This window comes from Dermochelys coriacea, chromosome 4 (assembly GCF_009764565.3).
Source record: "Dermochelys coriacea isolate rDerCor1 chromosome 4, rDerCor1.pri.v4, whole genome shotgun sequence".
Lineage (NCBI taxonomy): Eukaryota > Metazoa > Chordata > Testudines > Dermochelyidae > Dermochelys > Dermochelys coriacea.
This window is the reverse complement of record NC_050071.1, coordinates 11,952,763-12,241,120: the sequence shown is the minus strand read 5'-3', so window position 1 is coordinate 12,241,120 and position 288,358 is coordinate 11,952,763. Positions and strand designations below refer to the sequence as shown.

General features: G+C 43.1%; 7 protein-coding genes and 1 long non-coding RNA gene across 14 annotated transcripts; 6 read left to right on the top strand and 2 right to left on the bottom strand.

Moving 5' to 3' along the window:
- Window positions 1–6,562: 6,562 nt before the first annotated feature.
- On the top strand, window positions 6,563–25,781 carry LOC119854740 (albumin-like). Its single transcript, XM_038399752.2, has 15 exons — window positions 6,563–6,691; window positions 8,123–8,183; window positions 9,138–9,270; window positions 10,434–10,648; window positions 11,381–11,513; window positions 12,924–13,021; window positions 15,210–15,339; window positions 16,284–16,498; window positions 17,170–17,302; window positions 19,095–19,192; window positions 19,573–19,711; window positions 20,380–20,603; window positions 22,323–22,455; window positions 23,742–23,805; window positions 25,540–25,781. The coding sequence occupies exons 1-14, from the start codon at window positions 6,607–6,609 to the stop codon at window positions 23,793–23,795; spliced, it is 1,851 nt and encodes a 616-aa protein (XP_038255680.1). The 5' UTR covers window positions 6,563–6,606; the 3' UTR covers window positions 23,796–23,805; window positions 25,540–25,781.
- Window positions 25,782–41,814: 16,033 nt separating this feature from the next.
- On the top strand, window positions 41,815–66,149 carry LOC119855167 (alpha-fetoprotein-like). Its single transcript, XM_038400724.2, has 15 exons — window positions 41,815–41,948; window positions 43,602–43,662; window positions 45,953–46,085; window positions 47,135–47,346; window positions 49,127–49,259; window positions 50,338–50,435; window positions 53,028–53,157; window positions 54,047–54,261; window positions 56,256–56,388; window positions 57,444–57,541; window positions 60,151–60,289; window positions 61,161–61,384; window positions 63,277–63,409; window positions 64,608–64,662; window positions 65,968–66,149. Exons 1-14 carry the CDS (start codon window positions 41,864–41,866, stop codon window positions 64,650–64,652), a joined length of 1,839 nt encoding a protein of 612 aa, XP_038256652.1. The 5' UTR covers window positions 41,815–41,863; the 3' UTR covers window positions 64,653–64,662; window positions 65,968–66,149.
- Window positions 66,150–67,430: 1,281 nt separating this feature from the next.
- RASSF6 (Ras association domain family member 6) lies at window positions 67,431–109,602 on the bottom strand. 7 transcript variants are annotated; one of them, XM_043513394.1, is made up of 13 exons: window positions 109,487–109,602; window positions 102,036–102,233; window positions 101,085–101,248; window positions 100,461–100,553; window positions 82,856–82,934; window positions 81,297–81,448; window positions 78,817–78,908; window positions 78,172–78,362; window positions 74,855–74,956; window positions 72,544–72,595; window positions 71,446–71,564; window positions 71,257–71,354; window positions 67,431–69,545 (listed from the first exon to the last, which is right to left on the bottom strand). In XM_043513394.1, exons 4-13 carry the CDS (start codon window positions 100,532–100,534, stop codon window positions 69,470–69,472), a joined length of 1,035 nt encoding a protein of 344 aa, XP_043369329.1. In that variant the 5' UTR covers window positions 100,535–100,553; window positions 101,085–101,248; window positions 102,036–102,233; window positions 109,487–109,602; the 3' UTR covers window positions 67,431–69,469. The 7 variants fall into 7 exon arrangements, with proteins under 7 accessions (XP_043369329.1, XP_043369326.1, XP_043369328.1 ...); XM_043513391.1 differs by lacking the exon at window positions 109,487–109,602 and adding an exon at window positions 106,658–106,885; XM_043513393.1 differs by lacking the exon at window positions 102,036–102,233 and having other exon boundaries at window positions 109,487–109,596.
- A 20,718-nt stretch (window positions 109,603–130,320) lies between these two features.
- Window positions 130,321–193,715, bottom strand: LOC122459933. Its single transcript, XR_006280921.1, has 5 exons — window positions 193,650–193,715; window positions 137,397–137,538; window positions 136,491–136,794; window positions 135,696–135,790; window positions 130,321–130,450 (listed from the first exon to the last, which is right to left on the bottom strand). It is a non-coding gene; the product is annotated as an uncharacterized LOC122459933 (long non-coding RNA).
- On the top strand, window positions 191,268–194,848 carry LOC119855239 (interleukin-8-like). The gene is made up of 4 exons (XM_038400911.2): window positions 191,268–191,467; window positions 192,452–192,587; window positions 193,403–193,486; window positions 194,009–194,848. The coding sequence occupies exons 1-4, from the start codon at window positions 191,404–191,406 to the stop codon at window positions 194,037–194,039; spliced, it is 315 nt and encodes a 104-aa protein (XP_038256839.1). The 5' UTR covers window positions 191,268–191,403; the 3' UTR covers window positions 194,040–194,848.
- Window positions 194,849–201,369: 6,521 nt separating this feature from the next.
- On the top strand, window positions 201,370–204,790 carry LOC119855240 (interleukin-8-like). Its single transcript, XM_038400912.2, has 4 exons — window positions 201,370–201,636; window positions 202,438–202,573; window positions 203,337–203,420; window positions 203,942–204,790. Exons 1-4 carry the CDS (start codon window positions 201,573–201,575, stop codon window positions 203,970–203,972), a joined length of 315 nt encoding a protein of 104 aa, XP_038256840.1. The 5' UTR covers window positions 201,370–201,572; the 3' UTR covers window positions 203,973–204,790.
- Window positions 204,791–212,497: 7,707 nt separating this feature from the next.
- Window positions 212,498–215,850, top strand: LOC119855241 (interleukin-8-like). Its single transcript, XM_038400914.2, has 4 exons — window positions 212,498–212,819; window positions 213,490–213,625; window positions 214,386–214,469; window positions 215,004–215,850. Exons 1-4 carry the CDS (start codon window positions 212,756–212,758, stop codon window positions 215,032–215,034), a joined length of 315 nt encoding a protein of 104 aa, XP_038256842.1. The 5' UTR covers window positions 212,498–212,755; the 3' UTR covers window positions 215,035–215,850.
- A 57,749-nt stretch (window positions 215,851–273,599) lies between these two features.
- LOC119854904 (growth-regulated alpha protein-like) lies at window positions 273,600–275,557 on the top strand. The gene is made up of 3 exons (XM_038400123.2): window positions 273,600–273,954; window positions 274,047–274,130; window positions 275,415–275,557. The coding sequence occupies exons 1-3, from the start codon at window positions 273,626–273,628 to the stop codon at window positions 275,422–275,424; spliced, it is 423 nt and encodes a 140-aa protein (XP_038256051.2). The 5' UTR covers window positions 273,600–273,625; the 3' UTR covers window positions 275,425–275,557.
- Window positions 275,558–288,358: the final 12,801 nt, after the last annotated feature.

Here is a 288,358-nt window from a genome sequence, read left to right as displayed (position 1 = left end):
TTCTTTTGGAGTCTCTCTGGAAGGGAATATTAGCCATACCAACTCTGCTATTTTTTAACTAGCATTTTCCTTTTCAAAGACTTACAAAAATCCTTAACTTTTTACCCCAAATGACATGGGTTTCTCGTGTTTTTTTTTATTTCTATAATGTTTTACAATCAGCTACTGACATATCCTCTCAACCTTAAATTTGACTTAGTTTTTCATTTTTTGTCTGTGTTAGGCTTATTGACCTCTATTCTGTAAAACATTTAGACACATGCTTAACTTTGAGCACTGAGTAGTACTGACATCATAGTGTCATTTCACTGAAGCATGAATATCAACTTTAACCAAGTAAGAAGTCCTATTGACTTCAAGTGTGCCACTCAATGTTTAACATTAAGCATGTGCTTAAGTGATTTGTTGGGTTGAGGCCCTATTCATAGGGTTGCCAGGTGTACGGTTTTCGACCGGAATGCCCAGTCGAAAAGGGACTCTGGCGGCTCCAGTCAGCACAACTGACCAGGCTGTTAAAAGTCCGGTCTGCTGTGCTGTGGGAATAAGGCAGGCTTCCTGCCTGCCGTGGCTCAGCGTGGCTCCCGGAAGCAGTGGCATGTCCCCGCTTCCGGCTCCTACACATAGGGGCAGCCAGGGACTCTGCATGCTGCTCCTGCCCTAAGCATCAGTTCTGCACTCCCATTGGTCAGGAACCGCGGCCCATGGGAGCAGTGCCTGCAGACGGGGCAGCGCACAGAGCTGCCTGGTCATGCCTTGGCGTAGGAGCCGGTTGGGGGACATACCTCAAAGAGCTCCTGGAAGCAGCGGTAAGCGCCACCCAGAGCCTGCACCCCTGACCCCCTCCAATGCCCCATCTCCCTTCTGTCCTCTGAATGTCTTGGTTCTAGCTCAGATCTCCCTCCTGTACCCCAAACCCCTCATCCCCAGCCCCACTCCAGAGCCCACTTCCCCTCACCCAGAGCCCTCACCCCCTCTCACACACCCCATACCCCAACTGCCTTCCCCCTGCCCAGAGCCCCCTCCTACACTCCAAACCCCTCATCCCTGGCACCACCCCAGAGTCTGCACCCCCAGCCGGAGCCCACACCCCCTCTCACACTCCAACCCCCTGAGCCAACCCAGTGAAAATGAGTGAGTGAGGGTGGGGAGAGTGAGCAACAGATGGAAGGGGGGATGGAGCGAGCAAGGGCAGGGCCTTGGAGACGGGGCAGGGCCGGAGGCAAGGGTGTTTGTTTTTGTGTGAATAGAAAGTTGGCAACCCTAGCTATTCAGGAAATTCCTATCAATATGTAAGGGACACATTCATCCATGAACTCGAGGATGACTTGGGAACATGAGCCATTAGTTTATGTCTTTTGCTGAGTAAGTATACATTTTTATGGTCTGATTCTTAAAAAGGCCAGATAATAGCCTGTGGAGCCTGTTTCCTCTAGATCATGGGTTATATAGAACCCAAATCACTCTTGTGATTTGGGTTCTATATAACCCATGATCTAGAGGAAACAGGCTCCACAGGCTATTATCTGGCCCTTTTAAGAACCAGACCATAAAAATGTATACTTATATTGTTATAGTATACTTATATTGTTATAGACTTTGGGGGAGGGAGGGCACCAACTCTATGGCTGGCACTTTACAAAAATAATAGACTGAGACATACCAGTGTGATAGCTGCCTTCTTGGCAGACACACCAGGGACTGCACCAGAGACCATCAGAGGTAAGACCCTAAGCTGCTGTAGTTTGAACTAAAGAGCCACGGCTCTAGAGCTGGGGACTGTAATAACACGCAACCTCTGTAGACGGGCACAGAGCAGGAAGTGTAACACGTGCCACTCAGAGGGTCACACCAGCTCAAATACAAACTATCCAGACAGCTATAGATCATGGTGTGCAAGTGGTAACTGGAATTAGGGTAAGAATCAAGTGTGTTTTGAGGAGGAATTCGAAGGCAAAGAGGTTGCTTGGTGCATGGAACCATCTGCACAAGGGGCATAGTGAAGGCATGGAAATCACAGTGGGAGACTAATACAAAGGGAGGCGAGCTAGGGCTGAATATTGTGAGCGAGAAAGAAAGAAGGATAAAAAGAGCAAGGGATAGACTGTGCAGGATCATGAAAGTCAGCATGAGAAAAAAAAATCAGGGGAAACCAGCAAACATACAGTGCTTGAAGATGGATTGATATGGTCAGAGTGACAAGAAAAGAAAATGCTTTTGGCATGAAGGATGGATTGGAGGGGAGTGCAGAGGAAAGGCAGGTCAAAGAACAGAACAATGCAGCTAGTTCAAGTAACTCCCCAGCAACAACTGTTACACTATTCATGGTAAATGGCTTCACAACACAGTTAAAATTAGTTTTAAAGTTTTACACTTACAAGCAGGAATATTCCCCAAACTGGAAAATTTTAAGCAAATATTGAAGAAAATATAAGAAAAGAGGAATATAGGAAGTACCATGTCAGAGCAGACCCAAGGTATATATTGTCTAGTGTCCTGTCTCGGACAATGGCCAGAACCAGGTGTGTCAGAGAAAGTTGCAAGAGACTTAATAGCAGACAATTATGGTATTACCAGCCCATATGGGAATTTTCTTCCTAACCATGTCTGAGAGAACGAATTTCAGTGGAGTAAGGCAGGGGATGGTAACAACTGCACAAGATCCCAGAAAGAATTAGAGGAATTAAAATCAAATCAGAGGGAGAAGACCTCATTCTCAAGGCAAAGGGAAGAAGAGTAGTGGGGACAGTAGTTGAAAAGACAAGGGTTTTAATAGCCAAAGGGATATCATATTACATTTGAAGTCTAACAGAAATTACTCCAGTGTGTCATGGAATGCTCCACTCACCACTGTGCAGGCACCTCCTCTGGGACACTTTGGGGATTAGCTCTTGAGGTCATCATCCCCATCCACAGTTTGCATGCTGTCACTCCGACTCTGGCCTGTAGCTTCTCTAGCTCTGTGGGTCCTGACCCACAGCATCCTCTTTGTGATGTAGCCCTCTGGCTAGGTCACTCAGTATTCCCCCTTCTGGGGGTCAGTCCACCAACAGTCCTAGGCAGTCTGCCATTCAGTGCCCCAATGCCATTCCCTCAGTGGCTGGTAGGGGAACCCAGACCTGCCCTCCACTCTGAGTTCCAGCCCAGGGACCCTCAGCTCAGCAGTTCTGGGCTTTACTCTCCCAGCCCTCCCTACTCCTTCCCTGGACTACTTCCTACCAACTCCTAGTTCCACTCCTTTCTCTGGGTGTACCAGCTCCAAGACTGCTCTTCCCAGGGAGTGACAGCTACCTAGCTTCCTACAGCCTTTTCCAGCTGCCTAGTTTGTAATCTACTACCTTCTGTGCCAGCCTCCTGGATTTTGTAGAAACTCCATCTGTTCCTTCACAGGTGAGCTTCCCTCTAATTAGCTGCCTCCAGCCTAACGCTCGCCTGTTTGTTGTCTGATTAGGCTCACCTGGTGCAATTCAGTTCTTGCAGGACCAGTAGGGGGAGCACTCCCCATCACACAGTGAGAGAAGCGAGGTTTAGGGTAAGAGAGTAAGAGAAGCTGAGAAGAGGACTGAGAGGAGTCAGGAGGTATTAAAGCTTGCAGGAGCTTTCTACTCCTATAACAGTTAATTGAAATTTGACAAAAAGTGGCCACCTAGCCTTCTAAACAGCACCATCACCACTGCCAGTTTGTCACAGGTTTTTACTTGAAGGTGCCATTGGATAATTAGGTTCTGACCAGTGCCTGAATGTTTTTTGTTAGCACTGGGGAGCAACTTTGTTCTGGTCCAGCTCCACCCAGCACTTCATAATAAAAAGGCAAGCATTCTTATTTCACCTGCTGGGTCTCCTCCCAGCTGTTGGAGGACCAAGTCTTGTTGGTTCCCCCAATACCAGAGCCTGAGTGGTTCTCTAGGCAGTGCCTGGAGACTTAAACTTGCTGCCCCTATTTCCCAGGTGATGTTCCCACTCCATGTGGGTGTGTCAAGGTGGTGATGCCACCAGCAGGGGGCAGAAAAGCCCTGGTACATCCCATCAGAGGAGGGACTTAGATAATGGGGGTAGGTTAAGGGGTTAAAAACTCCCAGAAGGAGGGATAGCTCAGAGTCCCATTTTGGGATGAGAGAGGAAAGCATACAGACTGGGATTGAGACTGGAGAAGATGTATTGATAGGCTGATCATGTTCATTAGAATTACACAGAGCTTGTAGCTTGGCTGTTTTAGCTTCGACCTTTTCTGTACAAATATGGAACATTTGACAAATGGGCATTTAGCACAGTCATCATGTTAATCCTAAAGAGAAAGCACTAAATTTATCCATGACTAGATTTGGCAGAATTACTTTTTTTATATGATGACAGGTTTCAGAGTAGCAGCCGTGTTAGTCTGTATTTGCAAAAAGAAAAGGAGTACTTGTGGCACCTTAGAGACTTACAAATTTATTTGAGCATAAGCTTTTGTGAGCTACAGCTCACTTCACTGAATGCATTCGATGAAGTGAACTGTAGCTCATGAAAGCTTATGCTCAAATAAATTTGTTAGTCTCTAGGGTGCCACAAGTACTCCTTTTCTTTTTTTATATAATTTCAATGTTTATTTTTCAGCATTTTATTTTTATTGATTTAAATGTTCACAGTTGCAGGAGACTTTGGGGGCGGGAGGTGTCAGACAATAGGGGGCGTCAGTTAATCATTATTTAATGACAATCGTCTCAAAAAGTTATATCTTCATAATTGTTAAAAGACAAATTGTCAAAATATACAAAGTAAACAGCCTTAAATCAAACTCTAATAAGTTTCCAAGGAGCATTTTTCTTCCTTTGCCTATCTGAAAGTTTAAATGATTATTGAGGGACATATTTTGTCAGCTGTGTGTGTACAGTGAAGTTGATGTTTATCAACATTTACTGATCAAAATCTAATTCTTTCAAGCCTATCCATGACGTGTGCTACTCTCCTACTTTTTCTACTTTGCATATGCTTAAGGCTGTTTCCACCAGTGACTTGTTTCATTCCTCCCCGCCAAAATCAAAATCCGCCCACTCTAGGTCAGACTACCACTTCACTGGAGGAAAGTTAAAGGGTGATTAACAAAGAGGTCGAGGAGTCCAGTAGAAAGTCAGTTATGTAATTGGGCTATGAATGGTTGAATTATTCATTTGTTATGATAATATTTGTTATGAGGTCAGCCCCTTTTTCCATTCATAAACTGATCCCTATTTTAAAATAACTATGGGCCAAATCCTCAGCTGGTGCAAATCACTGCATTCCCCATGGTGGAGCTTTGCTAATTTACACCATCTGACAGTATAGCTCTCTGTTATTCAAAAGTACTCACTGAATAGTTTGGACAAATATTTTTCAGCCTATGCGTCAGTCAGTCATAAAACTCTTCGCAAACCGATCACTGTTCGTCATTCCTATTGCATGGTTGGGCCCCAAATCTCTCTGACTAGTGGAATGACATTTTTTAAAATGGGAGAATTGTGAATAAGAAATAAAGCACTCCTGGGATGAATCATTTTTTGATGTGTATTAAAACTAGTGACTTGCAAACATTTTCACAACTCTCCGCCAGTTGTTCAGATCATCAGGAATAACTCAAACCCATGAAATGTAGAAGTCAAACTGCACAACTCACATCTTTTACTATTTGACCAGCTTTCCTCCTGGATGTTACCTCAGGTCATCTCCCAGAAGTTGCGGGCTGCTATTTGGTCCTACATAATGGGGAAGGGTCAATCCCATCTTCTAGACAACAGAGATACATTGTCTGAAATGGGGCTCTTTCTCCCTTGCGCCATGTACATTCTAATGTCCAGTTTCATCTTTGTTTCCATAAGTGTCCTGGAATATGAATACAAACACAGGATATGTCATTCCACATCTTTACTTTTTGTTTTTCTGAGAATTCTGGGGCCAATTAAATGTGGAAACTCAATCAATGTATCACATCAACCTGTGATATTTTTCTTTAGCCAAATAGAGAATCAGATTCACCAGCAGCTCTGACTTCTTTCTGCCCATGCAAAGCAACCATAAATACATCTTAAATGTCCAGTGTATGTCTGTCATTGGAGCAGCGCAAAGCATCCGTGCTTCCTGATGAATCTGGTACCGCATCTTTTATAAAAAAAAATTTAAAATAGTTTATTAGATAGCTGCAATTACAGATTAATTCCTGATCTTAATATTCCTAGCTAGCCAAACCATTACCTGCACACCATTAGTACAGATCACTTTTGTATAAATATTAGCTACGAATATGCATGGTTATGGGATTAGGCTAAATGATACATTAATAAGTTCCCTTGAATCCCTTTTATGTCATTTGAGAAGGTAATTTACACAAATCTTTTTCTGTCTGGGTGTTGGAAAGCTAATGAATATACCAGGTCTTCAAAACAAAAAATTCCAGATCACAAACAAATAATTTTATCAAATTCATTTTTGGCAAGGATATTTCCCATTTTGTAATCTTCAGGCCAAATGGATAGTGTCTAGTGTATGGTTAATCTTTTACAGACATGGCCTGAGAAGAGTATATTAATCAATGCTCTTTCCATCAGTCTTTCTACCATTCCTGAATAATTCATCCCCAAAAAATAAGCTGCAATCATGAAGTGGCTAGCATTTATTTCTTTTATTTTCCTCTTCAGTTTTGCTATATCCAGAGATCTGAAAAGATCTGCTAGAGATGCAGGTAAGAAAGATCTATATTAGCTACTTGCTTTCATGCTGTCTTTGCAAACTTTGTATTTTATAATTGTTTTGGTGACTGGTTGAAGTTAATTTTGCCATTTCATAACTGAACTTTAAGGGCATGATCCAAAGTCAATGGAAATTAATGAAACAATTACCACTTACTTCAGGAGCCTTAGAATCACACCCCAAAAAGGAATGCAGAAATCCCATAATCTTAGATAGGCCTGAAGCAATATCCTTCCAGATAACACCTGTAGTAATTACGTTTTATCTAATGAAAGTCTCTCTTTTACTCTCAGCGTAATTGTTCTTCACTGCTTCAAAAAAATCATAGAGAAGTGTTATCAGGGCAGAATGGCTGCCAAGTTCCACCCCAGAGGTGGATGAAGTACAGTGGTAGATGAATGATTGCTTTATGCACACACCTTGCAAAGAGCCTTGGAATGAACAATGCTGTATAATCATAAGCTACATTCACTGCAGATAGGCCAAACTGAAATCTTTTATATGACACTTCCACTCACTGAGGACAATGGTGATTTGCATACAGTGGAACAAGAATCCAACTTTACTTTTACTTTACTTTTGAGTTTGCAAAATAAAAACTCTTCCAACAGATCCCCAAACCAAAATGTATTGTCCTCATTTCATCTCTAGTTTGAATAGTACAACGGTTGTCATTGAAAGTCCACACTTGCCAATAGTTATAGGCCTGGTCTACACTAGAAAATTAGGCTGGCATAACTATGTCTCTCAGGGGTGTGAAAAATCCACATCCCTGAGTGACAGAGTTATTCCAGCTTAAGTCGCTGTGTAGACAGCGCTAGGTCAATGGAAAAATTCTTCTGTTGACTGAGCTATCACCTCTTGGGGAGGTGGATTATCTATGCAAATGAGAGAACCCAGCCTGTCGGCACAGGTAGTGTCTACACTGAAGAGTAGACATACTCAAATATATTTGTTAGTCTCTAAGGTGCCACAAGTACTCCTTTTCTTTTATACTCATAGTAGTTATTTCCTATACTTGAAATAGGAACACACTTATGCAGTTAAATACTAAATCAGAAAAATGCCTGTGGTGGGAATATTTTACTTAGGATAGATTAGCACATGTAAGAGGCCAGGGTAGCCAATGGCAAGTGAAATAGATGGGCCAGATGAGATGACATTAGAGAGAGGGAGAATACAGGATTAGCAGAAATGCAGGTTAGCAAGTGGTGAGATTTCTAAAGTGCTCAGCATTGGCCTTTCTCTGATCCCACTGAAATCAGTGGGAAAATTGCCATTGAGTTCAAGAGTTAGGTTAATGCTGAACATGTTTGAAAATCCCACCCCAAATGCTCAGAATATATTTGCTATAGGGGCATGATTCTATACATAACTAATGTAAAAAATGATCCTCATTGTTCTCTTTTCTTTTTCCACTCAGAACACAAGAGTGAGATTGTCCACCGTTTCAATGATTTAAAAGAAGAGACTTTTAAAGGAGCGTAAGTGACCATTCGAGTTATGTTCTGTAGTGATAATCATCCTCATCGTTTTACATTTTTAGTTGGCCAAAAAACCCATTAAGATGAATCAATAGAATACACGAGACATATAAACAAAGAATGTGACAGAAATTTTAGCCTTCTAAATATCCAGTTAGATAATATATGGATAAAACTTGCTTGCTGAAGCAGTCACAATCCTACATTTGGTTGATGCTCAGGGGTGAGCCACAGTATCATTGTCTGGCCTTGTGGCAACACAATACGTTGCTCCTTGCAAGATTTAGTCAGAGTCCCTCAGTGACCCGCTAGGGCCTAAGAGTAGTGTGGTAGTGTGATTCCCTCTGGATGACTGAAGGAGTCACATTTATAGATCAAAAGGATGTTTATTTGAGACAAGTCAGCTTGATCTATGTGGTTTTTAGCCATGGTGGAGATAACAGAAGATCTCATTATTTAACAATGACAATAATAATTAACTTATAGCACCTACAGGTGTGCTGGGTACAAGTTCCAGGAAACACACAGAAGAAAAGTCCGTGATCTGAGGCTCTTATGGTCTATGTCATGGTCTTGCTAGAGAAGTGTTAAGATAAACCATTCACTAGGAAGAGAAATGGACAAGGAAGGATACCGATTGTGGAAATATGATTATGTGGTTTCTCAGTTTAGGCATCTGTTTGACATTTGAATGCACAATTTTTGCTCTCAGCCATTTGCACAATTGTGCATACAAATTTGTGTACACTGGTACTGAGGCGCCTGGAACATCTGGCCCTCACTAATTTTGTTGAGCCTACAGCAAACTTCTTACCTGCCTCTTTCATTCAGTGGTTCTCTGTCTGGTTATCATAGATACCAACAAAGTCTCTGAATCCAGAAGAAGACTAGCACTTCAGGGAAGGGTTCCCCCCGCCCCCATCTACATCTTTAAAAATTCGCTTTGTGTTTCAGTGCCCTGATCACATTTGCCCAGTATCTCTACAAGTGCCCTTATGAAGAGATAGCTAAACTGGTGAAGGATGTCATGGATCTTGCACACAAGTGTGTTGCCAATGAGCAGGACCCGGAGTGTTTGAAACCAGTGGTAGGCAAAGAGTCCATTGTTATTGTGATTCTTCTCTGTTTACACTGCAAATACAGCATTATGATAAAGCACTCAGTAGCACTCTTTAATAGCAAACCACTGAAGAGTAGACATACTCAAATATATTTGTTAGTCTCTAAGGTGCCACAAGTACTCCTTATTTATTGGTATTTCATCACAAAACTTTAAGACTCTCAGGTTTTGATACTGCTAGCGAGCTACTCTCCATTGTATATATATTCTGAAACATGGTGCTTGATTCTCTTACATTTTGAGAGTGGGATTTCCAAAAGCATCTAAATGACTTATGAGCCTATGTTCCATTCATTTTCAATGGGATGCAGGGTCTTAAGTCTTTGCTCAGATTTTCAAAGACGCTTAGGTGTCTAAAATGCATATAGGTATTTAGCTTACTTAGGCATTTTAGAAAATCCCAGTAGTAGGCACCTAAGCATCTATGCATCTTCAGGTACCAAAATAACTCTGCAAATCTGGCCCTTAGGCACTTTTGAAAATGTTTAGCCTGAGTGCATTAAATTTCCACAGATGCTTGCCCAGTCAAGTCAATCCCAATTTGAAAACCCCTGAATTCTGAATGCTTTGACATTTGGAACCAGACCTGAATTTTGCAACTTGGGCTCAGCCAAATTAACATATGCTCATAGGTAGCACTATAGTTAATGTGCCAGTTTGGAACTGTATTCTAGCTGATTCTAACTGGTAATTCAACTAACAGGAATCCTATGGCTTCATCTCAAAGGCTGCCCAAATTGATATTTAACTATGGGAATAACACTTGCTTCCCAAATTCACCCACATATGCTCATTGACTTCAGTGAGGCTACCTGCATAAGGTGAGCAGGATTTGTTCTAGAGCCTACTAAGTCAAACCTCCAGTGAATCTATCCCAATAATAAAGCATTAAAATGGTAAATTAAAGTAATATAAATATAAGACCAGATTTTCAGGTGATCTCAATTGGCATAACTCTAATTAAGTCAATGGAGCTATGTCAATGTACACCAGGTGAGATTCTGACTCATGAATTCTAATTCTTTTCAGATTAGATGTATTTTATAAAAATCTAGATGACTGAAAATTTACATCAGACATTCCATGAACAACCTTAACTCTGACCCTACTCAATGTATTTTCCCCTACAGCCTACTATTGTCCTGGATGAAATCTGCAAAATAGACATGCTTGGTGAAGCATATGGTGAAATGGCCAACTGCTGTAGCAAAGCTGACCCTGAAAGAAATCAGTGTTTCCTGTCATTCAAACATTCTTCTCCAGGGTTCCTTCCTCCATATCAAAGACCCGAGCCTGAAGTAATGTGCAAGGAATTCCAAGAAAACAAAGAGTTGTTTATGGCACAGTAAGAACATTGATTTTATATTAGATATTTTTAGTCGTGGAGAAAAGCAGTATTCACCATGCTGCCTGTGCTATACTGCCACACAGGAGCACATTTTAGAAAAATTGCCTCTGGGTGTGTGTGGAAACCGCTGCACACACACATTGTGAACACTAGACTATGTGACTTATGCAGCTTTTAGAATATACAGCTGGTCAAAATTAAAAATTTTAATGAAAATTTTCACTGAATGTAGTTGCTAGACTGGATTGAATTTTTTCATTTGAGAATTTTCTTTGAAATCTTGCTTTTTGGCAAATCTTTCCCCCCTTCATTTCTGGTTTTTGAATTTCTCTTCCCGTCCTTCCCTTGTTCCTTTTCTCATTTTTTTACTGAAGAGAGACAGGGAAATGTTAAAAAGAGAGAGAAAAAATGTGCAGTCTGCTCTCCCCAAAAACCTCTTTCAAAGGGTTTTTTTGTTTATTTCCCTTTAAAAAAAAATCAGGGAATTTTGAAAGTTTTGCCCCCCAAAATAAATAAACGAATAAAGAATGTTAACAAAAATCTAAGCAGCTGAAAATGTAAGGAAATCTGCAATACAGCTGAGAACTCCATCCGGGGCATGTATCATTGGTAGTTACCTGAGCTAGAACTGATTTGTTTTAGTATAGAATTGTTTTATAAATGCTTTGTATAGACTAGAGGCTATTTGTTGCTGGTTGTAACACACATTGTTTTGCATTTTATTTTCAGTCACATTTATGAGGTCTCAAGACGGCACCCATTTCTTTATGCCCCCACAATCCTTGCTCTGGCTGTTGACATTGAGCATACAATTGAACACTGTTGCAAAGAGGCCAACACTAGCATTTGCTTGGATGGAAAGGTATTCAGATTTTCAGTGTGAAAAACCAAATATTGCTAACTATTAAAAAGTTGCCTTCTGCTCTTAACTGTACTTCTGTTTATTGAAAAATTTTAACCTTAAGGGGACACAAACAAATCTTGTTTAATAACATTTTTCAAATAATTTTATTCTGTCAATTTTTTTTACAATAATCTCTAGGAATTTTGAAATTTTGAAATTAAAATCTGTCTCTCTTCCCCCTCGTATCTGTATACACTAATCTGTTTTTTTTAAAGCAATGCACACAAATGACAGATTACTGGCATTGAATGTAGTGGTGTGTGAAAATGGCAGGGGAAATATTGATAAAAATTATGTGAAAATAGTTATAGTTATGTTCCAGGTCATCTAATTGCCTGGAAAATTTGCTTTTTGTGAAATTTTCATAAAGGGGTGGCTTCATGCAGCAAAATGTGTGTGTGTGTGTGTGTGTGTGGTGGGGGGCGGGGGGAAGCAAATCACATTTTTGCATGTTTGTGTGTGAAAGCTGATCTTCTAAAAATATCTCTCACAGAAAACTGTCTGCTCATGAACGAGTCAGTATGTTACAGACAGTCAGAGGGTTGAAAAATTTCACATTTTGAAATTTCATGATATGAGCATACATTTTTACCATCAAAAATTTTGCAAGATTTTTATTCCTTTCCCAACCCATTCTGTCAATCCGTGATCATGATTGCTCAGCTGTACTAAATATGGGCAATATACATTCCTTAGGAAAAAAAATCACACGCTTATTGCCTGGGTCTAGACTGTGATGGAGCAGCATGCAGTACAGGGGTGCAAGGGGGAGTAAGACACACCTTAGATCCAGGCATGCAGGGGTAAGCAATCACTGTACTTCCTGCCCTGAGCAGATAGGACATGAAACATTAACAGTTTTGGTTCTGCTTTCTTTTCAACTGCATGCGCTCTCATGATTTGGTACCAGTATGGATCAGTAGCAGAGTATCTCCCTTGACATACAGTTTATGGGGAAGTTACAATCTAGCCATTAACCTACTTTTAGAATGCTGTGGGCCAAATTCTGCCTTTACTAATACTCAGACCCAGTGACTATTCACTCCCAGTTATTTCAATGTGGTGGGTCAGGTGGCACAGAGAGCAGCATACAGTCCTACAACCATAGGGCTGTGTAGTCCCATTCAAATCAACTGAGCTATTTGCAGAGCAAGGTGCTTCTTACAGAGAAGGCGAGTAGTAGAATTTGGGTGCACAATACACCCACACACAAAATAAAGGGCTGGAGCTAAGGATTGCATAATGAACTCTAGGTTTGCTTGGACTTTTAGTTAATCAGGAAAGAGCCCTTTGTGTTTCTAAACTGGTGCTGCCAGCCTTTTCTTTTCTAATCCATGAAATGTGACAATGTGCTTGTTATTACTCTAGCTTTCTTTGATAAAGGAAAGAGTCCTACTTCTGAGCAAGAAGAGCACCTACATCTGTGGAATCCTGAAGAAGTTTGGAGAAAGAACTTTCCAAGCAGAGTACGTCTCTGACCCCTATTTTAGAATAAAAATCGAGTGGTTGTCATAAGACCTGAAGATACATCAGAGAAAAGCATCAGAAACAAATCAGTAACTTGTTCGCGTGTGCTGAGTTTGATGCTCCTCCTTCTAATAAATACGGAGGTGCTTTTTGCAGAAGGAATAACTAGTGCTGACTAGCCGTTCTGAAATCCAGTGTAAAGATTAGGCCAGGGAAGCGTTTTCCCAGTTATGGGCCAATTCCTTCTCTGCTTCTGTGCTAAGCTCCCATTGATTTCAGTGTATAATAGAATTGTGGGTTAATTTTAGTATTTTGACACATGCTAAGGAAGAATGATATTTTTTACATTAACGGTGAATGTTTGTGAAAGGCTAGCCACATGGGCTAAAGACAGATTTAACCATCTCTAGAATTCATTTCTCCAAACTGTTTGCTCAGCTATGGAGTTGCATAAGATGGTGTTACTTACCTCAGAATCAAAGACTTTGATGTTCTTAATCTACCTTTCTTCAAATTTTTATATATAGCCTGGAGATTTTGGTGATGGGCACTTTTGTAAATGACAAAAATCAATCAATCAATCTGGACGGGGCAGCACCAGCCTCTTTTGGGGGATGGGGGCGGGGTGGATGGCTGAGGTGGGCTAGACAGAAAATTGGAGGGGCTGCACCTCCCCTTGAGGCCCTGCCCCTCTCCGTCATCCCATCCCCTGCTCCTCCTTAGGTAAGTGCTAGCTCCACCTCCCCCCCCGCCAGAGGCCCTGCCTAGGTTGGAGGCCAGAAGCTGGAGCAGGGCAGTGCTGGGGGGAGGGGGACTAGGACAAATTTTGTAGTGCCTATAGCTCCACAACCCCCCTCCTATGCTAGTCCCTGAATCCAGAGCCTGTTTCAGAAGACAAAAGGGAGCTCCATCCACAGCAGAATTGTAGTTCAGTTGCAGATTTATAGATTTTAAGGTCAGTAGAGGGTCCTTCTAATGATCTAGTCTACCTTTGTGCATAACAGAAGAGAAAGATTACATCCAGTAATTCCTGCAAGTAGCCCAATAACTTGAAGTTGAACTAGTGCATTTGTTTTAGAAGAGCCACACACAGAGCCAATTTAAAGACTCCCAGTGATGAAATATTTCCCTCAACCCTGCGTAATTTAAAACAGGGTGGATACAATTCAATGATTAAAAAATAAATTGTATTTCATTTAAATTAAATACAAGTTTTTAAAAATAATCCTATTTAAAATTAAATTGGAAATTATGGCATCTTATGTTAAAGCCTAAATGTATTATAATCTATTAAAACATTTAGATTAAATAAAATATATATGAAACAGTACATGGCTGCTGCCAAGATTTTAAGAAAGTCAAGCCACTCACCTGGTAGTAGTTACTATATAAGACCCGGGAACCAGTTTGTTGAAAAACTTAACCAAGAAATTACAGCAGAATCCTCTTCTATGGGTGCAGTGAGAATATTGTTTTCAGTTCAGTTCACTGACTAGTCATTTAAAGTTACGAAGCCAATGGGAGTTAAAAAACAAAACCAAACAAACAGCAGAAAAGCTTGTTTTCCTCTTCCAATCTATGAACAGAAATGAGGTGTGAGAGAATGAGATATACTAGTTCTAAAATCATTAGTTTTATTTAACTAAAAAACAAGGTAAAATGCTGTTTTTGTGCATTTAACTGAATTTGAATTTCCACCCAAATAGAGCTTGACACAAATCACAAGTACAAAATTAATCAGCTTCTTGTAAATAAGAAATTTTTAACAATTAAAAATGTGAAAATTAAGATTCTGAATAAATGTAAATTTAGCTATATAATTGCTTAAATAAATATGTATAGATAAAGTGTATCCTCCTAGTTAGTCAGAAGATGACCAAGTTTAGTGTAAATGCTATATTTGGTTACAAATCAACATGTTTTAATGATTACCAGTCAATGAGACTTTCTTTAGGGGTAGAGTGGAAACCCTAAAAAAGTACAATATAAAACAAGATGAAAATCACTGATTTAATTCAAGCTCTTCTGTTTGCTGATTTAAGTCATGATTAAAATAAATTATTTAAAATTGCTTTATTTAAACCAATCCATAATGATTTAGAGTAACCTAAATTGTAATGACTTGCAAGTTTCATTTTCAATACAGAGCTTTAAATCAGACATTTTTCTGATTTTTTCCCTTTATAGTACTCTTGCTATAATTAGCCAAAAATTTCCTAAGGCTTCATTTTCAGAGATTTACAAAATTGTAAAGGATATTGCACATGTCCATATGGAGTGTTGTGCTGGTGACATGATAGAATGTACAGATGACAGGGTAAGTTACATTGCTTATGCTTAGTATTGACATATTTGAAAAAATCAGAACACTGCCTATTCACTTACAATGATACACCTATACACTCTTGGCTGGTTGGCACCTTAAAAAGTCAGAGCTGGATCCTCAGCTAGTGTAAATTGGGCCAATTTACACCAGCTCTGGATCTGTTACATTAAAAGAACAGTAAGGTTGCAAAGTCAAACATTCAAAAAAGTTAGGAAATGCCATGAATAAATTTGCCTGTGCCACCTTAATTTGGCCTGCTTGTGTATAATAATTATAATACAGTCTTTAATTATGTGACACTTACATACTATTTTTTCCATGTTAATATTTTTTAAACATAGTTTGTCATGTTGGATTGGAACTTTTCCATTCACCACAAAGACCTCTGCCACTTGAATTTATGGAGTGACTGACAGTAGTAGTAGTAGGTCATTAATCGGTTTGGGGGATGGGACACTTTGCAAGTGGGTTTCATTGATAGTTGCTGACAGCGGAGGAACGGGGAAACTCAGAGATCTTGGGTTCTACTCTGAAGAAGAGTAGAAGGAGAGGCACGTGCTCTAGTGGGCACAAACTCTCCTGACTGTTCACCCCCTCTTGCTTTCTAATGACAAAGGAAGGGACATCACCATCCCATGCTGGCCCAGGGTTGTCATGGCTCCAACCATGTTTCAGCAGACAGCAGTGCCTACAGCTGGAACTCCATTAGCTCTGGCTGCTCTTCACTAGGCAGAAAGCAGCCTAATGGAGTTTTGGGTGTAGCCTCCTGAAAAACTGTTTCCCTTCTCTAGTGAGTCTCCCATTTCCTTAACAAATTGGCAAGCTCAGCTCTGACTTTGGCCTCAAAACTGTAAAAAGAAAAGCAACTGGGAAACTAAAAATAAGTAGTTGCTTATAAAGGCCTTTTAACTGACACAGTATCATTCCTTTTGCAGGCAGAGGTTGTGAACTATATCTGCTCTAAACAAGACATCTTCTCCAGTAAAATAAAAGATTGTTGTGAGAAGCCAGTGGTGGAACGAAGTGAGTGTGTTGTTTGGGCACAGTTTGATGACACACCTGAAGGCTTGCCCTTGCTAGCTAAGAAGTACATAGAAGACAAGGAGGTGTGCAAACCCTTTACTGCAGGTCAAGATGTCTTCATGGCAGAGTACGTATAGTAAATGTCACATGTTCTTGTGTCTAGCCTTAGCTCATTATGTTTGTTTGTACACAGTGGGACTGACAGGCCAGAAATATATTTATTTGAAATGACTAAAATATAAAGGGCCAGATGTCCTGCTGGTGACATCTCTGAACTATGTCATGTTACACCACCTGAGGATCTGTCCTGCAGAGTATTGTAATCAAGTATATAATGGAGAGATTCCTTTGTCTGGTTCTTTGAGTGGCTGACCTATCGCTTATGGCGTCTTGAAATTCTATCCATTTTCCTCTATTGTAATTCCCATATTTTGCGACACGTATTTACCATCATCCTTTTGAAGATAAATTGCAAGTCATCATTGCTTCTCTTCAGTTTGTCAGTGGCATGAGATTCCTTTACAGTCAGGATTTCCATGTGCTTCATCTGTAATATCTAATTTTAAAAGTTTTTTTGTCCCTGGGCTGCAGCTTCTCCATCAGCTGCTTTGTTGACAGACTGTTCTTATAGCTTCAAAAACTGTACTCTATTAGTCAGGCTGCTGCTCCATCACCTGTGCACAGGAGAACTGTAGCCAAACTGGAAAAAAATTGTACCCATGACAAGCATGTTATCATGTTACTTGTTAGAGGCTACTATATTCTTAAACTCTAATGTTGGCAGTTTTCATGTTACAGATTTCTTTATGAATATTCGAGAAGGCATCCTGAGTTCTCTAGTCAGATGCTTTTGCGGATTGCTAAGGGCTATGAATCCATCCTGGAAGAGTGCTGCAAAAAAGAGAGTGCTTTTGAATGTTATAGTCACGCAGTAAGTTCTACTGTTCAATCACACACAACAGGAAAACATTAGAATGTTTTGGTGATGAACTCTCATGAGTTGATTGTGACCGATGGGATTCTGATGGTTAGGGATTTACTGGGGATTAATAAAGGGGATTAATTGGGATTTGCATAGATGACATAGCATTTCTGTGTTTGTCATTCATGACAAAGACCTATGGCTTTCTGGAATGAATGAATGAAGAATTAGAGTAACTCCATAAGGCATCCCGAGCCCATGTAAAATGACTGAGATCATTAAGTTAAATTCTAATGCACATGTATGCACATCAAAGAAGCAACCTCATAGAGACATCTTATATGTTAACTTCTGCAGAGGGGCTAAAGATTCAGCAAACACGGAGAATGGATAGTTCTGTCATTCCAGAAATGGTCTCTCAAATTGAGGGTTAAGGCATGTGAGTGGAACAACATATGTTGCCGTTAATTTTGTTGTTCTCTTTTTAATCCTTTGAACGATCTCCAAAGTTAAAAGCCCTGTAACTTTTATTAACACTAAATTGGTTTAATAAAGAGATAAAAAAATAAAACAAAACTCCAGACATCTTGTATGTAGTAAGTAAAGCGTTTCCGCCCCTCTCACCTCCTTCAATGGGTGGATTTGAATCCACTTTCAAAATCCTATGCTAACATAATAGGACTAATGGCAGCAATGGCAGTGGCCCCAGTGAGGATCAGGGACACATTGTACAAGGCCTTGTACAAATGTATATAAACAGTCTCTCTCCCAAAGAGCTTACCATTCAGTTAGACAGTCTAACTAGACAGAATGGAAGTGGATTCGTTAGAAGGCGACAACTTGCATAAGCTCTTTTTACAGTGCTACTGGAGTCAATTGCTGGAAGATGAAGCTATACAAATTTAAACTGAAAATAAGTTGCAAATTTTTGCAGTGAGAATAATTAACTATTGGAAGAATTTACATCCTTGGGTAATAGATGGCTAATTACTTGGAGACTTTTAAACAAGATTGGATGTCTTTCTAAAATATGCTTTAGTTCAACCACAAGTTGTTATACTCAGTGCAGGAATTACTGGGTGAAATTCTATACCTGTGATAGGCAGGACATCAAAATAAATGGTTATACTATTCTCTTTGATCCTGAAAATTTATGGCGCTATGATTTTGCAAACCTGGACAAAACTGCATTAAAACTAAAGTGGTGCACAAACACTTTTTTCCATTTAAAACCCAACTATTTGCTTCTATAGCATTTGTGAACCTTCTGTTCACTTTTCACAGATGTCTGTGTGAGCAAAAATATTTTCATAAGAATGTTCATAGACAGAAGAAGTACGATGTATACTGTCTAAATGAACATTCACACTAGGAGTGAATAATTCTGAATAATGAACAAATTCCTACAAGTCAAAGGTCATTCTCAAGAGGAAGGACGATAGAGTGGTTAGGGCAGTAGTCTGTGACTCAGGATATAAGATTCAGTTCCCTAGTCTGCCACAGACTTGGTGCATGCCCTTGGGCAAGTCACTTAGGCTGCCTGTGACTCAGGTCCCTATCTGTATATTGAGAATATTTTCCTACCGCACAGGTGTTGTGAGGACAAATACAATAATGATTGCAAGGGTCTCAGACACACTGGTGATGAGGGCCATAGGTGTACCTCAGAAATGACAGAATATTTATGAATAGAAAGGGCCTAAATGGGATAGATAGAAGTTTCTTTGTGAGTTGGGTGTATGCTCTAATGAGAGCCTTAGATAGATAACCTGGCTCTAATAATGATTATATTTACTTGCAGGAAGAGAAACTCAGGAGTCACATCCAGGAGTCTCAGGAAATAGTAAAAACTAACTGTGATCTCCTCGCCAGCTTGGGAGAACATGACTTCCAAAAAGTGTATGTTTCTTTGTTTGGAGTAGTTCCATGTTTATATAGTGAATATTCGGGATTTTATAAAGGTGAAATTCTCCAGACCCAAATGAATAAGACAAGGGTACAATTTAACCATTAGCATTTGTTCAGTTAGCAGTGCAGACGATGCCATTATTCCAATTAAGAAGAAGAGTATTTAGAAGTTATGGTATGAACAGGAATGTAGGCTTCCACAGTGCATGTAATGGTAGATTCATTGCTGCTTCTGTTACTACGGCTAAGAATGCAAAAAATTAGTTCAGCTTTGGACCGATATATTTGTATTTCATTGAACAGCCCTATCGAGGTGCTTTATTTAAAAATTTTCTTCATAGTTGAACAATCTAGTATATTTTTTATTTCAGTATCCTTGGCCGCTACACCAGGAAAATGCTTCAAGTGTCACCTGAAACATTGATTGAAATCTCAAAGAAAATGGCAGCCATTGGTAGTAATTGCTGCCAGCAAACTGAAGCTAGACACATACCTTGTTTAGAAGGACATGTGAGTACATTTCTTTCTTTACTGTAGCTTTCTTTTTGATGTGTTTTCTGTGTACTGCACCTTTATAACTCTAGGTATTCTGCCCAAATGCAGAGAGAGCAGCAATTTTGTTCTTGAAGGTTCAACATCCTGTTAAGGAGGAAGTACAAAGTATGCTCTCTAATGGAGACATTGGCCAATATCTTTTTTTTTTTTAAATAGAAGCCTAAAGTTAGGCTTCCAAATGCATAGGTGGAAATCTGCCCCATTTGAAATGGAGATGAGTTTCCCAAATGTTGGTTACCATGAAGACATTGTGAAATAGGTTTTATTTGAAAGCAGTTTAAAGATTTAGGCATTTCTGAACAAGGGTCTAGATCTGGCAGTGGGCTCATCTTGCTAGGAAGTGATGCCATTTGTGAAACTAGCAAAGAGCATCCAATGGGAGAGACCATGATTTAGAAAGGGCAACTTTTGTCTAGGACAATCACTTGTCTAAGTCTGAGAAGTTCCAGAATGATTGAATGTTTTCATTCTGTTTTCATGGGAGCTCTGCTTAACAAGAAGTGAAAGCTGCCAGCACCCCTGCCTATACTATTGAACATTAGGAACGTACATTGCTTTTATTAGCATTAAAGCTAAGAGTGCTTTGAACCTTGTTTTGTTGCTCTTCCTCTTTCTTTGTTCAGTTGAGCATGGTGATTCAGGATATGTGCGTGAGACAGGAGGCTACACCTATAAATGAAAAAGTCACACACTGCTGTGATGACTCATATGCTGACAGGAGACCGTGTTTCACCAAGATGGGAGTTGATGAAAGCTACAAGCCCCCTCAATTCACCCCTGAACTGTTCACCTTCCATGAAGATTGGTGCACTGCTCCTGCTGAAACACAGCATATAAAACAGCTAACGTAAGATGTCTGTCTGCTAATTCACAGCAGATTTTAGGATTAAGCTCTGATAGAGAAGGAGAGTCACAGTTTAACATAATTTTCCATATGCAGTGTAGTTGTAGCCATGTTGGTCCCAGGATATTAGAGAGACAAGGTGGGTGAGGTAGTATCTTTTATTGGACCAATTTCTATTAGTGAGAGAAACCAGCTTTTGGGCCACACAGAGCTCTTCTTCAGGTGTGGGAAAGGTACTTCCAGAGTCCCAGCAAAATGTAAGGTGAGTGAAACCAGACAATCACTATGCTCTCAAAACGAACTTGCACAGGAAAATGATAAAACACAAAAAACACACTATCACCTGTGGTGAACACTTTTCACAAAGCGATCACTCCTTATCTGACCTCTCAGTCCTCAGCCTCAAAGGAAACCTGCACAACACCTTCAAAAGACGAGCCTGGGAGCTTCAATTCAATACTCTGCTAGACACTAAAAATTATGGACTGGACAGAGACACTGGATTTATGGCTGATTACAACAATCTGTAACTCGCTAACCTCCTCTTTTTGTCCTATGATTGGTAAGTGTTATTGGGCCACTCTACCTTGAATAGTCCCTTGCATATTGTACATACATACATACATATTGTAACTGCTCATTTCTAAACAATCTGTTCCACCATGCATTTTGTATGATGCTGGGAGTACCTTTCCCAATCCTAAAGAAGAGCTCTGTGTGGCTTGAAAGCTTGTCTCTCACCAACAGAAGTTGGTCCAATAAAAGATATTACCTTGCCCACACCTTGTCTCTAAAATTTTCCATACACAGTGCGGAATCATTTGCTACAATAGCACTATGGTAGTCTTACCAGCGAGTCGTCAACACATTATCATTTACTAATGTGATGAATTTTATACCTAGCCAGGGCTTTGCAGCTACTATTTTCACAATTGTAGGCATTCAGTGGGCCAAATCCTCAGTTGGTGTAAGTCAACTGACTATACCAGTATACTCCACCTGAGGATCTGACCCATTGCACTGAAACTTTGAGCAATAATTTCCAATAGTCCAGTTAATTCACTTCACGGACAGCTCATGTAGCTTAGTTTTTTTGGTTTTTAAAGAGGAAGAATTTTCTATGTTTTAGGATCCAGCAGCATGTGAGACCGACTTTAGGCAGTGATAACATCAATAAGAGGACATGGTTATTCAGCATTAGCCAATACATAGCTGTGCTATGCTAAGTAAGGTGTTATTTTCTCTGAATACTAAAAAGGGTCTAAATTGGCCAGTTTCACATAGTCATCCTAGCAGAGGTTAGGTCTTAAAGAGGGACTTTGATGGTGGCTTTTTGCCAATCTGTGCAAGAAGTCTGTTCCAGACATAGGGGCAATATTGCAAAAGGGATGAAGGTGATTGTGGGAGCAGTGGACAAACAGTGTTGTGAGGCTGGAGTTGTAGGTGGAGTGGCAGAAGCAGGGCTGGTGGTTATTTAAAGTTTCCTCTGCATAGTTTTATTACATTCTACACTTAGGCTTGATCCAAAGTCCTTTGGAATCAATGGAAAAACTCCCTTAAACTTCACTGGACATCAGATCAGGCCCTTATGGAGCATATTGTAAAGCCACAACAGGCCCTGGATCTGCACAGGAATCAGGGAAATGTGATATTACAAATTGGTAACTCAAGTCACAATAACTAGTATTAATTTTACTTTGCTGCATTTTGTGTTTGTTTCAGATTGCTTGTCAACCTCATTAAACTAAAGACCACTATAACAGATGAACAGCTAAAGAAAATCTTTACAGATTTTACTGGCATGGTACAAAAGTGCTGCACAGCCGAACAACATAAAGCATGCTTTGCGGTAGAGGTATCTCACTATTTTCATGTATTGAGGGTATATTCTTGATTAAAGGCACGCATGGAGAATGTCAATATATACATTTTAATCAAATGTTCAGCAACCTAGAATGGCTCTGTGTGTGAAGAAGCAATAATTTTGCCTAGATGATATACTCTACAGCAATATATATGCATACATACGCGCGTGTGTGTGTATGCATGCATAGAGAATTTATTTAATCTAAAAGATATGTTTAAATCTGCTTGAGTTTGCATCCAACATTCCTTTGTGCTAAAGATTCTTCTAGGACATCCAAAATAGGAGCTGTAAGGATTACAAATAAAAACTGCATCTGCATAATTGCAGAGAGGTCTGAATAATAACATGGAAAGAGGAAGAGCTGGGCAAATTATGTTCTGTGGACATTCATTCCAACTTTTAAACAAGTTTCCTTTGACTAAGCCCTCCAACTCCTTTTGATTTTTGCTTTTGCTGAATATTCAAGCAGACAAGAACAGAGACTGTTAATTTTAAGCAAATATTGGAGAACAGTGTCAGAAAGCAATTTCTGGAAGTTCTAAGCTTTATGCTTATCCAGTCAGGAGACAGAAGTGTGCAATGTGACTTGTGTCCAGTCAAAAAAGTTCAGATTTCAAAATTCAAAAATCAAATATTTGGAAAAAGCTACTTGGGAGCGACCTACTAAGAATTATTCACAGAAATTGGAAAACTAATTTAAGACTCACAGACAACTCAGAGAAAGTATTAAAATTTGTCAAATATTCTTATTTTGAATTACTCAGTTGGCTCTCATGACACATACCCTCCCTTTAAAATGGTCCCCCATCCAATTTTAATAATGATTTATCCTCTAATGCTACTTCTATTATCATCCATATATTTAATATGTTCATATGAGTGTATAACTGAAATATAGAATTGGGGTATTTTAGACTAATTATGCATTTTATTTTTTTCTCATTACTCAGATATCACATAGGTGGGTACATTAAAAATACAAGGCCATATTACAGGCAGATAGGATATTAATCTTTTGGAAATAAATTTTTATATAAACATGTGTTATCACTTTGAGTTTGCAGAATAAAGTATGATCTCTTGTAGCAAGCCTCTCCCAGGCAGAGCTGCTACAGGTCTACCAGCCCTTCAGGACAAGGACCATTATAATTATCTCGTCAAACCTCCTGTGTAACACAGGCTGTAGAATTTAGCTTATAGAAGCTTCTTGTTCAAATACTATACAATTTCCTTTCTTTGATTCTCTCTTGTAAATATTTGCAATCTTTTCCCAGGATCCAAAACTGATAGCTGAAATTAAAGCCATTTTAGGAATTGTCGGAGTCTAATGCATTTCAGGTAACAGCAACAATATTTATCTGCTCAGAACAAATATGCACATAATTTAATGTCAGATATCTTCCTTGTGGTTATTTGTGTTACCGTGGTGCCTAGGAGGCCTACTAATGGACCAGTATCTCATTGTTCTAGGGTCCTGTACAAACACAGAACAAAAAGATGGTCCTGGCCCCTTATCTATGTAGTTTTTGCTCTTACAGAGAATGTGCCAAAATTTTCTTCCCAAATTCAGAAGAGGTTTCCTAATTACTCCTTTATCATCACTGAACATCTCACTAACTTTGGCTAGCCCAATCCGAAGAATAATCAACATTCTGCTGAAATTCTAGGGTTCTTAATCTAAATGACACAGGCTGACAAAGAAACCTTCATAGTAATTTTCATACATTTCACCTTTTAGACCAGGCCAAAGATCAGGCTGGGATTTTCAAAGGAACCTAAGGAGATGGTGTCTAACTCCCTTAGGCTCTTTTGAAAAACCCAAACTATGAACTGTAAATCTCATTCATGATTTTGACTTGTATTTGGACCTCTAAATCATCCCAGATAGGTTAGTTGTGATAGCCATACAACCATCATCAAGACTGCATATTGGTCAAAGGAAGAAAGAATGGATGGTTTTGGGGGTTAAGGCACTAAACTGGGATTTAGGAATTGGAAATCCAGTTTTTATTCCTAAATTGAGGGCAGGTCACAGTCTCTCCTTACCTTAATTCTTCATCTGCAAAATGGGAGAAGTTCTTACAGTACCTCACTAGGATGTTAGAAGGATAAATTAATATTTGTAAGGTGTTCAGATATTACGGCAACATGATCCATTGAGTTTTAGAAACATGGTAGACCTGTCCAACTGCATATATAGTTACAATATGATTCTCTACTAATCCCTTTGCAAGATGGCTAAATGTGGGTTGTATCTTAACCCTGTTCCATGACTGAAGATAGAACACAAATACAACTTGTGTGGATGTGATCAAGGCTCTAACTGAGTTGGGGAGCTCTGTGCTTTAACTTGGTCTTCTGGCACAGATGTAGCTGTACTCAGGACATTCCTATGCTGAGCTGACAATGGAAGTCTGACTTACAACACTGAGAAGCATTATGGTCCCAATCCTACAAGGAGTTACTCACATGCTTAACTTTGTGATGTGAGCAGTCCCAAATGATTTCATAGGGCAAGATCCTGCTCACATTTAAGTTAATGGAAAACTCTGACTTGAATGGTACAGAATCAAGCACATAGTGTGTGAAGTTAAGCATGTGAATAATTCGGAGTACAGAGGCTCTGATCCTGCAATCTTAAACTGTATTTAAAAACAAAACAAAACAAAAAAAACAATTAGATGATGTGAACAGAACTCTTAACTACCACACATGTACTTTCACAAATGGATTGTGTCACCTTTGGTTATCAGACAGACAGAATTATTGTGTGCAGTGTTGTTGTAGCCGTGTTGGTCCAGGATATTAGAGAGACAAGGTGGGTGAGGAAATATCTTTTATTGGACCGACTTCTTTGGTGAGAGAGGCAAGCTTTTGAGCTTACATAGCTCTTCAGATTTGGGAAAAGAAGAAGAGCTCTATCTAATCTCAAAAGTTTGTCTCTCTCACCAACAGAATTTGGTCCAATAAAATATTACCTCACCCACCTTGTCTGTCATATACAATTATTGGTGGTTTAGATGTACATTTTAGTTTCACCGAGTCATCCTTTTTGTTTCTCCTTCTACCCAGGTCACCAATGGAGAAAGGTGAAATTCATCTGTGCAACTTCTGTACTTTGCTTCCTGCCCCTGCGACACTGACATGTGGTTTAGAATGCTGTTTAAAAAAATACTCAATGTTTTATGAACCACAGATTCTTCAGAAACTTCTCAGCTGTTAACAATAAGTGCAAGTTTTAAACAAGTCCTCATTGTCCTAGTCTGTTGATTAATTTTGTGATACAAAAAGTTTGCAACACTCTATAGTCAAATGGTTTCATATTGTAACACTTGCATACTAGAGATGGATCCCTCTTGTCCCTTCTTTTCCATCTCTTGTAAAATTTTAGTGTAATGATCATTATAATGAATGATTGCAATATTACTTTGGGCCAGATATTGAGACCCTTACCCCAGTCAGTAACACTAACTGACTGTTCTATTGACTAAAGAGGCTGTATGTAGAATATTAGGAGTTTCAGGTCAGGAGGGACCACCAGATGATTCTAGTCCAACCATTCTAGTCTAGTTAACATGAATAAAGTTATCAGAATCTGGCCTTTTACAAAACAAACATTTTACATCAGTAAAGATGGCTCCTAATATTCCTAAACTTGGGGAAAATTTGGATAAAGATCTGGATTTGCAGCTCATATATTTCTCTCTTAAATACAGCCACAGACAGCAGATGTGGTTTTAAGTTCAGAGATGCCTCATTCAAAACATACACCATAATCAGTGCTCTTGCACTGCACAGAGGTCACAAAACTCTGTTTGACTGAAAGCCATTGAAGCTTTACATTGTTCTAGTAAACAGCTGCGGATTAGTACATTTACTAGAACACCTCTAGTACATGTTAATACTGTCACATGTTTTCCCATCTGGTTTAGGCTGATGTCTCTTTTGGAGACCCTCAACTCAGACATGTAATATGGGCAATACTACCTGCCTGTAAAACTGACACTGGCTGAAGTTCAGAAGCCCTGGTTCTTCACCTGATTAGGCTGCAAAGGACATGCCCAGGAGAGCAGTGAGATGTTCAGTCAGATGATATTTGGAGACAAAGGCAGAACTGGTTGAAAATGTAAAAAGCAGATTCATGAATGAAAGCCTTGAGTCCAGGTCACTATTATTCATGGCTTCATGTGATTCTGTATTTAAGACTATGTATACAACCACAAGGTAGTCACGAAACAGTGTTGCTGAATCCTGAAAGTTCCATGAGTTTGAGCACAAATCATTATTCCTCCAAAGGTTTGTACCAGAAGTAAATTATTCACTCTTTGCTGGTCACGGTTTGTTGTTCCCAGTTTAAGAAGTTTCAGCAGATGAATTCACACTGCAAACAGTTAACGGTCTAAGTGAACAGTTAGCTGACCACCCATAGGCTGACAATTGTTGATTTAGACTACTATTCGGTGCATGCCAAATATGTTCACAAAAGTCAGGATCCATTCATGAATGAGCCACAAACTGAAAGAAAAGCTACATTCACAATGGATATTATTTTTAGAGGTAATCCTGCCAGCTCCACACAGGGGAATTATTTAGATTTGGATGATCTTCAATGTGGAATTATAAGGGCTAATATGGGTGGTACAGGGGGCAGGGGAGTGGGGTCAAACAGGCAGAGAGGACAGAAGGATGGAAGATTCTCATTTCTACATGTACATGCCCATACATTTCCCTGTGCAGTGGCCCAGAATGCCCAAAGAGGGCTTTAGATCACAGCAAATGAGACTGGCTTGAAGACGGGCAGCACTTGCATTAGCTATTACTAGTGTGTATGCATTTATGAGGCGCTTGTCACTCACCAATAGATGCTGTTTTACAAAGATCTACAAAATGATACAATACCACAACACCGGCTGAAATTCTGCTGCTGTGCTGTAGCCCTTCTAGGTGTGTTCTAGGCCCAATTCTTGAGCCCTATTGATTTTAATTTGTGTGGAGCATTTCCCCAAAACCTCTCTGAGGTAGGGTCCCCATGATAAACCGTCTGCTTGTTCTTCAAATTTTCTCAGTGTTCACCAGCTGGTGATCATTCTGTCCCTTGCACCCTTTGCTGTGGGTCTCACAGTGACCATGTATTTCTCCAATTGCCTAGACTATGACTTTTCTTCTGTTCTGCCCTCTCTTGGGTCAGAAAACAGGAGCACATACCAGATCTGGTTGAGCTGTGCTTGGCACAGAACCAAATGTGGGGCAAGGTGGTTTTATGTGGCCCCTGGGTTGGCTGAGTGGACTCTCAGCTTCTGTAAACTGCATTGCATTGAAGGTCCTGTTTCAAAAGCTGTAGTCATTTCCTCCAAATGTCACTGTGGCCAATGCTTATGATGTTATCCCACATCTCGCAATATTTGGTGGTGGAGTTCGAGCACCAGCTCGGGCAGACAAATGGTTTCATGAAAACCTCAGCTTTTATTTAAAAAAAACAAAACAAAAAAACCCACAAAGCTTCTAGCCCTCATAATTGCAAACCTAACCTGAAACCATGGCATGAGAGCACCCTGAAGGTTCGAAACCCAGGATGCAATTAACCCCTCCCCCCACAATATATTAAGCCAGTTTCATGATTTTTGAGAGCCAGGCCTATGATTTTTGAAGGCTTGGGTTAGCAGTAATGCATACAGAAGGGCCAGTGCAAGGTAATGGAGGTTTCAGTCAGTTTTGCTGCTGCATAACAATTCATTTCAGCACTCTTGGTGGTACACAAATCTGCCTGAAAGCCACCATTATTTGTCAAGACTAACAGAGAAAAGCATATCCCCAAAATTAGACCTAAGCTAAAGAAATAAGAACTCCTTGATCTGAAGTGTCTCAAGCTTGGGCTCTGGTGAATTAAAGGGAGCACTTTTAAAGGCCTTCAACTGAGAGAAAACAGGCTGCTCAGGATAGTATTTCACACTAGGAACCACCAGCAAGAGCCTCCCAGCTCCTCTTCTCTGCATGGCAACATAGGGTAAGAAGCAAGCTCTCAAATAGCCAGGTCAAAGGTTACTTATAGCCTTAAAGGAAATCACCAACAACTTGGATTGCATCTGGAAGTGAACAGCAAGCCAGAACGGAGAAGAGCACGGGTGTTACCTGCTCACTGCAGTTCACTTCGCTCAGAAGCACACAGCTACATTCAGTAACAGAATGGGGGAGATTCTCAGCTGGCTGAGCTCTATTAACTTCAGTGTGTGCTCAACAAACCACAGCACATGGTTAGTATTGCCTAGACTAGAGGATGAGGAGCACGCAGCAGCATCAAATCAGAGCATTCACACAGCAGTTAAAGCAGCACATGGTTATGGAGCAAGAATTTAGTAGGGGGTACATAGTTGGCACTGTCATAAAAACAGAAGCAGGCACTGCCCCAGGAAGGCAGAGAGAACTCACTCAGAAGAAACATGAGATTTCTGCATGTTTTAAACATTGACCATGGCTCCTATTTACTCAAAGGCAGCTTTGCACTCCTCTGGCAGTGTAAATGGTCTCGCAGTGAGTGTAGAAGTAATTTACACCCGTTTTAGGGCTTCTTTTTTTGCTATCGGAATGGTATAAAGGGGGCCTCAGTGTAAATGGGAACCAGGAGCATTCTTTTCATTATGGGCAATGAGCACAGAGGAGTCAGCTTTGGCAGGAAAGCTGGTCCAGCTCCAGCACTATTATTAACAGCATGAGAAACCAGCTCAGTCCCTGAATGCTCAGGCCTCTCGAGACATCTAAGACACATAAGGTACTGACCTCAACTAAACCAAAATAAGCCTCACTTAAACTGAAGTAACAGCATCCTCACAGGGGTGAGGTTTGGTGTGACTTTCTCATGGAGATGAGGCCAAAGCCTCAGTGAAGTGTATTTAGCCGTTTCTGTCTTTCAGCAGCCACCACGTTGCTGACAGAACGTGGAGCCTTCATACACTGTGGAGCGTTTGCAGTCTATGTATGGGTGACAAGATTTTGCACAGCACTTAGTGAGGAATTAAAATGGGAGACAATGGGATTGCACTGGTATTACTGAGGATGTAATTTAGCTTGCAGAATCTTTACTAATGTTTGGTTCACCACATATACACAGAGAGTTAGAAACAAAACAAATTCTCTTTGTGAAAGTTTGCAATGAAACGCTACTTTGTTTGTAAGAGTTCAGAACCCTGACACACACAACAACCAAGTACAGACAGAGGCATAGCAGACTACTATCTAAAGGCAGGTCTATACTTAAAGCGGTGCAGCTGTGAAGGCACTGCTACGCCAAAAGGAGAGCTTCTCCCATTGGTGTAATTAATCCTCCGCTGCAAGAGTCAGTAGCTATGTGAACAGGAGAAACTGTCCCATCAACATAGCACTGTCTATATCAGGGGTTAGGTCAGTATAACTGCATTACTCAGTTTGCAGTGTAAACCTGGCCTCTGGCAAAGAGGCACACCTCAACTCACCTTGCTCCAGGCTAGTTCTTTTGCAGAAGACACAGATTGCACACTTCCCTTAGGGAAGTCCCCTAGCCTGCATGCAGGACAAGGGTAACCCCTTAAAGCTTGAAATGATAGCTTGTAATATTAACACAGTTTTCAAACACCCCACAATTAATAGCAACCGTAAGAGACTCACCATCCTGGAGAGCCCCCTAGGCACAGTGTGGCATTGCAGCCACTCTGCCTCAGCTTCCCCATCATGTTGTTTGGTCTACTCCCACTGTAGAGACGGCTTAGGGTTGACAACTTTCCAATTTTTCAAAACTGGACACTACAGGTACCCCTGTTGCTCCCCCCCACATGTCGGTCGCTCTCTCCACACCCCGGGACAAACCTGCCACCTGCAGAGCCAGGCTGGGAGAAGCTGACGTGGAGCCTGCCAGCCTAACTGGGGCATGGCGGGGCAGAAGTGCGGCTGTCCCCAGAGCAAGGGGCCATCAGGACCCTGGGAGGCTGAGAAGGCAGGACAGGCAGTTGTGGGTGGCAAGCCCGGCCGCTGGCTCCATGCCTCAAATGCCACGCGCTGTCAGGATCCCTCTCTCCTGCAGCGCTGGTACCTAACTCTTCAGCAGAGCTGGGAGCCAGTTCCTCAGATTAAACTTCTGCCCATCCACTGAGCTCCGCCTGCAGCAGTTGCTCTTCCTGCCCTCCTGGCAATGGAGGCCGATTGCTGGTAACCAGACTGCACAGGTCCCCTTTCGACCAGACTTTCCAGTCAAAAACCAGACACGTGGCAACCCTAGGCTTGACCCTCCAGCCAAGTTACTTTAAAGCCTTCAGTCCATTCCAGGGTAACAGAGTCCCTTAGTCCAAGTCCAAAAACAATATCGAAACAAGAGACTCTTCAGCCCCACCAGGCTCAGCCTTCAGCCTCCTTCCTTACAGGCAGGGTCCCAGTAGCAATGGCCTGCCAGCTCTTGGGTTCCAATCAACCCAACCATCTAGGCCAGCTCTAGCTTCCTACCAAGGGCCTCTGGCAGGCTATAGCCCTCAGACAATTCCTAGCCTGAGTCCAGCTTCCTGTCCCACACGAGGAGCCTGTCCACTCTCCTCCCGAGCCAGCCTGAATGCTGGGCTTTCCTCCTCTTAGGCCAGCTCCCCCTATGGTGGTAATCCTTAGGGCTTTCTTGTCTCAGGGCTAGACACAGAAGACTTCCCCCCCTCACCCAGTCCACCCTCTCCAGGGGATTCTGGCCACCTTCCTCCATAGCTTTCTCTTCCTCCTTTTGAGTCACACACCTGCCCAGCTGTGGTAGGATAGAGCTGAATGAACAGGGCTGACTGGCCCCAGGCCCTCGAAGCAGCAGGCCACCCTGTTGCAATGCTGATTCATGAGCGGGTAAGAGCCCAGCTTGAGTTTGCAGGGCTCGCAGCTAGGGAAAAACCACAATTGACATCCTTTACTTGGGAAACTGAGCAAATCTGTTCTGGAGACACAGATGCTAAACCTTGACCCCTGTGAGGTCATTTCATAATCCCCCTTTGGAGTAGATACACCGTCTCCCTCTTTTGCTGTTCCCCTTTGAACCAGCACTGCAGGGAGGTGCAGACAAAATCCCTGGGTTTCTGTGGCAGAGCTGCTGCCCGAACACCCCTCCCCTCTTAGCTGGTTGTGGCACTGCAGCACCCTTGCCTCAGTTTCCTACCATGATCACTTGGCCAGCTCCAGCCATAAGAGCACTCTGGCCCTCTGTCCAGATCACTGCAGAGCCCTGCCCCTTCTAGGGCCACAGTGTCTTTTACCAGAGTCCAAAAGAAACACATACAAACCCAAACCTTTGGACTGGCTAGGCTCAGCTGGCCGCCACCTCATCACAGGCTTGCCTCTACCGCTCTAGACTGTCCTCAGACAGGCTTTTGTACCTCAGTCAACAAACCCCACCCCTCACGCAGGGGCTCCATTCAGGGTTCCAGCTAACCCCCGGAGAAGCCTGTCTGCTTTTCTCTCCCTCTCAGCTTTCTTTCAGGCTGCTTCCCAGAGAGCAAAAACTCTCCATCTTCTGTTCTCTGGGTCTCCCTCACCCATAAAGAGGGCGGGGGAAAGAGGAGCACCCCTACAGGTGGGCTTTATTTCTAATTCGGCCAGGCCAACCCTCTAGGTGTACCCTAGCTGATTTAATGGGCCTCTGGGCCCATATTTGCCATTGCACAGTGTGCGTTGGATATGCAACCCATCAAGGCCTATCTCCCTGCTCCTCACCGCTTCTCCTGTAAACAACCGCATGATTTACACAGGAGCCATTTCACATTGTTAGTGCAATAATAGAGCGTTTGGCTATGTATTCACAAGTATTCACAACTCTGTGCAGGACAGCAGCTTGTACTCTCCGCCAGTGCTAGAAAGCGTGGGAGGAGGGCACACTGCTGGCTAAATGTTGACTCTGAGTTTAAACTCAGCCACTGATTGGCTCAAATTTCCTCGGAAGACATAGGGAGATGCCTGTAACCTCTAGCCCTTCGTCCACACATGTGCACCGGCCAAAATGCATAGGCTCTGCATTGTCATTTTAACGTTTAGTTGCCTGAATAAAGGCTGATATTTGGGACATGAGGAAAATGCATGTCAGTTTTACCACCCTTTCAGGGGTGCTATCAACTTGAAATCTAGGCAGTTTTTTAAAAAATGTAACCCTGTCCTGGATCCCTCTCACCAATTTTGGTGTTTTATAGTAACATTTTCCTGTTTATTTTTTAAAAAATGCTCTCTCAGGTTGCTGTATGGAAGACTGACACAAACAGGGCAACATGCCTAGTGACTGACCCTACAGGGGGAAACAGTGATGCTGACGATATACAAAGTGCTGTCAGATGCACAAAGTCAGCACCCTGACTCAATAGAGGACAATATTTTTCTCTCTAATCCCATTCATTTAGTGCTTACTTTTGCTTCAAGGCCTTATTCTTGCTTTCAAGAGCCTGCCAAACTCTGACCCTCCCTATTTATCTGCCCCTGTCTCTTTCTGCATCAATTCTTATCCACTCTGCTCCATCAATGCCAGTCTTGATGTGCTGTTTGTTCACTTTTCCCACAACCAGCTCTATGCCTACTTACTTCCATGTGGCCATGCTTCCGGTGCTGGGCCACAAATAGAACCGCTCAGAAATTTTTGAACAGAATGATTTTTCCGTCAGAAAATGCTTATTTGTGGCTAGTGAGTTTCTTTGTCTAAATGTGTTGATTTTGAGCAATTTTGGGGGGAAAAAGGCAAAAAACAAACAAACCCCAAAGCATTTTCATAAGGTGAAAATGTTCTATTTTGAAATTTTTGGAATGGAATATTTTAAGTTTTTTGTTTCAAAGTTGTTTAGGAATTTATAGTATGCATTTTAACTGTAAAAATGGAAATAAAATGTTTCAATTTTATTAAAACCAAAGATTTAGATTGACCTCTCCCAATTTAATTTATTTTTTAATTTTGTTTTGTGGGAAATGTCAATGTTTTTGTTTTCGCTAAGGTTTGGAATGGCATTTTTTTTTTCTTCAAATTTCCTGTGAAGAAGAAATTTTGTTTTCTGACCACATCTATCAACAGGGTGAATATTATTCCCTCCTCTGTCTGAGGCCTAGTCGACACTTAAAACTTAGGTTGATATAGCTATTAACTCAGGGGTGCTAAAAAAATCCACACTCCCCTGACCACTGTAGCTATGCCAACCTAATCTCGAGTGGATACGCAGATGAAACACTATTGCTGTTCACCTAGCTACCATTGCTCTGGGAGGTGGAGTTCCTACAGAGACAGAACAACCCTTTCCCGTCTCTGCAGTCTGTGTTTATGTTACAGGGTTATGTATGGTATGCTGCTATAGCTCTGTAGTGTAGTCATACCCTTAGGCTCCAATTCAATAAAGCACTTATGTATGTGCTTAAGTCCCTACCTATCCTGCAAAACTCTAGTACCACTGACTTTAAGAGGACTTAAGTGCATGCCTAAATTTAAGCATGTATGTTTTGTTGAACTGAGGCCTAAATTAACTGATTTATTATTTTATTCTGCTTTATGTAGGAGTAGTTTAATCCACTCATTTTCTTAGGAGAGGTATCTCTCAAGTAGCACAGACAAAATATTCATATGAAAAAGTTTTATTGAAATAGGCTCAGTTTTGGGGTTGCAAAACAGAAGAGACTTTTAATAAATTCAGATTTGTTTGATGAGTGTGTGTGTGACTGTGTGTGTGTTTTCATTAAGATGCCTGAAAAGATTATCTGGCAGATTTTCACATTGCTTTTTTCAAAGCTTAAGCTGGGTTGGTTGAGTCTGATTGATCATCTAAGTCACATGAAGAAAAGGAGTACTTGTGGCACCTTAGAGACTAACAAATTTATTAGAGCATAAGCTTTCGTGAGCTACAGCTCACTTCATCGGATGGTATTTATTATGTACATGCACATGTCTCTGTGTATAGATTGCATTATAAACGTGCATGTGACTGTCCACCTATTGTTTTAACGATGGCTGTCAGGGAGTGTGTCTTCATGTGAAGTTTAAAATTTGCTACCTTGAGCTAGAAATGGATTTAACAGGCCAAGCTGCAAAAGGCTTGCAGGCTCCTTTAAGTTTTGGGAAAAGTGAAATCATGGGGACTAAAAAAACCCCAACCCCACTCCCCCCGGCCAAATAAACTACATAAAATGAAGTATTGAAAAAAATGTAAGAAGTTTCATGCAAATTGTATCATCAGTTTCATTGAACCCTATATTTTCTTTCCAAGCTGTCCCCCGACCCCACAAACCTAACATTGTGAGCACTGATGCTGTTCAAGAGCTGTTGATTTCCCCAGGAAGGCCACTCCCTGTCTTACCCATCTCTTGCAATGTGTTATTTCCAAAACACTCCAGAATTTGTAATTCACTTTCCATCCAAGCAATTAAAAAAGTGTTGCATTAGCACTAATCAGTAATCATTTCTGCAGTAATCTCGTGATGTTTAAGGGCCATTTCACATGTTCTCAGGACATTGCAGTTAACACATTTGACAAAGTAAGTATTTAAAAGCCAAATCCTCATGTGGCATGAGCTGGTATACCAGGGGTGGCCAACCTGAGCCTGAGAGGGAGCCAGAATTTACCACTGTACATTGCCAAAGAGCCACAGTAATACATCAGCAGCCCCCCTATTAGCTCTTTCCGCTCCCAGTGCCTCCCACCCACTGCAGCCCCGCCGATCAGTGCCCTCCCCACTCCGCACACCTCCTGAACAGCTGTTTTGTGGCATGCAGGAGGCTCTGGGAGGGAGGGGGAGGAGCGAGGGCACTGCAGACTCAGGGGAGGAGGCGAGAAGGGGTGGAGTGGGGGTAGGACCTGTGGCAGATCCAGGGGTTGAGCAGTGAGCACCCCTCGGCACATTGGAAAGTTGGCACCTGTAGCTCCAGCCCCCGAGTTGGTATACAAGGAGCCCTATATTAACCTCTGAAGAGCTGTATGGAGCCACAGGTTGGCCACCCAGTGGTATACTTTCACTGAAGTCAACAGTGCTATGCTGATTTACACCAATTGAAGATCTGTCCCCAACAGTTTAACGTGTCAGTTAAACTGTCTGACGTACTTCCAAGCTCATTGCATGAAATGACATATTCCTTTATTCCAGACAGTACAGATAAGGACTGTAGGTATGTTCCTCTGCCCCTCACTGAAAGATAGCATTGACTGTGGATAGGCAGATTTCCATTCAGACAGCATGAAGCAGCTTAAAAAATGCCTGAGGCATACAGGACTTTTCCTTACTGCTGACTAGGAGGAAAAGGAGAGCAGAGGAGTTTAATTGACGTCTTGTAAAGCAGACAGCAAACCAGGTGGTTTAACAGCATTCATTTCTCGAATACTTATAATGACACATCTTACTCAAATTGCATTCACAGTGACTCCCCAAGAGTCTGAATTAGGGACTTAGACTTTCTACAGCAGGTTCTGACCTCATTTACTCATTAGATGCTACAGGATCGTGCAGGTATTGCTCCAACAAAATAATCATTGACCCTTTACTTTTATGGATTATTGGAATAGTAATAACAATACTTAGTTTACATATAGTTTTTCATCCTCAAATTACTTTACAAGGAAGGGTAAGTATCATTACCTCTCTTTTATAGATGGGAAACTGATAGAGAGGTCAAAGTCACACAGCAAACTAATACTACAGCAAGGAACAGAACCCAGCTCTTCTAACCCCCAGGTGAGGACTTTAGCCATTGACACCATCAGCCTATGCCCATGGAACATGACAATTTAATTGCAGAGATTCATTCGTTTCATTAATTCTCCTGTTCATGGAGAATAGAGTGCACACTTTGGATCATCTGTTTCCAGAGAGCCTCGTCTCCTGCCAATGTTGCAGCCTGCTCTTTTTAAGGCTGAGGCATGAGAGGTCAGAGGTCATGACACCTCCAGCATGTCCGAGGCCGTCCACGAGGTCTACTCCATCCAGCTTTTGTTAGACAAATGCACAAAGGTAGTGGGCTGGTATGGTCTCCAGCATATGGAGCAGGTGGACAAGCCACCTGAGCCAACATGAAGTCACTTGGGAAGACATTGGAGGCTGGTTGGTCCAATGCCTGACATCCTCATTCATTACATCATGACACCACCATATGCCTTCAATACATCATTGCTATTTCATGTCAAAAGCATCCAGCAGGTGCATTTGTGCCTCTGTGGAGCCACACAGCACAGAAGCCGTTGCTGCTTGGTAGATACATGTCATAGTCCGAGTTGACCTGTGGCATTAATACAACAGAGGCTTCCAAAGAGTGAGCATAACATGCATAGCAATGCTGATTAAATGTTTCATAGAACTGTAGGACTGGAAGGGACCTTGAGAAGTCTTCTAGTCCAGTCAACTGCACTCGAGGCAGGACTAAGTATTAGCTAGACCATCCCTGATGGGTGTTTGTTTAGATAATACTTAGTGTCACCTTACTTCATGGCAGCAAGACAATCTCCTTGCTTGGTGACATTGGAGCCAAGATACTCAAATGAGTTGACAAATTCAACTTCTTGCCCATTGACTGTGATGGGTGGGGGTTGAGGTCCATCAGCCACAAAAATAGCTGTGATGGGATATATAAATGGAGTTTATTTTACATTACCTAGATGGGGCTTCTTCCGTGTTACTGTCATTGCTACCAAAGTCTTATAGGGATGGACTCTACAAAATTGCTACCAAAGTCTTACAGGGATGGACTCTATAAGCAACTGAGCACTCCTTAGAGGAGTGAGGCACTTCCTACTCTGACTTCAGCCCTGATTCAGGAAAGTACTTCAGTGAATGCTTAAAGTCAAGCATGTACTTAAGTCCCATGCAAGTCAATGGGACTTAAGTACTTGTTTTAAGTTAAGCATGTGCTTAAGGGCTGTACTGCCTACAGATGCTTTCCTGAATCAGGGCCTTTGGTAGGGGCTGAGGAGTGCTCAGCATCTTGAAGAATGCAATCTGTATTGCTTCAGGAAATTCCACAGTGCTAAAAAGACATTGTGGGAGGAGGGGAGTTGAAAGTGGCTTGATGTATAACACAGGAGAACTAATTCCCTCTCCTGCCTGCCTCTTGGTTTTAATTTAGAATCATAGAATATCAGAGTTGGAAGGGACCTCAGGAGATCATCTAGTCCAACCCCCTGCTCAAAGCAGGACCAATCCCCAATTTTTTTTTGCCCCAGATCCCTAAATGGCCCCCTCAAGGATTGAACTTGCAACCCTGGGTTTAGCAGGCCAATGCTCAAACCACTGAGCTATCCCTCCCCCCTGATTTGTTAGAAAATTGTGATGTCTAGTAACAGCGGTAGAGAGGGCAGAACCAAGATCAATTATGCTGCTTAGACTAAGGATGAGAAATAAGAGATCATCATAAGCAGCTCTTTACACATGGCAAATGGGGTTTAAGCTTATAGCCCTTGCACAAAAATAGTGACCATTTTAATTGTGTAAGTGTGACACATGTGAACACCTTTCATCCACAGACCCAAGCATGTGTACTGTGTGGGATATTGCTCCCTGACTTACTCAAACTGCTTTCCCAAAGATTTCAGATGTCCTTGAAACCATGCAGCTGAACTGGGTTACTGAAACATTTTGGTTAAACTTGTTTGTTCTGCATGCAGAGTTCATTTCACCCGTCTATGAAATACAATCACCTCTCTGCTTTGAAAGTGGCTGTCTTTAAGCAGTACAGAGCAATGCTGCACTAGAGTGTAAGAAAGTGAAATATACCTTCTCCTAATTACAGAAAGAGTAACTAATTACTCAAACCCAGGTTGTCAAAATTAAACCCCCTTACACTTGCAAAGAGGGCCATGGGATTTTTGTAGCACACGGAGTTCTGTTGTCTGGTCAGTGCACTTTTAAATGCCAGAAAGTTTGCGTGCCGGCCTCCCATGAGGCAGGGATGTAAGGGATCCAAGAGGACTACAGAGTCAGCAACATAATCAGCTCTCTTTCTGATGGAGATTTATATTTCTTCTTTCTTTGTAACCTGTTTCCTGTAACCATAACTTCAAGACATCTACACCAAGAGTGTGTGCTTTATATATGGAGAGCATTATACCCAGGACCTGAGTTATACATCTCAGGCCTGATACCACTGCCTTGTACCTGTGTAGTCATCTGTGCCTGTGCAAAGCAAGCGTAAACCCTGCCCATGGCAGAAGGGAGGGGAGAATTCTGGGCTGGGGGCATTTTGCATAGGTATAAATGACAATACAATATGCAGGGCAGTGGAAAACTGGGTCTCTCACCTGAAAGAGATCACTGTCAGAGCCAAGTTTCCTTGCACGTCATGCTGCAGCGCTGGTTCAGGAGCGATGCAGAGGAAAGAGTGCTACTCCCTAAATCACATCAATCACCCATGTAATACACATTCCTCTAGAGGGATTTTCCAGTCTGTACAGCAAGGGAGCCAATACTGGGAGAAGAGAGGGGTGTAAATCCCAGACAGACTCATTTTATTCGTCAGAGGCAAGATAGGACTTAATCTGTCTTCTCCTTTATTTGGAGGGTATCCGTCGGTTGGATCTGCCCTTAGGAGTGTTCTTCAGCACAGGTGCTTCTATGGTTGACAAGTTTAACAGGCACCTATATCATGCACTGTTCTGTACAACTTCATTAGTGCTCATCTAAATCATTCAAACCCCTCACTTGAAAGGAACTTAAAAGGAATGTCTCGTGCCCCACTCTCTACACTAAAAAGAAAAGGAGTACTTGTGGCACCTTAAAGACTAACAAATTTATTAGAGCATAAGCTTTCGTGAGCTACAGCTCACTTCATCAGATGCATTAGGTGCCACAAGTACTCCTTTTCTTTTTGTGAATACAGACTAACACGGCTGCTACTCTGAAACTCTCTACACTGGAATTAGTGCTTGGGGAAGGTGCCCAACTGAGAGTCCCGGAGTCAAATCCTGGCAGGAGCATAAGCAGCATTAAAGTGCGTGTGACAGGCTGATGGACAGCCTTCCTCAGCCCTTCCATGCATCCTTGCCTAATAAGAATAGGAACAATCTACCCAGTGTACAACTCCCCTGCTCACTGTCTGGTGGCTGACCAGCTACCCTTCACCTCTGGTATTCTCCTGGTTGCCTCAGATCTGGGCTGGGGGAACTCATGCTGTGTGCAGGAATCCCCGGGATGGACCGGCTTGGTTCATAGTCTGTCTATGGATCCTAGGGAGCAAACACAAGAGAGAAAGAAACCATCAGTGTGATGAGGAAATGACAAGTAAAGCTACAAAACAGGCCCAGGAGTGGCTGGGACTGAAGGGGAACGGTGTAGGCTAGTCTGCTATCTCATCACAAGAAGCAGTTTGAAGGTGTTGTTCATAGGACTGGATGCACAGATCCTCAGCCAGGGTACAACAAAATGGAAACAACCACTGAACTAATGCACTGAAATTAGCATTCTAGTGCCTTCTCGGGGCTGGGTGTAACATGAGTGAAATCACACTGTATCCCAAGAGCTGGGAATTCAGAGAAGGCAAGACATGGCCTGCCGTCCGTGATTATTTCTTCTGGATGAGAAAACTGTTCTCTGACCTGCTGCTGTGGGTCTGACAAAAGACTGAATTTGAGCAAATGTAGAATAGTCCGTGGCTTCCAGACCGGTGTGTCCCTTCCTCCCCCTCCCCCCCACACTGAGCTATCTATTCTTTTCAAGGCCCATTGGGTAATGCTGTGCTTCTCTGAGTTGAATCTTCCTACTCTTGCATGATTCGCCCTTGTGTTACAGTTCCTCTGCATTAACAGAGATGCCCCCAGGTTATTTTTTCCGTATGTTTCCTGTGCATGCTTCCACTGGTTATCCACACCTGGCCTGTGCTTCCCCTGTCATGTGTGTGCTCAGAGGGCTCAGTGCTCTTAAGATGTATATTTTAAACTGGTTCCCTTTTTGCCATGGGATTTTTCTATTTGCTGCTTCTTGCGCCATGCTTCCACTGTTTCTTATGGGGTGACTTCCATTTTGAGTAACTGAGGCTGATGCAGCAGTTCGTACCCCCTCTTGTAGAGTTACGTCAGGCATTAATGTAGCATTTCTGAAACTTCTTTGTTTAAAATCCCCGCTACCACGTGGTCTCCTATGCATTCTTCTTGACGGATACCAAAAGCTACAGTGCTCTGGTTGGTCATATAGAGGCCCTTACAATGGCTTCCAGGTTTTCTGCGGATCTCTTTGGGTAAAAAAAAATACACCCATTTGTTCATTCCAAAAATTAGTGCAATGAAATGATCAATCATTTTAAGTTAGCCTCCTTCCCGAGTAAAGAACAATGGTTTATAAATACTTTCAGCTCAAGTTAATGAGCTGTTACTTCACTCCTGTGCATGAAGCTTCTTTGAGCTTCAGCATCTATTGACGTTCCCAGTCCTCGTTAGCCATTCTGTGGGCTTCTCAGATGGAAAGGTTTGGGGAGGGCTGGATTTTGGTGTGTTCCCCCTTTTCTTTTTTATATTGGTTCAGTATCAGTCAGCTTCTGATATCATGTCTGATTTCTCCTAGCATGGAACGAGAAATTTCATTAGAAGAATTCAAAACAATCCTGAAAGCTACGCTATCTCTGCTTCTTACAGCTTTGCTTTTTAGATGCAGAGCTCCTACTCCAGCCCTTCCTCTCTGGTTTCTTGTTACAATTTCAAAACTACACTATGTGTCTCCTAATACTTTATTTATTAATGGTGACCACTTGTAGCATGAATAAATGAAACAGAAGTCACTAAAATAAAAGGATTTTTTTTTGTATTTCCCTTCCATTCTGCAGCCTTCAGATTAGGTTTGTTTCAAGTTCTGGGAGAAGGTTAGAGACTTTTTTTCAAGTTTTTGAATATGTTCTAGTGTGAATGGATAACTCTGGAGATCGAGTATTTTACATGGTACCTTACGCCAAATTTTCCACCACTGTGGCACTGTAGCTGGGGTAAGAGCTTACTCAGCAATCTAGAAAGCAAGAGTCACAAGTCTACTTCTGAACTCGGGGTCTTTCACTTGACAGGGCACCACCTATGCACCGCTAGCAGAACAGTTCACCTTTGAACATATACAGACTCTTCCACCCCCACCAGCATATCAGCTACAGGATAAAGAGCACAGTAATGAAAAAACAGTTTGTTTAAACATCTTGTTTGTAGTGCGATAAGGTAATTTACAAAAGTCTATTTGTCTAAATTCTGAAAGACTAATGAATTTACAAGGCCTTTTTGTGACAAGATGCCCAGTTAAACATAATGAGCAAATAATTTTATCTCTTTAATTATTAGCAGGAATATTCCAAAAGTTTCACATCACATACGACAGCAAAAGGGTTTTTTCATTAACCAGACATTACTTGAGAAGAGTATAAAAGAAACATCTCTCTCCTCTGTCTTTCTACCTTTAACATACATTCCAGCGCCCCCCCCCCCCAAAATCTGACACCATGAAGTGGGGAACATTCATTTCTTTTATTTTCTTGGTAAGCTTTACCGAATCAAAAACCCTGCCCAGAAGATATCGGGATGTAGGTAAGGATATTTCTTGTACATTAACTATAAGCTTTCATAGAATGTCAACACACAACTTGGTGTGGTCATTTAGGGATTTCATATGGTCATTGTCCATTCTAAAACAAAAAAATAATATAAAAAGTTAACAGTTATAATTGATTCATGTGAATAGTACATCACAATTATATAATGGCTCTGACTATACAGGAACAAGATCAAAAGCACACATTGGGTCTGACTTCTCAAAACAGGCTACTACATTTCAAATACAATGACCATGATTACCTACTGCATTTGTGAATATGGTTTCGAACACATTGAAGGTTCTAAGCCAGACACTGCAAGTACACAGTCTCTTTTCAAGCCAAATCATGCTCACCTTTTTCATGAAAATCACTGGGAGCTAGTGGGAGATTTGCATGGGTAAGGTAAACAGGATTTGGACTTTATATGTAATGCTCAGTTTGATACCCCTGTCAGTAAGATTCTTAGTTCTATTAGCGCTATCTAGCATTTTTTAAAATATGTTTTGAAGAACAAACTGGGTAAATATTTCGGGCCCAATTCCGCCACGCTTGCTTAAGTTGATTAGTATCTTATTCCGTGAGCAGTGCAATTAGTTTTAGTGAGTAAAGGTGGCAGAATCTAGCCCTTAATATTTAAAATCTAGAAGATATTTTCTGTGCCACCTTTTTCCAGTTTCACGTGATCATTCTCTGGTTTGTGGCTTATTAATGCTTTGAGTATCCATGTAATATATGGGACAGTATAATATTTACTTAGAGGTGTACAATATGCAGGATGGTTTTAAACACACACAGCTTCATGATACTTATGTTGATTGTACTTTTATCTTGGGAGCTACTTACTTTATAGAATGCAGAGGCAAGTCCTCTGTAATTAAAAGTGCCTACTAAGAATCTTGGAAGATGCCTAGAAAAATGAGGCAGTCTTGAGATACCTGGTTGAAAGTCTGGTTTCCACAAATGCCCATGGGCAAATAGTTAGATTTTCATCACAGACTTCTTTCTGGCTACTTTCTCAGATAATCGCTACTCTCGCTCTTGTGCGATTGAACAACTGTCTTCCATATGTCCAAGATTGGGCCCATTAGGAAAGAGAAAAAAAATTGCATGCTATCTTTAGCTGCGAAGACCCATTTTGTTTCACTGGGCCAAATTCACCCTGGGTGTTTGAGGGTGTACACCATTAACTTCAAAAGGCGTTTTAGCCACTCATGTAGTGCTGATTTTAGCTAATTAACTTTAAATACATAATTCCCCATTTTAACTCAAACTGGCCAGTGATCAAAGATCCCTTTAAATAACTAAGCAAGGTTTTAAGATACTCTGAGGTACTAAGTACTTGGCCCGCCATTAGCAAAGTATCAGAGCACTTAATTGTTAGCATATTTATTCTCATCATAACAACCATGTACGGTGGGGAAGCACTATTGTCCCCATTACCCAGATGGGGAACAGAAGCAGAGGGAGGCTAAGAGACCTGTCCAAGGTCATACGGGAAATCTGTGACAGAGCGGAGATGTGATGCTGGCTCCGGGTAGCACCTTAACTATTCAACTATCTTTCTTTATGGATCAAAAAATGCTTCATAAAATACAAGTGTATGAAACATTTGGTGACTCAAAGACCAAATTATCTTCTTTTTCAGACGAAGAACACACCATTGGCCATTGTTTTACAGAGCTACACGAGGAGAATTTTAAAGGCGTGTAAGTGTGATTGATAAAAATCCCACTGAAAGTGTGCAGCCAATGAGCCTTACAGTGTATTTTTATCCAATTTGGAAATGAAAGAGAACGAATGAGCCAGATGCTGAAAAAAAATACATTTAAAAAATTGGCAGCATAGAAGCTGATCTTCAGAGCAACAAAATAAGTCAGAGCAAATATCAAAGAAAGTGAGACCAATGAGATGACTTGGCCTTTGCCCCCACCTATGAGGAAGCGGGGCAATAAGATCCGTCTCTTACAGCTCTATGCAGATTACTCTGGCACCTGCATATCCACAGCCAAGGTCAATGGGCCCTGGGCACCTGTTAGTCTTCAGGTAGAGCCAGCAGGAAGGGAGTGGGAGTGGGGAGAAGCAGAGAATGGGCAGAACCTTAGTTGCATCCTTCCCCCAAGTGAAGTGCTGGAATGCTTCAGTGAGCTGGCACAGGGAGGGTCTATACACCAGTCGCAGATTGCTGTCCCTCTAGAGAAGGAGGAGCATGGGAGAAATTAGGACACAGAGGGCTGGTGATGAAGTACAGTGCCCCCTGTGACAGTGCAGCTCATACACCACCCTTGGCTCAGGGCTCAGCCTAACAGCACAATCTAGTCCCAAGTAGTAGCTACCCATTATCCCCACCAGTTCCTGAACTCAGCTCCAGGAGATACTTCAAATAGCAATGATAAAAGGAACTAGAGTTTTAAAAGAAAAGACTATTTCTGGCTAATAGGAAACATGGCAGCTAGAGACAAGCCAAGATCAAAACTACAGGGAAGTTAGGTTTTGTCAAGTTCAACAAGAATAAGGTTTTTGGAAGGCACATTACATTGTTTCCAAAGATGGCATGGACATCCATGAAACTGTGCAGAATCCTGCCAATATTTCTTCCCTGCCCTCCCTGTAGTCCATTGACTTTTACAGCCTTTCTGCAATAATACTTGGAGGAAAGAGAACTGCCAGCTGGAGACTGCTCTCTGCAATGCAGATCTCTGCTGCCTACACAGCATAGGGACGGGGGGAAGTTCAAGCTCTGACAAGCTCTTGTTTCTTCCAAGCAGTGCAGATATTTACAGATTCCTTATGAAGTGCAGTTGATGCTTTATGGAAAAAAACCCCAAACCGTTGAAAATTCTTCTCTTTGAAAGCTTGATGAACAGTCAAACATTTTCACCTTCTCTGTGTTTCTCAATGTTTATAACTTAAGGGCATTTTCATAATAGCAGGATCCATGTCTGAAAGTTCATCAGCAGTTATCATAGTTAAGTAGGATTAGATGGTTAACTAGGATGGTTCTTACTCAGAGTTAAGCTGACAGCCAAATCTGGAGTCAAGAAAGCATACCCATCCCTCCATGATATATTGGTAGAGCTCTCAGGGTTTTTTGCCTTGCCTGGGAACAATGAGTATGGATCATTGGTAAGGCTGATGTGAGGGTCTTTCACACTATCAGTTTTCTGTAACGGCAAGAGTCTTGGTGGAATTTGATTGTCTCCTAACTTCTAATTTTATATTTTATATAGCAGAGGATTTTCATTTCAGAAGGTGGGGGGGGGGGGGGGGGAGGCGGGAGCAGAACTGACAAAAAGTAGGAGCAAGGTATCATACAAATAACCCTAATGATCAGAGGGAGAAATACTAAATATGATATACAACTAATATGACTTAAGAGGCTGATTTGCCATGCTAATGGACACATGGGGGAATGGAAGTCTTTATTGCAATGCATTAGCTCTATCATGGCTACAGAAAGGCAAATTCATTTAAACTGCCTTAGTGGTTCAGCACTGAGCTTCTTTGGCCATTGTCCTGTAGGTTTGAGATGGATCTTCATAGAACAGCAGGCTTGGAAGGGACCTCAGGAGGTCATCTAATCCAATCCCCTGCTCAAAGCAGGACCAATCCCCAATTTATTTATTGCCCCAGATCCCTAAATGGCCCCCTCAAGGATTGAACTCATAACCCTGGGTTTATCAGGCCAATGTTCAAACCACTGAGCCATCCCTCTCCCTCTCCGCCATCATCATACTTTATCACTACACAATGGAAAAACATGACTGTAAGTCTGATTCTACACTGACTTTCCCACCACGGTTCAGTAGGTCAGGAAACATTGTCTTTAGTTGCATTTCAGGTTCTATGTTAGACCTGTCCTCCAGCCGTGCCAATACAACCAGCTCCTAAGAGGAAGTCTTTGATCTCTGGATCAGATGTAGCACTCACGCAGCTTGAAGAAATCCAATTTGCTTTTTGGTAGCTAGCTATGTGTGTAACCGTATTATCTTATTGCAGTGCCATGGTCATGTTTGCTCAGAATGTACAGGAAAGCACTTATGAAGAAGCAGCTAAAATGGTAAAAGATGTCACAGACCTTGCACAAAAATGTGTCGCCAGTAAGGAAGACGCAGCATGTCTGAAACCGCTGGTAAGCAAAGATAGGATTGGTATCGTGGCCAAGACAATGTCATTGTATTTCTATCATGACCAAGATTTTCAAAAGCAACTAGTGATTTTCAGGGCTTTAATTTTGGATGTCCAACTTGGGGTGCCTCAAAGGAGCTTGATTTTCAGAGGATGAGTGCTCAACACTTTCTGAAAATAGGGCTCACTTTAGGGCATCTCAAGTAAGGCACTGAAAAACTGAAGTCCTCCATTAGTCACTTTTGAAAAATCCTGGTCTGTATCTTTAAAAAAAATCTGTTTAGACAGAAATTGGGCATCTAAGGTCAATGTAACTAAATTTAGTAGCAACTGGTGCCACTCATTACCAGCAAGGAAGGAGCCTTAATTTGTTTTTAGCAATTGACTCAAAACAGTCTCACTTTCTGTCAGATATGGGGTCTGAACAAAAATACTGCATCCAAATATCCTTGAAATTTTGTTTCAGTATCCAAATCTGGATTGGATTTGTGCACATGCCTCCTATTTGTTATAATGGGCTGAACCAAAATCCTGGATCCGAGCATCTCAGCTCTGTGGGGAGCTTGAGATCTGGATCTGAATTTTGCTCTTTGAACTTATTTTGTAAGTAGGGAAGAGGATGCTTTTCATCAGACAGTTTCAATTCTAATCAGAGATGCACAAGACACATGGCTTTGTATCTTGTCATACTTGATATTACAATATGGAGATGGACAAACCATCTTGGTTTGGGTAAAGATTTGAAGATTATCTGAACATCAGTGGGAGCTGCTGGTTGCTCATTATGTTTGAAAATCATCCCACTTGTTTAGTTGCCTAAATGTGGATTTAGGAGCCTAAAGTTAGGCATCAATTTTGATAAATCCTGGCCTACAAGTTTAGGGCCCAATCCAATTCCCATTGCAGTCAAAGTAGAAAGGAATAAAAAAGGAAAACAATAATCAGTTTGTGTTAGTCAGGGCTCTGTCAATGGTTCGTGGTCTTAAATATTCTTTCCACAAAAGGAAAGACAGTGCAGCTACCGACAAACAGAAATGTTTCTTCTTTCCACAGACTATCATTTTCCTGAATGAAATCTGCCATGAGCAAGGCCTTCCTGAGAAATATGGGTTAGCTGCTTGTTGTGCTAAAGCTGACCCTGAAAGAAATGAATGTTTTCTATCCCATAAAAATTCTACACCAGGATTCATTCCTCCTTTTAAAAAACCAGACCCTGAAGAGGGATGCAAACAGTACCAAGAGAATCGAGCAGCACTTCTGGGCTTGTAAGTAAACTAATTTTATATTAGAATCGAATGAGTTACATGCACTGGTTCTCAGCTCTGTAAACTGACTGCTAGGCGCTTCCTTGTGGGCAGGCATGCCACAGCTACTCTCTCCTCTCTGGGGATGCTTGCCCTGCGATGATTTCTCTGCCAGTGACTTGGCCCTCTGGCTGAGTCACCATCTGAAGTCCAACCTTTCTGGAGTCACATTTGTGCAAACTAGAAGTTAGGGTTGCCAACTGTCTAATCGCACAAACCTAAACACCCTTGCCCCTAGGCCCCACCGCCCACTCACTCCATCCCCCCTCCCTCCATTGCTCGCTCTCCCTCACCCTCACCCACTTTCACCAGGCTGGGGCAAGGGGTTGGGGTGCAGGAGGGGGTAAGGGGTGCAGGCTCCAGCCAGGCAGCGCTTACCTTGGGCGGCTCCCGAAATTGACGGCACATCCCCCTGACAGCGGCTCCTAGTGGGGGGTGGGCTGCCCCTGCCTGCAGTCACCGCCCCTACAGCTCCCATAGGCCACAATTCCCAGCCAATAGAAGCTGCAGAGCTGGCGTTCGGGGCAGGGGCAGCGTGCAGCAACCCCCTGCCTAAAATCTCCCGGTTTGGCTTCAGTAGCCTCTGGGAGATAGAGCCTGATTCCGGGAGACTCCCAGCAAAACCAGGAGGGTTGGCAACTCTACTAGAAGCCCCAGAAACATCTTAACAGAAAAAAAGAATCTTTCTGCCTTATCTGAAGCTATGTCTTTATGGCTCAGCCTGCAGCCCTCCCACTCGATAATCCTTGTAAGGGGCTTGTATGTCCCCTTCCCTGGGGACAGTAGGGGAACCTAATCCCACCATTTATTCTGGGTTCTGGTCCAGCGACTCTGTACTGAACAGCTAGTCTGCTCCTTCACTTACACTGAAACTTCTCTGGCCCCCTCCCTACCCACTCTCTCCAATTCCCCTTACTTCTCTCCCCTGCTTAGTCAGGTTCTCCCCTGGCCACCCTGCTTTCCTCACACTCTTCCTGCTTGGATCTTCCCAGCAGGTTCCTTTGCATGCCTGAATTTCTTTCCTTTATATGAACCTGCATTCAGCTCTTTCCCCAGGTGGCGTTATCACTACTTAAGCCTAACACATACCTTTTCCCCCTCAGGTGCTGGCAGATAACTAATGACATCTCAGCTCCTCCCCCCACCCCCATTATCCTATTCAAGACCTTTTTACGTCTCAACTCTCCAAAATGGGGTCTTCTACCCCCCTTTGCTCCAAAAGGGCCATTATACCCCAGAACAAACATCAATTACTGTTCTATTATGAACCCTGTTCTATGACCTGCTAACTGTGGTCATCTTTCATGGCACTTAATCCTGCAAGGTGCCAACCACACTGGTTTCATTAAGCAACGTATTTGGGCTTAACTTTAAGCATATGAGAAGTTCCCTTGAAGTCATAGATGCTTAAAGTTAAGCATGTGCTTCAGTAATGTGTTGCAGGATCTGGCCTAGAGCACTCAGCATCTTGCAGAATTGAGCCCTTAAATTTTAGTAAAATCTTAGCGCCCCTTCGCAACAGAATTCCTTCATGTTAAATCCCATTGCATTTTACTGTTCCCTGTTATAATGGCAGGAAAATAGCATTGACTGGGGTGGCTGTTATAATAGGCTTTACTGTATATTTATTAATTATAAAGCAGCATAAGTGCATATGACACTTTACAACCCACCCAAACCATCTGGACTCTGCCCTGGGAGCTTATGCACAAAGTTAATTCAAGGTACCTTTCCATTTTAGATACATCTATGAACTTGCCAGAAGGCATCCTTTCCTCTATTCCCCAACAATTCTTGGTGGTGCTGGTCATTATGAGGAGATGATGAAAGCTTGCTGCCAAGCTGATGACAAGACTACATGCTTCAATGAAAAGGTATTCTATTTTAATATGTACAGTTACTTCAGGTTTTGATTAGTGGTCTCCTATAGCTAGAGAAATACTTGAAGCAGAGCTGAAGGTCAGCTTTTTTCATTTTAGTCAACTCAACCCTTAATTAGGCCCCGATTCCAGCAAACACCTCCATTCAGGACAGGACTTAAGCGTGTGCATACGGCTTTCCTGAATTGGGGCCTTTGACTCTTAAGAAAAATGGTCTGATTTTCAGAGGTGCTAAGCCCTGGCAGCTCCTACTGCCTTCAAGGTAACAACAAAAAGTTTATTTTCAAAGAGAGGACACCATTTTAGAATTGGTGACTGAGATTTTCAAAGCAGTGTAGGGGATTTAGACACAACTTCCCCTAACATTAATGGAATTTCTGTATCTAAGTCACCCAGAATGCTTGAAAATCTCAGTCAACGTTCTGTTATTATAATTCCTCTTTCCTGTTATTCTAAACGAACAAAGTATCTTCTCTTTTCTCTCTCTTTATCTCTGCCTGTTTGTGTAGCACTGATGTGGCCCTTCTCACTATTAAATCTCAGGTAGATGTACTTATTTTATCAGACAGATATTGGTGCAGTAGGATGGGATAATGCTAATTGTATTATTAGAATAGCTGCATTTGACTGGCTTGGGACCTGATACTGCGTTGTGCTGAGAACCTTCACCTTTCGCTAACATCTTTGGCAGCAGTATCGCATAGTTGAGTACTTTAAGAGGCTCTCAGCACTTTGCAAAATGAAGCTCTTAAGGAGGCATTTGTACTATATCTCGTCACATCAGATTATCCATAACTGCACAGTTTAAAAACACAGAGTAGTGTTTAATAAAAGGGTTTCTAATGGGCAGGATTTCACAAAACGCTAACTAAATAAGGGTCTGGTGATCCAGCCACGTGAATGAAAACTATGTGATCCAGCTTCCTTTTGCTTTGTTGGACATTTTATAGCTAAGCTAAGGGAAAAGGCCCTTTTGTGTTTCTGTTAAAATTCTCTATTTCTGATTCTGCTTTCTTCATTCATTTGGCCAATACATTTTTTTTTAAAATGGTTGACCTCATCTTTATAACAGGCACCATCTGTGATGAAGCCTGTGAAAGAAAGTGGCTTGATACAGGAACAAACATGTGAGGTCCTGAAGAAGTTTGGAGAAAGAACCTTAAAGGCTCTGTAAGTCTGTAGCTTGTTTATTCAATGTACAACATTTTGGTTACTTGGAAAAAAGACCCCTTCCCCCACAAAACACCTGCCAGAAGCCTACTGTTCATCTTTAGAAGCAAAAATGAACTGAAGGGACTGTGAAAGAGGTGTTCAAAGAACACAAGGCAGGGCCCTGAGATGTTAAAAAAAATATGCCAGGTCTCCAGACTGTAGCTCTTCTCCTTGGCAACCACTCTCAAGTGGTCTCTGGCGGAGACAGAAATAAGGATGGTTTAGCACCCGGGTGTTTCTTGGCTGGCTAGAGCTGGTGCAAGGGGGTTCAATTTGCATCTGCCTGTGCCAGTGAGGATGGATGGGCTTCAGGGATGATTCCCCTGCAAGACACCATGTAGCATTGTGCAGCCTTGTGATGGAGGCTTAAACAAGCAGCACTCAGAAGAGGTGCATTTCCAATAGCATCAGAGCTTGAATGAACGTAACCCAGAAGTGGCTCCCTCCCTGCACACACTATGGTCCTTTCTAGGAAGTGGAGGACACACCACTCTATAATTTTAAACTTACTTCAATGACAGGGGCCTCTCATGAGCGCCTCCTGTCAGCAGGTGCAGACCTGCACTCACGCTCTCCCTTTTCACGGTGCCCCCATTGGCTGTTGCCTCATCAGGTAGGTCTTCAGTGTCTCAGCCACACAGTTAATATGCATTGAACTAACAAACCCCTTCCAAGGTAACGAAGTCCAACAAATGGTTGGCTCTCTCCAAGGTCTCCAGCCCCATCTTTGGGCAATCCAGGTCTTTATCCAGGTGTCTGGGCTCTGTCCTCTGCCCTTTCTGGGCTAGCTTTAAGGGCATGGCATAGAGCAGTGCCCTAGGGCTTCTTCTCTGGAGACTAAGTCCTGCCCTTCACTTGGGCCTCTAAACAAGCCTTGTCCCCTTCTTGGCGCTTAGGCTACCCAGCCCCCTCACTACTCAGGGTCTCAACCCACGGACCCTATAAATAGCAGCCATGTGCTGCTTCCTGTAATAGTTACTGCTGCTGCTATTCCCTGGGTCACTTCTCACATAGCCCCTTCACCTTCACCCTAACCCTTACCTCAGGACTGAAGTTCTTCCTCATGGAATGCCAGCAGCACCAAACCCATCTTCTGAGTCTTGCTTGAGCTCCAGCAACAAGCACCATCCTTGCTTCTCTGGTCCCCAATAAGGAAAGGAGTGGGTCCGCCCCCGCAGCTCGTTTTTTGGCTCAGCCTGCTAAGCTCTGATTGGCTGCTTCCCTGCAACCTTTTTAGGCAGGCCTGAAGGACCCACCTTTATTGCTCCTTTTCTGGGGCAGGGTGCGGTAGCAACGTGAGGCCTCTAGCAGGGGGCCTGGTATACCCCATCACACCACAGTTGCCAGTGGAATGAAGCTCTAAAGCTGTAGGCTGTATAGGGGATGTAATAAACAGGCACATCCTGCTAAGACTAATATTAATATTCCCCTCTCCCCAGCCAGTGCTGATGTGGCTGTGTTGGCTGGCTCAGGGCCCATCCGTGGAGTCACCTTGCATCACCGTATCTACCCTCCTTGTGGACTTTCCTGCAACTGTGTACCAGGATGGTTGAAGGGCTGAACCTAAGCTCTAAGTGTTTCTTTGCAGAATTATTTAAATTCCCTAAATTCCATCTGCAAGCAGGGGAAAACATTATCCTCTCAGATATGACTATATCTTGTCATTCCATTTTCTTACCTTTCTTGCCATGGGCAACTTTAGGGATTACCAAAGAGAAAGGAAGGGGACTGCCATAAAATGGAAGTCCACAGAGCTTTAGTGGTTGCAGGCCCCACTTAAATTAGTTAGATCACAATAAATCATTTTTGTGCACATTCATTTGATGGAGGCTGATATGTGTAAAGAGCAGGGACTTAATGTTACTGCTTTGCACTCTGAGCAGTAAGTATGTGTTAATTTGAGTCCATTTTATAACAGAACTTACAGCTCAGATTCGCAGCAAACTTTATGTGTTGCACAAAAACACCTGAACACACAGTTACCATGATTGTGCACTCAACCACCCCAACTTTTACATGCAGATGGCCTGTGGGATGTGTAATTGGGAATACAAATTAGGCATGCAAATGCACATATAAGTGTAGTGTAATTTTCTTAAAACCTTACCTTTTAGGAGGAAACCAGCTTTAAAATAATGGCCAAATTCTGCTCTCACTTATACCAGCCCAGACCTTTGGAGACTGCTGGCGTGACTTAAGAATGCAGCCCAACTAGTTCTAAATAGCCACTGTAGTGTTTCTGAGGTCATTCTGTACCAGTTATAGGCCTGATTCACCAATGTGTAACTTCAGCTTTATACTCACGAACAACATCATTGTCTTTTTCTCAAAGAGGCCTAAGGGAATTAAGTGACCAGCTCTTATTGAAGTTCAGTGGGAGTTGGGGGCCAAATTTCCTTACCACTGACTTCAACTGCAGTTTTATCATTAACTTCAGTGGTAGCAGAGGCAGGCCACTGCTGAGTGCTTTTGAAAATCCCATAATAAACTGCTAGAGACCATATTATTGCATTCTAAGTGTTAAACAATACTTGTATTTATTCTTTCTAGGAAACTTGTTCAAGTCAGCCAAAAATTTCCAAAGGCTGATTTTGCTACTGTTAACAAACTTGTAATGGATGTTGTTCACATGCACACGGAGTGTTGTCACGGTGACATGATGGATTGTATACACGAGAGGGTAAAAGAATAACTTATTTATTACTTCTATGTTTAAAAAAGTAGGTTTGATAGTGGGTTTTCTTTCTTCTAGTTTTGTTCCTTTTTGCTGATCTTTTGTGCATTTGTTAATTGTTCTCCAGATTAGGAGTTTAAAGCCTGAAGGATTTATACATAGATGAGAATTTTTCATCCTGCTAAATTATCCCATGTGACTCTGTTTGCAGTGAAATAGGCAGAAAGCATAAGGCACAAGGATGAGTTTGTGGCTAAGGCACTAGACTGGGATTCAGGAAAACTGTGTTCAGTTCCTGGCTCTGCCACAGATTTCTTGTGTAACCTTGGGCAAATCACTTAATCTCTCTGTCCCACATCTTCAAAGGTAGTTAGGTGACTAAATCCCATGGAAGTCAGGCACCTAAATACCTTCAAGGCATCTTCTACTTGCATGTTGCAATTCTTTCTCCCACCCTTCGTCTGTCTTGCCTATTTAGATTTAAGAGTTTCAGGGCTGAGACTGCCTCTTACTATGGGTATGTACAGTGCTTAGTACAATGGGAGGCAGTGTTGCATAGTGGATAAAGCAGTGGCCTAAGCCTAGGGTTCTATTCCGACTTCTGCTGCTGACTCATTGTCTGCCCTTGGGCAATTCAATTCACCTCTCTGTGTTTCAGTTTCCCCATCTGTAAAACAACCCCATGCCCTCCACAGAAAAAACACCTTGAGCTGTACAGATGAAAAACACTGTGAAACAGCTAGGAGGTAGATATTAATGGGAGATATTATTATCTCACCTGGGGACTTCTCTACACTCTACTGTATTAAAAGTCATAATTGAAGGAGGGGTTTCCCACTGCAAAACAATCAGAACACCCAGATAGTAGTACCAATGGTTTTAAATTTCTTTACAGGTAAAGCTGACAGAGTATGCCTGTTCCCACAAAGATACCATATCAACGAAACTCAACGACTGCTGTGGAAAGTCAGAGGTGGAACGAAGCGAATGCATAGTTCGGTTGGAAAATGATGACAGACCTGCAGACTTGTCTCCCACAGTCAGGGAGTTCATAGAAGACAAAGATGTGTGTGAGCACTTTGCCAAGGAACAAGATGCCTTCCTGGCCAAGTAATACAGCTCTCAATCTACTCTGACTGTCATTTAAGCGTTCCAATTGTTCAGGCCCAGCGTTCCAATTTAGAAGCCAAAGCTTTGCTTGCAAAACTCCGACTTGTGAGCTAAGCCTGTATGTGGGAATGCGGTCAGTGGAGAAGCCCATATCTTGACCCATTAAGTCTGGTTTAGGTATTGAGTAGGTTTATTGCAAAGAAACAACAACAAAAAAATAGTTTGCCTAAGTTTCAAGGGGTTTTTATTTCAAATATTGGCCTTTATTTGTATTTGCCTTTACATTTGTCATGGGTTTTTATTAATGCACCTGTAAGCCTTTTACATGACTAAATCAATGAAAGATCTGCTCTTCTCATAGTTCTATAATTCCATCATCCACTGAAATACTATGTTATTTTTTAAAAAAGAAAAGGAGTACTTGTGCTACTCTGAAATATGTTATTTTGGGCTCTGAAGGGGGCTTAATGGAATATTTAAAAACATTAGCACAAATATAAACACAGAGCTATTTGGTTTTACTGAGGTTTACCTGAATACTGCTAATTCCATCGGTTTTTTTAGCGAAAGGAAAAAACCAGAACCTTCAATGCTGCTGAATTTTAGAATGGGATGGGAGCAAATGTGGAACTTCTGATTTCATAAGTTTTCCATTATTTGGGTTGATAGATCATGACCAAGGACAGGGTGAAAATCTTAAATTTCCAGTGCTGTCCATTCCAATCCCAGATTCCAATGCTAGCCCTGATTCAGCCATAAACTTGCCTAAACCAAACCCAGATCTTTATCTAAACATGTCTGCTTTAGTCCGATTCTGGCTCTGATTCGACTCCCATTGCAATCAATAGCAAAAATTTCCATTGGCTTTAATGGAAGCATGATCACATCCCAGATGTACACCCAGAAGCTGTTTAGGTCAAATGAAATACAATGCTTTTGTTTATGAATGTGAAAGCCAACATCTTCTGGGCCAGATTCTGGGTTAGTATAAGCCGATTACTTCACTTGAATTACACCATATCCGAGGACTTGGTTCCTTGTTGGAAAGAATTTCACAAGCATTTAGATGTGATGTAAATGGATAAAGCTAAGCTATGCATTTTAAAATGTCTTATAGTTAGAACGGGAAGAATTGTTTTTGACAAAAAGATTTTTGATGAAAAATATCTTTTTCCATTTTCCTCAACATTTTTCAGTTTTTCATATTCTCTCCCCCCACCCCGAAAAAACAGAAACAAAAACAAAAAACCCTGAAAAGCCATTGTTGGGGATTTCAAAATCCAAAGCGGGTTAGTTATTTTAATTTTTGATAAAAATTTGAACAATTCATCAAAAAAATTAGCCAGTGTTGAAGAATCTTCATTTTCTAAATGTTTCATTGGAAATAGAAGCCATTCCCCAACCAGTTCTAGTAACAACCAGATTAACTTCGTGACCAGGAGGTGCTCAACACCTAGCAGGATCAGGACTAATAGCTCTGCACACCAAAATGAATAAATAAATAAATAAATAAATAAGCTAAGCTTTACCATAAACCCTGCAAATAAATCAAATCTGCATGTATGGTCAGTGGCCACATCCAAATTGTACATTAATCTTGTGCTAAAATAGGGCCACATTTTTCATTAATGGCCTCTAACTTCAAATAAACTAAAAAAGAAAAAAAAATCATAATCTTCAACCATATAGCCTAAAAGGTTCCTGAGAAGAAAAACATCTATCATCAAAGCTTATTATCTTTATGATTTAAACAATCCAAGCTGACTATAATAAGCGCATGTCGGATGAGCCAAATGGCAGGAGTTGTTCAGCGAGATGTGCTCTATCTAGTTCAGCTACAAGTCGCTGGGCTAGCCTCACCAGATGGAATGCTATGGCCTGTGTTCTGCAGGGGGGTCAGGCTACATTATAGTAATGGGCCCATCTAGCCTTAAAATCTATGAATCTTTGAAGGGGCCCTAATTTCTAATGCTGACTTCGTTCATGTATTGCAGATTTGCCTATGAATACTCAAGACGCCATCCTGAATTCTCCCATCTCATGCTTTTAAGAGTTGGTAAAGGCTACCAGGAATTACTGGAAAATTGCTGCAAAACCAGTAACCCTCCCGAGTGCTACAGCAAAGGGGTGGGTGCCACTGTACTTCATGTAATAACCGGGAGGCCTGAGCGGAGTTCACAAACTGTCATGGTCTGATGCTGATTGAGGCATGAGTTGGAAGCATTTCCGCTCTCCTGGTCTGGAACTGCACCCCAGAGTTTCCTAGAGGGAGAGAACAGTTGTAATAAGGCTTTATGCTCTCCAGTCTTCGGGAAGGCAAATGGAGTCTTCTCGCCCTTCCGTTATTTGAACCATGTGGGGTGTGCTGGGGAATGAACATCCCTGTGCAGGAGATGGGGGGGGGGGGAATAGCATCTGCTTATTCAGTGGCAGCTGGAGCAACTGGAAGCTCTCCTGTGCTCTCCCAGGGCACTGATCCTAGAATTATCTAGCTGTTCAAACCGGAGTGGGTAGCTGGGAGGGACTTCTGCCCATTCGGGACACGTAAGCCCCTCTCTTGGAAAACAGGAAGTAGGGGAGGACAGCAGCAGAGCCCTCTCTGCACATACACACACTTGTTTTTAAGGGCGCACTCTAAGTCCCACATCATTGATTTCTCTGCCCCTTCCTTGCACCTCCATGCAGATGGCTCCCAGGGAGCTACTACTGCTGGAGTGCTGCACTATCTGTGATCTTCACATGGTAGAGAGAGAGAGAGAGGTGCCAAGAAAGGGAGATCTCAGGTCTGTGAAATCGTTGAGCCCTTTGGGGGCTCCAACCAATGAGCTTCTTAGCATCCCTAATGTACCCCTTATGCAGTGCTTGATTGTCCTCAACATTGGTCAGCAAGGCCTGGAGCTCCCCTTTGTGGTAGTTAGGGTCCCCCATGACCCATAGGGATGTGGCCCTGAATAATTATCAACTCAGTTACTTAAGAGATGTAGAGGCTTATGGTCCATTCACGAGTTATGTTCAGATAGTTGAGGCTTCAGACAGCGGAGGGAAATTTTAATGCAATCAGCAGAGATATAATTATATGTCAGATAACAGGAAGTTGTGGATAATCAAAGTTGCATTGTGATGCAGTAGTATTCTGCATTGCACAGTAACCACTTTAACAATATAGTTACACTGTTTTTCAGGAAGAAATGCTCAAAAAACAAGTCCAGGAAAGCCAGGAAGTGCTAACGGCAAACTGCAACCTCTACAAGACAGTGGGAGAATACTTCCTTCAAAACGCGTATGTTTTAGGTTTTGTTTTTTTAGTTTCCTAATGAGCATCCAACCCTTGTTTACCAGTTTTAAATAACAGGGGGCCATATCCTGAGCTGGTGTAAATCAGCGTGCCTCCATTGACATCAGTAGAGCTATGCTGATTTACACCAGCCTCAGGTCTGGTGTAAACAACTTTAGGTGTTGTCAAGGTAACATTCTATCTCATGAATTAGGTCCATATTTCTACTCATAAAGTGGGAAGATAATAAATACATTGTTAAACTGCCTCGTCTTCTGTGTATAATACAGGTCAGGTTTGCTGGTCATTGAGATGTGCAGTTTCAGTCTGGCTGAATTCTGAACCCTGAGCTCTGACTTAAAAGCCTTACTATGGCTCAAAGTGAGTTGCTTTGCCCTTTCTCATAGTCTCCTGTTCTCTCTCTGCGTGCTGTAATATGCCCCATTAGTGAGTATTAACAAAAAATCTAGCTGTGCAGGAGAGGGACCAAAGCTTGGATAGACTGAACCACCACCTCATCCCAAGTGACAGTCCCACCATGTCAGGGTTGACGAACATTAGGGCACAGGAAGCGTGGACAAACCTACAACGCTGCTGGCGTTGGCCCTAATTCAGCATGGTTCTTAAGCACAGGACTAACTTTAAGCACGGGAAAAAGACCGAGGCGTCCTTGTAGCACCTTAGAGACTAACAAATTTATTTGAGCATAAGCTTTCATGCGCTAAAACCCACTTCATCAGATGCATGCAGTGGAAAATACAGTAGGAAGATATATATATATACACACAGAGAGAACATGAAAAAATGGGGGTTGCCATACCCACTATAACAAGAGTGATCAGTTAAGGTGAGCTATTATCAGCAGGAGAGAAAAAAACAAAACAAAAATCTTTTGTAGTGATAATCAGGATTGCCCCTTTCAAACAGTTGACAAGAAGGTGTGAGTAACAGTAGGGGAAAAAATAAGCATGGGGAAATAGTTTTACTTTGTGTAATGACCCATCCACTCCCAGTCTTTATTCAAGCCTAATTTAATGGTGTCCAGTTTGCAAATTAATTCCAATTCAGCAGTTTCTCGATGGAGTCTGTTTTTTAAGTTTTTTTGTTGTAGTATTGCCACTTTTAGGTCTGTAATCAAGTGACCAGGGAGATTGAAGTGTTCTCCAACTGGTTTTTGAATGTTATAATTCTTGACGTCTGATTTGTGTCCATTTATTCTTTTACGTAGAGACTGTCTGGTTTGGCCAATGTACATGGCAGAGGGGCATTGCTGGCACATATCACATTGATAGATGTGCAGGTGAACGAGCCTCTGATTGTGTGGCTGATGTGATTAAGTCCTATGATGGCGTCCCCTGAATAGATATGTGGACAGAGTTGGCAACAGGCTTCTTTGCAAGGATAGGTTCCTGGGTTAGTGTTTTTGTTGTGTGGTGTATGGTTGCTGGTGAGTATTTGCTTCAGGTTGGGGGGCTGTCTGTAAGCAAGGACTGGCCTGTCTCCCAAGATCTGTGAGAGTGAGGGATTGTCCTTCAGGATAGGTTGTAGATCCTTGATGATGCGCTGGAGAGGTTTTAGTTGGGGGCTGAAGGTGATGGCTAGTGGCGTTCTGTTATTTTCTTTGTTGGGCCTGTCCTGTAGTAGGTGACTTCTGGGTACTTTTCTAGCTCATCTTAACTGATCACTCTTGTTATAATGGGTATGGCAACACCCATTTTCTCATGTTCTCTGTGTATAGATATATATCTTCCTTCTGTATTTTCCATTGCATGCATCCGATGAAGTGGGTTTTAGCCCACAAAAGCTTATGCTCAAATAAATTTGTTAGTCTCTAAGGTGCCACAAGGACTCCTCGTTCTTTTTGCTGATACAGACTAACATGGCTACTGCTCTGAAACCTGTCTTTAAGCATGGGAGTACTCCGAATGAAGTCACTCGTACGATGCGTGTGCTTAGTGTTAGGCATCTTCTTAAGTGCCTTGCTGAACTGAGCCCTTCTTCTCTGAAGAGAAGTACAGGATATGCTGCGCTTTCAGTCTGGTCCCTCTCAAATCAATACATTTGCTTTTAAAAAGGCCTTTGGAACAGGAGAAATGTCCCAGCAAACCTGGCTTGACCCTCAACCTGTTCACCTTTCACTCCATAGTCAGTGTTTGTTTTGCCATACTTGCTAATGATAACGTTGTATATGAAGAAGAGTGGGTTCTTTTCCAGCCAAAGTTCTGCCCTATGGCAGCCTCCCATGAAGTCACATAGGGCTCAGTCTTGCAAACAGATGAGATCCCTTGACTCCCATTGAAGGCAATGGTAGAGCGGTGGTATTTGTCAAGTTTCAGAATCAGGCCCATTATGTTGAATTTGTGACATCACCTTCATTTTTATTCCAATATCTGATGTAACAGAAGAAACTGGGTCGTGAGTGAGAGAACTCTCAGGCAAACACAAAGGACCTGATTCTTATTGCTTACACCCCTGTAAATGGAAAGCAACTAGTTTTTAAAACATTGGGCTAGATCCTCAGCTAGCATGAATGGTTGGAGTTCCACCTACTGAGGATTTGGCTCATCAATTATTAACCTGCTGAACCACCTGTAATTGAGAGGTTGTTGTTTCAGTCTCCTTGTCCGCTATACTAAGAAGATGCCTCAGCTGTCATCCAAAGAGCTGCTCCACTTCACAAAGGAAATGGCAGCAGTTGGTACCATGTGCTGCCATCTAAGTGAGGACAAAATATTTCCTTGTGCTGAGGGATATGTGAGTATGTTTCTTTCCTTATCTCAGTCCTGTTTGTTCCTGGAGATCTTGCTGTCTCCCCACTATTCCCAATCTCCCACTGCCCAGAGGGTCTAGAGAGAAGCTCTAACTCATAACGCCTATGAGGTAGCAAAATGCACAACTGGTCACTGACTTGGCCTTGTGGTGTAGGGACAGATCGTGAAGTGGTGTAAACAGACATCTTACCATTGAACTCAATTGATTTATGTTGAGGATCCAGCCTATAGTTTTGCAAACAAAACCGTCAGGCTACAGTGAAGCCTGTCTTTTGCTGAGTCAGGGCATTAGTTACACCTACTGGAATTCTGATTGTGTTCCCATTACAGTCAGTAGCACGTGTCTCCTGCATATCTTGGGAGCAGAACCAGGCTGTGAGCGGATATGGCCTGGCTATGACATTGCGCCCTTGGGATGATTAACTTTATATCATTTTTCCATCACTGATACATCTATCTCATGGGCCAAATTATTTAAAGGGCCACAAACTGGCCTGCACGTGTACTTTAGCATATGCAGTTTTTGCAGTGTCACATGTACATACACCTGCAAATCCCTGTTGGTGCAAACAAATCAAGTGCACATGTAAATTCCATAATTTGTGTGCACAGATGACAGCGCATAAAATTGCATAGGCATGGAGGCCGCTGTTTGAAAATCTGGCCCCATTTTGTGTTGATGGCACTCAGCTTTCAATAGGAATGTGGGCTGGTGCTCTTTGAAGGAATTTGCTTTAAATTATAAAGGTTTTCATTTATAAGGTTGAAACCCTCATGAAATTGCCAAGGATAGCATGTGTCTGTTATTTTTTTTCAAATGCCAATGTAAAAAACAGTTCTCTCTCTCCATACAGGTTGACCTTATTCTTGGCCAAATATGTAGAAGACACTATGCCAGTTCTATAAACCCTAATGTCTGTAAGTGCTGTAGTAACTCCTATGCTCTCAGAAGGGTGTGCATTAGCAACTTGGGAATCGATGAGAAGTATGTGCCCATACCATTGACTCCTGATCTGTTCACCTTCCATGAAGACTTGTGTGCAACTCAAGAGACAGAGCTACAGAAAAAGAAGCAGGAGTAAGATATGCCTGTTTATTCTATTTGCCCCAGCTTCTGTATCACCATCCTGCTACTATTCACCCTCTTCTTGTCTACCCAGCTTTCTCTCTAGCACCTACTGTTTCCTCTTCCTCCTTCACATCCCTTGTTAAAAACTTGTTCTTCCAGAAATATTTACTTATTTCTTCTCCTCACCAATTCTCCATATTTCCACCCCTGCTTCCTGAAGTTTTGTTCAGTTTTTTGTTTGGTCTTCGTTTCCCTGTCTGCTTTCCATTGTAAGCAACTAATTTTCAAATTTAGGTGTCTACATTGCTATTTAGGCACCACAGGTAAAATCAGTGGGACTCAGGCTCCTAAATCACATAGGTGCTACTGAAAATTTTATCGTTCTGGTGTAAAATTTTAAAGCTGACCATAGTTTTATTTTTGGATGCCTAACAGGAGAGGCTGGAAAGAGGTCTGATTTTTTTCAAAAGAAGGGGGTTCGGCATGTTCTGAAAATCAAGCCCCTTTAAGATGTCTCAAGATGAGCACTCAAAAACTGAGCGACCTAATATTAACTACATTTTGAAATGTTAGGGCTCTAAATGCTCATATCTGGACCCCTAAATCAGCACATAAGTTCCTAAATGGGCATTTATTTACCGAAATATGGATTTAGGACACTAACATTAACACAACCAACTTTATAAATAGGGCTGTTTATGGTGCTTACATGGCCCTGTAACTGTAGTATCTTAACACCTCACAATCTCTGAGGTCTCTAGCCCAAGACACCTGTGAGGTGGAGCAGTATTATTCCCATTTTACACAGGGGGAACTGAGGCACAGAGGGTATGTCTACACAGCATTTTGGAACAAGCCTCCGAGCCAGGCTTGCCCTACGGCTCTAAACATAGCTGAATAGACAATGCTTGGTAGTTGTGGCTTGGCCTGGAGTTCAGGCTCTGAAGCCCACCTACTCCCTAGTCTTCAGAGCCCAAGCTGCAACTTCAAAGCACTCTCTATACAACTATTTATAGACCACTAGTGTGAGCCATGCTAACCCCGTCTGTCGACATGGGCTGGGAGGCTTGCTCCCACACCCCATCTGGCATCATCTATACATGGCATTTTGGAAGCTAAGTGACTTGCCCAAGGTCACACAGGAAATCAACAGCGGAACAGGCAACTAAACCTGGCTCTCCCAACTTCCAATGAGTGCCACTGGGCCATCCCCTGGCCCTCAAAAGTGGAAGAACCCAAATATTTCTCTCTGCTCAGTGGCTCTGTGACACACCTTAGAATTAATGAGACCTGGAGTCTTAGTGTGCCATCTCTTCTTTCCACAGAGAGCAACTAAGGAGCTGCATCTCCTCCTGTTGCTGGAAATGGACACCTGGGCAACTAACTTTCTTCCCTGAGAGCTGTGTTTGTGTGGGGACAGTGCACACATATGGACCATGCCACCCATATGGGCACCATCTGGTGCCTGTAGCTAGTTGGTCTAGCATGTCAGTCAGGCTGCTGGTCTGCCCTCCCCCGAAACTATTCATGTCATACACCCAAACAGGCAGAACTCAGAGGTCCTGGTGCAGGGAGGGGCTCTTCTCTTCCTTGGAGTCGCTAAAGTTACAGGTGGCTACAAAAACATTTTCACGATTGCATACACACTCGGGGCCAATCAACCTTGCAAGCAAAGGTTACTACTTTTTACTGAGAAATGGTGCAGAGATTTCCACCTACCTGCCCGTTCGTCCATGGGGCAGTGACCAGGCCCCGTGAAATTACACAAAGGAAAGGAGGCGATAACGTAACTTTGAAATAAGGATTTGTAGATTTGAGGGCATAGAAGCTTTTTGGTGGCAATTCATGTGCGATATATCTTTAAGCTAAGTAGGCATTGCTGTGGTTTGTTCTCCTTTCAGACTGCTCATCAGGGTCATCAAATATAAGCCTACCATTACAGATGAACAACTGAAGACTATCATTACATCTTTTCTGGGCATGAAAGAAAAGTGCTGCAAAGCAGAAGACCACGAGGCGTGCTTTAGAGAAGAGGTAGCTCCTTTTTTTTCCCATGCATCTTTAATCAAAAAGGAAGCCAGGCCTGGGAGGTGTAACTGTCTGCATTTTAAATACAACTATGACTAGGCAGAATGGTTCCATTTAGGTTTTTAAACAAGGAACCATATTGCCTGCATCTAAATATATAGACTCCAAAATGCCAAAGAATGTAAGTTTGCCTAAGATACATCTAGTATTAACCTTTTGCTCATGTTCAGAAGTTTACACTTACAGAACACACCCTGTATTAATAGTGTCAAGGGCCTGAAGGCCTATAGGACACTTCACTGATGTAGTCCTGAGGGCAGGTTCTCAAATCTAATCTAACAGTTTCTCCTGAAGGGTAATTTCTAATTTAAATTTCTCTCCTCAAGCCCAGCTCTTAGAAAGGGAGGAGTAGTATATTCTCAAAGTTAGGTGAAAGCAGTTGTTTCCTAGATTTTTAGTGACTGAATTCCTCAATTTCTTTCACCTAGCTCCATTTCTCTCCCTGTCTCCCCATTCTTTTCCATACTGGTTTAGATTCATTTCACTGTTAAATCAGACAACCACCTCCTTTTGCTTCTCTCTCCTTCCCACCCTATTTCTGTGCATCTTTTTCTTAGAGGGCACTCTCCCCTTTTTTTTGGATATTCCTTAGCTGGAATTTAGTTACCAATCCCCTTTCCACTGCTTGAGCCAGAATGGAATCCAACTCTCTCCCCCAAAGCTGTAGTTGCTTTGCAAGGTTCTAAGGGGTAAAATGCAGTAAACACTCATTTCAGTCAATAAAAGGAAGACTTTGAGACTCTGAATCCACACAACAAGCAGATCTAAAGAGGGAGAGGGGCCACTGTTTCCAGTCCCATTTCTGAGCGGAACTGTACTTTAAATACTTTTCTAACAACCGCAGCATCTTTCAGTAAAAATCTCAGTTCAAGAGTAGCAGCCTTAACTGTGTTAAATACAGTGAGATTTTCTTTTCCTTTTGGGTTCTACTGAAGTATTTCAGAGTTGAGCCAAGTGAATATGGGGATTGTGTGAAATTTCTTGGAGATAATGTTGCAACTTTATGTATATACAGCATGTACAACTGTATGTTTCTAAATGACAGGAAATGCTCCTAAAACTAGGATGCTTATATTGTCTGTCTAAATATACATTCTCTTCCAGGATTCTCATACCGATAAATCTCTGTCTTTTTTTCTCCTAGGGTCCAAAACTGGTAGCAAAAAGTCAGGCTTTAGTGTCACAATAAAACACCACAGGTAACCACAGTGGGAACTATGTTCTGAATTACACAAAGTAGTAACAGCATTTTAATAGTGAGACGGTCTATTCCCATTTTCCATGAAGGGTGCTTTGGAACTTATGAATTGCCATGGTGGAAAAGACTAAGGAGCAGATTCTCCGCTGCTGTAATTTGCCATAGCTCTGTTGAAGTCAGTGGAGCTGTGACAATTCACACCAAGTGAGGCTCTACCCCTAATAATTAATCCGCTATCTAGTCTCCTACAGTGACCGATGCTACCTGCCTCAAAGATAGGTATAAACTCCCCATAATGCATCTGGCCAGCTGTGGAACACTAAGCCCAGACACAACGTTGCATCAATTGAACTAAAGGTGTGCTTTTTAGAATCAATTTAATTCAGCTGGTGCAAAAGGCCATGTGGACACTCTTTAAATTGATAGACACCTGGCTTACATCAATTTAGCTCAGAATGATTAGGGACAGAGAAAATGAGCTGAAGTAAGCTACTCAGACCCAAATTAAGAGTGTCCAAACAGTGTTTTCTACTAAACTGAGTAGAAAAACGATTTAAATTAAACTGGTGCAACTTCTATGTTTAGACAAGGCCCCGGTATCATGGAAGTAAGGCTTTTTCTTGTTCCAGGTTTATTCTGTGCAGCATAAGAATTGAAAGCCTTTATAATTTTTAGCTAAGCTAATGTAACTGTAGATTCCATTGATTCATAGTATGTAAGGGTCAGCCCTTAGCCCCTGTTAAATACCCTGTATGTCACTGCATAATAATCATCATCATAGATTAACTTAGCATTTTAATAGCACTTTGTTGAAAGTACAGTACAGACATTCACTACTTGAACTTGCTAATGCACATGATGCTATAACAGCACAAGGGGAACTAGAAAACTGCCTTAAGGCACCCGAAGAGTGTCTTGTTGGGCATCCCTGAACAGATGTAGAGAAAGGCTGGTATAAAGGCAGATGAAAGACATGTTGGACGCAGAGTTGGAACGAGCTACAATCTGGCAAATCCCTGCAGCAGAGTGGCTCCCTGGAAACCTCCCTGAGGTTGCTGTAACTTGTAATAGGGGCTGTTTTGGCATTCCTGTTTATCCATATAAATGAACAGAGGGTACCAAATGCCATCAAATACCAAAAGACAAATATCTCTAAAAGAAGATCCTTCCTCACAAAGGTTTGCAAACAGATATACCTAAATGTTCAGATTTAATGTGGCTCATTTAAAGTGATTTATCACTACCAAAAATAGAAAGTCACTTTCTTGTTTACCACTGTAAGTAACTCTTTTCTCATTTTTCATAGCTCACCTGTGAAGAAGATGGAGATAAAGTTCATCTCTGCCCTGTTTACTGTATTTGCTTGCTTTCTTATTAGTTGTCACTGTCATAGTCCTCAGATTTAAAGAAACAAAGGCAATTCTGCTCTTACTTTCATCTCACATTGCTGCCTTTCATTCAATAATGAATAAAGCTTTGAATAAACTCTTCCCTTGTCCTGGCCATTTGATTCATCACATTGGACAATCACTCTAAAACAATTTTCTACAGAATCATTGCCATGTTTGCAAATGGCTGCTACCATTACAAACTGGTAATTTTGTTTCTTTAACAGTTCAGGTCATGGAGACACTGCAGAAAATCTATCCAGGTCCATGCCAGGCTTCATAGGTATTTTTATAATGCCCAAAAGTGTTAGACACTATACAAACTGGGAAGACAGGTCTTTTCCCTGAATAATTTACAACCTACATATACACAACATACAGACAAAGGAAGGGGGAAGGGATTCAATCAGACGACACCACGCTTAAAAGATGTACTTGACTTTCAATCTCATCAGTCAGTGGCACTTACTCTTAAAATGAAAGCGTGCGTTTCATTTCTTTACTGAATCACAGCCAATTTTTTTCTTTTCTGGTTTCTTATATTTTTGAAGTCTTCGCCGTATATCTTAGTCTTGTTTTTTTAGAACACTTACCTCTTTTACTTTTCATTTGTATTTCACAGATTGACGAGTTTGACAGAGTAGAAATAAAACAGACATAAAAGTAACTATGTTTTTAAAGGCTCATTGCCAAGCAGGAACAGCACATTAAAGCTAAGTACTGCAATTTCTGAAAATGATACATGTGCCCCAACATACAGGAATGTCACTTGATAGGGTCATTCTGAGGAGCTGCATTTCTACAGCCTTTTCCCCCACATCAGCCCTGACAAAAATGAAAGCATGGGTTGCAAGGCTGTATCTGCTCATGATCTTGCAGCACCAAATGGACGATAAATTTGACACTTGGAACAATATGCACAATGAGAGGATGACCAAGGTCCATGTAGATAGACTAGTTTTCCCCTTAATTGAGGCATTTACTTTAAATGTAATAAGGATAATTGGATATGAGCCTGTTTTCCTCCATGATAACCTTTGTAAGGACTAACTTTTACTCTCAATTTATCCACTGGAATGGGATTATTTTATCTGAAAACAGATTTATTAGATTTAAAGTACCTTAAATCTAGCCACTTACATTCCAGTGGGACCAATTTTGCAGCTTTTATGTACATGCAAAACTCCCCTCTACTTAGGCCTGATTTGGTTAAACAATGAAAGCCAATGGATTTAAGCACTTACTTAAAGTTAAGCAAATGCTAAAGTGCTTTGCTAAATTAAGAACTGTGTGCATGTAGGTGTTGCGGGACCAGACCTGATATGTTCCCAGCCATTTTCCATATGGCCTGTACATTGATGAGCTTTTACATCTCAGCAAGGTCATTGAGTTATTCATATTTTAATATGTCAACATTTTCATACTCTGTATTCATAAATAACTATTCAACAATTACTAGGCTGAATTCCATAGGCCATTCTACATAAAACTCAGAATTTTTTCAAACATATAATGCACTGGATACATTGCAAACCATTGAGAGAGACCAGAGTTACAAAAAATACCTTTTTGTATTAAGATTAAAACAATAAAATAAATTGTATAATTGCTAATCAGTCAGAAGGCTTGTACTCCAGTTATATTAATATAATAATACCTAAATATGTTGTAGTACCATCTACCCAGTGCCAAAGGTTACACTATGTCTTCAAGCGAACTGAAAACGCAATGTGAAACTCAGCTAAAACTAACTTGTGCTTGGTTTTGGGTGGAAACCACACAATCATTTAATTTACTTGGTTTTGACCCAAAACCATAAACTGGTCCAGACTTTATTGAAAAGTGGCCTACCCTTTACAAGCCTAAACCTTTTGGCTCAAATTTCCCATTTTTTAAGGCTTGGCAATGAAACTTTTCAAATACTGCAGCTGCATTTGACTTAAGGAATGGACAGTTCTAGCTTTGAGATATTTAATGCTAAGTATTTTGACTGCTGAATAGTTTTAGCCAAAAAATAAGCACCTTAATAAAAAGTGCACAGGTAGAGTTACAAGAAGCTGTACATTAAAATAAACTAGTTGCTGATAACAAATAATAATTCCCATTAACACAGGTGCTTTTCATTTTTGACACCATCCAAGTTACAATATCTCAGGCAAGAATAAAGTTGTTATTTATATTTGTGTAATTTATTCCACTATGTTCTACAGCAGCATATTTTGCATTATGGTAAAGCAACCCCTCAATGTTTGTCCTATATAATTTATCCTGTATAAGTACATGACAGCTCAGCATGGGACATAGAAACCACAAGACAAAAGGCAAACACAGCATGACAACAGGGGGCAGTGAGTTATTCATATGAATTATATGGGCTTTATTTACAACTTGGCAAGTTTGGTCTTAGCAAAATGCTTGGGATGTGTGATCCAAGTGAACGATATTAAGGAAGAGACTGATACAGACTCTGCGCTGTGGTCCCACAGTGCCTGAGCCCTCCATCCTCAGGGACATGGTTGAATTATGCTAGTGTGCCCCAGCAGTACTCACTGGAATCGTACTGCCTGCACCTATTTTTGCCTGCTGAACAGAGCCCCCCTTAGCCTCTAAACAAGAAGAAGGAATAAGGAAATAGGAAAGTAATCTGTTTCTTAGCCAAAAGAAAATACCTCTATGGGGTCTTGAAGAAACTGATCAATTGTAATAATGTTTAGAGAGAGCTCATTACACAGTGACTTAAAAAGGAGTTTCAAGTGCAAAATTAATCTCTTATTTTTAATCAATTGATTAAATACAAAGCATGAGGGGAAGTGTCTTTTTCAGATCTTATTATTCAAGCTAAAACACTAAAGGTCTGATTTACAAAGGTAAGGGACTTAGGCGCCTTCCTTCCATTGACTTTCAATGGGATTTAGCTACCTCACCTGCTTACGTGCCTAAATACCTTTGAAAATTTGGCCCTAGATTCATTAAATGAGCACCCCCAGACTCAGAATAAATAATCTCTCTCAAACAAAGACAGCTGATGACTATTTTCTGTACGATTCTTACTTCATCTGGGGGATTACGATATTTATCTGTCTTCACAATGCTCTGGCTAGTGGGGTGCAAGTGGACAGGTTTCAAAGTTGTGCCCTTTTAATTGGCTTTTCTCCTTTCTGAAGTTTCTAGTTACACGAGTTTTCAGAATGTGCAGTACCCATATAGAGAACAATACGTTTTTTATCAGCTCTTCTTAATTCCCATTCAGATTGCAGTGGAGTTTCTTTTCAATCCCAGATGCAAAGTCGCCAGCAACACACCCGACCCCACTTGACAGGCTCATGTGCTATAGATGTCACATTCTCAGTATTTCCAAGGATATAAAATTAAGTCTCCTTTGGCTTACAGGAAGTGTTTCATCAGCTGCAGGCTGTGACATTATACGGTAGTCTCCGTTTTTATTACTGTTTTACTGTCAAGGTGCTGACGTATGATATCCTTCTCCCTAACGTATCTGCGGTAAAGAGAGACAGAGAGAGCAATCATTTCAAAACATACCGAACTATGCAGAAATTCAGCCCAAATGTTCAGTTAAATATTTGAATGGGTCAGAAATTTTTCATCAGAAAAAAATTCTGATGGAAAATGGCAACTTTGTTGTTAGAAAACGCCTGAATTTTTCTGGATTCCCTGTCCTGTTTATTTTGGCCAGATCATCAGCTGGTTTAAACTGACATACCTCTGTTGATTTCAGTGACAAGTCCTTTACATGTTTAGGCTATGTCTACACCACACAGCTTTTGGTGACATGACTGTGTCGCTACATCTGTGTCGCTAGAAGTCGCGCAGTGTAGATGCTGTTTGCTGGCTCTCCTGCTGACAAAAAAATTTCACCCCCAACGAGCAGCATTTGCGTTGTCAGCAGGAGAGCGCTCCTGCCAACAAAGCACTGTGCATGCTGGCACCTGTCGTTGGCAAAAGGGGGTTTTAAACACCTCTGAAAGACAAACATTTTGTCGTTCAATTGCCAATGTAGACCTAGCCTTAGCTATTGATCTGCATTTCTAAAGTGCCCATGACTGTGGTCTGTCCTTGGCTGGCATCAGGAAAGTTTATGTCAGCTAGCTGAAGAGCATTTTTAAGGGGTGTTGAGTTATAGATCTATCCAGATCAGGGTTACTATAGTCTCTGAACACATCACAACCATTAATACAGTGATTCTCAGATCTCAGTGGGTCAGGAGCCAAATTAGTGATCAACATTACCCAAAAGAGCCACAGTCATGTGAATTCGTTGGTTCATTTACTATAGTACTATTCATATTTAAACTGTATAACAGGGGAAATATTTAGTTTATGTATATACATGTATTATTCTCACAGCAAAATGACTGACCAAGTATTATTTTTTTATCAACTACAATTGGTTAACAACATAGTAAAAGCATCCTGACTAGTTAATAATTAAATCACACAGTGTTTTAATACCATATTCTGCAAAGAGTCAGAGGAGGCACATTAAAGAGCCATTTGCAGCTCCCAAGCCTCAGTCTGAGTATCTCTGCTTTAATACATTTATGCTCATAAGGGCAGCACTATAATCCTCCTTTTACAACTGGAGAACTGAGGGGGTGGGTGAGTAGGGAACTGAACCTGGGTCTCCTGAATGCCAAGCTAGCACCTTCACCACTGACCCTCCCTTCTTCTCATTAGCAAATCATTGCTAAGTGCTATGCAAATACTACAGGATTTGTTCTGGCATTTACAGCCACAGCCCCAGAGTTAGGGTGTGGGTGTGATGCAGATGTGCTCCTGCCCAGCAGCAGTCCCTGGAGGCATTCTGATGGATTTAGCAAGAATATCTCTGGGAGCACTGAGGCTGTGCATTCCAAATGGGAGCTGCAACATCATTTAAAGGGTGCAGTGTGCACGCTCTGCGGGCCAGTGTGCCCAGTGCGGCTGTCAGTGGAAGACATCCACAGGTCTTGCACACTGGGATGGGAATCAGTGAAACTGTGGCTGCTACTTGGCAGGTGTGCCAAAGGGATGAGACAGGCTACTTGCACATTCTCTCTATTTTTGTTCACCTGTGCAGAGCTAGCCACAATATAGCACCAGGCTGTATCTAGGTGCTACTCTGTAGCACCTACCAACGACTCTGAATGCAGTGTATTTTCTCAGACTGCAAACAAATAAAGCAAACCTACCTCGTTTACTCCTACTTACTTTGCAATTGTCTGTTGAATCTCCCGTTCTTCTTCTTCTTCTAGTTTGTGCAGAAAGGATTCCAGAAGAGGAACATGAAATTTAAGGTACTGAGCAACCTATTGTGGGGACCACAAGAAATGCACATCAGTGAGGTGTGTTAAATGGGAAGAGTATTGGGAAATATGCAGAACAAGAAGGATCACATACATCACTGGTAACTTCTTCTGCATTCTTGTCCATGAGAAAAAATTGGACAATCTTTTCTGAGGGACCCTGTAAAAGTCTCTCCAGCAGCGGAGTGTCTGTGTTCTTGAGCCTTTTCTTTTCTGGGAATGAAAACAAATGAATTGATGTGCATGTTCATTTTGTGGCACAACAAACAGCAGCAGTAACTAATATCTAACTCAAATAGTATGGCCAATTCTTTGCTTAGACATACTACTTTCATACTTTGGACATACACTGCTCTTATTTAACACACACAACTGTTATTAACATAAATGGGAGTGCCATATGCAGATCAATGGGAGCATATGGTCCTACGGATATCAGGACAAAATTTCCAAACCAGGGACCTAAATTAGGGCCCTAAACTTATATTTAGACATCTAAATAGAAACCAGGAGTTTCTATTTGGGTGATGAAATATGGATTTAGGAGCCTAATTTCAGGCCCACTGGTTTGGAAATTTTAGCCTTAGTTTCTCTTTAATAAAATCCCAGTGAATAATTCTGAAAACCAGTAATATAAACTGGACAACTGAGAGTCAGGATTATCTTCCTTATTCTGAAAGCCAATGTAAAATATGACAGGAATAAAAATTGTAGACCTGATATACAGACAGCCACCATTTGAAAGGGATTTGGGCTATTGCTGCCTCATGTAAGTATTTTATCACCCTTTGAGAACAATATACTATGGGTTTCAAATAGAATCTACTCCAACAAACTTAACAGGTACCCTCTACTCCAAAGTGTTCAGTGGGATTTCACAGATTGTAAATTAGAGCAGCATTTTATCTAAAATTAGGTTCTTAAGCCTATTTTTGCTTTTCCTAATATAACAAAGTTAACTTGACACACATTAGACATACAAAGTATATGATGAATAAATTAAGTTCCATTTTCCACTGAGAAACTGCACCAGGTCTTCACAAATGGTTTTAGACCAACGCAATCCCCAATTGGCAGAGCACAGGTAAGACTCCAATGCCTGTCCCTTTTGTGTGAGATATGAGCCTCCTCCAAAGCCCACTGGAAGTCTAATCAGCCGTGGAGCCACAGAGAAACAAACTGTTTTATTTACCTCCTGATGCATGGATGATATAAAGTGCAAATTCTTGTGGACTGTTTTCAATCTGACAAAGAAAAACCAAACTTGACTCAATGCACTGAACGGCAGATTTCACATCAACTACATTTCCCCATCATTAAACTGTCAATAGATATAAGAGATGCACCTGAAATTTGTGGTCTTAAATCACAATGGGCTTTCAGTACTGATAGTAGATAGAAAAATTAGTAGGGGTGGCACCCTTAAACATTCTGGACTTAGGGTGACCAGAGAGCAAGTGTGAAAAATTGGGACAGGGGGTGAGGGGTAATAGGAGCCCATATAAAAAAAAGCTCCAAATATCGCAACTGTCCCTATAAAATTGGGACATCTCGTTACCCTATCTGGACTTTGGATAAGGTTTCACACTAAGGTACCATTTTCCTTCCCTTTGTCCCCAGCTACCATGTAATTAATATAACTACCATTGTACTTTCCAGAAGAGTAATGGATCACCACAGTAGATCATCTCACAAAAAAGTAATGGATCACTACTCCCTTGTTTCCCTGGAAACGCTATATTACTCCATACAAATATTTTTGTGACAATCAGATTTACCAGCTGTACAGATACCGCAGTAGAGAATTTGGATTTATTACCACCTATTTGTCTGAACAACACTACGAAATTCTCAGTCCTTTTTACATCAAACTCACGATTTAGTCTCTATTGGGTGTCTTCAGAAACTGTAGTTCCATTAGTTATGGGTATTATTCATAAAAGTCCACATTCTCCTTTTAGCATTTTATTTCACATGTTCCACTGCATTTCACTGACTTCACCCTTAAGGGTGCTGTACAGCAGCAAGATCAGATTAGAAAAATCTAACGCACTATATAAAAGCTAGGCACTATTACTGTTGTTGTTATTAATTATCTCCAGTATAAAGTGATTCTGAAATGGCAAGAACTGCAGATAGGTGATTATTTTCAATAATTTAAAACTGTTCTTTTGGCAATTTTTTATGTAACATTCGAGTATAAGAGAAGCTCTGGGCATCGGGCTAGTGGCACATGTTAGTTATAAAAACGTATGAGAGTTTTGACTGAAGACAGTAGGGCAAATGCATCACTTCCAAAGGAAGGATTATTCTAATCACCCTAGAATAAAAAAGATCATTGCAGCCTGTTTTTAATAGCCTTTCTGCTCCTGTAATGTTCCTTGGCTGCATACATCCAGATGCCATGTTTTATCAGTGAGGTTTGAACATGGGACCTTCCTCACTGAAACACAGGTCTTGCCACTTGAGCTGAAGGAAAACTTCTTTTGCTGTAAGCAGTGGAACCTGGCGTCCGTTGTTGGGTTTTGTTTTTTTTTTTGTTTTTTTTTGCAGGTGAGGCACAAATCACAAAATATTTATTTCCACCCCGCACAATGTAATAGCTATTAAAAGCTTACCTTGTTTATATGGAAACAGCAGCAAGCAGACCAGACAGCTGGAGTTGCTACTGTTGGCTCCTCATGAACGGGGCCTGCCCCGTGGGGGCTGAGGCTGGGAAGGCACAGGGTGTAAGTCCCATCCCTGCCTTCTGCAAACCCCCTGCAGCCTGGGTTTAACTGCTACAATCCTGCTATGACTGCACAAACAGTGGTTACCACAGCAACACCCTTATAAAGTGACTCCTGGGTGGTAGATTGCCATGGTAACAAGGCAGATCCAGGAGGCACTATTAGTTATACCAAGAATTGAGCCTCTTTTGCTACTGGACAGAGTGAATTGTGACATTTAAATCAAATCAGTTTGTCCTTGACTGATAAACATACAGATTTAAGTAAAAAAGTTTTCAAAATACATTTTGTAGCCTGACTGGCGTGGTCTAATGAACTGCCACTAACTATAAGCAAATCATATTTGTGAGGGCCTGCACTAGAGGGAGACATGGTCATGTGCAGTAAGCAACAGATTAGCTTTCCTTACTGTAAACGTGGTTACAATGAAGTCATTCGCTAGGAAAAGCTGAAGATATAGTACAGCTTTCCTTCCTGTAAATGTAGTTATAATGAAGTCATTCTCTAGTTCCTCCTGCTCTGGAAACTAGAGTAACAGCAGCATCAAACACTTGTCACTAGTCTCAAAACACATATGAAGCCTTAGGAAAATAAAACCTACCTTCATCCTTAAAAGCGGCAATAGCACACTTTGTTTGCTATACTTTCTGTTTGTGGCAAGTCTCCTTAATATTTCTGTCCTTAGATACAGTCAGCAACAGAAGGCATCTCTATATTCTGGTTATCTTTTCCAGAATTCAATTTGTGTGTGTGAGCGTACACAAAGAGAATTACCTTAAATTTCCGCAGTAGTTGCTCAATTACCTCTCCTGTTTTCATGTTACTGTTTATTCTTATTTTAGTTTCTGATCCAAAGGCTGGAGTGAAAACAGATGTCTAAAAACCAAGAGCAACAACAAAATGTGACATTAATACCTATTTGATGAAAACACACTTGTGTAAAATCGATCTGGGACAATATGATGCATGATGTCATGCAACTTGTGTATATTATTCTTTCTTTGCTTGAAATTGTCTGCTCCTTGAAATCTACTTTGCGTATTTTAAAAGCATGGTAAATATTCCCAATTTTTTTCAGTGTGACATATTTCTGTGAACAGACTTATGCAATGTGTGGTTCTTGTGGTTTTTTTTCCTAGCTTCTTATAAAGGAAGGAAGAAAGAATATAATGAGAATTAATTAGAATATTATGAAGATATTCTGAGCTACTATAGTTATACCTATGACAGCATTTCTACTGCAAAATCCTATGTTATAGTTTTATTTCTTAACACTAAAAACAATAGGCCAAAATTCTGATATCAGTTATATCACTGGGGGTATTCCACTGATTTTAATGAAGCTAGTCTGCATTTTCCCCAGCAGATCTGAGTGCTGAATTTGGCTCAGGTTTCAGAGGAGTAGCCATGTTAGTCTGTATCAGCAAAAAGAATGAGGGGTACTTAGCCCTGGTCTACACGGGGGAGGCGGGGGGTACCTAAGATATGCAACTTCAGCTACGCGAATAGAACAGCTGAAGTCAGCTTATATTAAGTCGACTTACCTGGCCATGAGGATGGCAGCAAGTAGATCGCTGCTGCTCCCCCGTCGACTCCGCTTCTGCCTCTCGTGAGCTGGAGCTCTGGAGTCGACGGGGAGCACGTTTGGGGATCGATTTATCACATCTAGACGAGATGCGATAAATCAATCCCTGATAGATCGATCAATACCCACTAATCCGGCAGGTAGTGAAGACCTGCCCTTAAAGACTAACAAATTTATTTGGGCATAACCTTTCGTGGGCTAAAACCCACTTCATCAGATGCATGCAGTGGAAAATACAGTAGGAAGATATATATACACAGAACATGAAAAAGTGGGTGTTGCCATACCAACTGTAACAAGACCAATCAAATATGGTGGGCTATTATCAGCAGGTTAAAAAAAACTTTTCTAGTGATAATCAGGATGGCCCATTTTCAACAGTTGACAAGAAGATGCGAGTAACAATAGGGGGAAAATTAGCATGGGGAAATAGTTTTTACTTTGTGTAATGTCCCATCCACTCCCAGTCTTTATTCAAGCCTAATTTAATGGTGTCCAGTTTGCAAATTAATTCCAATTCTGAAGTTTCTCACTAGAGTCTGTTTTTGAAGTTTTTGTTGTTGGAGAATTGTGACTTTTAGGTCTGAAACTGAGTGACCAGGGAGGTTGAAGTGTAGTAGCTTAGTTCAGTAGGGCCAAAGACTATGGTTATAACCTTGTTGTATGTAAAGATTGTCACAGTGTGCCTGGCCCTGGGGAATGAAATAGGTCCATAGCCCGTGGGCCAGAGCAGGGGCTCCCAATATGGCCAATTAAAAGGGCAGGGAAGCACCTGGGACTATAACAGATCAGGGCAGCTGGACAAAAGAGACCAGGATGAGAGCAAGACCTGGTGAGTTGGAGACACCCAGTGAGAGAGACACTGGGTGAATCAGAGCAGCCGAGTGAGGTCAGGAAAAGGGAAAGCTGACAGTTGCCAGAACCAGAAGATGTTTCCTGGGAGAAAGATGCCTGAAGGAAGGAAATCAGCAAGACGGGTTTATCGGCTAACCTCCCCAAGCCAGAGTGCCAGGGCTGGAGAGGAGTGAAAGACAAGGGGGGCACCGGAGGGGATTACCCACTGATGTCTCCAGGTTGGAGAGCTAGACCTGGGGAAAAGTGAGAGGACCCGGGAGAGCGAGGGACACTCCCCTGGTAAAGATGATCTCCCAGCAGAGGGGCTGTGGGGATCCTGCTGGGAAGTGCAGGGTTGAGCTCCAGCTGGAAGGGCTGGGCTAGCCATCCTGGCAGAAGAGGGCCAATGAGGAGCCTAGGTGTGGCGGAAGAGGAAGACACCGGACTGTGCTATGGAAGGACTTCCAGCAGAGAGATTGACGGGACACTTGCTGGGGAGAGCACGGGTGAAAGGACTAGGTATGGGGGATATGGGAAATGGACTGCTCTTGGGATTTTTGTTGAGGAATCAATGAACTGTGTTTTGGTAAGAAACTGGCCCCAAACAGGGGTATTATTTAATCAAGTGAGCCTGAAGTGGATTTATTGGGGACTCTGAAAGAGAAAATTGAAGCAAATGTACCTGTCATGTCACAGCCTATGATAATAGACCTTAAATTAATGTCTGGTAAAAAAATTAATGAGGTGAAAAACAAGAGTAAAACGTTAAAAAACCCAAACATTTTAAGGTTGTATACAACAATTACAATTGGTGAGACGATGCTGAATTACTGCATGTTGGAATAAGTCCCATGACTGCCGTTGACCTTGTAAAACTGGGAGATGCATCTCAGAGGGCTATCCCAGTAAGCAAACACATCTGGGAAAGATTCTGGTCAGCTCATGTGGGCAGGGTGGTACCAGTACAAGGAGTGACCATTGTATAGGTACTGTCCAGAATTGCAGTAAAGATGCATAGTCCCCTGCTCTCTACGCTGGCTTCCCAGAGGCTACTGAGTCAGGTTCAAAGTCTTGGCCCTTTGCTTCAAGGCGCTCAATGGTTTGGGCCTAGGATAGTTAAAGCTCTGGGGGTGAAGGCGACAGTCTGCTTCTCAGGCACAATGGAACCATTTGCCATAAGGCTAACGCTTGCCTCTGCAGGAAACAGAGCTTGCCTGGGGGCTGATCCAAGGCTGCCAAACAAAATCCCACAGGAATGAAGGACCATCCCAAACCTCTCTTCCAAGGGCAAGGCACACTTCTGTGGCCTGCCTTCTCTGACAAACACAGACCAGGGAATACAGCATCCCCAGCAGTATTAGGTGCCAGGAGCAGGGCAAGGAGGGATGGGGGGTGGGCAGAGCCATGACTCCATGCCCCCTTTTTACCAGCCAGTCGAGCTCGCCAGACACAGAGCAGGGAGGACACTGCTCCCTCCTTAAGCACGGTGCAGCAGACATGGCCAAGCGCACTGTGTGGGAGCTCTCTGGAGGCTTGGGCTGCTGGGTTCTCATGCCACACTTCATCTGATGATGGTTAGGGCAGAATCAAGCCTTAAACAAATTGTTGCATTTCACCTCATCAATTCTCTGCTGCATTCACAATAACTTTTAGCACAGGAGAGCATTCACACCTCGTAGTTGTAGAAATGCCCATTAATGGAGAACCTGAGCGTTTCCGTGTCTTTTCTTGCTATTGTGAGGGAATTTTCCCTTTTCCTCATTTGTGCAGCATCACTCATGGTTCTGGTTCTGGGAGGGGTCAGGGAGTTGAGCTCTTGCACACTCCTGGGCTTCAGGGTGCTGCTCTCATAAGAGGAGCAACCTGGACAAAATAAAACAAAATCAGCACAGTGTAGAGCTACTTCACCTCCCTTTTAGTACAGCCCAGTGCTGCTTGCAGCATCATTTCTATCGCTGTTTGCCAATAGGTGATGCTGGTATGAAGGTATAATGGTTTGTAGTGTTCATACAGCAGTCATAGAGTTATTGGCTGTTTGAACTGGCCACCAGTAACAGTATGTTATTCCATTGAGTCTTTGGGGATAATCTCCATAGAGACAGCATAATTCAGTATTATGGGCTGATTGCTATATAGATAATGAGCAGATGTATTGCCATCACTACTATTTATTATAGTGTATTCATAGGGTCTAAATATCCCAAGATGTCTCGTATTACTCCTCCCCACAGACAGGCCTACATTTCATCATCAATTGTTCCTGCGCAGCCACATCAGAGGACTTTCTGATGAATATATAAAGAACACTGACACTGACCTTTCTCATGGTTTGGGGGTTCTTCTGAAGAACTTGGTGTCTCTTCGTTAATTTGATGGAGATTATGAACTTCTCCCCAGCGCATCATCCCCCTGAAACAGGGATCAAGCATATATTTACAGGTTTATATTCTTTTTTTAATTGGGTGAATTTAGTTTAGGCTCCAGCCAAACATCATGTAACAGATGGCCGTTCCTGTTCAGAACTGTAAACATCATGTTAGAGTCTTTCATTTGATTGTATAAAGTAGGCAACTTTAGCACATCACAATATCATGTTTTACTAAACATGAATTGTGGGACCAAGGGCACCACAAGTTGCGGCTCCTAGACACTGTGATAATATAATTAAAACAATAATAAGAGACTTGTCCGAGGTCACACAGGAAATCTGTGGCCCAACTGGGACCAACTGGGCCCAGTGGGAACCTAGCTCTCCTAAGTGCCATGAAGTACCTTAACCACAAGCCCCAACTTTCTCTCTATAAATAATTCCTTTATTCATTAAATTATTTGACAAATAGTCTTTGACCAACTACAGCACTGATCAAGTACTGCAGTAAACAACATGCATGAAAATATATTCAACAAATAACGTCAAACATGTCAGAAACTATCTTTGAAGAATAATCTGATCATATCATCAAGTGGATGGTTCATACTTAAGGCTGTGTTTTAGTTATAGGTATTTTTAGTTAAAGTCATGGACAGGTCACAGTCAGTAAACAAAACTTCATGGCCATGACTTGTCCATGACTTTTACTATATACTCCTAACTAAAATTTCAGCCACAGAGCTTCAGGTGCTCTGCGGAAGCAATCCGGGGCTGCTGGGGGGTGGCCTGGGAGCCCTGCTGGTGCTGGGTGGGATGGGGGTGGCAGGCAGCGGTGCATGGCCCAGGACCTGCACTGGTCCTGTTGGGGGAGGGGGGGAAGAGGGTTGGCAGGGCTTGCAGGCTCCCCACCTGGCTCCATGTGTCCCTGCAGCTCCTAGGGGAGGGGTGACCAGGGGACCTGTGTGTGCTGCTCCTGACATAAGTGCTGGCTCCGCAGCTCCCATTGGCTGGGAACCGCAGCCAATGGAAGCTTCGGGGGTGGCACCTACAGGCATGGGCAGCGCACGGAGCCCTTTTGCCCCTCTGCCTAGGAGCTCCAGGGACATGCCGGTGGGTGGTAAGTGCCGCACTGCACCCTATCCCCTGCCCCAGCCCTGAGCCCCCTCCCACACCCAAACAGCTGCAGCTGGCCCAGGGCAGCCACTTGAACCAGCACCGGCTGCTGCAGAAGTCATGGAAAGCCACAGAATCCATGACTTCCATGACCTTGGTGTTTTATCTAAAAAAAAAAAAAAAAAAATCCTGTTTTGGATTTCAGCTCAGACTTTGAGGGCCCATTGTGATCACCTAGTCTGACCTCCTGCACATTGCAGGCCACAGAACCTCACCTATCCATACCAGTAATAGACCCCTAACCTCTGGCTGAGTTACTGAAGTCCTCAAATCATGATTTAAAGACTTCAAGTTACAGAGAATCCATTATTGCACTAGGTTAAACCTGCAAGTGACCCATGCCCCATACTATAGAGGAAGGCAAAAAAACAAAAAACAAAACAAAACAGGGTCTCTGCCAATCTGATCTGGGGAAAAATTCCTTCTTTACCCCAAATATGGTGACGAGTTGAACCCTGAGCATGTGGGCAAGACCCACCAGCCAGGCACCTGGGAAAGAATTCTCTGTAGTAACTCAGAACCCTCTCCATTTAGTGCTCCATCTCCGGCTGTTAGGAATATCTGCTGCTAGAAGTCACAGATGGGCCATATGGCATTGTAGGCAGTGTCATCAGGAAAATTATCGAAATCAGGTTGCTCAGCTGTATTTGAGAATTATACCCTGGAGGCAGGGACAGAATCTCTGTGATTTCATCACCCTGAAACCTGTGGGACATTAGTGGGTTAAATTAATGCTGATTCAGTTGGCTTTCTCCCAAAGTGGCCTTTCAGGGGTTGAGGATGGAGGAGGATTCCCTAGCAGCAACGCTGCTGCTTAGGGTTCAGGAGGAAGCACACAACTTTCACTTGTCTCAGGGGATCTGCTGGTGAGAGGGGAGGAAAGCAAATGTGCCATTCCCCGACCATAACTGCAGAATGCTGTGGGAATTCAGTTCACACGCGCAGAGTTCCCTGTCTCAGGTATGCAAGTAGCCCATATAGGAGATTGGGCTTTTTTGTCATTGATTTTTGGAACTACTTTTAAATCCCACTTTAAAGCCTGGATTCATTGCAAAGAAGTGTCTGCTTTCTGCATTGCAGAAGCTGTCACAAGGCCAAACAAGCAAGAAATGAAACCTTGTACAGGCTTCCACCATGCAAAAGAAAGGCAGAGCCTTTATAGAATCTGGTGTGCAAATGTCATCTTTCTTTTATCTTCACAGTTGGACTGTGGGAATCAATCTGCATGAGGCTTACAAAAGTTAATATATTACCTTTTACTAGGGAACGAACCCATACGCTCTGGTGACTTCAGAGTCACAAAAGGGGGAATTTGCTTCTCATCTTGGATTTTTAACCAGATGGGACAACGTACTCCCCAAAAAATAGCCAGGATTCCTTCGATAACTGGTTTGCTGCCTTCTGGCTGAAAAAAAATCAGGAATGCAGTGTTATGATGGGCCTAGCGAACCAGGTTCCATGTGAAGCTGCAGGAAACAATTGTAACTAAGAGCCATGTCCTGCCTGTCAGATGGTGAAGCCAACAGGAAAAGTGCATTTTATTGAAGGTATTAACAAGGGGTAGCCTCTGGTTAGCACAAGCCTGGCACAGACCCTGGGTACATACTTGACTCACTATCCCGCTCTGAAACACCTGATGCACTGTCTTCACTGCTTCTCTTACCCACCCCAAGCTTGGATTCAAGCTAGCTCGGGTAGGAGAGCCCAGGTACAGCTTTACTGTGTTGATATAGACAACCCTGGCACCCTAGCTCACAGACTGAGGAACCAAGTCTGGGCTGGTGTGTCCCCAAAAAGTGTCTACTTAAATCCTGGCCTGAATTTTGCAATCATAGAGTGGATTGCGGGACCACACTGCAGGGCTACGTTGTAAATTAAGGGGAAAGGGCCCACTCCAATATTCACTGATATTTGTGGGCCTTGCATCAGGCCAAAATCCTGTTGTCCTTGCGTAGCACCCTTACTGTGACAAAATTCTTAATGACTTAGTGGAGTTTTGAGTGAGTACAGATTGAGAAGCCCATGCTCCCCCTTTGCAGATTATTTTCCCAGGGTTATTTCTCTGAGGGTCCCATGTGTTCTCATGGGGGCAGAAGAGTGGAGGCTCTCCACTGTGGAAGAGGATGAATGAATCAGACCTCGAAACCAGGGGATCTTGGGGGACACACCAGAAACAAGACCCATTCACTCAAAGGTTCCTTGCCTCCACATCAGCCCCTGGCCCCTATGGCCCATGCCAGGATTGTGCTACCAAGATCTACCCTGACTGCTGCTGTCCCCAGAGGCGCCTAGTGGGGGTTTCCCTGTGTTGAGGAGGATGCTGAAAAAGTTACAGCAAACTTGAGCATCAGTGACCATGCAATTTCCTCCCTTGGGTTGGGGGAGGTACAGCGTGTCCTGGCACAACTCTACCTCCCTCAGCTGATGATTCTGGATCCTTGTCGAGCTCTCCAAGTACGACTCCCTGGCATCTAAGGAGTGGGGTGGCAGGGAGCTCCTGCTGCTGAGTCAATAACTCCTCCCCTTTTTATGACTTACCTAACCTTGATCTGTAACTTTCAGTGCTCCACCACTCTTGAAGAATGGGACTGTAGAATTTGGCTGTCATGCTTGCTTTTTTATATTGTAAAGACTTATGTTATAACTGAAGAAGCACACTCCATCTTGTACATTAATGTGCCACTAATGCACTCCTAAGGTATTTGAAATCCCATATTCCACAGTTCACCTGCAGTATGTACCAATAGCTCATTAGCACCCCCTCTTGCTGTGCTTTTCAAATAGACAGTTTCTGTTTGCTTACATTCCTTACCTGATTATAGGAGAGTTGCAGATTCTCTTGGTCAGCATAAAAATAGTTATACGTCTTCAGTAAAGAGTTAAGTTGATCCCTAGAAGAAGAGATCACAATGAAACTATTAAAAATCTCTTTAGTACCATACAATCCAGATGTCAAGGTCAATATTTTCAAATATTGTTAGACTTCTAAATCCATATTTAGATTTCAGGAGTACTCAGCTTCTACAATTGCACCGGCGTCAGTGCTAATTGTGGGGCAATCAGCACCTCTGAAAAATCAGGCCATGAATTCTGGTGGCAGCCAATTTTAAAACACCCAAGTTTGAAATGTTGGCCAAATACAGTAATTTAATGGGAACGGACACTTTACAATAACAATATAAAACAAGTATACTATACAATAACAAAACGTCTTCTTCAGTACATAAAACAGGACTGGGAACAACTGATTCCAAAACTTGTCTTCAGAACTCTGGGTTTGCTGCAGTTAGAAGTGCTTGCTTGGTAATTGGAACACTAAAATTGGGGGATTTGCTAGTTCATGAGAAAATAAGACATTTTGAAGACTGTCTAGTCTAGAGCCTGGAACAGGTCCTAGTTAAAATATTGCTTATAAATCAATACAAATAGTTTCTCAAACCATTCGAAGGGAAGATGGAAGTTGGGCATTTAAGGATACATCTATATTTGAGTTGCGATTTGTGATTCCCAGCTTGCGGAGACATACCCATGCCAGCTCTGCTTGAGCTAGTGCCTAAAAATAGCAGTGCATCTGTGGCAGTGCTGGTGGCCGGTCGGGCCAGCTGCCCCAAGTACAATCCTGCCTGCCCCCCGGGGTCTGATTTGGGCAGCTAGAGTAAGTCACCATCCATGCCGCCACTGACACACTATTAGTTTTAGGCACTAGCTCAAGCAGAGATAGTGCAGGTACATCTATGAAAGCTGGGAATCACACCTGATAACTCAAAATATAGATGTACCCTAAGTGTTCTTTGTGCCTTTGAAAATCTTCCCCTTAAGCATTTTATATGTTGGTGTTGCAGTAGAGACACTCAAATTACAGTTGAGAGGACACTTCTATTCTAAAGCTTCAGTATTGTAATGTTAAGCTTGAAAGTTGAATCATGCAAGAGTCTGGAAATTCATAAAAAGAAAAGGAGTACTTGTGGCACCTTAGAGACTAACAAATTTATTTGAGCATAAGCTTTTGTGAACTACAGCTCACTTCATCGGATGCATTAGCTCATGAAAGCTTATGCTCAAATAAATGTGTTAGTCTCTAAGGTGCCACAAGTACTCCTTTTCTTTTTGCAAATACAGACTAACACGGCTGCTACTCTGAAACCTGGAAATTCATAGCTAGTGTTCCTCGAACAACTGGAACTCTGCCTTCTTCGCACATCTATCTTTCAGCAGGGTCCTTTATTAGATGATCTCAAAGTACTGGACAACGTCATGTGGCAAATAATACAAAGGAACAACATTATCCACACAATCCTACATGCACAAAATTATGATTGCAGACATATTTTGTGTTTATGAAAGGAAGACCTTATTGCAATGCATACATACAAGGAGACAGATATAAGATTCCTAAAGGACTCTTTACTCTGAATTGCTTTATTTCTGTGTGATTAAAATAACAATGTTACAATAACAATTTGTCTCATTTTTTATTTAGCTAGGTTGATGTGAAACATGAAAAATTCAGTTCAGAATAGTTGAAGCTGGAGGATAGATCTCAGCTTCATATACAGAAAGAAATCACCTTTATGAGATAGCAATTCAATGCTTCTCTGTTTTTGCTTCTTTTGCTCAGATTTTTAAAGCTACCACAAAACACTTTGGACCACATTTTGAAAGTCTTACACACGCTGGATAATTTGTAATCTCACTGAAATCAGTGGAGCTACTCACAGAGCAAAGTGCTCCCTAGTGTGAGAGGGGCTGTCAGAATCAGGCCCTTTGTCTCATCTGATTGAAGAACAAAACAATGAGTTTCATTTCTCACAGCTTGGACTCACGACTTCCAGTTGGAAGTTCTCTAACCTATTTATTTGGCAAAGGGGTTGGAGCTTTAAAGACCCAGCAACTCAGATTTGATACTTAGGAAGTTTGTTAAGTAGAGCTTCAATTAGTGTCCACCATTCCCAGGTAACACTCAGAATTCACAGCCATGACCCTTTTCTAAGACCATGATCCACAGAATAGCATTGGTTTCAAAATGTAAGGCAGATTGATACTACTGAACAGGTACACCAGAAAATAGGTGAGGCATGACCAGAAAAGGAAGAATATTGGAAATAAAGCTTACATAGTCCATTCAGTCTAGGAAATGTATAAACTTTGCACTGCTTCTAGATATCAATCTTAACACCACCTCTAACTTTCCAAATGGAAAGGAGTAGAGCCAGGAGGCCTGTGAAACTCTGGGTGACAATATTCAGGGTAAAGAAGACCAGTGTAAAATGTTAAGTTTCTCCTTATTTGGGATGGTGCTATAGAATCTCATTCATGATATTCAAAAACAAAAAGGTAGAGAATGCAATATATAAAATCTCCCCACTGTATTTTCCACTGCATGCATCCGATGAAGAGAGCTGTAGCTCACAAAAGCTTATGCTCAAATAAATTTGTTAGTCTCTAAGGTGCCACAAGTACTCCTTTTCTTTTTGTGGATACAGACTAACACGGCTACTACTCTGAAACAATGCAATAGCTTGGGCTTTTACCATATGAAAAGGGACTCTAAGTTAAAAGTTAAAAAACACATGTAGGTGGCAGTCATCTCCCCTAGCTCCAATACTGAAGGAGCAGATGTGCAGAGTTTAACATATACTAACAGTGAACAGGGCTGCTATACACACAAGCCACTGTATGATATGAGAGAAGGGTATATTAATCAGTTACACATTATAGATTTGTGGCGGTTTGTTAGTGATTACCACACATCCTGTTGGAGGCATATTTCCCTCTGGAATATTGACCAGCATTTTTCTATCAATTTCTTTAAAAGGATCGTGTAACAGGGTGCTGGCCAGAAGGTCCTGAGCCAGCCCACTGTTAGACCAGCTCCAATTAAGAAGCATTAATTGGGGCTGGCTCAGTATGTCACACCCAATTGATAGAAGGGAAGCACCTGTGGGCCTCATTAGCCAGGGGTCTATATAGGGCTGTCAGGAAGGAAGTGAAAGGGGTGGGGGAGAGAAAGGAAGGAGCGAGCTATGGGCTGGATATCCCTGCTTGCTGGAGAAGCTAGCTGTCCCCCTCCTAGGTTGCTAGTTTGGAGCCATCTGTAAACAGAAGGTGATGGGAGCTGACACTGTAAATAAAAGGCACTCGTGATTGCACCCAGAAGAGGTCTCATGCTGATTTGTGGGTACAGGGGTCCCTTAGTATGAGGGCAATCAAAGGCCCTGTGACAGATAGGCTGATAGTCAAGATTGTTTTAGGTTTCATAGTAGCAGTCGTGTTAGTCTCTAAGGTGCTACAAGTACTCTTGTTCTTTTTGCGGATACAGACTAACATTTATTTGAGCATAAGCTTTCGTGGGCTACAGCCCACTTCATCAGATGCATAGAAAGGAACATATAGTAAGAGGATATATATACATACAGAAAATATGAAAAGGTGGAAGTTGCCAGACAAACTCTAAGAGGCTAGTTAATTAAGATGAGCTATTATCAGGAGGACAAAAAAAACTTTTGTAGTGATAATCAAGATGGCCCATTTCAGACAGTTGACAAGAGGTGTGGTGATACGTAACGTGGGGAAATAGATTCAATTAGTGTAATGACCCAGCCACTCCCAGTCTATATTCAAGCCTGAGTTAATGGTTTCTAGTTTGCAAATCAATTCAAGTTCAGAAGTTTCTTGTTGGAGTCTGTTTTTGAAGTTTTTCTGTTGCAAAATTGCCACCTTTAAGTCTGTTACTGAGTGACCAGAGAGATTGAAGTGTTCTCATACTGGTTTTTGAATGTTATGATTCCTGATGTCAGATTTGTGTCCATTTATTCTTTTGCGTAGAGACTGTACATGGCCAATGTACATGGCAGAGGGGCATTGCTGGCACATATCACATTGGTAGATGTGCAGGTGAACGAGCCCCTGATGGCGTGGCTGATGTGATTAGATCCTATGATGGTGTTTTAGGTTATTTTAGTTTGACTCAGTACCAGCAATAATAGTGCTGGAGAGTAATTTGCACTTTGTACCCAGATTCTATTAATGAGTAGTTAAGCAAGCAGGAAAATTGTGCCTTAAATAAATACTATGGTTAATTTTATTTACTTTGAAGAAGTTCTCTTTGGTGAGAGGAATATTAATGGGGGTTTGGTAACTGTATGTTTATTCTGCCTTAATTTGATGGAGGTATTAAATAACTACACGAGGTATCTTACTTTTCTTTTGCTTTCAGAGTTACAGAAAGATGTATCCACTCCACGTTCAGGGGGAATGGGAATGAGAATGAAGATAGCTGCCCTTCCAATATTTCCTGGACAAAGACAATAAACCACAGACCTAAAATAGCATTCCAATCAGTAACTAGCACAGAGTTTCCTTCACTGACATCTTGCAATGAAAATCTGAGGGAAAGCAGACTGAACACCCCTGGTCCTGCTGCTTGATGTTATTTATAGGTAGCTGGCATTTAAAAATGGCAGGAGGAGGAAATAAGTGTTTAAATCCCATTGTGTCAGGATTTAAACAGACTCACAACCTAGAAAAAAGGAAAATACTCTAAGCCAGAATGGGGAAGGTTCCAATAACACGTGCAGACCCTTTCTGGTAAATGTTCCTTTCTTCTTGAGTGCACATCTGACAAGTTGTGTCTTATCACAAGTACCACAGACAGGCATGCCCTTTTGACATACTAGGCCCTTGAGATGGAGGGTGAGTATGATGGTGGAGGTTTTACACAAGTTTACCATAATTTGTTTAAGACTAGAGCTGTGCAAAACATTTGCAATGAAAACCCAAACCCAGGGAAACTCACTAGGTTTCAGGCTATATTATATATTTGAAATTCAAACCATCCATTGAATGATTCACTAAACATGACTAGCAAATTTGAGGAGGATTTTGAACAAGCATGGCAGAATATATGAATCAGGAGAAAGCTGGTAGTTTCAGCTGATGATTGCTTTTGGATTGTGGGTTTGATAAAACCTGAAACTGAAAGCAAAACCAGAGGTACAAACCCATGCAAATCACTGCCAGAGGGTCTAATCCGTTAAGCACAATAAATATTAATAAAAACCTGTCTGTGAGCAAAGCAAACACACAGCATCTGCAAACTCACCCAAGTAAACAAAAGGTATGTACACATTTGTTGAAAACACACTGCACACATCTACTCTTAGAGCTATTATTTAATTAATCCCTTTGCCAATAATGATTTACAGAGGGAGTGGAAAATTACAAGAATATATTTATAGTAGTGTCAGGAAAAAGTGACGTTTAAATCATGTACAGGATCATACAGAGCAACAGATTACTGTGTAAATATTAGAACTGGCCCTTAGTTGACCAGGAACCTAAAGAAGAATCATATGCAATATTTACATATTGTTAAGGCCTTGCGGTGTACAATCCTTCACAAGCAAGTAGAATGATTAGTGTTAGGAGTTAACTGTATTGATCGAGGACACTGTATGGTCCCGAATAAGTGATCATAAGTAAATAAGTGAATAGCAAAGCCTGATGTGAAAGACTAAGGGCCTGATTTTGAACAGTGTCTCAAACCAGCTTCCCATTTTCCTCCAGCAACTATTACTTGGATGTTCCTCCAAAGTGATTTGTGCCTGCAAGTACCAGAAAGCATGCATAAATGATTAACATATTGATGGATAGTAGAACAGATCAGAGGATCACAAGTTTGTTTTGGGGCAACTTTTAAGGTTTTGACATTTGTTTTTGTTCTGCATTGATGTGAAAATGAAGCTTTTCCAACATTTTCATGAAAACTGAATTCTGGCGAAATGTCCATTTTCAGATCGAAAACTGAGATTTTCACTTTGGAAAGGGAGTGGGGGTTGTCTGTGTCCAAAACCTGAGCTTTTCAGTTCAGGGGGTAGAGGGAGAGAGAGAAACTCTCTTCCTGACCCGCTTTTAGGACACATGCCTGGGATGTGGGAGACCCAGATCCAAGTCCCTGCTCTGCCTCATTCACAGCAGACAGCCCCAAAGAGCTTACACCTGAAGACGAGAAGCAACAAAAGTTGGTATAACTGAAAGCAAAGATGGTGGACAAAGGAGGATGAGGGTGAGAGTGATAGCAACATATGGTGGTGTAGACTACCTATATACAAAATTTGCAGTCCTTTACTTTAAAAAGGTATTAAATAATACATGTTTGGGTTCTGAAAGACAGGAGTACTTTCCCTTCTGTCTGTTCCTTCACACTGTCTTACCACAAGTAAAGTAGGAAGTTTCTCTGAGGTTTCTGCCAAATGTAACAGTGTTCCTGTCTCTGCAGCCTTCGCCACTCTTCTGTCTGTTTTCAAACCTCATTTTCTTCCTCTGTTAGTATTTAATCGTATTACCCATCTCTGCACATGCAAAGCGTTAGGTAATACAGTCTCTCTGAAAGATACTAAATAAAATACCATTGTATTGTACTTTCCTAAGAAGGATAGGTCTGAAGTGACTCCTGAAGGTAATCTCTTCTTTGGTGGTGCTCGCTTTATTCAGTACTAGATTCAGGCATTACGGCCCACTAAAGTCAATAGGACTCTTTCCATTGACTTCAGTTGGCTCTGGAATAGGACCTTATTGTATGGATCAACAGCCCTGTTGACCAAAGTGATCCCCCCAAAAATAATTTTTCCAGCAGCTCCACCAACTGGAGAGCAATTATGGGGCCAAAAGGTTTTGGCTAATCCAAGCCACTATTATCTGGCATTTGTCCTTGCCTTTAATCATAGTGAGAATGTTGAAAACACTTCCCTGTATTGAATTGGATTTGCTTGTCATTCATCCTTTGTGTCCTATCAGCCAGGAAAAAATAGTGAGGGAGTATCCACTCGCAAGATGTTTGAGTCATCCCAGAACAAAATAATAAATAGAAAGCTTAAAATACAAAGAGAAGTGAAACAAACCATGACAGATATGACATTTTCCTGCAATATCCCTGGGAGACCTTATCGAATTAAGTTTAAGTATAGTTAGGGTCCATTGCATTAAATTAATGGTTTAGGTATTACTGTGGGCCAGGATTGAACGTAACCTCTCTCTAGGGGGGGAAGGGGGATATGAACCCTGGAAAGTGTTATAAACTTCAAGGGACTATACTGACCAACAGGCCACACAAGAATGGACTTTTGGGACAAAACAGCATCAAGTGGTTTTCCAGAGGAATTTTTTGAAGCTATGCCATGAGGAAGAGACTGTTGTCTGCTGATTAACTGTTCCCAGTGTTTCATTATCAAAGGCCAAAACTGTGTAAAGGAAAGACTTATCTATTCCTGGGGGTGGAGGAAGGAGGTGCCAGTTCTGCACTAAACTGTTGTGAAATTGTAATAACAGAAAAAACCTTTTCTCAGGTTTTAAGGACTGACTCCTACCAGAGCCCTTTCTGAAATTGGGAATGATCTCCAGTAAGCTTTTTAGCATGTGTGCAGGTGCTTTTATTGTTTTTAAACATCTTCTCTGCAATGCTTTCACCTTAATAATAAATGTGCTTGCTTAGAAAGGGCTATGGGGTAACTTGTGACTGCTGGCAATTACAGCTGCTCATAGCCTTCGGCGAGTTAGCAAAGCACAGACTCTGGTCTGTTTGCAGGAGATAACAATGTAGGCAAGGTACCGTGCAGCCTGAAAACCTCTGATCATGAGGGTGACACACACAGGTCTCTACCCAAATGAGGTGAGGGCTGAGGAGTCAGGAATGGGTGCCTTCAAGAGCCACAGAGGGGGAATATTGCCCTGAACCATGACAGAAACAAGCTAGCAAAAAATTCCCTGTCATATGACTGATGACGACTAGGGTCAAGAATGTCTTTGACCATGCAGGTGCAGGGCCTCAAAAATATTGGAGGATAAAATTCAGCACTTTTTTTCGAAATATGTAGCATTTGAGCTCCTGCTGATCCTGAATACAAGAATCTCCAAAAAGTCATGAATAAATATTTTTTCATGCTTTGAAAGATTTTAATTATGACATTTTAATCTGTGCATAATCCATCCACCTGGCAGTGGTGACTCAACAGCTGAGAGGTTGGTTGATGGGTTCCTTTCTGTAAAGGTTGCCAGTTCCTTGCTGGAGAAGGGATAAAGAAAGTGTTTAACAGCTCTGGTCTAACACTGAGGGCCATATGTTGCTCTTGATCAATGCATGCTGCAAGTCCTATAGACAGCAATGAGAACTTTAGCCATGGACTGAGGGCATTGCATGACCCTGTGGGGGTTACTTTTGATATTGGCTCTATATCAGGTTAAAATAGAGACTAATCCTGAAAAATCTTTACTCAACTTTTAGTCAGCGCTTGCTCAGGCAAAACACCCACTGACAGCTGTCCGTGGGAGTTGACATAAATAAAAACTAACACCCCCATCAGGTGCAATATACATCATCAGGTGCATCAGTGCAATAAACAGTGTGACTAAAATTGTGCAAACCATTTGGAAATAAAGTCCCATAGGGGAACTTTGGTAGCAGATCAGATTTACTCATCCGGTATGCTTTCTGCCTGACTGTGGGACCTTGGAAAATAGTTTAGAAGACCAAAATGGACTTGATTTAAGTGATGTTAGTTTTCTTTCCTTATTAAAATATATACAACTTATTATATATTTGTATACACAGAGTGGTTAAGATTTTTCAAGTTGACTACAGGGAGCTGTGTGATTAAATCACGTAACTGGCATTTATTTTCTCAACCACTGTTTTTAAGCACAGACATCCCTATGCTTGGTGGGAGGCTGGGTCTTTCAGTGAGGGCACTGAGATACTTAATGACATTTGTTATTAAAAACTGCTGAGTACGAATAATGTTCAGATTACAGTTGGGTGAAATCATTTAGAAAAAACAAGAATTTGCTTGAAACTTCACCCTCTTTCCCCAGACCAAACCTAATCACTTAAAGGTTTGGTTTGGTTTGGTGTGAATACATACTCCCTCCTGCCTATTCTCTAAGCCCTTCTCCATTTCCATGACACCAAAAAAGGCCCTTAATGCCCTCTTCTCTGAGCCCAAACAGGCTCTCCAGTCCTTAGCATGGCCCCATCATGGAATTTTAGACATGAAGTCTTCCTCAAGCTAATGCAGGGCAGAATCCAGTCCTTAGAGTTGGGCTGTTTTTCCATTATCTATTTCAAAATCAACCCCTCTTCTTGTTGAATTGTGACATTGATCATATTACAAAACAATGTTATGAGAAGAAGTATCCATTACAAACAACAGGGTCATAGGAGCAGCAACAGGGATAACAGTGGGGGAATCTTCTCAACATGTCTATATACAAACGGGTGACCATTGGGAATACACACAGAGAACTGGTAGTCCATAAACTAAATTCTGATTAAACTGGCATCACAGAGACTTAGTAGGATAAGTCTCATAACTGGAATATTGGTATAGAGTGGTGTAGCTTGTTCAGGAAGCACAGGCTGGGGGAAAAAGGCAGGAGTGTTGCATTATACGTCAGCGATATATGCACTTACTCTGAGATGTAGATGGAATTGAGAGGCAGAGCAGTTGAAAGCCCGTGGGTGAGGATAAGAGGGGAAAAAAAAGCAGAGGCTATGTCAAGATAGGAGTCTACTACAGACCACTAAATCAAGAGAAGGTGGCGAATGAGGCATTTCTAGAACAAAACAGAAATATCCAAGACATAAGACCTGGTAGTAATGGGGGTGTCAGAATCTCTTGATGTAGTCTTCTGAGGGGTCCCAGCTTCTCCTAACTATCCCTCTTCAATTTGTTTTCAGTCCATGAACTCTCATCTTAAATGGAGTCTATCAGCCCTTCAACTCCAGGGCTTGCAGTCTCCTGGTTGCTTTCTCAGAGGCAGCCTGGCATAGGGCTGTCACCGCTTCGCTGTCTCAGGCCTTTCTGCCTCCCTCTCCGTATTCTCCCCTTTACAGCCTGTCTTGTTTTCTATATTGGTCACAACTGTGGGTGCCTGTCTCCATGATTGGCAGTTCTGGCAGCCATGTGGAGGTGCAATCAAGCGGATTGCCTGTAAGCAGGAGAGACTCTCCTCTCTCTTCTGCCTAGGCTCAATATGGGGTTTGTAAAACCCATTACAGGGGGTTAACTACCCCACCATCTTTTGGAAAAGTAACATGACAAAATACAAAATATCCAATAAATTCTTGGATTGTATTGGGGACAACTTTATGTTTCAGAAGGTGGAGGAACTGACCGGGGGATAGCCATGTTGGATTTGATTCTGCCTAACAGGGAGGGACTGGCTGTGAATCTGAAGATAGAAGGCAATTTGGGTGAAAGTGATCATGAAAGGATAGATTTCATGATTCTAAAAAAGGAAGGAATGGGAGCAGTGGGATGAGGACAATCAGACTTTAACAAACTCAGAGAACTGGTAGGTAAGGTCCCTAAAGAAAGAAAATCTAAGGAGAAAAGGAGTTCAGGAGAGCAGGCCATTCTTCAAAGAGACAACACTAAAGGTGCAAGAGGAAACACTCCTGATGCAAAAGAAAGAGAAGGAGAATGGTAAGAGGCCAATATGGCTCCATCAGGATCTCTTTAATGACCTGAAAATCAAAAAGGAACCTTACAAAAAGTGAAATGTGGTCAAATTGCTAAGGATGAGTACAAAAGAATAGCACAAATATGTAGGGACAAAAAATCAGGAAGGATAAGGCATCAAATGAGTTACTCCTAGCAAGGGACATCAAAGGCAATAGAAAAGGCTCTAGAGTAGCAGCCCTGTTAGTCTGTATTCGCAAAAAGAAAAGGAGTACTTGTGGTACCTTAGAGACTAACAAATTTATTTGAGCATAAGCTTTCGTGAGCTACAGCTCACTTCATCGGATGCATTTGGTGGAAAATACAGAGGGGAGATGTATATACACACACAGAGAACATGAAACAATGGGTTTTATCATACACACTGTAAGGAGAGTGATCACTTAAGATGAGCCATCACCAGCAGCGGGGGTGGGGGGAAAGGAGGAAAACCTTTCATGGTGACAAGCAAGGTAGGCTATTTCCAGCAGTTAACAAGAACATCTGAGGAACAGTGGGGGGTGGAGTGGGGGGGAGAAATAACATGGGGAAATAGTTTTACTTTTTGAAATGACTCATCCATTCCCAGTCTCTATTCAAGCCTAAATTAATTGTATCCAGTTTGCAAATTAATTCCAATTCCGCAGTCTCTCGTTGGAGTCTGTTTTTGAAGATTTTTTTGTTGAAGGATAGCCACCCTCAGGTCTGTAAGCGAGTGACCAGAGAGATTGAAGTGTTCTCCAATTGGTTTTTGAATGTTATAATTCTTGACGTCTGATTTGTGTCCATTTATTCTTTTATGTAGAGACTGTCCAGTTTGACCAATGTACATGGCAGAGGGGCATTGCTGGCACATGATGGCATATATCACAGTGGTAGTTGCGCAGGTGAACGAGCCTCTGATAGTGTGGCTGATGTGATTAGGCCCTATGATGGTGTCCCCTGAATAGATATGTGGACAGAGTTGGCAACGGGCTTTGTTGCAAGGATAGGTTCCTGGGTTAGTGGTTCTGTTGTGTGGTGTGTGGTTGCTGGTGAGTATTTGCTTCAGATTGGGGGGCTGTCTGTAAGCAAGGACTGGCCTGTCTCCCAAGATCTGTAAGAGTGATGGGTCATCCTTCAGGATAGGTTGTAGAGCCTTGATGATGTGTTGGAGAGGTTTTAGTTGGGGGCTGAAGGTGATGGCTAGTGGCATTCTGTTATTTTCTTTGTTGGGCCTGTCGTGTAGTAGGTGACTTCTGGGTACTTTTCTGGCTCTGTCAATCCGTTTCTTCACTTCAGCAGGTGGGTATTGTAGTTGTAGGAATGCATGATAGAGATCTTGTAGGTGTTTGTCTCTGTCTGAGGGGTTGGAGCAAATGCGGTTATATCGTAGAGCTTGGCTATAGACAATGGATCGTGTGGTATGATCTGGATGAAAGCTAGAGGCATGTAGGTAGGAATAGCGGTCAGTAGGTTTCTGATATAGGGTGGTGGTTATGTGACCATCGCTTATTAGCACCGTAGTGTCCAGGAAGTGGATCTCTTGTGTGGACTTGTCCAGGCTGAGGTTGATGGTGGGATGGAAATTGTTGAAATCATGGTGGAATTCCTCAAGGGCTTCTTTTCCGTGGGTCCAGATGAAGATGTCATCAATGTAGCGCAAGTAGAGTAGGGGCATTAGGGGACGAGAGCTGAGGAAGCGTTGTTCTAAGTCAGCAATAAAAATGTTGGCATACTGTGAGGCCATGCGGGTACCCATCGCAGTGCCGCTGATTTGAAGGTATACATTGTCCCCAAATATGAAATAGTTATGGGTGAGGACAAAGTCACAAAGTTCAGCCACCAGGTTAGCCGTGACAGTATCAGGGATACTGTTCCTGACGGCTTGTAGTCCATCTTTGTGTGGAATGTTGGTGTAGAGGGCTTCTACATCCATAGTGGCTAGGATGGTGTTTTTAGGAAGATCACCAATGGACTGTAGTTTCCTCAGGAAGTCAGTGGTGTCTCGAAGATAGCTGGGAGTGCTAGTAACTGAGGAGGGAGTCTACGTAGCCAGACAATCCTGCTGTCAGGGTGCCAATGCCTGAGATGATGGGGCGTCCAGGATTTCCAGGTTTATGGATCTTGGGTAGCAGATAGAATATCCCAGGTCAGTGTTCTAGGGTGTGTCTGTGCGGATTTATTCTTGTGCTTTTTCTGGGAGTTTCTTGAGCAAATGCTGTAGTTTCTTTTGGTAACTCTCAGTGGGCTCAGAGAGTAATGGCTTGTAGAAAGTGGTGTTGGAGAGCTGCCTAGTAGCCTATTGTTCGTACTCTGACCTATTCATGATGACGACAGCACCTCCTTTGTCAGCCTTTTTGATTATGATATCAGAGTTGTTTCTGAGGCTGTGGATGGCATTGTGTTCTGCACAGCTGAGGTTATGGGGCAAGTGATGCTGCTTTTCCACAATTTCAGCTTGTGCACGTCGGCGGAAGCAGTCTATGTAGAAGTCCAGTCTGTTGTTTCGACCTTCAGAAGGAGTCCACCCAGAATCCTTCTTTTTGCAGTGTTGGTAGGAAGGTCTCTGTGGGTTAATATGTTGGTCAGAGGTGCGTTGGAAATATTCCTTGAGTCGGAGACGTCGAAAATAGGATTCTAGGTCACCACAGAACTGTATCATGTTCGTGGGGGTGGAGGGGCAAAAGGAGAGACCCCGAGATGGGACAGATTCTTCTGCTGGGTTAAGAGTATAGACAGGCCAGTCCTTGCTTACAGACAGCCCCCCAATCTGAAGCAAATACTCACCAGCAACCATACACCACACAACAGAACCACTAACCCAGGAACCTATCCTTGCAACAAAGCCCGTTGCCAACTCTGTCCACATATCTATTCAGGGGACACCATCATAGGGCCTAATCACATCAGCCACACTATCAGAGGCTCGTTCACCTGCGCAATTACCACTGTGATATATGCCATCATGTGCCAGCAATGCCCCTCTGCCATGTACATTGGTCAAACTGGACAGTCTCTACGTAAAAGAATAAATGGACACAAATCAGACGTCAAGAATTATAACATTCAAAAACCAATTGGAGAACACTTCAATCTCTCTGGTCACTCGCTTACAGACCTGAGGGTGGCTATCCTTCGACAAAAAACTTCAAAAACAGACTCCAACGAGAGACTGCGGAATTGGAATTAATTTGCAAACTGGATACAATTAATTTAGGCTTGAATAGAGACTGGGAATGGATGAGTCATTTCAAAAAGTAAAACTATTTCCCCATGTTATTTCTCCCCCCCACTCCACCTCCCACTGTTCCTCAGATGTTCTTGTTAACTGCTGGAAATAGCCTACCTTGCTTGTCACCATGAAAGGTTTTCCTCCTTCCCCCCCCCCCCCGCTGCTGGTGATGGCTCATCTTAAGTGATCACTCTCCTTACAGTGTGTATGATAAAACCCATTGTTTCATGTTCTCTGTGTGTGTATATAAATCTCCCCTCTGTATTTTCCACCAAATGCATCTGATGAAGTGAGCTGTAGCTCACGAAAGCTTATGCTCAAATAAATTTGTTAGTCTCTAAGGTGCCACAAGTACTCCTTTTCTTTTTGAAAAGGCTCTATAAATACACTAGGAGCAAGAAAATGATGAAGGAAAGCATAGATCCTTCCATGGAGGGAAGAAGAGCTAATAATGGATGGCATCAAGAAGAGTGAGATGTTTAATGCTTATTTTTCTTCAATCTTCACTAAAAAGATAAAATTGTGACCAGATACTTAATACAATATTAACAAGGGGGAAGGAATGCAAACCAAAATAGGGAAAGAACAGATGAAAGTATATTTAGATAAATTAGACATATTCAGGTCAGCAGGACTTGAATAAATGTGCCCGAGGATACTTAAGGAACTAGCTGCAACAATCTCAGAGTAGTTAGCATTATCTTTGAGAATTCATGGAGGATGTGTGAGGTCCCAGAGGACTGGAGAAGGGCAAACATAGTACCTATCTTTAAAAAGAGGAACAAATGGGACCAAGGGAACTATAGACCAGTCAGCCTTTTATACCTGGTAAGATACAGGAACAAATGACCAAACAATCCATTTGTAAGCACCTAGAGGATTATAGGGTTACAAGCAATAGCCAACATGCATTTGTCAAGAACAAGTTATGCCAAACCATCTTAACTCACTTCTTTGACAAGGTTACTGGCCTAGTTGATAGGAGGGAAGGAATAGATGTTATGATTTAGATTTAGTAAGGGTTTTTACACAGTCCCACCTAACATTCTCATAGGCAAACCAGGGAAATGGGGACTAAATTAAATTAAAGTGGGTGTACAACTGGTTGAAAGATCTTACTCAAAGAGTAGTTATCAATGGCTGGCTATCAAACTGATGGGGCTGGAGAGAGGGGAAGGTTATCTAGTGGGGCGCATAGGTCTCTCTCCTGGGTCTGCTATTATTCAGTATTTTCATTAATGATTTGGATGATGGAGTGGAGTTTATGCTTATCAAATTTGCAAGATGAGACCACCTGGGAGGGGTCAGAGGACAGGATTAGAATTCAAAACAATCTTGGACAAATTGGAGAACTGGTCTGAAATCAATAAGATGAAATTAAATAAAAACAAATATAAAGTATGACACTTAGAAAGGAAAAATCAAATGCACAACTATAAAATGGGGGAATGACTGGATAGTGGAAGTACTTCTGAAAAGGATCTGTTGATTATAGTGGATCACAACTTAAATATGAGCCAATAATGTGATGCACTTGCAAACAATGCTAATATTATGGCATGTCATATGTAAAATGCGGGAGGTAATTGTCCCACTTTACTTGGCACCGGTGAGGACTCAGCTGGAGTGCTGTCTCCAGGTCTGGGCACCACACTTTAAGAAAGATGTGGACAAATTAGAGAGATTCCAGAGGAGAGCAACAAAAATTACAGAATGTTTAGAAAACCTGAGCTATGTGGAAAGGTTAAAAAAACTGAGCATATTTAGTCTTGAGAAAAAAAAGACTGAGGGGAGACCTGATAATCTTCAAATATGTTAAGGGCTGTTACAAAAGAGGACGGTGATCAATTGTTTTCCATGTCCACTGAAGATAGGACAAGAATTGGCTTACTGGGCAGCCAGGGAGATTTTGGTTAGATATTAGGAGAAACTTTCTAACTTTCAGGATAGTTATGCACTGGAATAGGCTTCCAAGGGAGGTTGTCAAATCCTCATCACTGGAGGTTTTTAACAACCGGTTAGACAAACAGCTCTCGGGGTGGACTAAGTTTACTTGGTCCTGCCTCAATGCAGGGGGCTGGACTAGATGACCTCTCAAGGTCTCTTCCAGCATGATTCTATGTTATACCTGTGTTTTCTGTGGGCACCTTTAATAGGGATGTTTATCAAGAGAACAGAACATGCTGTGCATGCCAGCTAGCTCATTTCACACGCCCTTTTGTTCTCTCTTGATCCACCCCTTGGGCAAATTGAAGACAATGGGCTTGTGTTGTGGAACACTGAAAGAGGCATGTGTAATAACAGCAGATCCAAGGTTACCGTAATGGAAAGATACAATATGAAAATTATATCTGAAGTGGTTTTAGTCAGCAAACACTATTTTAATGCCCTTTCATTTTCAAATGTTCATTTCCCTTAAAGCAGAGAAACATGCATGGTAATAGAAAGATTGAAAAACCTCTGCTTTGATCCAGGTCTCTCAGCCAGTTAATTAGGCACGTGTGTATTTACAAGAAGCAAAAGGCTTTGGCTGGCTTAGTGCCTTATTTGAAGCTCGTGTGTTTGTGTGCTGTGCTCACACAAATTTAAATTGTTTAATTACTGGTGAGACCTATCGCAGGGTGTCCTAAAGCAGAATTATCATAAAGGGAATGATGACTACGCACGGAGCACATAGGTAGGTAATAATTATGTGCCATGGGTAAGGTTCTGATGTCCCTGTTTACAATGAGTAGTTCCCTTGAGTAATGCTATTGAAATCAACAGGCCCACACAGGGTAAGGTGCTACTGAACCGGAGTAAGGGGGTTTTAGTCTGATCTGATATTTGAAAGTATAAACACTAAGGGACAGATTGTGATGGGCCTGTGCATGGGGGCATAGGGAGTGGGAGAAAAGGACAGTCACAGTCCCTGTACTTGCTTAGGGGCTGCTCCTTCTGTGGGTCCCCTGGTACGTACATCATCCCAAAGGGGCTCAAAGAAAGGCAGGGAAGAGGTGGGGCAATGGACCCCATTCCTGTCACACTGGCCCACATATCAAGCAAGGTACTGCCTGGGGAGGAGGCTCTATGTCCTACAGGACAGTGCAATCTCTGCAGTTGCCTTGTGCATTGGAAAGCTCAGGGTTTAGTATAATATCAGGAAAACTTTTTGACAGCAAGATCTACCCTATGACTGTGAAACAGTTGCCAAGGGAAACATAATGCCAGCTCCATTCCTGGAGACTTTTCAGGCTTGACTGAACAAACATGTACATTTGTAGGAGGATGGAGCAGATAACCTGATAGGCCTCTGTGCATCTCTCATGTAGACAATTTGGAAAAAGATGTCTGGTCCAAGTTTTCAAAAGAGCAAGAGTTAGGCCCCCAAACCCTATAAAACCATATTTAGACGCATAAACCGGATTTCAGAGGTGCTGAGCATCCACTTCTCACACACTGAAATTGAAGTTATGCACCCATGTTAGAAAATGTTGGCCTCTATGTCTGTGTACAAAAAATCAATCAAAAAGATGAAAAGCCCAGTTCTGTAAGACCAACATGTGTGAATGCCTGTTGACTTCATTCTGTAAGCAGAGAGCTAGTAGGATCAGGCTCTGAACATCTGCATTATTATTATAGACAACATTTCTCCTTTACAGAATCTAATCTTAATGAATAAGTGGAACAGATCATTACCAAGACATTAAATATTCTTACAGAAAAGTTACCTAGTAATGTACTTGTCCTCATTGATGGAAACAGCAGATGGTAGATGTTGTGATTTCATAGTCACTTTCTTCATTTATTCAGATTAGATGGCACTACATAACAGGGACAGAAGTATTAATCATTGTTCATTACATCTCTCTATTTGCAATGTAGTTTCACTTAATAGATTCATAGATTTTAAGGTCAGAAAGGACCATTATGATAGCCTAGTCTGACCTCCTGCACAACGCAGGCCAAAGAATCTCACCCACCCACTCGTGTAACAAAACCCTAAACTACGTCTGAGCTATTCAAGTCCTCAAATCACGTGCTACACTTGGAAAATTTGTTTTTGTATACTTCGTTTTTCCTAAAGTTTGGGATTTGACATTAAAATAATGTCATTTTTCTTTGATGGAACATGATATATTCTGTGCTAGCACTATAAAAGGAGGCCATTCCCACTATAGGTAGGACTATTACTATACATAGTCCATACTGTTCCTATAATATAAGGGGACTATATGTATTATGTATAGTAATACTCCCAAATACTACAGCTTACAATGGTGTTACTAATTCAAACAATTTACAGCAACTATTCTAAAATACTTTAGTATTATTTTACAAGAGAGGCTCAATACTGGGATGAGACTCGAATCCTTGTCACAGCATAGATTAACTCATGGGCAACGGATGTAAAGTTGCCTCAGGTCACAAATTGAAAGTGTCCTAGCAAGTAAAGCTGAACCAGGTTCCCGTGGAATTGGATGGGAAACGTAGAAATTCCAGTTGATCCAGTGGAGTCCTGTGGCAGGCAGAGTCAAAAAGCAGAGGTATTAAAAAGAAACCAAGGATACTAATTGCAACATTATTGATTGTTTTCCATATAGCTGTCTCGGCATTGCGTAAGTTAGACCAATGAGACTCCAACAGTGAATTCCTGGGAAGTATGATTATGGAATTTTGGCTGTTCTCAATTCATTCCACGGTTGTAAGGAACTACGGAAGACTTTGTTATGGCCCAGCTAGGGAATTTCTGCTTTCTCGAGCCGAAGGACACAGCTGCTTTGTTATTGTGGGATATAGATAGTTATTGAAGGACATCGCTGCTTTGCATGGCTCTTCGCCAGGTAGCGGAAAGTCCCCCTCTTTGGGAAGTACTTAATTCTATATTCATGAGCTGTTTTTGTGTAGTGCTTATTAACAGTGACTGTCAGCCCCTCATTTGGACTCCGTCCCAGGCAGAGCTCTGGTGTGCTGGGTTCCCCGCCTTCATGACTACAACGTTTGGAGTCCCCATTGTGGGTGGGTCACTAACCTTCAGTAAAGCCAATAACTCACAGCTGTGTGTAAGTGTCGTTTTTCTCAGAGTACTCCTGCTGGACCTGTGGTTCTTCGAGCACCGTGGCCCAGAACAACGGTATTAGAAACAAAAGGCAAGCTGAGTAGGGTGTAACTGAAGAGAATGAAGATTAAGCTTTTTCAGTGAAGTATCATTTGTCAGGCTTGCGTTGTGGTGCATGGACGAGAAGAGATAAAGTTACGAATATAAATCTCTCAAATCTCTAAGGGCTCAATTCAAAGATCCTTACCTCAGCTTTTACTCAGTCCGTACACTGGCAAATGTCAATTGAAGCCAACTGGTGTGCATTTGTTTGAGGAATGAGTAAAAACTGAATGTCAAATGGTGCTCTCATTTATACCAGTGTGAACCTGGACCAGTTCCATTAAGATGTGTGGACAAGCTGGAGGCCACAAAGCCCAGGTCGAAAGAGAGTCTGGCTTTACATCTGCAGTAATGAATACAATAAAAGCATTTGAAGAAGTGAAGTTCAGGATGGCCAAAAATGAGAAGTGGGAAAATTAAAAATCAGAAAGACCCAGTTGCATGCCAGCCTGTAATCTCTCTCCTTTAGACAAGATTTGATCCTCTGAAGAGAGATCTTTTATAACTGGATGTATTTATAGTATATAGATATCCAAAACAAAAATAAAATACATTTAAGCAAATATTAGCAAGCAAAGAGGCTTAACATTCCATTTATAGAATACCTTTATCCCATCCATCCACTACACCTTGACATACAAGAGCATCTGAGGCAGCTTGGAAAGAAAATTTGCAGTCACAAAAGCAGGAGACACCAGAGGACTGGGTGGCTCTGCATACTGATCATCATCATTTTAGACCAAGAAGGTAGGGAAAGGATTCTAACAGTTGGTAAGTCTAAGACAGCTAGTCATTAGCATGCATCATTATTCCCCCATAGATTTAAATCCTACCACTTAACCTATAAGAACCGAAGTGACTATAATTAAACAACCTTATGGGTAAAGGCATGCTAGAAACTTTCCCCCTTGCCAAACTCAAAGTCAAGTCACTTATCAAGAGCTCACTGAAGTCAATTGAAAGAGTCTCATTGACTTCAATGGGCATTGGATCATGCCGAGTCCAATTAAATATACCTTCTGAGAAATGAAATCTGCTCAGTGATTACTGTGCAACAGAGAATGTTCTGGTGGATGACTGAAAATGGAGATTCCCTAACTACAACTTTCATTATATTGTGTTCTTTTCCTCAGTGTATTTGATAGGAACCATCTAATGTATTCTGAAGTAATTTACTTTGATTTAATCTGATTTATTAACTAACACTGCTAGCTAGTTTATACCAAATGGAACCTGTGTGTCAGTCCAAATGACTACCCCATTTTTCACTGACAGCAGTTAAGAAAAAATAAAGAGTCGACCATGCATAAATAACCCTTTTTCATACTTTGAGAAAATTTTATTTTTATGGTTGCGTGGGTCTCTGGCTGGCCAGCAATACATAATTAAGTCTGTCCCTTATATCTAACAGAATGTAGCTGACCAATAAGAGCCGAGTGACAAATTGCCTCTAACACCCAGCACTGCAGATAAAATTATTAAATCTAGATTATTTGCTCTAGAGTTGCTTTGTTGATCACAGAGTTAACAGATTATTTGTTATATATTAGCAGTCAGGTTATTTATTCAGTTAAGGAGTAGATCCCAAGAGCTGCAGATGGCTTCCTACAGTGAAGAGCATCTTTTTGTATGGGGGAAGATTTTTTACTGATGGCCTAATCATCCACTGCACACACACAACAAAAGCCCTCCCTTGAAGACATTTGCCATGGATATGCTCAGGGGGACTCATAATAGAGTTGAATTTTGTCTCAGTTTTGATATGTTAATAAAACTTTCCATCCAAATTTTCAAATTTTGATGAAGGCCAAACACAAGGCAACCAACCAACTAGTAATATTTTCACAATTTCCCGCAACATGGATGAAACTGTCAAAATTTCGAGCAGCCGGGGCGGGGGGAGAAAGGGTGTGGTGAGAAGATTTTACAAAATTTTCATTACTTTTATCTCTCTGATCTGGCCAGTGCTGCTTACAATGCTCTTCTGAAACAGGTGTTTAAGTCAATCTGTTGTGCTATAGCTACATGGCGAAATAAACCTGGCAGCCCTTGTACCTCTTTTGATACACACATTTACACTCAGATCTGGAACCCGCAAGACTTCAAGTCTCAAACCCACACAGTTCATACCAGTTCCTGTTCTCTTCTTGTCCCCAACAGGACATGACAGTTGGGTTGTTGATTGGTTTCCATAGCAACTCGGTTGCCCAGGTCCTCATTTCTAGGCTCTGCACATTCCTAAGGCAGGCCTGGCCTGGATCTATCTAGGCCAGACCCAGCTTTCATCGGGTCTGGCTCAGCTTTCTCAGGACACAAGTGCTGTCATGTGTTAGGCAGCCAGCACTGGCCCACCTCATCGCAGAACCTCCCTTGTTGCCTTACTCCAGGGAGGCCTCCGGCCTCTCCCAGTTCAGTTAGAGTGACTGATCTAGGAAACAGCCCACCCTTTCCCCACACGCAGCCCAGCTCAGCTGAAACAAAAATAACCTTCTTGTGACCAATTTTATTAAAACCCAACACTACAGCTACTAAACACAGCAGCTTCTTGAGTGACTTGCATATGGGTGTTTGAAAAAACCGTTAGCTGTTCCTTCTTTTTGCTTATAGCTGGAACACAATAGATCAGTCTTATGCCGTTTACCCTTAGATCGCACTGAAGTCAATGAGAGTTGAGGGCATTCAGCACCTCACAAAAACATATGCATTATGTGGTTGCACAAATGACAGCATTTACCCTTGCATAAGCCTTAGTACTGCATAACTCGACAAAAGCAGCCATTGTCCTGACGTATTCCAGTGCCTTGGTTTGTCTGCTTTCCATATCACCTCCCTTCTCCATGTTTGTCTCCTCCCCAGAAGGGGGCAAAGGGAGTTTCCAGCACCATTTGCATAATGCTGCCCTTAAGACGATTGAGTGGGAAACAATGAGTTGAGACTGTTCGCTACAGAAAGGACAATACAAAGTTGCCAGCTCTTGTGACATTACTTTGAGTCTGGTAATATTAGGTATTATCTTTTTACAGCTTCTCCCGCTATCTTGCGGTACCTTAATCTCCTGACATATAAAGAGAGGCTCTGATGAAGAATAAGTTAAATACTGGGCTTGAATCTTCTCTCAAACCGATTTTACTTTGATATATTTCCACTGACTTACATGCCATTACTCCCAGTTTATACTAGTGGAGGTCAGAGGAGAATCAGATATTCTTCCCTACACTAACTGAAAACATTTGGGGGGGGGGAAACAATGCAAATTCAGGTCAACTGAAATATGTCATAAATTCATCTCAAAGTTACAAATTGTTTGCCAAAAAATTCCAACAAAAATCAAAATGTTTCACTGACATTTTTAAATGAAAATGTTTTAATTTTTCAATTCAGAATGACTTTCAATATTTCCTTCAACTTTATTAAAAACAGAAAACACAAGAAAGTTCAAAAGTGAAACTTTCATTTTTAAGTGTTTTCTTTCAAACCAAATTGAATTTGATCTTCTGATTCACCAAAAATCTCAAAAAAATCTGGTCAACCCAAAATTATTCCCCCCTTCTAAAGTTTTTGGAACTCTCACCAAATGAAGACATCCTTTATTCACATAGCTTTACTGTTTGCCTCAGATTCTAGTGCAGTTCAGCTATCTATATTAGAAGGACCATTCAACAAAATGTATACCTCATAGGATGCAGGGCTTAACATTATAGATACAAGGGTGTAGGAGTGACCTTTAATCCTTTCTTCCTTAGGTTCCGTGAGGTCTGGTACTTCATGGATTATTTCTTGTTTCAGTATGTATCCTGGTATTTGTTGTTGTTGATTTGTTTTTATTTAATATTTGTGGATGTAAACGTGTTATGTAAAAAGCAATCTCCTTTTCATCAGCATAAAATGGATTTTATCTGCTTTTATACTGTTCTGTGATGCTGTAAGTTAGGTGTAGCATCCTGAGCACCCAACATAGATTGTTTTTTTGAAGGACCTTATTTCTTCCCAGTGCCTCAATAGTACTGATGGAAAATAAAATTCATTCCTATGATGCGTTATTTTGCATAAGTTTGGACAACCTCAAAGATGACCAAAAAAACCACCATAACTGTTTCAGTGCATAACACAGGGCCAGACTCACCGGTATGATAAACACAGCTTAACTGGCTGAATAAGTCGGGTATTACAGCTAGCTTGGGTCAGTGTAGCAGTGCAAAGCACCTCAAGTTTACTGATGAATGTGGCCCAGTAGCTCTAATGTGAGACAGAAAGGGATAGAACTATAAGCATGCCTTGTCCTATTTGCCTCGATAAACATTATACACAGGGCTTTAATAAAAGACTTACGTGAGCTAGTCTGTTCTAATAATGGATGACTGATATTTATGAAGGGGAAGCATTTTTTATGGATTCCTGCTACCTGAAATTCCTGCTACCAGGAAAAAGTAAGGTCAAAGTGACCTTTGAAAATATAGTTGTAATAGAATTAATGAAAAATAGCAGAGAAACCTCACCAGAGACTTATGGCTTCTGTTTAGCTACAAGACAGGTACAAAACACTTTCCTCTGCCTATCCTGAATTGCAGGGACTACCTTTAAGTCTGAGCGTCATCTTATAAGAGATCATTTCTGAAGGTGAGCACTAACATGTCTCCTTTGCTCTAGTACACTAACTAGCTGAAAGGAATTTGACATGCAGTCTCTACAATGCCGCAATACCAATCACTTACTGACACTGCACATTGAACAGAAAGCAGAAGTGCGGCTCCAGCTAAATTCACTTACCTGTATGTGTGATCAAAACCAGCTGAAAAGTAACAGAGGAGTTTCACGTGCCTTTTTATTGAGCCCCGGACGAAGCATGACAGCACTTCACTCTACCTGACAGATACCTTCAACAGTTTTATGCAAGAGTCCAGGGAGCTGTTAATTGTTACTTTGCTCAACAAGCAGGGAAGTGTTGGAAACACGAGACACTCCCTGTACCTTGGTGCCTGTTGGGAGTGTTCGCTTTCCTTTCTATGAGCAGCTGATAGGAGCACTCCTTACACAGGGTTACACACCTAAGGGAAGTGGATTGACTATTCTTGTTAACACTTTAATAGCTGATTTTATAGTGGAGGGCAAACTATTGATGCTAACTAGCTATTTACTGGCCACATGCATCCTAAAAACATTCACCATCTGTTTTCAGTGCAGAATAGAGCAGAAGAATTACTTCTTGTGTCTTGCTTACAACACTCCTAATACATACCAGAATGATGTTTGCTTTTTTTGCAACAGCGTTACACTGTTGATTCACATTTACCTTGTGATTCACTATGACCCCCAGATCCCTTTCCGCAGTACTCCTTCCTAGGCAGGCATTTTCCAGTTTGTATATGTGCAATCGATTGTTCCTTCCTAAGTGGAGTACTTTGCATTTGTCCTTATTGAATTTCATCCTATTTACTTCAGACCATTTCTCCAGTTTGTCCAGATCATTTTGAATTTTAATCCTGTCCTCTAAAGCACTTGCAACCCCTTCCAGCTTGATATTGTCCACAAACTTTATAAGTTTGCTGTCTATGCCATTATCTAAATCATTGATGAAGATATTGAACTGACCCCTGTGGGACCCCACTCATTATGCCCTTCCATCATAACTGTGCATCACTGATAACTATTCTCTGGGAATGATTTTCCAACCAGTTATGCACCCACCTTGTAGTAGCTCCATCTAGGTTGTATTTCCCTAGTTTATTAGAGGGTCATGCGAGACAGTATCAAAAGCCTTACTAAAGTCAAGATATAGACAGTATAAAAAAAATATGGGTTTAGATTTCAAGCTACTCAAAAGTCACACGTGCTTAGATCCAGAGTTTTAGTGCAGGTTTACACTACAGCTTAGGACTCATGAACATTTCAATGCTCTGCGAGACAGAGCTGAGGAAAGGGATAACATTCACACTCATGCCTATGAACTGAAGATAGAATCATTGGTTGCTTGTAAATGGGTCACCCTGTTGAAAACCTAAACCACATTTACAGTCCAGTTTTTGCCTAGACCCTTTTTTGGCGGGGGGGGGGGGGGACCGTGATTCTGGAAAAAGAATATTTAAAATTTAGGGCCAGGTCCTAAATCAGCATAGCTTCACTGCCATCAATGGGGTTACATCAATATACACCAGCTGAGGTAGACTGTTTTGGACCAATCTCAAATGCCTATAAAATAAATAATAATAAATCCTCAAATCACTTAATATACATGGGGTCACCTGGAAAATCTTTTATTTTAAGTATTTTGGTGGTTCAGATAAATGCAAAATTGTTCACCAGAAAGAGAAAAAGTTCTGTTGCCTGACTGACCTGATCTTGGCTCAGGTTTGTTTGTATCTTTTGTTTCTACTGGGCAACCCCCACTCCTAGCTATGGCCTAATTCTGATCTCACTTGCTTTAAAGCCAAACATGAATAATGCCACTGAAACAACACTGAAGATCAGAAATAGGCAACACCCTGGAAATAAAACCCACCAACTTTAAATTAGAACACATAGGAACACAAGAACAATCATACTGGGTCAGACTAGAGGTCCATCAAGCCTAGTATCATGCCTCCTACAGTGGCCAGTCCCAGAGCTTCAGGGGGAGCATAGAGAACAGGGCAGTTTTTGGAGAGATCCACCTCTTTCTTCCCTTCCCAGCCCCTGGCAGTCAGAGGGAGGGTCACCCCAAGCATGAGGTTGTATACCTGACCATTTTGGCTAATTGCCATTGATAGACCTATCCTCTATGAACGTACCCAGTATTTTTTTGAACTCTGTTTTACTTTTAGTCATCACGACATACCATGGCAATGACTTCCACAGGTTAATTATGTGTTGTGTGCAAAAGTACTTCCTATTGTTTTTATTGTGGGAGACCCATGGGTTTTTGTATTGTAGGAAAGAGTAAACAACATCTCTTTATTCACTTTTTCCTTACCATTCATGATTTTATAGAACTCTATCATATCTGCCCCCTTAATTATCTCTTTTCTGAGCTGACGAGCCCTAATCTTTTTAGTCTCTCCACATATGGAAGCTGTGCCCTATCTTGGATCATAAGTTGTGGATGCAAAAGGTGCAGGGTATATGTGTGTACAGACACTAAGCTACATAGGGGATTACTTAAAAAATAAAGGACCAAATCCTTATTTGGTCTAAATATGCCTAGCTTAGCTTAAGTCAGTGGAGCTACATCAATTTATATCAGCTGAGGATCTGGCCCAGTGTCACTGGCAAATAGATCACTAGAGCAGTGAATGAAATTTGGGAGAATTGGAAGAAACAAGAGGGATTCACTCTCAAATAATGTATTGGAAAGCCAGAATGAATGAACGAACATGCCCTAGGAAGATGAAGCAGGCAGCCTGGAATTTGGTGTAGCTTGTTTTCAAAGATATGCTACTATATGTACATAATGCATCACCTTAAGACAGATTTTTCCTCTCAAAGTTTTCTGCTGAGAAGGGAACTACTCAAAGAACAACATTTATTAAACAGCTATTTGAAGAATCCCAGATACCTACAGTATCCAGATCAGGTCCAGATCCAAATCTAAGAAAGACATACATTATAGAACTAGATCCTCACCTGATTGTAAGTGTTATAGCTCCTTTGAAGTTAATTTACACTAGCTGAGGATCAGTCCATGATTTTTCCCCCCCTTGAGGGCACCATGGTGGTTCTTCTGTTGACATTTGCAAGAAGACAAGGAATTAAAACCAACTGGCTTAACCATATAATAAATCTCAATCTTTAACCGGATTTTTGCAGTTGCTCTGCAGTGCCTCATTTTCATAGACAGCAGCAATGTCTGCTCTGTAGCCACAGCCCTCGATACAGGATGGTGCTGAGCTGCATTGGCCCAGAGGGAGAACAAGGAAGCAGAATGTTGCCCTGACTGCCAGGCACACAGAGCATGCACATCCACTAACCATACTCTTACTTGCCCACGTTCTGGCATCCATCTGTTCTCACTAGTGTAATGGGATCATGGAAGAGTGAGGGAGTGTCCCTAGACTACAAGGCCCTTTTATAAAGGTTGGCAAGACTCCTTCCATCCCCCCATGCATCTGTATAAGGCCCAAACACAATCAGACTCTCTGTGGCTAACATTAAGAGCAGCAGCAGTTTAACAGCAGAGACAGGAGAGGTGACCAAGCTCATGGATTAATTCCATTTAATAGAACATCTTCCTCTCCCATTAAAAAGTGGCCTTTTTTCCCCTCACTGTCATTAACCTGCTTACAGGGAGCTGTGGGAAGAGAAGGGGAGAGGGGTAAACAAACTTCAGGCTCAGATGAAATGAACCCCAACCAAATCCCTGGGATGCAAAACCCCTGACCTGCATGCAGACTTACAGAATCAGTCCCTTTGTAGTTACAGCCCATTGTCAGCTCAGGGACACAGCTGTTCTCAAATGCCATCAGGCTCATGCTTTAGACTGCTTCCCACTGACCATTTCCAGCTGAGACACCCTGATGAGGACATTGAAAGAATACTTGTGAAGTGCCCTCTCCATTGGCGAGAGATGAGCCCTGTTGTGTAGGGTACTGTCCCAGAGCACCCCACAACATGGCACTGTACACACCTCACCTACACACGCCTCTGGAGCAGTGGTTCTCAACCTATTTACCTATTTACCCTTGTGGGCTGCATATGCAGTTATGTGGGCCACATCTACACAATGTATACACACACACCACCTGTATGGCCCTGAGGATGTCACATGGGCCGCAGCTGCGTGCAGACTGGGCCACAGGTTGAGAACCACTGCTCTGGAGCCTCCAATGATCATGCTCACAGCATGGTCTAATTTTTCAACACCTCACAGTTCCTGTGGTCCTTCCAGGTTTAAACCCTTCCTGTCTCAGGACTTGAAACAGCACCTCTCTCTCAGCTCCCCATTCCTCCTATACCAGTCTCACTGCAGCCCCTGGAACTCTCTCAAAATACCTTCCCCTGGGTCTCTTCCTAGTCCTGGTGTCAAACACCTTCTGTCTGTGGGGCAGGGATCCATAGCTCTCCTTCCTAGGGCCATGTCTCAAGCCCTGCAGGCTTCCCCAGTTCATTCTGGTTCACCACAGAAGACACACCCTGAAAGTCTTCCCTGACTCTAGGCTCCCCTCTACCCTAAGAGTACTCCTTTATAATCCTCATCAGCTGATCACACCATTTAGACACCTGGATGCCATTCCCAGCTCTGGTGATCCTTCTCTGAACTACTTATTCTTAAAGAGGCCATGTCTTGGAACAGGGTGGGCTGATTCCAGGCTTCCACTGTTTCTGAAGGGGACAGCCCACCCTGTTACAAGCCCACTTGGGAACACTGGATCCAGATCCCCCCACATTTTGGATCCAGATCTTTGGCTTCACCCCTCTCTTTTCTTTTTAAAGCCTGGCTACCTCACAGATGGATTTGAATGGTTATTTCCGCACTAGGCCAAAATCACAAAGCAAACTTCAGCTGTAACCATAGACTTTCACCTCATTTTGCATCAAACCCATGAGGAACTGCAAATTTCCCAAAGTCCCGGTGCAAAAAGTTCACTCAAAACTGGGTCTAGATTCACACACCAGATTTGTGCACCTTAACAAATAAGGTTTTTTTAAAAAGTGAACCTGGGTGAGTGTTGAGTTGGTAATGAATAAAACCCCATATCAGGAGATTTTCTCCTGGGTGTAGGAGAAGCAAATATTTTGCACAGCTCTATTTGCTGCAGCAAGAGGTGCTAGCTGCTGAATGGCAAAATAGGTCTGATATACAAACTAGAACCCTACCCTGTGAGCTGCTGAGCATGGTTAACTCCTGCTGAAGTCAATGGGAATGGAGTGGGTACTTAACACCTATCAGTTGGTCTTCAGCACCATAGAGAATCAGACTCTCAGAGGAAACCACCCACATCTTGCTCAGAACCAGCTCCTGAAATTTCACAGATCCTGCTCCCAAGAAGTACTGATAGCCCTGCAAGTCTCCCCAACTTCAGCAGCTCCCAGAATCAGCTGCCCAATCAGCCGCACTTCCTGTTGCATATGAGCTGTAGAGTGGGTTTAACAAATGTGTATACAAAATTTAATTGTCCTTTTGGAGTATCACCTCGGCACGCTTTCCCACCCCTATAACAAAATGGGACACTATAGCCAGGCTCCTTTCTTCTTAGAGCGCTGCAGGAACAGTCAGAAGCATGTTGCTCTTTCATGGCTATTCACACTGACTCCCAGTTATGTAGCAAAGTCCTTCTGGTTGTTAAACTGGTTTACGCAGGATGGGGATGGATTGATGACCTCTCACCCTACGGCCTATCTTGTGGGTGTCTTCACTGCAGCTGGGAATGAGCCTTCCGGCCTGGGTAGACAGATTTGCATTAGCAGGGCTTGAGCTAGCACACTAAAAATATCAGTGTAGACATTGCAGCTTGGGCTGGAGCTCAGGATCGCAGGCCCAGGGAGTGAGTGTGTTTGAGAGCCTGAGCTGCAACTCCACATGCTATTTTCAGTGTGCTAGCACATCCACCTGTGCTGAGAAGGCTGCTCCTAGCAGGAGCATTGACATACCCACATTTCACTTCCCTTCCCTAGAACAGCCTAGTGGCTGGCAACACATAGCTTTGAAAAGCTTGACTTTGATTTGGAGGCCTATTCCGGAGATTAACGACCCTTACAGTTAGAAAGTTTTTCCTAATACCTAACCTAAATCTCCCTTGCTGTAGAGTATGCCCATTACTTCTTATCCTACTTACAGTTAACAATTGATCACAGTCCTCTTTATAGCAGCCCTTATCATATTTAAAGACTTATCAGGTCCCCACTCACTCTTTTCTCAAGACTAAACATGTCCAGTTTTTTTTTTAAACCTTTCCTCATAGGTCAGGTGTGGGAACATGGTGTGTTTGTGAGATAGTTAAGAATGTTTATGAGCTAGTGAAGGTCGCAGTGAACCTTTGATGACCCTTTCATGAACCTTGAGAAAGAGTTACAGGCTGGAACGTGACCCAGACAGACTGGAAACACCAGATCCTGTTGACAATAGATAGCGGACAGCTGTGCTCCAATCAAGAGGAAGAATGCACGTGTACAGCCCGTGCTAAGGCTGCTCGATCAACAAAATGTCTCCATGACCGGATGATGGACTTGGGAGGGGGTTGAAAATGTTATGTAAGAGGAGTGTATAAAAGCAATGAGGAAATAATAGATAAACGGCTTTGCTACCAACCATATTGGCTGATGTGCTTTGTCCGGCTCGCATGAGAACCCCAACAAATGGTGACCCTGATGTGGTCCCTTCTGAAAAGGCGAGGGTTCTAGCCGCGGCAGGAGGTACCAGCTTTTCGGCTCCTGGGCGTCCGAGAGTGACGCAAGTGCGCACAGGTGAGCGGCTTTAAGTAGCAATGGGTACCGCTGTATCAGCTGAAGAGAAAACCGTGCATGAATTTTTACTTCGTATCATAGAGAGACAGGACGAGAAAGTAACTGCAGAATCCTTGTCTCATCTGCTGAAATGGGGACAGAGGAGAGGGTTTCTGAAGAGGCCAAACCATGCTTTTGATGGACAAGTGTGGGAGCGATTGGGACAGGATCTTTGGGACTCCGTTGCCCATGGGAATAAGGAGGCTGTGTCCCTTAGCCAGACCTGGCGCAAGGTTAAGAAAGCTATAGCGGCCCTTGCAGCTGAGGCGGAGGTGCAAGCGACGATTACTGAGACGTTCCGCCCCAAACCTAAGGATGATCCCCCACAGGTTCTTCCTGTGGGAGCCCGAGATTTCTTCGGCACCTCCGAGACTGTAATTCCTGTCGCTCCTTCCGCGCCCAATCCGGCGCTGGACCCAAGTACTGTTCGCTCCCACCAGATGATATGCCTATGGATGCCACCGAGCATGTCGACCGTTCTTGGGTTAGAGACATGCCTACATATGACCCCCACCCTGTCATTTCGGATACGCTTCAGTGGGATCCGGGGCAGTCAGTGCCCTTTGCAAAATACGTGTTCCGCCGATGTTACCTTATATAGTCACTCGGAATATTTGGCTTTGATGAATGCCGTTGCAGGCATTCCTGGCTTTGCAACTTATTACACGGTGCAAACTTTGAATGCATTAGCTTGTTTTGCTGTTAAAGCGCTTAATGCTACATCACAGGCAATTGCTCTTTTAAGTATGGAACAACAGGAATTAAGAGATGCCATTTTAGATAATCGAGCTGCGATTGATTTTCTATTGCTTAAGCATCATATGGGATGTGAATCTTTTAAACATATGTGTTGTTTTAATCTTATGGATAATAGCCGATCCATTGAGGAGCGCCTGGATGAATTGACTTCTCTCACTGAGCACATCCGTCAAGATACCGGGTTTGCGGGATTTTGGGACTGGCTTACAGGGTGGTTGCCTTCTTTGGGGTGGCTTTGGCAATTATTTGGAATTATAGTTTTTGTATGTATTGGTCTTATTTGCCTTTGTTGCTGCCTGCAATGTCTCCCCTCCTTGTTTGATACATTCCGTAAGATGCATTGCTCTGCCCCTGTTAGGTCACCCCTGCTGATGAATGAAAATTGGATGGAACTGCGCAAGTAGCCGATGGTTCGTGTGTCATATGATAAAAAGGGGGGAGATGTGGGAACATGGTGTGTTTGTGAGATAGTTAAGAATGTTTATGAGCTAGTGAAGGTCGTGGTGAACCTTTGATGACCCTTTCATGAACCTTGAGAAAGAGTTACAGGCTGGAACGTGACCCAGACAGACTGGCAACACCAGATCCTGTTGACAACAGATAGCGGACAGCTGTGCTCCAATCAAGAGGAAGAATGCACGTGTACAGCCCATGCTAAGGCTGCTCGACCAACAAAATGTCTCCGTGACTGGATGATGGACTTGGGAGAGGGTTGAAAATGTTATGTAAGAGGAGTGTATAAAAGCAATGAGGAAATAATAGATAAACGGCTTTGCTACCAACCATATTGGCTGATGTGCTTTGTCCGGCTCGCATGAGAACCCCAACAGTCAGGTTTTCTAAACCTTTTATCATTTTTATTGGTCTCCTGTGAACTCTGTCCAGTTCACCCACATCTTTCCTAAAGCATAGTGCCCACACTTGGACACAGCACTCCAGATGAGGGCCCACCAGTGCTCAGTAGAACAGGACAATTACCACCCATGTCTTACGTGACATTTTTGTTAATACACCCCGGAATGGCCAGATTGTTGGCTCATATTCAATTTGTGATCCACTATAACTCACACATCTCCTTTAGTAGTACTACCACCAGCTATTCCCCCTTTTGAAGTGATGCATTTGATATTTCCTTCCTGTGTGAAGAACTTTGCACTTATTTTTATTGAATTTCATATAGCTGATGGTAAGTACAGCTCTTCACAGCATGAGGGCTTTCAGAGTGCTCCAGTGCACTGAATGGATACTACTGTAATATACACTTAGCCCTGGTCTACACTAGGCTTTGAGGTCGAATTTAGCAGCGTTAAATTGATGTAACCCTGCACCCATCCACATGACAAAGCCCTTTTTTTGACTTAAAGGGCTCTTAAAATCGATTTCCTTACTCCACCCGACAAGGGGATTAGCACTGAAATCGGTTTTGCTGGGTTGAATTTGGGGTACTGTGGACGCAATTAGATGGTATTGGCCTCCGGGAACTATCCCAGAGGGCTCCATTGTGACCACTCTGGACAGCACTCTCAACTCAGATGCACTGACCAGGTACACAAGAAAAGGCCTGTGAACTTTTGAATTTCAATTTCCTGTTTGGTCAGTGTGCCAAGTTGCAGGTGACCGTGCAGAGCTCATCAGCTGAGGTGACCATGCAGAGCTCATCAGCAGAGGTGACCATGATGGAGTCCCAGAATCGCAAAAGAGCTCCAGCATGGACCGAACGGGAGGTACGGGATCTGATCGTTGTATGGGGAGAGGAATCCGTGCTATCAGAACTACGTTCCAGTTTTCAAAATGCCAAAACATTTGTGAAAATCTCCCAGGGCATGAAGGACAGAGACCATAACAGGGACCCAAAGCAGTGCTGCGTGAAACTTAAGGAGCTGAGGCAAGCCTACCAGAAAACCAGAGAGGCAAACGGCCGCTCCAGGTCAGAGCCCCAAACATGCCACTTCTATGATCAGCTGCATGCCATTTTAGGGGGTTCAGCCACCACTACCCCAGCCCTGTTGTTTGACTCCTTCAATGGAGATGGAGGCAACACGGAAGCAGGTTTTGGGGACGAGGAAGATGATGAGGAGGAGGCTGTAGATAGCTCACGGCAAACAAGCAGAGAAACCGGTTTTCTCGACAGCCAGAAACTGTTTCTCACCCTGAACCTGGAACCAGTACCGCCCGAACCCACCCAAGGCTGCCTCCCGGACCCACCAGGTGGAGAAGGGACCTCTGGTGAGTGTACCTTTTAAAATACTATACAAGGTTTAAAAGCCAGCATGTTTAATGATTAATTTGCCCTGGCATTTGTGGCTCTCCTGGATATACTCCCAAAGCCTTTGCAAAAGGTTTCTGGGGAAGGTAGCCTTATTCCATCCACCATGGTAGGACACTTTACCACTCCAGGCCAGTAGCACGTACTCGGGAATCATTGTAGAACAAAGCATTGCAGTGTATGTTTGCTGGCGTTCAAACAACATCCGTTCTTTATCTCTCTGTGTTATCCTCAGGAGAGTGATATCATTCATGGTCACCTGATTGAAAGAGGGTGCTTTTCTTAAGGGGACATTCAGAGGTGCCCGTTCCTGCTGGGCTGTTTGCCTATGGTTGAACAGAAATGTTCCCCGCTGTTAGCCACGCGGCGGGGGGAGGCAAAATGCGACCTTGTAACGAAAGCACATGTGCTATGTATGTAATGTTAACAGAAAGGCTTACTGTGAAAGAGTGTACCCATTATTCTATAAAATGTGCCTTTTCAAATACCACTGTCCCTTTTTTTTTTCTCCACTAGCTGTATGTGTTTCAAGGATCACAGGATCTTCTCCTTTCCGGAGGCTAGCAAAGATTAGAAGGTGAAAAAAACGCACTCGTGATGAAATGTTCTCTGAGCTCATGCTGTCCTCCCACACTGACAGAGCACAGACAAATGCATGGAGGTAGACAATGCCAGAGTGCAGGAAAGCACAAAATGACCGGGAGGAGAGGTGACGGGCTGAAGAGATGGCTGAAGCTGAAAGGTGGCGGCAGCGTGATGAGAGGAGGCAGGATTCAATGCTGAGGCTGCTGGAGGATCAAACTAATATGCTCCAGCGTATGGTTGAGCTGCAGGAAAGGCAGCAGAAGCACAGACCACCGCTACAGCCCCTGTGTAATCAACTGCCCTCCTCCCCAAGGTCCATAGCCTCCTCATCCAGATGCCCACGAACGCGGTGGGGGGGGCCTCCGGCCATCCAGCCACTCCACCCCAGAGGATTGCCCAAGTAACAGAAGGCTGGCATTCAATAAGTTTTAAAGTTTTAAACTTTTAAAGTGCTGTGTGGCCTTGTCCTTCCCTCCTCCACCACCCCTCCTGGGCTACCTTGGTAATTATCCCCCTATTTGTGTGATGAATTAATAAAGAATGCATGAATGGGAAGCAACAATGACTTTATTGCCTCTGCAAGGGATCGAAGGGAGGTGGGGAGGGTGGTTAGCTTACAGGGAAGTAGAGTGAACCAAGGGGCGGGGGATTTCATCAAGGAGAAACAAACAGAACTTTCACACCGTAACCTGGCCAGTCATGAAACTGGTTTTCAAAGCTTCTCTGATACGCACCACACCCTCCTGTGCTCTTCTAACCACCCTGGTGTCTGGCTGTGTGTAACCAGCGGCCAGGCGATTTTCCTCAACCTCCCACCCTGCCATAAATGTCTCCCCCTTACTCTCACAGATATTGTGGAATGCACAGCAAGCAGTAATAACAGTGGGAATATTGGTTTCGCTGAGGTCTAACCGAGTCAGTAAACTGCGCCAGCGTGCTTTTAAATGTCCAAATACACATTCTACCACCATTCTGCACTTGCTCAGCTTGTAGTTGAATAACTCCTGACTACTCTCCAGCTGCCTATGTATGGCTTCATGAGCCATGGCATTAAGGGGTAGGCTGGGTCCCCAAGGATAACTATAGGCATTTCAACATCCCCAACGGTTATTTTCTGGTCTGGGAAGAAATTCCCTTCCTGCAGCTTTTGAAACAGACCAGAGTTCCTGAAGATGCGAGCATCGTGTACCTTTCCCAGCCATTCCACACTGATGTTGGTGAAACGTCCCTTGTGATCCATCAGTGCTTGCAGCACTATTGAAAAGTACCCCTTGCGGTTTATGTACTTGCTGGCTTGGTGCTCCGGTGCCAAGATAGATATATGGGTTCCATCTATGGCCCCACCACAGTTAGGGAATCCCATTGTAGCAAAGCCATCCACTATGACCTGCACATTTCCCAGGGTCACTACTCTTGATATCAGCAGATCTTTGATTGCGTTGACTACTTGCATCACAGCAGCCCCCACAGTAGATTTGCCCACTCCAAATTGATTCCTGACTGACCGGTAGCTGTCTGGCGTTGCAAGTTTCCACAGGGCTATTGCCACTCGCTTCTCAACTGTGAGGGCTGCTCTCATCTTGGTATTCTTGCACTTCAGGGCAGGGGAAAGCAAGTCACAAAGTTCCATGAAAGTGCCCTTATGCATGCAAAAGTTTCACAGCCACTGGGAATCGTCCCAGACCTGCAACACTATGTGGTCCCACCAGTCTGTGCTTGTTTCCCGAGCCCAGAATCGGCGTTCCACCGCCTGAATCTGCCCCATTAGCACCATGATGCCCACATTGGCAGGGCCCATGCTTTGAGAGAAGTCTGTGTCCATGTCCTCATCACTCTCGTCACCGCGCTGATGTCGCCTACTCGCTGGGTTTCGCTTTGCCAGGTTTTGGTGCTGCATATACTGCTGGATAATGAGTGTGGTGTTTAATGTGCTCCTAATTGCCAAAGTGATCTGAGCGGTCTCCATGCTTGCCGTGGTATGGCGTCTGCACAGAAAAAAGGAGCGGAATGATTGTTTGCTGTTGCCCTGATGGAGGGAGGGGTGACTGATGACATGGCTTACAAGGTTGGCTTACAGGGAATTAAAATCAACAAAGGGGGTAGCTTTGCGAGAAACTGAATGGCCGCTTCAAGGATAGAACACAAAACCTCAAGGATAGAACTCAAAACTGGGTTTAGCAGGCCATCGATTTCACAGAAAGAGGGAGGAGAAAATGAATACAAAACAAATCTGGCCTATTTCTTGTTTTGAGCCACTTCATCTATCTTTACATATCATGCTGGCAGCAGACTGTGCAGTACGACCGCTAGCCATCGTCACCTCCTGGGTGCTCGGCAGAAGACAGTGCAGTATGATTGCTGGCCATCATATTCTGCTGGCTGCAGACTAAAAAACAGTGCACTGCCGGTAGGACTCAATTGCCATGAGACGAAACAAGGGAAATGACCTGACTGAGTCACTCCCATGTTTGCCCAGGTGCCCGGTTAAAAGAGCACTCAGGACTACATCAATGACGGTTACCAGTCATACTGCACTGTCTGCTGCCAAAAGGCAATAAACTGCTGCTGTGTAGCAATGCAGTACCATGTCCGCCAACACCCAGGAGACATACAGTGATGGTTAGCTGAGCGGGCTCCATCCTTGCCGTGGTATGGCATCTGCACAGGTAACTCAAGAAAAAAGGCGCAAAACGATTGTCTGCCCTTGCTTTTACGGAGGGAGGGAGGGAATGGGGGCCTGACGATATGTACCCAGAACCACCCGCGACAATGTTTTATCCGCATCAGGTGCTGGGATTTCTACCCATAATTCGAATGGGCGGTGGAGACTGCGGGAACTGTGGGATAGCTACCTATAGTGCAAAGCTCTGGAAGTCGACGGTTGCCTCAGTACTGTGGACACAGTCCGCCAACTACATGCACTTAGAGCATTTGTGTGGGGACACACACTCGACTGTATAAAAACGCTTTCTACATAACTGACTTCTATAAATTCGGACCTAATATCATAGTGTAGACATACCCTGGGAAGCTGTGCTATAAAGTGTCAAAGTTTCAAGGGGGACAAATCCAGCTTAAGCAGAGATTTAACTGATTGAGAAGATTTTGATTAAACAAAAACAATACACTCTATCTTTCCTCTGTTTTTTGGATATTTTTATACCATTGTAAGATATTTGGGCCAAATTCTCATGGTGTAAATGGATGAAACTCAGATGAACATGGGGGGAAGAAAGATGGTCTAATAGCTAAGCCACTTGACTGAGACTTCGGAGACCTAAGTTCAATTCCCAACTCACTCACAAACTTTTCTGAGTGACTCTGGGCAAAGTCACTTAATCAACCGTGCCTCAGTGCTCCATCTGTTAAAAGGAATGAGCATTCTCCCCACCTCACAGGGATTTTATGAGGGAGAAAAATCCATTAACAAATTGAAAGAGCTCAGACAGTAGATGATTTAGGCCAAATAAGTACCCAAATAAATTGTAAGAATGACATGCCTGCCTATGCAGCAGAGAACTTGGACCATTTACTTCAGTGGAGTAACTCTTGATTTATGCCACTGTCACTGAAAGGAGAATCAGGCCTTCTTAAGTATCTACCATACACCAGGATTTCAGTGGCAACTATATCCACCATTCTCTGTTCTGTAACTGCAGCAGAAGGTACTGTAACTGTTCGCAGATAGTCTGATGCTCTTTGTTAAATAATTTGGACTGAGAAGGAGTGGCAGCAAATACAAATTGCTGTGCTCTGTGGTTTTCACTCTGTTCCTGTTTGGGTCCAGAATAAGAGGCAGGCACATTCCGGTTATAAAGACGGGTAGAGCCCTGAGCACATACAAAAATTGAATCTGCATTTGATCCGCAATCTGCAAACATCGTCTGTGGATATCTGCATCTGCGGCTGTGGATATCCAAGGATATAAAGTGGATATCCACAGATTTGCAGGGCTCTAAAGATAGGACATATGTTTCTTTGGACTAGGGTACATTCATCTTGCCTAGTCCACAGTTGTTCTGTTGTTCTACAGATCTTCTCTTGGAATTTCTGTGCTATGTACAGCACATATGTACTGTACTTCTCAGAAGTAACTCTGAGTAGAGTCACGCTGTTGTAAAAATGAAGTAAGAAAGAGGAGAATTGACTCAATCCTTTGCATATGGACACCCATTTAATTAAGCAGTACAACACTCTTGTGTTTGTGACAAAACTGTATGGATAGAGATAAGAAAATGTATACTGTTAATGTTGAATTATATAGCTAGGCAGATATTTAGAGTTGGATTTTCAAATATGTCCAAGTGGGATCTGTGCTCCTAACTCACTCAGGCACTTTTGAAAATCCCACCCACCATGTGCATTTGAACAGAGTCAGGGAAATCCAAAGGGGAGAATGCAAATCAGAGGCTGGCTGGTTCAGAATGGCTCTGCCTCATGTTTGGCTGTAACTGTAAGTATTGCTTCTTTCTTAGCATTTTCACCCACCCTCATGTATTTCGGGGGGAAATGCTCAGGAGTATTCATTCTTCAGCCTGTGAACCATCTCTTAGTAAAGGGAAGCCTATAGCTGTCTGCTCTCAAATTATCCTTTCCCTGATATGGTGCTGCCCTTACAACAAGGCATTAATAGCCACTCATGGGAAATTTCAGCCCTCTCCCCTTACAAGTAATAAATAGCATACTACTAAATACATCACAAGCTAGCAACTTCTGTTGTCCCATTCAGATACATACTGCATTGCATCATCATATCTTCAGTGTTTTTCATGTTTACCCAAACCACAATGCAAATGGAAAAGTTTCTAAAGAGCAAGTACATTCTGCTGACCTTCATGTCATTTAGATAAGTTATAAACCCTGCGCACCCTGCTGAGCAGTGTTGCCAATATAGTGAATGCCACATGCTATGGATAGCAGTTAGCGGACAGCTCCATTGCAGAGGTGGATTCATTTCAGTGGCATTAGATTTAATGCGCTCTCTCTAAATGCTACAGAGCTAAATTCTTCCGACAGCACTCAGTCTCACTCACACAACTGCCAGGGATTTCATGGGTGTTACTGACGGCAAACTTGGCCTCATGGCTATAAAGTGCTTTGGGATCCTTCTGGTTTAAGAGTGCTATATAAACATAGCTAAGGCAAGAAGAGAAGCATTTACGAAATTTTAGGGTAGCATGCAGAATCACTGTCTGTTTGGGACATGGACTCTCTGTAAAGAAGGGTAAACCAGTAAGTGACAGTCAGAAGGGTGCAAGAATTACAGGAAGACTCTTCCTGGTTGTTTACAGGGTGTGTCTAGGTCTGGAATTCTATCCACCTACTTCTGTTGTTCTCAGCCCTCCAGGCGATACCTTTGATTACACCCAACAGACATGCCCCTGCAAGTGAAGAATTTCAACAAGTTGCCTGCTGCAAATGAGAAAAAGTTCTGCCACAGCCCACAGAGGGCTCCTGTCATCCTGGCTCCTGCAGAGCAGGCTGTGGAGGGGAAGTGCACCTAGGTCACAGAAACTAATCCTGACCTTAGTAAACTCTGGTGGGACAAATCCAGAGTGCTGCCTCTCTATGCAGCCAGTACTGTTCAGGTTAGCACAACTGCTCTGCAGAGAAGGCAAGTTCAACAGAACAGCCAGATGGTGGGAGTGAAATGGGAGTGTCTACAGGATCGCGAGCACTATGTTATGTTCCCTCAGGTCCACCCACACAGCACAGGTTCTAACAGGTGCATGAACTAAAGCAACCCCAGGCTTGAAATCAGGCCCCAGTGGTATTGCAGACAGGGGAATATGCACAGTGGAGCAGCACCAGAGCAGTGAGTACCATGGCATTCCTGAGGGCACACGAAGCAGAGTACACGCACTCGCAGCCAGAAAACGCATGATGATGGTGCAAGTTCAGTGGATCTTTCTATCCAGTTATTTCGGGGCAGAGAGCTGGACGGAGAGCACCCCATTGCAGACGCAGATGCTCAGAGCACCCAGGAATACAATACACCACTCAATCACCTAAGAAAAAGCAGTTATAATGCTGTAAAAGCGCCACCTGGTAACTCCTGTCATAATAGAAAGCACTAACACAAAACATGCCAAGAATGGGCAGTATCTTTACGGGTCTCGATTCTGGCTGCTCGGTTTGAGACATCTTTCTGAATCACAAAGGTATGTCTCGTGGGAGATGCAGAAACCACTGCCCACCCCCCAAAAGTCAATGGCTGCTTTTGAAAATATTGGCCTAACTACTCAGTTTGGTGCATGCGAGGGCACCATCCTCTTGCCACATTGCCCTATTATTTCAAACAGGTGCAGCACCCTTGGTCTCTGATGACTCTGGAGAACTGCCTTTGCTACATTATGTTGTTTCACCTAGGGTGGTATTTCTTCAATAGGGTGGTTACTTCCTCTCTTCCCATGCCACTCCCATAGGCACACCCCTACAGCCTGCACATAGGAAAGGTGTACCTCCCTTCTGCACAATAGAACCCATTCAGCTACACTGCATGCATAATTCTTAGGCTTTAACACAAAGATTAACATCTTGTTGGGAAACTGCAGAACTTGTTTTAATTATTCCCTACCGATGTCTGTCTGTCCCCTCAGACATTCCAGAAGAAAACAAAAATGCCTCTCTCATCAAAAAACAAAAGCCCAACAATGCCTCCTGCAACCCCCTCACTACTGGTTGGCTGGGATGCCCTCACAGAGCAAGTAACATTTCCTTTTGTGATGTTTCTGAGAACGTTGACTAGAACCAGAAAGCACATGGCAAGAAGAGGAAGGAGAAAGGAAGAGTATTTCTAGTCTCAAAAAGAAAAGGAGTACTTGTGGCACCTTAGAGACTAACAAATTTATTTGAGCATAAGCTTTCGTGAGCTACAGCTCACTTCATTGGATGCATTTGGTGGAAAATACAGAGGGGAGATTTATATACACACACAGAGAACATGAAACAATGGGTTTTATCATACACACTGTAAGGAGAGTGATCACTTAAGATGAGCCATCACCAGCAGCGGGGGGCGGGAGAAGGAGGAAAACCTTTCATGGTGACAAGCAAGGTAGGCTATTTCTAGCAGTTAATAAGAACCTCTGAGGAACAGTGGGGGGTGGGGTGGGCGGGGAGAAATAACATGGGGAAATAGTTTTACTTTGTGTAATGACTCATCCATTCCCAGTCTCTATTCAAGCCTAAGTTAATTGTATCCAGTTTGCAAATTAATTCCAATTCAGCAGTCTCTCGTTGGAGTATGTTTTTGAAGTTTTTTTGTTGAAGGATAGCCACCCTCAGGTCTGTAAGCGAGTGACCAGAGAGATTGAAGTGTTCTCCAACTGGTTTTTGAATGTTATAATTCTTGACGTCTGATTTATGTCCATTTATTCTTTTACGTAGAGACTGTCCAGTTTGACCAATGTACATGGCAGAGGGGCATTGCTGGCACATGATGGCATATATCACAGTGGTAGATGCGCAGGTGAATGAGCCTCTGATAGTGGCTGATGTGAGTAGGCCCTATGATGGTGTCCCCTGAATAGATATGTGGACAGAGTTGGCAACGGGCTTTGTTGAAAGGATAGGTACCTGGGTTAGTGATTCTGTTGTGTGGTGTGTGGTTGCTGGTGAGTATTTGCTTCAGATTGGGGGGCTGTCTGTAAGCAAGGACTGGCCTGTCTCCCAAGATCTGTGAGAGTGATGGGTCATCCTTCAGAATAGGTTGTAGATCCTTGATGATGCGTTGGAGAGGTTTTAGTTGGGGGCTGAAGGTGATGGCTAGTGGCGTTCTGTTATTTTCTGTGTTGGGCCTGTCCTGTAGTAGGTGACTTCTGGGTACTCTTCTGGCTCTGTCAATCTGTTTCTTCACTTCAGCAGGTGGGTATTGTAGTTGTAGGAATGCATGATAGAGATCTTGTAGGTGTTTGTCTCTGTCTGAGGGGTTGGAGCAAATGCAGTTATATCGTAGAGCTTGGATGTAGACAATGGATTGTGTGGTATGATCTGGATGAAAGCTAGAGGCATGAAGGAAGGAATAGCGGTCAGTAGGTTTCCAATATAGGGTGGTGTTTATGTGACCATCGCTTATTAGCACCGTAGTGTCCAGGAAGTGGATCTCTTGTGTGGACTTGTCCAGGCTGAGGTTAATGGTGGGATGGAAATTGTTGAAATCCTGGTGGAATTCCTCAAGGGCTTCTTTTCCATGGGTCCAGATGATGAAGATGTCATCAATGTAGCGCAAGTAGAGTAGGGGCATTAGGGGACGAGAGCTGAGGAAGCGTTGTTCTAAGTCAGCCATAAAAATGTTGGCATACTGTGGGGCCATGCGGGTACCCATCGCATTGCCGCTGATTTGAAGGTATACATTGTCCCCAAATGTGAAATAGTTATGGGTGAGGACAAAGTCACAAAGTTCAGCCACCAGGTTAGCCGTGACATTATCGGGGATACTGTTCCTGACGGCTTATAGTCCATCTCTGTGTGGAATGTTGGTCTTCTACATCCATAGTGGCTAGGATGGTGTTTTTAGGAAGATCACCAATGGATTGTAGTTTCCTCAGGAAGTCAGTGGTGTCTCAAAGATAGCTGGGAGTGCTGGTAACGTAGGGCCTGAGGAGGGAGTCTACATAGCCAGACAATCCTGCTGTCAGGGTGCCAATGCTTGAGATGATGGGGTGTCCAGCATTTCCAGGTTTATGGATCTTGGGTAGCAGATAGAATACCCCAGGTCTGGGTTCCAGGGGTGTGTCTGTGTGGATTTGTTCTTGTGCTTTTTCAGGGAGTTTCTTGAGCAAATGCTGTAGTTTCTTTTGGTAACCCTCAGTGGGATCAGAGGGTAATGGCTTGTAGAAAGTGGTGTTGGAGAGCTGACTAGTAGCCTCTTGTTCATACTCCGACCTATTTATGATGACGACAGCACCTCCTTTGTCAGCCTTTTTGATTATGATGTCAGAGTTGTTTCTGAGGCTGTGGATGGTATTGTGTTCTGCACGGCTCAGGTTATGGGGCAAGTGATGCTGCTTTTCCACAATTTCAGCTCGTGCACGTTGGCGGAAGCACTCTATGTAGAAGTCCAGTCTGCTGTTTTGACCTTCAGGAGGAGTCCACCCAGAATCCTTCTTTTTGTAGTGTTGGTAGGAAGGTCTCTGTGGGTTAATATTTTGGTCAGAGGTGTGTTGGAAATATTCCTTGAGTCGGAGACGTCGAAAATAGGATTCTAGGTCACCACAGAACTGTATCAAGTTCGTGTGGGTGGAGGGGCAAAAGGAGAGGCCCCGAGATAGGACAGATTCTTCTGCTGGGTTAAGAGTATAGTTGGATAGATTAACAATATTGCTGGGTGGGTTAAGGGAACCACTGTTGTGGCCCCTTGTGACATGTAGTAGTTTAGATAGCTTAGTGTCCTTTTTCTTTTGTAGAGAAGCAAAGTGTGTGTTGTAAATGGCTTGTCTAGTTTTTGTAAAGTCCAGCCACGAGGAAGTTTGTGTGGAAGGTTGGTTCTTTATGAGAGTATCCAGTTTTGAGAGCTCATTCTTAATCTTTCTCTGTTTGCTGTAGAAGATGTTGATCAGGTGGTTCCGCAGTTTCTTTGAGAGTGTGTGGCACAAGCTGTCAGCATAGTCTGTGTGGTATGTAGATTGTAATGGATTTTTTACCTTCAGTCCTTTTGGTATGATGTCCATCTGTTTGCATATGGAGAGGAAGATGATGTCTGTCTGTATCTGTACGAGTTTTTTCATGAAGTTGACAGATTTCCACTCTATATGGCTACATTCAGTGCCTTGCATAATGACAGGTTTCAGAGTAGCAGCCGTGTTAGTCTGTATTCGCAAAAAGAAAAGGAGTACTTGTGGCACCTTAGAGACTAACAAATTTATTTGAGCATAAGCTTTCGTGAGCTACAGCTCACTTCATCGGATGCATTTGGTGGAAAATACAGAGGGGAGATGTATATACACACACAGAGAACATGAAACAATGGGTTTTATCATACACACTGTAAGGAGAGTGATCACTTAAGATGAGCCATCACCAGCAGCGGGGGTGGGGGGAAAGGAGGAAAACCTTTCATGGTGACAAGCAAGGTAGGCTATTTCCAGCAGTTAACAAGAACATCTGAGGAACAGTGGGGGGTGGGGTGGGGGGGAGAAATAACATGGGGAAATAGTTTTACTTTGTGTAAGACCACCAGCTTGTTGGCGGAAAGTTTAAATCACAAGGAAATTTCATCTTCAAAGTAGATTATAAACATTAAGGGACAGACTTTGGTACCCTAACTCATCTTTAGTACCCTACTCTTCAGGCAGCTCCATCGATTTTGGTCTGTTCTCAGAGTAAGGTGCTACTCACCATGCATAACAGATTCAGATTCTGGACCTAAATCTCACGTGAGGTAGGACCTGTAAAAAGCCAGTATTATTCTCATCATTTTACAAAGAGGAAAGATGAAGCAGAGGAGTTAGCACCTGACTGCAAGAGGCCTTAGAAGAAGTCACTGTGGCAGGTAAGATGAGTACTGGCTCTCCAACCCCCCCGTGTTCAGAACACTAGGCCATATACTTTAGGTCCTGCTTATGCTTGTCTAATGTAGGAATTTCCTACTCGCAGGTCCATGGGGCTCCAAAGCCTGCTACCCAGCTTTGGGGCTCTTTACACCTCAAAGAGAATCTCATCTTCCATTTAAAAATAAAAAGCAAATTTCTAGCCCTTTTCACTGCCTTAAAATCTAAGCCTACTACTAGTGTGAAAAATGTGTCTGAGTAATTCGTCCTACTTCTATTTGTCCATGGCCTCAGCTACATCTGCCCAGGATGACTTTGTGGCCTGTGAAGTCTGTGGCCATGGATCCCCTGATGTTCTGAGAAGAGGGAGGGCACGGGCAGGATGATGGTGTTAGGACATCTACAAATAACCCACAGTCTGGCTATTGCTGAGACAGCTCCTCCACTAAACAGGGTGGACAGCTTCCAGGCACAAGAGTGGGGCAACACAGAGGCCAGCTCAGCTAAAGACAGAAGGAGCAAGCATTGGTGGCAACTATTTGATGTAAATGCACCTCAATAGTGTTGGTGGCAGCCTCCATTTTGTATCTGTTCCTGCAGTGTCTTGTGTTTACTTGAACGACAGCCTATTTCGGGTGGGATGGTTATTCTGGACCCCCATACGCTGACTGCTCGGGATTTTGTAGTTAAATGAGTGGAACAAAAGACAAAATACAAATTGAAAAAAATCCCTGGAAGACCTCTGGCTTATCTGCAGAAAGGCCTCTGCAAAACATTTCTTTAGAGCAGCCACTAATCACACCCCGCAGCAGGAGCAGCTGGGTTCCCTGCCTCTGGCAGCAGAAGAGGGTAGGATCAGCCCAACAATTCCTGCCCTTCCTTCCTCTTTCCAGTCACACACAATTAAAAAAATAAAAAGAGTTTTTAGGTATTGGGAGCAGGAGCCACAGAGGCTCCTCACACGGGCCCACATACCTCATTAAGGGACCAGTTATAGAGTTGCCATAACCCCTGAGGAAGGATGCAGTTGCTGTGACCCAGGGGCAGACTCAGAGTCAGAGTTTGGTCTCTGGCGCTCCCCTTGCTCCAAGGGAGAAATGTTCCATCCACAGATCCCTCCCGCTTCTCTGACCCTTTCATCCCATCGCAGTGCGGCTGCTCACCAGCCACACGCACTTTTGTTCGGCTGTTCCCATGCTCCTGGCAGAGGGCAGCCAGTCACAAGGGGATAGAACAGGCTCATCACCTCCAGAACACTCCCTCGCGGCTTACGTGGCGCTGCAGCACTCTTACCTCAGTGCTCCTTAAAAACTCCACTCACTCCAAGGTATTCAAAACAAGAGGCTCCCTTCTGGGATCTAATTACTAAAGTCCTTAACGTTTCCTTTGGCCCTCAAGTTACCCTCATCCCACCCAGACTGGCCCTTCCTCCACAGCGCCTTGGCTGGCGTGCAGTCTTCCCACCAACCTCCACAGCTTGGAGACCAGGTCACACCAGCAGGGAAACTGTCTTTTCCGACTAGAGTCTCCTCTGCTTCTTGCCCCTGCTAGCTCAGGGGCTTCTTCAGGAGCCTTTCCGCAACTCCCCTGGACGGAGCCTCTGCCTAATGCCTGCTAAACTCCCCCCGACCCTGCATCAATCCCTGATTGAATCACATGACCTTCTTCATTTTCCCCAGCTAAGGAGGAAAGTGTCATGGGTGGGGCTGAAACCCATCTCCCCTTCCAGTGCCAGCAACCCTGTGACCGGGGAGAGGATTTCTGAGTCCGGGTAACAGCATTAGCATCATGCACTGAGGTCACAGGTTTGTCAGTTGTTTCCTGACCCAGTTGTTTCTCTGCTTTCTCTCTGGCTCTGCATTGCTTCTCCTCCATCCTCTTTCACTACAGGATCAACTTCATAAGAACAGGCTCCAGCTACAACCTCTCCTTTTCTTAAACAATATTTGAGGATGGTATTATCATGTCATAAGGAAATAAAAGTATGGGACCCAAGAAGCTGCATTCCACTTGTAGTTAATGAACAGCAATAAACAGTTATTGGGCTGCAGTGACCTCTGGTGGTTTTTCCTGTAAGACATACAGCAGAGCCATCTATTTAAAAGCCTCAGCTTCCTTCCTTCAACTCCCCATCCAAAAAATTAACCTCAGCCAGCAGCGCATTCAGGCTACATTCAAGTCCCAATTTTTTACAGAGTTTCATATGGAGCTGCTGTTTTTAGCTTTCCACTTGTATCAAAAAAATAACGCCACTAATTAGGAAGAATTTATAAAACCATCAGGCCAAGATTTTTAAACCTGGGGGGCAAATGATAGGCTCCTAAACCCATATTTAGGAACCTAAAGACGTGGCTTGATTTTCAAAAGTGCTGAGCACCCAGCAGTTTCCACTTGAGTCAGTGGAAAATCAGACTAGACCTGGTCACAAAAATTATGTGAAAATGCTTTTGATGAGAAATGGCTTTTTTGATTAAATGGAAATTTTGGAAAAAATATTCAAATGTTGACCAAAATTTTCCATTTTGATGCTGAACAATTTCAGATTTTGGTTGCCAAAATATAAAAAGAGTGTTTTTTTTTAATGAAAATGCAATTTTTAAAACGTTTTCATCAAAATTTTTCACAGGAAGAAAAAAAATCATTTCCATCTAGCTCGACACAGGCCTTATGTCCTTCTGCTACTCTCCTTTCTGGGCCTTCTTCTGGGCTGCCCCTCATGACTGGCATGCCCTCCCTGGGCTGGGCTGGCTTTCCTCCACTCTCTCCTCAACCAAGTCCCTCTTGATAACACACTTCTTTGAGGAGAGTTTTAAATCCTGTCCCACCTGCCCTCACCTTGCCGGGGTATTAACAGACTCTGTGAAAAAGATATGGTAGAGCTTCATTAAAAACAATCCATGCAAAAATCATGGTACTTAACCAAACGTGTGCTTAACGGTGTCGTTTCCATCACACTGCTCTTCACTGCTCTTCTTCCTCACTCCTTTACGTTGTTTGGCAGTTTAAACTGTAAGCTCTCCCAGGCAGGCAGCTTCTCTTCTTTCCTGTCTGTAAAATCCCCAAATACTGTAGGTGCAATACATATAAACAAACAATATTAATCACTGATTTTTTAAAATTTCCAACCTAATGAGTCCGTAGCATGGTATCAAATGAGAAAGCTCTCTTATTGCTCGCGAAAGCTTATGCTCAAATAAATTTGTTAGTCGCTAAGGTGCCACAAGTACTCCTTTTCTTTTTTGTGAATACAGACTAACACGGCTGCTACTCTGAAATCTCTCTTATTTTGTTATTAATCATCCCCCCATGTCACCGAAGCAGGACAATCAGGATGCAGTTGAGCAGATGGGCCACGTGGTGGGGCCAGCTCACGGTGCATTGAATCTTTAGCTTTATATGGAGGAAGCAGGGTTGTCAGAAAACCTGCCACTGCTCATCTTTACAAAATCAGTGCAGCTGCAATGAGACAACCCCCAGTCTCTGGTCAGGCCTGAATTTTCCTGCATCAGAGCGATCAAGGGGATGAGTAGAAGGCATGCTATTAGTTCTGTTCAGTTGCTTGGGGACAGCTTGCTTGCAATACAATAAATTGTTTTTTATTTAAAGCAAAGAAAGAGAGAGAATACGGAAACCATGGACAGTAAAGAGCACAAAAGTTTTAAGAAGGCAGTAAACCAGGAACAGCAGAGAAGACATGGATAGTTTTAATGGCTGATTCTAGCTATCTGAGTTACTCCCAAACCCCTCATACATCAAAATTTAAATGCATCTCTAACTGTTAGGGATTGGGATGAGACCTTCACAGGGTTAGTATCCTTGTACTTTCCTCTGAGGCATCTTGTGTTGACTGCTGTTGAGACAGGACCCTGGACCCTGGATCAGATCTGGTCTGGCACTTCCTATGTCCCCCCAGGGGCTGAGAAATGTTACTTTCCCATTAACATTAACATTAAGCACACAGACTGCATATCAAAAACATATAAGTCGTCAAGCAAGATGCAAGCAGAACTGAAATGGAGGCATCCTATAGTAGAAAAAATATTTCTTTTCTCCTCTAGGTATGAATGGGTGAGCTTGAGAAGCTTTTGGTAACTTTGTGGTGTGTTTTTTCACTTGATTCTTCTTCTTCTTCTTCTTCTTCTTTTTTTTTTTAAAAGTGACTTTAGTTCTTGGGACAAGTACCAGGAATTGAAGCTGTCTTTGTATCTGCAGGTAGAGCCCCGGGGCAGGTAGAGCCCAGGCAGCAGCTGGGCAAAAATCCCCAACCATGTTGTCAGTTTGCTCCCCAAAGGGATTGGACATTTAGATGAGAGCAAAATTAGCCAGCATGATAATAGTAAGGACTGGGGGAAACCAAACCACACCCTCATGCTTCAGGGCAAAAACTAACCTCTGAGTTATGGAGGTCAAGAAGAGATTTTGCAAGAGAGTTATGAAATCACCTGCCCCTGAGGAGTTTCACCTGAGCCTTCCTTGGAAACAGTTGGTACTGGCCAATATCAGAGAAGGGATAATAGATGGAATATTGGTTCGATACAGCAATTGCTGTGTTCCTAAGTTCCTGACTGAAAAGGTCCACCTGTGAGGGTAAAAGACAGGGCAGTCTTCCTGCACATTCCTACTTTGTCCCCTCTGTAAAAGCTGCTAACAAGTGAGGCAGTTAGTGCTAATGGAGATTTTGGTTTTTATGATGTTGACATCTGTCAAATAGGAAGTGGCTCAAGACTGCAATATGTTGTTCTTCAATATCCTTTTGCATCATTTCCTTTTCTGCTCCTTGGAGCGTCCTTTCTTTGTCCACTCTGAATTCTTGGCAGGTTAGGGGAATAATCAAACTGTCCAGCAGGGGAGTGGGGTCTCATTCATAGGTGCATTACAACTAACCTCCTCAAAGAAAGGACTAGTATACAAGCAATTATTTCAGTAACAAAGTATGATAACAGGGGTACCACTCATGTCTTAGTTGTCAGATCCTTATTTGGAAGTTCTACCTATATCTATATTGTCCTATCAGGAAGTTTGTTCTTTAAGAATCTCTGTGTATATTTGGAAACACGCTGGAAACACTGATCAAGACTGAAATATTCCATGTCTGCCATACAGTAACTCCTCACTTAACGTTGCAGTTAAGTTCCTGAAAAATGCAACTTTATGCAAAACGATGTTAAGCAAATTTAATTTCCCCATAAGAATTAATGTAAATAGGGAGGGTTAGGTTCCAGGGAATTTTTTTCACCAGACAAAAGACATTATATACATATACAACATAAGTTTTAAACAATTTAATATTGTACACAACAATTAATAAAAAGAAGACTAACACGGCTGCTACTCTGAAACAACAATTAATGATTGTGAAGCTTGGTTGAGGTGGTGGAGTAAGAGGGTGGGATATTTCCCAGGGAATGCCTTGCTGCTAAATGATGAACTAGCACTCGGCTGATCCCTCACGGGTTAATACCCTACTGTTAATGTAGTCTCACACTCTACAAGGCAGCATGGACTGACGCAGGAGGGAGGAAACAGAATAGATGCAGGACAGTAGCTGCAAACACTTCCCTGCAAAAACTGAACATGATGATGAGCCCACGCTATGCAGCTGGAGTGCACCACTCCCTCCTCTTGATGGCACATGCATGGCTGCAGGATTTCCAAAGTGCTGGGGGGTGAGGGCATGAGTGAGAGAGAGAGACGTGCCTTGCCCCTTTAAGTACGTAGACGCCACTTCAAATACGTTGCCCTTTTAAGCAGATCAGCCAATTCAGACAGGAAGCAAAAGCTTTTAGCAAGCTCCCTCCTTTCTGTCCCTGAGCCCTGTCCCCCTCCTCCGTTTTGTGGAGAGGGGGTACGGAGCGGCGGGGGGCAGGAGCAGGGGGACATCCTGATATCAGCAGGAAGCTTCCGGGAGCAGCTGCAAGGCAGAGGGCAGGGCAGGAGCAGCATGGCCACCTGAACTGCTGCTGAGCAGCTGCCGAGCCACATACCTTACAGGGAATTTAGGGGAGCTGATGGGGGATGGGTGGACTGCCGGTCCCCGCTTCTAATCCCCACAAGGGGGGGAAGGGCTTCTCTTCCAGAGAATCCTGCAAGCAATGGACAAAGCAAGTGGCTGCCAAACGACATTATAAGGGAACATTGTGCAACTTTAAACGAGCTTGTTCCCTAATTAATCAGCAACGTAACAACGTTAACCGGGATGACTTTAAGTGAGGAGTTACTGTATAAGGTAATGGATTGGAGGTTGAAAGGGATTTCCTGGGTCAAGCAGTCTTTCAGCCTCTATACTAGTGCAGAAGTTCACCTATCCTATTTCATTAGATGGCCAATCCACCCCCATCTCTGTGGCTATGATGGGATTGATAATGATCCTCTGAGTCAATACTGGACAAATGCCTCTGTGCAGAATTAAACAGCATTGTGCTATTAGAGAAGCCACCTCCCAAAAGACCCATAAAACCAAGGTCCTCTTTACCACTTGTGGTCATTAACAATTCCATGGCCCTCTTCACAGAACTATGTGCTAGCCCAGCATCCTGGGTAAGTTCCAGTTTTGGTGATTACACGCTACTTTCCGAAGGCCCTGAGTCAGGACAGCACTTGAGCATGTTAATGTGCTTTCCTGAAGGGGGATGCTTTCCTGGACCTAAATTTCCATTGTTGTTTCAATAAGTTATGCTACTCTTCATTTTCTGTACTACATAGTTGTACAGTGTTAGCATGAGCTGTTAAATATGTCTCACTCCATTTCAACAGTGGGCAAAGTGATTGCTGTATAGTGTGGTTAGTAAAGGGACTTTCAGAATTAAAGATGTAAGATATTATAGTCCACAACAGTATTACTCAGCGCATTTTGTAACATTTGCTGTGTCATACTGAGGAATGACTGCATATATAAGATCTGTTGAAGTGAGCTGTAGCTCATGAAAGCTTTTGCTCAAATAAATTGGTTAGTCTCTAAGGTGCCACAAGTCCTCCTTTTCTTTTTCCCTACAACCGTTTTTCAGTTCTGTTTAAGAAGATGATGAGACATTATTACTATACAATTTTACATCAATAGAAGCTACTATTCATTTTTCTCAAGAAAGACTTTCTATATAATACCAATCCCTACTCGTCTTAGACTCACATACATTCCAACGTGCTCTGGTCACAGGATTACCTATGGTAATCACATGCATGTTAAAAATCCAGAAATTCATCTTTATCATTTCATCAGAGAAGGAACTGAATGCCCTGAATTGATCAACCTATTTTGATACTGGCTCCTTTGCCTTCTATTTAGATGGCCCTCTACTGAAAAATTGAATGTAGTTATTTAACACAATAAACAAGCTGATAGTGTTCATTTCTATACTGAACATTCATCCACACTAGCCTGTTATTTAATGAATGAAGAGTAACAAAATCTAAGGTCACCATGACATTTTAGGATTTTAACAGTTGTTGTGTTTCTAGGCCTAAGTTCTGGAAAAACATCCCCTTTCCGTATAAGACTTTAGCACATACTTACATTTAAGCACATGCGTCAGTCCCATTGAAGTCAACAGGACTTAAGCATGAGCATAAAGAAAAACACATGCTAAAGTATCTTCCTGCATTGGCACCTATTGGAGAAGGAATGGCTTTGTGGATCAGGCACTAGACTGGTATTGAGGAGATCTGTCACTCAATTTCTGGCTCTTCTACAAACTCACTGTGTGACACTGGTCAAGTCACTTAGACTCCAGTACAGCAAAGCATTTAAGCATTTGCTTAACTGTAAATATGTGAGTTGTCCCATTGATTTCAGTGGGATTGCCCATGTACTTAAGGGTTTTCATGGAGTTGGTCTTAAATCTATCCATGCTTCCATTCGTTATCTGTAAAATGGCACACTAATACTTCTTTTGTCTGTCTTCTCTATCTAGGGTGGCATTTTCAAAAGCACTCAACCTTGGCCTAACTCCATTTCTAGTGAAGTCAAGTCCTGACAGTCACGTAGCATCATTCAGTATGTTATATTGCAAAATGCTCTGGCAGCATTAGTGCTCTAATTGTAGTTACAGAATTAAGTAATACATGACAATGGTAGTAAAATTGTTACAAATATAAGAAGAATCCTGGCTCACAACAGACTGAAATGTCATACGCTGAGTAAATCTACATTGCTCTCAACCCTGAGTCTCAGAGGGGATTCAACCCCTCTTTTGGGGGGTCTCCATCTCTTGCTGCAGCCTGCTCCCCTTCCTGTTTGCCACACAACTTTGCCACACAACTTTGCAACACCCTCCCCTTAATCCACTTTCCAGCTCACCATGTGGCAGTGGCTTTCCAGAATTAATTCCAGAGTCAGGGTCTTTCAAAGAGTTTCCACATCATCCCCTTCTTGGCCATGGAAGGGAGGCGCACCTGTATGATGGATACATCATAGTCATCGTTCTAGAACTGACATCTGTTAAAGTAAGAGAAGGAAATACTTATTCAGTGCAGATACCAAAAAACAAACAAAACCCCTCAAAAACACAACTCATCTGTAACCAGCTAACCAAGCCCAAACCTCACCCTTTTCTAGTATTAATGTGCAGATAATGTAGTCAGTCCAATTTAAACAATATTTATTTTCTATAAGGGTTTCTAGCAATGTTTTAAATCCCAGTTAATGACAATTCTGCTTTCTACCCTCTCTTTTAGTGGTGCCGTGCTTAGACTCATGCAGTTTGCCTTAGTCATGTCCCATGTCCCACCACGGTAACACATCCTGTTTAACTAGTACAAATTGTGAAATTTAGCAGACGTGGACAATTAGGTTGAAGAATTCCATTGAAAAAGTTTTGAAACTGCTTCTTTGTTAAGGGTGATTAAAAACCCTGGAACATGCCAAAGTGACCTGAACAAAACTTTAAACTATGCATGTTCTAAAGAAAAATGTTTAGTTATTGCCTTCATGAAGTTACACTCTCCACTCATAAGCAGGCTATATGTCAATGTCCAAATACCTGCAGCTACTGTACCTGGACCATCATGCTGGGTTAGTGTGACCTGTAGAATATCCTGGATCTGACAAGTTAGGTACCTATGAAGCAATTCTGAGGAAGGCTACCATTCTTACCCTGAAATTGTTCCTCAGGACAAGCACTGAGCTTATAGGTAATCTTGGAGGGCAGTTAAATAGGTGGCTCCTCCTCTTGATAATGGGATCTCCTGATTGGCAGAAAATGTGAGGGTCAGGAGACCACTGACCAATTAGGCTCTGAGTTTGAGGTTTTCTGGGGGACTCAGTGTTGGGTGGGAGGTCCCTGAGGTGCTGTTGCAGCTCTAGGGAAGAGAGTAGAAGAATGAAGCTCAGAAGAGATGCTTAAAGACAAAAGTAGGCAGAGACATAAAATGTGGCTTGGGCACTCGGGCTTATGGATCTGGGAGGGAAGCATAGAGGGAGCATGAAAGGGCATATCTGGCAGGGAGGTGAGGTGCCAACTTTGAATAGTGTGCCCGACTGCTAAACATGTTGACAGGGGACAGTCATTCTCTGCCCTGGCGTATTTTGTTGGATGTTTCCTGCTCTTTTCAGACCACACAGTTACTAGCAGTAATGTTGTCATGCAGATGCACATCGTGGGGACCCATGCCCACAGAACCAGTTCCCTCTGCATTACAGACTGGAAGTTATTTAACTCTACTTCTGAACTGCTGAACACTTGGGTTTGGCAATGCCATTATTCATTAGCCAGGGAGCAGCACTACTGCGTCTGTGCTCTGGAGTCAACCCTGGCTGGCCTCCAACTGCCTGATTCTGTAGCTGCACCATCCATGGGATACTTACTGAAGTCAGAGAAAGTTCTTTGTGCCAACCATCTATGAGCCTGGGCCCTAAGAGAATGGATGGAGTCATGCATCACTGTCCAGCTGGCCAGTTCCAACTATTTCTCCTAAAAATTCACTTTACTTCTGCTCTCTCATATTAAAAAGACACCTTCTTGCCCTCCCACAGAGAAGAAACGCATTGAAACAAACCTACCATTTTGTTACAGAGCACTGAAATTCCATTGCCAGACAGTAGACAGACCCTGGACTTCCTTGAGACCATTCCAGCCCTTCAGTACACATCAGGAAAGTAACAAAGGTCACAATGCAATTGAATTGGAAAATGTTTAAAGCTGCTGGAAGAGGCAAGGAACATTAAGGACCATTTATTAATATTCAGGTTTTAAAGCAGGTCCAACACAGCATCTCTAAGCACCTATATAATATTGAATGTAACAGATTCCTTTAAAACAAACCATTCTTGGCCCGCTCTACCAGAATAAATTACACACCTGCCCTCCTAACAACACCATCGTCCATGACTCATCCGAGAACAAAGTCTGGCCTCCCGCTGGCTCAAGTTCAGCCTCTGCCAGATGAATGGGAGAAACAAAATTCAGAGAGAACACCTCCACTAATAACAACCTAACTCTTAGCTTGTGTGACCCAGGTAATCTTAGCTGCTGCTGTGGCCGATGAGCAGAGAGACAATCTCTGACATGGCTAGGGACCAAGTCAGAGATCACATTTTTCAAACGTGGCCATTGATTTGGGGTGCCCCATTCAGGCATCTTAAAAGTACAAAGGTGACTTTATAGGGTGCTGCGTAACTGCAACCCGCACTGATGTCAGCTGGAATGGTGGGTGCTTGGCATGTCTGAAAATCAGGGCCTGGGCAAAACTCCTAAAAACCACTGAGCCACTTGAGAAAACTTTAGCCACAGGATGTTAAGAACTCACGGCCAACAGCACTGCAAATTGCATCACAAAGCAAATTGGATGATAGCATTTGTTTCAGAAACTGTTGTAATGTGTTCCTCAGAACTAACAGCTGCAAGCAAGCACTGCAGCAGCTGTAGGTGTAGCAATTAGTCCTGGTCTTTTTAATCTTCTGTCATATGGACACCCATTGTGTCTCTAGTAATTTTCATTGCCTTCTGTAACCATTTTCTATATTTTTTTAAATGGGGAGACCAAAACTGAAATAACTGATCAAGGGGAGTTTTATATTGTAACAACACGGTAATTTCTAGCAATTTTCACATTTCAACATGAAATAATGCTGTTCAATCTCTTTTCTCAAAATTGAATATGTTGCCTTTGTATGTGCAAACCTTACAGGATTGCTAGCAACATTTGTTAAACTGCACAAATAATACTGCCCTGGGAGTGCGAGTGCCTATTTAACACATGCAAATACCAGTGTGTATGAGCAGATGAAGGTTTCGTGCAAACAGCAGGTATCTGTGCAACTGCAAGTACAACTTCTAGTGGGCACATGCCTTTGGTAATTAGATCACAATATCAGTTATCAACAGACTGCTGGGTAAAGGAGTTATTTAGTATTACTGTCTTGCAGTTCCAAAATGATATGTAAATATGCTTAAAATCTTGCTGCACTGTACTAACAGATTGGTCTTTGATTAATTTGATATGACTAAGGTACATATAAAAGGGAGTTTAACAGTAAAAGGAAATTATCGTTAATTACTGTAAAGGGGTAGTTACTTTGACGATAATTAATTGTATATGTGCTTAAATAATGTTTCCAGGAGTTAGTTAATTATATCCATGTGTCTTTCCCTGAATAAATATTTGTTGTCAGTATAACATTAAGTCTGGGAGTCTTTTGCTTTGTCTGTGTTTGACAATGTAGCGTGTGGAATCAGCAATCAGAGACTGAGTTCTTGGATAGCAGATGTTTAACATGTATGTTAAACATTTACCGTATCAGCCTTTCATACATCCACCAGCTAATGGAATTAGGGGACAAATTCCATCTGATAACTGTGCTGATTTATGGAGCACAAACACCACATTTTAATGGTGCAGTGTACCTTGCTGCAACTTGTGAGGAGAGAGGGAGGGCTTGAAATGCAAGTCCTTCATTCCTTCTCTTTGGCAGAGTGTAAAGGGTAGCAGTGATGCCTAATTGATAGAATGCGACAGAGAGAGACATCGAGAACACGATGTATACTTGGATTCAGGGGCTGAAGGAGGAGAATGGAAAATGAGGGGATCCTCAGGGCTGTAAGAGAAGCTAAAAGGATCTCCCGGAAAAGAAATCGTGGGAGTAGAGAAGGGGGAATAGGAGTCCAATTTGAGGCAAGTGCATAAATGTTTGTGGTATAAGTTGAAATGACACCCCAGTCCCCTAGTTCTCTGCAGTCTGCAGTGAAACAGTCTCAGAAAAACTCCCAACTGCATTCCTGACAAAGGCAGAGTTTGTTGTGATTAATAACAACAATAAACAGAGAGTAAACAGGAAGCAAAGGAAGCTGAAGAGGAGCTCAGAGGGTGAGCCTGGGCTAGGGAGAAAGGGCTACAGGAAAGCTTGTCCTTGTAATCCTTGCTTGCTGTGTTGCCTGCTATTGTGATGCAAGAGGGAAATAAATGCACACCTTGGCGGAGGATAAATGCCTGGGGTGCATTTGTAACTGAGAGACTCTCTGAACTGGTCAGGCAGCAAGGTTCATCAGGTAGTGACAGAGCTGCCCCAGTACAACAGTTTGACATCTGTGATATGCTAAAAGCAGAACAGTAATTATGTAGGTCTTAGAGCCTGTGAACTCTAGGGTACAGATGTGGGGACCTGCATGAAACACCCCCTAAGCTTATTCTTACCAGTTTAGGTTAAAAACTTCCCCAAGGTACAAACTTTACCTTGTCCTTGAACCGTATGCTGCCACCACCAAGCATTTTAAACAAAGAACAGGGAAAGAACCTACTTGGAGACATCTTCCCCCAAAATATCCCTCCAAGCTCTTTCCTGGGGAAGGCTTGATAAGAATCCTCACCAATTAGTACAGGTGAACACAGACCCAAACCTTTGGATCTTAAGAACAATGAAAAATCAATCAGGTTCTTAAAAGAAGAATTTTAATTAAAGAAAAGGTAAAAGAATCACCTCTGTAAAATCAGGATGGTAAATATCTTATAGGGTAATCAGATTCAAAACATAGGGAATCCCTCTAGGGAAAACCTTAAGTTACAAGAGATACAAAAACAGGAATATACATTCCATCCAGCACATCTTATTTTACCAGCCATTAAACAAAAGAAAATCTAATGCATTTTCTAGCTAGATTACTTATAGATTACTTATTAACTTTACAGGAGTTGTAAGGCTGCATTCCTGATCTGTTTCCAGCAAAAGCATCACACAGACCGAGAGCCCTTTGTTCCCCGCCTCCAGATTTGAAAGAATCTTGTCCCCTCATTGGCCATTTTGGGTCAGTTGCCAGCAAGGTTACCTTAGCTTCTTAACCCTTACAGATTAAAGGGTTTTGCCTCTGGCCAGGAGGGATTTTATAGCACTGTATACAGAAAGGTGATTACCCTTCCCTTTATATTTATGACAGAGCCCAACCCCAACCCCTGGGTTATAGGGAGCCAGGGTTTTTAAGTGATAGTTGACCACAACCCCACAGAAAGGCTCTAATAACATTATTCAATTTTCTAAAATAAGCTGGAGGGATATATTATTTTTTTTGTTTCAGTTTTCACCAAAAAGGTTAGTAGAGATTGGACATCTAACATACTGAATGCCAGTGAAAAAATGAGGTAGGATCAGAGGCTAAAATAGGGAAAGAGCAAGTTAAAAATTACTTAGACAAGTTAGATGTCTTCAAGGCACGAGGGCCTTATGAAATACATCCTAGAATACTCAAGGGGCTGACTGAGGCAGTATCTGAGCCATTAGTGATTATCTTTGAAAAGTCGTGGAAGAAGGGAGAGATTCCAAAAGTTTGGAAAAGGAAAAACAGAGTGCCAATCTATAACAAGGGAAATAAGGACAACCCAGGAAATTACAGACCAATCAGCTTAACTTCAGTACCCAGAAAGATAATTGAACAAATAATTATGCAATCAATTTGCAAATAACTAGAAGTCAGCACAAATTTGTCAAGAACAAATTGTGTCAAACCAACCTAATAGCTTTCTTTGACAGAATTACAAGCCTTGGGGATAAGGAGGGAAATGGTAGATGTGGTATATCTTGATGTTAGTAAGGCTTTTGATACTGTCTTGCATGACCTCATAAACAAACTAGGGAAATACAACATAGGTGGGTGCATAACTGCTTGGAAAATCATTCCCAGAGAGTAGTTATCAGTGGTTCACAGTCATGCTGGAAGGGTATAATGCGTGGGGTCCTGCAGGGATCGGTTCTGTTTAATATCTTCATCAGTGATTTAGATAATGGCATAGAGGGTACACTTACAAAGTTTGTGGATGATACCAAGCTAGGAGAGGTTGCAAGTGCTTTGGAAGATAGGATTAAAATTCAAAATGATCTGGAGAAATGGTCTGAAGTAAACAGGATGAAATTCAATAAGGACAAATGCAAAGTACTCCATTTAGGCAGGAACAATCAGTTGCACACATACAAACTGGGAAATGACTGCCTAGGAAGGAGTACTGCAGAAAAGGATCTGGGGATCATAGCGGATCACAAGTTAAATATGAGTGAATAGTATAACGTTGCAAAAAAAAGCAAACATCAGTTTGGGCTGTAGTAGCAGGAGTGTTGTAAGCAAGACATGAGAAGTAATTCTTCCACTCTACTCTGCGCTGATTAGGCCTCAACTGGAGTATTATGTCCAGTTCTGGGTGCCAGATTTCAGGAAAGATGTGGACAAACTGGAAAAAGTCTAGAAAAGAGCAACAAAAATGACTAAAGGTATAGAAAACATGACCTATGAGGGAAGATTGAAAAAATTGGGTTTGTTTAGTCTGGAGAAGAGAAGACAGAGGAAATGATAATAGTTTTCAAGGACATAAAAGGTTGTTACAAGGATCAAGGAGAAAAATTGTTCTCCTTGACCTATGAGGATAGGACAAGAAGCAATAGGCTTAAATTGCAGCAAGGGTGGTTTATGTTGGATATCAGGAAAAACTTCTTAACTGTCAGGGTGGTTAAACACTGGAATAAATTGCCTAGGGAGGTTGTGGAATCCCCATCATTGAGATTTTTCACAGCAGATTAGACAAACACCTATCAGGGATGGTCTAGCTAATACTTAGTCCTGTCATGCGTGCAGGGGACCAGACTAGATGACTTCTGGTCCCTTCCAGTCCTATGATTCAATAGGCAGAATATTCATTTTTATTGTATTAGCCCTTCTCCACTGGCTCAGGGAGAGAGGGTGCCACCTATTTGTATCTCTAGCTATCTGAGAAAGTACATGATCTAAGTTTATTTTCACTCGTTCATTAACGTTTCTTGGTGCTTTTATACCTAGGTACTTGATTGTATCAGTTTGCCTGTGGAAATTCCATTGTGGAAAGGCCCCACTACATGACTATGGGGAGATTTCCAATAGTTCCAATTTTTCCTAATTTATTTTGTAAGCAGATATTGCTCCAAATTTTTGAATTGGTGATTGGAGGGCTGGAATAGTGGATTCTGGTTTTGGATATATACAGAAGGGCTTTGTCTGCCTATAACATCAGTTGATAGTCCCTGGAACTAAGTTGTATGCATTGTATATCTGGATTGGCCCATATGGGTATTGCCAAGAGGCTCACAAGCCAAATTAAAAAGTAAGAAGAGACAGCAGGCACCCTTGACTACTACCCCGGAAGAGGCTGAAAAACCATTCATTGTAGAAACAAATGATTCTTCCCCGCTTTACAACAAAGATGTTGAGAACTTAAATAATAATGAGACACAAATGTGTCACTCCTAGGCCATCTCAGTGTAACTACAATGGATTTCCATTTGCCATGTTCACTCTGAAGTAAGGCTGTAGAGAATTTTTACTTTTCACTGGAAGAAATCTGAGCTCCAAAACCATTTCTCAACAACATGATATACTAGAGGGGAAATGCAGCAATCGCTTTGCAAGCATTGTGCAACAGCACAGAAATGCCTGAATTTATCTGGGGGTTTATCTGCTTTCAAACAATAAACAAGACATTTTAGTGCTGCGAGTCACATCACACATCAGTAGGGGTCATCTGAGTCCATGGGGATAGATATTATTTTTCAACCAGGTCAAATGCATAATTGAAGCGTCTTTCCTCAGGAGCCATTTGGCTTTTAGGTGCCAATTTTGTCAAGGACTGTAGACAGCAAATGAAAGTTAGTACTACACATAAAGCAACTACCAAGAATCCCAGTGCTAACCATGGATCGGGATGACTGCCACTGGGGTGCCATCCCTGCTCTCCACAATATAGTCTTTACTACAAAGGCTACTACTCCACTTCCAGCAATAATTAATGTAATAAGGCTTTTAATTAATTATTATCTGGTTAAGTAATTAGTCAATTCCTTGTGCCATCTGAAATGGCTTCCAAGTACTGTAGCTCCCCCCATCCCCGCAAGTGCAAGCTTTGTAATACACTTTTATGACATTGCTAAGTCATCAGTCAAACAGCCAGTCAATGGTCTGACATTTCGTGGATGATTCAGCAGCATTTGAAGAGGTTTTTTTCCATCCTCCAATGCCAAATTAGTCTTTATCTTCCTGTGTTATAATAAAAGATAACATCCTGTTACATCTTGTTAAAGAAAGGATGAACAGCACAAAGAGTCCGATGCAGGAAAGCTCAATAACTTTCATTTAAGTCTACCCCTATTCAGGACAGCCCTTAAGTGCATGCTTAAAATTAAGCCCATACTTGTGTACTTTGAGCCTTAAAGTTGAATAGAGAGCTTCAGAGCTCACAATTAGTAACAGCCTTTTCCTGTCAGCCTTAGACTGTATCCATGTTTCTCAGATTTCCTTTCTTTGGCAATGCCCTTTAAATTACTGAAGAGTACCGATGAAGTGTTACTGCAACTTGCTGAACAAAATGTACCAAACCACAGGACAGAATCTGTTGCACCAAAATCAGGTCACTTGGAAGTTTCACAACTTGGGCACCCAAACACTCAGGCACCCAAAACCACTCTCAGTTTGCAAAATCTTGGTCTGTGCACCTTGCCTGACCTCACCCAGATGGCAGAAAATGTGATTCTCCGTTTTCAATGGGAGGAGACTATGACAGAACATTCCACATGGCCATCGAGGTCTGTCAGCAGACCTAGCACTGATGTTCGGCAGCTTCTTTCTGCTGAAGCAGCTGGATCATTTTGCTCAAACCTAACCTGTAAAGAGCCACTAATACCTCCTGAAAACATTCTCTGGAGTGGGTCAGGGGAGTTATTTCTCAAGCTGATAGACTATCATAGAGACCCCCCCCCCCGCACCAGTTCTCTTCCTTTTAAACCAAAGGTACTCGCACTCAGCCTCTCAGATGATCACACCTGTGCTTGTCTTGAAGGACAAGAGAGGTGGTTTTCTAGGTAACCAGGTACCAAATCAGATGGGACTTTATTGGTTAAAAACAGCACTTGAACCCCACCTAGGAACTGCTTGGCAGCCACTCAGCTCCCCCAGGGCTGATTTTACATGCTCTCTGCAGTGTGCTCCATTCAACAAGTGAGCAGAAGCTTTCTGTACAAGCTTCAGATTATGAAACGTCTCACTGTGCAGCCACTGGTAGAGCATGGTATAGCAAACTAATGCAGAGGGGATGCAGGCCTAGATACTTGTAGCGAGGTCCATATCAGAGAGAAAAGTCACATTCTTCTCTCCAGGTGAAGAGAAGTGTCCTAGGCCACTGCCTGCAGGAGCAACCCACCATCAGCTAGTACACCTAACCTAGGAACACGTGACAAGTGCACTCTCTCAGTCATGGGTATGCCAAATTACCAGTGCCTCAACTATTCTGGGACACAGCTGGGAGTTACAGCAGAGAGACAGCTAAGGGAATTCATTTGGGAGTTTGCTTTAGGCTTGATCACAAACCCTTTCATTTACTCATACGGACAAGCGTTTTCCTTGTCTGTGTCTGAGGGTGGAGGTTTGCTGACACATCTCCAGACCTTAGCAAGTGTAGGTGGAGCCACTCCAGTGTCTCTATGCTCTGAGAGCTCCCAGAGATAGGCAATTACTCATTCACCTCGGCAGCAACAGGATTTCATTTGATTTCTCCACAGGAAGCTCTTAGGAGGGACAGGCCCTGATCCTGCACCACTGAAGTCAGTGGGAGCTTGTGCAATTAGCCCAGGATTAGGCCAGTAGTGAGCAGATCTAGGTTACAAAGCCATCAGTAGCCTGATAACATGCAACACTCTCTCTCTTAGGTGACTTTTCTGGCTAGGGCGAACACCGGTGCGTGTACAGAAAAAGGTGTGTGGGATTGTGACAGAGTGCAGGGAGTGAATGGGTGAGCCCGCACTCTGATCACTTAGATGCCAATTAGTTTCCCAGAGAAAGCTGACTGAGGTAATTAGATAGGCTGGTGGGCTGGGTGGGATAAAGAGACAATTAGCCCACCAACCCAAGTCTGATAAAGATGCACAGGAAGGAATGGCCAAGGGGTGGGGGAAAGAGAAAGAAAAAGGAAGGAGGGAAGGAATGAACAAACAAACAGGCCTAGTTGAGCCCAGTCAGACAGAGGTCTCAGGGAAGGAAGACCTCTGTTCCCCTCAAATCCTGATGAGAGGGCCTAAAGCATAGAAGACATTGTAAATAGATTGTTGCACAGGGACTATGCGGCATTAGTGGAAGGTACTGTGAATGCACAATTAGTGGAGTCTGCATGGTTTCTGCAGGGCAAGAAGACAGGAGTGAAGGTGTGCACTGTTTCGGGGATCTTTAATGACCAGGAACAGTAAGGACCTGGGTTAATGTCTAATAGGAAAGAAAATCAACCCATTTTGCTTGACGTAGCATTAGAGCTCACACAACAAGAGACACGCCTCACTCTCGGAAGCTGTGCGGAAAAGCAGCATCTTTGGTGATACCAGCAATGTAGGAAAGTGAGAGGGTGAGGCCACAAAGCACTTGCCGCTGGCTACAATGCATTATCAGTAAGAGAATTACTGTGACAATGAAGCAGAAGTTTAATTTTTCCTCTGATCAATGGCCAAATGCTGATTTTCAGTAAATATTTCATGCCAATCCACATTGCTAAAGCAGTGAACAGCTGCTCAGATGTCAAACTTCCTCCCTTGGTACACAGTCATACCCTGTTTATGTCCAGCAATGGTGAACAGCTGACACCATGAGCTATTGTATTAGGCGCACATACACCTTTACAGATCAAAGGATGTGTTAGACAGACTTCAATGAGCCCATACTTCTCATACAGATAAGACTGAATTTAAAGATCAATGGCAAAGCCAATAAAAAAGGTCACGTTGGTGTCTCTTATTTAATGGGCTATAAGATTGTATGATGACAAATTCGACTGAGGCCAAAGTCGGGGTGTGAACTTTCATAATTCATCTTTACAGGATCTCAAGTATGCAGATGATATTGCTTTACTTGGAGAGATTACTGAGTAACTACAGTTAATGCTGGAAGGGCTGCAAAACACTGCAGAATCTATGTCAGGGACCAGGACATGGGCAGTTGGGCCTAGTGATTAGAGCAGGAGTTGGTAGCCAGGAGTCAGGAGCCAGATTCCAGAGCCAAAGTCAGAAATCAGGAATCAGAGCCGAGGCTCAGAGCTGGGTTACCTGGAGTAAGGAAACACAGGGACACAGCTGGGTCCAGGAGCAGGGCTGGGTCGATGGCAGGAACGGGGCAGGAGCAAGGCTGGGAACAAGCAGACACAGGAGCTATCACAGCCACGAGCAAATGTTTTGAGAAGCCACCAAACTGCTGCTGGGCTTAAGAGCCCATTTGCTGACTCTTCCATTCAATCAGGCAATGGAGCCTGATTGCCTACTAGAGGCCAGCTGCACTTGCTAAGTTGACCAGACAAAGGCTGTGCTGTAGACCCGGATTCCTGACACTATGGGACTTAAGATCAGTGGTGATAAAACCAATGCCTCCTATAACACAGCAGGGAATGACCTGCTGCTGCTGCATGGGGATGCTAGTGACAGTGAATGAAAGAAGATGTTTTATCTAGCTGGGTAGTCAATTGACAGCAGGAGGTTCTGTAACTAAAGAAGTTACACGTCCGATTGGTCTTGAGTCAGTGGTTTTTCAATGTGTTCAAAGGTCTCTGTTTGGGCAGCAGGAGGCTTTTGTGACAGCTAAGATCTGGGTATTCAGCCCAGTAGTGATGGCAACTCTGTTATATGGAGCAGAAATATGGCTATTAAAAACAGCTGGGGAGAGAAAACTAAAAAGTTTTCAATGTCAAAAGTTACACCATATTCTTAATATTTGTTGGGTTGATTTTGTCACAAATGAGGAGACACTTGGACAATCCCAGTACGTTGCAGTCTTGCGCCAGTTGGGAACCAGACTACTGCAGTGTTGGGATCATTTCCAACATGGAGAAGGCGGCATGCTTTCACAGAACGTTTATAGAGCTGAGGTCAAAGGAAGTAGAGCACAAGGCCAATGTTGAGGGATTAATGAGGCCTAGATCCTCTCCTGCTGACTCCTGCCAAAGGAAGACAACTTGCAAGGGACTCTTTGAGATGAAAGTCCATTCTATGTGTCACCACAACGACATCATAACTCTGTGAATCTGCTGGTACCCTTTGCTGCTTTGATGAAGAAAGACCACCTCATTTTTTATTTTTTGCTGCTGGCGTGTTATGATTAATCATATCAGATCCCATGTTCCTTTTTTTTGTTGGAGGTCTTTGGCTAGATCTCTTGAGGATCTAGGTGAAGATATCGCAGGAGGCTGAAACCTCAGCTCTCCCAGTGTGCAGCCAAAGGAGGAAAAGATGTTGAGTTTTACATCTGCCCCCTTGCAATACTGCCCTCTGGATCCTCTAAAAATCTTGCCAGAGTCTTCCAGCAAAAGGTCATGACCTGCTATTTGTGCTAATGAATGGCAAGGTCTCTGCAACAGGAACTACTATGTTATTTATTTGCATATTTCAAAATACAAGGAGGCCCTGATCTCTGGTAGGAGTCCATGGGTGTTACTGCAATAGAAATAATAAGTCATATTGATATTAAGTAGAAGAAAATATTTTAAACACATGTCAGAAACTGAGGCTAATAAATAAAGGAGTGACCTTTTTGCCTTGCCATTCACCTTTAAGCTGAGAGGTTCTATACAATAGCTCCCTGTGTTACAGAAAAATATTCCTAGTTGAGGTTTTCCTCTCCTCCACCCCTGCAAAAAAAGTATTTACATAAAGCTGTATCTGAGGTCCTTTGAAGTACATGGAAAGACTCGCATTGATTTCACAGGGCTTTGAATAAGACTCATACATTTTCACCTTCTGAAATTAGACAATTGGACTCAATTCAGGAGACCTTGTGAAATATGCCTAGGTACAGTGGCGCTGGGTGCACTAGAAATGCCACTGATAGACCAATTACATTGGATAAAATCTCATTCATAGAGTTTGCTGTAGCACGGGTCGAAGCTTCATATTTCCAGGGAGTAGTGCGCTTGAAAAAAAATCTAATAGTGTTGCCAATTTGAGCAGCATTGGTAGGGCACTTTCACAAGCACTCAGCATGCCAGGGAAGCCACCCCACTGCATTCTCTCCAGTGACTAAGGCAGGGGTGGCCAACCTGTGGCTCTGGAGCCACATGCGGCTCTTCAGAGGTTAATATGCGGCTCCTTGAATAGGCACCGACTCCAGGGCTAGAGATACAGGTGCCAACTTTCCAGTATGCTGAGGGTGCTCCCTGCTCAACCCCTGGCTCTGCCACAGGCCCTGCCCCCACTCCATCCCTTCCCATGCCCTCTCCTCAGGGGTGAAAGTAACTTAAAGGACTTACCGGTACTCTGGAGTCTTGAGCAGGGGGCGTGGCCTCAACCGGAAGAGACGGGGGCCTTTAAATACCCGGGCCCTTTAAATCATCCCTGGAGCTCTCAGATGCAGAGGCATCTGGGAGCCCCGGAGCTCAAGGGTGATTTAAAGGGCCCCAGCTGCCACTACCACAGCAGAGCTCCGAGCTCTTTAAATCACGGTTGGAGCCCTGCCGCCACTACCCTGTGGCTCCGGCAGTGAGGCTTGGGGGGCGCGTTAAGGGCCTGGGGCTCCCTGCAGCGGCTGGAGCCCCTGGCCCTTTAAATCACCACCAGAGCCCTGCCGCTGTTACCCCAGGGCTCCGGCAGCAGGGCTCAGACGGTGCTTTAAAGGGCTCGGGGCTCCAGCCGCTGCGGGGAGCCCCGGGCCCTTTAAAGCGCCAGCCTGGGGAAGCCAGTCTGGTCCTGTACCTACTTACTTTCACCTCTGCGTCCCCTGAGCCTGCTGTGCCCTCACTACTTCCCATCATGCCACAAAACAGCTGATTGTGAGGTGCGGGGAGGGAGGGAATGGCACTGATCGGTGGGGCTGCCGGTGGGTGGGAGGGGCTGGGAGCGGGGTGGGAGAGCTAATGGGGGGCTGCTGATGTATTACTGTGGCTCTTTGACAATGTACATTGGTAAATTCTGGCTCCTTCTTAGGCTCAGGTTAATGTTATACCAATAAAATAAAAACCAGCAGGATCTTATTAAAGGGGAAAAGACAAAATACCACATTTATTGTGAATACAGAAAGAATCATAGTAAGCAGTTAGTTATAGCTATAACATTCCATTCAATTTCATATTTATTCACACATTCATTCATACACACACACACACAGAGGTTCTGCAAGGTTGTTATCATAGTTACCAGCCTTAGAGTTGCTCATGCCAAGCCACTGGCCAGGTGGCCTGGACATGAGGAGGGAGCAGGGCCTTGTCAGATGCTCCTGGAAGTTGGTTTGCAGAATCAGACCCCAAAGTTCTCACTTTCTAGAGTCCATTTTTTAGGAATTTCTTCCTATGCCAGTCTATGGGAATTGCTTCATCATGCTGTTGCTGAATCAATCAGCAGATGGCACATTCCTGACGGCTCCAGGCTGCCAGATGTTATCTTGTTCTTTGGTTCTCCCATTCTTGAGACTGTTGGGTGGATTCCAGTCTGCCCTCCGGGGGTCCTCTGGTTATTTCCACTTGACGCCTTCTTCAGCCGATGGACACTGGATTCTTAGGCTGACACCTCCCTGATCATTCTGTTCTTATCGACACCAAGCATCCATCCACATACATCCTCTATCTCTATTTTAATCACAATTGTTAACAAAGCGACATGAATACAACAAAGGGCCGGAAGTCTCTGGGTGCTATTTCTGTTGTTAGAGTATTGCTTTGAGTCTCTCTCTGTGTGAGTAGTTGTTGTTACAAAGAATTGCTTTGAGAACAGACTCTGTCTTAGAATGTTCTAACACAATTAGCAGCTTGCAAGTTTCACACAAAGAGGGAGAGAAACAGTACCAAAGACCAAGAGACCTCCTAACCAGTAATACCCTGGAATTCAAACCATGGGGAATCAAACTCATTTATGACTTTAATACATAACTTCTTTAATATGATCCAACACCTCTAGACTAAGGGCTTTGCAGACCCAGTAAGTGAGTTAAGTTGAGTCTCACAAGGAGAGGAGGGATTCAACACTTCAAGTGCTGGATCATTGGAAACTTGATTCAGACCAGCTCAAGGCAGGAAGCTCAGGTTTTGAGCTGGTGCGCCATGAACCAGCATCACTGTGAAAATAAAGAAGGCTCGAGTAAGAAACAGCATGTCAGCCTTAACAATTTCCCAGCTCCTGGCAGTGCATCAAAATGATAATCATAGGTTTCTGGGTTTCTTTATTTGTTTCTGGCAGGGCCAGAGATTTACTTTATCCAGTGGCACAATGAGTCTGTTCTGTTGTAGCTAGCAAATATAGATTTACTTTCTGTTTCTTGTAAAGGTGGAAGAGTTCTGAGTAATAGACCCACCTCCAAAGTGCTGAGCTTTATATTTGCAAGCAAAATAATGCACAGTAAAAGTAACACTCTCTTTAGAGCTGTGTTAGCTCCTTGTGTACATTTATCTTTATTCATTCCTAATACAGACTGCCATGATGTTCCAGCCCTGGCGATAGAAATGCAGCTGCAGCCAAGCAGCAGTCAGCACAGACGAGTAGGCAGTAAGCAAAAGTGCTCCAGTCCTGGGGCTGGCTGGCCAGCACACTGCTCTGTGGCGTAAATTAGGGCTGCTCTAATTTGCACCAGCTCAGTTCAATGATTGATGCCAGCTGAGGATTTGGCCCATTGTACCTAAAAGCTATGGCACTGCTTATTTGTATGTATTTTTTTTTCAATGCAGATATTTTATTCACTGTCTCCTTCCCTTTAGGTGTGGCATTGACAGCAAGTGCTTCTCATGCAACAGACCTTGGAAAAGGACGCTCAGTATTTGTATGGGGGTTCCAGGGCTAATCAGTGACTGAGGAAGCATAGCACGGTGCCTTCAGCTTGCCACTCACTCTTCTTTCGCCACAATAACATCTTGTGCCCAGCAGAGTTGGATGGGCTGTTCCACATAAAGCCCAATGCAGCAGGATGTGGAGTATCTTCTGAGTGGTGCTCAGTGTCCTACAGTCCCACTGGCTGCAGTGGGAACAGAGAACATTCAGCAGCAGGAGGCTCTCCCTGCCTGGCAGGATGAGTCAGTTCCTATCCAAACGCAGACCCCTGAAGAGTCATGCAGAGGAGGCCTGCTCTTGTGGTGTGTTTCCCCCCATCCCGCTGCATTCATCCCGTTGAGCAAATGATGACTTTTTTTGGAGAGAAAATTAGATTTTACTGTTTTTAAGCATCATATAAAAAATGCCCATCTCTGAAACCCCAGCACCGAGGCCCCTCTGACTGTAGTGATACACATCTAAGGGTCTGTCTACACTGCCAAGTAAGCCCAGGGTTAATGGGACCCAAGTCAGCTGACCCATGTTAGGGAAGGCTGGACTTGAGCATCTACATTGTATTTTAACCCTAGGTTAAGACTTTTCTAACCTGTGCTCAAACCCTGGGGCTCTGCTGTCCACCCTGCAGTGCGCAGACCCAAGTCAAGGTAACCATATCCCAGAGGCGCTAAGCCCGCTCCCCCCACAACAAGCAATGTGGCTGCTCTAGCCTTAGGACCATGGTGCACTGTGGGAAAACTTGACTGCCCATCCTGCACATTACCAGGAAGCAGCTCGCTTTGCAAAAGGTGTTACGGGTTTGCTCTCCATTGCAAACGCAGGAGGCTCTCTGATAGGGTGCTTGCAGATCGGTGATAAGAAAAGAATGGGGTTAATGCTGACCTGAGCTGCTGCTGTTTGCAAAGGGGGTGGGGGGGGGTTCCATTTTCAATAGAGTAGATTGCAGATTGTTAGGATAGAGAGTACTAAGGAAGCTGTGGGATACTTCTGGCTGACTCTCAGGAGTCAGGACCCAAGGCATGTGGGGCTGTATACATGCTGCAAAGCAATAGGGGTCAAACACTGAGTCCTGGTTTAACCTGAGCTCAGACCCTCCTGGGTCAGTACAATTACAATATAGAGATAAGGGAGCTAGGCTTGAGAGCAGGTTCATGTTGCAGTGTGGACATACTATTACTTACATAGTGCCATTACTGTAACATATGAGCACCTCACAGCACCCCTGTGAGGAGGGGAAGCTATTACAGCCTGCAGTATGAATGGAGGCACAGAGAATATAAGTGACTTGCCCAATGTCACACAGGAAGGCTATAGCAGAGCAGGGATTTGAACTTCGGTCTTTTAAGTGCCAAGCTAGTGCCCTAACCAGCCTTCCTCCTGGTTTCTCCCTACCCCTTCATAAATGGTAAATCTAAGGTACTTTCATGTTGCTTTTATGTAATCCTATTTTCAAATTTTTGCTTGGATGAGGCTTAGTCAGGTGGTTAACTTCAACCTGGAATCCCTAACTGGAATCTAAGGCCAATATTTTCAAACTTGGCTTTCTATAGTTAGCTTGATTTTCAGAGGTGCTGAGCACCCACACCTTCCATAGGAGCTGTGGGTACTTAGCACTTTTGACAATGAGGCCATTCATTTTGTGTCTAAGTAGGGATTTAGGTGCCTAATTTTTAGGCACCCAACTTTGAAAACATTGGCTAATCTGAACAGTGTCTATGATAAATGTTCTTACCTGGATTATTATTTAGTATTAAAGTCCCACAGTCCTGTTGCAAGCAGACTCCATGGCTGTATGCGATAGGGATAGCTGCTTTCTCTGACTATTGGATTTTCTTTGTTCATGGGCATACCTTTGCGCCCACGTATTCTAAGGATTTGGGCGAAGACACACCATGAATTAGGAAGTGTTATTTAATAGCATGTGGCATGTTTAAACACTACATTCCACTTGCTAAGTATACAATGGGTCTCGGTAATCATTTTGCAAAGGTATTTTAAATTCCTCCTAGAAAGGGGCCCACATGAAATCCCTGGATCCAAACACCCCAAAAACTATGGGGAAATTCAGATCTGAATTCTGGTCAGAGTGTTATGACCCAAGCATGACTTTTGGCTGATGTGCTTCAGTAAGCAAGTCATGCATGGTTGTGCAAAGCTATAGTAAGTAGCATGTTGAAAGTTATTTCTACAATGCAGGTGTGATGCAATCACAAGCTTAGTTACTGCCACATTAGGACCCAGAATCTCCAGTCAGGATCAGGGCCCCATTGTTCTAGGTACTGTACAAACAAATAGGATGATATGGTCCTAACCCAGAGGACCTCGCAAACTAAGAACTCATTATCACAAACACAAAGATGCAAGCTGGCAAGATACCAAACACAATTTGAAACCCTCATGTGCTCTTTATGCAGCAGGGTCTGTGTGCAACTCTAGACCGCTGGAACTGTTGTCATGGTCTGGCTTTATAGGGGGAAGCATGATGGGAAAGAAGGGTCTAGACCAGGGTAGGGCAAACTTTTTGGCCTCAGGGCAACATCTGGATATGGAAATTGTATGGCTGGCCATGAATGCTCATGAAAGTGGGGGTAGGGGTGTGGGAGGGGGTGAGGGCTCCGGCTTGCTGTGCGGGCTCTGGGGTGGGGCCAGAAATGAGGATTCAGAGTGTGGGAGGGGGCTCCAAGCTGGGGCAGAGGGTTGGGGTGCAGAAGGGAGTGAGGGCTCCGGCTAGGGCTGCGGAAGAGAGGTTGAGGTGCAGGAGGGTGTTTTGGGCTGGGGTTCAGAGGGTGGGAGGGGGATAATGGTTGGGGATGGGGCTTGGGGTGCAGGAGGGGGCTGTGGGAGCGGGACTTGGGGCAGGGGTAGCATGTGGAGCCTGCTGCTGCCCCTATGCGTAGGAGCTGGAGAAGGGACATACCAGCTGCTTCCTGTTAGCCTCATGGAGTGGGCAAGCCCCTGACCCCACTGCCCGGCAGGAGCTCCAGGGCTGGATTAAAAAGGTCTGAGAGGCTGGATGCAGCCTGCAGGCCATTGTTTGCCCACCCCTGGTTTAGGAGGTTAGGTCACTCACTAATTTGGTTATGGAGTTTACTACCTTTTTATTTCAAAGGAGAGAGCTGTTACTGACATTAATGGACCTAGTCCAGATATCCTAGTTCATGCCTAAATGGGACTAGGTAGCCAGAAAGCTGTATTTGCAGGCAATGCAAGAGGCACGTCCACCCTGCAGGAACTCTGGGATGTCTACTGCAGCTGCTGGTGAGTGTAATCACAGTGCACCTAGTCCTGCCAGCACCCCAAAGTGGCACAAAGCAACTGGAGCATACACATGGTACTTGGCCGAATAATATTCAATGAGGAAACAACTTCTCATTCCCAATAAGAAACACTCCACCTGATGATGCCAATTTAGTGCATGCAGTGAAACAACACTACCCGGCTCCTACACAGCACTTTCCATCAGTACATCTCAAAGCACTTGACAAAAGAGACCTCTATTGTTATTTTACAGATTAGGAAGGGACTTGCTTAAGGTCATCCAGCGGCAGAGCCAGGCTAGAACCCAGGGCTCCTGAATCCCAGTCCAGCCCTTCCACTGCTAGGCCATACTGCCCAGATTCACATAACTGCCTGTTACCAATGGGGAGAGTTTGCCTTTCTGCATGAGAATTGGGCCACTGAAAATATCGGTTGTGCAGTGTCAGCCTTCTACCTCATGCAAACATACACGCCTGGGACAACGGTCTCACAAACTAAGAGATATGGGTCAGGTTTACAGCTTACTTCTATTCAGCTCAGATAAACAGATCTTTTTGTCCACTAGCACAGTTTTATTCCCAGATCCTATTTCTTTGTTTTCTTTTTCTTTGCAATACAGCAGTCATGCAGAATATTGAGGAAATAATACTAGGTTTAACCCCAGGCACTCACTACCACATTTTTACAGGTATTAGGTGAGTCAGGTTACTTATCCCTAAACCTGCCAATGGCCTGTGTATTTCACCCATCCCTGGCAGTATTCTCTATTCTTTTAGTGTCATGCATGCTTCTAGATCCACAATCTCAATATTTTAGTCATTTTACTCCTTTGAGGCAGGAGGAGAAAAAAAATTCAGTTTTACAAAATAAACAGAATATTAAAAATAAATTTTCTGCTGTGTTTTATTTGGAGTGTGTGAAATTAGGCGTCTGGGTGAGTCTAACAATGACAGAGTAGAGCAAGTTGGCTGAATTAAAAGCCATCCATCCGTTCACTCAGCCATCCACCATCTTACTATGATAGTATTTTTATCCAGTAATGGATTTTAAGGCCAGAAAAGATCATGATGGTCATCTAGACTTACCTCCTCCAGAACACAGGCCATAGACCTCATCCAGTAATTCCTGGTTCAAGCCCTTAGCTTCTGTTTGAGCTAGTAGCAAATCTCTTAGAAGGCTATCCAGTCTTCATTGAGCCTTTATTATGATAGTACCCAAGTTCTGATCAATGTAAATATACATTGTGACCCGGTGTGCCTAGGGCAGCCTGCACTGGAAATGCCAAGGTCAGGGCAGGCTGCAAAAGGGAGAACAGATACTCCCAAGACCAGTGGGTAACACTGAAGTTAAACTCCCCAACCAGTCACAAACTGTGCTTCTGATCCCCGACCTTGGTTATCAGGTCCAGTACAGTGAGAAGCCATTTAAAAAAAACTGCTCACATATATCAAGTGTTCTTCTGACTCCAAAGGATGAGCCACATTAACAGGTCAAAATAGGTTTGGATCTTACCCAAAATACCACAGTGCCAGCCAATCCTGTAGTGTCTAAAATTAAAGGTTTATTATAGAGAACAAAAAAACAAGAAGAGAGCTGTTAAATGGTAAAACAGTCACATACATACAAAGACTTCAAAGTCCATCACGTTCCTAGCAGTACTGGTGAGTTTGCTGGCTTGAAAGTCCCTCTGGAGCACATCCACAGCTTGGATGGGTAGTTCAGACCTTGTTCAGAGCTTCATTGGTAGAAAGGTTACTCCAGAGGTAAGAAGCAGGACTCAAGACAAAATGGAGAAGATGCAGCTGCCTTTTATAGTCTTTTGCCATGCAGCTGGAGCTTCCTTTGTTCCAAATACAAGCTGCCCAGCACATGACCTGGAAGCCATAGAGTTCTGTCCATAGGCAGGCCCCTGCATGACTTGCTGAGTCATAAGGTGTATCCCTGACCCTTTCAATAGGTTCATTGTGCAGTAGCTGTCCCTTGATGGGCCATCAATCAGACTAGGCGGTGCTGATGCCAGTCTGTCTGGGGGGTGTCACTCCCAGATGCATAGCACAAGTTTGAAATACAGACATACCTTACATACCTATAACGCATAATGCAAAGGTGATACAAACATATAAACAAGATAATCCTACTTGGAAAATTATAACATTTTCACAGATGCCTCACATGGCCTATCTGGCACAACTCATTGCCATTTTAGGATATTATGAATATCAATATTGTAAAGTGCCTCCAGATTACATACAGCGTCACATACATGCAGTTGATTCTCTTCTCAGAAAATGTTTCCAGCAGTATGGCATCATGGACTTGGATAGAAATACTTATGGTTTACACCCCTGCAAGTGAAAGCAGAATCAGGCCCATCACACCCATTCTGTTCCACACTTACCTCCAATTAGTGCCTTGAGCTACCCTTATGCATTCAGACAATTTAAACAGAGGAGTCTGTTGTCACCAATGGGATTATCATTGACAACCCAGCCCTGATTTCAAATTCAGAGAGATATAAAATTATTTGAGGCGGTTGATGTGCAATAAAGTAGTACAATATAAAGCAACTTCAATTAGAACATTGTGACTGAGTTCACTGAACTGTTAGGATAAATCATTAATGAAATCCAGCCTTAACAACACCATTTTTGAAAGAAAAAAAAAAAAGAGCAGCAAAACCACAATCAGCTGAGACAGCGAGGACTTGTTCTGGGTAAGCTAGCATGGTATAGCTTTGGGGGGAAAGCAGGGGCTGGCTGGTCAGACATTTCCCCTTTCAGCTCAGGTCTGGCATTGTACAACTGATCATGTGCATCAAAGAGCCTCTACGTCTTCTGCAGCAATGGGGTTGAGAGGTGCCGGAGGCAGGGCACTGCATGAGATGGAGTAAGGGTCTGCTCCAGTATGGCTCATCATATGTTCATCCGCAGGTGTCCAGTTTTAAACCTTATGCTGGATGATAGGGTGCATTTCAATGAAGACAGCTAGCATAATGAGTTTTCATCACTACAGCTCCTTCAACTACCTGAAGGACTTCGGCAGGCTGTCTGTGACAGCTAGTTGGAGATCCAGATACTTTGCCAAAAAGGCTCCACAAAGAATACCTCTACAGAAGACAGGTTTAATTGCTCTTCTTCCCTCTTCCCCTTCTTTCCCTCACTGGTGTCAAGGCGTCTGTCAAACAAATCTGTCATTCCTCCAGCACGCAGTGTATAAAAACTACAAGGAAATCAGCCACAGTTTCAGTATTAGGTATAGATTAGTTGAACAAAGATAAAGTCATAGCCCTACCAAAAAATAATCTATAGAAAGATCTTTATCTTTATCAACGCTCATAAAAGGCTATACAAATGTCAAATTGTTTCTGTTTGAAACATATGAAGATCTAATTGATTCTCAGCAGGTCTGATTCAGCAAAGCCCTTAAGCCCGTGCTTGACTTCACTAGAACTACACAGATGCTTTCTGCTAAGGAGGTGCTTAAGTGTTTTGCTGAAGTGGGGACAGCGATTGCACTGGAGGTGAACAGATAATTCAAAGAATAATTTACTGGGTGAATTTCACTTCTCCTGTTTACAAATTGTCTGCAATTCATTATGTGCCAGACCATGTCCGTGCATCATTCTTGGGCTCTAGCTTGGCACCAGGCAGGTCACTGCAAGCAGTTGATAGCTGAAATTCAAAATTTAAGCTGCTTTGATTGGACAAAGCATGGGGGGAAGGATAGCTCAGTGGTTTGAGCATTGGCCTACTAAACCCAGGGTTGGGAGTTCAATCCTTCAGGGGGCCATTTAGGGATCAGGGCCAAAAATTGGGGATTGGTCCTGTTTTGAGCAGGGGGTTGGACTAGATGACCTCCTGAAGTCCCTTCCAACCCTGATATTCTATGACAGATAGGTCAGGTGGTAGGGAGGAAATGAGATCATATTCCCAACTTCCCTCAGCGCTGGTTTATTGAGTGTGTGGGTAAGTTGTACCCCTCAAAACACATAATTACATAGGAGCTCCTTTAACTTCTGTAAATTGGCATAAAACATACTCCATTGCATGCCTCAACACACATCCTTATCTGTCATAAGGATCACCACACTGAAGTGACAGATATTGAAACTTACAAAAACTGGTCTCTTTACAATATCTGCCCTGCTTTGGATATATACAACATAGTCAGGATAACATCTCACCCTGCCAAAGGAACATAAAACCATGGTTTCTGCAATATAGTAATAGTAATTAACTAGTGCTCAGTGAGACAGTACCATGGCACACAAGGAAGACGTTGATTGTTTGAGCTGTGATTGTGCTCGTATTTATCAATGTCTGCAGTTATGGTATTGACATTGGGCCTGACCCGGAGATGGTTTGAGTGCTTCCTGCAAGATACAGAGTTGCTTTCCACGGAAGTTGAGGAATTTCAGCATATTACAGGAGACACTCAACACTTTGAACATTCATGTCCTTTGTTGGGAACAGGAAGAATAAACAGATCTGGGCTTCATACAAAGTGAGCCATTTATTAGTAACACCTCATGGATATGGGATTTTTCATACAATAAACATTTTTTTCTTTTAAATCGAATTACCCTAAGGGATTGGTTCTTGACCAGGTGTGGAGCAACCACTGTTAATCCCTCAACTATTTGCTGTAAAATGATTATCACAATAAACTTGTTTGATGCTCTAGATTATAGATTTAAGTATGTACTACTTTAGGCTGCCTCATTGTAACTCAGTTACTTAGCACATCAGAAACCTCCAACCATCCTCATAGCTTAGAAAAAAACATTTTTTCATGGAAGATTTTCCAGTGGTGTGTAATATTCCCATCTAGATTACTATCCCATGGAGGTTTTATCAATCGTACAATAACTGTTGATTGTTTGAGGACTGCATTTGCTCCAGAGAGGAAAATTAGTGAGGGCCAGGGTATAAGCTTAGAAGATTACACCATGTAACAGTGCTTCTTTCCTTAATACTGTATCTAACACCAAAAGATCATTTTGGAAGAACATTAGAAGTAATAAGTTCACTAATTTCCTGGACTTGTGTCACCTGGTTCTAACTCTTTACCATCTGTCAAATTTCATAAAGACTTAAAAGGAAGCCAACAATTATTATTTCCTGAAAACATATATGTTCGTTTTCCCTTTTGTGACAATAATCTCTTAACAAACAGCCTCTGGAGTTTTGGTTTGTGAATGGATGCCAGTTGTTACTTGGTAACTACGGAAACATTTCCTTCCAGTTTGTGCTCTTTCCAGAGTGAGTGGAGCCTGCGATAGGTCACGTTTCATTTTTTTGCTTTCATTTCCCCACACTCTGTACTCATGTAAGCTGTGACACACTCAGGTACTAACAAATTGCTCTTGAGGCTGACCAATTCTGTTCTAAACTACTGCAGAAATGGCAGCAGCTAGAGTGGCACACAACGCTGGACAGGACATTCTAATTTAGTCATAGCAGTGGTGTTCATGCCATCTAATGAAAGTGTCTGCCTGCGTTTCCATTGTGAATATATATTTTCAGAAGTTGGTGCTAACTGCCAAATATCCCCTCTGTGCTGAACCTAGGCATATAGAACTAACCTCTTTACACACAGACACCCCATTCATTTCAGTGTGGTTGCATAGGTGTAATTTAGGGTCAAATTTGGCCCCCTAAGTTTCTAACAGCATACCTTGTGGACCAATTCTGTTATTTATACTGTACTTTAGTAACATCTATGAGGCCACGTATGGTAGCTATTTCTTAGCAACTATGTCGCATCTTACGCTGATGATGAGAGCTTTGAGAATTAAAGCAGAAGGTGAAAAGAATGACATGGGGCCTGAACGCACAAGGTATGTCCTGCTCATTTTGCAATACAAACTGGAAGGAAATGTTTTCAGAGTTACTGACCCAGGTTTGTCAACCATTCACTAACCAAGAATCCAGAGAAAACGTTAACCCACCCTCACTGGGGGAATGAACAAATAACTTCTGGGGGAGTAATGACTGTGTACAGCTGCAGGGATCATTACAAGTTTGTTTGGAACATAGTTGAAAATAAAGAGCTTGAACTCTGTAGTTGGTCCAGAACGAGGCAATTCATTGTTTGTAAAGCTTTCCAAAGGGACCTTCATTCTTAAGAGAAAACATACCATTTGAAATCCCTGAAATACATCCTGCTCTTCCAAAGTCAGCTTCAATTTGCCGATGGAACTTTAGGCGGCACAACAGAAAAGTAGTCATACACGGGGAGTACCACGGTACAATAGGAGTTGTAGCAGGGCCAGGATCTTTAGTGTACTATAAGGTTCTGATTCTGGATCAAGGCCTAAATACTTGGCACTGCTAAAGCTAGTGTGATCCATTTATTGCTTCCCAGACACAATGGATCTTCAATTACAGGCAGAACTCAGAACCTTGAGTTCAGGTCCTGGCAGGAAAATAAAATGGAATATTATTTTCATTCATTTACGATTTATTTTTGGTTTTAAACCCCATTTGTCATTTTCAAATCTGCAGTCCTGGATCCTTAAAATTCCTTCTGTTTATTATGGAAGCTTCCCCTCCCCCGTTACAAACACGTGTTTGTTCTGAGATGACACTTTCTTCAAATGACCCCTTCTTACAGCTCTGTTCTTTAAATCCAACGGGACACTACTTCCTCCTGTTTATCAAGAGTTAACAATGTTCTGGAATATTCTCTCACAAAATGCAGTACTCTCAAGAAGGCTTTCAGATACTGAGGAAAGATCTTACTTTCTCTCCCATGCTTTTTCATAATATATCAGAGAAGTGGCTGATTCCCATGGTTCCACTAAGGATTCCTTAATTGGGTTGGATCCAGATTTACATACAATTTAAGCATTGCTGTTCACCTTCATAACCAAGTCTCAGAGAAACACTGATGGAAGGAAAAAGAGATGTTTTTTAAAATCACCAATTTTGGTGGTGTAGTTTATGGCCAATTCTGCTGTCAGTTATACAAGTGTGAATTTGGAGGAAATCCACAGAAATCAAACACCTTACAGCTTTTTTCCTCCCCGTGTCATCCTTTGTCTCAAGTCTTGGGGAGCAAGCAGAGAGAGAGAATCCAAAGAAACAGGGGAGGGAAAGAAATGAAAAAGTCAGTTTTCAAATGCAGACCAAATACTAGTAATAAAAAACACCTAGATCTTATATAGCACCTTACATTTTGCAGATGGGGAAACTGAGGCATGGGTCTTTGAAGTGATGTGCCCAAGGTCACCCACAAATTTCTGATAAGCCTATGCCTGATCTGCTGAGAGCATCTTAATGAGATACAGGTGACCTGAACATGGAGAGAACTATAGGACTATATGCCTGAAGGCACTGGTGAAATGCAACATGCCTTGACCTCCGTGGGGGGAAAAAAATTGAGGCAATAATAGAAAAGGCCAGTGGAACTGAATGAACTATGAACAGCAGTGCACAGAACACAACATCTATGAAAGATCAACTGAAACCAACAGTTTTGTGTGCTGCTCTTTTAATGGGCCTGCAAGCTGTTTTTAGCACCCCTTGAACAAAATAGGAGAATACTGGAGAATCAAGTCAACAAACCTGGGATTCTGGAGAATCCAAGTCAGCTGGGAAGATCTGGGTCCTGCTGAATTTGAAGGGAAGACGATTATGTTAGATCTAGACAGTGATCCATTGGCATGTTGGTTTTAAATTCCTCAAAAACAAACAAACAAACAAAAACAAAAAACAAAAAAATCCCCCAAAAAACCTAATATGCAAGACAGAACAGTCTCAGACAGTCATAAGGCTAGAGACCCTGACTCAAGACAGCACTCACACATGTGCTTTAATCATATTCTTAAGTCCCATTCACTTCAATGTGGTCCCATGGGACTTAAGAATGTGCTTAAAGACTGCCCTGAAAAGAGATGGAGTCCTGAATCAGGGCCATAACCTTGAGGATTGCAGGAGCCAAGAACAATATTGATTTTGAAGACTGGAAAATCTTCCCAGACTTGAGAACAGCAATAGCTGGCAATAGCCAAAATTTAATACCCACGAAGCAAGAAAATTCAGAGGTTAGGTTACGAGTTTGCTTTGCAGTTTAACTCACAGCAGTGCTGCACTGGGTGTATCTGTTGAAAGTGAGCAAAGGATTCAGTTTTCATTCAGATTAATAGATTTAAGAAGGACTTTGATTGTCCTTTGTTTTGGTTTATTGCAGACTTCTAACGTTAGCCAACAGTTTCTGGTAAACTGATAAGAAGTCAATTGATGCACTCAGATTATAGTAATTCCACCTGTATGGAAGTGAGCAAACTCCAGGGTGGGGTGAAAGAAACAGAGTTTATGGCTGTGATGTTGTTTCCGCCTTGGATTAAATCCAAAACAAACAGAGATTTATTTAAAATAAACAACTGAAGGCGTCTTTAAGTCAAAGGATGCCTACGACAACACCCAGGGTTGGAAACTGGCTCCTGTGGGCTGGTCTTTCATGGATGGCAACGGAGCTGAAACCTTGCGTTGTGATAGACAGGACACAGGCCTATCTTGAAACTATCGCATTCAATGTCACTGCATTTAATGCAAGGTTATCTATAGGTTTGAGCCAGCCCTTGAAAGCATGGAAACTTCAAAAACCATTATACTGAGATGGGCCAGAAAACATGTATGTGTGTTCCTGGCTCTCTAGGTGGAATCTGTGGAATCACAAAATTGGGATAGACCCAACCCTGTTGGAGGATGGAAGGACTTTGACCTGCCAGATTCCCCAATGTGAATGATGGGTGACTTCTCTTATAATTAACATGGATTTAGACATTTCTATTGTTTTATATGTTGTCCATCTATGCTTTGGTCCTTAAATAAATGTACTCTGCTTTGGAAGAGCTGTGTAGTCACTGGTAACCTCTGGCAATCCCTGATCATAGCCTTTGGAGTGAAAGCAAAGTGCAGGAGTGAATGTTAGTCAGACTTGCTGGGAAGAATCACAATGCAATCAAGCAGACTGCAAGCCTAAATCCCTGGTTTTGAGAGAGAAGGGACATGGGTCCTTGCCCACAGAGAGAGGCGACAGCTGGAAACCTGAGTTCTGAGAAGGCATTCCTTGAGCAGACCACGAACAAGGTCAATGACCCTAAAACTGTGACAGTTGTTTCCTTGAAAGCGGAAGCCAGATTCCTTTCTGCAGTTAGGGATGGAAAGCTGAGAGATACAAAGAATACTCATAAATTATGGCCAAAGTTGGAAGCAGGACTCAAATGAGTGGCAAGAGCAGCTGCAACCCCGTTGTGTGGGGTTGTCTCCTCAAATGCTGATTCTACAATGAGGTAAATAAAACAAAAAAGGTACAATCATTCAAGGAAGCACTTGTAGTACAGGTGCTAGTTCAGAGTCTTATTGCGCCGGTGAACTCTGCGGTCTCTTTGCAAGGGTAGGTGCACAGCACTTTAGAGCCATACTATCCTCCTGCAGCAGAGTAATATCTCCTTGAGAATCTGACACCATCGGAGTAGAAATGTGGGAGGTGGAACTGAGCAGCAGAAAGGGAGGGGATAGCAGAAGACGACTGGGGCTGGCAGAATCTCCAGAAAAACCCCTACAGAACCAAGAAGATATTTGATTTTGATTCCTTTAGCTGCAAATTTATTTGTAGTCAAAACAGCTGATGCTGAGGTAAGGCCTTGGCTGAGACTAGGCTGGTAAACATGAGATCCATGCAGTCGTATTATACACAAATCAGTGTGCATCTCAAGTTTGTGGAGATAGTCTCTCTCTCGGATACTTAGATAGATCTGTCATATGGTGCCGAGATCAGTCTGGAAAATAACTAAAATCCCAATTTGGATGGCAAAGTCCCTCTTTTTCTATTTTTATTTTTAGGATCACTCAGTGATGAAGTGGGAAATGTAAAGGCAGTGGAGTAGCCCTGTGTTTCTAGATCGAGCATTGTGGCTTTTGAACAAGACCAGGTAAATTTGGCATTCGTATGCAAAGTATACCCCAGAATTAGGATTCTCCTGGTATGCTGTCCATCATGCACAGCAAGGGGAACTCCTCAAAGAGCTTTTTGAGCTCATGAACCTTGTATTCCATTTGAGTTTGTTATTACTGGGGATAAGTAGACTGCAGAAGTCATTGCCACTGGAAATTGTCAAGGCCAAGAATTTAGCAAAATTCAACAAGGATTGGAAATGTATATGGATAACAAAAATAATCAGAGGTTACAATAATTAACAAAAATTTTGGAAGGGTTATTAAGCCTCATGTTTCAACACTCAAGCCAATCTCTAGCTACTGGAGATCAGAACAAGACGTCATATGTGGGATAATAAGTTCCCCATCTGTCCAACTGTGGGGTTCTTACACTATCTTCTGAAGCTTCTGACAGCTGGCCATTGTCTGACAAACACTGGACTAGATGGGACCCAGATCCGATCCAATATGGCAACTCCTGTGTTCTGTTTTTGGGCTTTGTTCTAAAAGTTTTGAACACCTCTGATCCTTGCCGCAAACAATTCTCTTTGAAATGTTGGGAAGTGTTAACACCTGCTTGCTTAACCACAGCTGTCATCATTAATGGACCATGTTTTTATGGTTTAAAAGAAATACTGATTATGCTTCTGTTCAAGAGAACATTGCTAGACCCAGCTATTTTATGTTTAACATCCAGGCCCAATTTTTCTTAATGGGAATTCTATTTGTGCACATGATCTGCATGTTGTGTTTTTGGCACATTGTTACAAAACACAAGTGATAGAACTGATTGCTCACACAAACAGAGAAATTGGGTTTTCTGCATGGAAATTCTATCAGCGTGTTGTGTGTGTGATAGTACATGGAAAAACTGCACATGTAAATGATTGTGCACACAAAGTTGCATGTGCATAAATGGAGATCAGGTTGGGGCACTGATGAAATTGTGACACTTATAGGCCAGTTTTAACTTGGTTTAATTTGGGCAAGGTACTAGAAAGAGCAATTGTTATGTGTTTGGTGAACATCTAGACAGTCTGTGATAAAATTCATCTGGATTCAGACATGGTTACTACACAGAGAGACAGTGCTACTGTATGTCACGTATAAATGATCTCCTACCCTCCTCCACTGCCCTGCCCCGTATTCCTAACCAGGAATTTGAGAATTGCTTCTACTTCAATTGTCTTAAAGAACACCTTCCCGTGCATGTGTCTAAGTTCAAGGATAAGAACCTCAGGCTATGACGACGCAGAACTACGAGTGCTTTACTTAGATCAGGGTGGTCATGCTTGTAAAAATGACAGATATTTACCCTACTAACAAGTCTTGATGGGTTAATTGCAGGTTTGTGAAATCTGAGACAATTCCACACACAGAATTCCTTTTTCTTAATCCTTTAGAAAATACTAAGAGGTTTAACAGTGTGAACTCCACTGTTACAACACACATTTGGGCTTGCAAAATCAGTTCACTGACTGCTTGGGTGCACTGTAAATGTTGGGTGCAAATCCACAAGACTGTTATCCACATATCATTTCAGACATCTGCCAAGTGCTCCTTACATTTCCATATGAAGTCGTGGACTTCGATCAAGATGTTCTGACAGGTGTTCAGGTGTTCACGAACGGTGGCCCTCAGTGAGAGTGAACAAACCTTAAGTAACTAAAAATGAGAGAAAGTTGCAGCAGGTTGCATTAGCATTTACTCATCAATGTATTCTCTTTTTGTCATATGACACCCTTTGCCAGGCCATTAGGAACTAGTGAACTGTTTCCCTCCCAATGTAGATCTGTGGGCAATAGTTTGTTTACAACATGCAGGAAAGAGCGGGTTGAATTATGAACAGTTATAAAATCTGGCAGGGTTAAGGGGTTAGTTCTCAAGAGATCAGAAGGGTGTGAACAGTTCCCAGGGTTTGAAATCTGCTAGAGCACCAGAAATGGCCAAGGAATGAAGAAGAGAAAAAGAGAAGACAAGAGCAATGACAAGAATACATTTCCTCCAAGATGTTTTTGGTGCCTGTCACGAGGTGACTTGCTTGTTTAAGGAAGTCAGGGCCCCATCTACCCGTGACTGCCTTTTGAAGGCCCACTGTTGTAATGATTGGGCCTACATGTTTAGCCTAAATTGGGAGCTGAGCTGTGGGAAAGTGGAGAAGAGTTTACAAAATGTTCTAGTCACACAGTGATAAATGTTGAGAGGAAAAGGTGCAAAAGGGAGACAGAGAGACTGAATTAGTTCAAAGAGGTCTATAATTCCAGGACTGTATTAAGATAACATCTCAAACAACAGAAGCATGGGTCTGGGACGTCAATGGACCAAAATTGGAGCGTCAGAAGTTAGGCCTATTTGGTGAACAAAATATTGAGGGGATGGGCTATTCCACCCATCGCCCCCTTTTTGGGGTCCTCAAAGAGAGATGGGGGTGGGAGGGGCACTGGATGGATGATGCATCGCTGGCTTACTGGGAAAAAGGAGAAGGAGCAAGCTTCACATCATGGCTGCCACCCCCACTGTCTCCTGGGACCATGGGATCCACCATGATACCACTGTGCCTTCATTGTCCTGATCCTGAGAGATGTTCTGATGAGACCAGGCCAGAAAGACTAACTAAGATATAACTGCTCCCGGTTGAATCCCAACCATCTGGGATATGCGACTGTCTTTGATCTCTGTTTCAGAGTAGCAGCCATGTTAGTCTGTATTCGCAAAAAGAAAAGGAGGACTTGTGGCACCTTAGAGACTAACAAATTTATTTGAGCATAAGCTTTCGTGAGCTACAGCTCACTTCATTCAATGAAGTGAGCTGTAGCTCACGAAAGCTTATGCTCAAATAAATTTGTTAGTCTCTAAGGTGCCACAAGTCCTCCTTTTCTTTTTGATCTCTGTGTTACTGCCCTCTCTCCCCCATTGTGTCCTTTTCCTTCCTTACCTGATTTCTTCTCTTTCCTATCTCTATTCTTTTCCCTTCTATCTCAAGAGAGCCTGGCTTAGCCAGCCAAGACTGCATTGCTTGCAACGTTGCTGTAAGCCTGCAACCAGAAAGGCAGCTAAAAGCAATGCTCTTGACAGCCCAATGCTAGGCTGAGTTTGCCAGTTCCCAGGGGGGCTGATAAGACCATGTGCTGTGCCCATGTTTTTCCCGTAGGAAGGCTGAAAGTGAGAGAGAGTCAGCACCAGAGACAGGAGCTGCATTTTCTACCTTGCTGGTCTTTTCTTTCCCCTGTTTGTCTTGTTTTGTCTTCTGGGAAACAGGATTGGATTTAAACAACAGCAGCTCCAGCCCACTTCTCTTTCCCCATTATCATCCTTGACAACCATCCCCAGAAGACTATCAGGCCATGGGGGTGGGGAAATGGATTTTTCTGAAAAACTCCCTCCAGCAAAAGGAATGGGAACATGGAATGTTGTTAAAAATTAAAGTCTTATTTAGCCCTTTACATTTCAAATGCTCTAACTCTCCACCCCCCGCATCTTTAACAAAAAGTGTTAAAAGGATTTTTAATGGTGTGTTTTTCATGGTACTGAGCAGGCTGAGGTCTCTGTATCCCACCTCAGACCTTGTTCAAACCTGCTTACCAGGGTGATGTTAACACCAGAATTCCTCCCAGGGCTGCCCCAGATTCCTCAAGTGTCCCTGTTTAAGGATCCCTATGGCAGAACCATGCCCTCAATCATAACTTCTGATCAGATTAGAAAACTCTGAGTCTAGGACCTTATATGGGATTTGTGTGGGAAGTGGATGAATATTTAGGCCTGATAGAAGCCAGCTGTGAATTTTAAGAATGTTCTGAGAACGTTTAACAGCATTTGCATAAGCAGAACTGCATGCGTGTAAGAAATTGCAGAGTAAACATGTTTGTGAGGAAAATAAAGGGAAGTAACTAAAAAGCTAGAAAAGACTGGTTTGAACGAACACTAAACCTGTACTGAACAGGGAGGAGAGTTAACATGGAAATAAGAGACTAAAACATATGTATAAGAAAAAAAACAAAAAGTTAAAATAAGTCTGTGTAATAAAGGGAAACTGTATTGCTGGAAGGAACTATAATGAAATTGTCCTGATGAGCTTCCCCCTTTTTCCTCCAGGGCAGATTGGAGAGGCCCTGGAGGTTTTTCGCCTTCCTCTGTAGCATGGGGCATGGTTGACTTGAGAGAGGCTTCTCTGCTCCTTGGAGTCTTTAAACCATGATTTAAGGACTTCAATAGCTCAGACATAGGTGAGGTTTTTCGTAGGAGAGGGTGGGTGAGATTCTGTGGCCTGCGCTGTGCAGGAGGTCGGACTAGATGATCAGAATGGTCCCTTCTGACCTTAGTATCTATGAATCTATGAATCACTACTTCTCAGTGTTTTGCCTTAATTTCTTAGCCAGGGGTTCTCAAACTGTGAATCGGGACCCCAAAGTGGGTCACAATCCCATTTTAGTGTGGTCGCTAGGGCTGGTGCTAGACTTGCTGGGGCCGGGGCCGAAGCCTGAGCCCCACTGCCCAGGGTCAAAGCTGAAGCCCAAGGGCTAAAGCCCTGGGCGGCATTGCTCAGGCTTCGGCTTTAGCCCTTGGTGGTGGGGCCCAGGTTACAGGCCCCTTGCCTAGGGCTGAAGCCCTTGGGCTTTGGCCCCCTGGCTAGAGGGGCAGGGTTTGGGCAGGCTCAGGCTTTGCCCCCTCCCTTGGAGTCATGTAGTAATTTTAGTTGTCAGAAGGGGGTCATGGCTTAGGCACTGACTCAGTGGGTGCTCTGGGACTGGAGCACCCACGGGGGAAAATATGGTAGGACCTTAGCACCCACTGGCAGTCCCCCATCAGCACCCCCCCAACCCCCAGCACCTCCTGCCTGTGGGCCCCATGGATCAGCACCTCACTCTCCCTCCCCGCACCACCTGCCCGCTGCCAACAGCTGTTTTGTGGCATGCAGGAGGCCGGGAGGGAGAGAGAGGAGGATGTGGCATGCTCGGTGGAGGGGGCGGGAATGGGTGGGAAGAGGTGGGGCGGGAGTGGAGTGGGGGCAGGGAAGAGCTGAGGCGGGGTGGAGCCGGGGTTCGAGCACCCTCCAGCACTTTGAAATGTCGGCACCTGTGGGTCATGGTGCAATGAACTTTGAGAACCGCTGTGTTTCACTGACTCAGCAGATGAGTCTCTCTCAGTCCAACACGTTGTACACTCTGGTTTTTGGTAGTTACTCAGAGGTTGGTGAGAACTGGCTAAACATTGCACTTCCGTGCTATATGCACTCAGGTGATGTTTCTGAATCCTCAACCACTGTGAGTCAAATGTTTTTTTCCACTACACATTTACTGCAGTGCTCCTGAGCATGTAGTGATAATCAAGGTAGGCTTTTCCCAGCAGTTGACAAGAACGTGTGAGGAACAGTAGGGCGGGGGAAATAACATGGGAAAATAGTTTTAGTTTTACTTTGTGTAATGACACATCCACTCCCAGTCTTTATTCAAGCCTAATGTAATGGTGTCCAGTTTGCAAATTAATTCCAATTCAGCAATCTCTTGTTGGAGTCTGTTTTTGAAGTTTTTGTTGTTGAAGAATTAGAATTTTTAGGTCTGTAATCGAGTGACCAGAGAGATTGAAGTGTTCTCTGACTGGTTTTTGAATGTTATAATTCCTGATGTCTGATTTGTGTCCATTTATTCTTTTAAGTAGAAACTGTCCGGTTTGGCCAATGTACATGGCAGACGGGCATTGCTGGCACATGACGGTATATATCACATTGGTAGATGTGCAGGTGAACGAGCCTCTCATAGTGTGGCTGATGTCATTAGGCCCAAATAATTTTCCCATGTTTAGTGTTCCTCACATGTTCTTGTCAACTGCTGGAAATGTCCCACCTTGATTATCACTACAAAAGGTGTTTTTTTTCTCTCTTGCTGGTAATAGCTCACCTTACCTGATCACTCTCATTACAGTGTGTATGGTTTCATTTTCTCTGTGTATATAAAATCCCCCCACTGTATTTTCCACTGCATGCATCCAATGAAGTGAGCTGTAGCTCACGAAAGCTTATGCTCAAATAAATTTGTTAGTCTCTAAGGTGCCACAAGTACTCCTTTTCTTTTTGCATATGACGTGTATCACACTGAATGTTACACCAAGAATGTATGTAACATGTTGCATCAAAAGCAACAGAAACAAATACTGATTTTACTACTTCAAACTGCGCACCTCTGCTGGAGTTCATAATCTAATGGATGGGAACGTGGAAGTGACGGCCAATGCAGTATAGAGTAGTATAGAGAAGTAAGTGCTTTGAATGGGTTGAAGAGGAACAAATGCTGAGCAGAAAGGCTCTTACAGCACTTACTGAAGATGAGCTGTGGGATATGGATGTAATTTTTAGCAGTCTCATCGTGGAGTGATTTACAGCCCATATTCTTAAAAACTGCAAAAGACATGGCCCTACCAAAGGTAGAAGAAAGAATTGATGTCAACCGTGATATGAAGATTCTGTTTGCAGCTGCTAAATGTATTTAATTATATTATACAGAAAACCATTTTGTCCTGCAGTATGAGGAAGTTTCAGGGATCCAAAACATAATAATGCATGACCTGTATTACTTCTTCAAATGGTGCATGAGTGGTCACAGAGACTTCAACACCAGCAAGCCAAGTATAAGGCTCCTGTTTCATCACAAAGCCTCATGTACAAGTGCTTGAGAGAAAAGGCAGATTTCCAACGCACACAGAACTGTGCAGCATATGTTTAATCTACCACTACAAGTGACTGTTGGCTTAACAATTCATTTAAAAAACAGTAGCAAATTCCTCATGCAGCTTATGCACAGCATTGGCTCCTCCATTGACTACAACCAACTGCTTAGCCTAGAGACTGCACTTGCAACTGAATGAAGGGTTGTACGTTCCCCCAGGCCTCCTCAAGGGTAGGTTTATATTTTGCATAGCAGATGATAGACTCCAGAGGGGGAAAATAATTGAGGGTTCTTCAGCTGACAAGATAGAAGATGTGCTCTGAAATGATCCAGACACACTGTACCACACCATTTCAGGAGATGGGTACATTCCAAATGGTCAGCCTTTAACTCAGCATTACTGAAGGTGCCAGAGCAAATGATCCATGTATGCATCCTGCTAATCATATCTGCTATCCCCAGGGATCACTCATTTTGCTCAGAAAAATTATCACCAAACAAGGGCTGCATTGATACCTGCTATCAAGAAGGCAAATTATCAAGCAACGGAATGGCTCTGGGATGATCAAATGCATCCAAAACTGCCCTCCTGTCTTGGACATGGGTGGGTCTCCTGAATCAATCCTTCAGCTAGTCTTATGCTCATGGACAAAGACCAGATGCTCACCACCCTGTTTGGTCAGCAGCAGACTGCCAAAGATCAACATCTTTCCATGTAATAAATGCATCCCTGTGTTAAAGTAGGATTTTAAACAGTTGTTTTTTAAACATTTTCTCCAATATGTATCTTTATAATTGTTCTAGCTTTGTCACATTTGGTACCATTGTATTTGTGGGAGAAAGGGTCTTTGAATGACATCTGACTCAATCCATTTCTGACAATGCTGTATTATCAAAATTTCCAAGTGATGGAGGACCTGGAGCTGCGGGGCAAGTGAGTCCCCCTGACACCACTGAAATTAGGATTCTGTAGATTTTTATGACCCAAATGACACCTCCCTTACCTTTCCATCATTAACTTGCCCACGAATTGCCATTTTGGTACATTATACGCCCAGTCCAATATATAATAGGCCTGTGGCATTTCTTCTCTACACACCCAGCTTATTCCTTTGCAGTGACCCACCCCTACAAGGACAAAGAGTGGGAGCCCCAGTTTTGGCCTGAGCTTGTGATTTCTATTAGGTGAGGAATGTTGTGTCTTCAGTGTCTGAGCCCATTTCAGTGGCAGTGGCAAAAATGTCCTGGCAGTAGCTCTGGGCAGAGCAGGTTACCTTCGACCTATGGCATGTGCTACCATTTCATATCAGTCCTCTCTTCCTTCCATCCAGAATTCTGGGAATGATAGATTAGCATCATATTTCCTAGCATTTTAGGGGGCACCCATATGCAATGGGAGGGTGAGAGAAGTATGAAGGGGTAGCACATATTTCCATGCTGTCACCTTTCTCATCAACAATGACCTCATTAAATACAAAATTGTTACCCTTTACCTACATGGATTTGTGCAATAAGACTATCAACCTCCTGTGCTAGCATAACTTCCTCTGTTGCAAAGAGACCACGGTGCCGGAAGTCCAGCTGCCAACTCATCTGCAATGAAATCTGCAGAATACATTGGTTGAGCAGTGTTGTTATCACTGAGCTAGAGAGCCGCGGTTGGAAATACCACAGGAAAGGAGGTGGAGATGGGATGAGGAAAGAGTTCTGAAGGGAAGTGAACTTCCAGAGCCTTTGGGGAATTCCACAGTGCCTTATGAACATGCATGAGCCTGCTCAGCAGAAACTCAGTACACACCTGGAAAGGCGAGTAGCATTGGAATTGCCAGAAATTGTGTCACATTGTAGGTACTTAGTGCCCTTTGGGACTAGGTTGGGGTGTAAATACAGGAGAAGTTAATAGGGACTTTGGGTTTCACAGCATAAGAGCCACAAGAAAGTAAGGTGAGAAGATCACATATTTAGATGTTTGGCCCATAACAGCACCAAAATAAAGTGTTAAAATGAAAAAGGCACAATCTCTCCCATCCAGCCCAAAGAGCAGCAGAGCTCTGTATTGTCCCTTACAGAGGGCTCTGTGAAAATTACATAAACTAGCCTTCAGTTTGTTGGCATCCGAGCAAGCTAGTTAGATTTATAGATTTTAATAGCTTGGATTTTTGAGAGTAGTTCTGTTCTAAGGGTTAATCTGGGTATCTTCTCTCTTGTTTGATCATTACCACTGTAATTGATCACTACATAAAGCGTTATCAAAATGTGACCAAATGAGGTACCTGCACGTGAGCAAAAGTTTCTCCCTGCCAAGATGAATTATGTTCCTCAGGGCATTTTTAATTGATTGGGCCCATTTTGTTACCACACCAGTTGATATCATGGTCCTAAGTGGCACTCCCACAAGCTGATAAAAATATTTAACTGCAGCCACTTCATGCTCAAAAAGATGCGTCATTCTTTCTGAACTGGTAAACTCATGCATGCCAAAATGATCTAGCTTTTGGAAGGGACTGACCTAGACCTGAACACCAAATCCAATGACTCCTCTAAATTTGGGGCAAGTTCAGATTTGAATCTGGATCTATGCTCAGTGGTTTGGTTGATCTCTGACAGTAAGAATTGACCCATTGGGTCACTACCCTCAGTGACATGAAAGGCCCACTGCCTAAACCCAGTTTGCACATAACAGTTCTTACACAAAACAAACACACGATATATTCTTGTCAAAGACCCCAGTCCATCTCCTACACTGCCACACAGAGCCAGTCCATCCGCCTCAGTCCCGTAGAGCATGTTACAAAACACCAGTTCCTTCCAGTGAAAAAGCTTTTTAAATAGAGGAGATGATGGACTGTGTTGTTTACAAAAAAAGAGTCCAGAGTCGTAACCATTCCCCCATGTGGAAGCCCCACTGAGCCAAAGACAGTTCCTCAAAGGAAATAGCTAGCTCATCCCCATGCTACCTCCATTGAGAAGTGGATTACAGACAGGCATTCATTTGAATCACATGGATTCAAAACGGAGAATTTATTTTAAAATAATTCTTTATTGGAAGATAGTCACAGAAAAGCAGTGAGAGAAGGTACAGTAACTGAGCAGCTGACTTACACACTAATCGCAGCCCTCTGGTCCGGAAAGATCAGTGATTTCTGTGATGTATTGAGAACATTTTAAATTGTAGGCTGTCACTTGATGTTTGTTTGTTTGTTCCCCCTGGCTCCCTCTATAGTTATTTCTTACCCTGTTTTCTTTAAACTTGGATAGGTACAGGAAGGAGTGTAAGGGATGGGTTTTCCAAAGTTACACAATGTAGTCCTAATTGTGCTCCTATTGAAGGCAAGTGCAGTTTTAACCCTGACTTAATTGGGAACAGGGTAAGACCAATGCGATCAATTCTAAAAGTCCCACAAAAATAAATAAAATAAAATAAAAATACAAAAACCTAACTCTTATTGCTCAACAAGTCACTGGCTGACAAAATTTGTATAAGGATTCTCTTATGACTATAGACCTCCTAACATATGCTTCTGTCAGCTACCTTCTGTTTTGCCAAATCCTTCTATTCTTCCTGGATTTTCACTAGGAAAAAATAATTGATGTTAGTAAAGTCTGTGGTTAAAATTATGTAATTTGTTTGCAGACAAAATGCTCTTTAAGAGCTGGATTCATTTTTTTCTAATGAAATTGTTAAAGAAATAAAATGGATCTTGTGGCTGTAGTTGATGTAAAAGAACAGAAATGTAAGGTGAGATGAGATTTTCAAGGGCTCAACATCTACAGCTAGGGTGAGATTTTCAAAAGAGCTCAATTCCCATGTAGACCCCTAAGTAAGGACCTATTTTTTGAACATGCTCAGCACCCAACAAGCTCCCAATGTGCTGAGCTCTTCTGAAAAATCTGACCCATATGGTACATAAGTTTATTATCCTACAAACAGTCCTCATATTTTGGTGTTACCTTCACCTGGTCCTCTGCACAATTTGACTTTATTTAAAAGTCATTTAGGTAGATAATTTCCCAAATAAATACATTAGAGAGTAGTACTTTTTTAAAAGTAAAAGAGAAAGGCCATGCATTTGAGTCACCTCTCACTTAGACCAGTTTTAACCCTAGTGCAGTGGTTCCCACTAGGCAGCTGCCTATTTAATTTTTAAAACATCAAAAACTATCCAACTCCCTTTCTATTTCTTATAAGAAGTCTTGAACTTTAAATCTCCTCAGTGTGCTAGATATGCTTGCTTTGATCTGCTTAGCTCTTGGAAGTCCAAGAGCTCCTGGCTGCTGGCCCCACTCTGCTGAGGGTCCCTAGGGACAGCTCTGTCCGCCATTAGGGAATTTTTCCCAAGAACACCCTATAACATTTCGCAGACCCCAGTTTGGGAACCACTGCTGTAAAGTATTGGGGCTATAGATGGAAAGGAAGTGCTGTTGGAAACCAGGAGCCCAGAGTGACTGAGGGAATATCTACACAACAGCAGCATAGCTGCAGGGTAGACATTTGCTACAGAAATGGAAGGAGTTTTTCCATCACTATAGTAAATCCATCTCCTCAAGAGTGGTAACTAGGTTGACTGAAGAATTCTTCCACTGATCTAGTGGTGTATATAGTGGGGCTTAGACTGCTTAACTACATCTCTCAGGGGTGTGATTTTTTCACACCCCCTCAATTGCATAGCTAGATCAACTTAAGTTGAAAGTTTTCAGAGTAGCAGCCGTGTTAGTCTGTATTCGCAAAAAGAAAAGGAGTACTTGTGGCACCTTAGAGACTAACAAATTTATTTGAGCATAAGCTTTTGTGAGCTACAGCTGCAGCTCACGAAAGCTTATGCTCAAATAAATTTTTTAGTCTCTAAGGTATCACAAGTCCTCCTGTTCTTTTTAAGTTGAAAGTGTAGACCAGGCCTCAATTTTTTGATCATAACTTCATTAATCGGTGGGGTTATAGAGCTCTGAGCACTCTGGTAAGCCTGTTCTCTGTTTAATTATTAAAGTTGTATTTAACGTGCACTCTAGTTTGTTGGTTCAAACTAAATTAGAGTAAGAATGACAAAATGACCACTCCCATTTATTTATCCCTAAAAATGTTAGGGAATTTTCTTCTCATTTATACTGATGTAAACCCCACTGACGTCAATAGATTTGTCTCAGTAAGGATGGCAGGATCTGCCCTCAATACAAATAAAGTTCCTGGCCTGCCTCACCCCAGCATCACTGCAGTTTTATACTGGTGTAACTCCACTGACTTACATGGCAAACGAGATTCTGTTGGTTTCAGAGTAGCAGCCGTGTTAGTCTGTATTCACAAAAAGAAAAGGAGTACTTGTGGCACCTTGGCAGCTCAAGTGAGCTGTAGCTCACGAAAGCTTTTGCTCAAATAAATTTGTTAGTCTCTAAGGTGCCACAAGTACTCCTTTTCTTTTTGAGATTCTGTTGGAATACTATTAAAGAAACACGACACCTGTGCTATTCTCCTATATGGCTTTTCTTTTGACATCCAAGACTCCCTGGCAGGAGTCTCTACTAAAGGAACAATATGTGTACAGGCACCGACTTCCTCTCTACCTAGGGGGGTGCTTGACTCCCCCCTCCGCCCCAGGCCCTGCCCCAACTCCATCCCTTCCTCTAAGCCCCCACCCCTGCTCTGCCTCTTCCTGCCCCCGCCCCCACCCTGAGCGTGTCCCGGCCCCGCTCCTCCTCCTCCCTCCTGCACACCATGAAACAGCTGACCCATGGTGGGCAGGAGGCACAGGGAGTGGGGCGGGGAGAGGAGAATTGGTTGCCGGTGGGTGCTAAGCACCCATTATTTTTTCCCCGTGGGTGCTCCAGCCCTGGTGCACCCATGGCATCAGCGCCTATGGAGGTGTGCAGCCAGCAGAGTACATCATATCTTCCCTGCCTATGTTCACAGTGTGGTACTGATGGCGGGTGGGATTTTCAAAGAGCACCTAGGATTCTTAGGAGCACAGATTCCACTGGCTGAAGCCCACATTCTCAAAGGCATTTAGGCCCCTCAGACCCATTGATTTCAGTTGCAAGTAAGGGAACTAAATGCCTTTGAGGATCTGGGCCTAAGTATCTTAGGCACTTTTGAAAAATCACCTTGCATGAACCATCCCAGTATTTAGGTTACAGTTCAGTCACCCAGAAGCTCCGATTGCGGATATTCATTCCCTGAGATTTCTGTGCAAGTTGGGTGTCTTCTCAGGTCTCCCATGCTAGTAAATGTCTAAGAGAAAAAGCCAGACAAAGACACATGTAACACTGCGTATGGCATCAATGCATCGATGGGTACCAGTATAAAACCCTAAGATAAACAGAGGACGTAAGTTATTACACTAGTTGGTCTGGAACTGACTTTCACTTCATCTAAATAGACCATCATCATTGCTTTTCCTGCTGTTATATTCCATATCTCATAGCCACAGGCCACTGCGCTGCAGGAAAGGCTTCCTCCCAGACAAATAAAAGAGGAAATTACAAATGAGGGGGAAAAAAGCCATCCCACATTTGTACATGAATGCTTCTATTCTTAGCTAATCATCATTTACAAAAGCCAAGGCTTAGAGATCTATTGTAACCGCTGCTGCTTTGAACCACTAGAACATTAGCCAGAAAAAACAACCAGTGAAACAGGGAGCAAAAAGCCAATAGAAAATAATTGCTGATATTTCTGATAGACAAGGGAGACTATTAATAAAGAACTTATTCTCAGTTATTCCTCCTCTGGTAAACCATTATCAGTTTAAAACTTCCATTAGACGCCATATTTTTTTAAAATTACTGCTATTATTATTGTATCGCAGTACTGCCGATAAGCCCTCATCAGGATTGTGTCCCTTTTGTGGCCTTATTATGAATAATTATTTGTATGTCAGTAGTACATAGGAGCCCCAATCCTTGACCTGGGCCACACGGGGCTAGGTGCTGTACAAACACAGAAGAAAAAGATGGTCCCTTCCCCAAAATGTTTAACAATGAAATTTTGAAAACTTTACAATAAGACACTTTGCTCATGTGTTTATTGTGATCATGTCAAAGAAGCCTGTATCATACTGTCTGGAGTGGTTCATGACTGGGAATGCCAACCTCAGGCAGACTGTGAAAAAGCAGGGCAGATACCTCAAATTGGTGGAATGTTCTATTATTAAATTTCAGCAGCCCAGTAACAAATGTGAATTCCTGGAACACTGTGACAGTCTTACCATGGAGTCACAGACAGCCACCTTGGGGTCTCCCATCTATCTTGTCACCCAAATAAGCTGGACACTGTCATCTTTGATGTATAACAACCAACTATCACAAAAGATTCAGGTTGCTTCCAGGTCCAAGAGACCAGCCACTTACCCAAGTCAGTTTGTACCTCAGCTCTCATACCAGAGACAATGCTTGCAGCCAATCTACAGTAAAACTAAATAAGAAATTATTTACTCTCATTTCTTTTTCTTAGTTATTTACAGGTTAAAGCAGACAAACATATACACAAATGAGTTAAGTCTATGGTTCCAAAAAGTGACAGAGTTGTAGCAATCTGTCAGCACTGAATGTCTTTCAGGGCTAACCCATGTTGACCCTGAGGAATCTCTGCTTGTGTTTTATAGCTCCGTGAGAGTCTAAACAGAGAGGAGAGAGAAATTTTCTTGTCCACTACCTTTAATTCCTTCCAGAATTCAAGCTGATGGGGTGAGCCCTTTTGCATGTAGCCTCTTTATGGATGTACAGGGGCAATTAGCAAAATTTTTGTACAGTGATGTCCCACAATGGCCCATTCAGTTTGATAGTCCTTCCTAATGAGTAAGAGGTAATACCGCTTATAGGGATTTAGTATTTTGTACTAGGTACAGTTTTTCCTTGTTTGGTGAACTACATAGTTCAGAACAAACATTTTACAGCTACTTAGCAAACACTTAGGTTTTACCTTATAGCACAGGATACAGACAGAAGTAGGATTAATACATGTAGCAACTTGCAAGCATTTCATAAAGCCTAAACACATTGTTATAAGTTCTATAGCCATCTTACTCACAGGTGACCTGGACTGGTTTCCAGCAATGAATTAGGCAATGTTTGACAGAGGCCTAAAGCCCTAGCAAGAGCGGTCACCTGGTTTGCCAGTATCCCAGCCCCTATTGTTGATATGGGTTTGGATAGTGCAGGAAGTGTACAGGAAGAGTGAGACTTCAATTACTGTTTCTGCAACACTTTTATTTCCAGGATTATGGCTCATTAAGCAGCTATGGGATTTTGCTGTGAAATCAATATTCAGGCATCCAGAGAAAAGTAGGGATATAACCCCCTTGATATCATTTGCCATGTTTAGTCTACAGGAAGCCAGGCATGTGCTGGGGAAATTTCTAGGCAAAAGTACTACAATGAAGCAAAACTCCAGCTGACTTCAGTTGGGCTGGGATGTCTGAGGATTTTTAATATTCTTTCCTTATTCTAATAAAGTTCCATCTTCAGAATTCTGTCTTCCTGACATCATCCTCTCACTGTCCTTGTATTGAACCACTCTGCCTCAGAGCTAAATTCTTTTAGTGCTGTCAACAAGTGACCATTCCACATTAGTGCAGACATCTGCAGCAACATTTGGCTCATCTCACTAAGGGCTTATCTATGCGTTGGGGTAAGGCGTTCAATGGGGTTGTGATTTCTCAAGTGCAGTAATGTGTTGAGTATTACTTACTCCGTGTAGACCCTGTTGATGTGCTTTAATATAGTGCTGTTGAAACAATACTATGTTAAAGCACACTAGGGAGCCTTTAGTGTGCACCAGCATAGTCTACAAGGATCAAGTTATGTACGTTAGTATGCTTTAGAAATCACACCTCCATAGAGCACATTACTCCACCATGTAGACAAGCCATCCCTCCCTATTGACAAGTCAATCTAATCATGTGTCCTTTATGGTTCCCCTGCCCGTACCTCTTACCCTTCACCATCTCACCATTCTAAAAAAAAGGAAGGACTGAGAGCAGCAGAATAAGGATAATGGACTTTAAAAAAAAAAAGCAGTTTTTAAGAAACTCAGAGAACTGGTAGGTAAGGTCCCATGGGAAGAAACTCTAAGGGGAAAAGTAGTTCAGGAGAGCTGGCATCTTCTCACAGTCAATATTAAAGGCACAACTGCAAACTATCCCAATGAGAAAGAAAGCTAGGAAGAAGAGTAGTAAGAGGCCAATATGACTACATCAGGACCTCTTTAATGACCTGAAAAGAAAAAGGGAATCCTTTACAAAAAGTGGAAACATTTTCAATTTCCTAAGTACAAAAGAATAGCACAAGCATGTAGGAAGAAAACCAGAAAGGCTAAGGCACAATACAAGTTATACCTAGCAAGGGACATAAAAGGCAACAAGAAGAGGTTAAATATATTAGAAGCAACAGAAAGATAAGGAAAATGTAGGTCCTATACTTAATGGGGAAGGCGAGCTAACAACTGATGACATCAAGAAAACAGAGCTGTTTAATGCCTATTTTGCCAGTCTTCATTAAAAGGCTAATGGTGACCAGATACTCAACACAACAGTATAAACAACAAGGGGGAAGGAATGCGAGCCAAAATAGGGGAAGAACAGGTTAAAGAATATTTAGATAAGGTAGGTATATTTAAGTCTGCAGGGTCTGAGGAAATTCATCCGAGCGTACTTCAGGAATTAGTGGAAGCAATCTTAGAACTGTTAAATTATCTTTGAAATTCCTGGAGGACAAGCGAAGTCCCAGAAGACTGGAGAAGAACAAACATAGTACCCATCTTTAAAAAGGGGAACAAAGAGGACCCAAGAGTGGAGAGTCTGCTTATAAAATTTGCAGAGGACACCAAGTTGGGATGGCTTGCTTGCACTTTGGAGAACAGGATTCGAATTCAAAATGACTTTGGCAAACTGGAGAATTGGCCAGAATTAAACAGGATGAAACTCAGTATAGACAAGTGCAAAATACTTCACTTAGGAAAGAAAAAAAAAATCATGTGCACAACTACAAAATGGGGAATAATTGGCTAGTACTGCTGAAAAGGATCTGGGGGTTATAGTGGATCACAAATTGAACACGAACCAACAATGTGATGCAGCTGCTAAAAAGGCTATTATTGCAGGGTGCATTAACAGGAGTCATAAGTAAGACATGGGATGGAGTTGTCCCACTCCACTCAGCAACGGAGTAGTGTGTTCAGTTCTGGGTGTCACACTTTAGGAAAGATGTGGACAAACTGGACAGAGTCCAGAGGAGAGCAACAAAAATGATAAAAAGTTTAGAAAACTTAAGTGATGAGGAAAGGTTAAAAATCCTGCACTTGTTTAGTCTGAAGAAAAGAAGGCTGAGGGGGACCTGGTAACAGTTTTCAAATATGTTAGGGGCTGTTATAAAGAGGATTGTTATCAATTATTTTCCATGTCCACTGAAGGTAGAACAAAAAGTAATGGACTTAATCTGCAGCAAGGGAGATGTAGGTTAGATATTAGGAAAAACTTTCTGACTTGTTATGTACTGGAACAGGCTTCCAATGGAAGTTGTGGAATCTCTACCACTAGAGGTTTTTTAGACTAGGTTGGACAGACACCCATCAGGGATGGTCTAGTTTTACTCAGTCTTGCCGCTGTGCAGGGGCCTGGCCTTGATGACTTCTCAAGGTCCCTTGCAGCCCTGCATTTCTCTGATTTTACCTTCCTTTTGCACTTTCACATACCCTCCCACCTCCTTTATTCTCTTCAACTCAGTTGAAGGGGAAATATGACCAAAACAAACCTAAGCAACCAGCTCATCTTATTTAGGTTCCATTCTCCTTAACCCCCACTGTACTGTTTGTTGTTATCCTTTGTCATGCTATGTTTATACTGATATTGTAAGCTCTTTGTGGGCAGGGACTAAGATATTTGTTCTATCAAGTACCTAAATACCTAGGATGCTCAATAAATAAAATAATAAAAACATACTGATATGTATTGCAAGAGTCATGGGGACTGAGGGAGGGAAAGTCACTGAAAAAGAACTACTGGAAAGACCAGGAAAAATTCAGTGATAAGCTTTTTTCTTGGAAATAATGCAAAACAGGTCAAAGAACTATCTGCTCAATTCTCTTTTTTCTTGTTGCGGGCGTGGTTGCATGCCAACCAACACATGTATCCTAGTCATGTATCAAGCAAGTCCAGCATTTTGTATAATTTTTTTTATGTGCTGCTTCCTCTTTTGGATGTGACTTCATTTCCTATGGTGCTATTACACAACATAGGTAAAAGCCCAGGAATATATTGACAGATATGACACATCCTGCAATATCTTAGTTAAATCTCATTGAATGAAGTTTAAGTGTTTTAGGAGTTCATTGTACCAAAAATGCCAATGTTTACCCATCATGATGGGAGCTGATGTAATTTCTTTAAGGAGAAGCTTTGACTAATGTCAACTCTAGGACATGTTATGCATTTCAAAGGACTCCGAAACCATGTACTAGACAAACAAAGAAGAGGGATTCCTGGGAAATACTTGCTCTGAATTGAGACATAAACCAAGTCAGATATTGCTCTATTTTCACCTTTTTCTGTCAGAAGTGATCCGGAAACTAAGTCTAAATGTGTCTCTAATAGGATATTTGTCCTCAGTGTGAGGTCTGACTCACCAGGAAGTGGGCACTGTGTTTTTGAATACATCTGGAAAATTCCCAACAAACTTCTTAGTCAGCAAATAAATGTTTTGACTCAGTCTCCACTTTTGGCAATAGGCTAAAATGTAAAGACTTTGTTCATAGTCAAGATAAGTTTGATGTTGTGGCTATTATTGAAAATTACTTTGAATATTGGCAAATTTAGTAGCACCTTAGTGTACAAATAGCCCCATGGATTGCAATACGACCTTCTTGGGGAGTAAGGCACTATTCAAAGTGAGTAAGCAGCCTATGTAAATAAAAGTAAACAAGCATTGTAGAGGGGGTAGGCAGATATGTATGGGGCCAGATTCAAAGACTATTGAAGACCAATGGATAGCCAAGTTATATATCTACTATAGCTGCATCTCTATTTGCAGAAGCATACACTGTAACTTTGGCACCATAATTTTTCAACCTGAAACTTGGCACACTTCCTCAGTCTGGAATTTTTCTGTTGTCAATGGGGGGGGGGGGAAGATTAAAGGTTTAGCAATTAAAACACCTAGACCCTTTCACTGAATTCTTCATTTAGTTACATCTGTGCAAATCCCACTCAACTCAGTCAAGTTACCTTGAGGTGGCTAAGGGCAGAAATTGCTTTACTGCCGCAAGAAAATACGGACTTTGGTAGAGGCAGAATGACAGGCTACAAACAGTAAAAAACAGACACAAATCCAATATTTTTCTCCTTGGCAGGTCATTATTATGCATAGGCATTAAAAATTCCTGGAAGTACCAGAGAGAGAAATAATTTGCTTAAAATAAACCTGTTGATTAAGTGAGATTATCCTTTGTTTATGGACTCTGCTGCTATTTTTGAAGATTAACAAAAAGGAATTAATCTCATTCACTGACTCAGCTATTGTAACATTCCAAAATTTCCAAATCAAATGAGTCAGATCTGAAAACTCAGGAAGGAGGAGCTTAGATCAGCGGCATTCTACAATTTTATTGAAGCAACCGTTCCCACAGATGGATGCATGCTGACCTGTCGTGACTGAGATAGTAATAGAAGCAGCCCTAGCCATTTTGCCAGCCAGGGCGGAAAATGTATCTTTTGTGGGGGAGGGGAAGGAAAACCCCTAGAAGGTAGCACCGAGGGCAACTATCCTGCTTGCCCATCCCTAGAACCGGCCTACAGTAGAAATTTTGTAACATTGAGCCAAGTCACTTGACTGTGGCCGGGAAATAAAGTTCACTCTCTCTTTCTAAAATCCCTGTGTCTCACACAATTACAATTCCACCGTTGCTTAATTGTTCCTGTTGTTCCTAATGAGCAATTGGATTTGATAAGTATCAAGGTGCTATTGTTGCAGCTCTGATGAAAGTGTGGAGTATTTTGGCATGGAGACTTATTTTTCATTAAGGAGTGGCAGTCACTTGACCAAAAAAAAAAAAAATTATGGAGCTGGAAAGGAATTTTCTCTGACTCTGGATTGCACATGACAAATTTTAAAGAGACAATATCACTGCATACTACAGCTGAAACTAATCATCATCTTTGAAAGTTGTACCAAAAGGCATTTGATTCAGACACCATCTGCATTAAAACGTTCAGGAGCTTCTGGTCCATGGTATTACCAGTCTCAAGCATTCAAAAATCATGAGTCAGCCCCCCCCCCATCATGAGATTTAAAAAATAATAATTTTGGGACTCTTTCCTTTGGGGGGTCACATTCTCAAGTTTTTTCTGCAACCTTGAGTGCTAGAAACTTACTTCGTTTTAAAATGAAAGCTCCATAACTCCAGGAGATGGTTTCTTTCTTAAACAACAAAGATTGCAAAAGTATGCAACACCAGTCCCATCAAGACAATACTATCTGTACACTAATTACAATGCTCAAATCAACCTCTCCACTTATAGTTGTGACTGGACTTGTTACTTTCCGTTTTCTTGCCTTTTTTCTACCCACCTTGTGATCACAGGAGATCCTGCAGTCATAGTCTCTCAGCCCATGAATCATAACAAGATAAATACTCACCCCAGATGTCACCTGCCTTAACCAACAGGACAGAAATGTTTCTTTCAAGAGCACCAGGCAGTACTTTCCCTTCAACAGAGTCTTTTTGACATCCTCTGTGTTTCATATAGAACAGTTGTTATATGTTAATTGCCAGACATGAAATACATCTACTGCAAGTTAGTGAAAATCTTAGATTTGATAGAAAAGTAAATACAGAAATTAAAAGGTTATTTCTTATTGCTGGTTGGAAAATAGGGGTTTTGCTGCCTGGAGGAAAATATCAGGTTTTTGGTTAAATAAAATCAAAAGCCAAAATATTGTATCTGAAAACAAAAATACTTTGATTAAAAAATGTCTGTGTAGGTACTAGCTATTGGGAGTTGTGGTTTGGGTGCCGCAAACTGCTGTTTTCCTCTGTAGGGTGCATGACCTGGCCAGACCACATCTCCAATGATGTACCATGGTCTCCCCTTTTGGCAAGCTGGGTGGTGCATCTGCGGGAATTGCCTTGACTTGGTGCATCATGAGAGGGAAAATCCAGCTTGAGGGGGGAGCGGGAGGGCTCTGCCCCTAGAGGGGCATGAGTAGGGTGACCAGACAGCAAATGTGAAAAATCGGGACAAGGGGCAGGGGGGAAATAGGAACCTATATAAGAAAAAGACCCCAAAATCAGGACTGTCCCTATAAAAAAGGGACATCTGATCACCCTAGGCACAAGGCACCTAAACTACAGCTCCTATGAGGCTCTGCAGTGGCATTTTCTAATCAAAACATTTTGGTTTTTAGCCCAAAACCGTTTTTTCCACAAAAAGCAGAAAATTTTCACATAAACCAGGCACTCTTCATGATTTTTTTAAAAATACCTAATTTTCCATTGAAAAATAGTTTCTGGGGAACCTTCTTGCCTATCCCATTATTTCTGCATCTTTTAATGGAAACATCTTTGCTTCTCTCTCTCTCTCTATCATCATAGCTGTCCCTCTCCTTAGAGGATGCTTGTTTGCCCAGATAACAGCTACATTGCTCAAAAGTTTACAATTTACAAGTGACAGTTGCTTAGTGCTATATCTATAGACGCAAATTGCCTAATCATTAAAAATACATCCTCCATGTTTATTTCCTGAGCTGTGTACGATATCTTTGTTTACACAAATACTGTGTTATATAATTATGACAATTTCAAATGAACTTTGATCCAGGGTTAGATAATTCCAGCACTGTCAGAAAGATACTGAGTTCTATAACAGACTGGGCTTTCCAAGGTTAAAGTAACTCCCCTTGACCTTCCAGCATTTAAATAAATGTAAAGAATGGTTAGGTAACTGGTTCATTGAAATTACTGCACGTTGATCTCACTCACAGTGTCCATGTGCCCCAGCACAGGAGTTTGGAACATTTTCACTAGCAGTGGCCAGTGGTGATCACACATGCACTCTGCATGCCCTCACCCCCACCCCCAGCATAAAGGCACAGCAAGCCCAACCACTAGTCAGTTCCTTCACTACACAGAATCCTCAGGGATAAGACTCTGAGCTGCCTGGATGGAGGGTGGGTTGTGACAGCCACATGTGCAGAGCATCTCCAAGAGCCAGTTCTTTCTTTTTCTAGTTACAGCACATGTGGAACCCACGTAGCATGATTAGTCAGGAGTCATCTTTAAGTTCCTGGGAGCTAGGAGTTATCTGAGAAAATACTGCAAAACAGCTCTTCTGAACAAACAGTCAGATCATAACTGTATGACTGGAAGGGACCTCCAGAGGTCATCTAGCTCAGTCCCCTGCACTCATGGCGGGACTAAATATTATCTAGATGTCCAAGAGGTGACCAATAATGTTTGGAAACCTACGAGCTGAAGACCTGGCAGCTGCTCCACATACTTCTAGTACTGGAAGACCAATGTAAGCATGCTATCCACACAGCTTGATTTCTGGTGGAGTGAGTTCAGATGTTTGACAGAAGATTATTCTTATTAATATCATAAGCAGTTCCAATACAATACCCCTACTCATTTTGAAAGTCTTAGTGATGAAAAAATATTACCATGAACAATGAAAAATCTGGATGTTTTAGGAAAAGATTAGTTCGACCTAATAAAAACGATGAACTCACTTTGAAAGTATGTATTTTAGAGTCAGAAGGTGAAGAATGAGGTTTTTTTGGGAGAAAACTGGTAAATGAATGAATTGATTGATATGAAAATTTGACAGTACTTTTAGGATTAAATTATGGATGTGGTCCTGTAGTTACTCTATCCATGTAAAAAAAAATATGTGAAGAAAGCACTATATTTAAGTCCTATACTGGAGTGATCTTTCTCACAGGAAGAAAAATGTGGCAAGCCCTTTTGTAAACCTGTTCACTGATTGATAAGAGAAAAATCTACCTCCCTTTCCATTTCTACTGGACGAAGAAATGCAGATATTGCTACCAAATGGACTTAGCTTGAACAGACAGGAAGTCTTGAGTGCTTTAAAGATAAGAGGCAATTAATGATACTTCAATAGAACACCGACCTGGAGGTAATCTTTAGACTTAGCTCATATGGAAAAAGTTTGTCTGGGGAAATCCATGTTCTTGGAAAACTTAGTACTGAATTTTTCAATTCCCATTGGTGGAATGAGTACAGTTTCCTGCTCATTGAGTCCTCTAGACTGTTTTTGTCTCCTGCGAGGAGAAGAGCTGTGACATTCCTGTGATTCTGAATGCACCACACCCAAAAGTTGCCTGGCTTCTTGGCAAAGAAGACCTGATCTCCATGTCTATTTATGTAATGTGTGTCTGTGCAGTTGTCCCTGAGAACTTGGATTGAAGAATCTTTTATGATGGGAAGAAAAGCTTTGCAAGCTAATCTCACCCCAGGGCCCTTAACTAACAAGCTACTTGAAACAGTAACAAGTACATTAACTACTAAATATAAACAAATTAACTACCAGCTATCAGACTAAGTACCCAGATTACTAGAGAGGGACACTATGTTGTTGGGACTCACTACCTAAGGAAGTTAGAAAGATTCTGGGTGATGGTTGGGGTTGCTGTGAAATAAATGAAAAATGGAATCATTGTATCATCCTGACTTCAAGAGCTGGAGATTGAAGAAAAACACCAAAGGTTAAATCCTAGCCCCGCTCAAACCAACACCTGGGAGGGAGTAGCAAGAGCTGGAAACACTGCATCTCCCACTGTGGAACCAGACTCTTGGCCTCAGTTCTTGCTTTTTCCCCTCAGTTCTTGCTTTTTCTTAGACAAGGCTGAGGCTGGGAGGAGGGGGAAGCCTGAGGCCTTTGACCAAGGGGCAAGGAGAACCCTTCCTCTCCCCCGCCCTCAAATGGGACAAAAGGGTGGGGAGAGGGAATAGGAGTGGGGAAGGGTGGATCTTCATTTCCTGCAGTCTTCTCAGTAACCCTTCCCTCCTCTTGCCCCAAAGAACAAAGGCGGCTTTCAGCACTACTGCTCCTTTCCCCTGGGCAAATTGGCTTTCCTGGGAAAGTGGGAGCAGGTGGGTGCAGGCAGTGGGGGCGAGTACTGACAGTTCCACAGCTGGCAGTGCTGGCACAGCCGGCCTTCCTGACTTCAGCAACAGGGAATGGAGACTCTGCTGATGCCAATCCCCTTTGCTTGGGTGAGGGAAGCACGTGACACCAGAGTTTGGAGGCGTGCCCACTGTCAGCAGCACAGCTGTGTGAGGGTGCTGGGGAGAGAGGGCAGGGGATGGTACTCCCAGGGTTAGAGCTAAGGAGTGGCTGTGACTCCCAGATCTTAAAGGAAAATGAGGCGGGTGTGATAGAAATCCACTCTATTGGTTGCCCTGTATCACACAGAAGTAGCTGGCTGACAAAGAGGTTAATATACGCTAAAATATTGGCACACAATATTATGCAGATATTCGCTAACTGAAGATCTAGCCCAATAAAGTCAGTAGGATATTCATGTCACATCTCAGGAAATACAGCTCATACCAGAAAGCATGGTCAGGGCAGGTGGTCAAGACAGTGTTAATTTAATCAAATATATATATAAACCACCCTAGCATAACAACCTTCAGCTTCTTGGAATATCTGCCTCTCTCCTGTATTCACAGAATGGCCTGCGTTTCCCAGGATTTAATTGATTTCCACGCAGAAATCTGAAGAAGCAGCAAACGGGAAGCACTACCCGGAGATGAATTGTAGCACTATGCGTTGAATGATGCTGCTGAAACAGTGGCATGTGTTTAACAATATAATAAACCCTACACTTGACATGCTTTGCAGACTGTGCTTTGCTACACACTGGAGAACCTGGGAGCGACACATCTGGAAAGAAGAAAATCATCGTGGGGCCAGTCTGGAGAAGGCAGAAGCATCAAGGCTTCAGTTATCCTGATGGTTCCCCTATCAGACTGATGGTACCCCTAGCTTAATTGAAATCGATCCATTTCTGCTAATGGCATGTAGCCCAGAATGCTCTGCCAACCCTCCGTGGTAGATCACACAACAGATCAGTGTTCAGTCCAGTGTGTTTTCCTTTTCGAACACACCCCACAAAAGCCATACTAATTTCTTTAAATCACAAACAATAAGCGTCCCTGCAACTAAATTCCTTAAAGGAGATAAACATAATTCAGGCAGACCCATGATATCTATGTTGTTTATCATCTGTTCACACCTAAGATGATTGCAACTGAAAGAAAAGAGAGAGAGAGAGAGAGAGAGAGAATTATTCCTCTGGGGGTTGTGTGTGTGTTTACTCTGCCAACACTTTGTTAAGTCAGTTCCATTCTTTTCTCTGTATAGTCTGTTGGGGTCACATTTCCAGAAGTACTTCAGGTATTGAGGTGCTGCAGCTTGGAGCGAGGCTCCCAACCCAACCACAGCCTTGTGCTCACTCTCACACTAAAAGAGGCTGTAACAACGAGGAGTCCTTGTGGCACCTTAGGGACTAACAAATTTATTTGGGCATAAGCTTTCGTGGGCTAAAACCCACTTCATTGGATGCATGGAGTGGAAAATACAGTAGGGAGGTATAAATACACAGCATATGAAAAGATGGGAGTTGCCTTACTAAGTGGTGGGGTCAGTGCTAAAAAGCCAAATCAATTAATGTGGAATGGGCTATTCTCAAAGGTTGACAAGAAGGGAGGAAAAAAAGTCAGTCACTTTTGTAGGGCTAATGTTGCTTTGACTTTTGTGACAGGCTGCAGCCTGGCTCCAAGCATGGGAGCGGGGTGGGCTTGCGAACCCCAGTTGCAAGCCCCAGTGGCAACATGAAAAATAGTAACCATACTGACACACTGCTAAGGCTGAGATTTTCAAAGTAGCCTGGAATTGAGTGTCTAAATCCTTGCAGGCAGCTTGGGAAATTACAAAAAGAAAAGGAGTACTTGTGGCACCTTAGAGACTAACAAATTTATTAGAGCATAAGCTTTCGTGAGCTACAGCTCACTTCATCGGATGCACGAAAGCTTATGCTCTAATAAATTTGTTAGTCTCTAAGGTGCCACAAGTACTCCTTTTCTTTTTGCGAATACAGACTAACACGGCTGCTACTCTGAAACCTGGGAAATTACAGTACAACTCCTTTCACAGAACACTGGCCACTTTGGATGTTTCATCCTCATAAGAGACTATCGTGTTCAAGGAAAACTCCTGGGTAGGGTGGGGCAGAGAATGGTTGTAGGAAAATAAAACTATATCCTACAAACAGAGGGTCAAAACTCCTGGCCCCATTGAAGTCAGTGTGGAGTTTTGACTTTGATTTCAGTGGGGCCAGGATGTCAGATGTTTAAAATTAATGCAAGTAGAAAAGTAGGAGCTAACTCCACTTTCAGAAAGAGAAAAATATATATATATAGCTGCCTGTGAGACAGGCCACTGGGTTTAAAGCATAGTTCATTTCTACTAACCCGCCCAGCATACCCAATCAAAGAAATGCTCAGGGAAAGTCACAAGTTGAATGTCTCCTTAACCAGCCACATGATAAGACAAAAGAATATAAAGGGATAATCAAATTTAGCATAAAATAATAATAAGTTATAGAAACCCACGAGTTACAGCGATGCTGTACACGTTTATATTTAAATCAGTGATAAGGAGCTTGATTTGAAGGATTATTAATTACAGGGTCATCTAGGAAGGGGGTTTACCCATAGCCATGTGACTCATTTTGCGATAGCGGCTTGCACGCTTTGGGAATTTCCACAGCGCTGCCTCGCAAACCCCAAGACAGTATATAAGAGGGTTGGGTTACACAGCGCAGACATCAGAAACCTTCCGAGATAACAAGAGAAGCTCACTGCTCCTTCCTAGCAAGCAGAGACCGAAGAATCAAGGAGGAAAGCTCACGTCGCCTCTCATCATGAGCTGCAAGTCGGTTGTTGCTGTCCTGGCTGTTTTCCTAATCTACGCAGCGGTGTCAGAAGGTAAGCACATTCCTTCCTCGGGCTCATATTATGCGTGGAGAGACGCTTTTAGGCTGATTTTTAAGAAGTTGATGTCTTGTTAAAACTTTTTCAAACGATAATCATTGGAGAGAGCTATAAGTCAGTCACTGCTCTGAAGAGCTGCTGACATCTGGTGGGAAATGTTGAGAAATAGTCGACTTGCTCTAGAAAGTTACGCTTCTGCATCATTTTCACTATCAGCTTTTCTCCTGGTGCTAAAGACATTTGACTGAAGGCGGGCTTGTCTGACTACAGTGTTCATCTGCGCCTCTTGCTCCTTCCCTGCATGAGTCCATCATCCTGTTTGTGACACCACGTTGTCTCAAACATGGGAGGATACAACGTGGAGAGGGGAATAAGCAACAGGAGCACAGAACATGATCAGAGAGAGTCCTCGAAACTGATGAAAAGCAAAGGGTCAGATCTTATTCTCGAAAAAAGAAAAGGAGTACTTGTGGCACCTTAGAGACTAACAAATTTATTAGAGCTGTAGCTCACGAAAGCTTATAAATTTGTTAGTCTCTAAGGTGCCACAAGTACTCCTTTCCTTTTTTATTTTTCCTTTCCTGTATTTGCGAATACAGATTAACACGGCTGCTACTCTGAAATCTTATTCTCGGTGACATTATTTTAAATCTAGGTTCACCATCATTGTAACGAGGTCAGAATGTGTCCAAGAGCGAGCAGGATTAAATAAAATTAAAAAACAAACAAAACCCACACAACTAGTAACTTAGAATTCTCTTTTAAAAAAAAAATCTAAACATTATTTTGCAGCAGCATCAACCGCTCTCCATACCTTTACATAAATTAGAGGTAAGGACAAAGGTAACTTTTTAGCCAAGAGCCTTGTGAAGAAATAGAGAGCAAGCATGTCTGATCAAGCAAAACCAAGTGCTCTGCTTCACATATATAGATGGCGAGATACCCAGCTAACCCGACACAACTCTTGCTCTTTTCCAGGGATGAGTCTGGCAAGGATGGGGAATGAGCTCCGATGCCAGTGCATCAGCACGCATTCCAAGTTCATCCCTCCCAGGAACATTCGGGACGTGAAGCTGACCCCAAGCGGACCTCACTGCCAGAACGTTGAAATCATGTAAGTAGTTTTGCAAAATTCTACCTGCTGCTAAATTTGGAGGAGACTGCTTTGTGTTGTGCTGGGCCAGGAGTTTTCAAGGGGATGAGGAGCACCAGCAGGCCCACACCACTCAGAGAGACTCCCGAAGAATGATTTTTATTCTTTCTAAAGACAAAGTATTAGGTAATGCACTTGGCTTTTCAAAGTGTCCAGCATCTCTGGGATGGAAATACAAATCCCCATGGGGAATAATGGGCATTATCTATCGAGTGCTAGAACCCGCATTAGAAGGGCAGGCAAAATTATTAATACCCAATACAACCTTTCAACCCAATTCCTCCAGTCCTTCTACAGGCAAAACTCCAACTGTAAATTCACCATTGAGTACATAGGTGGTTTCCCTGCCAGAGGAATGCAGGATTCAGCCCTTTACGTAAAAAGCAATACCAATGTAGATAAAGACATTTTATATCTACACATGTACAGAGAGAGAGATACCAGGCAATATTAAAAAAAACATGAAGCCATATATATATAATGTATATATAAATATGTGTATATATATATATATATATATATATATACATATATAATCAGAGGAGGGAGATTTTTATTTTTTTTTCCCCACACCTGAACATTTTTAACCAAACAAATGATGTCGGGACAGATCCTTAGCTAGTGTAAATTGGTGTAGCTCTCTTGTGAAGTCAATGGAACTATGTCAACTGACCCCAGCCTTGCCTGTATTTTAAAAGGTTGAAAGATACCCTGATGAGAGTCCACAGAGTCCACCAAGTAGATAGATGCCTGACCTTTGTTTTCCTTCTTTGCAGCGCTACTCTTAAGGACGGCAGAGAAGTGTGTTTGGAACCCACTGCTCCATGGGTGAAGATCATCATTAAAGCAATTTTGGACAAGTGAGTCATTCATTCTCAGAACGATTTCCTGAAAAGTTACTTTAAAGGCAGAACTAGGTGGTTCCTTAGCACAAACTGCTTAAAAGTTACCTCTCCCCAGGGCCCAGTAATCTCTCCCAAAACTTGTCTCTCTCAATCCAGGAAATAAACAACCATATCCTACCTTAAAGGTGGCCTAGTGGTTAGATTATGGAACTAGGTTCTTCCTGTTCCCTGTTCTTCCCCAGACTTCCTGGGTGAGCTTGGGCAAGTCACTGATAATGGCCACATATGCTGGGCAGTTGCAAGTCCTTGGGGAGACTATTGGACTCAGAGGTGCTCAGTGCTTCTGAAAAATTCCCCCCACTCCAAGCTGATCTTCATTTGGTGTGAACCAAGAGTAACTATGTCAACGTTAATGAAGTTTTCAGCTAATATGGTTGAGAGCAGACTCAGAGCCCCAAGAGTTCTCATGTTCTAACTAGTGGTGATTGTTCCAAGAACAGGTTTTTAAACCATTCCTTTTTCTCCCCCTCTTTCCAGAGCTGAAGCCAATGGTGAGGCAAAACGCTAAGAGAAGCCAAAGAAGAAAAATCTCTGATGTTCTCCAGTTTCCCCTTGAAGGAAGCATCTCTGTGAAAGTGCCAGTCAGTCTGCAAGCAACCCACCTCCTCTGTTAACATGTGTTCAGGTGGACTCCAGCTAGCAGTATCCATTTTCTATATGTATTTATTTATTGAGGAGCATAATTTTAAGAGACTTTTTTTTTTAAAAAGAAAAAGGCTCACTTGTCTATGGGATATGCCACTTTCTGAAGTCGAAAACCCTGGATAGAGAAGTGATTTGCTGAGGGAAATGAAGACCCTTTGGAAACCCCTTAAGCTGCACAGGGTTGTATGAGTGCAATGCACTTGCAGCACAGCTGTATTTAGTCTAAGACTTGTTCTTTTGCTAGTAGAGGAGTAAATTGGTAACAGTTACCCCTCCCCTGCACGAGTATGTTGCATCAACATCACAGTGAGTCCTAGCCAGCGTGAGGCTAACTACTGCCTTGGATTTTGTGGCTTTCAGAAATTAAGTAGCCAAAGTGCATTATTTATTATGCTATAGCACATCAATGTTTATATTTATATATATATATATATATATAAAAAACAAGTTAATCTTTGAGTAGAAAAAACTCAGATTTTATTTAAGTTATTTTGATTCATCTGGATTTTTGCTAATATGCTAATTCCTTATGAAAACAGAATATTTCACGTTCCTGCTGTTGTGTGGGTTAATTGTTTTGTTCAATGAATGGAAAAATGTTGAGGCTCATGTTCCCATTTTCTTATTCCTGCGCATTTTGGAATTCCATCATTTTTACATTAAACTATATACTTAAAATAAAAACAACCCAAGATGTGTTCTCTCTCTGTTGGCACGATCTTTGTCATCACTGGGCCTGGTCTTAGGCACATGGGGGACTCTGTTGGCTCAGTGCCATGCACACCTGTGACCTCCTTCTCTGGGTGCTCCATGGGGTTTGGTCTCCACAGTTCTGAAAGGGATGAATTAGTATTCGGGCTGTGGGGATGGCTGCTCTTTATAGCAGTGGCTCTCAACCTTTCCAAACTACTGCTCCCCTTTCAGGAGTCCGATTTGTCTTGCAAACCCAAGTTTCCCCTCACTTAATGTCTTGCTTACAAAATCAGACATAAAAATCCAAGCGTCACAGCACACTATTACGGACACATTGCTTATTTTACCATATAATTACAATATTTATATTCCAGTTGATTTATTTTATACTTGCATTTCAGAGCAGAATAAACAAGCCATTGTCTGTATGAAATTTAGTTTGTACTGACCTCATTAGTGCTTTTTATGTAGCCTGTTGTAAAACTAGGCAAATATCCAGATGAGTTGCTGTACCCCCTGGAAGACCTCTGCATACCCCCGGTTGAAAACCACTGTTTTATAGCATCATTTCTCCTACTGAACTCATGGGCAAAGCTGTGGAGTGCAGATGAGCTCCATGAATCAGTAAGTAGAGGATGCATTCCTGGCATCATGGTTCTGATTTGGTTCAGTGGAGCATTTGGTTTTCAGACAGGCATATTGTTAGTAGTCAGAAATATTTTAGCTTTGGACTTTAGAAAACTGCAGTCTGCATATCCAAGAAACTTGCCCAGTGTTGTTGGAGTCATAGGAACAAAAGGACTATCATGAATTACTGGTTTCTGAGTAGCAGCCGTGTTAGTCTGTATTTGCAAAAAGAAAAGGAGTACTTGTGGCACCTTAGAGACAAACAAATTTATTTGAGCATAAGCTTTCGTGAGCATCCGATGAAGTGAGCTGTAGCTCACGAAAGCTTATGCTCAAATAAATTTGTTAGTCTCTAAGGTGCCACAAGTACTCCTTTTCTTATCATGAATTAGTAACAGATGCTTTCTAATACTGGTGTTTGAGGGAACATGACTAGAATTATTTCTGATCAGTGGTGTAGTGGTAAAAAAGGGACTAACCAGCTAAAATAACTCAATATTCTCCAAAAGAGAAGTGGGTAAACTCCGTATATAGTCAACTACGCTACTGTTTCTGACTCTGCGCCTCCTCAACTGACCAAACTCAATGTATTCAGAGGTTCTATAATCATTTTTGTCCTTCCCCTTCCCTGCCAAAGAAGTATTAAGTAGCAATAAAAATCAGAGGTACAAAAGGCGTGAACAAATAATATTTAGTCACTGCAATTCCAAAGCAGTTCCAACAAATTCCAACAAAGGAGTAGTATCACATTCTGCAAATAATCCCAGTGAAATCAATGAACCACCTGTGGAGTAAGATACTATTCAATGTGAGTAATGGTGACAGTAGCTGGCCCTAAAGGAACACGCCTCCTGATTCACATGAGTTAGATGAAAGGAAACGTGTGTCTTCACCTCCATAATGCTTGGGAGGCGGTGACAGGGTTTGGTTCTTAATTCACTAAATCTTTAACCAAATGCTCACCTGCGTTACATTTCTTTTGGCAAATATTAATTTTATGAATGTGACAAACGTATACATGCAATAGATTTGTCCTACTGCTTGATAGTAAGGGATTTATATAGTGTAAATGTTAGAGTGACTCAACTATTTGCAACTTGGCTTATTTCTTGGTCAAAGAAAATTATCACAGTTTTTAATGCAGCATCTCAGGTATTAATCAGTCCTGATGTACAGCCATATAAATAAACTGGAGGCATGGTAAGCCGCTGTTCTTTTATCTGCTAAAAGGGTCTGGACTAGTTGAAGCGATGATACATTGTTGCAACAAACTTTCTACATGACACTTATGTTTAAAAGTCAGGTGACTGAGGTGAGGAGGGGGCTGCTGAATAGATCCCTCTGGAATCGGATTAGACTGCTGTTTTAGTAAACCTAACAGAGTGCTTTGAATTTCCTGATTCATAATACTTATTTAATTTTAAAAATGGTTTTAATCAACAAGAGATGATATTAGTATGTTATGGTTTTACTTCCTCTTCCTGTTTTATCTCCCATTTCTTGCCCCCCCACCTCCTGCCTACAAGCTCTGCTTGCTTTCCCTATATAAGGAAGCCCTGGACAGAGTAGCATGCAAGTTATTAAATATGGAATCACGTAACATTTTCATCCATTAGCAATAACAACAAGACTTTTACTAGAGAGGTACTAACTGAAAAATTAGGATCTGAACGACTGCGCATTTGGGGATATTGAGATCTGGGATTTTTGGTTCAGCCCCCAACTCTGCTCAGGGCCGGATTAACCCGTAGGCTAATAAGGCCAGAGCTTAGGCCCTCCTATTTTTTAGGCCCTACTGGACAGGCAGGGGGCACGGCCGGGGCTGGGTGAGGGGGAGTGAGCTTGCTCACACAGCCTGGCTGGAGCGCTCCTGTCAGCAGGAAAGGCAAAGCAGCCTCCTGTGGCTTGGAAGGAGCTCAGCCGGCAGCCTGCTGCATCTCCCCGCGCTGCAGGACCACACTGCCAGGGATCCGGTTAACACTGGTGACCGAACACTAAAAATCCAGTTCCACGGAAACTTATGCCAGCCACGGGTGTAGTCTGAGCAGGCACCGTCCCCTTTTTATAGGCTAAAGGCTGGTGCTGCTGGTTCTCTAGCCGTTCAATCCGTTCAATCAGAAAAGTATCTCACATTTGATTTCTTTTGAGTTTCATTCCAAAAACGTAAAGCTAAATAAACCTGTAGTCAGTCCTCATTTTTTTGCCCCCAACTCAAACTAACTTCTTCCCCAAGTGGAAAATGTTGGGTGAGCATGGGATGTGTGTGATTCGAGAAGGGAATGAGATCACAGGCCAATTCCTGCTGACGGCTACACTTGCGTAGCCTTATTGACTTCATGGAGAACAGATTTTTGCACAAGAATAGATTTTGGTCCCTTCTGCTTTTTCACACTTGGTATAAGCAGAATCTTATTCACTTTCCTCCCCTAATCTATGAGCACTTTAAGGAAAAAAAATAAGCAAGGTCTGCTTGATTTACACATGCTAACGAAACAGGAAGCTCTCCCTTCATTCTGCAGCAGCCTTTTAAACAAATCCCAGATCTGATGTAACAAGGGTGTCACTACATCAGCCTTTGTTGGACTGTACTTTTGAAAGATCCTTAATGGTTCTTTTAAGATGCTGATTTTCAATGAAGTCTTTTTGTTCAGTGGGGGCAGAGAACGCAATAGGGAATAGCTCTGTTTTGTCAGCTCCTAGTCATTCAAAAGCTGACAGGCTATAGATTAAGTTTGTTTAATGTTTGTACCCTGGTTTTGAAGAGCTAAATATCATACAGAAGTGCTAAATATTATGACTGGGAAACCATCTAAAGATCTGCGTCCCTTCTAGCTGTTATCTTTTTCTTACAGAAAGCTTAAAGCAAACAAATGCAAACCGTAAGGGGCTGGTGCACATAGAACTCATGCTTAAAAAAACCGCATGTCAGAGCTGCTGATCACACATTCTAGAATAGATAATACTTAGTCCTGCCATGAGTGCAGGGGACTGGACTAGATGACCTCTCGAGGTCTCTTCCAGTCCTATGATTCTATTCTATGATTTTAATTGTGGAAGAGCTTGGTGACAGAATGGCCTGATGTGGTGAATCACTGGAGATTAACTATACAAACTGGGTATCATCCCACAAATAATATTTGTATTCAATGTGAAAACAGTAATTCATTGTCCTCAGCCAGCGCAACACTGGGAGGCAGCTTTCAGAGCAAGACAGCCTACACTACAATGCCACCCCATGTAATTTCCCCACTACTACTTCCTCTACGCCAGTGGATTTTACACCCGAGTGGTTTTCTTTTCCATAATAAGAGCTGGCTGCCTCCCAGACTGCAGTCAGAGTGAGATAGGATGTGTGGTGTAGAGTCCATAGCTTGGGGAAAACATCTGCAGGGCTTGGCTTTGCACTGTGCCATGTGGAGACCTGAGGGTAGAAGCACAGAGTGGAAAGAGGTGAACAGGATGGGGAACGTTGCAGTGTTCATGCTCAGACAGATGAGCACTCCACTATCTAGGAGGAAGGAGGCCTACGAGAAGGACAGCATACCATTCCTTGTGCTACCTCTTACTCAGAAGTATCTGTTTGAAGAACTGAGTGTCGTGAGAGTAGAATAAATTTGTTAATTTTACATAAATAAGTCATATGTAAATACGTATGTAGAGAAATGTTTGATGACTTCATCATTTTTTTGCAATATGTCATTGATACTTAGGCCCTACCCTCCCATTAGCCTTAGGCCCCTCATAACCTTAATCCGGCCCTGACTCGGATATTTGAAAGTGGATTAGTTCAGCTCTTCAGCCCCAATCTGGAAACAGCTCTGAACTGAGCTGGTGTCGCCCCTAAAAGCAGCCTAAAATTCACAGGCAGTGGCAGAAACCCACCCTAGAGCTGCTAGGAGGCTTTACATGGGCCACTTAACAACTCCCCAGTGATGGAATGATGGTGCTGGGAAGCCAGTCTTTTAGGGCAGGTGCACACCACTGGAGTGGCACACAGCTGCCCTGGCACAGGAGAAGATGAAGGCCACAAACTGGTGTAGGAATCAGATTCACTGGGATGCGCTTGCCCTTAGTCCCGCTATTCTTTCCATCATGCACCTTCATCATTTAATTAAGCACTGTGGGTTCAGATCATTAATATGGTTCACCTGCCACATTCCGAGAGGGGAAAATAGCGATTTTTTAAGTTAAGTTATGCTTTATAGATTTCAGCTCCCAATACACTACATGCAAAAAATAGTTCACATTTTTCGGCCCTTGATAGGGATGGAATATACAACTGAGATAAAATAAGAACTGATCCACCATTCTTCTCTAATTGAATCCCAGTAAAGGGACGTCTGTGACTCCTAGTTGTTCATTGGCAGCAATACGAAAGACACACAGAACTATGGTAATTCCTTAAGTAAACACTTACAAAGGGATATAACAAACAGAGAACTGGTATGTATTGCAATCTAAATGCATCCTGACTAACAGCTGACAAATAGGGACATAAAATAAACCAGCGAAAGGTATAATCCAAAAGGCAGCTGTTCAGTGTACAGATCCCTATCAGGTAGAAGTGTTTGGTTGTACCTACTTACCTCAGCTTTCCTAGGGGTGGGATTACTTGTGCTCCTGGGAATATGCCACAAGAGTTGAGCTTGTGAGGCATTGGGAATAACTGTAAGATTAAGGCCAGGTCTACACTAGAAACTAAAGTCACTTAGGGGAATGAATTTTGTACAACATTTCTAACCTGGCAAAAGCCCTAGTGTAGATTCAGTTATCCTGGCAAAAGAGTCCTCATGTCAGCATAGCGGATTTTGTTCAGCGAACCAGTATAAGCTACACTGACAGCAGCCCCCTTTTGTTGGTATAAGGTGCTTCCACACTAGGACCGTTTGGCAGTGGAGCTCTGCCAGTTCGGCTCTGTTGGCGAATCTTTTCTAGGGCAGCCTAGGTCTAAGCTTGGAGGCCTGAGCATACTCCTTTCAGAGCACTAGCAGTGAGACGATAGAAAGGGAGGGAAGCCGGGGTGGTGTGTCCCTGTAGAACACCTTGCCGCAGGCCATGCTGAGTCATCCAGGGACAGATGCTTTCCACTTGCCCCCTGCTGTCTCATTCTCTCTATTACTCCTCACACTCCTCAGAACTTGGCCCCAGGTGGCCGGGAACAAGTCTGTCCATCTGATAACCATCCACCAACCAGTAACTTTTAGACCAAGTTTACAAAAAAGAGTAATAGGATTTTGCTTTTGACCAAGCACTGGACATACCTTAGTATGCATGAAGAGATCCAACAGACATTGAGGACACTACATAGCAACTGTTGTATTAGAGGAAAACTCCTGGTTAGGGCGGGGAGGAAAAAATGCTGGTTGTAGGAGAATAAGACTATATCCTACAAACAGAGGGTCAAAACTCCCGACCCACTGAAGTCGGTGTGGAGTTTTGATTTTAGTGGGGCCACAACTTCAGGTATTTAAAATCAATGTAAGTAGAAAAGCTAACTCCACACTCAGAAAGAGGAAATATACATATATCTACTTGTGAGATAGGCCACTGGATTTAAAGAATAATTCATTTCTACTAACCCCGCCCAGCATACCCAATCAAAGAAATGCTCAGGGAAACTCCTGAGTTGAATGTCTCCTTAACCAGCCACATGATAAGACAAAAGAATATAAAGGGATACTCAAATTAATAATAAAAGAATAATAATAATAAAAGTAATAGAAACCCACCAGCTACACTGAGCTAACAACACATCGATGTTGTACAGCTTTTATATTTAATTCATTAATAAGGAGCTATATTTGAAGGATAACTAATTTCACGGTCATCTAGGAAGGGGTTTTACCCAAAGCCATGCGACTCATTTTGCAATAGTGGCTTGCACCTTTTGGAAATTTCCTCTTGGACACAATCCAAACACAATGCTACATTGCACAGCCCAAGACAGTATATAAGAGGGTTGGGTTACACAGCTCAGACATCAGAAACCTTCCGAGATAACAAGAGAAGCTCACTGCTCTTTCCTTGCAAGCAGAGACTGAAGAATCAAGGAGGAAAGCTCACCTCGCCTCTCATCATGAATGGCAAGTTGGTTGTTCCTTTCTTGGCTGTTTTCCTAATCTATGCAGCGGTGTCAGAAGGTAAGCAAAATCCTTCCTCTGGCTCAAATATGCACATATTATGCGTGGAGAGGCATTTTTTCGGCTGATTTTTAAAAAGTTGATGTCTTGTTAAAACTTTTTCAAATGATCATCATTGGAGAGAGCTATAAGTCAGTCACTGCTCTGAAAAGCTGCTGACATCTGGTGGGAAATGTTGAGAAATAGTCGACTTGCTCTAGAAAGTTAGGCTTCTGCATCATTTTCACTATCTGCTTTTTCCCTGGTCCTAAAGACATTTGACTGAAGGCAGGCTCGTCTGATTACAATGTTCATCTGTGCCTTTTGCTCCTTCTCTGAATGAGTCCATCATCCTGTTTGTGACACCACGTTGTCTCAAACATGGGAGGTTGCAACCTGGAGTGGGGAATAAGCAATAGGAGCACAGAACATGATCAGAGAGAGTCCTCAAAACTGATGAAAAGCAAGGGGCCAGATCTTATCCTCAGTGACATGATTTTAAATCTCGACTCATTATCATTGTAACTAGGTCAGAATGTAGCCAAGTTTAAAACAAAAAAACAAACAGAAAACCTGGTAACTTAGAATTGTCTTTAAAAAAATCCAAACATTATTTTGCAGCAGCATCAACTGCTCTCCATACCTTTACATAATGAGAGGATTTAGAGGTAAGGACAAAGGTAACCTTTTAGCCAAGAGCCTTGTGAAGAAACAGAGAGCAAGGATATCTGATCAAGCAACAAGCAAAACCAAGTGCTCTGCTTCACATGTATAGATGGCGAGATACCCAGTTAACCCGACACAACTCTTACTCTTTTCTAGGGATGAGTCTGGCAAGGATGGGGAATGAGCTCCAATGCCAGTGCATCAGCACGCATTCCAAGTTCATCCCTCCCAGGAACATTCGGGACGTGAAGCTGACCCCAAGCGGACCTCACTGCCAGATCGTTGAAATCATGTAAGTAGTTTTGCAAAATTCTACTTGCTGCTAAACTCGGAGGAGAATGCTTTGCATTGTGCTGGGCCAGGAGTTTTCAAGGGGGTGAGGAGCACTAGCAGGCCCACACCACTAAGAGAGACTCCCGAAGAGTGATTTTTATTCTTTCTAAAGACAAAGTATTAGGTAATGCACTTGGCTTTTCAAAGTGTCCAGCATCTCTGGGATGGAAATACAAAACCCCATGAGGAATAATGGGCATTATCTATCGAGTGCTAGAACCCGCATTAGAAGGGCAGGCAAAATTATTAATACCCAATACAACTTTTCAACCCAATTCCTCCAGTCCTTCTACAGGCAAAACTCCAACTGTAAATTCACCATTGAGTACATAGGTGATTTCCCTCCCAGAGGAATGCAGGATTCAGCCCTTTATGTAAAAAGGAATACCAATGTAGATAAAGACATTTTATATCTACACATGTACAGAGAGAGAGATAGCAGACAATATTAAAAAAACATGAAGCCATATATATAGGAGGAGGGAGATTTTTTTTTCCCCACACCTGGAACATTTTTAACCAAACACAAAAACAAAAGGATCTGATGTCGGGCCAGATCCTTAGCTAGTGTAAATTGGTGTAGCTCTCTTGTGAAGTCAATGGAACTATGTCAACTGACCCCAGCCTTGCCTGTATTTTAAAAGGTTGAAAGATACCCTGATGAGAGTCCACAGAGTCCACCAAGTAGATAGATGCCTGACCTTTGTTTTCCTTCTTTGCAGCGCTACTCTTAAGGACGGCAGAGAAGTGTGTTTGGAACCCACTGCTCCATGGGTGAAGATCATCATTAAAGCAATTTTGGACAAGTGAGTCATTCATTCTCAGAACGATTTCCTGAAAAGTTACTTTAAAGGCAGAACTAGGTGGTTCCTTAGCACAAACTGCTTAAAAGTTACCTCTCCCCAGGGCCCAGTAATCTCTCCCAAAACTTGTCTCTCTCAATCCAGGAAATAAACAACCATATCCTACCTTAAAGGTGGCCTAGTGGTTAGATTATGGAACTAGGTTCTTCCTGTTCCCTGTTCTTCCCCAGACTTCCTGGGTGAGCTTGGGCAAGTCACTGATAATGGCCACATACGCTGGGCAGTTGCAAGTCCTTGGGGAGACTATTGGACTCAGAGGTGCTCAGTGCTTCTGAAAAATTCCCCCACTCCAAGCTGATCTTCCTTTGGTGTGAACCAAGAGTAACTATGTCAAAGTTAATGAAGTTTTCAGCTGATATGGTTGAGAGCAGACTCAGAGCCCCAAGAGTTCTCATGTTCTAACTAGTGGTGATTGTTCCAAGAACAGGTTTTTAAACCATTCCTTTTTCTCCCCCTCTTTCCAGAGCTGAAGCCAATGGTGAGGCAAAACGCTAAGAGAAGCCAAAGAAGAAAAATCTCTGATGTTCTCCAGTTTCCCCTTGAAGGAAACATCTCTGTGAAAGTGCCAGTCAGTCTGCAAGCAACCCACCTCCTCTGTTAACATTTGTTCAGGTGGACTCCAGCTAGCAGTATCCATTTTCTATATGTATTTATTTATTGAGGAGCATAATTTTAAGAGACTTAAAAAATAAAAAGGCTCACTTGTCTATGGGATATGCCACTTTCTGAAGTTGAAAATCCTGGATAGAGAAGTGATTTGCTGAGGGAAATGAAGACCCTTTGGAAACCCCTTAAGGGTTGTACGAGTGCACAGGGTTGTATGAGTGCAATGCACTTGCAGCACAGCTGTATTTAGTCTAAGACTTGTTCTTTTGCTAGTAGAGGAGTAAACTGGTAACAATTACCCCTCTCCTGCACGAGTATGTTCCATCAACAGCACAGTGAGTCCTAGCCAGAGTGAGGCTAACTACTGCCTGGGATTTTGTGGTTTTCAGAAATTAAGCAGCCAAAGTGCTGTTTGGGGGGCATTATTCATTATGCTATAGCACATCAATGTTTATATATATATATTTAGCAAGTTAATTTTTGAGTAGAAAAAACTCAGATTTTATTTAAGTTATTTTGATTCATCTGGATTTTTTTCTAATATGCTAATTCCTTATGAAAACAGAATATTTCACGTTCCTGCTGTTGTGTGGGTTGTTAATTGTTTTGTTCAATGAATGGAAAAATGTTGAGGCTCATGTTCCCATTTTCTTATTCCTGCGCATTTTGGAATTCCATCATTTTTACATTAAACTATATACTTAAAATAAAAACAACCCAAGATGTGTTCTCTCTCTGTTGGCACGATCTTTGTCATCACTGGGCCTGGTCTTAGGCACATGGGGGACTCTGTTGGCTCAGTGCCATGCACACCTGTGACCTCCTTCTCTGGGTGCTCCATGGGGTTTGGTCTCCACAGTTCTGAAAGGGATGAATTAGTATTCGGGCTGTGGGGATGGCTGCTCTTTATAGCAGTGGCTCTCAACCTTTCCAAACTACTGCTCCCCTTTCAGGAGTCCGATTTGTCTTGCATACCCAAGTTTCCCCTCACTTAATGTCTTGCTTACAAAATCAGACATAAAAATCCAAGTGTCACAGCACACTATTATGGACACATTGCTTATTTTACCAAATAATTACAATATTTATATTCCAGTTGATTTATTTTATACTTGCATTTCAGAGCAGAATAAACAAGCCATTGTCTGTATGAAATTTAGTTTGTACTGACCTCATTAGTGCTTTTTATGTAGCCTGTTGTAAAACTAGGCAAATATCCAGATGAGTTGCTGTACCCCCTGGAAGACCTCTGCATACCCCCGGTTGAAAACCACTGCTTTATAGCATCATTTCTCCTACTGAACTCATGGGCAAAGCTGTGGAGTGCAGATGAGCTCCATGAATCAGTAAGTAGAGGATGCATTCCTGGCATCATGGTTCTGATTTGATTCAGTGGAGCATTTGGTTTTCAGACAGGCATATTGTTAGTAGTCAGAAATATTTTAGCTTTGGACTTTAGAAAACTGCAGTCTGCATATCCAAGAAACTTGCCCAGTGTTGTTGGAGTCATGGGAACAAAAGGACTATCATGAATTACTGGTTTCTGAATAGCAGCCGTGTTAGTCTGTATTTGCAAAAAGAAAAGGAGTACTTGTGGCACCTTAGAGACTAACAAATTTATTTGAGCATAAGCTTTCGTGGGCATCCGATGAAGTGAGCTGTAGCTCACGAAAGCTTATGCTCAAATAAATTTGTTAGTCTCTAGGGTGCCACAAGTACTCCTTTTCTTATCATGAATTAGTAACAGATGCTTTCTAATACTGGTGTTTGAGGGAACATGACTAGAATTATTTCTGATCAGTGGTGTAGTGGTAAAAAAGGGACTAAACAGCTAAAATAACTCAATATTCTCCAAAAGGGAAGTGGGTAAACTCCATATACAGTCAACTACGCTACTGTTTCTGACTCTGCGCCTCCTCAACTGACCAAACTCAATGTATTCAGAGGTTCTATAATCATTTTTGTCCTTCCCCTTCCCTGCCAAAGAAGTATTAAGTAGCAATAAAATTCAGAGATACAAAAGGAGTGAACAAATAATATTTAGTCACAGCAATTCCAAAGCAGTTGCAACAGATGCTCTAAAAGAGTTTTGGTTAAACATCATACTGGTGAGATGACCAAGCTTTGCAACAACAACTGTGCAGAAATGAGCTAGCCCACACTAATAACTTGTATCCAAGCTTAATATATAGATCCAAATTTAGTGGTTGGCCCTACTTCCACAGTGAGACAAACCAAAACCCCAGACTCAGACACGTCTGAACTTCAGAGAATTCAAAAAGCCAGATGTGATTGCTATGACCACGGCAGGAATAGCCTCCCTGGCTTTAGTATGCTGCTGCTGTGGAGGGAAAACTGGAAGATCCATGTAATGCCAGATCCTCTGCTTCTTCCTCCTTCTCTCCCACAGATGCTGTTCCATCAAACTCTAGGCTCCGCCCCCCCACCCTACCCCTATATACGGACACACGAGGGGAATCGTACTGCATTAATGGCACAAAAACCCTACATGTCCCTGCTCCAACTTCTCCGCTTGAGAAGCCACTCCTGATCTGTAGAACCCTGCATGATCAGGGCCGGATTAACCATTAGGCTAATAAGGCCATAGCTTAGGCCCTCCTACTTTTTAGATCCTACTGATCAGGCAGGGGGCACAGCCGGGGCTGGGTGAGGGGGTGTGAGCTTGCTCACCCAGCCCTGCTGGAGCGCTCCTGCCAGCAGGAAAGGTAAAGCAGCTCCCTGTGGCTTGGAAGGAGCTCAGCTGGCAGCCTGCTGTGTCTCTCTGCGCTGCAGGACCGCCCTGCCAAGGATCTTTTTATATGTTCATTTTATATCCATGGATATCTGCATCTGCATATCCATGGACCATGCTTGTGCATTGCGGATCAGATGCAGATACAAACTTTGTATCCACGCAGGGCTCTACTGATCTGTTGCCCTTGGGAGCAGGAATTGTTCTATAGTGTAGTATGCAGTATTTTTAAACTGCATTTATACTAAATATGTTGGAAGAGAAAAAAAGATGAGCTTTGTATTTTTTACCTTTTTTCTCTATACGACAGAGCCTGAGCTGGTGTAAATTGGTGTAGCACCAATCAAATCAATGGAGATAACAGATTCCCACCAGCTGAGGGCCTGGCTTCAACAGAGTTGACCTTAACAGATATGAATTGATCAAATCTAACTAGAAAGTGTGTCCTTTATGATTCTTCTTTGGTAATTATTTGGATTTAAGTCTGTGGGTGGCCAACGAACAAAAATTAAAAATGCCCTATATGAATGACTGATGGGGAAATCTACTGTTGTTCTACCGCTTGAGTATTTCAGGCACTGTAACTGTGGTTGGTAAACCACAGATTTCGCCCATCTGGGAACACAAGAGCTATTACCACAAGCAGTCTCTCTCTTTTTGAGCACCATCACAATACATTGCAGAAAAGGTCACATAGGATCAACCTTTCCGATGTTTTAAAAGGGGATTTGAAGCTAGTGAAAAAATGCTCTGTTACCCAACAGATACACCTCATCTGAAGTTTCCTCCTAAGGGCCAGATTCAGCACCACCCTTTACTCCTCTGGAGTAGTATCACACTCTGCAAATAATCCCAGTGAAATCAATGAACCACCTGTGGAGTAAGATACTATTCAATGTGAGTAATGGTGACAGTAGCTGGCCCTAAAGGAACACGCCTCCTGATTCACATGAGTTAGATGAAAGGAAACGTGTGTCTTCACCTGCATAATGCTTGGGAGGCGGTGACAGGGTTTGGTTCTTAATTCATTAAATCTTTAACCAAATGCTCACCTGCGTTACATTTCTTTCGGCAAATATTAATTTTATGAATGTGACAAACGTATACATGCAATAGATTTGTCCTACTGCTTGATAGTAAGGGATTTATATAGTGTAAATGTTAGAGTGACTCAACTATTTGCAACTTGGCTTATTTCTTGGTCAAAGAAAATTATCACAGTTTTTAATGCAGCATCTCAGGTATTAATCAGTCCTGATGTACAGCCATATAAATAAACTGGAGGCATGGTAAGCCGCTGTTCTTTTATCTGCTAAAAGGGTCTGGACTAGTTGAAGCGATGATACATTGTTGCAACAAACTTTCTACATGACACTTATGTTTAAAAGTCAGGTGACTGAGGTGAGGAGGGGGCTGCTGAATAGATCCCTCTGGAATCGGATTAGACTGCTGTTTTAGTAAACCTAACAGAGTGCTTTGAATTTCCTGATTCATAATACTTATTTAATTTTAAAAATGGTTTTAATCAACAAGAGATGATATTAGTATGTTATGGTTTTACTTCCTCTTCCTGTTTTATCTCCCATTTCTTGCCCCCCCAGCTCCCGCCTACAAGCTCTTCTTGCTTTCCCTATATAAGGAAGCCCTGGACAGAGTAGCATGCAAGTTATTAAATATGGAATCACGTAACATTTTCATCCATTAGCAATAACAACGAGACTTTTACTAGAGAGGTACTAATTGAAAAATTAGGATCTGAACGACTGCGCATTTGGGGATATTGAGATCTGGGATTTTTGGTTCAGCCCCCAACTCTGCTCAGGGCCAGATTAACCCGTAGGCTAATAAGGCCAGAGCTTAGGCCCTCCTATTTTTTAGGCCCTACTGGACAGGCAGGGGGCACGGCCGGGGCTGGGTGAGGGGGAGTGAGCTTGCTCACACAGCCCGGCTGGAGCGCTCCTGTCAGCAGGAAAGGCAAAGCAGCCCCCTGTGGCTTGGAAGGAGCTCAGCCGGCAGCCTGCTGCATCTCCCCGCGCTGCAGGACCACACTGCCAGGGATCCGGTTAACACTGGTGACCGAACACTAAAAATCCAGTTCCACGGAAACTTATGCCAGCCACGGGTGTAGTCTGAGCAGGCACCGTCCCCTTTCTACTCCTCCCAACCCCAATTTCGCCGGAGCTTTCCTTAGCTATCAGGATGGGAAGAAGCTCCCTCTGTCCCTCTCCTGGGCTGAGGCTGGCAGGCCGCTCCAGGGTGCCTCCTCCTGGATCCTAGAGCCCGTCACCGTGATCTTCTATGTGTGCTGGGTCCTGTTTCTGGACAACTGGTGAGTGCCTGTGGGGAGGCAGGGCAAGGGGGTCGTGGGGGAAGAGGCAGTACCAGAGTGGTAGGGTGGGAAACTTGCACAAAACCTGCACACACTCTGTTCAGCTCCAGCCAGAACAATAGCCCCTTCCATGTATAAGGAACGAATTCCCACACATTTGTAGGAAAAAGAAAACAAAACAGCCCATTCTGGATACCAGTCCTTTAACTTTTACAGAACCTTCCATCAAGGCGCTTCAGATTTATGATGCACTGTGTTCAATACTGTATTGAACTGTACTAAAATAATCAAAGAAATCCAATTTTTTGATTTGGTATATTTTTTTGTACTGGGATGTACAGGCCACCAGGTTCTTTCCTTATGCTCAGCCTAGTTCTACAGGCCAACGCATCTTTGTACTTTTAAGGGTTTGCTCTGGAGGAAGCTCGACACACAATGTTGTAGGTTTCTCCTTCAAGGATTTTAAATCCCCTTCTTAGCAGGCTAGGATAGAAAGACTGGCTGAATAGGGTAAGGCCGGTGCTGCTGGTTCTCTAGCCGTTCAATCCATCAGAAAAGTATCTCACATTTGATTTCTTTTGAGTTTCATTCCAAAAACGTAAAGCTAAATAAACCTGTAGTCAGTCCTCATTTTTTTGCCCCCAACTCAAACTAACTTCTTCCCCAAGTGGAAAATGTTGGGTGAGCATGGGATGTGTGTGATTCGAGAAGGGAATGAGATCACAGGCCAATTCCTGCTGACGGCTACACTTGCGTAGCCTTATTGACTTCATGGAGAACAGATTTTTGCACAAGAATAGATTTTGGTCCCTTCTGCTTTTTGACACCTGGTATAAGCAGAATCTTATTCACTTTCCTCCCCTAATCTATGAGCACTTTAAGGAAAAAAAATAAGCAAGGTCTGCTTGATTTACACATGCTAACGAAACAGGAAGCTCTCCCTTCATTCTACAGCAGCCTTTTAAACAAATCCCAGATCTGATGTAACAAGGGTGTCACTACATCAGCCTTTGTTGGACTGTACTTTTGAAAGATCCTTAATGGTTCTTTTAAGATGCTGATTTTCAATGAAGTCTTTTTGTTCAGTGGGGGCAGAGAACGCAATAGGGAATAGCTCTGTTTTGTCAGCTCCTAGTCATTCAAAAGCTGACAGGCTATAGATTAAGTTTGTTTAATGTTTGTACCCTGGTTTTAAAGAGCTAAATATCGTACAGAAGTGCTAAATATTATGACTGGGAAACCATCTAAAGATCTGCGTCCCTTCTAGCTGTTATCTTTTTCTTACAGAAAGCTTAAAGCAAACAAATGCAAACCGTAAGGGGCTGGTGCACATAGAACTCATGCTTAAAAAAACCGCATGTCAGAGCTGCTGATCACACATTCTAGAATAGATAATACTTAGTCCTGCCATGAGTGCAGGGGACTGGACTAGATGACCTCTCGAGGTCTCTTCCAGTCCTATGATTCTATTCTATGATTTTAATTGTGGAAGAGCTTGGTGACAGAATGGCCTGATGTGGTGAATCACTGGAGATTATCTATACAAACTGGGTATCATCCCACAAATAATATTTGTATTCAATGTGAAAACAGTAATTCATTGTCCTCAGCCAGCGCAACACTGGGAGGCAGCTTTCAGAGCAAGACAGCCTACACTACAATGCACTGTGGGTTCAGATCATTAATATGGTTCACCTGCCACATTCCGAAAGGGGAAAATAGCTATTTTTTAAGTTAAGTTATGCTTTATAGACTTCAGCTCCCAATACACTACATGCAAAAAATAGTTCACATTTTTCGGCCCTTGATAGGGATGGAATATACAACTGAGATAAAATAAGAACTGATCCACCATTCTTCTCTAATTGAATCCTAGTAAAGGGACGTCTGTGACTCCTAGTTGTTCATTGGCAGCAATACGAAAGACACACAGAACTATGGTAATTCCTTAAGTAAACACTTACAAAGGGATATAACAAACAGAGAACTGGTATGTATTGGAATCTAAATGCATCCTGACTAACAGCTGACAAATAGGGACATAAAATAAACCAGCGAAAGGTATAATCCAAAAGGCAGCTGTTCAGTGTACAGATCCCTATCAGGTAGAAGTGTTTGGTTGTACCTACTTACCTCAGCTTTCCTAGGGGTGGGATTACTTGTGCTCCTGGGAATATGCCACAAGAGTTGAGCTTGTGAGGCATTGGGAATAACTGTAAGATTAAGGGCAGGTCAACACTAGAAACTAAAGTCACTTAGGGGAATGAATTTTGTACAACATTTCTAACCTGGCAAAAGCCCTAGTGTAGATTCAGTTATCCTGGCAAAAGAGTCCTCATGTCAGCATAGCAGATTTTGTTCAGCGAACCAGTATAAGCTACACTGACAGCAGCCCCCTTTTGTTGGTATAAGGTGCTTCCACACTAGGACCGTTTGGCAGTGGAGCTCTGCCAGTTCGGCTCTGTTGGCGAATCTTTTCTAGGGCAGCCTAGGTCTAAGCTTGGAGGCCTGAGCATACTCCTTTCAGAGCACTAGCAGTGAGACGATAGAAAGGGAGGGAAGCTGGGGTGGTGTGTCCCTGTAGAATACCTTGCCGCAGGCCATGCTGAGTCATCCAGGGACAGATGCTTTCCACTTGCCCCCTGCTGTCTCATTCTCTCTATTACTCCTCACACTCCTCAGAACTTGGCCCCAGGTGGCCGGGAACAAGTCTGTCCTTCTGATAACCATCCACCAACCAGTAACTTTTAGACCAAGTTTACAAAAAAGAGTAATAGGATTTTGCTTTTGACCAAGCACTGGACATACCTTAGTATGCATGAAGAGATCCAACAGACATTGAGGACACTACATAGCAACTGTTGTATTAGAGGAAAACTCCTGGTTAGGGTGGGGAGGAAAAATGCTGGTTGTAGGAGAATAAGACTATATCCTACAAACGGAGGGTCAAAACTCCCGACCCCATTGAAGTCAGTGTGGAGTTTTGACCTTGGTTTTAGTGGGGCCACAACTTCAGGTATTTAAAATCAATGTAAGTAGAAAAGTAGGAGCTTACTCCACTTTCAGAAAGAGAATATATATATAGAGAGAGAGGGAGAGAGAGAGAGAGCTGCTTGTTAGATAGGCCACTGGATTTAAAGAATAATTCATTTCTACTAACCCCTCCCAGCATACCCAATCAAAGAAATGCTCAGGGAAAGTCATGAGTTGAATGTCTCCTTAACCAGCCACATGATAAGACAAAAGAATATAAAGGAATTGTCAAAATAAGAATAAAAGTAATAGAAACCATTATATTTAATTCATTAATAAGGAGCTATATTTGAAGGATAACTAATTTCACGGTCATCTAGGAAGGGGTTTTACCCACAGCCATGTGACTCATTTGGCAATAGCGGCTTACACGCTTTGGGAATTTCCTCTGACACAATCCAAAGACAGCGCTTGCACAGCCCAAGACAGTATATAAGAGGGTTGGGTTACACAGCTCAGACATCAGAAACCTTCTGACGTAACAAGAGAAGCTCACTGCTCTTTCCTTGCAAGCAGAGACTGAAGAATCAAGGAGGAAAGCTCACCTCGCCTCTCATCATGAATGGCAAGTTGGTTGTTCCTGTCTTAGCTGTTTTCCTAATCTACACAGCGATGTCAGAAGGTAAACAAATTCCTGACTCGGGCTCATATTATGCGTGGAGAGATGCTTTTAGGCTGATTTTTAAGAAGTTGATGTCTTGTTAAAACTTTTTCAAACCATCATCATTGGAGAGAGCTATAAATCAGTCATTGCTCTGAAGAGCTGCTGACACCTGGTGGGAAATTTTGAGAAATAGTCAACTTGCTCTAGAAAGTTAGGCTTCTGCATCGTTTTCATATCTGTTTTTCCCCTGATTCTAAAGACATTTGACTGAAGGCGGGCTCATCTGATTACACTGTTCATCTGCGCTTCTTGCTCCTTCCCTGCATGAGTCCATCATCCTGTTTGTGACACCACATTGTCTCAAACACCAGAGGATGCAACCTGGAGCGGGGAATAAGCAATAGGAGCACAGAACATGATCAGAGAGAGTCCTCAAAACTGATGAAAAGCAAGGGGCCAGATCTTAATCTCAGTGACATGATTTTAAATCTAGACTCATCATCATTGTAACTAGATAAGAATGTAGCCAATTTTAAAACAAAACAAACAAACAAAAAAACTGGACGTTTGTGAAGAAACAGAGAGCAAGGATATCTGATCAAGCAACAAGCAAAACCGAGTGCTCTGCTTCACATGTATAGATGGCGAAATACCCAGCTAACCCAACACAACTCTTGCTCTTTTCCAGGGATGAGTCTGGCAAGGATGGGGAATGAGCTCCGATGCCAGTGCATCAGCACGCATTCCAAGTTCATCCCTCCCAGGTACCTTCGGGACGTGAAGCTGACCCCGAGTGGACCTCACTGCCAGAACGTTGAAATCATGTAAGTAGTTTTGCAAAATTCTACTTGCTGCTTAACTAGGAGAATGCTTTGCATTTTGCTGGGCCACGAATTTTCAAAGGGGTGAGGAGCACTAGCAGGCTCTTAGGAGACTCCCTAAGAATGATTTTTATTCTTTCTAAAGACAATGAATTAGGTAACGCACTTGGCTTTTCATAGTGTCCAGAATCTCTGGGGTGGAAATACAAATCCCCATGGGGAATAATGGGCATTATCTATCGAGTGCTAGAACCCGCATTAGAAGGGCAGGCAAAATTATTAATAACCAATACAATCTTTCAACCTAATTCCTCCAGCCCTTCTGCATGCAAAACTCCCACTGTAAATTCCCCACTGAGTACATAGGTGTTTTTCCTACCAGAGGGATGCAGGATTCAGCCCTTTATGTAAAAAACAATACCAATGTAGATAAAGACATTTTAAATCTACACATGTACAGAGAGAGAGAGAGAGAGATACCAGGCAATATTAAAAGAACCTGAAGCCATATATATAGGAGGAGGGAGATTTTTTTTTCCCCACACCTGGAACATTTTTAACCAAACACAAAAACAAAAGGATCTGATGTCGGGCCAGATCCTTAGCTAGTGTAAATTGGTGTAGCTCTCTTGTGAAGTCAATGGAACTATGTCAACTGACCCCAGCCTTGCCTGTATTTTAAAAGGTTGAAAGATACCCTGATGAGAGTCCACAGAGTCCACCAAGTAGATAGATGCCTGACCTTTGTTTTCCTTCTTTGCAGCGCTACTCTTAAGGACGGCAGAGAAGTGTGTTTGGAACCCACTGCTCCATGGGTGAAGATCATCATTAAAGCAATTTTGGACAAGTGAGTCATTCATTCTCAGAACGATTTCCTGAAAAGTTACTTTAAAGGCAGAACTAGGTGGTTCCTTAGCACAAACTGCTTAAAAGTTACCTCTCCCCAGGGCCCAGTAATCTCTCCCAAAACTTGTCTCTCTCAATCCAGGAAATAAACAACCATATCCTACCTTAAAGGTGGCCTAGTGGTTAGATTATGGAACTAGGTTCTTCCTGTTCCCTGTTCTTCCCCAGACTTCCTGGGTGAGCTTGGGCAAGTCATTGATAATGGCCACATATGCTGGGCAGTTGCAAGTCCTTGTGGAGACTATTGGACTCTCAGGTTCTCAGTGCTTCTGAAAATTCCACCGCCCCCCCCCGGCCCCCGCCGAGCTGATCTTCCTTTGGTGTGAACCAAGAGTAACTATGTCAAAGTTAATGAAGTTTCAGCTGATATGGTTGAGAGCAGACTCAGAGCCCCAAGAGTTCTCATGTTCTAGCTAATGCTAATTGTTCCATAAACAGGTTTTTAAGTGATTCTTTTTCTCCCCCTTTTTTCCAGAGCTGGAGCTAATGGTGAGGCAAAACGCTAAGAGAAGCCAAAGAAGAAAAATCTCTGATGTTCTCCAGTTTCCCCTTGAAGGAAACATCTCTGTGAAAGTGTCAGTTAGTCTGCAAGCAGCCCACCTCCTCTGTTAATATGTTTTCAGGTGGACTCCAGCTAGCATATCCATTTTCTATTTATGTATTTATTTATTTATTGAGGAGCATCGTTTTAAGAGACTTTTAAAAAAAAAAAAAGACTCAGTTGTCTATGGGATATGCCACTTTCTGAAGTTGAAAACCCTGGGTAGATTTGCTGAGGGAAATAAAGACCCTTTGGAAACCCCTTAAGCTGCACAGGGTTGTATCAGTGCAATGCACTTGCAGCACAGCTGTATTTAGTCTAAGACTTGCTCTTTTGCTAGTAGAGGAGTAAACTAGTAACAGTTACCCCTTCCTCTGCACCAGTATGTTGCATCAACAGCACAGTGAATCCTAGCCAGCCTGAGGCTAACTAGTGCCTGAGATTTTGTGGCTTTCAGAAATTAAGCAGCCAAAGTGCTGTTTGGGGGGCATTATTTATTATGCTATAGCACATCAATGTATATATATATTTAACAAGTTAATCTTTGAGTAGAAAAACCTCAGATTTTATTTATTTAAGTTATTTTGATTCATCTGGATTTTCTTTAATATGCTAATTCCTTATGAAAATAGAATATTTCACGTTCCTGCTGTTGTGTGGGTTGTTAATTGTTTTATTTTGTTCAATGAATGGAAAAATGTTGAGGCTCATGTTCCCATTTTCTTATTCCTGTGCATTTTGGAATTCCATCATTTTTACATTAAACTATATGCTTAAAAAATAGATGTGTTTTCTCTCTTAGTTGTTGGCACTTGGTGCGATCTTTGTCAACAAAAAAGGTCACGGTTTAAAAAAAATCAAGGTTTAAAAAAAGAACTAGATCAATTCATGGAGGATAGGTCCAACAATGGCTATTAACCAGGATGGGCAGGGACTGTGTCCCTAGCCTCTGTTTGCCAGAAGCTGGGAATGGACGTCAGGGGATGGATCACTTGACAATTACCTTTTCTGTTCATTCTCTCTGAGGCATCTGGCACTGGCCACTGTTGGAAGACAGGACACTGGGCTGGATGGACCTTTGTTCTGACACAGTATGGCTGCTCTTATGTATCTCTACCCAGTTTCCAGAGTCAGGTAGAGCTCAACTGCAGAGCTGCAGCAGGCGGAAATAACCCAGTTAGGGTGAAGTTGGCATTTCTCAAAATGATGGCCAAATGCAAGCTCAATGAGCAGAGGGCCGCAGAACCCACTGGGTCTGGTCTTAGGCACATGGGGGACTCTGTTGGCTCAATGCCATGCACACCCATAACCTTCATCTCTGGGTGCTCCATGGGGTTTGGTCTCCACAGTTCTGAAAGGGATGAATTAGTGTTGGGGCTGTGGGAATGGCTGCTCTTTATAGCAATGGCTCTCAACCTTTCCAGACTACTGCTCCCCTTTCAGGAGTCCGATTTGTCTTGTGTACCCCAAGGTTCCCCTCACTTAAAAATGACTTGCTTACAAAATCAGACATAAAAATCCAAAAGTGTCACAGCACACTATTAGGGACACATTGCTTATTTTCTCATTTTACCATATAATTATAAAATAAATCAACTGGAATATAAATATTGTACTTATATTTCAGTATAGCATACAGAGCAGAATAAACAAGCCATTGTCTGTATGAAATTTTAGTTTGTACTGACTTCATTAGTGCTTTTTATGTAGCCTGTTGTAAAACTAGGCAAACATCCAGATGAGTTGATGTACCCCCTGGAAGACCTCTGTATACCCCCAGTGGTATGCATACCCCTGGTTGAAAACCACTGCTTAATAGCATCATTTCTCCCACCGAACTCATGGACAAACCTGTTGAGTACAGATGAGCTCCATGAGTCAGTAAGTAGAGGATGCATTCCTGGCATCATGGTTCTGATGTGGTTCAATGGAGCATTTGTTTTCAGACAGGCATATTGTTAGTAGTCAGAAATATTTTAGCTTTGGACTTTAGAAAACCATAGTCTGCATATCCAAGAAACTTGCCCAGTGTTGTTGGAGTGATAGGAACAAAAGGACTATCATGAATTAGTAACAGATGCTTTCTAATACTGGTTTTTGAGGGAACATGACTAGAATTATTTCTGATCAGTGGTGTAGTGGTAAGAAAGGGGCTAAATACCTAAAATAACTCAATATTCTCCAAAAGAGAAGTGGGTAAACTCCATTTACAGTCAACTACGCTACTGTTTCTGACTCTGTGCCTCCTCAACTGACCAAATTCAATGTATTCAGAGGGTCTATGATCATTTTTGTTCTTCCCCCCAAAGAAGTATTAAGTAGGAAGAGATACAAAGGAGTGAACAAATAATATTTAATCACAGTAATTGCATGGCAGTTTCATCCAGTGCTCAAAAAGAGTTTCAGTTAAACATCATACTAGTGACAGGTTTCAGAGTAGCAGCCGTGTTAGTCTGTATTCACAAAAAGAAAAGGAGTACTTGTGGCACCTTAGAGACTAACAAATGCATCCGATGAAGTGAGCTGTAGCTCACGAAAGCTTATGCTCCTCATACTAGTGAGATGACCAAGCTTTGCAACAATAACTGTGCAGAAATGAGCCAGCCCACACTAATGCCTTGCATCCAAACTTAGGTGTAGATCCAAATTTAGTGGCTGACCCTACTTCCAAAGTGAGACAAACCAAAACCCCAGACTCAGACACCTCTGAACTTCAGAGAATTCAAAAAGCCAGATGTGATTGCTACAACCACGGCTGGGATAGCCTCCCTGGCTTTAGTATGCTGCTGCTGTGGAGGGAAAACTGGAAGATCCATGTAATGCCAGATCCTCTGCTTCTTCCTCCTTCCCTCCCACAGACGCTGTTCCATCAAACTCTATCCCCTTCCTACCCCCCTCACTCCCGACAGAGAATTGTACAGCTGTGCTGCCTTAATGGTGCACAAGCCCAATATGTCCCTGCTCCAACTTCTGCCACCTCCTCTTGAGAAGCTACTCCTCATCTGTAGAACCCTGAAAAATGTGGATATTCATTTTGTATCCGTGGATATCTGCAGCCCCATATCCGTGGACCATGCTTATAAAGTGTTATGTTATGTTATGTTCTTTCCGGTTATTTTTTGTTTGCTTTTTAAGAGGTCAGTAGCTCAAGAAGAGGAAACTGATTCATATCTCAACTATATGACATCAATCAGGAGCATACCTCCACTGACATCAGGAGCACTCAAGGAAAGATTTACAGGGGTATTGAGGCTTCTAATGGGATTTTCACATGCACCTAAGCAGATTAGGTGCCTAATTCTGTTGGTTTCAATGAGAGTTAGGCATTTAGCCTAATTAGGTGCTGTTGAAAATCCGACTAGGCACCTGTCTTCATCTTTAGGTTCCTAAAGACCTTTGTGTTGTGCCTCTCCCCGCGGATGTAGGCATCTGGGTGCTTTTGAAAATTCTATTAGGCACCTAACTGCCAAGTTAGGTGCTTAGATGCCTTGTAAAAGCTGGCCCTGAGTGCTGCTGTGTAGGGAGAGTTGAAAAGTTGGCTTCACTCACTTTTATGTCATCACACATACACACACACCCCTCCCAATCTGGAAGCAGCTCTGAACTGAGCTGGTGTCCCACCGCAAGTAAAAGCAGCCTAAAATTCACAGGCAGTGGCAGAACCCCCGCCCCCCACCCCCAGAGCTGCTAGGAGGCTTTACATGGGCCACTTAACAATTCCCCAGTGATGGAATGACGTAGGGCTTGTCTACACTACCAAGTTTTGTTGACAAAACTTATGTCGACACCCTAAACTCGACAAAACAAAAATTGCCAAAGGGCGTTCACATTTGCTCCCTCTGCCGACAGATCATGTCCACACTGGGGGCACCATCATCGACAGGGTGAGCAATGCACCGTGGGTAGGTATCCCCCAGTGCAGTGTTGTGGGAAGGAAGAGCTGATCGCTGGGCATCTTGGGATTCTCTCCCGAGTTCTCCCACAGACCCCTCAGCTGCCGAGAGTAGCATCCGGAGTTGCTCTGGGAGCTCTCCCTGCTGAGGAATGGCAAAGCAGCCCAGCAGTTTGTCGCCCTCCCACACAGCAGCACACAGATACTTCCTCAGAGCTTTTAAAGGGGAGGGGCGCATGCCTGCAGGGCAGCAGAGATCACAACACGGAGCAGAGCAATCAGGGCAGGCATTGTGGGATACTGGTGGAAGCCAGTTCTGTTGACAAAACAATCAGCAGTGTCTACACTGGCTCTTTGCCGACAATAAAGGGAGGGGAAAAGACAAAAGTCTCTCCTAGGGGTGGAAGTTTTTGGTCTCCAAAACTGGGCGTTTTTCGTGACGAAAGTCCTACGGTAGTGTGTACGCTCTTGCTGTTTTGTCACCAAAAGGCAGTTTTGAGCGACAAAACTTGGTAGTGTAGACAAAGCCTAGGACCGTTTGGCAGTGGAGCTCTGCCAGTTTGGCTCTGTTGGCAAACCTTTTCTAGGACAGCCTAGGTCTAAGCTTGGAGGCCTGAGCATACTCCTGTCAGAGCACTAGCAGTCGGATGATAGAAAGGGAGGGAAGCCGGGGTGGTGTGTCCCTGTAGAACACCTTGCCGCAGGCCATGCTGAGTCATCCAGGGACAGATGCTTTCCACTTGCCCACTGCTGTCTCACTCTCTCTATTACTCCTCACACTCCTCAGAACTTGGTCCCAGGGTGGCCGGGAACAAGTCTGTCCATCTGATAACCATCCGCCATACCAGTAACTTTTAGACAAAGTTTACACAAAAACGTAATAGGGTCTTGCTTTTGACCAAACCCTGAACGTACCTTTGTATGCATGAGGAGATCCAATAGACATTGAGGACACTACATAGCAACAGCTCCTGGGAACACCCCCAATCAAAAAGTCATTTGAACACCCAGAAAAGGAATTACTTTGGGAATTAAAGTCTGAAGGCCAGATTCCACCTGGTGTTTATGTGGGTCCATAAGGAGCTTTACAGGGACTGCTCCTTCCCCATCTCCCTGAGGATGAATGGCACCTCAAAGGGGGTGAGAAGGGACAGGCAGGAGCCTATGGCTCCAGCCCATCACAGTGCAGCAGCCTGCAGAACTGGTAGGCCACAGCAGCACCTTATGAAAGGGATTTATAAAGCATACATAGTCTTTGGGTGATGGAAGCTCTGGGAAGTTTTCTGCCCCTTATGATGAGCTGTACCTCATGGACAAGGAATCCTCTTTGAGAGAAGAATGTGTTCCCTCATTATGCCATGTCTGAGGTTACAAAACTATGGATTCTTTTTTGTCTTTCTCCAAAAAACAATAACATCCACCTCCATAAAGGAAGAGACACAGTGAAATCCTCAGCATGGGAAAATCCAACACCAGATACCCAAAGCAAGGAGTATAAAAAGTATTGCAGTGTTGACTCTGGCATGTGTCCAAACTAATTCATAGCACACATTAAGAGATTGGTTGCCTAAATAAATATTGAAGCAGGAAACAAATGTTCTATTGTTCAATTTGTGCTCTAATTTACAATTATACAAACCAAAATAGCGATAAGTTATAAAGCCTAAAACTTTTAGTTCCATACGTCTCAAAGCCCTTTATGAAAGAGGGTGAGCATAACTATCTCCATTTTACAAATGCGGAAATGGAATCATACGAAAGTGAAATAACTCGCCCTACACAATTAGTCTGTGGGAAAATAGCTCACATTTCTTGACTCTCCGTTCTTTGCCCTCTTGATTTTGCATGCACCCTTGCTCAAAAACCTCTTGGAAATAATGTCCCCCGTTCAAGCAGTCTTCTTTTTCTCTAGACTGTTCCCCTTCTCCCCTGATGGCAATCAGTTTCCCTGTAGCACCCTTTGCTGGCAGTAATACAGTTCATAGGGCTTTGATTTATTGTCTGGACTGTAGCCTGTACACGACAAAGTTTTGTTAAAATAACTATGTTGGTCAGATATGTGTGGGGGGGGGGAACCAACAGCCCCCCTAAACTGATATAACTATGCCAGCAAAACCCTCAGTGTAGATAGCTATGCAGCTAGAAGAGTGTTTTTGTCAGCATCGCTAATGTCATTAGGAAGGTGGTGTTATTATACCACCAGAAAAACTCCTTCTATTAGCTTAAGCTATGTCTGTAGTAAGGAATTCCACTAGTACTAAGTATAGGTCTGTGATTTTTCTTTTGTTTCTGCTTTCCTTCAGGTCAGATGGCCATCTCCTCTGCTCCGGCTGAGCTGTACTTGGCACAGAACCAGAAGGATGGAAATGGTTTTAAGCCACTTAAGTGTCCCGCAGCTTGGCCAGATGGAGATGGCATAAAGCCACCAGTTAATATCTTTAAATTGCAATATATTTAATCAAGTTCCTGATCCAAAACCTGTTGTCATTTTGCCCCTAATTTCATGAGAAATGAAATGTTACCAAATCTCATGATTTTATTACAAGTCTCCCAGTATTTTGGTGTTTTCCTCAAAGCCCCAGCTCCTGGAGTCATGTGATGACATGAAACTTTCAACTTTCATTTAAAAAAAAGTTTCTTGCCCTCATGATTGCAGAGGAAAAACTTGAAAATGTGACCCCCTAAAGGCTGAAACACTTGAAGGCAAATAACAACCCCCTGAACTTATTATTTTTAAATCTCATGCTTTTTAAAGCCAATCTCATTATTTTGGGGGCTCAACTCCACTTAGAATGCATGAGGTTGTAATGTGGATTAAGGCCCATTGAATACACCAAAAGACATTTGCCCATTTTAAAGAATTCTTTTGCTCACAAACACTTTGTTTGCATCATAACCCACAATGAAATCCATCCTGCTTACTATTAACACCTTCTGGATGCTCTCTCTTCAAAGGCCTCTTTTTAGGAGAGTCTTTGAGGAGGATAAATGAGATCTTCCCTGGAAAAGGTTACTGCTTCCCTGGCAGAATAGGCAGAAAGCACAGGGAAGGAGCTACAAGGAATGGGGGTGGAGGGAAGAATCCCCTTCCTGGCCTCAGAGTAGTAAGAGAACTGCTTTGTTGTCACATTAGCCTGAAGACTGGCATAGCTGCCACAGCTCCTTCACCATCCCCAGTCCCAGGATTGCACTTACGCTAGTGTATCTGAAGCTATGTGAATCTCCCAAGCCTCATCCCTGATCCTCCACTTGGTCAGCCCCAACCCTCTTGCAAGCTGGAGTCCAGGAAGCTCCTGATTAGCTCCATAGCAAGATGGGGGCATTCCGGACCTTTGACCAGGATCACTGCCTTCTTCCTTTCCTCATACATCAGAAACACACCAGTTCTACTGTAGCCAGGGACCTCCATGACCACAAAGAAGTGGAGACAGGATTTGACCCTAAACCTTTAAATTGCTTCAGTTTGGGAAGTGGTGCTGAGCTTATGAGGGCTTCAACAGTTGTTAGTCAGGGTGACAGGTGACATGGAGTCCTTGGAAAAAGCTTCATTTTTTTTTAAATAAATCTTCCTGGGCATGATTTGGATCTAAAGAAGAATGATCCTTGCCTTGGGCAGGGTTGTTTACATAGTATATTGTGTGCTTCTTCCGGAGCAAAGAATTTCCTTCACTTACAAGCCTATTGTAACTGGCTTTGGAAACAAGTGAAATTTGATCATGATGCCCTCCACAAGAAACTAATTTGCATGTAAAGGAAATGGCCTCGTGCTCTATTATAATTTACAGTTGGACTCTACCCAAGTTTCAGGTTGAATAACCTAAGCCTGATAATTTTTTTTTTTTTTGTTGAATGAAAGCCAGGGACCAACAGAGTTCAGAGAAACACACAATTGTAATCAGCAAACAAATAACCATTTCCAGTTAGCTACCTATCTTTTATGTCAGAAATAGTGACAAGAGCACAATAACCACATGCAAGCCAACGGTCTCATTTGAGCTTTGAACTTAAATTTACTGGCACAGATGAGGAAATCACAGTAGAGTCACCCAGGCCGTAAAAGATAGTGCCAAGCAGCCAGTTTTGTGCTTAAACCGCTGGCTGACATTTGCAGAAGCTTGCATTGTCCAAACTGGTGGTTTGGGTGGCCTACAGCATCCTCACTCTCACCTCCTTTAGATGCTCAAGGCATTTTCAACAGTACATAAGTCCTTTTCAAGCACCTGAGTATTGTGCACTCTGTCTGAGGGCAGGGCTAGGGTGTGGTTAAGTGCCCATTGGCCCGTATACACACTGCAAGGACCCTTTGAGATAATTATGCCTAATGCACAACTACCTGAGGAGTCACAAGGAGATGATTCCTTGTGGTAGTTAACCACCATGCCCTCTCCTCTGTCAGGACTGCTGCACAAGCAAAGCAAACAGGACATATGATGTCTTGGCTCAACCTTTTCCTTAGCACCAAGCAGCCATGCCGGGCAAATGGGTAATAGAAAGCAGCAGCTTTATGACAAATATCCGTGTAAAACATGTATGCATTCTGGCTGGGTCAAGACTGACTTCACACTTACTGAGACTGACCATCGTTTGTCCTTCTTGTGGTTGTCAGCTCCATTGCCATGAGCAGAGTCTTTGTTAACATCCTGCGCCTGATATATCATCCATGCGGTGTATGTATTTTGGGACGCTAAGTGCCTTCCTAAAAGTGTCTCACCTTTTCCAAGAACTTCCAAGAGTGCACAGATCTCATTAGAATAGAGTGATGAGTGATTTGCATATGATAATGAAATTCAGGTAGGTGAGGATGTGCAGCGATGTGCATCTCAGTCATTTTCTTCTTCTCTTTGGACAGTTTTCCCCTATCACTGAGCAATGCTGAGTGTTTCCAATGGTGCTGAAATCCTAACACCCCCATCATCCTAGCAACCTCCTCCATGGGCTTCAGCGCCTTACAGTTCCCGTTGCATCCAGGGCAAAGCCTGTCTCGACAATCAGTGCTGTAGCTATCACTGAGAGGAGCTGCATACCATGCCAGCCACATTCTCAAATCCTTTATCCTATCTGTTGGTAGCTTACATACATAAGGTCACAGCCAGGACTGCCCAGGAAAAGTTGGAGAGCTCATCTGTAATGCATGTCAGGCTGTGAAGCAGCTAATTAATTATGACACAGGTTGGGCTGGCCCCCATCTTCCCTTAAAGGGGGCTAGTCACCCAGTGACAACCTCCCATTTCCCAGACCATGACACAAACATAAGCAAACTGAGAAACACAGCCCCAGCCAGGGTGGGGAACTTACAGAGCTGGTATTTTCACAGCCTGCTCCACCCCCAAAGCATGAACCCTTTGATAAATCCAATGTGTCCAAAAATAAGCACTCTGTTCCCCTGCTATGCACCCAGTCTCATCACCATGAACAATCTCTCTCTGAATTCATCTTCAGGGATTGTATATCAATGATCATTTAATGTTTGTCCTTCCTGAGATCTGTGTGGATTTTCGATGGCCCAGGCAATTTTGCCAAAGCCTCCTTAATAATTGACCTGATGGTCCTTTCTCCAGAGAGTAAGTTTGTTGACCTGGTCCCATATGGGAAGGGAGAGAACTGAAAGCAGATGCAACACAGTGGTGCCTCTTAATCATGTGGCTTTTCCTCAGGGATACACTTATTACTGGTCTCTTCTGGGTCTTCTAGAGCTTCCCCCCTCTGCAATAGAGATGTTGCAAATTAGTCATGTGACCACCTTACGTCTGGAAAGCCTTCCCCATCCAGCTTCACTAGCCATCATCCTATCCTTTGTCAAGTCCCTCTGAAAGATTCACTTCTTACATGATGCCCGTAAAAAGGGAGTTAATTAAAAATTAACCAACCAACCAGGTTATTTCCTCTGCAAGATTTCCCAGTCTGCCTGGTCTTTTTTGCCTCTATCTGTTGTTGAAGGCCAGCGTCTCCCTTGCCCTAGAGTTTGAGAGAAGGTACAAAGAACTTCCTTCCCCCGCCTCTCCTATGCAAAGCCCCAGGCAGGGAAGAAGTGGGACCATAGCTGTCCCTTCCCTATAACAGCCTGCAGAGCTTACTGGGAGCAGAGAGGGGAGCAGGCTGCTCTATCCTGTGTGTGGCTGCAGTATGCATGCTCCCTCAGCATAACCTGGAACACTGAGATTTGTGGACAATCGCCATCCCTCAGGAATTGTCCCCTAGGAGCTGCTCCGGCCTCTGGCTAAATGGCACAACTAGCTTTAATTGATTTATCCAAGGTCATGGGTAGTCAGAATACAGCCATTGTTTGTTTTTTTAAACTCTGAATGTCATCCTGAGAATTGCATTGGCCAAGTTTCATGCTCTACTGATAAGGATGAGTAACCCACACAATATTTACTTTCTGTGGTTTTATCCTGAAGATGGAAATGAGGTTGAAGTAGAATGGTAGTCCCTTGTCAACACCTATTCTTGTGTGCTGACTTGGACAGTGAATGTTATTTTCCTCTGGCAGAGTGACGGGATTCAAACAATGTAAAGTTAAAAAGCAGGAAGGCTAATGCGGGGGTTTCCAAATGTGAGGAAGAATATTTATTTTAAAATAAACTATAATGGTCTTTTTTTCTTTAACTGTCTGTTTCTCTTTCTAGCTCTCTTTCCTACCTGTTCCTCGTGCCTTTCCTTGTACCGACATTTTTCTTTCCTTTTATGTTCATGGAGAGACGATGGCAATAAGTCTCACTTTCTAGCCAGCCCAAGCCTCAAGAGCTACGGGTGAGCTAGAACATCTCCCCCTGCAGGATAGTCGTACTGGCCTCATTACAGCCCTGACACAACTCCATCCAAAATGCACAGAGGCATCATGTGTAAGGCCTAAGCTGACTCCAAGGTTGCTCTCCAAAGAACCAAAAGGATATCCTCAATAACATTAGAAATATTCTGGCAAAGGCTTCAGTAATACAGCACCAACATCCACAGCAAAGCTGCATCTCATTCGATAAAGTGATTCCTAGAAAAGAGAGGGATTATTGAAAAGCTCCATATGGTAACTATGTCTTTTATACTCTATCATTTTGTATTTTTAAACACTTATTTTTTCTGTAATTACCAGTTTCTCTTTCCTTATTTTTTCTTCTTCTTGTTAATATCCCCTGTTTATTCTTTGTCTCTCTTCCTCCCACCCACTGAGAAAAAATGGCCGATCATCCCAGTTTCTTACCCATTCACTTCCTGCACCGGTGCTGACATCCACAAAGCGGTGGGAATCGCAAACTTTTTACAGCATTCTCCCACACAGCCGCTCAGCTGCACAAGGAGAGAGAATGAAACTTCACAAGCTTTCACATCCTTCGTGTAAATTGCAGCTGGCACCACTAGCTCCTATAATTGGCCTCCATCTGTTTAACATTTCCTCTTTTCCTCTTGCTGGCGTGTTCTGCAGCCTCAGAAACAAGTAGCTCCACCTAAGAGCTTCCTCCACTTCCAAACTTGGTATTTGACTGAAGCCATTTGGAAAGAGTCCAAGGCAATCTCCCGACTCCCCTTGTAGCAGACCCAAGCCTCTCCTGGTGATTGAAGGTGCCACACACACCTCAGACCAAGATGCTAGCAACTGTACAAGGACCCGGGGAGCTTAACTTCTTCCTGCGAGTTGCTTAGGCCTGGTCTTTGCTACACCATCAGGTCCAGGCAAGGCAGCTTACACTGACTTACTTGTGCTTGTGTCTACACTTAAATTTGCCTCCTGCTGACATAAGTGTCCCTTTACGCCAAGTTAATAACACCACCTTGCCGAGCAGCATATAGCCATAGTCAATGTACTTAGGTTGATGCAGTGTGAATGTAGACACTGCATAACTTATGTCAGTCTTAACTGTCCTGCAGCAGCTGCCCCACAATGCCCCAAACTGACCGCTCTGGTCACCATTGTGAACTCCACTGCCCAGGAGTCACAGAGACCAGAAGCCCACCCTGTCCTTTAAAGCCCAACCAATTTTTGAAATTCCTTTTCCTGCTTACCGGCTTGTTGAGCACATCCAGCAGCTCTCCATGGTTCAGTGCCACTGCCCAGCTGACCAGGCTGGCTACATGCTCCAGATGCACTCCTGCCTGGAGTAGACAGGAGGTATTGGGTCTCACGGGCCCGTGGGGAGAGGAGGCTATGCAGACACTGCCTAAACCAGCTGTAGAAACATCGCGATCTATGAGCACATTGCTCAGGAGATGCAGGAGAAGGGGTACGACATGTACCACAAACTGGTGGTATGTTCTATAATTAGACTTCACCAACCCAGTAACTCCTGGTTCACTATGTCAGTTTTATTATAGAATCACAGACAGACCCCTTAGGGTCTCCAGTCTACTCTGCCATCCAGACAAGCTGGACTAAGTGATAAAAGGTCACTTACACCAAAATTCAGGTTGCTTCCAGTCCCAAGAAACCAGTCACTTATCCCAGATCAATTGGTATCTTAGATCTCACAACAGAGACAATGCTTGTAGCCAATTCTGTAATAACTAACTGGGGGTTTATTAACTAAGAAAAAGAAATGAGTTATTTACACGTCAAAGCAAGCAAGCATATGATACAAATGAGTTGTAGTCTAAATCCTAAGAGTGACACAGTTGTAGTGATCTGTGACTGCAAAATGTCTTTCTTCAGGGCTAACCCATGCTAAGCAGCATGGGAATCTCTATGCTTATGTTTAGGAATCCTTGTATCTCAGAGTCCAGACAGCATAAAAGAGATTCAGTTTCTCCTTGTCAGGGATTTTTATCCCTTCATTTGCAGCGTTCAAAAATGATGAAATGAGTTCTTATGTAGGTCTCTCCTTCCTAGAGGGAGTTAGGAATGCAATCAACAAAATCTCTGTCCTTTGATGTTACACAATATGTCAATTGCCTTCAACTGGCCATTCTTGTATGCAGGGCAAGCACTTTACTGTAATCAAAGCTTCTTTTTCTGTTGTCACTAGTTACACAATCACAGAGTTTCAGAGTAGCAGCCGTGTTAGTCTGTATTTGCAAAAAGAAAAGGAGTACTCGTGGCACCTTAGAGACTAACAAATTTATTAGAGCATAAGCTTTCGTGAGCTACAGCTCACTTCATCGGATGCATTTGGTGGAAAAAACAGAGGAGAGATTTATATACACACACACAGAGAACATGAAACAATGGGTTTATCATACACACTGTAAGGAGAGTGATCACTTAAGATAAGCCATCACCAGCAGCAGGGGGGGGGAAGGAGGAAAACCTTTCATGGTGACAAGCAAGGTAGGCTAATTCCAGCAGTTAACAAGAATATCAGAAAATGCATCCAATGAAGTGAGCTGTAGCTCACGAAAGCTTATGCTCTAATAAATTTGTTAGTCTCTAAGGTGCCACAAGTACTCCTTTTCTTTTTGCGAATACAGACTAACACGGCTGCTACTCTGAAACCTAAGAATATCAGAGGGACAGTGGGGGGTGGGGTGGGGGGGAGAAATACCATGGGGAAATAGTTTTACTTTGTGTAATGACTCATCCATTCCCAATCTCTATTCAAGCCTAAGTAAATTGTATCCAGTTTGCAAATTAATTCCAATTCAGCAGTCTCTGGTTGGAGTCTGTTTTTGAAGCTTTTTTGTTGAAGGATAGCCACTCTTAGGTCTGTAATCGAGTGACCAGAGAGATTGAAGTGTTCTCCAACTGGTTTTTGAATGTTATAATTCTTGACGTCTGATTTGTGTCCATTCATTCTTTTACGTAGAGACTGTCCAGTTTGGCCAATGTACATGGCAGAGGGGCATTGCTGGCACATGATGGCATATATCACATTGGTAGATGCGCAGGTGAACGAGCCTCTGATAGTGTGGCTGATGTGATTAGGCCCTATGATGGTATCCCCTGAATAGATATGTGGGCAGAGTTGGCAACGGGCTTTGTTGCAAGGATAGGTTCCTGGGTTAGTGGTTCTGTTGTGTGGTTGCTGGTGAGTATTTGCTTCAGATTGGGGGGCTGTCTGTAAGCAAGGACTGGCCTGTCTCCCAAGATCTGTGAGAGTGATGGGTCGTCCTTCAGGATAGGTTGCAGATCCTTGATGCGTTGGAGAGGTTTTAGTTGGGGGCTGAAGGTGATGGCTAGTGGCGTTCTGTTATTTTCTTTGTTGGGCCTGTCCTGTAGTAGGTGACTTCTGGGTACTCTTCTGGTTCTGTCAATCTGTTTCTTCACTTCAGCAGGTGGGTATTGTAGTTGTAGGAATGCATGATAGAGATCTTGTAGGTGTTTGTCTCTGTCTGAGGGGTTGGAGCAAATGCGGTTATATCGTAGCGCTTGGCTGTAGACAATGGATCGAGTGGTATGATCTGGATGAAAGCTAGAGGCATGTAGGTAGGAATAGCGGTCAGTAGGTTTCCGATATAGGGTGGTGGTTATGTGACCATCGCTTATTAGCACCATAGTGTCCAGGAAGTGGATCTCTTGTGTGGACTGGTCCAGGCTGAGGTTGATGGTGGGATGGAAATTGTTGAAATCATGGTGGAATTCCTCAAGAGCTTCTTTTCCATGGGTCCAGATGATGAAGATGTCATCAATGTAGCGCAAGTAGAGTAGGGGCATTAGGGGACGAGAGCTGAGGAAGCGTTGTTCTAAGTCAGCCATAAAAATGTTGGCATACTGTGGGGCCATGCGGGTACCCATCGCAGTGCTGCTGATTTGAAGGTATATATTGTCCCCAAATGTGAAATAGTTATGGGTGAGGACAAAGTCACAAAGTTCAGCCACCAGGTTAGCTGTGACAGTATCGGGGATACTGTTCCTGACGGCTTGTAGTCCATCTGTGTGTGGAATGTTGGTGTAGAGGGCTTCTACATCCATAGTGGCTAGGATGGTGTTTTTAGGAAGATCACCAATGGACTGTAGTTTCCTCAGGAAGTCAGTGGTGTCTTGAAGATAGCTGGGAGTGCTGGTAACGAAGGGCCTGAGGAGGGAGTCTACATAGCCAGACAATCCTGCTGTCAGGGTGCCAATGCCTGAGATGATGGGGCGTCCAGGATTTACACGTTTATGGATCTTGGGTAGCAGATAGAATACTCCAGGTCGGGGTTCTAGGGGTGTGTCTGTGCGGATTTGTTCTTGTGCTTTTTCAGGGAGTTTCTTGAGCAAATGCTGTAGTTTCTTTTGGTAACTCTCGGTGGGATCAGAGGGTAATGGCTTGTAGAAAGTGGTGTTGGAGAGCTGCCTAGTAGCCTCTTGTTCATATTCCGACCTATTCATGATGAAGACAGCACCTCCTTTGTCAGCCTTTTTGATTATGATGTCAGAGTTGTTTCTGAGGCTGTGGATGGCACTGTGTTCTGCATGGCTGAGGTTATGGGGTAAGCGATGCTGCTTTTCCACAATTTCAGCTCGTGCACGTCGGCGGAAGCAGTCTATGTAGAAATCCAGGCTGCTGTTTCGACCTTCAGGAGGAGTCTACCCAGAATCCTTCTTTTTGTAGTGTTGGCAGGAAGGTCTCTGTGGGTTAATATGTTGGTCAGAGGTGTCTTGGAAATATTCCTTGAGTCTGAGACGTCGAAAATAGGATTCTAGGTCACCCCAGAACTGTATCATGTTCGTGTGGGTGGAGGGGCAAAAGAAGAGGCCCCGAGATAGGACAGATTCTTCTGCTGGGTTAAGAGTATAGTTGGATAGATTAACAATATTGCTGGGTGGGTTACGGGAACCATTGTTGTGGCCCCTTGTGGCATATAGTAGTTTAGATAGCTTAGTGTCCTTTTTCTTTTGTAGAGAAGCAAAGTGTGTTTTGTAAATGGCTTGTCTAGTTTTTGTAAAGTCCAGCCACGAGGAAGTTTGTGTGGAAGGTTGGTTCTTTATGAGAGTATCCAGTTTTGAGAGCTCATCATGAAAGGTTTTCCTCCTTCCCCCCCCTGCTGCTGGTGATGGCTTATCTTAAGTGATCACTCTCCTTACAGTGTGTATGATAAACCCATTGTTTCATGTTCTCTGTGTGTGTGTATATAAATCTCTCCTCTGTTTTTTCCACCAAATGCATCCGATGAAGTGAGCTGTAGCTCACGAAAACTTATGCTCTAATAAATTTGTTAGTCTCTAAGGTGCCACAAGTACTTCTTTTCTTTTTACAATCACAGAGGTTTACAATGCAAACACTCAGTATAACTGTATACCATCTGGGCTATAAAGATTATAAGTGAGATCAATACTTGCAGAATCCTACAAACATTTTATAATGTCTAAAACTAAAAACATGCTTATCAGCTTCACCTATAATATCTATCTGGATGATGCTAACACAGGTGAAAAAAACTTGTTCCAAGCTTTGCATTTGTAAGTGTTCAGTGCGGCCTGGGACCTTGACATGAGCTGGCACCTGGTCTGCCAGCATCACAGATGCATGACAAGAGCCTCTGTGGTCGGTTTCCTGGCTCCAAATTGATTCCGAGCTGACCGGTAGCAATATGGTGCTGCAAGTTTCCACAGTGTGATCACCACTCATTTCTCCATTGTCAGCGAGGCTCTCATTTTGGTGTCCCGGTGTGAGGCACCATTTGATCTGATCATATTCTTTAAGCCAGTGTTTTGGCAGGAGGTACACTTGTAAAATCTGACAAAGACGGTGTGCAGACTGCACTGGCAGACATGTGGTGAACCTCTTTGGGGAGTTCACCAACCCAGAAGACAGCACCTTGTACTGAAAATGGTCTCTTCCAAACCTGCCCCTGATGTACTTCCTATGTCTTTTCATTGTCAAGATGTGGAATGATGCATAACAAAGATTAAGGGATGGGCAAAGGTCTCACTTGGTTCTAGAGTGGATTCAAACTCTCTAAAGCCCTTGAAACCATAAGGGAAGCTAGGATAGGGTGCTGAAAAAAAAATTTAAATCCTGGAAAAAAAAGTAAACCCCTTCTCTAGATGGGTGAAAGATGGGTCCCTTACTAGGGACAGATGGCACTTAAACAGAATGAGCCCATACCTCTCCCTCAGGTTCCAGAAATATTAATATGGAGGTCTACTATTAAATTACTCACAAGTGGAAAGCTCATCAGGACGATTCACCACAGTTGCCTCCCCACCGGGCAATATAGCTTCAACTTCCCTTTGTTACACGAACTTGTTAATAACTTTTTATTGTCTTTTCTTATACATATTTATTAGTCTTTCATCCCTATATTAATTTTCCTCCACCAGTCAGTACAGGTTTAGTGTTAGTCCAAACCAGTCCTTTCTAGCTTTTCAGTTACTTTACTTTGCTTTCACAATGATGATGACTCTGCAGTTTCTTACCCACGCACAACACGAAACATAATTACTCTGCAATTTCTTACGCATACACAGCTCTACTTATGCTTATACTGTTAAAGGTTATCAGAAGAGACTCTTAACATCTACAGCAGGCTTCTGTCAGGCCTAAATATGCTTTTGCTCCCAACACTGGGGGCTTTAAGAAAAACTACTAAATATCTTGAGATTCACAATACAGTCGTGAAAATTGTAAACCCTCCAGTTATATTAGTTCATATTAAAAATCTAACCTTTCTTTTGGGGTTGAGTATCCAGACTTATTTAGCTCTAGTTCAGATACCTTTAATCCAATGATATTACAAACTTTCAGAAACATTCATAAACTGAAAGCAGTGCAGCCTAATGGAGGGTGTACTGGACTGGGACCCCAAAGACTTGGGATCTATTCCCAACTTGGCCTCCTGGGTGACTTTGAATAAGTCACCTTCCCTCTCAATGTGATGAGTTTCCCCCCACTTCTTTGGGGTGCCGACTGGGATGCCACTGAGCCCACCTGACCCCCCAGCCTGGGCTCCCTTTACACTGTATTACTGAGCTAAGCCCTCCCTCAGGCTTCAGACTTAACCAGCACACATACAGGTAGGGACACACCCAGCTGCAGCTTTACACACAGATGCTGAGATCGGCTTAGCTAAGGAACTGCCCAGTACTCAAATGCCCACCCCCCCTCTGGAGTGCAAACCCAAAATTGTACCGTCTTGCACTGCTCGGAGAATTGTACAGCATAAGTTCATGAAATTTGCCCCCTTCCTCAATTTGGAGAAAGATATGCAACAGCTTTTTGCCCACCCCCACCCCAGTTATGAATTCCACACACTGGGTTTTAGACAAAATAAAACCAAGTTTATTAACTACAAAATAATAGCTGTTAAATGATTATAAGGTATAGCAAACAGATCAAAGCAGATTACCCAGCAAATAAAACAAAACACAATCTAAGCGTAATATACTAAAGAAACTGGTTCCAAGTAGCAAATTCTCACCCTAAATGGTGTTTTTGGCAGACTGCAGAGGCTTGCTTGCAGTTTAAAACTTCAGATAATCCATGAACAGCCTAGCCAATCTTCTAGCCTGCGTTCAGCCCTTCCCCTCCCCCTGCCCCAGCTCAATCTCTTTGTTGCTCAGGTGTTTCCAGCGCCTTCTTTCGTGGGTGGGGAGTTAGTGAAGAACGAACCACGATGATGTAATTCCCCTGCCTTAAATAGTTTTTGCATATGGCAGGAATCCTTTGTCTCCCAGTGTGATTACCTCCCTTGGTCAGTGGAAAAATACTAGTATTATCGTGGAGTCCAGTACCAGGTGACTTGGTCACATGACCTTGCAGCCATAACTCAGAGGCTGTTTGTAGCCTCCCCAGGAAGATTTCTCAGTGGGTGATTCAAAGACCTACTGTTTTCCCTAATGACCCTTTCCAACCAGCCATCCAGACTGATTGCATTCTATCTAGTGGGCGTTCCCCAGATGTAAACACATTTGAAATAGGTTCATAGACAATAATCCTAACTTCAGATACAAAAATGATACATGCATACAAATAGGATAATCATATTCAGTAAATCATAACCTTTTAAATGATATCTCACATGATCTATCTGGTATAAAAAATATCATAGTTATGACATTGTCATATCATAACAATATTTCTGTGAAGAATATGGGGGCACAGTGTCACACTCAGTAACTCAGTCTCCCCATATGTAAAACAAGAGTAGTGATGTTTATCTGCTTTGAGCTCTACCAATGAAAAGCGCTAGTAAGAGCTAGGGATTATCAATGGAGCAAATTTGCTTCAATCCCAGACCTTTATAGTCCTGTGTACCTTTATACTTGAATTCATAAATTGTACAGACAGATTCCCCCAAAACATCACAAAGTCCAATTGGGTTTGGCTATCTGGTGCTTCCCCGCAGGAGCTGTGACCACTGGTGAATAGAAAGATTCCAGGCAGCCTTCTTAAGTATTGTTTAATCTTAACAGTAGGAACACAGCATAACAAGAGAAAAGGATTTTTAAAACAATGAACAGTCTTTATGCATATCTGAGCTGGGGACTTAGGCAGGCCTATTTTACCCCAGACTCTGGAGTCTGGGTGTCAGGTTGTTTCCCCAACAGCCTCTGCCTCAGTTTCCCCATTAGCCATTTAACCCCCCTCCTCGAGAGAGTAACTGTGTCTTTATACCCTCCTGAGGCTTTTGATTCTTCCCCCACCTCCTCATAGGGACTGTCTCTCCTGGTGAGACTGTCTCCTATCCAGGCCTAACAGGACGGCTAAGCTAAGGCTCAATGTGAATGGCTCTGAGTTGTCCTTCAGGTTTTTACAGAGAGGGATTGTCATAAACATACAGCTAAGGGTAGCATAAAATCCCTCCTGGACAGCTGTACTGAATCTTTATCTGTGAGGGGTTAAGAAGCTCAAATAACCTGGTTGGCACCTAACCAAAAGGCCCTATAAGAAAAGAAGATACTTTCAAATCTGGGGGTGGGGAGGTTTTGTTTGTGCTCTCTTTGTTTGGTCCCTCTCTGGATGGAGAGAGAAGCCAAGCAGGGACAACATCTCCTGAAAATATACCTGGAATAATCCCTCTAAAAATTACAGAAATTGTAAGTAAGACAAGGAAATGTGTTAGGTTATCTTTTGTTTTAGCTTGTGAATTTTCCCTATGCTAAGAGGTAGTTTCATTCCTGTTTTGTAACTGTGAAGCTGAGTCCAGAGGGGAGTCCTCTGTGTTTTAAATCTTTGTATTACCCTGTAAAGTTACCTTGCATCCTGATTTTGCAGGTGTGACATTTTTACATTTTTCTTTATAATAAAGTTCTTCTTTTAAGAACCTGATTGATTTTAGTGTCCTAAAGATAAAGGGTCTGGTCTGTACTTACATTAAAGGCAATTGGTTGGTATATTATTCTCCAGCCTCCTGAGGAAAGGGGGTGAAGGGGCTTGGGGGGATATTTTGGGGGGAAAGGGACTCCAAGTGACCCTTTCCTGAATTTTTGTATAAATCACTTGGTGGTGACAGCAATACCATCCAAGGACAAGGAAAGGAATTTGTGCCTTGAGGAAGTTTTTAACCTAAGATGGTAGAATATAAACTTAGGGGATCTTTCATGCGGATCTCCACAACTGTATCCCAGAGTTCAGAGTGGGGAGGGAACCCTGACAGGGACAAATCAGGATTAATTCATATTCCAAGGCTAGAAGGGATTACTCTGATCATCCAGTCTGACCTTCTGTATGACACAACTCATAGAACTGCCCCCCAAATAATTCCTGGAGTATATCTAGAGGATTCATCTCTCCCTTTCTGGGTGCATTTCCTGACAAACCCACTAGTGAATTAACAAAATAGCTGCACACAGTAAACAACACATTGATTCTCTCAAGATATAGTATTCATAAATGATGACAGGCAGCTCCAAATTTGTCACAGCACCTTTCATTATTAATTATTATTATTGGTATTACAGTAGCAGCCAAAAGCCCCAGCCACAATCAGGACCCCACTGTGCACTGTACAAACACATAGTGAGAGGCAGTTCCTGGTCCAAAGAGCTCACAATCTACATATACAAGATACCAGTCTATCCACATGGATCACCAAACAGGAATACGGTCTAAGGTCCATTGTTCTGCAGCCCGGATCAAGTGGTTCAAACCACTAGAGATGAGCAGGTAACTCAGTTTCTGTCCCAGACCACCCTCTAACCCAGGGTAGACAATAGGTGGACCACCGGCCAAATCTGGACCGCAAGATGCTTTTGAACAGATTGTGAAATCTTTTTATTTTCTTATTATAATCATTATTGTTATTATTTTTGTATTATTTTATCTGGAGTCTGGACCTTGACTATTCCTTGACCAAGTAATTTGGATGTTGACAAAAAATAACTGATTACCCCTGATCTAGCCATTCCAAATCCATCCTCTGCATATAGCTGGCCTCTCAAACATTCAGTTCACATACACAGGAACTCATCAGACCTCTCTTGAACACAGGGAGTCTTTAACCAAGGAATGGGTGATTTCTACCTTTAAATGCACAATCTGCCACAGTGCTGGATAAGTAGCCAGGCCTCAGTTTGAATCATATGGCTAGACCAATGCATATGTGCAAAACAGAGATATGTTTGAAATGAAATAATGGCTTTGAGTTCTGGATCCAAACACTTCATACCTCTGTAATGAATAGAATCAAATCCCTGGCTCTCAATTCTTCCTAACTTTGTGGTTCAAAATCTGGATTAAAATCCAAACTATCCAAACATTTGGGGCATTAGCTTCTAGAATCATAGAACTGGAAGGGACCTTGAGAGGTCATTTAATCCAGTCCCTTGTACTCATGGCAGGACTAAGTATTATCTACAGTAGATCATCCCTGACAGGTGTTTGTCTAACCTGCTCTTAAAAATCTCCAATGATGGAGATTCCACAACCACCCTAACCAATTTATTCCAGTGCTTAACCACCTTAACACTTAGGAAGTTTTTCTTAATGTCCAACCTAAACTGCCCTTGCTTTAATTTAATCCCATTGCTTTTTGTCCTTTCCTCAGAGGTTAAGGAGAACAATTTTTCTCCCTCCTCCTTGTAACAAAATTTTATGAACTTGAAAACTGTTATCATGTCCCCTCTCAGTCTTCTCTTTTCCAGACTAAACAAACCCAATTTTTTCAATCTTCCCTCATAGGTCATGTTTTCTAGACCTTTAATAACTTTTGTTGCTCTTTGGACTTTCTCCAATTTGTCCTCATCCTTCCTGAAATGTGGCACCCAATACTCCAGTTGAGGCCTAATCAACAAGGAGTAGAGCAGAAGAATTACTTCTCATGTCTTGCTTACAACACTTCTGCTAATACATCCCAGAATGATGTTACACTGTTGACTCATATTTAGTTTGTGATCCACTATGACCCCAAGATCCCTTTCTGCTGTACTCCTTGCTAGGCAGTCATTTACCATTTTGTATGTGTGCAACTGATTGTTCCTTCCTAAGTGGAGTACTTTTCATTTGTCCTTATTGCATTTCATCCTATTTACTTCAGACCATTTTTCCAGTTTGTCCAGATCATTTTAAATTTTAATCCTATCCACCAAAGGACTTGTAACCCTACTAGCTTGGTATCATCCACAAACTTTATAAATATACTCTCTATGCCATTATCTAAATCATTGATAAAGATATTGAACAGAAGCGGATCCAGAACTGATCCATGCAGGACCTCACTCGATATGCCCTTCCAGCTTGGCTGTGAACCACTGATAACTACTCTCTGGGAACGGTTTTCCACCAGTTATGCATCCATTTTATAGTAGTTCCATCTAGGTTGTATTTCCCTAGTTTGTTTATGAGAAGATCATGCTAGACAGTATCAAAAGCCTTAATAAAGTCAAGATATACCACATCTACCACTTCCCCCCATCCACTAGGCTTGTTACTCTGTCAGAGAAAGCTATCAGGTTGGTTTGACACAATTTGTTCCTGAGAAATCCATACTGATGTTTGGATTTGGCCCATTACAGAAATAGGGGTAAGCTGCCAACCAAACTCAGATCTGGATGGGGAGAAAGAATGGGTATTGCATCACAACCATGTGAACTTCATATCATTTAAATGACAACGGCTAGTATTTGCAGTTGTTCCCAAAGAATATTCACCTAGTCTAAAAGCAAACCTTACAGAAACAAGCATGGTTATTATAAGCACATTAAAGAGTAGATTCTGTCCAGGATAAATCCAAGGGAGAGATTACAGAAATACCACCCACTTCTGATCCTTGCCTCCCACTCAATAAGCAGCAGTCACACCCATCACTGTTTCCTGCACACACATCAGGTGCTAAAATTAAAATGTCCCTTTTCTCATCAGCCTGGAGGACGTGGCTCTCAGGGAATTGAACACCTTGAATGACTCATCGAACTTGTTTGTGAAAACCATGTGCAACTCACTGAGGTTCAGCCAGTCATGCTGATCTTTTTCTTTTGCTTCTTGTTCCTTGAAGTCTTCTTTCCAAAATTGCTCACTGTTGTCCTACTGGTTGGCTAGTCATACGACGTAAATGCCTTTTCTAACCCAGGTTGGAAATTCAGTTTTTCCCACAGCTTCCATGAGTAAAAACATCATCCTTCAAGGAAGTTATGTCCCAGAATGCATTCTGTGACTGATTTATCTTCATTAATGGAACCTTTGCATAGCCTTGCTTTGTTTAACTCCACAGGCTTTTTCCTTACGTAGACTGTGAACACGGTATTAATACTCCAGATAATCCATTGCCTTCCTGAAATAGGACAGTCTCTGTGGCTTTTCAGTCCTTAACCTTTCCTGAGACTGGCAATAAAGATATCTATGACTGCCAAACCTGCTAATGATTTTTGTGATGGATGCCTGCCCACTAAGAATAAGACTGAGACCACTAAACAGTAATGGTGGCCAAGGATCTCTTGCTGTTTCCCTGGTGAGCAATTCCTGCTTCCAGGGCTGGGAGAACTCTCAGCTGCAGTCCTGCTCCTTTAAACAGCCATGCTGCATGGAGCAAGGATCCTCCCATCTCCTGTGACAGGCCCTGTCTGACTGGGAAGGGTGGCTCTCCCCCACTATGCAGACTTCTTCCCAAGATGGAGCTCGGGATTCCATTGGTTTAGCCTGACTCCCCCACTTCCCACAAAAGGACATTCACATTGCTGTGTTTCTTTCCTGTGTGGTGCTAAACAGCCAGAAAGTTGAAGGCCAGAAGAGACCACCAGATCATCCAGTCTGACCTCCTGTATACCACAGGCCACCAGCATCACCCAGCACCTGCACACTAAACCTAACCACCGATGTATGACAGCCTGCAGCAGACTCAATAGGTAGCTGAGCAAGAGCATGGGAGAGGCCGAACTCCGCCAGTGCCTCAAGCCCCCACAATGGCAGGGAAATAATTAAGTGAGATATACCCAGATAACGCTGGCAGTTATGGGCTATTTAACTGACAGTGCTTCCTTTTCAATCAAACAAAAGGGCTTTTCCGTGGGGAACAGCTGTTGCCTTAGGGCATGTCTTCACTGGCAACGAGCACTTTAACGTGGCTTGTGTGGTCACGAAGCAGAGCGCTGGGAGAGAGCTCTCCCAGCGCTCTAAAAAAACCCACCTCCATGAGGGGCGCAGTTCCAGCGCTGGGGCACTGTCTACACTGGCGCTTTACAGCGCTGAGACTTGCTGTGCTCAGGGGGGGTGTTTTTTCACGCCACTAAGTGAGAAAGTTGCCGTGCTATAAAGTGCCAGTGTAGACAAGCCCTTAGATACAGGACTGGGTGTTTCTTGCCAGTCACCTCTCGTGGAAGTACCGACCCCAGGCCTGTACCAGTGGCATCTGTCTGCAAAGTAAACTCTTGGAAAATCTGGATCGAAAAGGGCAGGCTCTGACTTTTGTGTGTGTTGAACTAAATGAAAAAAACATTCACTATGTGCAGCTATGGACTTAAAAGTGATAAGGCGTAATACATGATTCATGTAAACTTGTCCTCAGTTGTTTGTCTTGGCTGGGAGGATGATGAGGCACTGGCAGTTACATTTGTTTTCATGTAACTCCTGTGCTGTTCTTGACGGAGTTTTTCAGCTGATCGCTGAGGGTTTATAAATAACACTGTTGCACTTTCCCCCACAAATCAGAATTCATTTATTCCCAAAGGAAGGGCAATGCGGCCAATTAAAATTCACAACAGATTTCCTTCCCAGCAGGCTTCCAAAATCAAGTTCTTCAAGTTACCCTGAGAAACATTTCCTGTATATTCCACCCTCAAAATGCCCCGGACTTTGAGGCTAGAGAAAGGTGCACAAAATAATATGGCTGCTGAATGTCGTGAGTCCTAGTGCCGTGTGGCCACCTGAATATAAACTAAATATCAATCAGGTCCTTTTGAGCTATGCCGGTCCCCTTTCCCCCAATTCTAGTACTTCTCCTGAGACTTCAACAACTCCTTCCAAAAACAGTCCTTAGAAAAACCTTCCCAGACCTGTCAAATCTTCTGAATGGGCAGAGAGTGGCCTCCAATCCTCCTGCTCAGGCATTTTAAGGTGGGGAGGTCAGGTGTCCCAGTCCCACTGATCCTCAGGTAACCTCATGGGCAGTGGGTGAAACTTCCCCTGGGGGAGGTGCCTTGTCCTGCCTCTTCTGCCCACAGCCCTGCCCACAGTCCAGCCCTGCTCTGCCCCAGGCCCTGCCCCCACCCACTGCTGACTTGCCACTCACCTCTTCACCACCCCAATCCCCCCCTCTGCTCACCTCCTTGCCCACCACTAGCCCACCTCTCTCCCTGCCAGACCCTTTCCCCACCTGCTACGAGACCCCCACCATCATCTGCTGTGCAGCTGGCTTGCCACTCGCCTCCTCACCCTGCTGCTGTCCCCCCGCCCCGTGACACCCTCTCCCCTTTTCACCTTAAAGCACTAACAACATTACCCATGGGAACTGAACAGGCAACAGGTATAGCTCAACTGCCCAATAGATTTTCCTCTGCGTAGCAAGGAGCTCGGTGTATGCTGTACAGAGAGAAACGAAAAGCCAGGCTACCTGCGCCAACCTAAAGCCTAATCTCTCCTTCTGAAAAAGTGCTTGACAGTGACAGCCTGCATTCAGGCAGTAGTTTAATCACTTTGCTTACACAGAATTCCCTGCCAGGCTTGTTTACTTAAACTGGGTTTGGATAAAACGACTAGTTCAAGAAATAAACTCGCTGGCTATGTCAGCTCCTCCTTGAGCCAGGTCAGCAGTTACCTCTCCTGGGTACAGAGAATAACTAAAGGGTCATCCTTTGGAAACTGTGGGGCATTTGGCAACTGACAGGAAGCCTTTGGCCACATTCAGCTGGCTTTTCTATTGTAGGAAAATGTGTTATTGGGGTTACCAAATTTGGAGTTGTCAAATGCCTGTCAAGTGGCTTCATTACCACTTTAAAGGCTCTTTAACAGTTTCAGTGATCTCTGCTACTAGGTCTCTGGAAGGCTTTTTCACTGTGTAAAGTTACTCAGGGATCCCCTCCACTCACCTCCTCACTCCCCCACGTCTGCCACTGACTCCCAGCTGGCATTCTCTCTCTCTCTCTCTCTCTCTCTCTCTCTCACACACACACACACCCCACCCCATGCCCCGTGGGGAAGGGGGGGATGAGGAGAGAAACCACCGGCAGCTGCAGGGACCTCCGAGAGAGAAGAGACGGGAAGGGTATGGGGTGGAGGAGAGGAAAGGAGGAAGACTCCAGGCAGCAGCCTCAAGCCGTGGAAGCCTCAGGGAAGGCTCAGAGCAGGGAGGGGAAGAAGCCGGGGAGGGGGCACCATGGCCAAGGTGTCGGGCATCAGGGACAGCTGTGCTAGGGGAAGCAATGCCTTCCTTTGCCTGTTATACCCGCCGCCCCATGGGTAACCTCTCCCCACACCTTGTGTCCTCAGGAGGGTCACCTTGCAGAGATGCTTCTCCACAATCAGGTTTTCTAGGAGTTTAGAAGCTGTCAGTGCCTTAACCCTCAGCAGCAGAAGTAGGAAAATAGACCAGCCTAACTGCTGCTATAGGCCTGATAAACCCTTAAGCTCCACTGGCATGTAGCTACAGAATAGGTGGAGATTCTCTGGCTACCACGCAAGGGCTTCTGGGACATTCTTCTGAATCAGAGCCAAGCTAGCCATCGGCAAGGGTGTAGAACCAATTCCTGCACCCAGTTCTGCAGGGATAGGCAGCCTCCCATCTCCCTGTTGGTCAGCAAACTTACCAGACAAGCCATCTGCATAGCTGCAAGATGAAGGAAGCTACTTTGACCTAAAAGAAGTATCTCTCCAGCTCCCTGAACCAGATTCTAAGATTAGGTGGTGGAGGTGTGGCTGGAAGTTACCAGGAAGTCCACTCCTCTCACCCAGAAGACTTCAAAACTCAGGGGAGATTCCAGGGGCCTCTTTAGGATGCTAGGGTCTGAGAATGAAGAAAGGGAGATCCTATAAGGGGGGAGAAAGAGGAAAAGAGAGAGGGATGGAATTTGGACTTGTTGGTTAAATACAAAATCTGGGAGGAGGTGATAGTCATGGAGGAACGACAACAGGGCTGAGTTTAGGGGCACGTGTACCAGGCAACCACCTGGGATGCTAGGCTTGGGGGTTGCTGGGCTTAGGATGCTGTTTTTGTTGTTAGCTACAAAAGGGAAAACAGAATGTTTGAAGTAAAATGTTTCAGGTATGCCGTACATGGATCCATATTTCACTAAACCTGCTAGAATGTTTTGAACCTTTGTAGAATCTTGTGGAACCTTCCAGACTTTCTGAGAACTACATTTTCCTTGAACCTCCTAGAATGTTGTAGGCATGCCCTTGCGGATATACAAGGGGCGGGGCATTGCCAGTCAGTCAGTGAGATATAAGAATAAACTGAATGAGAATAAAATAAAGCTTCAGACTGCCAAGGCACAAACATGAAGGGAAGAAATAGTGGCATCCAGGTAAGGATCCTTGCGCTGAATCCAAGAGCTTTCTTCATGCCTTATGGCTGCCATTCCCTCAACCTGGTTGTGTCAGATGCAGCATCATCTTTTTTAGATTCAGTATCTCTCTTTGGGGTACTGTAAAGGATATACATCCTGTTTCAGCATCAACTATCAGGTGGAAGACCCTCATGGACAATATTACAAATCTGACCATGAAGCTAATAAGTGACACTAGCTGGGAGAGCCACATTGACAGCGTAATGCCAGCGAGGTACCAAGTGACTGAGATTTACAATGCCCTGATGGAACTAGCACAGTCAAATAAAGCTGAGGCTGGAATCTGACACGAGGAATAAAGCCTGGCAAACCAGCTCACTGACTTCAAATTTCTGGTCTCAGTTGTGGTTTGGCAGGATATCCTGTTCCAAGTAAATATTGTAAGCAAGGAATTACACATGCAGTCGCTGGGCATCGCAACTGCTACTACTTTGATGAGAAGCTGCCTTGATTTTGTTGTGGCCTACAGAGAAAACAGATTAGAAGATGCTATCACTGCTGCCAAAGAAATACTTGAAAATTTAGGAGTTGAGCATGTCTTCAAGGAAACTTGTATTCACTAGAAAAAGAGACAGTTTAGTTGTGAGGGCAGATATGAGGTGATGGAAAGCTCAGAATAAAAATTCAAGAGGAGTATTTTTGCTCACTCATTGACACTGTTTGAGTGTCCATCAAAGACAGGTTTGCACAAATGGAGCACCACAAAAAGACTTGGGGGGTTTTGTATGACCTCAGTAAGCTGCCAGTGGACAAGAAAACACTCTTTGACAACTGTACAGACCTTCATCAGATGCTGACACATGGGGAATGTTCAGATGTCAATGATAAAGATCTCTATGTCAAATTGGACAACATCACCACATTTTGCCATCTGGGAAGCACTCTCCACTCCAAGTTCTCCAATTCATTCATGATGCAGAATTGTCCCCCCAGCCCTCCCAAGCACAGGTGCCTCCCTAGTGCCTCCATCACCCCTACCCCCACAAGCATTGGGTGGCATAGCCCCAGTCTCCCCAAGTCCCAGCCGCCCTAGCCCCAGCACGATTCCCTGAAGAGGAGCAACCTGCCTAGGCTGGGGCTAAGGGAGAAGGACAAGCAGGAGGGGGTTTTGGGGAGAAGCATGATCGAGGCAACGCCAGGCTGTTTGGGGAGCCAAAGCCTTCCTAGCCTATGACAATAAGGTATTCAAAAGGTTAACATATGAAGGGTGGAGGGCATTGAAGCTGCTCCTTGCCTAGGACACCATTTGGTCTAGGGCTGGCGCTGAATGTCAACCAAAAATGACACAGCAAACAGAAAGGAGAGACCCTTATCTCAGTGTTTAGTTACCATTTATTGAATAATCCACTAAAGGACACTCCCCAGATCAAAGTACTTAACCTCCTTTTAACTACTACATTGGGCAAAAGTAAGAGTACAGCTGACTTGATGATGACCCTGTGGAATACATGACAATGTGCCACTGTAGCTCAAATACTACAATATAATACTGGAACATATTTTATAACCTTAAATTACATACATCAATTAAATACACGTGCATCTTCTGTCCACAAAGCAAGCAGAGACAATAAAGGTAATTTCCTGCTATTTACATGAGTTTACTGCAATATACTGTGCACCTTTATGTGATGTACCTGACAAGTATGTGGTGGTATACTCTATTTGAGAAACCCCATGCAAATGAAGACTGAATCATGATGCATATACACAGGGGAGCAGAGTTTGGGTGTGTAGTGAGGCCGAGTGGCCTCCCTCCGAGCGGGAGAGCGAGGGACGTTACAGGGTGATGTCTGCATCAGCCCTGCTGCAGCCTTTTTGACCTTGGGATTTATTATTCTTTGTTATTAATACTCAAGCATCAGCAGCACCCAGAGCCATGCATTGCAGGAAAAGTTCTGTTAGCATTTTTATGAGGATGCTAACACATTTTTTCCCGACTTTACTAAATCTGGTTTCCGTATGCAGTTCCCTGAAACTTGGCTCCAAGTTTGTCAGTTCTGATGGGGATCTCTAGCAAACAAACTATTGCATAAAGAGATTCAGCTTTTGATTTAGAGATTGCCAAAGAAAACAGTTCTTGTGGATTCAGATGGTTCTTGAAGCGCTCTGGGTGACTGTGACCCCAGGCATCCCTATGTTCACACCCTACACGCTACTATTTTACAAAATATGGCTGTGATGGTTGTGACACTGCATCCCATATTCTTCACAGTGATATTATTATGATATGATTATGGCGTAATTATGATGCATTTTGTACAGACGGGACATGTGAGGTGTCATTGGAAAAGCTACGATTTGTTGAATATGATTATCCTATGTGTATGCATGTATCATTTTTGTATCTAAAGTAAGGAATATTGACTATGTAGCTGTATTTTAAATGTGCTTACTCTGGGTGACACCCACAACTAGCCTTTCTGGTACAACAATGAAGAAGCCAGACCATGCTGATGGCCCATCAGCAAAGACAATGGATCTTGGAAGAATGTAGCCTTCCTGTGAATGTTCCAGACAGCCTGTAAGTAACAGCTGCTATGACTCAGCAAGGTATACAAGGGCATGTAACCAGGCCACATGACTCTGGACTCCATCTTGGGATGTCTGTTTTTCCACAAACTGAGTTTGGGAGAAAGGGTTCTCGCTATATGTTAAAGCTGTATAAGGCAGGGAGTGACATCATCTGTTGTTCTTCATTCACCACACAAGAAAATTCCTGGAAACACCTAAGGAATGGGAGACCGAACTGGGGGAAAGTGCTGGACCCAGGCTAAAGGGATTTCTAGCCTGTGTCTGAAAACCTGGGGAAACCCAAGCTGCAAAGCAAAGGTAGCTTGTACCTTAAAAATCTGCAAGCCTACTTGTACCATCACTTAGGGTGAGAAACTACTAATTTATATCTAATCTATATTAATCTTAGTTTGTGTTTTTGTTTATTTGCTAGGTAATCTGCTTTGATCTGTTTGCTATACCTATAATCACTTAACATCTATTTTTTGTAGTTAATAAACTTGTTTTATGTTTTAATTTAAATCCTGTGTGCCTTTAAGTGGGGGAAAATCTCAGCTTGGTTTAATACAGGCTTGTTGCATTTCTTCTCCACATTGAGGGGGAGGTGAACTGGATAATAAATTAATACTGGTTGGGGTTTGGGCCAGGGCAGGATGGTACAGCTTTGGGGTCCTAGGCTGGGAAGCTGATGGTTATTTTGGCTGTAGTCTTTCTATTGTTGGTTTATGCAGTGGCTGGTCACAGAGACTGCATGTAACTGCAGTTGGATGTGTCTCTACCTGTGTGAATGCTGGAGGAAGTGTAGGACCAGGAGCAGGTCTGCAGCTTGTCACAGCAGCACAGTGTGAGTGGGAGCCCAGGCTGGTGGATCAGAGGGCTCAGTGGTACCCCAGTTCCAGGTGGCACCTCAGAGGGAAAGCCATCACAATGGTCTTCTTTTGTGGTGGACATTGCCTTGCGGTCAGGGCTTAGGTCCTTCAAATTATGGAGGGGGGGTTTGGTACGGGAGCCCGGGCCCTCCTATTCCACCAGGCCCCAGCCCAGGGTCCTGTGAGGGTTATCAGAGGCACCTTAAGGCTGCCTTCCTGGGCCTCTTCCTTCCACCCCTCAATTGCCAAAAGTTTGCTGTCTGTGATGAGATGTGCAGGGGGTCAGCTCACCACTTGGCACCTTCTTGTGACCATGCGTGGTGTCGTAGCTCCCTCTCTCTTGTAAATTAGGCATCAAGTTGTTTTCTGAAAAATTTGAAGGGACCATTATTCCACAGCCTCCGTGAGGATGTGTGAGAGATTTGAATCCTGCATTGCTGACCCCTGACCGGTCCTCTAGACGAAACAGCTGCTTGGTGTTTTGTGCTTTCTCTCTTGTTAGAAGGAATTTGCATATTAGGCCTGAGGCTTTCATTCTATTTCAGAATTGTTTGTTGCCCATTCAGGGAGCAGAACAGTACCATGTGAGGTAGGGGCTCAGTCACACAACAGAAATGCTGAACAGTGAACAGCTTGCAAAGAATTTCAAAAAACTCCCAAATTCTGAAAGTTGCACATTCAAATGATCAATTTGACATTTACAAAGAATAAATATAGTCAAAGAAATGTGGATTGGTCCATGAATTAGTAGCCACTGACATGAGCAGGCCTGCCCAGACAATAATGCTCCCAACCATAAGACTCTCCTCTTCCTCCTCTCTCCAACATGAACATTCAAAATGCCAAAGAAAACGTATTAATTGACTCATTGTCTTTCTACTTTAAAGTCAATATACATATTTATCCATTGGGTGAATTCAGGTTTCTAAAGTCTGGGGAATTTCCAATACTGGGATTTAATCTTGACCTATTTAGGGATTAGCCCGGCACAATTCCTAGACTGCTGGTATCTCTCTCTTTTTGTTTTTCCTCTCTCGTCTTTCTCTGTGTTGCTTCCCCTCTGTTAAGAAGGGGCCCATTTCTGTAACCAAAGGGGCTACTTGCTGCTCATCCTTAGCAAGGTTTGCAGAACAGGATCTAACAAACCTGCATGTGTACGTCACAGCCGCATTGAATGCTGTAACACGGCAGCCTTCTGGATAAGACCAAGGACCTGATAATGCATTTCTTACATACCCCAATCTCCCATGGAAGTCAGCAGAGGTGTGGGTTAAATACAGAATACAGGACAAAGTCATAAATGTAGTATCAGCTTAAAGTTATTATGAATTATATTACAGGAATACCTAGAAAGAAAAGGAGTACTTGTGGCACCTTAGAGACTAACAAATTTATTAGAGCATAAGCTTTCGTGAGCTACAGCTAAACTAAATTTGGTAGTCTCTAAGGTGCCACAAGTACTCCTTTTCTTTTTGCGAATACAGACTAACACGGCTGCTACTCTGAAACCTGTCAGGAATACCTAGTGATCCCAACCCAGGTGTGGCTCCATTGTGCTACAAGCTGTGCAAATACATTGTAAGAGACAGTCCCTGCCCCAAAGAGATAACAGTCTCAACAGATAAATCAAATAAAGGAGAAACAGACGCATGATGATTTTGCCCAAAGACTGAAAGGAGATCACTGAGAAGACCAGGAATAGGTTTCCTGATTCCCAGTCCTATCCACTAGACCCAGATCTGTCTTTGCTTCTCAGTAGGGGTACTGCCTCTCTCAGAGAGCTCGGTCCTGCCTTTGCAGATGTATGGATTCCATGACTTCCATCACTCATGAACTCAGTCGCTTTCCATCTCTATTCTTATTTCCTGGTGGAACTGTTTCACACTCAGTAAAGGAGAAATGCATTGATGCTGACTCTGGGATGAAAGGAAAGAGGGGGGAATAAAGGGCAAACAAATCCAGATCTACAGATCTATTTTAGAAGACATAAGTGCAATGCTGATTTGCTGAATGACCTGTGTTTGCGATTTTCCACTGCAATGATAATGTGCACAAAAGCCGGAGAGAGGAACCCTTGAATTCCTCTGTGCTCCCTTCCTGAGTACACTTGTTGGGCAGGGACAGAAAGCATGGGGAAAATGTATCTGGTAGTGTACAGGGTTTAAAGTGTCTCAGTGCACTTAATCTGCCAGACCCTAATGATGGAATTCTATGAATTTACAAGTTTGTAGGCTGGATCTGCTTTTTTAAAAACACTTCTAATGCCACTTCCTCCCTGAAGAGGCTAGCGAAGTGATTTTTAATACTAGAGTGAAGCAGAGTGGATACCATTCAGTCAGCCAATCGGGCTGCAGTGCTTGGTTAGAGAAGCCCTCTTAAGCTGTGTCTACACTGCATCGTAAACAGGTGTTTGTGCACCCAGACCCGCGCTTTCCAAGCTCACCTTTGGTCATCTATGCCCCATTGCCACACATGCCTTGTATCTGCCCTTAACCCAGGCTAGCACCCCCGTACTGTGATATGCAGATGTGTCTCGTCTTGTGATTTCTAGGGACAGATCTCAGGGTTCTTAGCACCCTGGGTAGCTGCAGCTGCTCTAGGGCTTGGTTCATGGTGTATTGTGGCACAACTTGTCTGTCCATCCCGCAGCACTTGCCTGGAAGTGCTCTTAGTCCACCAACACATCCAGCTGAGCCACTTTGGGGTCTGCATGCTCCCGGCAATCAGTGTCAGCAACACGGATCCAGCACAGGTGAAAGATCTTTTCCTGCTTGTGGTTTCACTGCTGTTTCAGGATTCCAGCACTGCATCTCTGAGATGCTGTCGGACATTTCAGGGTAGTTTCTGTCCTTTTGAAGGCTGCTCTGAGGGGACACTTCCACGGCATCTACCACCCAGCTGATGCCTGCTGACACCATTGCAGATTCTCCATATGTAGATTGGCAATTCTGGAGCCAGGCTTCTAGCACAGACTGATGGGACCACATTATTGTGCGGACCTGGGATGCCCAGCAGTGGTGCCAGAGCTTACACGTGAAGAAGCAGACATTCCTGACCCTGTGTGAGCAGCTTTCCCCCACCGAAAAGCAAAAAAAGTGCAAAACAGGCAAACTATCTACCTTGGCACAGCTAGTCTCACTGGTAGTGAAACTGGATGAATTGTTCAGTGCATGACTCATGGACCAGCCAAGCGCAGAATATTGTCTAATGGTTGCATAGGTTGCAGGACATGATAGCTTGGTGGGGACTCAATGAACACCCCAGATGGATCTTGGCCGGGTGCTTAAGCTGCAGCTGGGAGTGGAGCTGGCTCTGGGGCCTGTAGCCTGGTGACCATAAGGACAAACAACCTCTCAAAAAGATCCTTCTGCTGCACTCTGTCCCCTCCCTCAGCCTCCAGCCACCAGAGTCCCAAGCTCTGCACAGCCTTTGCCTCCTTGTGCTGAGCTGTCTCCTTCTCCCTCTGCAAACTCCCCTTCTCCTTGGAACTGGGACTGCTCATCCATCTCAGCTGCATTTTATCCTGACTTTTCCCTTCTCTCATGTAGCCTCCCCCGGGCTGGTTCCTTGTCTCCACCCAGCAGATGTGGAAGGCCCTGCCAAAGAAAATCAAGGCATGCATTAGTGTTTGAATATGAGAGAAAAGATTTCTATTCTTTTTTTAGGGGCTGCATAACGGCAAGGTTACAAGTTGATGCTTCTTAATCATTTGGGGTTTGTTTGTTTTTTTTATTTCATCCTTTCTTCAGCAGCTCAGAAGCTACCACAACTTACAATGCAAACCCAGGCACGTTACAGTGAGCATAACACAATACAGACATTTTAAGCCCTTTTGATTTTTTTCCCCCCATTACTTAGGGGCAAAGTAGGCGGGGGATCCCTAGCTTTGGTTTTTACCCTTGTTTCAGGCAGGACAAGCTCTGGAGGTCCCTGAGTGGTGGACAGAGATCCTGTTTCAGGCCAGTGGAGGAGAGTCATCTGTCTATGCCAAGGAGATTTTTCCTTCTCTGGTGACTGACCAGCATATCTATGAATGGAGTGGACATGTGAGCTACAGAGCTGGTCATGATAAGTATGTCGTGCCCTGGAATCTAACTGAGTGTACAGACTGCCTACTCTGGGAGAAGTTTGTTTGCATCACCAGTCAGGAATGGGGGAAAATTGGGAGCAAAATTAACGAGATGCTGATATAGGGTGCAGAGTAGCAGCTGTGTTAGTCTGTATTTGCAAAAAAGAAAAGGAGGACTTGTGGCACCTTAGAGACTAACAAATTTATTTGAGCATAAGCTTTCATGAGCTACAGCTCACTTCATTGGATGCATCCGATGAAGTGAGCTGTAGCTCATGAAAGCTTATGCTCAAATAAATTTGTTAATCTCTAAGGTGCCACAAGTCCTTCTTTTCTTTTTAGATATAGGGTGGCGACACATCACAATTACCTTGCAACCATGCTCAACAGAGAGCAGCATGGACAGCCCAGATAGCATGTCATGATCAGACAAGGGCCCCAGAGACTAAATACATCCACCACTGCCAGTAGGAATGATAGCCAGGCAGCCCGGGTCACTGCGGCTGTTCCAGGAGGGCGTTTTGGTGTGGCCAACTTATAAGCAGCGCTATACATGCTGAAACATGAATCTGTGCTTGATAAGGCTAATGCTCCAATCCTCTTTCAAACGTGTTTCTAATAAAATGTTAATGTTTGCTGCCTGTTGAATTTGTTTGCCAGTCCCAGATCTAGGATTTCACATGGTGTCATGTAGGGAGGGGTTGGGTTCAGAGAAATGACGTGGCTTCCATCCTCAACAGAAGCAATATTCACCCCCAGCACGTAATTAGAATTGTATTAGTCATGATTATAACCATTTCATTTCAACTTTTCCCCCCCAACTAATTAATATACATAACACAACATAAAAGTCAGAACAATAAAATCAAAATGGATTGTTCTGACCTCATCTAAACAAAATGTTTTGACCTTATTACAACAAAAAAGTTTCAATAAGATCAAAACAAAATATTTTAGAATATTATGTTTTGTGACAAAAATTGAGATTTCAATTTTTCATCTGGATTTAGGACTAGACCAACTTTTGAAACCTCCAAATAACAGGAAATTTCAGTTGGATCTGCAATCTTAAATGTGGGGAAGGTTATTTCCTGCCAGTTAAGCAATATATACTGTGTGTTGGTATCAGCCATATGCTATTAATCTTGTTGCCTTCATAGCTGTTTGTAAGTTTCCTGTTATTTTTGGCTGGAGAGAGATGCACGGGTCCTAGCACATAATGGGCGATTTTAATCTTAAATTGTAATTTTAATTTTACCTTTAATGAAGATGAAATGTAAGATAGTATTGTAACTGGAAAGATAATACTTAGCAGTCACCTTTCTGATCATGGTCAGATTTATTTATAATATCTGTATTTTTTTCTCAAAACCCCAGTGAAACCCTTTGATTCCACCTAACTAAGCCTCATCTAAACTCATCCCTGTAACAGTCTGAAAGGAATTCTCCACTCTCTTTGTCAAGGCACCACTTTGCGTAATGAACAGAGTGCATTATAGGGAACTTTTCCCTTCCTCTGAAGCATGTGTCATCAGTCACTGCTGGAGGCAGGTTGCCACACTAGATGGGCTGATGGTCCAATGCAAATGAACCTTTGCTACATGCCAGAGGGTGATCTCATGCGCTTGATTTACAGTAATTACCTTACCTTCTCCAAAAATGGCAAAGCCATTGTCTTATAATATGTATGAGTCCAAGTAAAGGTATGTTTCCCTGAGGCAACTCAGCTGTTCCTTCCCTATAGCAAACCACACTCAAGGACATGAACATTGTCAAAGGACAAGGGCTGAGCTGTGGCTTTCATCTCACTGGGCCATTGGTCATCAGGCAGTTCAGTTGTGATATTTTAGTACCTCATATTAAGTGCTGAGCACCTCTCAGGATCCAGCAGTACATGAGCCCCAGTGTAGACACAGCTCAATGCAATGACACGCCATCGCTTATTCATAGAAGATGTATTTGTGTCACCGTTTCTCCTGTCAAGCCTACACCACTGAATGAAAGACCTGTCACTGCAATCACTAACCTGTCAATCTCTGATGTACAAACTACCACTCTGTCTCAACCTCCACACAGCTAGAACTCTTGCCTAAGCTCTCATCTTCTGACATCTCGATTACTGCAATATTCTTCTTCTGGCCTTGAGAAATTCAATCGTGCCCTCACTCCTATCCATTCAGAATGCTGCTGCAGTGGTCATTTTCCTAGCCCGTCGTTTCAATCTTGTCACTCTTCTCTTTGAATCTCTCCGTTGGATCTCTCTTCTACATCCCATCAAAAATAAGCAGCTTGTAGTCACTTTCAAGGCTGTTCAAAATCAATCCCCACCCTACCTCTCATTTGCTATTGAGCTTTCAAAGCTTGCCTTCGATCAGCCCATGAAGCCAGCCACCATCACCCACTGGTTAAATTTTCCAGCAAGCTCCTTCCTGCTGTCTCCCATGCTGCCCCCAATGCTTGGGAGGTGCATCCCATCAATATCTGCAAAGCCGCTTCATTTCCTTCAAATCCCTCCTCAAAACTCTTCTTTGCCATGAAGCCTACAAAAAAACTTGACAAGAAGTGAAGCAGATGCTGTGCTGAGATCACAGTTGTCTCATCGTTTACTTGTACGTCCCATCTGTCTGTAACCTTCTGTTGCCTCTTGTCTTATACTTAGGATGTAAACTTCTTGGGGTAGGGACTGGCTTTTTGTTCTGTGTTTGTACAGCGCCTAGCACAATGGGATCCTGGTCCATGACTAGGTCTCCTATGTAGCACAGTAACACAAATAAATGACAACACAGTTCAAACTCTGACCTGTGGCAACCTGCAGAGTGAGGGCCCCTCAGTAGCTTCATGATGAAGACAGGCACCACTACCATGGATGTTTTCACAGAAGCTGAGGGGAGGAAGTTTGCTCCCTTGGGGTGAAAACTGCAGGGTGGTGAGGAACTACCAAAGATGCTGAGCACCTTCAGTGCTCATTAAAGTCCCAGAGGGCAGTCAGCATCTTGCAGGTGCGCTGAGGACCTTGGAGGTTTGAAGCTTATGCAGTTCATACACGATCACCAACCTCTCCCCCTCACCATGGGCTGGGTTTATGACTGTCCAGTGTGACTGTGATATGTGGGGTAACCACTGTAGCTCTAGTAGGTTGGAGTGAGTGGGTTAAACTGCACAGATACTCGGGCACGGTGGAGGGGAACTGCTCATTTAAATGAGTTCTTCCTGAGCCAAGCAGCTCTACACCATGTGCCTGCAAAATGGATATGAGTTCCCCTCCTCCCCTTTACCTACCATGCCCAAATATACTCGGTCAGCCCTCCATGCAGCCTGTGTGGGTAGCCATTGGAGGTTGTTATACCCCTAAACAGCCACAGAAAGCAGGGTTAGGATTTGGCTTTGACAAAATCCCATTTAACTACCTTTGCGAAGAAAAGGGCAACACTAGAAACGGAAAGGTGTAAGATGAGGGTCACGACAGGAATTTTAATATTAGCCTTTTATCTTTGCTAAGGAAATGTTAGAGCAATGTTAGCATAAGGTTTGAGCTGGTATTAGAAGCACTTGGGTGTGTTCTGCTCCATGTTTGTTCAGACTCTCATTCACACTCCAAAGCAGTAATGTTATTTGGGGTTTCTGCTAAATCCCTGTTCCAAAGGGCAGTCATAAGCTCTAGGATTTCCAGTGTGTTGAAAATACAGGATGATATGAGGAAACTGCCAGTACTTTCAAGGGAAATTTCAAAACTCGTCACCCTTTACAAAAGCCCAGACATTAGCCTTAACTTCACAAAAGAGATAAGAGAAAAATGAGCACAAAAAGCTTTGCAATATGTGAGAAAGTATTTGACAAAATTGAGCCAAGATCCTTCACAATATAAATTAGACAGATGGGAAATTGGTATTTTCTTACAATTAAGGTGTTATTTACAAAATAATAAGAGTTTGGGACAGATCAAACTAGATTTATCCCCAATATGTAAGGGAATTGCAAAGTAATCAGATTTCTGGTTAAAAAAAAACAACAACATTCATGTTGCATGTCCTTTCATAGGTGCCGACTCCCTGGGTGCTCTGGAGCTGGAGCACCCATGGGGAAAAATTAGTGTGTGCTCAGCACCCACCGGCAGCCAAGCTCCCCTCCCTGCCTCACCTCCGCCTCCTCCCCTGAGCATGCCGTGTCCCCGCTCCTCCCAGCGGTAGCAAGCTCCGGGAGGGAGGAGGGAGAAGCGGGAACGTGGCGCACTCAGGGGAAGAAGTGGGGCCGGGGCGGGGATTTGGGGAAGGAGTCGTAATAGGTGCAGGGAGGGGGTGGAGTTGGGGTGGGGACTTTGGGGAAGGGGTTGGAATGGGAGTGGGACGGGGCAGAGTAGAGATGGAGTGGGGGCAGGGCCGGGGGCAGAGGGGGTTGAGCATTCACCGGCACCAGTAGAAGTCTGCGCTTCTGTGTCCTCTCTCCTACAGAATTGCAGAGCAACATTGAGGCCATATTGGGAAAAGGAAAAGAACAGGCAAATCTCTCCAGATGACTGGACTGAGACAATGCCGGCTCTTTGGGTCAGGGACTGGCTTCTTGCTGTGTGTTTGTACAACGCTCAGTACAATGGGGTTCTGATCCATGATGAGGACTCATAGATGGTAGGTGCTACCACAGTACAGATCAATATAATAAAATAATTCTAGCCATTCTGAGAGGTACTAACTCCCCTTCATGGAGAGAATACCAGTGGGTAACAGTGATTGGATATTTTCATAGGCCTGTCTTGTAAAACTAAACAGACACAAAATTCACATGAAAGTGGTAAAGGGGATTCCTGGCTATCGGGAACCATCTTTGTATCTTCTGAGACCATCCCAAATTGAAAGGATTTTGAGCTGATTTTAGAAAACAGACACAAGAGTTAGTTCAGGGATGTATCCCTCAAACTCTTATTACTAAGCTGTTAGGAAAATGTCCTGATTTGGTTAAATTAAAAAACTGATACCTCTTTAGTGGTCCCATGACTGCAGCCAAAAAATGTATATCGCTATGGATGAAAAAACAAATATCACCTGTAGAAATGTGGTTGATCAAAATAAAAGGATGAAGTCAAATGGAATGACTTACTGCCTGTAAGAGATTAACAGCTGAACAACTTGAAGAAAGATGGGTCAAATGGTCTCATTCAAATAAAATTATTGATCTAACTTTAACAAACTCTCTATATACTTAGTGTAATTCATAACCTCCTTCCCTGGGGACAGCATCTTGACACAGGGGGAAGGCTTGTGTGTAGCAAGGGCCCTGAGAGCTATGCTGGCTGCAGTTTTAACTCACAGTAGGGCCATCCATGCTGGACAGGTCAAAGGGTAAAGCCCTTGGGACATGGACTGTCTTTTTGTTCTGTGTTTGTACAGCACCTTGCACACTGGGGACATGGTCCAAGACTAGGTATGATTGCTGACAGCCAGTAGCTGACTCAGCACTCTGATCACGTAATCATTAATTAGTTCCCCCAGAAAAGGCCTGATGGAGAAGTGGAATACTTTATTACCTAATCAGGGGGCTGATGAGCTAAAGAACTAATAATCCCATTAGCTGAGAGGGTAGTTCAAAAGCCCTGGAAGGAAGTGCAGTGGGGAAGCCAGCAGCGCCCAGAGGAAGTAAGATCTCACGGTGATGAGATCTTCCCCTCTTCCTCGAGGGAGCACTGAGGACAAGAGAAAACTGTAGAGTTGCTGCACAGGATCGCGATGGTGGTTCGGTGGAGGCAATGTAACTACAGCTTATGGAGGTGTTAACAAACAGAACACGTCCAAGGTTGTTTGGGTGGGATCTCAGGACACGAGGTGAGCCTGACCTGTTACGCTGGTGCTGTGGTAATACAATTAATAAAAAAAAGTGGTAGGGACCTGATGAAAAGCATGGCACCAGTCCTTCAGGCTGGGGATTGAGCGATAGGCCAATGATCAATCCTCACAATGCTAAGGTACAGAAAACCAAGGCAGCCATTCCAGCAAACAGCATGATAGGGATGGCAGAGCCTCTTTCATGCCCTAAGGGTATGTCTACACTGCAATTACAAACTTGTGGCTGGCCTGTGCCAGCTGAGTTGGGCTTGTGGGGCTCGAGTGAAGGGGCTGTTTAACTGCAGTGTAGATGTTTGGATTAGGGCCTGAGCTCTGCAAGTCTGAGAGCCCAGTTTCCAGCCTGAGCATGAATGTCTACAGTGCTATTAAACAGCCCCTTAACCTGAGCCCCATGAGCCCAAGTCAGCTGGCACAGGCCAGCCATGGATTTTTAATTGCAATGTAGACATATTCTAAGTGGCATCTGATGCGGCAGGAAGAATTCAGATTCAAATCTCACAGTTTACTGTAAACTATGCTGTCTTCCCTTACCATTTGTATGTGCCACTATTTTAATACTGATGTAAGAAAACGATGTGTACTGTTCACAGTTCTGTTTACTTTCCATAAAGTTACTAATTCAAAAGGGCATGAGGCAGACACTTACGAGTAACTTGTCTGACATCTAGTTACCTTTACTCAGACTGAAAGAGAACTACTAATTGTATGTTGTTTTGTTTTCTATTGCTTTACAGATGGAGGGTTTTTAATATTGCAAATGCAAATTAATACCCACTGGAATTAGTCTAGATTAAGGATCTGCTCCCATCCTCATTGATGTCAATAACATAACTCCTGTCAGGTGAGATTTTGTCAAAAGTGCTCAGTGCTGACCTAACCCATTAATTTCAACACGCCCTAGACTGAGGAGACAAATGCCTTCAAAAGCAAATATTTAAACTGAGAAACAGAGCTAAAACATGCAGATCTCTGAATGCCAAATATCTGACTGTAGAAATTACAGGGTACTAGGATATCATGGTCAGGGCGAATGCAAGACTGTCTTTATTTCCTGTTTACATAGACTCTGACCTTATTATATGCTCTCCAGTAGCCACCCTGAGTAGCATCTCTGAACATTCACAACTAGCCCCACACTGGCCTAGAAAACAGAATAATCGCAATGAGCCAGGTGAGTATGAACATTCTGACTAAGAAAATGAGTAAGTATAAAAAAATTCACTGCAATGAGGAAAGGGAAGAAATAACCAAATTTCTATAAATGGAGCCTTTAATTGCTGAGAGCCTGGCCACTAAAGAACAGAACTGGGCTTGGGCAAGTGGACTTGGGCAAGTCTCTTAGGGTTTTGGATGCTACTAATTTTGGTTGTCCTGTTCTTGGTGCCCAAATTCCAGAAGTGCTGAGCACTCACAACTCAAATTAAAGTCAATGGGCTGATTCTCAGCTAACACAGCTTCGTGTCACGTACGTGGTGCAGAGAAGCCTTAAAGCTGGTGTAGATGACCAGTGATGGATTTATGCTGCACTGGGGCACGTTCCACTGACTTAAATCTGGCTGAGGTGATTCCAGCTCCTCCTGCACCACCAGCTACCACCTGGGTAAGGTGAAAGACAGGGCATGTTGAGGGTGTTGTAGGGGTTGGGCATGCAGGGAACAGGGACCAAAAGGTAAAGCTCTGCTACTCTTGCTACTCCATTGCTACTATGACAGTGATGAAAGTTAAAGCGGCCCCTGTACAGCCTGAATTTGCACCAGGGCCACAGAGCCATAACCAATTCTCCATCCAGGCAGAATTTGGATGGAGTGGAAAATCAAGGCTGATTGGAATACTTGGTCTTACTGAGCCAAGTCAAGGTGTGTTGTATCACTGTCATCAGATATCATCATCATCAGATACTCAGAGCGCCTCTGATGGGGTCAAAGAGATATTTTTACTAATGGACAAATTTGAGGTTAGACCTAATGGTACAGACTTAACGTTGTAGCAAATGTGACGTGGCTGGGCTGCCCCTTTCCCCGACTTCTCTTTCCTACAGTCACCCACTTCCAAGCAGCCTCTGTCTCAAATACTGCACAGTGCTGCAGAGATTTTAAGCGGGAAGAGAAGAGAAAGTAGCCCTAAGTGCAAGCCATATTCTGCTTTGCAGTGCCTCTCCTATTGGCTCCATTTGCACCAAGCTCTCAGGATACAAAATTAACTGTATGGAATGAGACACCATCTAACACTTATGCAAATACAAGAATAATTAGAGTCATGATTTCTTTTCTAGTGATTTCCTCTGTCCCCCCACCAAAACACTGGAAGCACTTCGACCTTGACTTAATTTTCATCCCAGAATTTTTATTCATGCTCTAAGGGCTTGTCTTCACTATGGTGCTAAGTTGATGTAAGTTACATTGCTTCAGTTATGTAAACTACGCGACTGATGTCAATGTAACCTGCACTGACTTACTGCAGTATCTACACCATGATGTTGATGGGAGACCCTCTCCCATCAACTTAGGATGTCTTAACCAGACTCGCTAAATCGATGCCGCTGCATCGATCGCAGCCGCACTGATTTAGCCCATAGTGAAGATAAGCCCTAAGTGTATATTGCCCCTGTCTAAAATGAGACTGGGAACCAGGATCTGGGAACACTTGCCATAGCAACGATAAGATTGGTGGCGTGTGGTGGAGACAAGGAGTGTGTTATGTGATGATCACAGTGCCAAATGTTCTAATCTATAGACGTAGACACAGTTAAAGACATTTAATACCCTTCTTGCCTTGTGTCATTTGAATGAAGATTACTTACCCACATTCTCTAGATGTAGAATGGCTATTTGGGGCCCTCAACCACCCCATCTTTACTCACTCAAGTAGTCTTTACTCATGCGAATAGTCCCATTGATTTCAGCTAGGGCTTTCACATTTGCAAGGTGTATTCACATAAGTAAGAACTTGCAGAATGAAAGTCTGTTATGGGGCATCCCCTGCTCCCGTCTTCTTTGCTCTCATCCAGACCATTCATAGACCCTCCTTTTGTTGCTACCCACGTGTAGTTTATTCACAGTGCTTTGCCTCACCACCTTCTACATACTCATGCAGCCATGCTATTTACAGAGTCATTCAGCTTAAATACCCCTTCTCCCAAGGACTGGGGTGGGAAAGGTCTCTCCACACAGAGAGCTCCTTTTATCAGACCTTGGTAACCTATTTATTTCCCCCACTTGCAATGTCTTCCAGTGCTTTTTTATCCAATCTCATTTATGGGGTAATTAGCCCATTAGCTACCCAGCCCCAACCTGGTCAGGTAACCAGGAACTCCTCTCCTTGTTCAGGTCCTGCACCGGGGCCAAATAGGTTAAACGGTGAGCAGAATGCTGATTGAGTTGCTTTCTGTGCACTCTGTCACCAGCTCATATTCCGATTTGCCACTCCTTATCACTGATCTAAGTTGAGGCATGATTAAGGAACTGACTGATGCTTGTTTCTGTGTGGTGCACCTCCCTGTAGTGCTGAGCAGGCTACAAAGTCTTTCCGATCATGCTGTTCTGTTTCCAAAACACCAGCCTCATGCCTTAAACCCTGGGAGACTGTGGAGGAAATTCCAAAAACAGTAACAGCTAAGGAATTACCGCGGCTGTTCAGATATCATGAATGGTCAACCAGGCATGAAGCACAGCATAGTAATCCTTACCCATGAGGGCAGTCTAAAGGCAACTTTTTAATTGCGGTTGTCCTCTGGAAAGTGACAATGTACAAATGACAGCTTCTTGTGCAACTGATCTGCGCTCTGTCTTTATTCAGAATCCTATCTCAAGATGTTAGTGACAAAGGCTCACGGGCAATTTGTGAGGGTGCGGCAGCTACCCAGCTGCAGGACTGAGGCCGGAACATTTTTAGTGTTCGTTGGTTTGTTTTTAACTATGTTAGCCCTGCAGAGGCAACACAGCTAAAAGGGAGGGAAGCAGAATCTAGTTCTTCTTGTGCATCATAGAGATCTAGGGCTGGGAGGGCCCTCAAGAGACTAGCTAGTCCATTCCCCCATGAGGCAGGATAAGTATACCTAGACTGTCCCTGTCAGATGTTTGTCTAACCCTCTAACCTGTCCTTAAAAACCTCCAATGTCAGGGATTCCACAACCTCCCCTGATAACCTGTTCCAGTGCTTAACTATCTGTCTATCCTTATAGTTTAAGCATTTCCTGATATCCAATCTAAACCTCCCTTGCTGCAAATTAAGCTTTTTCCTTCTTTTCTCACCCTCAGTGGAAATTAATTGTTCCCCATCACCATCCCCTTTGTAATAATCTTTTACATTTTTGAGGAGTGTTATCAAATTCCCCCCTCCCCTGCCCCCAAGCCATCTCTTCTCAAGACTAAACATGTCCAATTAGTTTAACTACCTTTCCTTATAGGTCACAGTTTATCATTTTTGTGGCTGTCCTCTGGACTCTCTCTGATATGTCTGCATCTTCCTTAAACTGGGGTGCCCAAAACTGGACACAGAAAGGCCTCACCAGTGCCCAATACTGTGGAGCAATCACCTCCTATGACTTACCCCTGACAATCCTATTAATACAGCTGTGAATGGCATTTGCCTGGCATTTGGCATCATCATCGCTATTTACGACGTGCCGCTCAGTTACACCTGTGCAAACTTGCTCTAGGCAGCAGGGCTATGTGCATTGACACATGTGCATAACATTGCTAAACTGTTTAGCCACAGGTTAGCCTGTTTAACCACCATTTTACACAGGTAAAAATCAACACACGAATGGCAGCAAACAACATAACGGCAAGACAAAAACAAATTGGTAAAAAAAAATTAAGTTACACAGCAACTACAAATTGGGTAAATAAATTCTCTGGTAGTGCCAGTCGTAATTTGGGTTAGTGACACAGCATCCTAACTGAGGCACGTGTTATTCAAAACAATCGTGTTTAGTGTCTGGGTGCCAATGCTGCAGCTTGACACAGCAAGATTTCAAAAAATTGGTTACTGTCCATTCAGTAGGTTATGTGGGAGACAGCATTCATAAGAAACAACTGGATCTACGTCAGCTACTGGCATATCACAGAGCAATGCAACCCATGAAACAAAAAAGTTAGCCGTTCCTGTTCCCTGCCCTGTAAAGCTGATCAGAGGTTAACAACCAGCAGTAAGGGTAACTAGAACATGGATGGACAGTACTGTGTAGTAACTAATTACAAAACATTTATATATAAAGGCCTCAGTGGTAGTGTCACCACTCCAAACTTCTGTTTTACTTCTCCTATACATAGCACTGTGGGACACATTATCACAACCCCTATCCCAGTATTTCAAAACACTCAGCCTACTACTAATAATAATACAAATGGTAATTGTAATTGCAGGCCCTATATTAAAATGTTACATTGTTTGTTTTATTTAATAATTCCTCCATCGGTGAGTTTTTCCATTATTGATATAAAACCCTTAAAATGCAAGGGGACTATAGAAATTGTAGTGTGTTGCTATTGGCAATAACACAAGGGCTAAACTACAACATCAGATTAAAAAAGGATTGTTATGCTTGAATATAAGATGGTGTCATATGAACACATACATGCTATATATGTATATATACCCATATACACTACAAATATATGCACCCTATCCATATACTAATTATCTGGGAGTGCCCCAAGGCTCAATCATAAAACTACATTCCTCAATCAAGGAACATTCCCAGGCCCACTATAAGAAACTAAACATATGATTGAAGAATAAAGTCTGTCCATCAGTCGGACAAGGAAATGTGCAGACTAAGGAACAGACGGAGCACAAATGGTAAAGTAAGCTAACCACATAACAGTGTTTAGCCCACTGGGTCATCTTCAGTCCATGCATTATGCTTTTCTGGGACAATGGGTAAACATCCTCCCCATAAAAAGACAAAAAGTGAGGGGAATGTATTAGGAAGAGGGCCTGAAAGATAAACCCATGTATCAGAGGCCTGGTATGAGGCCTGAGGCCTGGATTAAAGTAGTCAAAACTTTGCCAATATAAAACAAAGTTAAGTTGTGAGCAAGAGGCAGGTCCTGCTCACAGAATTTGGCAAGCATGGGGCTGATGTTGCAAAAACCACATATTCCTAAAAAATGCTAGGCACAAAGCACTCACACAAGCACATTCCAGAAGGGTGATACCAGAGCACCCTGATAAACACATTCCCAGAGAACAGCCACCTTCTGATCCACTTTAAGGATAAGGCCAGGATGACAGCCTAACGAATAAAGATGTTTTGATCAAACCTACAGGTACAAGGCAATGGGTGGCACCCCAATATGTCAGAGGGTGGCACCCTGATACATCAAGGGTAATACGCAACTTGTTTGTATTGGTGTATAAAGATGTATCTCAAAGGAAGTGTCCTTGCCCAGCCTAGGGGGCAGTGGAAAGTCCCACCACTGACTGAGCTGTGTCCATTGTCACGGGCATACTATGCTAGTGTAACTGTAGCCATCGAGCCAGGGTATTAGCACCGTGCTTCGTCGGCAATAAACCTGCCCAGGCACCTTCGCTACTAAACCAAGTCTTGTGGTCTTATTGGGCAGTTCAATCGGAGCCTACTGTACTGGCTATTTGGCCAGAGCCAGTGCAGCACGCAGAAAGAACACACTCGTGCAGCCGAACATCTAACAACACTGGAAAGAACCCAGATTGATTTTCAGATTAGCTATTCAGTTCTCAGGGACAGCTGTTACAAAAAGGCATCTTCTCATCTGTAAAGTGAGTCCATTTCTGGAGGTGATTCACAGAACCACACAATGCCATTTCTACAGTCCCCTTGCATTTTAAGGATTTTATATCAATAATACAAAAACTCACTGATGAAGGAATTATTAAATAAAACAAACAATGTAACATTTTAATATAGGGCCAGATCCTGCCGCCCTTTCTCAGATAAAATTCTGGCATTTCCTGCCTGATATAAATCCAATATTGAATTTTTTTGTCTAATGAAAACATTGGAAATAATACTAGCTATCTCATTCCAGTTTTGGGGGGGCAGCAGGGGACAAAACAGAGACAAGGTAAACATATAAAACCCCACAAGGCCTGACTTTTGAAATTAAGCCTGGACAATCTAAGAAACTGGCTGGGTGAAGACTTATATGCCCCCATAGCTTGTGAACTTCCAAACTAGCCTTGGGCACATGAGCTGTAGCTCACGAAAGCTTATGCTCAAATAAATTTGTTAGTCTCTAAGGTGCCACAAGTACTCCTTTTCTTTTTTGCGAATACAGACTAACACGGCTGCTACTCTGAAACATGCGGATTGTGGCACTTTGCTTACATAGGTTAGGCCTGCGCAACTGTGTGTGTGCAAATGCAGGCAGGTAAACCATCTGTCCCCATCAATGTCCTCTTGCAGAGAACCCAGTGCAATTAGGAGAGGGAGCAACAGCCATGTAGAGTGGGCAAGGAGCTTATGCTGCCAACCTCATGAAGACGGAGGATCTGCTAGGAATGATTCCAGCCCTTCGAGCTAGGATGTCCATAGGAAGCAACTTGTCTTCTGGGTGATTTCTGGTTTCCCTGCCAGCACAGGTGCCTTAGGGATTGTGGCACCATTAGTTCCCGCATTGAACCTGTGGGCTGGTGCTTGCTCTTAGCAGCAGCAATAACTCTGCTGTTGTTTCCACTGGCAAACAGTCACGCTGCAGAGCTCAGCTCACGCACTTTAACAGAAGCGTTTCAGCCGTCTTAGAAGTGAGGGTTGGGGGTGATCCTTTTTTAGGGGTCTGTGTCTCACATCATGGAGTCCTTGTGCCATATAGGTCTTCAATTTTATGTCAACGGGGAGTTGATTTTACTTAAAAGCTGATGGCATTGCATGGTCCGTAGGAAGGAAATACAGGATGAAAGCTGATTTCTAGTCTAACCCCTATTGTTGATCATCCTCCAGCTTTCGAAAAAAAAAAAACTTGCTTGAGAGAATGACAGCATTGACATGCCAGAAATGAAAAGAGGGGGGAAAATATTCATTAGCTACTTCCTGGTTAGCTAGGAAAATCACAGCCTGTCTGCAGCAAAGCTTTTTCTTGCATGATTGATGTTTTCCTGAAGTGAAGAATTCACCACAAGGGGTTTTTTTGGGGGGGAGTGTGGCCAGAGTCATATGAACCACATGAACACTTAGGAAGTGTTGGAAATTCCTGTGGAAAATCAAGCTGTGCCAGTACTACAGTTCAAATTTTCAGTGATTCACCAGGATTGAAAGACCTGCTAAATCTCATACATTCTGAGTACTTTGGATTTGTTTTCTGTTCATTTTTAAAGAAAATTCTTCTTGGTGGGGAAGGATTGTGTAGCACAATTCCATGAGGTATTAAAAATCACCTTCCCTGTTTTAACATCTCCTTTAGCTTTCTATTTTGGCAGTCCTTGGACTTAAAATACAGTTCATTCATCCTGCTGATTATAAATAGATTTCCTACATTCTTTTGAGTACAGAACACACTAAAACCACACAAGTGTGTACGTTTCTCCCCTGCGAGGCAAACATGGCCTCTGAAAACATACGTAGAAGGGTAAGAAAACTCTTCTCATGCACCCAATGAAGTGAGCTGTAGCTCACGAAAGTTTATGCTCAAATAAATTTGTTAGTCTCTACGGTGCCACAAGTACTCCTTTTCTTTTTTGCGAATACAGACTAACACAGCTGCTATTCTGAAACCTCTTCTCAAAAGGAAACTGAAGGTTTGGTGTTTTGAACGGGCTTGATTGATTTATAGGCGAAGAGGGTCAGTGAAACAGGCCTCATTTATAGGGGAAAATAGTCATTGTATCAGGAATTCATCAATGCATCTCTCCTTCGCAAGTTTGGACTATTCTATTGTAAGCAGAATGTACGTACCTAGTTTTGGGTCAGCTCATACAAATAAGGCAAATACTTACATACTGCAGCGTAGCAATGCCATTCCATCATACCATATAGAGGAAATAAAAATCAATAGACAGAAAAGTGACGGCTAACTTAAAATTCCTGAACAACTATCATCATTTCATAAGCTAAGGAAACACCTGGTACAACTGTCAATACACAGGTCCTAATTCTAAGGTGAAAGGGCTATAAACTGCAGATTGTTGGTAAGTGGAGATAAGGAGGCATAGGCCCTGATCCTGCAGTAGACTGCATAGGCCCCATTGACTTCTTGCTGGGGGTAGGGCTGAGTGGAAAATGGAATATCCGTCTCCTGGGAAATTCCAACATTTCAAAATTTGTTTCCCTCCCCGGAGGAATTATTTGGCATTATCAACGTGAAACAAGAATGTGAAAGAGAATCGCTTAGAAATGTTCCGTAGAAAATGTAATTGAAATCAGCACTTTCTTATGCCTCCTTCTGAGTTCATCAAAACTGCATTTTCCAATGGAAAATTGTTCCATCGAGAAGTTTTAATCTCTAGGGTTCAGGCGGTGCTTTGCCTGCCCAGAGCGGCTTGTAGGACTGGAGCTTAAGTGAGTATAAATTGAAATGAGTGCAACTTACACTGAAGGCAGGAAGAAGGGGTATGATCCACTAAGTCATTGGTGTCCAAAGCTTTTACTAGGGTGACCCATCAACTGCGTTTTGTCTTTTTTTTCAACTACCTCCTTCACTGCCACTTTCTCCTCCTCACCCCACCCAGTAATGACCATCCGCAGCAGCACCCTTCACCCCAGCACCACAGTGCTAATCCTAGCCCAGTGCAGAGCGGGTAAGGGGCTTTGGAGAGCAAGCTCAACCCACTGCCATAGCTCCTGTTCTGTGAAGCTGGGCCCACTCTCCACTCCGGCATTGTGACCTGGTGCACAAGGTCCAGCACCATTTGGGGCAACCTGAGTGGTGCTGCAATCCTGTGCACCAGGCTGCAATACCCAGAGCAGGGAGCTAGGCCCACCCTGATGGGACAGGACCTGCCATTGTGGGATGAGTGTGTGGGGTGGGCTTACTCTCCAGCCCCTCCCCCCATCATGCTGGAAGAAGTGTATGTTTGCTTAGAGTCCTGGTGGTGACCCGTATACAACCTTCCTGCAACCAACCCACCATTTGGAAAACAATACACCAAGGTACTCTCTCTTGGATCATTTCTTGGGTAGGCAAAAGTTGCATTGGTTTTGTGACACAGACCAAGTGTCAGCTTATGCCATGGCCCCTAGGACTCTCTGAACACTGACAAATGCAAAGCTGGAAACCAGTCTGGCTTACCTGTGTGTTAGCATTGTTAAATAGATGTTAAGTTCATAAGAACGTGTTTAGTGTTTTGACTTTATGAAATGCTGGCAAGTTGCTGCATGCTTTAGTCTCGCTTATAATAGCTGTATCCCATCTTACAAGGTAATATGTAAGTGTTTGCTCTATAACTATGAAAATGTTTGCTATAAAACTGGATAATCCACAGTCAGGAAAGAATCATTACCAAGTGTGAAATACTAGTTTACAACAGAAGGCGTCATCTCCTGACCAATGAAAGGAGGCCTGTAGACACCAGACCAACCACTGTGGAACATCAGTGGACAAAGGACTTTGTTGAAGAGGGGACATGCACGGATGCTCATCCTATCACAGCTGGAGCTCTGTGCGAAGGGGGTAAAGATCCCCAACCAGAAGGAATTTTATCCCTATGCTGCTTGAACCTTGAGGGGAAAAGATTTCTAAGCATAAGCAAGGGGTGCCCAGCTTTTTAGCTTGGATTAACCCTAAAGGACATATAGAGCTTTCATATTACAGCACTGTCTATTACTTTTTTGAAACCTAAGACTCTACTCATTTGTGTATGTTTACCTGCTTCAACCTTGTAAGGAACTCTCATTTCTTTTCTTAGTTAATAAACCTTGTGTTCGTTTATTATAATATTGGCTACAGGCTTTGTCTTTGGTGAGAGATCTAAGGTACAGTTACCCTGAGGTAAGTGACTGGTCCTTTGGGACTCAGAGTAACCTGATTATTGTTGTGACTTTTGGTGTAAGGGACCATCTGTCGCAAAGACAAGTTTGCCTGGGTGGTGAGATGGATCAGCGTACATAAGGGGAGTGTATGTGATTCTCTGTTAAGGCTGTTACAGTGCTTGAGGAATTCACACTTGTTATGTGGTTGGTGAAATCTAGGTCTAGACCTCACAATTAGTTTGGGGTTCATGCCCTATTTCTTGAAAATCCTGCCCTGAGGTTTTGGCACACATGGTGATGAGCCACTCTAGACAGCTTGACAGGTTTCACTGGAAGTTTGGGTTTGTAATATCAGGCCTCCTTAGACTCCTTCACACTGCCTTGCACATCATCTCTCAACCTGAGCCATATTTCCTCACTGATTTTCCTAGTCACCTGTGCACTAGGATGTACAGCAAATATTACAGGAACTCCTACAGCAGAGAAAAGATTGTCTTTATCTGCCAACTTCCACTTCCTTTCAGCAAAAGGGTGGAATAAAATCCACAGGTTAGCAGATGACCCTTAGGGCTATCTTCCCAAAGAGTTAGGAGCAGTGCTGGATTAAGAGGGGGGTGAAACTGAGGGTACTACAACCACAGGCTTCTGCTTTCCCGGGGGGCCTCTAATCCTTGACATATATGCTATAAACAAGGGAGATTTTGATTATATTCCTCCTAACACTAAAAAGAAAAGAGCAAAGCAATCATTCATGCCCCCTGCCAACACTGATTTTGTTCCAGCTTCTTAAGCTTTCACAGTTGAAGTTTAATCAATTTCTTTCAGACTTTCATTTGCTGCTGATGGGGGTGCGAACTGGTGATGCTAGTCACTCGTCGCGGGCTGCTAATTACAGCACTGCACATGGTATTGTTTTCACCTCACTCTAGTGAGATATCTGGTTGATAATTTCCAATCAGAGGATCCAAAAGGAAAGCTACATTAGAAAGAGAGAAAATTGTAAGCCCGTTTCCCACACTTATTAACTTTCTCTGCTGGTACTGCTTCAGAATCATCTTCCAAAGATGACAGACCATCTTTCTTGGAAAACAATCATTAAAGTGAAGATATGGATATGAACTTGTTCCCTTAGGAGATGGCAGAAGACAAGACAAGCATTCCTGAAATCCAGGGCAAAAGCGATGCGGAAAGGGATGACCCATTTTTCCTACCACTTGACCAAACAGAAGGTGGAAAGAATAACAGTGAGAAAGAGGATAGAGTTGCCATTAACATCAAACAAGGCCTGTCTAAATGGCCTTCTTTGAGGAGGAGTTTCATACTCAGGGAATTGAGAAAGGTTTACTCTATTTTCAGAGTTGTAACAACAAACTTATAACTTCCGAGCTGCAGTACAAACATCAGAAACAATCTCTCTCCCCTCTTTTCAAACAAAAACTACCAAACAGAGAATGTTATCTGAGGCATCGGTTGCTATATTCTAGACCCACAAGAGCAGAAATCTGTTTTATGTAAAAACTCTTCTCATTGCCTAGCAATCTTAGCGCCGTCACAGCCCAGGCTTTATCAATAGGAAAAAAGTAGTGGAGAGGATTTGTTCTCATGAAAACAGTGTGGAATATTGCAATGCAATGGCAGCATGGCTAGCACATTCGCAAGGCAAGAACCACATGGATAGGGCAAGGACACAGCTGCTTCTAAAGCAAAATGGTTAGAAGAAAATTTTATGGCATATTGTGACAGTTGTTAAGCTTCTTGCTGAACATAGTTTAGCATTTAGAGGAAGGGAGGACGTTATCAGCTTTCCTCAGAATGGAAATGATCTAGGTATTCTTGAAGCTATAGCTGAATTTGACCCTTTTCTCAGTCTTTTTCTTTTTCTAAGTAAGCATATTAAATGCTATGGAAACAAAGGGAAAGATCACCCATCCTACTTGTCAGAAATAATCTGTGATGAGGTATCAGGGCTGAATCCCAACTCTGGCACTTCGAGTGCAGAAGGTGGAGACCGGCAAGGATTTTAAAAAATTAATTATCAGGGGGTAGCCATGTTAGTCTGTATCCACAAAACCAACAAGGAGTCCGGTGGCACCTTAAAAACTAACAGATTAATTTGGGCATAAGCTTTCATGGGTAAAAAACCCATTTCTTCAGACGCAAATTTTTTTTTTGAAAAATTAATAACTGCCACTCCAGGCTTGTATTAAACTCCCAAGGTTACATCTTCTCTCTGACCTTGGCTTGGTAAATGCTGCCACCATCCAAATGCAAAAAGCCCCCTTGGAGCCAGGAAGGAGCACTTGGGAATTCCTTCCTGTGGGGTACCCTCAAGCCCTTTCACCCCTCCCCCCCGGGGAAGAGCTGAGAAAGAAAACAAAGAAAATTAGCTGTTGCCACCAGCTAATCAAACAGCATATGCACAAACTTCTTAGGACACCAAAATCCAATCCTATTCTTAAAAAAAGGTAAATTTTATTAAAAACAAAAAGGAAGAAAATATATCTGGAATTTAGGCTTTTGTTAGATTTTAAAAGAGCAATTCCAAAAATTAAGCACCCAAACTAGCTTTCTTGGGGGTTCAGCTTAAAGGTTACAAGCAAACAAAAACATCTGGGGTTAGCACAGAGGAATTCCACAAGCCGAAATAAACCTGATCGCATCTACCTAAACATTCCCTATCCCAATGATTCCTTCTAGATATGGAAAATAATTTTTCATACCTGGTTCAAACCTTACACAGCATTCCTGCTTATAGCATTGCTGCTCCATGTCCCTGCAGCCCAGAGAGAACAACAGACAAAGGTAAAGTTTCTTTCCCAATTTTTAAAAAGTTCTACCTTCCCATTGGCTCTTTTGGTCAGGTGCCCACCTTCTTTTCTTTACCTGAGGGACTTTTTAACCCTTTACTGGGAAAGCAAGTAGAGAACAGTTATCAAGAGGGATTTTACAACTAACTGGCTGTCTGGGTGTCCATCAAAGGGAGTTATCCCCCACCCCCTTCATTTATCACATGAGTTCTTTGAGCTAATGAGATATAAATGTTTAGAATTCATTGTAACTAAAGTCAAACAGGTGAAATACTATTTTTTGATAGGTTTCAGAGTAGCAGCCGTGTTAGTCTGTATTCGCAAAAAGAAAAGGAGTACTTGTGGCACCTTAGAGACTAACAAATTTATTAGAGCATAAGCTTTCGTGAGCTACAGCTCACTTCATCGGATGAGCTGTAGCTCACGAAAGCTTATGCTCTAATAAATTTGTTAGTCTCTAAGGTGCCACAAGTACTCCTTTTATTTTTTGATAGTAGACTGAACTTCTGATGTCACTGATATTGATCAATTTTCTGTCGTTTTATGATACTGCTTACCTGGTACCATGAATGAGTTAGGTTTCTACCAACTGAAAGCCACACAGGCAAGTCACTCTTCCAGGCCATGAAGTCTTTATCGGATGCAAACAACACTGGTATTGAAAACTGCAGAGGTCAGTCATACAATAATGCAAGTAACATGTCTAGAAAGTATGAAGGTCTTGAAGCTCAGAACAAAAGACTAAACACACTACCTCTGTGTGTGCCATGTACAACTCATTCTCTGAACTTAGTTGGAACTTACAGCATTGATTCTTGCATGGAAGCCATAAACTTTTTCAGTTTTGTTCAGAAACTATATGGTTTTCTTGCAGCATCACCCAGGTGATGGAAATTTTGTGCAACAATCTTACCAAGAGCGAACAAGAAACTCTCCTTGTCCTGTCAGATATGAGAGGGTCCTGTCACACTGAATCTTGTAAAACAATTGTAGTGAACTATGAGGACATTCAACATTGTTTGAAAGAAGACTTCCTTGTAAGAGTTTGTCGCGAGCTCTCAGTCTCCGTTGGACGATTTTGAGGAGTAAGCAAAACAACTGGGAAGTGATGTTGATGATCTAATGCTGGTGCCACTCTGTACAAGACTACAGGCATCAGCTAAAAACTGACAAATTCACAGCTAGAAGCTGGACCAGCTCACTATGATTCAAAGTGGATGATAAAATGTATAAGAATGCATTTAGTGTTTAAACGTCACGAAAAACTGGTAAGATGTTGCATGCATAGCTTTCAATTATCTGTACCCTTTTATAATGTAAAAGCAAACACTTTTATTGTATATACCCCTGCAACTAAGTAACCCATCAAATGAGAAAGAAGCCTTGTGTAATACAAATGAAGAACTTGAACAGAAAAGTGCTAAATCCTATGCATGGAAAGCAAATGGTTATTGTGTGTGAGATCGAAGACTTTGAAGTGCATTCCTTCCCTCCCATCCTCTGCCATGAAGAAGAGACCTGTGTGGAAACTGTTGCTGTCAGCTTGGGTTCTGTGAGAAGCTATAAATATGGACACAAGGAAAAATTCTTTATCTCTGGACTGTTTGGATTCTTACAGGGCAGAATAATGGAATGAGAAGACAATCATCCTCAAAGTTACTCTGGTTAGCCATAAAATACTTTTGGGAAACTTGCAGATCACTACATCTCTGCCACCTTCTGAAATTATAGACTGTGATTCACCTGTACATATATTTTTATCTGCTTTAACCTCTCAATAACTCTCATTCCTTTTTCTTAGCTAATCAGCCTTTAGTTGGCTTACTACAGAACTGGCTACCAGTATTGTGTTTGGTGTGACATCTAGGATGCAACTTGCCCTGGACTAGTGACTGGTCTCTTGGGACTGGGTGTAACCAGAATTCGTGGTGATTTTGGGTGTAAATGACCATTTGTCACATAGTCCAGCTTGCCTGGGTGGCAAGATAGACTGTCTGCAACTCCATTATAAGACTGCTGTGGTACTTTGGGAGTTCACATTTGTTACTGGGTTGGGGAATCTAATTATAGAACATACCACCAGTTTGGGGAGTTTGCCCTGATTGTGACGATCTGCCCTGAGGCAGGCACTCATGATTGTGAGCCACTCCACACAGCCTTAACCGATGAATCCTACCTGAAGAACACAAACATACTGGAAAGCAAAATCTTCCCAATGGCAAAGGTGACTTCCTTCGAGGACGAAGGAAATGTGAGGTTGAGTGGTTCTATGTTATTTAACCTTGACAAGCTAAGTTCGGAACTAAAACGAATACATCGATGTTATGCTGAACTAGCCACAAGGTCTTGCTTCCTTATGTCTCTGGATCAAGTACGAAGGGAAGAGAAGATGAAGACATGCACCCAGGAGTTGTTCTGTGCTCCTGGGGATGATCTAGAACCCGAGCTTTTGGCTACAATGTATCCATTTTCAACACTATTAAGATATTGTGACATGCAGGATAAGAGTGCAACTGTAGTCATCGCATTTTTGCATGACAAAGCTTAGAGTAATGTCCTCCTGAATGTTGTCATTGAGATGAGACGGTATTTGGCCATACCCGTTGACAGCTGCGAAGCAGAGAATTGTTCTCGAAGTTTGCCTCCGTGAAAACCAGTCTTTGGTCAAGTATGGTAGAAAAAGCTTCATGCTCTCGCTGTTCAGTTAGTCCAATGTGATTTCCTTTGTACACTGTTGTTTGAGCAAATAACAACAGAATTAAAGTTTGCAAGGTGCCAGTTTAAACGTGCAGCATTTCAGGACTCTTCATGGTTTTCCTTTGTATGTTTCTCCAGCCAGTATACACTCTGTTCCCTGTGTTCAATTTCCGGTTTAGTCAGTAACAGACATGAGCTTGATTTTCATAAACTAGTTACTCTTTTGCTTTTGTTAATAGCCTGTTCACATGAAAGGGGATCTCCAAAAAACATTAGCCCAGCCGTCTCCAATCTCTCTAATTGGGCCCTGCTTAGGACCACTACATCACGGGAGTTCATCTGTTCTGACCATTTTGCATGTTATTAATCTTTACATGTGATTTAGTGATTGGAGAGCAGGGGTAGAGGGGAATTCAGAGATGGGAACCCATGGCTTCATAAATGGACAGAATGAGCTGGGAGCTCAGAGCTGGTGGCTAGCCATTGCACTGGTTCTGTATTAAAGGATTATTAATCATAATAAATATGCATGAATATTAACTAGCTATGTATTGGCTATCCAGCTAGGAACCTTAGCGTTACCTTTACTTGTAAATCGGAACCTTGGAAATGCTCATTCATGTTATTTCCCCCGGGGGAGCCCCAGACAGTCCTGGGGCGCCGGGTGCCCAGAGAACACGACTCAGTCCTACTCATGGTGACCTGGCTGCTTCTCAGCACGCTGGGCCGGTGGACCCCCCCCCCCCCAGGGCAGCAGGACTCCACCTGGGAAGGACCGCGGCGGGTTAGCCCCAGGGCAGGGTGTAATTTGTCTCTCACACACTCACAGCCTGACTCTGAGACGAACCGCACCTGACCCATCCGCGGCCCAGGTGAGCCCCGGGATGGGGAACGGGAACTCTCCGCCCCCCCGCCCCCGTCCGCGGGTGAGCGAGCCCCGCACCGGGGATGGGGTTCCCAGGAATCCCCCCGCGGGCTCCGGGTGCATAAAAGCGACCGCGGGGCGCTGCGGTGGCTCAGAGCTGAGCCGAGCCCAGCGCCCAGCGCCCAGCGCCCAGCACCAGCCTCCGCCGCCCGCCCGCCCGCCCCATGAGCCGCTCCCGGACCTTCGCCCTCGGCGGCCCCCTGCTGCTGCCGCTGCTGCTGCTGGCGGCCTGCGCCGCGCTCTGCCGGGGTACGGGGCTCGCTGCGCCGGGCTGGCCTTGGGATGCGGGGTGCGGGAGTCTCGCTTCCCACTGGGGCTTGGAAGGACAGATGGGACCCAGGTGTCCGGGAGCCGGCCGGATGCGAGGGGTGCCCGGGGGATGGATGGGACCCAGGGTGTGGGGCGAGGGGTGTCCCCGGGCCGCCCCCCTGCAGAGTATCTGGCCGGCGGCAGGAGCTGAGTCTTTCTCCCCCTCCCCTGACAGGGGCCCCCATGGCCGGCGAGCTGCGGTGCCGGTGCGTGCAGACCGTGTCCGAGGTGATCTTCCCGAAGCGCATCGCCCACGTGGAGCTGATCCCCGAGGGGCCCCACTGCGGGGTGCCAGAAGTCATGTAAGTGTCCGGGCCCTGGGCCCCCTCCCAGCCCGTGCCCCCCTCGCCGCCAGCCCCGCGCTCACCCCGCTCTCCCCTCTGCCTCCCCGCAGCGCCACCACGAAGCAAGGCAAGAAAATCTGTCTGGAGCCCACCGCGCCCTGGGTCAAGCTGATCGTCACCAAGATCCTGAGCAGGTACCTGGCCTGGGGGTGTTCCGGGTGCTCTAATCTGGGCGCTGCCTGTTGTCGCAGGGGCTGTATCGATTCAGTGAGCTGTCCGGGGGCTAAAAGGAAAATGGGACTTGCTTCCAGCAAAAACAAACCCAAATCCCAGGGTTGGCTTCCTCATGGATTTAACAACCCAACCCGGTGCATTAGCTGTGAGCAGAAAATAGGGTCTGGGCTGGCCCAGCGAAGACTGTTCTTTACAGAAATGTTTCCCCTCCACTTAATCGACTGCCATCATTCCAAAAGTGTCCTGTGAATTGATTCAAGCTTATTAAGAGGGGAGCTGGATTCACCCTAGGACAGTTTATGAGATTTCTAGCCTTTACAAATGTTGTGATGAGTTGCCCTGTATCATCACCTGCAACTTGGAATTGGCTACCAGGTTCTCCAAAGCCATGATATAGATACGCAAGATTTTTCTCCACGGCTGTGCTGGCTGAAAAATATTAACTACATTCACCAAACAATAGAAAGAAAAGTAGGGGTCTTACGAATCAGGGCTTTCTATTAATTTTCAGATATCCCCAAATCTGATTCGGGTGACTTCTTATGATTTAAAGAGCCCATTCCAGCAACTTGGTGCTGGACCTAGTTCTGCAAACACTTACACCTCTATCTTAGTTACTAGCTTAATGAATAAAATTACAGGCACATTAGTCTGTGCATTGCAGAACTGGGTCCTAGATTGCTTTCTCTGATGCTACACTAACCTTATGTATTCCTGTTCTGTTCCAACACAAATGAAGGTAGTTTTAATGGTGGGGATTAGCATATCTATATTGGTAGAAATTCATTTCCTAAAATCGACCTTATAAACATAAAAACAAACCAAAAACAAAGAACTTTTTAATATCCAAGCGACTTGTCATCCATTCCCTTTTGGGTCCAGATTCTGCCCTCTTACCTATCCTGAGTAGTATCTCATTGCCCCAGAAGTATCACTGAAGTGAGCTAATACTGGTTCATGTTACCTATTTCCCTTTGTCAGTCTGGCTGACACAACCTTTACCAAATAAGGGACCCTATGACTTCAATGGGAGAAAGCCTAGCTCTGAAACACTCATTGTTCAAAGCAATATATAGCTGAGGGTTATCAGTCATTTTGGAGTTCTTCTTTCAGTTTTCAAAACACTAAGTGCTGACATAACCCCATTCTTATCAAGAACTATTTTCCTTTAAAGCAAGTCTGGGTGTTATCAGCTTGGATGAGTGCATAAGTGCTGATCTCAATTCATTTCATTTTGCTTTCAGAAAAACATGAAAAAAATAATGAAGAAAACCTCTGGATTTGCCTGCCAAGAAAATGGCATTTTGTGAGCCAGGGACTGCAAGAAAATAATTTTATCTGTGAGACACACTGAATTTGTGCTCATCCTATTAAATATTTGTTTGTAGTGCAGCAAGATTTTACTGTATTTATTTAAATATTACAGCATGCTTTGTCAATAAGGTGGCTACATTAACTTCTCACTAAGAGGAAACACAATCAGAAGTAGGATTCATTGTGTGCTAGTAGCACAGTGCTTTTACAACCATTCCTTCTGTGGGCCACTTCAGAAGATGATCTTACGGACATTCCCATCCCAACACTCTGATGATGTCCATGATTTGGTTATCTTTCTGCACACCATCAGGAAGAGCTCTGGACAATGGAAAAGAGTTTCAGAACCACTATATTCATGTATTTCATGAAGGCCATCCACTGTCTCCAGTGTAATACATGACATCCCAGTGTTCAAAAGTAAGAGATGGATTTTCGTTTAGATTTTCATTTTTTATATAGCAGCCAAGGGAAGACAATTTGGAAAGCTACTCCCCAAAACATCTGATCAGTTATGTTCTGCACACACGCCTGACAGTGATAGGAAAAATCTTTCCTAGCTAATATAGCAGAGTTTCTCAAACTGGGGGTCCTGACCCAAAAGGGTGTTGCCAGCCTATTGTAGGGGGGTTGTGAGATCACAACAATGTCACTCCGGGAAAGAGGAGCTGGCGGTGTGGGGGGGGGGAGGGTACAGCAGCCATTGCTCTTGGGCTGCTCAGTTCTGAAGGCAGCGCCGTAAGCAGCAGCAGCACAGAGGTAAGGGTGGCAGGACCATACGGCGGTGCTGCCTTCAGAGCTGGGCACCCGGCCAGCAGCTGCTGCCTCTCTGGCCACCCTGCTCTGAAGGCAGCACCACCACAAGCGGCAGTGCAGGTGTAAGGGTGGCAAGAGCATGAGCATGCACCTGTGGGTATATACAGTAATTTGCTATCCCTTTTTTGGGGAAGTCGTGACAGCCTGAAATATTTTCAAAGAGGGTCCCAGCAAAAAGAGAAGTGTCCTAAGGAGATCTGCCATGGCGAAGGGACCCCTCAACATGGCGGACAAGAACGTCCGGCAGCTGGTGAAGAAGTGGCTGTTCCTTCCCCAGAGAGCCAGCAACGAGCTGGTCTATATCGCCCACAGGCATGGCGGTGCCAATGTCCCCCGCATGGGTGACCTGTGTGACATTGCGGTGATCACCCACGCCTTCCGCCTGCTGACGTGTCCCGACACCATGATAAGGAACATCGCAGCAAACGCCCTCCATGACGCAACAAAGAAGCGGATCGGCAGAGCCCCCTCCAACCAAGACACCGCCAGATTCCTGAGTGGTTCTCTGGATGGCGAAATTGGACAGGACGGTGGCGACATCGCTTCGCTGTGGTCCCGCGCTCGCAATGCCACGCGTCGCCCGGGGAAGTGCATCGGCTGCTGCTGGGAATCGTGCGAGGAGCGCCAGGAGCTGGGAGTCCTGGTGCCACAGATCAGGTCCGACGACAACACCATCGTCACCCCGAGTGCCAGGGGCATGCTGGAGAGGACCCTGAAGGCAGCCATCCACTCGTTGTACATGGAAACCCTGAAGCATAAACCAGACCAGGGTAAAGTCTTCGAACTTACCAGCAAGTGGGACGTCAGCAACCACTTCCTCGCTGGGGGCAGCTTCACCCGTTTCACCGACTGGCAGTTCATCCACCACGCCCGGCTCAACTGCATCCCGCTCAACGGAGCCGTCCACCACGGGAACTGAGACAAGAGTTGCAGGAAGTGTGGCTACTCCAGCGAGACCCTGCCCCACGTCCTGTACAGCTGCAAGCCCCACTCCAGATCCTGGCAGCTGCGCCACAACGCCATCCAGAACCGCCTGGTGAAAGCCATTGCACCATGACTGGGGGAGGTCGCCGTGAACTCCACCATCCCCGGGACGGACAGCCAGTTGTGACCTGGCGTGCTAAGTCACCGAAGAGGACCAGAAAAAGATCATCCTCATCGACATCATGGTCTCCTTTGAGAACAGGACCCCAGCCTTCCGCGAATCCCGAGCTCGTAAGCTGGAAAAATATGCCCCCCTGGCCAACACCCTGAGAGCAAAGGGCTACGAGGTGAAGATGGATGCTTTGATTGTCGGAGCCCTGGGCGCTTGGGACCCCTGTAACGAGCATGTGCTGCGGACCTGCGGGATCGGTCGATGGTACGCACGGCTCATGCGGCGCCTCATGGTCTTGGACACCATCCGATGGTCCAGGGACATCTACATCGAACACATCACCGGCCACCAACAGTACCAGAAGGTGTGAGCCGGTACAACATCGTGCATCAACCATGGGAAAGGGACTGAGAGACTTTTTTTTTCATTGGACCATATGAACTGGAACCATAAACTCACTAAACATTAAATCCCACCAAATGAGGGTAGATCCATCCTCATCATCGTATCTGCTCATTATACTCCACACCTGAACATAGCAATTATATGAACAATTGAGATACCCCCATATCTCAATATCTGTGCTTTGACCTGTTAAACTTTTACCCCCAATTGGGGAGATTGCAGATTATGTATTCCTTACATCACCCGCTCCTAAACTGAACTTCGCACCCCTTGATAATCTGTACCTTATTCCCTGATAACCAGAAACTTCTATGCCTAAACTCTGTACCGTTTTCTTTTTACTTCAACATTATCTTCATAAAATTATTAAATGTACTAACACAATTAGCAGCTTGCAAGTTTCATACATAGAGGGAGAGAAACAGTACCAAAAATCAAGAGACCTCTTAGTTTAAATTCCAGGGTATTACAAATTATGGGGAATTGAACTCATTTATGATTTTAATACAGAACTTCTTTAATATGATCCAACAATGTTATTTATAGAAAAGCTATTTTACATCACTTCAAGAAATTCCAACACCAGTTAGAATTTTCCTCTGTTCAATCCTGAGAAGTTGGACATATCGTGCACAAGGCAGGCTAGCTCTCCAAGCGGAGGGATACACAGAATGAGTAAGAACAAAGCATCTCCACGCTAATTCATTTTTCCTGTATTTGTGTCCAAGATTGCATGGTGGTGGAGTCTAGAGGATTTACTGTCACTGATTTGCAATGCTGTGTCCCACACTCATGCTGTCAAAGGTTTCTGTATCACACCTTCATGTAGTTTCTCTAATGTAATATGAGATAAAACAGCAAGACTCCCATTTCCTTCCACATATTTTGATAGAACTCAAATTCCATAACCAAGCAGCAAATGGTTTTTCTACCCACTAAAAAAAAGACCATGCAGTATGTACTGTGTCCATAGGTCTAACGCTTCCTGCTGAAAATACCCCCTATAGAATTCAGTAAAGAGGTAGCCAGATGGAGGGATGCTACCCTCTTAAAATAATGTCTAGACTAAAAAAAATGGCATTTTAACACCTAGAGTTTGCAGAGGCCCTGAAAACTATTTTTATATATAAACAGGTGTCTTTTCTAGGCCTTCTTTTCCTAAACTGAGTCCCATCATAGTAAAGAATCTTTCTGGTCCTCACCCTGGTGCAAGAATTCATCTTTCTCTTCTGGCCCCCCGCCCCTAGACCACAGTGATCATTGAGTGAGTGGTGTAAATTCCCCATTTGGGAGGAAAGGAGTAGAAATTAGTGTCTGTTTGAAGCTGCTAATGTTAGAAATAGATACAAGAAAAATTACAGTGGACAGAGTGCAGATGGGTTGGCTTGTCACATCACCTCTTACTAGTCAAAACTGACATTCAGACGAGGAAGGACTTTAGGATTTGGCCCAAAATGACTGATCGGATCCCTTTTATGTGAGGACATAGTCATTAGGACTGTGATGCTGGTAAGCCAAGGGCCAGCTCCAGCCAGGGCCAAGTCAGCTGAGAACTGACAAACGCAGCTGGAAGCCAGGCCCATAAGTTAAATGTATAAGAATTGTATAAATGTATTGTTAAATGTACCAGAATGTATTTGGGGTTTAAACTTCATGAAAACTAATGGGATGCTACTTGCATTATTTTCACTTATGTGTATCCTGTTATAATGGAATAGCAAACATTTACACTGTATATATCCCCTTTCAAACTAAAAACCCCATCACATGAGAAAAAACCCGTGTATAATGCAAATGAAGCACTTTAATAGGAAAGTGCTAATTCTTGCGCATTTCAAAGCAAGTGGTCATTGTGCCTGATCAGAGATCAAAGATGCTAAAGGCACTCCTCTCTCTCCGCCATCAGAGAAAGAGCCCACGTGGATAGCCAAACTGTCGATTTGTTTTTCTGTGAGAAGAAGCTATAAGTATGGACACAAGGAAAAGTTCTTCATCTCTGGACTGTTTGTATTCTAATAGGGCAGAATAACTGAAGGAGAAGAGGGAGATCCCCAGAGTTCCTGTGGGTAACCCTAAAAGACTTCTGAGAAAATGGCAGATCACTACATCTCTGCTACCATTTGAAATTATAGACTATGACTAACCTGTACATATATTTGTACCTGCTTTAACCTCTCAATAATTCTCCTTCCTTTTTCTTAGCTAACTAAAGGTTGATTAGCTTACTACAGAATTAGCTACCTGCATTGTCATTGGTGTGAGACTAGGATGCAAATTGACCTGGATGAGTGACTGGTCTCTTGGGATTGGGTGTTATCTGAAATATGTTGTGATTTTGGGTGTTAGTGACCGTTTATCACAGAGCACGACTTGCCTGGGTAGCAGAGAGACACTTCAATAAGGGGACTGTCTGTGACTCCATTATAAGACTGCTGTGGTACTTTGGAAGTTCACATTTGTTAGTGGGTTGGGGCAATCTAATTATAGAACATACCACCAGTTAAGGGTATCTGCCCTGCTTTTGACAGTCTGCCCTGAGGCAGGCATTCATGGTTATGAGTCACTCCAGACAGCATGACAAGGACTTCAGATGGTACAATTTAAACAAACAAACAGAACTGGAATTTACATAATGCCATTTCTGAATCTCTTCTTCTTCCTGACCTTGAATTCTTGTCCTATTTAGATTATCTGATTTCCAACTGTAAACTCTGTAAGGCAAGGCCCTTATATTGCACACATTTTGTATTGTCTCTTGTATTTTAAAGCACTAGATTATAACAGCAATGCTTACAAAATATGGAAGAAATCTATTCACCTTCTAAGAAGAATTCACCATAATCAGATAACGTGGTCCCTTTTAAAAATTGCACCAGAGCATAAATATAATGAAAGATTGTTGCAGGCATGTTTTGGTGATTAAATGGACTTTTGGATTCTGGAATTTCCATTGTATGATCCTTGTAGGTTTATTCAGTTTTTTAAAAAATAAATAAATAAATAAATAAATAAATGTTTCCTAACATTTACCTGGCCTTTATTTCCATTCATTGTCGTATATTACATATCTTGGTCTTAAATGATGCATGCAATTAAATCCTGTGAATCTGAGCAAAGGCTCAGCTACGCTGTCTAAATTTGCACTGTTATGGAGTTATGGGCCGGAGCGTTTAGGCTGAATTTCTAATCAGCTCATTGGGAACTGTGCACTCAGTGGTGGCGTGGTTGGGCCCTATATTGCTTAAGTTCCATTTCAAGTGAAACAAAAGGACATGGGAAGTTGATATTTAACAACAGCTAAATTATTAGGAATATCCACCCCCCTCTGGAAGATAAATTTGGTTATAAGCATCAAAAAGAAATAACCCCCGTCTCTGAAATAAATATTAAAATTATAGTTTGTAACCACGCCATCTCAAAACATGTTCCCAGATGTAAATTATGAGTTAGCATGACAATTTATCTTATATGGAATGGGGAAAAAAGAGAATTCTTGCATAAGTCAAAATAATTTCCAGGTCAGATCCTGATTAGATGGGCCTTTTCTTTAGAGAAGTAGGGGAAAGCACATTACAAGGTAGCGCCTCACTGTTCTTAAACCGAATGGATCACCTAAATTGGAAAGGCACAGAGGAAGCCTGGGTCTGGTTCTATTCAGTGGAGAGAGGGAGCTAAAGGCCTGGGGAAACCTTAAATTCCCTTGGATTCAGGCTGAGTGAAACTACAGGTGGTCTAAGGGTATGTCTACACTACAAAATTAGGTTGAATTTATAGAAGTTGGTTTTGTCAAAAGTGTTTTTATACAGTCCAGTGTGTGTGTCCCCACACAAATTTTCTAAGTGCATGTAGTCGGTGGACTGTGTCCACAGTACCGAGGCAACCGTTGACTTCTGGAGCTTTGCACTGTGGGTAGCTATCCCACAATTCCCACAGTCTCCACCGCCCATTTGAATTCTGGGTAGAAATCCCAGTGCCTGATGGGTCTAAAACATTGTCGCGGGTGGTTCTGGGTACATATCGTGAGGCCCCCATTCCCTCCTTCCCTCCCTCCCTCCGTAAAAGCAAGGGCAGAAAATCGTTTTGCGCCTTTTTTCTTGAGTTACCTGTGCAGACGCCATACCACATGCAAGCATGGAGCCTACTCAGCTAACCGTCACTGTACGTCTCCTGGGTGCTGGCAGACGTGATACTGCATTGCTACACAGCAGCAGTTTATTGCCTTTTGGCGGCAGACAGTGCAGTATGACTGGTAGCCGTCATCGATGTAGTCCTGGATGATCTTTTAACCAGGCGCCTCGGCAAACATGGGAGTGACTCAGCCAGGTCATTTCCCTTGTTTCGTCTCATGGCAATTGAGTCCTACTGGCAGTGCACTGTCTTTTAATCTGCAGCCAGCAGAAGATGATGGCCAGCAGTCATACTGCACCGTCTTCTGCCGACCACCCAGGAGGTGACGATGGCTAGCAGTCGTACTGCACAATCTGCTGCCAGCATGATGTATAAAGATAAATGAAGTGGCTCAAAACAAGAAATAGACCAGATTTGTTTTGTATTCATTTTCTCCTCCCTCCCTCCTTTTGGGAAATCAACGGCCTGCTAAACCCAGTTTTGAGTTCTATCCTTGAGGCAGCCATTCAGTTTCTCTCAAAGCCACCCCCTTTGTTGATTTTAATTCCCTGTAAACCAACCCTGTAAGCCATGTCGTCAATCACCCCTCCCTCCGTCAAGGCAACAGCAGACAATCGTTCCGCGCCTTTTTTCTGTGCAGACGCCATACCACGGCAAGCATGGAGACTGCTCAGATCACTTTGGCAGTTAGGAGCGCATTAAACACCACACACATTATCCAGCAGTATATGCAGCACCAGAATCTGGCGAAGTGAAACCGAGCGCATAGGTGACGTCAGCGCGGTTATGAGAGTGATGAGGACATGGACACAGACTTCTCTCAAAGTACATGCCTGGCAATGTGGGCATCATGGTGCTAATGGGGCAGATTCATGTGGTGGAATGCCGATTCTGGGCTTGGGAAACAAGCACAGACTGGTGAGACTGCATAGTATTGCAGGTCTGGGACGATTCCCAGTGGCTGCAAAACTTTTGCATGTGTAAGGGCACTGTCATGGAACTTTGTGACTTGCTTTCCCCTGCCCTGAGGCGAAAGAATACCAAGATGAGAGCAGCCCTCACAGTTGAGAAGCGAGTGGCAATAGCCCTGTGGAAGCTTGCAATGCCAGACAGCTACCGGTCAGTCGGGAATCAATTTGGAGTGAGCAAATCTACTGTGGGGACTGCTGTGATGCAAGTAGTCAACGTAATCAAAGATCTGCTGATATCAAGGGTAGTGACGCTGGCAAATGTGCAGGTCATAGTAGATGGCTTTGCTGCAATGGGATTCCCTAACAGTGGTGGGGCTTATAGACGCAATCCATATCCCTATCTCTGCACCAGAGCACCAAGCCGGCGAGTACATAAACCGCAAGGGGTACTTTTCAATGGTGCTCCAAGTACTGGTGGATCACAAGGGGTGTTTCACCAACATCAACGTGGGATGGCCGGGAAAGGTACATGAAGCTCGCACCTTCAGGAACTCTGGTCGGTTTCAAAAGCTGCAGGAAGGGAATTTCTTCCCAGACCACAAAATAACCGTTGGGGATGTTGAAATGCCTATAGCTATCCTTGGAGACCCAGCCTACCCCTTAATGCCATGGCTCATGAAGCCATACATAGGCAGCCTGGAGAGTTGTCAGGAGCTGTTCAACTACAGGCTGAGCAAGTGCAGAATGGTGGTAGAATGTGCATTTGGAGGTTTAAAAGCGCGCTGGTGCAGTTTACTGACTCGGTTAGACCTCAGCAAAACCAATTTTCCCACGGTTATTACTGCTTGCTGTGCGCTCCACAATATCTGTGAGAGTAAGGGGGAGACATTTATGGTGGGGTGGGAGGTTGAGGCAAATCGCCTGGCCGCTGGTTACACACAGCCAGACACCAGGACTGTTAGAAGAGCACAGGAGGGTGCGGTGCGCATCAGAGAAGCTTTGAAAACCAGTTTCATGACCGGCCAGGCTACAGTGTGAAAGTTCTGTTTGTTTCTCCATGATGAAACCCCCTGCCCCTTGGTTCACTCTACTTCCCTGTAAGCTAACCACCCTCCCCACCTCCCTTCAATCACCGCTTGCGGAGGTAATAAAGTCATTGTTGCTTCACATTCATGCATTTTTTATTAATTCATCACACAAATAGGGGGATAATTACCAGGGTAGCACAGGAGGGGTGTTGGAGGAGGGAAGGACAAGGCCACACAGCACTTTAAAAGTTTAAAACTTATTGAATGCCAGGCTTTTGTTACTTGGGCAATCCTCTGGGGTGGAGTGGCTGGGTAGCCGGAGGCCCCCCACACCACTTCCTTGGGTGTCTGGGTGAGGAGGCTATGGAACTTGGGGAGGAGGGTGGTTGGTTACACAGGGGCTGTAGCGGTGGTCTGTGCTCCTGCTGCCTTTCCTGCAGCTCAGCCATACACTGGAGCATATTAGTTTGATCCTCCAGCAGCCTCAGCATTGAATCCTGCCTCCTCTCATCATGCTGCCGCCACCTTTCAGCTTCAGCCCTCTCTTTAGCCCGCCACCTCTCCTCCCGGTCATTTTGTGCTTTCCTGCACTCTGACATTGTCTGCCTCCACGCATTCGTCTGTGCTCTGTCAGTGTGGGAAGACAGCATGAGCTCAGAGAACATTTCATTGCGAGTGCATTTTTTTCACCTTCTAATCTTCGCTAGCCTCTGGGAAGGAGAAGATCCTGTGATCCTTGAAACACATGCAGCTGGTGGAGAAAAAAAAAGGGACAGTGGTATTTAAAAAGACACATTTTATAGGACAATGGGTACACTCTTTCACGGTAAACCTTGCTGTTAACATTACATACATAGCACATGTGCTTTCGTTACAAGGTCGCATTTTGCCTCCCCCTACCGCATGGCTAACAGCGGGGAACATTTCTGTTCAGCCATAGGCAAATAGCCCAGCAGGAACGGGCACCTCTGAATGTCCCCTTTAGAAAAGCACTGTATTTCAGCCAGGTGACCATGAATGATATCACTCTCCTGAGGATAACACAGAGAGATAAAGAACGGATGTTGTTTGAACACCAGCAAACATATACTGCAATGCTTTGTTTTACAATGATTCCTGAGTACATGCTACTGGCCTGGAGTGGTAAAGTGTCCTACCATGGTGGATGGAATAAGGCTGCACTCCCCAGAAACCTTTTGCAAAGGCTTTGGGAGTACATCCAGGAGAGCCACGAATGTCAGGGCAAATTAATCATTAAACATGTTGGCTTTTAAACCTTGTATAGTATTTTAAAAGGTACACTCACCAGAGGTCCCTTCTCCACCTGGCGGGTCTGGGATGCAGCCTTGGGTGGGTTCGGGGGGTACTGGCTTCAGGTCCAGGGTGAGAAACTGTTCCTGGCTCTTGGGAAAACCGGTTTCTCCGCTTGTTTGCTGTGAGCTATCTACAACCTCATCATCGTCGTCTTCCTCGTCCCTAAAACCTGTTTCTGTGTTGCCTCCATCTCCATTGAAGGAATCAAACAACACGGCTGGGGTAGTGGTGGCTGAACCCCCTAAAATGGCATGCAGCTCATTATAGAAGCGGCATGTTTGGGGCTCTGACCTGGAGCGGCCATTCGCCTCTCTGGTTTTCTAGTAGGCTGGCCTCAGCTCCTTAAGTTTCATGAGGCACTGCTTTGGGTCCCTGTTATGGCCTCTGTCCTTCATGCCCTGGGAGATTTTCACAAATGTTTTGGCATTTCGAAAACTGGAACGTAATTCTGATAGCATGGATTCCTCTCCCCATACAGCAATCAGATCCCGTACCTCCTATTCGGTCTATGCTGGAGCTCTTTTGCGATTTTGGGACTCCCTCATGGTCACCTCTGCTGATGAGCTCTGCACGGTCACCTGCAGCTTGGCACACTGGCCAAACAGGAAATTGAAATTCAAAAGTTCGTGGGCCTTTTCCTGTCTACCTGGTCGGTGTATCTGAGTTGTGAGTGCTGTCCAGAGCAGTCACAATGGAGCACTCTGGTATAGCTCCCGGAGGCCAATACCATCTAATTGCATCCACAGTACCCCAAATTCGACCCAGCAAAATTGATTTCAGCGCTAATCCCCTTGTTGGGGGTGGAGTAAGGAAATCTATTTTAAGAGCCCTTTAAGTCGGAAAAAAGGGCTTCGTCATGTGGACTGGTGCAGGGTAAAATCGATTTAACGCTGCTAAATTCGACCTCAATGCCTAGTGTAGACCAAGGCTAAGTATACTCTCAGTTTCACCAGTGGAGTACATCAAAGGGAATGGAATTCAGAAGTGAGATGAAAATCGGATCCCCACTGTCTCAGAAGGCCCGGAAACTCATCTGCAATTCCAGCTCTCCCACCTACACACCTGCTTCCGTTCTCTCAGACACAAACTCTAGTAATGCTGCGCCCAGTTTAGCAGAGTAATTCTTTTCCTCCCTGAGCCACACAAAATTTTCTCTAAGTGAGTCCAACTCCTCCATATAAGCGAGGTTGTTAACAGAACCAGATCTTTGGCCAGATCCAATATGAATAAAGGAGGGGCAAACTTTGCCTACGTATCTCAGTCCTGCCATGCAACACACCTGCTCTTCAGGCTGACTCCTGAGCAAACCACCAGGTGTGCCAAATTACAGAGCGGTTTCATAAAGTGGGTCAAGCAGCCTCCCGGGGCTTCTGATTTGAGGGGGTTGTTTTTCATTATGTAAAGTTCAATAATTTTAGAACCCAATTAGCAATGCCCATGGGATTGTCTCCTGAATCATTTGTTCATAAACTCAGGGCAGCCAGACAATTGACTGTCCCAACAGGAAAAGTGGCCTATAGACAAGCTAGACCAGCAGTCTGCCTTCATTACATCACTGGTTGGCAATGACACTGTGTTTACTTTTCAGGTATCTGTGACTGTTTTGCTGTACTGTACATAGTGTTTAACACTAATGAATTACAGGAACAGATTATGTAAAAACTTTGGAGCAGCGATTGTCTTCTTGTTCTGGGTTTGTACACTACCTGGCACAATGGGGTGCTGGTCCATGATTGGGGTTCCTAGGCTTCACCTCAATACAAATAATTAATAATCAGACTGTAAGAGCCATCTCCCTCAGAAAGTTCCTGCACTGGAGGAGGAAAGGAGCATACGCTGTATCTCTCTATTCTTGAACACATTGGCCAAGGAAAGTCAATCTGAACAATAGAGGACAGACACTTTGCAGGCAGTTCTGTCCATCAGCAAGAGAGGATGGATGCAACAGGAGAACATGGATACCACTTTAGGGATCAGCCTGTGAAACAAGACTAAGACCTTCAGTGAAAGCAATGGTCTAACCACCGCAAGGGAGAGAACACAATAGAGGGGGCTGCAATAAGCTGTGTGGCTGCAAACAACAGACCCTGCTGGCATCAGCTAAATGACACACAGGTCGTATCCCAGACTGAAGCCAGGAACTTTGACTTCAACACCACAAAGCCTCTGCCTCTGGTAGCTAAAGAAGAACGCTGGTCAGCTGTGGTGTTCATACGATGGATTAGGCCTTCTGGAGTTGCAGTCACGAGCGAGTGACATAGTTACGCACACTTGAGTAGGTCTGACATACAGATGGCATCAATACATATACACACTTAGCCAATGAAATACACATTGCAGAAATTAAAAGGGGCACTTGATAGCCCGTTAGTGCCCAGATCACAAAGACCACCAGCAATATTGACTGTATCGGCAAAAAAAACTAAGGCAGGACTGGACATGGAGACTGTCCTCTCATCCCTAGAGATGCTCTTTTGAGATCAGCAAAAGGAGAAGTGTGTAGAAGCTGACCTGATTACTGGATAAAGAGAGGGCTTTGGTCTACTGGGCTATCCATCCAGTTTTTTCTTATGAACACAGGTTTTTAAATGTTTGAGTAAATTTGGGAATAGACGGTTACCACAAATTGTGGCTTTTTGCTCTGTTTGCAGAGCCTGGGATGGCAGCTCTGTTAATGGTGGATAGACCAGGATGAAAGATTCCAACCCAGGCTGGAGTGCAATGGCTGAGGAGAACTCTGAATAAAGGACTAGAAGAGATGCCCATCCACTGTGCTGCTGGTGTTGCCATTCAGCACCACACCTGAAAAAAAATAGAGGACTTCAGGCCTACTCTGGTGTCAACTGAAGTCAGTGCTGGGTGCTCACTCAGCAATTTTGAAAACCAAGTTACTTAACACAGGCAACTCAGCATGTATTTAGGATCATAATTTTAGGCACTGTTAAAAAAATCCATGGCCTGTATTTTAAAGAGCTATGGGCCACCTTTTCAACCGAGTTCATTACACAACAGCTCCTGTTTGGAAAATCTGGGCCCTCCCATTGTGATGAAAGTGCCCATTATCCAGTAGCTCCAGTGGAAACGCGGAGGGCAGAACTCTTTTGGAAATCTGACCATCTAGGTGTCTAAATGGGAACTGAGCGGTTTTGAAAATCCAGCCCAATTCTGCTTTTGGC

Excerpts from the sequence above, each read along its gene's own strand:
- LOC119854740 (XM_038399752.2), top strand. The coding sequence starts at position 6,607 with ATGAAGTGGCTAGCATTTATTTCTTTTATTTTCCTCTTCAGTTTTGCT. Across the intron at positions 6,692-8,122 it reads AAGATCTGCTAGAGATGCAG|AACACAAGAGTGAGATTGTC; the intron begins GTAAGAAAGATC and ends TTTTCCACTCAG. Across the intron at positions 20,604-22,322 it reads CAGCATATAAAACAGCTAAC|ATTGCTTGTCAACCTCATTA; the intron begins GTAAGATGTCTG and ends TGTTTGTTTCAG.
- LOC119855167 (XM_038400724.2), top strand. The coding sequence starts at position 41,864 with ATGAAGTGGGGAACATTCATTTCTTTTATTTTCTTGGTAAGCTTTACC. Across the intron at positions 43,663-45,952 it reads GAGGAGAATTTTAAAGGCGT|TGCCATGGTCATGTTTGCTC; the intron begins GTAAGTGTGATT and ends ATCTTATTGCAG. Across the intron at positions 46,086-47,134 it reads CAGCATGTCTGAAACCGCTG|ACTATCATTTTCCTGAATGA; the intron begins GTAAGCAAAGAT and ends TTCTTTCCACAG.
- RASSF6 (XM_043513394.1), bottom strand. The coding sequence starts at position 100,534 with ATGAAGAAAGTGACTATGAAATCACAACATCTACCATCTGCTGTTTCC. Across the intron at positions 72,596-74,854 it reads AACTACTGCGGAAATTTAAG|ATTGAAAACAGTCCACAAGA; the intron begins GTAATTCTCTTT and ends TTTCTTTGTCAG. Across the intron at positions 69,546-71,256 it reads ATTCAACAGACAATTGCAAA|ATACGTTAGGGAGAAGGATA; the intron begins GTAAGTAGGAGT and ends TCTTTACCGCAG.
- LOC119855239 (XM_038400911.2), top strand. The coding sequence starts at position 191,404 with ATGAGCTGCAAGTCGGTTGTTGCTGTCCTGGCTGTTTTCCTAATCTAC. Across the intron at positions 191,468-192,451 it reads CTACGCAGCGGTGTCAGAAG|GGATGAGTCTGGCAAGGATG; the intron begins GTAAGCACATTC and ends GCTCTTTTCCAG. Across the intron at positions 192,588-193,402 it reads TGCCAGAACGTTGAAATCAT|CGCTACTCTTAAGGACGGCA; the intron begins GTAAGTAGTTTT and ends CCTTCTTTGCAG.
- LOC119855240 (XM_038400912.2), top strand. The coding sequence starts at position 201,573 with ATGAATGGCAAGTTGGTTGTTCCTTTCTTGGCTGTTTTCCTAATCTAT. Across the intron at positions 201,637-202,437 it reads CTATGCAGCGGTGTCAGAAG|GGATGAGTCTGGCAAGGATG; the intron begins GTAAGCAAAATC and ends ACTCTTTTCTAG. Across the intron at positions 203,421-203,941 it reads ATTAAAGCAATTTTGGACAA|AGCTGAAGCCAATGGTGAGG; the intron begins GTGAGTCATTCA and ends CCCTCTTTCCAG.
- LOC119855241 (XM_038400914.2), top strand. The coding sequence starts at position 212,756 with ATGAATGGCAAGTTGGTTGTTCCTGTCTTAGCTGTTTTCCTAATCTAC. Across the intron at positions 212,820-213,489 it reads CTACACAGCGATGTCAGAAG|GGATGAGTCTGGCAAGGATG; the intron begins GTAAACAAATTC and ends GCTCTTTTCCAG. Across the intron at positions 214,470-215,003 it reads ATTAAAGCAATTTTGGACAA|AGCTGGAGCTAATGGTGAGG; the intron begins GTGAGTCATTCA and ends CCTTTTTTCCAG.
- LOC119854904 (XM_038400123.2), top strand. The coding sequence starts at position 273,626 with ATGCGGGGTGCGGGAGTCTCGCTTCCCACTGGGGCTTGGAAGGACAGA. Across the intron at positions 273,955-274,046 it reads TGCGGGGTGCCAGAAGTCAT|CGCCACCACGAAGCAAGGCA; the intron begins GTAAGTGTCCGG and ends GCCTCCCCGCAG.